The sequence below is a fragment of the Perca fluviatilis genome, chromosome 13 (assembly GCF_010015445.1).
Source record: "Perca fluviatilis chromosome 13, GENO_Pfluv_1.0, whole genome shotgun sequence".
NCBI classification, from domain to species: Eukaryota; Metazoa; Chordata; class Actinopteri; order Perciformes; family Percidae; genus Perca; species Perca fluviatilis.
Genome location: NC_053124.1, coordinates 24,128,405 through 24,416,762, shown reverse-complemented (window position 1 = coordinate 24,416,762; position 288,358 = coordinate 24,128,405). Strand labels below are relative to the sequence as shown.

General features: G+C 40.4%; 3 protein-coding genes across 4 annotated transcripts in view; 2 read left to right on the top strand and 1 right to left on the bottom strand.

The window, feature by feature from the left end:
* The first annotated feature begins 80,671 nt into the window (after positions 1–80,671).
* Positions 80,672–230,979, top strand: LOC120571306 (ephrin type-A receptor 7-like). Of its 2 annotated transcripts, XM_039820189.1 has the most exons (18): positions 80,680–80,894; positions 119,437–119,501; positions 121,167–121,839; positions 181,196–181,351; positions 186,205–186,534; positions 201,565–201,689; positions 204,493–204,760; positions 206,291–206,399; positions 214,445–214,500; positions 219,150–219,275; positions 220,135–220,320; positions 223,605–223,666; positions 224,227–224,343; positions 224,767–224,853; positions 225,156–225,308; positions 227,675–227,865; positions 227,969–228,133; positions 228,589–230,979. In XM_039820189.1, the coding sequence occupies exons 1-18, from the start codon at positions 80,816–80,818 to the stop codon at positions 228,701–228,703; spliced, it is 3,063 nt and encodes a 1,020-aa protein (XP_039676123.1). In that variant the 5' UTR covers positions 80,680–80,815; the 3' UTR covers positions 228,704–230,979. The 2 variants fall into 2 exon arrangements, with proteins under 2 accessions (XP_039676124.1, XP_039676123.1); XM_039820190.1 differs by lacking the exons at positions 181,196–181,351; positions 186,205–186,534; positions 201,565–201,689; ... (10 more) ...; positions 227,969–228,133; positions 228,589–230,979 and adding an exon at positions 138,434–138,774 and having other exon boundaries at positions 80,672–80,894.
* Positions 230,980–252,467: 21,488 nt separating this feature from the next.
* LOC120571935 (prolyl endopeptidase-like) lies at positions 252,468–273,216 on the bottom strand. The gene is made up of 15 exons (XM_039821093.1): positions 272,948–273,216; positions 267,680–267,754; positions 267,192–267,325; positions 266,934–267,064; positions 266,110–266,319; positions 265,865–265,986; positions 264,117–264,222; positions 260,899–261,090; positions 259,415–259,612; positions 258,484–258,587; positions 257,988–258,124; positions 256,069–256,163; positions 255,795–255,926; positions 254,980–255,136; positions 252,468–253,128 (listed from the first exon to the last, which is right to left on the bottom strand). The coding sequence occupies exons 1-15, from the start codon at positions 272,987–272,989 to the stop codon at positions 252,834–252,836; spliced, it is 2,130 nt and encodes a 709-aa protein (XP_039677027.1). The 5' UTR covers positions 272,990–273,216; the 3' UTR covers positions 252,468–252,833.
* Positions 273,217–284,048: 10,832 nt separating this feature from the next.
* Positions 284,049–288,358, top strand: part of prdm1b (PR domain containing 1b, with ZNF domain) — an 11,581-nt gene continuing 7,271 nt past the window's right edge. Inside the window, exons 1-2 of the mRNA XM_039821118.1 lie at positions 284,049–284,246; positions 284,652–284,976. Of these exons, the coding sequence (XP_039677052.1) occupies positions 284,806–284,976 (171 nt within the window). The 5' untranslated portion in view covers positions 284,049–284,246; positions 284,652–284,805. The remainder of the gene's footprint in view (positions 284,247–284,651; positions 284,977–288,358) is intronic.

Genomic DNA, 288,358 nt, shown 5'->3' with positions numbered 1-288,358 from the left:
GCACCATCAGCACCCTGATATTACTGACGTGTGAGTGTGTGAACAACTTGTATATGTTGTAGCTGGTCTGGTTGGATTTCATTTTGACTACTTTTCATACTCTTGGGAAGTTTAATATACAACAATGCATCATTTTGTAAAAGCATTAATAGATTTCTATAAAAAATCTAATCTAATTTGCAAAGTAACTTGTAAAAAAAAAAAAAACTTTCCTTTTAAAATGTAGTCAAGTAGAAGTATACAATCAAAGCACTGAAAAGCAAAGTATTTATGTACAGTATTAAGTGAATGTACTACGTTACATTCAACCATTAGTGGTTCTTGTAAAATAGATAATAGTAAAGGGAAAATAGTATGCAAGAGAAGAAACAGGCACATGAAACAAAACAGTGATGTGGCATGACTGTCTTTCTCTCTCCTCTCTCTCTCTCTCACTCTTTCTCAGCATCCTCTTTTTTTCCCCTAAAGCACTAGTGATTCTCTCTCCGCTCTTCCTTTGATCTAAACACACCACATCTGGAATAATTCCCATGATGGGAAAGTGCGGAAGCCAGTGTGACGCCACCATACACTCCATACACTTGGCCCTGAGGAATTTGCTGAGTAAATGTCACTGTGGGTACATACATACCGACAGGCATACACATTCACACACATCAACACAAACAAAGCCTCCCTCAGCATTACCTCTCTGTCACCCTACTTCATAACAACCACAGTACATGACAGTCTTAGAAACGCTCCCGGGTGTAAGCCGGGAGAATAATCCTGGCAATGATCCATACAGTGCAGACATGGTGAAGGTGATGCTTCTTCGTCACTGCTGGCTGCGTGAGGAAATCTAGTCTTAAGATGCTTTTGGTTTAAGGGTCCAGGACCATTTAAACCCCAGGGGTCAGACAAAGGACAGTTAAATAAATCCTCATGCTCCCAGGTCCCTGTGGTTGCGAACGTGCTTCCTAACACACAAATGTCAAACAAAAACGGTACAGAACAATGTCTGATATCATGCAATGAAAATGAATAAAATGAATCATGAATAATACAAAATGAGAAAAATATCTAAAATTAATAACAAAAATTGCTCAAAATGAACAAAGAGCACAACCACCCACTGGCAAAAATATCTCTCGTACTGAATACTAAAAACCAAACAAAAGATGATATAAAATATGAGCCACACCAAAATGCCTAAAACCACAAAAAAAAACAGAAATGTACATATAATATATGCCCTAAATCTCCCTCATAAAACAGATTTTAGTGAAACATATCCTCCGTGACACTCACCAACTTAATTTTTCTTTATACTATAGTCTAAATTGTTTTGCTAATTTAACCTTGATGAACATGTGTCCTCAGATTGTATTATTAAGGGGATGTTTGCTGAAAGCCTAAATTCAACTAATTGTAGTTGTTGACTTGTTCCTGCTCTCAGGTAAGACACAGCAACTCTCGGTTCTGGCTCGTTGATCATGTTAGTAAAAGCTCCTCAGTTAGGTCATGACTTTATGATACTTCTGGAACTTTTCAGGGTGAGAGAGGAAGAAGAAGAGCTACAGAGAGAAAGAAGGAGTGTGGGTTTGTTCGCATGTCTCTCAGCTTGGGCAGTAAGAAAATGAAGTGGCACTATATATGAACACAAGGCTGGTCTATATAAGCTGTGGTACACAAGTTGCTTTATTTCTGTTGCATCAGCCAGCGTAGGCTGCCCTCTCTCGCTCTGTGTTTATGCAACTGGTTATCAGATATGAGCCAGCCTTCTTATCATATTGTGTGTCTGCAGGCTGTGAGTGGGTTCGCTCAAACTTTCCCCAAAGTAAACGATTGAAACGGAACAGAAACTTTTAGTCCTCAAGACTCGTTGCCCGCCGTGTGAACCCCAAACTCTCAAATCCCATTTCTGCAGTGTGGAGAAACGGAAAAAATAGAGGGAAGGAGATGAGCATAGAGGAAGGGGAGAGGGAGGGGGGGAAAAGATGTTGGGGTAGGAAGGGGAGGGGGTTGGCATGCTCAATTGTCTTAGTAGATAAGAATTAAGCTCATATAGCTTGAAATCTCCCTGGATGTGCTTTCAACAAGGTGCATAAGCAGATATAAATATATTAATGGCAGCAGCCTCCACAATTTATTAAAGAGGGAATCCGCCACATTTCCGTGGTGCAGAGGATGGCACCCTGAGGGGTAATGAATGACAAAATGATTCATCTGTTTTTTTGTGTGTGTTTACGTGTGTGCGTTCGGTATGACTCTTATAGACACGCAGACATCTGTGAGCTGTCATGGAGTTTGCGTGTCAGTCAGAGGAGGGCCAGATGTTTTGCTGCGTTCGTGCTATTTGTCTGATCTTAACAGCAGTTCAGACTCTCGTTGTCATGTATGGTCCCAGCGCTTCTGTTTAATTAATATCCAACATTTTATTGGTAAACAAAGTCAAAGAAGAATTCTGATATTAGTTCTGCTTTTCTGAGAGCCATCCTCTTTTGTCTCCCCATTATGTTTCTCACAGTTTCTCACCTCCCCCTCTTCATACAAGTTTTCATTTTTCGTTTGCAGCCTGCCTATAGGCTCCTATATTATTCATGAACTCCATATTGTTTTGAGCTGATGCAGAATATGTTTTCCCTCCTATAACCCACATACATTCTCCTCTCTGAAGCCTCCTCTACAATTTAGCAGGGCTAAACTTCAGGATTACTGTAGGTTATTGCATTAATAATTCATTTTCATTACACTTTAACCTCATCATATACTAGGCCTATGCTCAATGACAATATGGGATGGAGAAAGGGGGATGGTTTGACAAAGGTTGTGAACCGGACTTGATCTTTGCCAGGTGACACGGGCACCTTCCATGTATTTACTACTGCTGCATTTGCCTGCAGACACAGACCTGCAAACTCTGCTCAGTGAAATGTTTTTGAGGCTGATGCTTTTATTTCTTTTTCTTGGTTTGAGTTAGGGCTAGAAAAATGAAAATAAATACTCAATTAAATGTAAAAGTCTTATGTTCAAATTTTACCTAAGTAAAAGTTAACAATTGTGGGGGCGCCTGGTTTGCTTACCTGGTTGAGTGGGTGCCCCGTGTACAGAGGCTCAGTCCTTTTAGCAGCGGCCGCAGGTTCGGTTCCGACCTGCGGCCCTTTGCTGCATGTCATCCCCCTGTCTCCCCCACTTTCCTGACTTAATCTGTCCTATCAATGAAGGCAATACAAGTCAAAAAATAATCTTAAAAAACTAACAATCGTCAGAGTGTTAAATTATTGTATAATTGGTTTGATTAAATTTGATTTAATGAGATGATGAAATCCCCCAAAATATGCTAAATTATTTTTTTTCAGTCTCAATAACAAAGTATTGTATTTAAGAATTTCTGTGATTTTCACTCTTTGAGATCAGATGTAGCATTATATGCTCATGTCAAGATAGAGAAAAGTTTCTAAAAGTAGAAATGTGTCATGTCATCAAGTTGAAACCAGTTCCATAAAAGTTACACTTTTGGAGATACAATATTTACCTGTCTCTTTAACTTTATCTTAACGGTTGGAAAAAAATACAACATGCAACAAAAGAAAATAGTGTGACGTGGTTATGGGGAGAGAGTCTATAGAGGACGAGTTAAGGGCAGATAGATTGTTCACAAAAGTCTGACGCAGTAGACTTCTTTTTTTCTTCCCATTTCCAAGCAGCAGTTTTTTTTAACTATGACCGAAAACCATCCAACACTAAACTATATCAAGTCTTTATTGTACCTAAATGTCAATTTCAAATGATGTTTTGGATGTTTAATTTGGAGGACTTTTTAAATATTTCCCCCTGAAGTGTAGAGTGAAAGTAAAAAAAGAAGAACACATTTTGTTCTTGAGACTTGGTATGAAAACTAATAATTGGAAAGTGCATCTGTAAGCAGGAGTAGTGTGTGAGCAGTGTTACTTCTATACATTATGTATACTGGCAAGAAGCCTTCCTCAAGGTATAGGTTTGTTTTGTCATATTCCTTAATTCTTTGTGATTGACAATACTGATTCTCTCGCCTCACAGTGACCTCCTCTATCTTCTCTGAGTTTTCTTTTGAGTGACGGCAGAATGAATGCCCGCTTGTCTTTGAGAAGTTAAAGTCTACTTCTCCAGTTTCTGTACTTTCTTTCCCCAGCTATTTTCTCACAGCTGTCTTTCTGCCAATCTCATCCCTTCACTCTGGCTCCTGCCATCATCCACCCTGATATTATAAATCGCAGGATTCTGTGCCAAGTAATCTACCTCATCAAACATGATGATATGCAAATAAGTTGATTATAATATGACAGCAATCAGCGGGGCCCCTTTTAGCCATCGTATTGGAACTAAAAATGGCTGCCAACCTTCTCGCATTCTGAGGAAATGACACTAATGCCAGGCATTAGTGAAATGGGGTGTGTGACAGTCAGCATACACTTATAAAATGTGTATAATCCATACCATTCATAATCTGTAAAAAAATGTTTTTTTTAAATGGCAGATAGCGGCAAAATGGACTTTACCATAGAAGCATATTCATTAATTTTTTTGTTGTTGTCTTGGATTAACATTAAAAACCACCACAAAATGGTGAATGGAGAAGTGAGGTTTTCTGTAAGCCACCAAACATGTAATTAAAGCACCATTCATGCGGAGTTCATGCATGCATCATTTTCTATTAGTCACCAACAAGGTCTCACTGATACATTCCTTGTGAGCAGGGTCAGTGTTAGCGCCAAGGGTCAAGTTAATTATCCTTTACTTGTGGTCTGATTTTCATCTGTCCTTAACCTTTGACTTTACTCTTGACCTCTTATGCACCCCGAGTTTTGCTGTGTGTATGTGTGTTTGTACTCGTAAGCCCATTTCGGTGTGTTCCTGTGTGGGTGTATGCGCGCTAAAGACCTGTCTGAGCACCAGACACCGAAGCAGTTTCATTAGGATTGCTGGTTCCCAGGAGGGGTGGGGGGGTGGTATGTGAATAATTACCAATTAGACTGTTGTCAAGAGCCAGTGGTGGAGCAGCGCTGTGGCAGCCATGGAAGGTTAGGGTGGGTGTGCATGCCTACGTACTTGTTTGACATGGGTATGAGTATGAGTATGAGTATGTGTATGAGTGTGTGTGTGTGTGTGTGTGTGTGTGTGTGTGTGTGTGTGTGTGTGTGTGTGTGTGTGTGTGAGGTTTTCTGATTGCACTCCCCGAGCACTGGAGCGTGCGGTCGTGGCTGTTAAATACAGAACGTTGTTTAATCTAATGCTAATCTAATGCTTCAGTCACTTGCTGGGGTTTTTGTCAGCTTTGTCAGCTAATTATAAAGTAGCCACATGGGTTACACACTCTTTCTCTCTCTCATTTTTCTTTTGATATGTCTTTTCCTCACCTCTCCTCTTTCTGTATTTGTCTGTGTTCGAGCTGAAATGGGTGGAATGAAAGACATGTTGACATCACATTGAATATTGTGAGTGAGGGCCAGCTCTGTTCTGGTCCGTCCTCTGGACACCATGGAGGAGGTGGGGGAGAGGAGGATGTTAGCCAGGCTGGCATCAATCATGGGCAACACCTCTCACCCCCTACATGAGACTGTGAGTTCCCTGAGCAGCTCCTTCAGCAGCAGACTGCTGCACCCTCAGTGCAAGAAGGAGCGCTACCGCAGGTCCTCCATTCCAGCAGCAGTCAGACTCTTTAATGCAACATCATAATGTAGCACTGCTAGCTGTTTCTGCAATTGGAGCCATCTCTGGACAATATTCTGCACTATACATATTTATTTATTTATCACTCTTTGTTACCTCCAACTGTGCAATATGTCATATCTATTCACCATCACCTTACTCATCTGTATATCTGTGTATATATACTGTCTGTTTATATAAGGGTGTTTATTGTGTAAATATGTCTGTTTTTTATTACTATTATTATTACTATTATTATTATGATTCTATTTTCTTGTTCATATACTTTATGTATATATTTTTTTCTCCTAGGTCTACTTAATGTGTATTTGTGTTATTCTGATGTGTGTACATTGTTTTTCTTTTGAGCTGCTGTAACACAGGAATTTCCCCAGTGTGGGATTAATAAAGTCTATCTTATCTTATCTTAATAGCTATGAGTGTTTTTCAGGTGAAGTACTGTAAGTAGATGTACTGTGTTTTTCTTATTATTTAAAAGCCTATTTCCCTGCCATGTCTGTGTGAAAACCTGCCACGATAAACAACCTAACCTTTTTCAATAAATACTCTTTGAGAGATATTGTGGTTTTATGTATTTCTGATAAGTGTGATATCATATTTTGCCTGAGCTGAAGGTTTACATACATAATCCAATAAAACTTATTGTATAATTTCAAAAAGATGATCTTTTTCTGCTCCTAATATCCGAAACAGCTTTATTTGCTCCTGCAGTTCTACTCTTTATGTACTGTTTCCCCGTTTTATCACATTATTTTGTTGGCCTCTTTGCCTCTGTTTTATTCTCTGTATCTGTATTTAATGTGTCTCTTGTAGTTTTCATTTTATCGTAAGACACATTGTAATGCTGTTAAAAAAAGGTGCAATAAAAATAAATTTGACTGTTAGTGATATTACATTTTGGAGGGTTTTAAGGTCTAAATTGTATTGTAGTGTGAATCAGATAAACCATAATCATAAAAGCAATGTCACAGTAGCTCAGACGAAAGAGGAGTAAAAAAAAACCTGCCATTGTTGTTCCTATATTTTATTCATACTTACAGTAGTGCTAACAGGCCTGTGATGTTTTATTACAAAAAAGAAAGTGATAGACAGAATGGGGCTTCTCTAACAAATAGGCTGATGAAAGAGGGCAATGTATTTCTTTATTCTCACAGGATTCACCTGCGTGGGAAAAAGGAGATAGAGGAGGGCAATAATACAGTATGGTCAAACTCACCTCGCTGCCTCCTCACCCCGCAACATCTCCACCCTCTTCATCTTCTTTTTCTCAGGTTTCTCTCGTTTTTCATTCTGCTTGGCTCGTTTCATGACAGGGGGAGATAGGTTGATAGGAAGAGAGGCAAGGTGGTTGGGTGATGGGTAGTCTCACATTGCCAGACCTTCCTCCACAGCGCTGCAGAGGAGGGTCTGGCTAGTCCACACAGCATTCCAGGATGGGAGAAAAACTTGCTCTGGTTTATTGGCATTTCTTTAAACCAATCACAATTGTCCTGGGCGGTGCTAAGCACCGAGCGGAGCCACGGTGCCGCTGCAGAAAAGCCTCGGGAAGGAACTTATTTTGGTGCAACATGTTTACGTTCAAAGGTTTTCTTTAGTTGTGCAACTGAAAACACATTTGACAGATCTAGCTAGCTGTCTGGAGTTAACCATAGTCCTCATAAAGCAGCCTGAGTTTAAAATTGCAACACAAAGAAAGCGGAAGGTAACGGGCCATCCGAAAACCATAAGAGTGAAATCTGGCGGAATTTCCGGCAGTACAACAGCCATCTCGAAGTGGGGCGTCGTGGATATAGACTAGGTGATGGGTTGCATTGCCAGCTCTCCACCTCCTTTTTTTCCTCTTCTCATACTCCTCCTCTCACCTTGTTCTTCTAACTTCTCTCTTGTTTCTCTTCCTACATCTCTCACTCCTTTTCTTGTCTGCTTGCCACGAGAGATGAGGAACCTTTTCAAAGAGATAGGACAGAGAAGACGTTTCAGACACTGTGCTGTGGACTATCATAACATGTTACAATATTTCTCAATCTCGTCCTCTATATTTAATTTGATCTCTTTCTGGGTTTCTCTCCTTTGCCTCTGTCTGCCTCAGATTTTTTCCTGTACTTCAGGAAAACATAACAAAAAGTTAAGTTGTATAGTTACATAAAATATAAAAAAACATGAATGTATAAATACTTGTATAATTCTCAGTACCGATCATTCTCATCATCATCACCCTGGCTGGGTGGTGCATGAGTGAGTGGGGAGGGGAGTTATTTTAGTTTGCCTTGGTTCAGGATGGACACAGCAGAAGGAACAAATTACTTCTTCTACCCGTTTTTCCTGGCCATTGGGACCATCAATCTTCTGCCAGATGGCAATAACTGAAAAGATGGATGGAGGGGGTGGGTGGGGTCATTGAAGACCTGGATAGCCTTTTGTGTTATGGAACGGCTGTATAAGGTGTGGAGTTGTAACTGCTTTTCTCCTGTGACTTGCTGGCTTGTTTACCACTGAGCCAGCTTGTTCCTATGTTTCACTGAGAGGTTCCCATACCAGGAGGTGATGTTGAACGTGAGAACACTCCTAGTGAGTGACCTGTACACCATGGTTAGGGTGTGCTTGCTGGTGTTAAAGCTTCGCAATTTCCTGAGAAGGGAGAGACGCTGTCTTGCCTTTTTTATATATGTAATTTGCATTAAGTTGGAATGTGAGATCTTCATCTATAATTGTCCCAAGATATTTAAAGTTACTGACCTGTTCCATGTCCTTCCCCTTCATGTTGATGGGCATGAAGTTAGGTTCTCTGTTGCCTGCTTCCCTCTTTCCTCCAAAGCACAGTTCCTTGGTCTTGCTGACATTCAGGTCAATGTAACTGCTGTCAAACCAGGTGACAAGATGGTTGATGTGATGAAAGTAGGAAGGGCCATGTCATCTGCATATTTGATTAGATGTATAGAGTCATTGTTGTTGTAGTTGACCTTGTTGGTATAATGTATATGGAGAACAGAAGGGAGACAGGACATACCATTGTGGGACACCGGTGTTTAGGACAAGACAGTCAGAGACGGTATTGTTCATATGAACGCGCTGGGGCCTTTCCCTCAGGAACTCCCTAATCCATAGAACAAGACTAAAGCTGACATTCAGGGAACTTAGGTGTCCCAGGAGAAGATGGGGCTGAACAGTATTGAATGCGGAGGAGAAGTCCATAAAAAGTACACGGGTGTATGTTTTGGCCTTGTCTAAGTGACTGTGTATTTTTTCTAGAAGAGAGAGGGTGGCATCCTCCACAATTCGATCAGCTTTGTAAGCAAACTGCATGGGGTCCGTGAGCTCAAATGTTTACAGTTTTAGTTCTCTGCACACTAGACGCTCCAAGCACTTGCATAATAAAGAGATGAGGGCAATGGTTCTGAAGTCATTGAGTGACTTAGGGCGTGTTGTCTTAGGCACTGGGATAATGGTCGCCATTTTCCAGGCCTGAGGGACAAAACTGGCGTTGAGGAACAGCTGGAATAGCTGGGTGAAGATGGGACCCAGTTGAGTGGCACACTCTTTCAGTACCCTTCCCTTGAGGCCATCTGGTCCAGGGGCCTTGCAGGGGTTAACACGCTGGAGGACTGAAGTCACATCCCTTTCCCTCAGTGTCACAGGCATAACTCTCATCCCCTCACAGGCAAAATCACATTTGTCATTGAAGTCATGTTTATCAAACCGACAGGGTCTTCACACTGAGGTGCTACTTTATGATTCCTTCCCGTCATAGTGTTAAGTCCTCTCCAGGCATCTCTTGCATTCCCATTCCTTAATTTCCCCTCAACCTTGTCTTTATAGTCCAGTTTTGCCTTTTTGGTTAAACTCCTTAGTTCTTTCTGTAGTTCTTCACTTTTTGCTGATCTCCCCTTTCTGATTTAAATTGGGTTTTAGTACTTGTGGACTAATGCAATATCAATTAATCAGTCAAATGAAATCGATTTTTGGTTTGGTACAGATCCTCGCAAAAATCACACCATGATCATTTTAATATATTTTTCAATGAAAATCATAAAAATGATGAAACAATGATCCTCCAAAATCGTGAATCATACAGCAAATGCAACATCAGTCAAAATAACTGCAATGAGATATTTTCCTTATATCGTGCAGCCCTCCCTAGTTATGTGTAATAGTCATGTGTAATATTAGAACTGACATGTTACCTGAGTTTTGGTAACTAACATAACAAATAAAAACATGTTTTTATTAAAAAACTTTTTTCATTTAACAAAAGAAACCAAAATTCACAAATGTTACATGTTGTTTAAACACACCAGTACTACTGTAGTATAACTTTTGCTTCTAAAATAATAATAATAATGTTTTGATGTAAGTATCTGATCTAAGCGCATTTCAGTCACTAAAAAGTAATGAGATTTGAAACTCAGCCCTTCCTGAAATATGTCAGAGACAAATAGTGGGACATGTATAGTGGGAGAGATATTGCCAGGGACATCTTAAGATAATCACCTGAAAAACGCATTCAATCTCAATCTTCATTACGTGTTGTCAGTCGACATGTGTGTAGTTAAAAAGTTAAAGTTAAAACGGTGTTGCTCAATAAGATGTGAAATTATGCCGAGGAAGAAAATGATGACTTTGGCACACGTGTGAGTTTGTGTGTGTGAGAGAGAGAGAGAAAGAGAGAGTACAAAATTTCCCCTGTTAGCATGTCAGTCCTGTCAGAAAATTAACTCATCTCCCAGCCTCATGTCATCAGCTGCTGCTGTTCTCTCCACTTCTAGCTCCTCTCTCACGCAGCTTCACTCTTTCGTCAAAGCTCCCATACGTCCATCAAACTGAGAAAGAGAGAAGGAACTCACACACGCACATACAAATGTAACCACCCACACACAAACACACATCACATGATACTCAACTCACACTCACACAAACTCTTCTCATCCCTCAAATCAAACATAAAAACACTGCAAAGCTGAGTAAGTTTGTGTGGTTGAGATAAAAAGTGGTTCTTGAATTTTCATCAGGAGATTTACAAAGTGGTTCAGGGGATTGAAGATTAACATTTCCCAGATTAGGGCGGTGCAGTGGGTGTGATTTAAGTGCAACCCCCATAATGACTCGCTAACAGGACAAACTGAGTAGACCCAGTGACCCAGTCCCCTGCTGATACCTCTCTTACTTTCACTCTCTTTTTATCTTTATTTACTGTTTATGACTGACTATATACTCAAATGTATGCAGCACACCTGAGCTTGGCAAATGAAACTCCCTGTCGAAGTTTCCAGACTTCAAACTAACTTTTTACAACGACGACATTCAGTGATTATTCAGTAAATAAAAATGTTATATTTATCTCAGATGAAATATCTTCAACTAAATACAGTTGATGTGGTCCCGTAATGATTATTTCTAGTATGCTTTCAGGTGGCAATGTTCATTGACAGTGTGCCTCATTCATTTCCATGGAAAAAAACCTCATGCGTCACTACTGTACATGTCTGTACATTTATGGTATCTGATCTGATGCTATCTAGCTTCAGTATTTCTCAAATCCTGGCTTTACACCTGCAGTAGGAGAGAAAAGTGTTCTCTTATCGTTAATAGCGGTTTGCTATTTTTGTATCATATTTAATATAACATAAATAATATAGTAATCAGCATGCATTCTTGTCGATGTCTGTAATTTTTTATAATGAAATTAATACTTCATAATGATATTGATCATTCATTGTTTTTAGTAGTAATATTTAAGTTTTAGGCTAAAAACCCGATTCAAACTCACAATACACACAGCTCAAATTGTTTCAGACCTGTAGCAGATAACATAACATAATCACTGATCATTGTCCTGGTTATTCTCAAGTTGAAACTTCTGACAAAATACCAAGCACTCATGCACCAGTCAACATGGTGTGAAATATTGAATGCCATACAAAATGAACGTGGTGTCTTTTTAATGAGGACGCTCATTCTCCCCAAAACCTGATGTTTCCTATTAAATGCCATTCGAAATGGTGCCAGATGGCCAAGATCCAGATGTAGGTGTGTTCAGTCCTGTTGTTTTATATGCTTTGTCTGTGTGTCTCTCTTTCTGTGGGATTAATTGTAATAAGTGATTGTGTGCTTCAGTTTTCAGTGTTGCAAAAAAACCCAAAGTTGACTGACTCAATGACCGTCCCAAAGTCCTCTTTCATTTAACGATTCCTCTACTGGATTTAGAGGCTGTCACTACAATTAACTTCCCTCCCATCAGTCACAGCTGGAGAGGAGCAAAAGGTTGGTTGAGGGGATAGTGGGGGACACATAGATTATGTGGTTGAGAATGAGGAAACAACGACAGGAGGAAAGCAAAGGAGAGAAGAAGACAGTGATATATACACACATGCGCACACTTGAGGCTGACTGCTACAGTACAGTGGATGGATGGATGGTGGTGGCAGCGGGAGGCGGGTTGTATAATTTGATTTGGATTTAGTGTTGCTTGGAAGAATGACACAAATTCTACAGGGATTAATCCGGCTTTAATTCAATCTGGCCGCCGCAGCCTGAAATAGCCCCGCTCCGGTCCTGCTGTTCCTCTGTGAAAGCACAGCTGCAACTGGCATGGGGTCCAGAGGCCGCTTTTTTTTTTTTTTTTTTTTTTTTTTTTTTTTTTTGTTGTGTGTGTGTGTGTGTGTGTGTGTGTGTGTGTGTGTGTGTGTGTGTGTGTGTGTGTGTGTGTGTGTGTGTGTGTGTGTGTGTGTGAGCATGAGTAAAAAATAATTGTGTATGGATTTGTCTATGCTTGCAAGTACTATCTGTGAAGAGAAATGTGTGTGTGTTGTGGCTATCAGATCAGCGAAACAGACAATACAGCTCTCTGTGTTTGCATCATGGTTGAACTTAAACGCTACAGTAGACTTTCTAAATCTCAGAATTGCTGTTCTGCTAACACTACAAAACATTTCTTGTCCCCAAAATGTTGTCATGTTGACCTGAGGTTTGGACGAACTACACTTCATTTCAGATGAGGCGTACTGATGACAAGTTAGAAAAATCTGTGACTTGCCCCAGTCACAGATCAGTGCCGGAAATGGGCCGAAACCCACCGAAAGTACCGGCACTTCTGTTTTTTGTCCACATGAGTACTGTTACTTTTCACTGCGTACCGCCTGCTCCTGCATTGAGTAGGTATGCACCCCTAAAGACCTGCATAACTGCATCTCTCACATAGCAGCTTAACGCTGAGAAAACAGAGCTGAAAATGTCCTTGTTAACATGGATAATTGTGTTAGATAAACATATTATTCCAACCCTGATTGCTGGGCCACTGTGCCAACGCCTAACACAGGACAATACACTCCCCATCTCTCATCGTGTAAAATACGGGACTCTTGGCGTACTTTGGCGTTTGGTATTCACGCTAAAAGTGAGTCCTTTGGCGTTTGTTGTTCACCCTAAAAGTCTCCTTTAGCGTCGGGACTCTTGACGTCACTTTTGACGTTCTGGGTCGGGACGTACTGACTGACATGCGGCACAAGTACGGGACAGTTAGGTTTGGGAAAAGATCGTGGGTGGGGTTATAAAATGTACGTTTCAGTGGCACGTGGTACAAGAATGGAACACGAACCCCGGCCTCCTGGGTGAAAATCCTGTGTTGTTTGACCCATCCACCACCCCAACCAACCGGACGCAGCATTTCGGTCTTTCATACTACTCGCTACCGTCACTATTAAAGCAACACTAGAGAACTTTTCCCGCTTCGGTCCCCCTACAGGTTGGAAGTGGAATTGTCCATTGCTTTAATACTACATTTTTTTTATTTATTTATTTTTTTTATTTTATTTATTTATTCGGGACAGTGCACATTAAAGAACAATCTAACATTTCTGTACAGACTGTAAATGAGCCAGGTTATAGCATAAATGCTAATTTACACCTGTAGTCACCTCATCTTACAGCGCTGCGGTCGCGCTGCTGCTCTGCCCGGTGCGTTCCATATATACGCTGAACTTCCGCGCTGGAATGTATTTTGACCAGGGGGTGCACTAAAAACACATAGCAAGCCTTGCTATTGTAGGTAAAGTGTTGACAGGAAAAACTGGGTAACAGAGTTGACATTTCAATCGTGTCCCGTGAGCTCCAAACCACTTTCAATGAATCTTCTCCACCCCTGCACCACTTATACAATAAAAAGCTACTCTTTTAATAAATATTTCATCACTGTTAGAGCCTACATTTTATGTAGTCTTGATTTGTGTGGTCATTTAAATTTAAAAATGTTGTAATTCTAGTTCTTCAAGTAAATTGTAGCACACCACAGTCAACTTTAATCAAATAAAACTATAATAATAATGTAATTTCCCAAAAAATAGTGGCTAGTGAAAATGCTGTGTCACTAATTTTGGAAAACAATAGCCAGGGTTGCTGGTGAGCAAAAAATGTCATGCCAAGCCCTGAATGTATGTAATGTAATGCATACAAGAACACATTTCAAGTGATATTAGGGTTGGGCGATGTCCCCTAAATTGGCAGTTGACGATGTTTACAGTAAAACATCGTGATGGACGATGATATCGTCATCGGGGCCTGGGGGGGGGGGTACCTCATATCTCTTTACATAAATATTTTTTTCTACTACTATGGGCCAACAGTTAACATAGAAATGATTAGACATACATTTAAATGCCCTCTGTAAATGGTGCCCTGCTGGTAGGTTTTACAACTTGACCTACTTTCACTTAACTACGGTGTAGTTAAATCAATCAGATGTCCGTGATCTGCGTAACGACAGTACAGTGGGACATTTCAACAGAAGCAACAGTAATAACCTAATATACCATCATTACTGAGTTTAAACTACATTCTTGGTTATGTTTGCACTGAATAACGCATTCAATAAACAGAAACATAACTCTTGCAGCGCATACGAACAGATGCGCAATATTAGCTCACACATAAAATAGCACCCTCATGAATTAGCCTACTGTTGCTAACGTACATTCATAAATCCTGCATAACATCATCCGTACCTACAGGACATCAGACTTACTTATTACACAGAGTAGTGTCCACAAACTTAGTCCAATGAGGGGAGAAAGTGTGATAGCGTTCCACTTTTAACGCTTTTTTCTCTCTCACTCGAGACCGCTGTGTCCAACGTTACTAGAAGGTAGAGCGAGCTACAACTGACAGGGAGAGAGAGAGAGAGAATGTATCACTACAGCCAATCCAGTCTGCTCAAAGCGATGGTCTTTTTCAATAATAGGTTGCACGTAAAGGGGGAAAAAGTAGCTTCCACTTAAGGAGCCCTATGTCTTGTCTTTGTGTCTTTGCTAGTTTAAGACCGACGCACTTGTCAATTTCCCGTCCAGCGCCCGCGACTAGGATTAGTGTGTTTGACAGGGTGGGGGCGTGGCATCACGATGGACGATGATATCGTCCATCGGCACAACCCTAACAAACCCTAATAAATATATCCAAGACTCATGTGATGATCATGTCATGCAACTGCTGAATTAGACTACCGGCACCTCTTTTGGTCCAATTCAGGCACAGGCGCAAATGATCGTGATATTCACCAAAAAAAAAACATTCGACAAGTGACAGTTCATTCCTATTAACGTCCATGGCCTAGTTTCCTGTTGTCTTCTAACTGAATGCTGTTCATCTTTATTTCAACCGACTCTTCTCTGAGGTGCTGCAACTACAAGTGTATGCAAACTGTCACAGTGTCTGAAGCACTAGGTTTAATTGCAAAGGAAGAAATCGTGGGTTTCTGTTGGCTAATTAGAAAAAAAGATTTTATGAGTCTATATTTTTTCTTTTCTCTCTCTACCTCAAACTCTCTCACACACACACACACACACACACACACACACACACACACACACACACACACACACACACACACACACACACTTCTCTCCCAGCATCTGCCTCATCAGAATTGTTTGGCTCGCTGCCTAGCAATCTACAGTTTTCTACACAGGGGGGGGGGGGTGTATTTTGTGGGATGCCACAACATTCCTAATCACAACTTCTGTGGTCTCTTTACATCTGCACCTGTACCGGCCTATGAAATTAACAGGACTGAGAGTTTATGCTGGTACATTCTGAGTCCAGACCATTTCATGTTCAGACAAAATTGGTCCTGAGGCTTATTAGAATCAGAATCAGAAAGGGCTTTATTGCCAAGTATGTTTTTTATACATACAAGGAATTTGTCTTGGTGTTGTTGGTGCATGTCACATTCTATAGATGTAAGAAGGATAAGAAGAATATAAACAATATAACTATACATATATACACACAGTATGTATTAACAAAGATAGAAAATAAAATGTAAAATAAGTAAAAAGGAACGGTACAGCAGAACATTCGAAGCTTAAAGCAACAGAAATGTCCCACTGTGTTCAGCAGTGAACAGGATACTAAAGATCTTGCTATTTGTACAACCTTCAAAGTAAGTTGGTGAAAAGCTCAAGCACAAAACTGTGATGAAACCTTTTTTTGTTAGGTTTGTGGATCAATGTTTTGACATCTTGGCCTTGACCATAAAAATAAGAAAAAGACTTTATCTGAGTTACGAATGTGCAGCTTTTACCCTTGTTATTTTGATATCTAGTCTGGAATAGTAAGTTGTTATGCTTAAAAGATTCATACAGCCTTAACCGTATGTAGTGGGTCTAAAGATGTGAAGCTTGTCTCTTTGGTACTTTGACAAAAACTATATGCCCAGCAGATTTAATGCCAATCTGCATAATACATAATTGAATATTGTGACTCTTGGCATTTGGCAAGAATAGAGTGCCAGAAAGTGAAAGGGAAATGTTTTTGTGAAGGTAAACAACTAAATGCATTTACAAAGTCTGAATCAGAATCCTTTTATAGCCAAGAACGTATGCACATACAGGACATTTGTCACAATGACCAGCCAAGGAGAGATGGCCTTTGTACAGCACACTAGATGACCCCCACATAACAAATCAGCAACAGATGCTTCTAGTATGATGACAGAAGACAAAAAGAATATGATATATAGTCTGAATACTACAGCTGCCACTTGGTTAGAGATGGATAGAATAAAAGATGTGACTGGAAATGTGAAGTGTGTAGAGCATATTTTAAATATATCTGAGACTGCAGATAACGGTTAGGATAAGAGGACAGGGTTGGGGTTAAAAGTACCCCCCGTGTTGTTTTTGACCACTAGTGTTTTGACATTTATAACTAACAATTATTTTCATTATTATCAATGAATCTGTTAATTTATTTCTTGAATAATCCATTAAATGTCAGAATATAATAAACGATTGGCATCACAATTTCCCAAAGCCCAAGTTGACATATTCAAATTGTGTCTTTTGTCTGACAAACGGTGCAAAACCCAGTCCAAATGAGATTTTTTTATATATTACATAAAAAAATGGGGCAAATTTGGGCAATTCTGCTTAAAAAATGACTTAAACAAAAAGGCTACTCTATCAAAAATAATTTACTGTCATCACTTTCAGCTTTATATTTACCTCAAGTATCTTATCTAATGTTATCTATCATAGTATATGACAATATTTATAATACTGTCATGTCTATCAAATAAATAGGGGTTATATGGTTTCACACTAGTGCACTGATTTACTGTTGGTTGCAGTAATGTTTTTTGTTTTTTTTAATGATTCATGAGGAGTTAGATGCCTTCAACACCTTTGTTAGGCCTCAATGATGACACACAATGCATTTTGTCAAGTGCACCACATGTAAACAAAACTGTTTGTTTACAAGAAAGCTCCACAAGGTACCTTTAATGACAATGTTAGGTTTACTAGGTAGGGGGCTCTGATGTTTGGCTGCAACATCCCCCATTGGAAACACTGTGAGACAAACATCTTTGTAGAAAATAAATCATTTTAACCTAGCGAGCTTAATAATAACAAAATGTACCTTTTGTACTGTAGCACCATAAAGGGGTCTTAAATACAAACTACTGTTTCATTTTTTTCCCTATCTCAGATCAAAAGGATTTATGTGAAAAACAAACACTGACCCACATTCTTAATGGTCCTTTTTAATTCCCACTGGGGCCACTCATGCTAAAAAATATTTATACTTGCTGTAATGCAAGGCGCTTTGGATAAAAGCCTCCACTAAATAGCTGATATTATGTTGTGTTACTCACATTTGGATTCACTACTGCTGCCATGAATAAGGACACTCATTATGACTCATTAGGAATAAGTTTCACACACAGGCGCCAGAGGCCTCATTTGTAAAGATGAGCCTTATCATAAATTTCCATCATACCAATGTTTGTCTACAGAAATTCATTGCAAAAAACGTATTTATAAATCTGGGCCTTGATGATTAATTTCACTGCTCCGTTTCAGAGCCAGACTTAAAATACCTTTCCTCACTTTTTACTATTACCAATGCCGTGGTGTTGCTGGCTCCAGAGAGAGACGTATACAAATCAACATTTTGCTCTTTCACAGTTTATCAGGCCAGTGAAGTGCTGCCAGACTACTAAATTTAAAGTAAACTCACCAGATGTAGTTCAAAAGTTTGTCCAAGCAACATTTCTCCAGGCAGCCATGGATGCAACCTTTCATTTCCTAGCCCACTTCTTTTTATCATTTTCCTTCATACTGATCAATTCTATGCAACTTTATAACTTTTATGCCTTTCCTCTTCAGTGTAGTCACCCACCTTAAAAACTATGACCACCACCACCATAAGAACAACGTTGATCAGGGCAAGGAGCGCCAGCCTACAGCTTTCCAAAATAACTTAATTTAAATAGTAATTGCTAATCTTAAATTCTTGCCATTTATTATTTATATATATTTATAAGTAAATGCACAGCATAGTCCATTTAAATTATCTCTAGCAGTTGCAGAGCACCTTTTGCATTCTCTACAATGAAGGTAGTGAGTAAAATGTTATTATAACAAATAGTCATAATGGTGAATAACAAAAAATATGTGAATAGGACCCAGGTTGACTGACTGCCCTTCAACATCAGGTAAATGAACATCTTCAAAATCAAGTGATGGTATTTCATTGAATTACTGTAGAGTATTTAGGTTGGAATACAGTAATATTTAGTTAAAGTATAGTCCTAGACTCGGACAGACCCAGATTCAAACGTCTCCTCCTCCGGCAGACAGCCCTGCTGCTGCCCTGTGCTCTCATATTCACTCACACACAGCCAGGCGGGCCTGGGAGCACCTCAGTAAGGTTCTCTCCTCTGGCCTGAAGCCTGCTAGTTACAATTCATCACAACACAAACATACTGTGCACACACACACACATTAAAATACAAATGCACAAACTCTGGCCTTGTTTAGAGGAGTTAGTGATGTATTTTAATCTCTTGTTGTGCTCATGGTGTTGTATCTCTATAGGACACACTTGCCCAGACATCTGTGTGTGTGTGTGTGTGTGTGCGTGCGTGCGCGCGTGCGTGCGTGCGTGTGCGTGGATGGGAATGTGACTTTACATTCAATCTTAATACCTGCACACACACACACACATTAATAGTTTGAATGCCCTTTTGTTGTGGGTAGCTGTATGTCAGTGCAGAGTGTTAGTTCTGCATGGTTAGCTAGGTGACTTGCCATTTAGACTGCTGCTGATAGCAGCACCCTGCGGTAAGGCGTGTGTGTGTGTTTGCGCAAGAAGGCATATGTGCGTGTTAATCATGTCCCGTGGTAGCAAAAGAAAGACAGCTTGTAGAGGAGACTGAGGACGCCCATTAGCTGTATAGCCTAGGGATTGTATAGTTATATTGGAAGTGTGTGTCTTCTAATTTGTTTGTGTCCATGTGCTTTTTGGGTTTGTGTGTGTGTGTTTTTGTTTTTTGATGCTTTGCTTTTATTTTAGACGAAACTGAAAGGCGTTGTTAGTATAAATGAAGTCATGATTTAGCAACTGCTTGGCCTATTTTCTTGCTAAAAAAAAACCCGTTTTGGGAGAATGTGTTGTGTCAGAACAGCTGCCATATTTGTCCAAATAGAAAATCAGCATTGTAATCACAAGCACAGCCTAGCGAGTGGTGTGTTCATCCAATTATTTTACTTTATTTCATTTTATTTTTTACGGGTCCTGAAATTGGTTATTTTCAAGTTGCTCCGCGACCAGATGTTGAATTAGACATTTAGGCATAGTAATGAGTAAAACAGAAAGCATGAGAAGCGAGAGAAGGAGGAAAACATACATGCTGGGAAACCAAGAATTAAAAGCTTAACAATAGTGTAAGTCAACTGGTGTGCATAACAGGAAATTGTCATGGCAACCTCTTCATCATAATATACGTTTTGTTGTTGTTCATGATCTTTGTTTGTTTTGGTTTTTGACAGACTATTGGTTAAGGCCATATAACTGCAAAGCTCCTGTTAGATTTCAACCTGGGACCTTTGTTGCATGTCTCTTCCCGTCAATGTCCCCTCCAGATGTTTTAAGAAATAATAAATGCTCTGTTTTTAATAATTATTTTTGTCAGATATGTTTTTTGTTTCACAGAAAGGTCGATTACTCAATTAGGAATTCTTAATACTACTTCCCCTTCTTTAAAAAGTCAAGATTCTATTTCAATCAGGAGAGACTTGTTTGCAGATGGTAATGCAAAGGTTTATTGTACATAAGCATAATAAGCGGCTAACGCTACTCTACGCTAACTCGCCCAGTGTTAGACCCAGGTGAAAAAAGCTTCTAGGGGGGTGTTTGGCTCGAGGTCATGGTGCAAAGGACCCTAGGGTAAATTACTCCGAACCATCACTTTAAGTGTTAGGTCTTCCTGAAAGAATTTACTCTGAGCTACATGAATATGCTAATATTGCCAATTTCAAAAGTTTTACTATTAGACAAGATGTCTCCATTCTCAGCGTATCCACACTCAAGGTTCCATGCTTGTAGGTACTTGTCTCAAAACTCAGATTTAAGGTGAGCGCAGAGAAACTTTCCTCCATCAGCATTAATATGATAACAGCCTTTTAGGGCCCTATTTTAACGATCTAAGCGCACGGCATGAAGCGCAAGGCGTAGGTGCGTTTAGGATGTGTCCAAATCCACTTTTGCAAGTTTGACGGTGGAAAAAAAGGGTCCGTGCGCCGGGCGCATGGTAAAAAAGGGTTGTACTTAGTGTGTTTTGGGCGTAACGTGCAATAAACCAATCAGAGTGTCATCTCCCATTCCCTTTAAAAGCCAGGTGCGTTTGTACCTTGGCGCATTACTATTATGATGGTGGATTTGCATCGTAATATTTTTATGTGTAATCATTTGCATGTTTGTGTGCTGCTGCGCTTCCCTGTGTGTGTGAAACAAGCATAGTGTGCGCGCGCTGTGCACACTTTAGACTAGTGGCGTAACGAGCCAACACCGGGCCCCTATGCAGCATTATCAAGGCTGGCACCCCTACTACAGCACGTGATGATGGCGCAACGTCCACGAGTAGTCTACCATGAATAGGACAGGATAGGATCATAGAGACACAGCATATAAGAGATGAGATGACTGACAAAATCAGGAGTAGCCCACGCGCACCACAACAACAACAACAAAACACTGGTGAATGCGCACCATAACACATGAAAAAACACACAAGGGCAGTCCTTCCAGGATTTCGCGGCCTTTTTTTTAGATTTTTGCGGCCCAAAATGCCTGATTTCACGGGAGCTTTTGTAAAAAATTGCAATAAAAGTTGCGATGTCTTTTGTATGTATGTTGCAATAAAGTTGCAGAAGACAGTGAAAGTTGCAAAAAAAAGTTTCAATTTTCTTTTGCATAGTTCTTTAAAAATAAAAAGGAAACTTGTTTTGGGGAGAATAATAATTATTACTATTAATTAATTACTCTGGGCTGAGATTTCCTAGGAACCTTACCAAAAAGGCTCAGGATGCTGCAAATGTTGATATAATATGAAAATGGCTGGTGGATTTAAGACAAAAAATTATAATTTATTGAATGAATCAAATATGAACATATGTCACTGTCAGTGGCTTGTTGATCTTTACATTGTTAGTTAATTTCCTATCCTTGCCACACACACACACACACACACACACACATTTATACGGTTTGATAAAGTACTTATTGGACTTTAACTTATCATTGCACTTACAATAACGAGCATAGCTGTCCTCAATTTAGGTCATCGTGTCGTCTCATCTCCGGTTTTTCCTGCATCCACCGTGTGTGTGTGTGTGTGTGTGTGTGTGTGTGTGTGCGCGCATCAGTCGCGGGGAAATGAGCAGCAGCCCCACCCACTGCAGAGAGCCGACAGTATTGAAACAGCAGCAGCTTCAGTGACTTTATAGTGAAAAATCGTTACAGCGTACATTGATGTTAAAATGTATACAGGTTGGCAGGACAGTCTGAAATGTTTTGCACCGTCTTTCGCTGTACGTTTTGTTGGTAAATGTGAGATGTTCGAGTCACACACACGTCTCGTCTTCATAACAGAAACAAGGAAATTAATTTGACCCGTTCTCCCTCCCGCTTGGTCAATGGCTGCACAGCTTACCCTGCTTACCGATAGTTGTGCGTCAGCTTTAGACCAGGTTTTTGTTGGTCAGTGACGCGATCACTTCCTGCTGCCTCAAGATAGCAATACGCCAAGGATTCACCTGAACACACCTCCCTGTAAGACCAGCACATCCATGGGCGCAAAAATGGGCGCAGGTGCATTTGCTATTTAAACGACGTGGGCACTGGACGGGAAATTGACAACTGCGTCGGTCTTAAACTAGCGAACAAACTTGCGTCGGGCTTTGCGCTGCGCTGCGCTGGGTGCAAGATACGGCCCCTAGTGTCAAACTCTGCACATACATCATTCTGGACAGGGAAGCTCAAACATAACAATAAGGAAAACACATTTTTGAGTGGAGGGAGACTTTTAAAAGACAATAAATTACAACTTTTTATTCTTGCTAAATTCATTTGGCACAATAAAAAAGCTAGGCTACGATTGAAGTCGCTTTACTTGCCATATGAGAGAGGTGGCCTTCGTCTTCCAAACCTACGGTGGTATTACTGGTCTGCTCAATTACACTCTGCCTCGTTCTATTTTGGCTCAGGCATTCTTCCAGCTTGGGTAAATATTGAGCAAGTAACCACATCAGAATTGCCCCTCAAGCTATATCTACAGTGCCTTGCGAAAGTATTCGGCCCCCTTGAACTTTACGACCTTTTGCCACATTTCAGGCTTTAAATATAAAGATATAAAACTGTAATTTTTTTGCGAAGAATCAACAACAAGTGGGACACAATCATGAAGTAGAACGAAATTTATTGGATATTTCAAACCTTTATAACAAATAAAAAACAGAAAAATTGGGCGTGCAAAATTATTCAGCCCCTTTACTTTCAGTGCAGCAAACTCTCTCCAGACCTTCAGTGAGGATCTCTGAATGATCCAATGTTGACCTAAATGACTAATGATGATAAATAGAATCCACCTGTGTGTAATCAAGTCTCCGTATAAATGCACCTGCTCTGTGATAGTCTCAGAGGTCCGTTTATAGCGCAGAGAGCATCATGAAGAACAAGGAACACACCAGGCAGGTCCGAGATACTGTTGTGGAGAAGTTTAAAGCCAGATTTGGATACGAAAAGATTTCCCAAGCTTTAAACATCCCAAGGAGCACTGTGCAAGCGATAATATTGAAATGGAAGGAGTATCAGACCACTGCAAATCTACGAAGACCCGGCCGTCCCTCTAAACTTTCAGCTCATACAAGGAGAAGACTGATCAGAGATGCAGCCAAGAGGCCCATGATCACTCTGGATGAACTGCAGAGATCTACAGCTGAGGTGAGAGACTCTGTCCATAGGACAACAATCAGTCGTATACTGCACAAATCTGGCCTTTATGGAAGAGTGGCAAGAAGAAAGCCATTTCTTAAAGATATCCATAAAAAGTGTCGTTTAAAGTTTGCCACAAGCCACCTGGGAGACCCACCAAACATGTGGAAGAAGGTGCTCTGGTCAGATGAAACCAAAATCGAACTTTTTGGCAACAATGCAAAACGTTATGATTGGCGTAAAAGCAACACAGCTCATCACCCTGAACACACCATCCGCACTGTCAAACATGGTGGTGGCAGCATCATGTTTTGGGTCTGCTTTTCTTCAGCAGGGACAGGGAAGATGGTTAAAATTGATGGGAAGATGGATGGAGCCAAATACAGGACCATTCTGGAAGAAAACCTGATGGAGTCTGCAAAAGACCTGAGACTGGGACGGAGATTTGTCTTCCAACAAGACAATGATCCAAAACATAAAGCAAAATCTACAATGGAATGGTTCACAAATAAACATATCCAGGTGTTAGAATGGCCAAGTCAAAGTCCAGACCTGAATTCAATTGAGAATCTGTGGCAAGAACTGAAAACTGCTGTTCACAAACGCTCTCCATCCAACCTAACTGAGCTCGAGCTGTTTTGCAAGGAGGAATGGGCAAAAATGTCAGTCTCTCGATGTGCAAAACTGATAGAGATATACCCCGTGACTTTACAGCTGTAATCGCAGCAAAAGGTGGCGTTACAAAGTATTAACTTAAGGGGGGGGGCTGAATAATTTTGCAGCCCAATTTTTCAGTTTTTTATTTGTTAAAAAGGTTTGAAATATCCAATAAATTTCGTTCCACTTCATGATTGTGTCCCACTTGTTGTTGATTCTTCACAAAAAATTACAGTTTTATATCTTTATGTTTGTAGCCTGAAATGTGGCAAAAGGTCGAAAAGTTCAAGGGGGCCGAATACTTTCGCAAGGCACTGTATATTCAGCAGATCTTAAAACATTGAGAGAAAAAACGAAAAATCCTTTTCTTAAAAATGTCATCGACATTTGGTATCGTATACACCAGCATATCGGAGACATCCCTGCTTTATCTCGTTTTTCTCCTATATGGGGAAACAATGATTTTATACCAGGTAGAGGTGATGGTGGTTTTAAGCTTTGGGCAACCAAGGGTGTGCAATGTGTAGGGGTACTATACAGAGATGGCAACCTACTTACCTTTGAGCAAATATGTAAGGAGTATAGTATACCAAAAAAGCATTTTTTTTCAAATATTTACAACTGAAACATTTTATATTATCAATAAATAAAGATCTAATGTCTGAGCCACCTTTGACAAATCTTGAAAACCTAATCATTACAAATCTGGCTAAAACGGGTCTAGTATCTTTGTTTTATGGGACTTTGGTATTTTATGAAAAGGAATCATCCAAAGACAGATTAGAAGCATGGAAAGTCGATATTGGAGAGAATATACCTGAAGAAGAATGGGAAATGGCATGCTTAAAGGCACAGCAAAATACAATTAATACAAGATTGAAATTGCTCCAGTATAAATGGCTAATGCGAACTTATATCACCCCAGTAAAGCTGAATAAAATTTATCCTAATATTCCAGATATTTGTTGTAAGTGTTTAGAGGAAAAAGGGACACTGTTCCACTGTGTTTGGGAATGTTCCAAAGTACAACTATTTTGGCAGAGTGTGATGAGGGCCATTTCCCAGATAGTAGCTAAGAATGTTCCCCTGCAAGCGAAACTTTGTATCCTGGGTATATACCCTGAAGATTTGGTCGTTAATTCTACACAGTCAGTGTTGATTGATTTTGGGCTTCTTCAAGCTAGAAGACTGGAAAAATATACAGTTGCCCTCTGTAAAGTTGTGGTTGATTGCACACTTAATACATTATTTGTATTGCTGTATGTTTTCTATATGTGAAAAACTTAATAAAGTATTATTTAAAAAAAAAAAATTACAACTTTTTGCAAGTCCACAATGAGGGAATATTTTAGTGTGGCTTTTTCAGGCTGGGTGCTGCGTTTTACATGACAAATTAAATCTAACCATTGTGAGTTCATGTGTGGCCTGTGGGATATACAAATGTTTAACCGGGAGTGTGTGTGTGTGTGTGTGTGTGTGTGTGTGTGTGTGTGTGTGTGTGTGTGTTTGTGTGTTTGTGTGTGCGTGTGTGTGTGTGTGTGTTTGACTGAATGTGTGACCAATGTGGTATCATTTAAATGTTTGAGTGTCAGGTTCCAGGAAGAGCCGGTCTCATTCTATAATGGTTATTGACAGCTTTAATTGTAGCTGTGCTGACAAACAACAGCAATCCATCCTCCTCAAAATCCAGTTAATCTACGCTCCCCTGCTGCCATAGTGTGTATGTTAGCAGAGGAAAGCGGTTTGTTTCAAACCAGCTGTTCCTTGTCCGATATAGTTAGAGGTCAGAGAAGCAATTTTGTGTGTTGTGCATGTATACAGGGAGTAAGGTGTGTTTCACGGGTTTGCTCGTCCCGAGTCTAGTCTTTGATATAGATGTTTTGACAGGTTGGAAAAGAAGAAAGACAATAAAATAGTTTTGAGTGAAAGAAAAAGAATCTTTTCAAATTCTCTTTGAAACCCGCCGTGAATGTCAATAGTAGCCGATCTAATCCTCTTTAACTGTGTCAACCTGCCAGTCTGCTTCATTTCTCTTTCTCTGTCTGAGGTTCACAAAAAGGTCATGCAGTCATGTTGTGTCTTTCTTGGAGTGTGTTTGTGTGTGTGCTTCCGTGAGTTCTCATTACAGGTGTTTGGATAAGATAGGAGGGAAAGAGGGAGACCAAAATCAAAGATGTAAAATAGTTTGAGGCGTGAGAAGAACTCTTTTGGAAAATCTGGGTCCCATGAGTGGATGATTTAAAAAAAAAAAAAAGAGCACTGATGCAGCCTCAGTGTTGTCCGGGTTCACACAGAGTTCAGCCATATTAATGCTGATTTCAACTAGTCTCTGGCTCCTCTTCCTCAGCCAGAAGACATTAGCAGTTCTTTTTTATCGTTATCTCTGTATAACTGGGGTTCCATCCAATTAGTTTTTGTGAAATTATTAGGCTGAAAAATAAGATGCTGAAAGGAAAGTTTTCACACTCTTTTGAAGGAATTTGTTCTGTCGTAGTTATCAAGAAATCATTAGAATATGGATTTTTTGGTAAATTATGATGCACCTGTAGGAATGGGATGATAAATCGTTCAAGTGCATTTTTAAAACGGCTCAAAAGTGGTTTAGATGTCCTTGAAATGTCCACCGGAGCCTCAAAGAAGTGTCTCACACGCTGTCACTGCTTTTTAAACCCCATCTGGTTTTCCTGTCAAAGTTGCTGCATTCAAGGAATCAATTTCAGTTCTTTGTTTTTTGATGGCATGAAAAAGACATTAGGAGACTCAGAAGGACAGTTTGACAGAAAAATACTAATATATTCCTAAAATATTCTTTTATATCCAAGAAGCTTTTTACTCACTAAAACCTAAATTTATTTAATGCTTTTGAAAAAAACAAAAAGGTTTTTATATACAGTTACGCGCTTGACAACTACATAAGATAAACACTGTAGCTCATGTGCCTGTAAATCAGTCTCTTTCTCCCTCTTTTTCCATGCTAACGTTTCCATAGTGCCCGTTTCTCCCTGTATTCTTGACCTCTTCTTGACCTCTCCTTTCCTCTCGCTTTCAGCGCCTAAATTCCTATGCACCTCGCATCACCAGCTTCCACAGTTTGATGCTCCTGTCCTCCCTCTGTTCATCTTCATCCCACTTCATCTCCCTCTCTGTGCTTCCATCCATCCATCTACAGTATTCAGCTCCTTGGAGAGTGGGGGGGGGGGTCTTTGAGGCTCTCCGTCCGCTCTTTTTTTCCAACGCTAATAGGAAGGAGAATCATACGAAACCTTTGAACAGGATTGTGCACTGCTCTATCTCTTTCCTGTGTGTGTGTGTGTGTGTGTGTGTGTGTGTGTGTGTGTGTGTGTGTGTGTGTGTGTGTGTGTGTGTGTGTGTGTGTGTGTGTGTGTGTGTGTGTGTGTGTGTGTGTGTGTGTGTGTGTGATCAAGCAATGCGTGTGATCAAGCAATGCATTCCCACTGGAGCTCGCTACAATTCCTATGCTCAGCCATAAGGTACCAGTGCTGCCACACTGACGAGCGACAGAGAAAAACTGGGACCCTTGGGAGAACTTGATAAAACACCTTCCTCTCCTTAACATGTCCAGTCATTTTCATTCAAATTCCTCCCCCCCCATCTCTCACTCTCTCTTTCTTTCTCTCTCTCTCTCTCTCTCTCTCTCTCTCCACACACCTCTTTCTACTGATGCTTTGTTGCCGTCAGGAAACGAAACACTGTAACATGAAAAGGAGTTTCTCATCCTGAAGTTAGACTCCATCGTTTTCCACTCAAGTTCCACTGTTGCTTTTTTTCGGTGGTTCGGTGGTCTATTAATTTGTCCCCCCCCCAGATTTATATTTTATTTTAGCCTTCCCTTATTTTATTTAAAAAAATAATAATTAGTTTTGCTGGTTTATTGTTAAAATGATTATTTAATTTACATAATGCGGTTTAAAGTATAGTACATCTTAAATTCTTTAGGATTTGCCTTTTTTAGTTATTAACTGAAACAATATGTACCAACTCTGTAGGTCAAGAGGAAAAAACTAGGGCTGTCAAACGCTAAATCTTTTTTTAATCGTGATTAATCGCTGAATTTCTATAGTTAATCGTGATTAATCGCATGTTTTATCACATGATTAAAATTCTATTATTTTGCATTTCAGAACTGTTTTTAAGTACATATTAACAATGGAAAGCAATTCTTACCAGGGTATCTTGATTGGGAATCAAATGAATGCAAAGAAAGTGACTTTATGAACTTGACTTTAACATTTGTATTTGTTTATTATTTATTTATTTACTGTAAACAAAAAAAAAAGTGTGAATCTAGTTACACATTTGAATCTAGAGTCAATATAGTGTGCAGTAACTCCTAAATAATTTAGATTACTCAGTGACGTCCAGTGATCACCTTGCATCACTTTGCAGCAGTTCTAGTTTGGCTGCTTTCTCCGTGTTGTACAGGCTGTGTATGCGTGCATGAAACTACTGTCCCCCTCGACGGCAATGTATAAGACAGGTCAGAACATGCCAACCGTAGTACGTCTTTAAGACCCGAGTCTTCTACGATGCTGACAGGTTTGCAGTTAGTTGCCACCCATTTTACAAGAGTGGTAGTAATTGTTTTGGATTTGGTTTCATCTGCAGGTCGGCAAGTAGCACTCTCCAAAGTAGTGCTTTGCCTGAGCCCGCTAGCATCAACCTGAGTCACGTTAACTGTACTACTATGCTTTGCTCGTAGGTGGTAGCTCAAGCTCGACGTGCTTCGGTGATATTTTAATTCGGCTTTACACAATGTGCGTATGGCTTTCGACCCGTCCGAGAGTTTTTGAAAATAAAAAGCGCCATTCAGAATTGTGTTGCTGCTGTCTTTCTCCATCATGCCTGCAGCCTGCAGCAGGAGGATGTGTTACGAGGAAGTATGGCAAAGTGTGGCAAAGGGTCAAAATAGTAGCCTGTTAGGCATGACGTGAAGCTGAGTGAAGTGAAAATAAATTAATAAATGGTGGCATACGATTAATGCGATTTAAAAATGTACGCGTTGTGCTTGGCCCTTAATCGCATTAACACGTTAATGCTGACAGCCCTAGAAAAACACATGGAGGGCCTTGCTTTTTCAAAAAGGAAAAACACCCCAACAACTGCCTTACAGTCCCTTACATAACATACAGCTACAGAATAGTGAATACATTCCATAAAATGTAATCCCTAAAATATTTTGTCAACCTGCTATATGTAGTTATATAAATACGGTTACATGAATATTTGTAATAAATGCAAGGGTACAAACTTAAACAAAGTGGATTTTTTATTTTGAAAGTCTGAGCTGCGCTTTCTGCCGGGTTAGGCATAGAGTCAATGCTGGGAGCTCAGCTCAATGCTAATCTGTCTAATAAGATATGAAAAACTAACTTATTTTTAAATTTGACTATTAAATGAAGATATTCAGAGATGGAGACTTTTGTTTGAACTTCTTGGTCAGCTGAAATCTTTTGACACACTTTTAAAGCTCAGCAGAAAACAGGGTTAAAAGTGCAAAGTGGCAAGATGTTAAATCTGAGTCGTGAACAGCGCCCGAAGTACCACAGCTTTGGAGTTTGATGTCATTGCTTTCTCCATAACACTCGGGTGCATTTAGTCCAGATGTGCCACAGCTGAAAACAGGCACATAATAGCTATAAATGAACATAATACCATCCTGCTAACATCTTTTCTTTTTGTTTGGCACAAAGCCACCACAGTTAAAGTTTCGGGGACTTAATACTACTCCAAACCGAGTGTTGATGATTATTGTTGTGATAGAAGTGTTGTATGAGTCGTCTATGACAGCTTGGCCTCTAGGCAGAGATCGGTGGGAACTTTCTCCCCATTGAATGTGCAAGTGGCTGAAGAGCTGTTGTCTCCTCTTTGACAAAAACTATCTCACGAGGGCATAATTCAACTGTATTGAAACATGACCTAGTTAAGTCAGGCAGTGTTTGTTGGGAATGAAAGATCCTCAAAAAGATGCGGAGCCTCTGAAAGCCGAGGTCTTGGGACTTCTGTAAAAGCAGCTTTATTTGTTGCTGTGTGTGGATGGCTGCCTCAGCCTGACCGTGGTCCTCTCCTCGAACTCACAGCCACCGTTCCACAACAATGCCGCTCTCAGCAGGCAGCGAAGATAGAGATAGCAGGCGGGAAGGAGAGGGAAGTGAGGAGAGAGAGAAAGGAAGTAGAAGAGAAATGTGGAGGGAAGTAGAAGAAGTGAGATACAGTAGAAATAAAGGAAAAAGAGCAAACCTGAGGAACAGTATGAGACAGAGAAACAAAGAGATAGAGAGAGAAAACCAAGGTAACGAAAGCGTCAGAAATGAGCAGCTTAAGAGCTTAACTGGCATTAGAGACGCCTAATTTTCCAGTGAAACCATCTCCCTGTACAGCGACAGGAGGCGAGAGCCTTATGCCCAGAGAACAATAAAGCACTATTTCATCATTTGTTTCTCACTCCACTGACACTTTTTTTAAATTTATATACTAATCTTGGCCATCGTCATTACTCAAGTCTCTGAGGTATTGAGAGATAAACAAAAATATTCGGGTTGTCCAACAACAACAGTAGCGAACTGATATTGTGTTGCTTATCAGCTGCAATTCTGTCAAGACTTGGAAACATAAAAGCATCAGAGGGATAACTCCTGAGGATCAAGGGAGAAGATCTGCCTGCATGCGTCAATGGAAATCTTGAAGTATCCACAATGAGGTGGATATAAAGAATCCTTTTTTCCCACCAGTTATCCCGCTCTGCGAGTGAAGTTGCAACAACAGAGACATTAAGCGGGATACATATCTCTCAGGTGATCAACTCACTTTTCTCACAAATCAGATTTGTAGAAGAAGAAGCTGCAACTGATCTTTGAATATATCGCACCATTGGCTCAGGGGTATATCCCTGGAAGTTAACACACTGCCATTGTTCTTTTGTACTTTTTTACTTTAATCCCAATTCTACGAGCAATGGATGTCTAGACGTAATAATAAAATATAGGGATCGCTGTTTGGCTTCAAGCCTGCTCTTGCAAAAGCAGAGGGTTTTCTTACATCATCTCATTTTCAGGCATATTTTCTAAGTGAGAAGGTGAGCGATGAGAGGAGGAAGTGAGTGAAAATGAGAGGAAATGAGCAAATGGAGAAGAAGGAGCGAAGCAATAGGAGATAAGAGGTGAAATGAGTAAAGAGGGGAGGACTGGAGAGGAGAATATCATAGATTAGAAGGAGGGAAGAGACAAGACCCTGTCCACCGATGAGGGAAAGTGAGCTTTGCCTTGGAGACTCAGAGGATGAAAAATGAATAAAAAAGACCACTAGAGAGTCTGAAAACCTTATTTTCCTCTCTTTTTGCCGAAATACAGTTCTCCTCTGCTCTCACAAGATGGGAGGGAGCAGAGAGAGTTCACCAAAAAGTCAGGGGGAGAATAGAAAAAAGTAGTGGGAGAAACTGCCAAGACAGATGAGCAGAAACCTTTATCTACATGTATACTCTGTAAACTCATCCCTCCCTCAGCAAAAAGCATTTATCTCCTTTTTATCTGCCAAAAGAAACTTGTTTCGTAACCTCCTCTTTACCTCTTCCTTCTCATTTAGCCCCAAGCAACACAGATACACAAATATCCACGGTTTTGTTTTGGACTCACCCCAACTGAAATTATTCTGTTGTCGTTTCAAATTAGTTTCATTGCGAATATTTTTTCTTTTTATATTTCTTGGTGGTTTTTCATGCTGCTACACTGTTACTTAACTTCTAATAGCAACTGTTCTGAAATTCTTCTTTGGATCACCTTCAAACAATAAGGTAATGGTGGAGGCAGCCAGGTACAGACACAAATTATGAATCATTTCACTGATTCACATCTTTTTCTTATTCCATTTTAAATATTCATAGTCAGGAGAGAGTTTAGTCGTGACAATGAGGTTAGAGGTTCTCTCCGACTGAAGTTTTGTGCTCTTGTTTTTCTTCTTAAATCTTCTTTTTTTTGGTAAAGTATTGGTTCAGGCACCATTCAGGCACTGGCACCGTTTACAAAGCACTGGAGACTAATTTAAGTTTTAGCACCGGTATCGAAAAGAAGAAAAAAAAACGATACCCAACCCTAGTAATACGTCATAAACATTTGATATAAGATATATATATATTTCATATAGTTATATATATATATCTGCGACTGTAGTTCATGATGCGCGCCCCCTACTACTTACTCCCATGCAGTAGATGCAGATACTCGGTGGTCCACATCTGTAGAGTCAGACTGAAGGTTTGATGCAAACACACAGCGATAAGATCACATGCATCAATGCATGTTTTGTCCTTTTGCTGTCCCCAACGTCAACGTCAACTTCTTTGACACACACACACACACACACACACACACACACACACACACACACACACACACACACACACATACACTCCTGCTCTTTAACTGAAAGTATTTTCATCTTGGCTGCTCTGCGACATGCCTTTTAGGGGTTTTAGACTGTGCTACAGGTATGTTGAGATGTCTTTAGCTGGCATGTGTGTATATATTTGTGTGTCTTGTCTGCCTAGCAGTGTACTGTTCCCGGGGCACCCACACTCATTTCATTCTCTCGCCTGTGCAGTCCCAGCTCTGTTTTCATGGCGACCTGTCAGATTTGCACTAATCTTCAAGATGGGGATGCCATGTAGCCTGTGGCGCTCCCTTTCTTTTTGTTTCTTTTCTGCACTCTGTTTTCACTCCTCTATGTCTTCCTCTTTATTCTTCTTTTACTCTGTCTGTGCTTCTATGTAATTCTGCTCTCTGTCTCGCTCTCTGTCCATGTAATCGTGTTTTCCTGACTAATCGGAGCTGTGTAGGATTGTGTTGTCAGGCGTGTTTGCTAGCAGTGTGTGAGCCTGTATGTGTGCATACAACATGTTTGGATAAATTGTGTTCGACAAAAACGGGTGGACAAGTGCGACTGTGATTACATCAAAATGTGTGGGACAGCTGAGGAGATTGTCAAAGCATGAATACCTGTTTTTGTTTGTGAAACCTGCCACCTGGTTAACTCTGCTTTCAGGTGCTTTCAGGGCCAATTAACACTTGTATGTATAGTGTTTTTCCTCACAGTTCAATTCATTAACAAGTCTGCAGTCTGTGCTGCTACTTTCTTCCAAAATTAGTTCCTTGAAAATTCACTGTGGAGGTAATAAAGCATAGTGTTAGTTTAGTCAGGAAGACAATTTCATGTTTAAAGTTGTAATACGATTTCAGACAAACTCACAACATTTGCAACTCTTCATCTTACAGCTCACTGTGGTGACTCCTCCTTGTTCCATTACTCCTAGCAATATTTAAAACTATCCACTGATGAAAACATGCAGCAAATGGCCGTTGTTTTCTAGATCGCAGTAGTCAGCTCTAATCGCAGTGACAACCACATCATGCTTCCTGTATCTGCTGCACAATAAAAACCACCGTTTCACCGATTTAACATGTTTAATGTGAGGCAGGGCCAGTAATATGTTATCAGTTAGTTAAAATTGCACTGGTTTACATACTGTACATGCATTTTTTTCCCGTGGATCCCTAGTGCTTAGGTAGGCAATCTGAATCCGGCGAACTCCACCGCTACCAATTAAAACTACTATATAGAGAGAAAATTAGTGAATGCAAACACAAATTACTGAAGGCATACATTTTCCATCCTCACCCTGAGCGCCAGTCTGCCGCAGGATTGTGTGCTGAGCCCCCTCCTGCAGATGACACGACTATCAACGGGCTAATATCAAACAACAATGAAACCGAGAGGAGGTGCATAACCTGACAACATGGTGCGTCATCAACAACCTGGTCTTAAACACTACAAAGACCAAAGAGATCATCGTGGACTTTAGGACCACCAAAAATTCCACTCACAGTCCTGTAACCATCAGGGGAGCTGATGTGGAAAGAGTCTCCAGCTTTAAGTTTCTGGGAGTTACCATCACAGAGGACCTCTCCTGGGCTGACAATGCCTCGGTACCAGTAGGCAAAGCACAACAACGCCTCTTGTTCCTGAGATGGCTTAATAGAGCTAACCTCCCCCAGACGCTGCTGGTAAACTTCTATAGGTGTACGACAGAGAGCACCCTGACAAACTGCATGACAGCCTGGTACAGTAGCTGTACCAAAGCCGTCAAAAAAGCCCTGCAACGTGTCGCGAAAACAGCAGAGGACATTGTGGGCACTGATTTGCCATTACTTGAACACCTCAATAAGACCCGCTGTGTGAAAAGGGCTAAGAACATTGTCAAGGACACTACTCAGCCTGGACATGGGTTGTTTGAGCTTCTCCCATCAGGCAGACACTACAGATTACCCAGAATACGCACTAACAGACTGAAAAATAGCCATAACACTATTGAACTCAGGAAATGGCATGTAACAATAATCAGGAGGGCAATGTGCAATACAAATGTTGCTGTTTATTTATTCTACTGTGCAATATAACCATGTGGCAATAAGGAATTCTGATGCTGTAACGCAACTTGTGCACTTATGGTTAGCTCCTACTTATATAATGTTAGCTTTTATTCATATATAAATATATGCATTTACATATTTCAGTACTTACTTTTATCTAACATTTTCAGCTCATTATATATTATTATCTCACGTTATTTCATAGAATATGTGATTCTAGATAAACTGACATTTATTTTATTATTATTATTATTATTATTATTATTATTACACTTCCAGTACTATCGAACATGTATTTTATCACTTTTAGCGCACCCTTAGGCTGTCACAAAGTAATATTGTTGTGCTACACAATGACAATAAAGTGTTTGAACTTGAAATACATTACATTTTTATTGCAGAACAATGCAGATTGTATATAAAAAAAAAAGTAGTTGGATTTTTTGACACTCCTTAAATGAACATTTTTTTCTGTTGCCATCTCAATCTTACTCAGCTGACTCAGTACGATCACACTTTTCTGTTCAACCAATCAGACTTTGCCACCACCTCCGCGATCATCTTATGGCAGCCAAATATTGAAATTGGTTCCCTTCTCTGCTGCTGTCAGCTTTGTGTCCAATTGATGTGACCTACTTCCACCCCATTCAACTCCAGTTTTCATCAGAATCAGCTGTCCAATGAGTCCATCTAGTCAACTCATAAATCTCATCCATTGATGTTCAGCCATCGGTCTTCACTCTTCCACCACCACCACCAGTGTCTAGACTTTTGGATCTGATAAGTTATGCTATTTTACTGCCATAGAAAAAAACAATTTGGTTTGATTTTGACTTTGATTTCTTATATTTGGATCCATGCAAAGAGCCTGCCCACCCCAAGAGGATCCACCTACAAAAAAATCAGTAAAAGTAATATTGCAAACATCAAATCAACCTCCAGCTAAGATTTGATTAAAGCACGACACCTCCCTTGATGTGCATCCTCGTCTGTGAGCTCCAATCTCTTCTTCAACACTTTCACCCCTTATTTTTTTATCTTTCTCCCTCTCACATGAATGTTTGTTCAGGTTTTTTTGTCAGTTGTTTACCCGTTTTCAGGCTGTCATCTTGTCGCCAACAGAATCGAGGGAGAAAAAGCACTATACCTGACCATGAAAGGGATGTGAAATCACAGGAAAAGTATTTACATAAGTCCCTCAAGGGGGGATGGAGGGTGGGGGGGGAGGGAATGGGGGGTGGGAGGGTGTTGATAGTAGGATAAGCAGGATGTTCTATTTCTGTTGGATCTGGGCTGGAATCAGTAGCGGATCGGAGCTCAACACATCACTCAACCACTACAAAGATAAATATATAATTGAAAGAGAAAGAGAAAAAGAGACATGTGGGATGACAGATGTGTGATTCAGACTTGAGTCCAAACCTTTGAGGCGATCCGATGCACATCATTAGCCATGTTTTCTTCTCACCCTTGAGTACCTGCATATATGTGTGCAATGTGTATTCACTGTGTTTGCGTATTTACAAAGGACTGTGTGGACAAAGTATATGACGACTACCGTGTGAGTGTGTTTTTCATCATCCATGCATGTTTGTGTTGGATTTTTGAGCAAACAAATTTGTGTACATTTGTACTGATATGTGATTCCAAGCGTATTGGACGATTAAGTGTTTTCTTTCAGAAGGGTGTGTGTGTGTGTGTGTGTGTGTGTGTGTGTGTGTGTGTGTGTGTCTGTGTTTGTGTGTGTGTGTGTTGGATCTTTTGTAGTTTTGCACGCATAGATAGCAGCGTGCACAAAACAGCAAACTTATTTATGTGTAATCATGAACAAGATCCCACACTCCCTGGTTGAGGGAAATAGAGGAAGACGAAAGGGATATAAACAAGGCTGGATGGGAATTGTATGAGTAGAAGGGACTCCCCAGGGGCCAATAAACTTGCTTAATTACAGGAGGCCTTGTTAATTTAGTCTCTGGCAATGCAGAAGATCTCTGTCTTGCCAAGGAAACACTGCAGCAGCTGCAGTAGCTGACTCTTCCCTGAACTCTACATGGCCTCGTCCCAGTCAGCACAGTGCAAGCAGGGAGAGATTTATGTATGGTACATGCTTTTTTGTTGTAATAGATTGAGAATGTCGCTGTTATGGCATGAGTGTGGTAAGTGTCTAAAGTTATTGGAAAGCAGAGTGAAAAGCCTGCGTCATAGAGAGGGGCGAGATCATCATTTAAATATGGGGATAACAGCCCAAATGTTCAGTCTCCTCTGGAAGACATTGATGTTGACAGAAATAGTTGTGTAAAAAATGAAAAAAGAGACCTTTGCACATCTGGCCAATCATGGCATGAAGTGAGTGTGAATGTTGGATTGTCAGTAGTGGAAAGTTACAGAAATTCATCAGAAAGAGCTCTGTGTTTGGGGGAGCAGTTCTGAAGTTTTCGAACATCCAACAAACAGTTCTGATGGAGTTTGACTTCAAGCAGAATATTAAAATTGTTCCTCCAATTAGAATTGTAACATCCAGTGTTAAAGCAGTGGAAACCGTCTCTTCTTTTGCCACTTTGTCACTGCGTTTGTAATTGTTAGCATTACAAGTTTTGTCACGTTTTTTTTATTTTCATTTGGTTGACTTATTTATGCTTATTTGATAGTAGATTTGGCAGACTGAAGGCTGTTAACTTATTTTTGTATTACTTCGAAGTGATCTAACAATTTTGATAAATACAAGCTAAACAAACTCAATTTTGTATTGGTCTTTAATTGACTTATGCTGCTTTCTTGATGAAAACTGCAATTAACTTTTACAAGGGCCACACTGTTGGGTGTGCTATTGAGGGTACTGGGAGATTAATTATCTTGCACCATTTCTTAATTTTTCTTGCACGTCTTAAGAAAACATAATAAAATGTAGCTGCAAGCAGCAATTTGCGGATTCAAAATTTTTTTGGGCTTCTCAAAGCACTTTCACTTGTTACCGGTACCTTTCACTCACATTCATACACTTTGAGATCAAACTGCAGGTCCTGGGGTCAAACCGCCAACCTTCTGAAGCAGCAAGCAGCATTGAGCAGATTATTATTATTTATTATTTATTTAACAAAACTTGGTGGTGTGAAATGTCTCCATCAATTTTAGACAGAATTACTACAGCAGAACTTTAGTTATAGGTAATTCCCTGCTAGCCTCACCCTTTGGGAAGTTCTTTGATTGATGGCGGTCATGTTGTCAAATTAGCTAAATACCATCATGGTGGACATTTATGGTCCAAGAGGCTTTTTTATAGAGCATATTGAGCTGGACTTGTGTGAGGAATTTTATGTCGGACTCACCGTGTTGGCCTAAGTTATAGCGCCACCATCAGGCCAAATTGCATCATATTCTTTGGAGAGCATGAGCACATCAACATCAGTTGTGGTGACAATTTTCATGTCTCTAGCTCGTTCCAGCCCCCAGTAACTTGAGAAAAGGCATAATTTAGCATATAATGCTAAATAGGCCACACCCATATGCACCAATCAATATGACACTTCAGATCCTGGTTACTACTCGCCCCCAGACGTGAACCAATTTTGGTGAAATTCCGTCTACCGGGTTTTGTGGTACAAACTTGTGGTATTTCTGGCAGACCCTATGGGTTAAACTCATAATGATTGCGTCAGCCTATTCCTCATGACACACTGATGATATGTTACAAATTGTATGATGATTGGTCAAACCATTAGTGAGTTATGGCCAATTTACTGCTACCTCCACCCTTGGCGTAATTCTTTAATTGATGGCGGCCATGTTTTTTCACCAATCTTATATTCTTATAGCTTATGTTCTATACCAATTTTGGTGTTGATAGGATCAAAACTGTGGACCTCTGTGGTCCAAGAGGCTTTTTTGTAGAGCACATTGAGCTGCATATGTGTGAGAAATTTCAAGTCAATCAGACTTGAGGCCTGAGGGGCGTTTTCTAATTGTAGCGCCACCATGTGGCAGATTGGGCTCCTATTTCTTGGGAACCGAAGGCACATAATTTCCAGTCATTGGGCCAAGTTTCATGTTTCTAGCTCATTCCAGCTCACAGGAATTTGAGTGGGGAGAAAAACAATAGGGTTTGAAGCCTAACAAAGAAACAACCAAAGAACATAGTAAATGATCCGGTCTCAAGGGTGTTTTCCCATTCCATAAGTTGTGGTGTAAAGGAGGGGAGAGAGAGTTGCTGATTTTAAAAGAGCAGAAACTCAGATCACATTTAAAAGTTGAGATGTTATTACCCCCTCCCCTTCTGTCTTAGAACGAGTGTGAGTGTGTGTATACGTGTGTGTAGGGTACATTACAGCATATTGCTACACAAATGACCCCACTGTGAAATGGAAACTGCTATAGAGGGAGTAAGGCAGGGAGGAAAGGAGAGAGGGATTTAAAATCTAGAGGGAGAGTCATTGATTAAATGCTGCAAAGTGAGAGTAATTCTGCGGCTGCTGGGAATAAACACACCACACTCCTTCCATTATTCATGCCTCTGCATTTCTCTCTTCACCTTCATCTCCTTTCATTCTCTGTATCTCTCTACCTCTCTCTCTCTCTCTCATCTGTGAGCTGGCTGTCGATGTTTGATGATAAACTGTGGCCGGTGTAGAACCTGCGTTTAGTTCTGTCATTATTCAATAACAAGTGCAGCAGAAATCAAGGCAGCCTGGCAGTTATTGTACTGCTGCTGGCACCATGTGATTATACGCCATAATTTACTTTACTGCCCTGTTCTATAGAACCAGCGTTAACTTGAGTTGTTTGTCTAACTGGGAGAGGAAAGAACTGTGGGTGTCCACCAGTTTGAACAACTACTTCAGTGTAATAAGAAACAAAGTGTTTCACAGTTGTAGATAATGAGAAAGGTGGCAGCGCTTTATCAGGGAAGTAGTGCACAGTGGCCTTTACTTTTGGCAGCTTGTGAAGACACAACATGGAAGCTGCAGAAAGTGTCCTTGAGATATGGATTAAAGAATGGCTTTAATCGATTGTAGATTAATATATACTATATTAAACGGAAATATAGTTCCACATCTTATAAGATGTCATAAAATAGCAGTTTTTGCTAAGGTGATGTCATTATAGAGCTTGTTTTGTCTGACAAAAAGTCCAAAACACAAATACTCTCAATTAACAGTGCAGTGTTTCCCACAGAATTACATTCTATTTGCGGTGGTAGCTGACCTGGGGGTGGGGGGTCCACGCGCGGAAAGAGGTGCAGAATTCTTATATTAATTGTACTGCAAATATTTTTGGCAACTTTGTATAACAGCTGAAATGGACAATCTGCCCACAGTCCCATCCTCAAGTCTTTAACAGTGCAGGGGCAGCTACAGCACACAATGTAATCTTTCAACAAACAATAAAAACCATAAATTTGCTCTTTGACAAAACAAAAGATACCACAAGTTGTAATTCTGTTTAACAGCCAGATGCTGTTCATCTCTTTTTGACCTTCTGCATGCAAGACAAAAAAAAGAAACTTAAATGTTACTGTATATGAGTTAACTTGTTGAACACTTGAACATAAACAAAATTGATAACAATTGGTTTGCACCTTACCCAATAACCCTAGTGGGGATTGTTTTGTGTTACAGCATGGTAACCTCGACAACGCAGCTGATAACGTGCTAATTTTATATCCTTACTAGCTAACGTTAGGCGTCTTACATTACTTATAACATGCAAATAACTTGATAAGTGTGTTAAGAACATAATACATTAACCTTAACTTGAATGCATCCGTGTTGGAGAAATTGTTCTGAGGTGTTCCTAATACCAGGGTTTTTCCTGGCTCAGAATTGGCCTTAGGGGTGACACATATGAAGTGGGCGTCTGTGGGTTAAAGTGATGGTTCGGAGTAATTTCACCCTAGGGTCCTTTGCACCATGACCTCGAGCCAAACACCCCCCCAGAAGCTTTTTTCACCTGGGTCTAACATTGGGAGCGTTAGCGTAGAGTAGCGTTAGCCGCTGAATAGCTTAGCGCAGAGGCTAATGGATCCCAAAGTGTCTCTTAACATTACCCCACTAATAATGCCCAAAATGATACCAAAGGTCTACACTAGTATATATAGGTTATGCACTCATAAAACGATGGATTGGAAAGTTTGTAATACCCCAGAAGTTTATGTAAATAACCGCCGCTGCTGCTTCTGCTCTCTGCTGTTGTTGTTGCTGCTGTGAGACGAGTGCTTAGGGTCGCCAACAATTACTACAACGAAAAGAGATGCGCACGAAAATATTTTTAGTTTAACTTATTTTTTAAAGTAAGTGCTGTAGTATAACTAGCAGGAGACAAGTAATAATTGAGGTAAGTTTGGAGACTATTACCTTATTTAATCATTAAATTAATAAATATTTTTGTTGCATCTCTTTTCGGTGTAGTAATTTATAGATGTCCCTAAGCACTCTTACTGCCCGGTAGTAACAGCAGCAGCAGCAGAGAGCGAGAGCAGAAGAGAGCAGGCAAGTGTTCATAAACTTCTGGTGTACTTACAAACTTTACAATCCATCGTTTTTTGGGTGCATAACCTATTTGTACTAGTGTAGACGTTTGGTATCATTTCGGGCATTATTAGTTGGGTAATGTTAAGAGACACTTCGGATCCATTTGCCTCTGCGCTAAGCTATTCAGCTGATAACGCTACTCTACGCTAACTCTCCCAATGTTCGACCCAGGTGAAAAAAGCTTCTGGGGGGGTGTTTGGCTCGAGGTCATGGTGCAAAGGACCCTAGGGTGAAACTACTCCGAACCATCACTTTAATTTTTAGGCACAAATTTATGGTGAAACATCTTAATTTATGTCAAGGAAAATACAAAATTCTGCGGGTAACAATTCAAAATTTTAAATGTAATGGTCAACTGTATAATGCAGTAAGAAAAGGGGGCTTTCGCATCTGACAAAAAAAATCTTTTGATTAGTATGAACAGGGCATAACCGTTTCTTTTTCCCAAAGAGAACGTTTTGCTCCTCAGTTGAAAAATGTAGTAGTGTCTTAGATAAATAAGGTAACTGCTATTATTGTTAATTTGTACAATAATACAATAGTGTTATGAATACAAAACATTACGAAGTGTAATATTTTCTATTTTGAAATATTAATAAATAGATTGTCAGTGATGTTGAATAGCCTATAGGCCTACAGTAGTGTAACGGACCGCCCCTACAGTTCGGCAGGCATGTGAACTGCGGATTCATTGCAAATGTAACCATCATAGTGTGAAATACAGTTTAACTGCTGCTGTTATGTGAACGGGGCTCAGCAGAGAGGCGACATCTCTGCAGCATATTCAGGGAGTCAGGGTAACGGTGCTAAAGCACTCACAACTTTGAGTTTCATGCGTAGGCTTCTCCCATATGGCTAGGGTTAGGGTTAAGGTTAGGGTTAGGTGCCTTGGAGGCAGCAGTCGCAGTGCTGCCTGGAAGGAGCCGTTGGGGGCAAAAAACACCATAGAGCCTGTACAGTCTTTGCAAACAGATATACCATCAGCGCTATACAGCAGAGCGTTCAGATCCAGTCAAATCAGCGCTAGTCGCATGTGCATTTACAGTAGTGACTGTGGATGAGAGAGAGGCTGGCTGCTGAAAATCAGACGTTTTGGCGCCCTTGATATTCCTTTGACGCTGGCTAAAACCAGAAGGGCGCCAAAACTTTCTCTATGCAGTAAAAACCCTGAATAAATACCAGTAATAAATTCATAATAATAACCATTAAACTCCAGATGGACTCCTTTGTCTGTCAAGCTTTTGTTCACATACAGTATGCAGTTAATGATGATAATAATAATAGATTTACCACTGAAAATGATTGAAACATTGAATCATTTTTTAAACAATGCATCCTTGATTTCAGACAGATGTAGGAAATGCAGGCTTCTCTTCTGAAATGACATCTTTGCTCGACGATTTTATCAGCGACAGCTAGTTGGCAAATCAAGCTAACGTTAGCTCTAGGAGATGGTTAAAAACCTTCCTGACTTTTCAATGTTTTTAGCTAACTGTCTTAAATATGTACTTGATTGTAACATGTATAACATTATTACTACTGTAGTAGTCAGCTAGTATGTCTGGCATCAAAGAGCCTCAGCCCATTTCAAGCAGCGCCAATGGAATGAAACGTTACACACTTCCTGTCTCTTAAAGGGGTGTGGCCTTGTTTGAAAGTGTCGTGAACGTCGCGTGGATGGATAAAAAGTTATATTTGTATAATTTATTAATATTTTCTTTTGCTAATGTTAGATATTTACACAGCTAAAAGAAATATTTACCATCACGGAGATTAATTTTGTTAGGGCATTCACGAACGTTAGTTGATGTTAGCTTCTCTGTGTTGCCAGATCTCGCGAGAGTTTGTTCCTGAGACAGAAACATGTCTAAAACAAAGAAAAATGCCGTTTTAGTGTCGAAATGTTCTGGAGATATGTGGCTTGTGAAGAATGGCTTCAATATTTACTTTGGTGACTACGGGGCGAAAGAATCACTCCTAATCTGCGTTCACGTTCAGTTCTCCTATTGGAATCAATACACTCAGGACCTGCCGCTAGATTCCAAAAGAGGGGTGGCAGTGGCGGAGCCCACGTGACACAGATACAGGAAACTACTCTTGAGTTGGGGCGTCTCGGTTCTAAATCGTCTCTGCTGGCATGCTAATGATTTTAGCTAACATCAGAGCAGATTATTCATTCCTTACAATTGTGTTGTTGTGTTTTTTGGTTTTAGAAACACGGCTTGACAGACCGTTCATGCTCGGACATGTTTGCTAAGCTATGATTGGATGATTGTTCTTTAAGGGAGGTGTTTAGTGAACTGTCAATTGACTAATTGTTTCTGTAGGTGAAAACTGTTGGTTATGAAATCATACACTTGCATTGCCTGAGAATGTCTCACTTGTATCATGACCTCTACATTAGTAGTTTTGACTGTCACAGCTGGAGTCCTGCCAGCCCAGCCTGACCCCCTGCAGCTGGAGCAGATATATCAGCCTGCTCAGCTTAAACCCCATTGATATGTGGGGGATTCATTCTACAGTATGTTAAGCCTGCGGGCTGCAGCCTGCTGACTTATATTGGAGCCGGCCACAGCGATGGCCTGTAGGGGTTAATGGGTTGGCAGTGGGAGCTGAGGACAGAATTAGGCCTCTGCTACTAATTGTACATGGGAAAGATTTGTTTAAATTGGGAAGGAATAAGCCTGCAGGGCTACAGTGGGGGGTACTCAGCCGAATATGTTGAGGCACTAGAGAAGTCAGGCTGCAACTGGGGAGCTTCATTGACAAAAGCAGGCACAGGGATAGTCGCTCACTTTATGGATATCACAGAATTTCTACAATTTATGATCACTTTTTGCTGGCCGACACTGCTGTAGCTCCGATATTTGTTTTTCTTTGAGTTCAGGCCGGATTAAGTTAAGTAAATATGACCTGTTTTTACAGTACTGCAGACTGGTAATACATTAAAAGAACTTATTAGTGTGATCACTAGCCAAAGCCTTCATTTAAACTTAATACCACCACAGTTTGAACTTGAAAACTTACAACAACAATAAATATTGCATGTTATTTCCAAATTCAACATCCCTCCCTTTTGGCTAACAGTCGCTAATCGTGTTCATGTTTCTCCCAGCGGCACTCCTTGAGATTATGTTTGAAGCTGGAGTTTCCACTCGCTACAGCTATACTCCCAAGAAAGGATGCAGCTGAGGATAACAAGGCTCTTCAAGCATATTGTTATTAAGATGCATTCATGTTTATCTCTTTATAAACTCTTTTGCTTTTTTTACTCACCTCCTTTGAATGTTCTCCTCTCTGACGCTCTGTTAAGCCTGCTGTCAGATGTGTTAATGAGGCACTAATGAGACAAGGTCCATCTTAATCTCAGGCAGAGAATCGGAGCGGTGGACAATTTTTAACAGTCTGGGGGATTAGCAGAGGGAAGAGCGTTCTGCGAGGTAGGGCGTGAGAGAAAGAAACGGAAGGAGAAAGTGAGACTGAGAGAGACAAAGGTGAAAAGCAGAGCTGTATATATGCGTGTGTGATGTAAATTAGTTTTAGACTTAGTGCAATGTTCTGTGCTAATGACTTTAGTGGGTGGAAGGAGTCAGTATCTGTAGAAGAGACTTGTGACCCTGATGGGAAACAAATAATGAGGCAGTTGTTGTGCGCACACTTAAAGCCCACCCATTTGTTTTAAAAAGAAAATGGACCAAAGCTTCAGCTTCATTCATCCTTTCTCTCAGGTTCAATTCCAACTGTCCTGTGGCCGTCTCTTTGTCTTTTCTTCCGCTTTCTGAAAGATGAAGAGATGCCCTTTATTTCTCTTGATGAAAAGTCGAGAAGCTGCACTGCAGATGTTCTGTCGCTCCCACCGCGTTCACCGGTGGGATCACTCCAATCAATCAAGTCAGTTATAACTGAAGTCTCATCATCTCCCCTCATCATAGATTGATTTGTGTTTGATTTCCTTGAAAGTTTGCCACAGTGACTTTATCTCGACTCACAAGGACTTATGGTGGGTAAAAGTTTTAGCTTTTCTTTTGCCTAAACTTAGAAGCATAAATTAACTCAGCAGTGAATTCCTTTCTTTTAAATTGTCACTGCTGGCTTTGCTATGAGTCAGGGGTTTGAGAACTTTTGATTTGCTGCAGACTTGTAAAGCTGACAGCTGATTTCAGCTGTCCCAGTCTGAACTGTGGCTGTGAAGTTGCCCTCCTTCTTGCCTTCATACTCTTTTTGTCTGACGCCATATGTTGCTTTTTTGACCGAGATTCTGCCTGAGGGATTATCTCGGATTATCCAAAAAGTCTTGGCTTCGAGCTCCAATCTCACTTCTGGCTTCTTCCTTTGCCTTCTGATTCCCCTCTGCAACCAGAAACGTTCCTCTAGATGATAGATGCAGAACTTACCATTGTTATAAAATGCAAAAAACACAGATGGATGGATTCTCATGATTACCTGAAGCCTTTAATCAAATGTGTCTCAGATAAGAGGAATTTTCTTTTCTACAGAATAGGAAAAGTTGAATTTTAGTCGAATTTATTGAAAATTTAAATTACACAAACTATACCAAACATGTAATATGGAACTACACAATCAACTTCCTTTCTGGAAAAAAAGTCTATATAATTTAAGGAAATATATTTTCATCCATTACATTTTATTTATGTTTTTGCCAACTGTTGTTTCCAATGTTTAAACAGCTTTCACACTCAAGTTATATATGATTGTCCTTTTATGCTGGACTTAGTTTTCTGATGCAGTCTACCGCTCTTAAATGATGGTGTTCTTCTAAATATGTTGTAAAGTACTTAAGTTACAACTTATTTAAGTTTATATACTTACTGTAATTCATTACTTTTACCAGTGAATACCAGTCAACATGAAACATTAGCATACTGGCTTTATGAGACCATCAGCCACATCACAGATATATACAGTAGTAGCAAATAGATTAATAACATAACATAAAAATGGATAAAATATTGTTAATAAACTATATTCCCAAAAAATTATTATGTAACAGTTATGCTTAGATTACAGCATGTTATAATTTAACGACAGCATTAACTGTTTTTAAGTATGTTAAGTCTTTAATACTACATATAGGTTTTAGCAGTGCAACAAAAAACACTATGCAATGTTGTGTTTTTCACCCTTTACCTTTACAAATGTGTACATTATCTAACTATATTGGAAATGTTACATTTTAACGTATTTGGTTATATGTATCTTATGCACAAGAAAAGTGTAACAGAATGTGCTAACATGCAGGACTTGTCTTGTACAGTGTAAGTGACGGTGGGATTATGGGAAGGGGAGTTGCAGCAATCTGTCTCCTCATAACAGAACTGGGTCTCACACCACATCATGCCACATGGGGAAAGTGTCAGAGAAGTGATTTCTTTTTCAGGATTTGCTGCATTAATATTTAGGACACACACGATACACACGATACACACAATACAAATGGGCTGTAGGGTCGGTGCATGCATGCAAACAGTGAGATACACACATGCACTGCGTGAGAACGGGTTTATGTACATTATGCACAGATGCTTTCAGTACACACACACACACACACACACACACACACACAAACACTGCTGATCTGCTTCAGGCTTGCATCCTGTGCACTCTAAGGCAACCAGAGGCAGCTCCTGTTTGCATGCCAACTGTAACATACTTGAATTGTGTGAACTCGAATCCACTCAAGTGATTTATGCAGAAAATGACCTGAGAGGAAAGAGAGAGAGAGAGAGAGAGAAAGAGAGAGAGAGAGAGAGAGAGAGAGAGAGAGAGAGAGAGCGAGGGACGCTGCCCCACTTGAAAATGGAATATTTATGACACCATGACACAATGCACTTTCACTAAGGCATTCTCTCTCTCTCTCTCTCTCTCTCTCTCTCTCTCTCTCACTCTCTCTCTCTATCCTGTTAAAGTGATGAATCTATTTCCCAAGGTTGTTATTACATACCATTGTTTCATTTCTCACCTCTGTGAATCCCTGCGCAAATAAAGTGAACTAAGCAAAAACTAAACTGAATTTAAATGAACAGAACCAAAGTCACGGCAAACTAAAATGAATATAAACTAAACTAATATATCCTCGACCTCCCATTTTTTCTTCTTCTTTGTCTCTGTTTTGTCATCTCTTATTATATCGCATACAACAAAGCTTCCAGGCTGTCCAGGTTTCTGTGCACCTGCTGCATGTGGCCATTTCATCATTCCCTCCCGCAGAAGGAATGACGTAAACAGGCCATACACATTGTATAAATATGTCAGCTGCAGAAGCTGATATAACATAAACTAATACACTAATGCATAATGATATGTGGAACCATAAGAAGATTGGTTACACTTGGATACACATGGTAATGTGTTCTTATACATATGTATACAAACGCATAACACCCTTCACTCCTATTGATAGCAGCTAACCTGCACGCACAGTAATGAGTTAGGTTGTGTACAAATGCATAAATACTGTGAATTTATTAATATGACACTTTTTAAGATATGAGATATGACGTTTTTTACTCTTCTTTCCCAAATATTACAATATAACAGCATTTTTTTTTAATTGTTACCAGATTAAAACATTTTTTAGCCTTAATACTAGTGATAATTGATAAGACAAGGTGTCAGATCCTTCAAACAAGAAAAATCTTATTCCTTAAGGAAATCTGTAAATCCTACATTAAACTCCGCTAAATCTTCACACTTTGGACAACATAAAGAAAAAAGAGAAAGTTTGTTAAATAATTAATAATGTTTTATCGAGAAGGGGTAGGATTAAATAAATCAAGTGTTTTGTTATGATGTATCCATGTTATCTATATTATTAATTTCTGAATGAGCTGATTTTTTTTTGTTTTTTTTTTACAAGAAAAAATAAATGACATTGTGAAAACCCTAATATTAAATGTAAAGATGAGCAACAATGACTATCTTCTGTCTCACTACCAAAGCACTGACAGGAGAGCTATGAATCATATTGAGAAGTGCTGTTCATGGTTCAAATATGTAAACCGGCTTGGATCCATTAAGCCGTTGACATTCTAACCACAATTAAAGCAAAAAAATAATAATAAAAACTCCTAGGAGTAGAATTTGTAACTGTGGCATGCATTGAACAAGACACACACACACACACACACGGCTCATATATACTGTAGAGTATAAATCCGGCATAAGTAATTACATTAAACAACACACTAGACTCATTACACATTACAGCTCTCCCAGATGCAGGCCGAGGTGTGATAATCGCCATCTTTATCTAAATCATTTTTATTGTGTATGACAGCTAATGCCAATGGTCACTTTACACGTCATTTGGAGTATATGGTTTGATTTTATATACTGATTAAAATGTTTACAATATGAATTTTCACATAGATGCTGTAATATGAAGAAAAACATACTTCGGCAAATGTATAACACGTAGCAAACACACTAATGTGTTGTGATACACGTGCTGTCATGAGTAATGTACATTATTTTTATGTAGTAATTAGGACTCTGAAGGAAGGTGTTTTGTGCATCTAAATTATTTCAGTGAAGCCACTCAGTTGCAATACAACTAACACAAAAGCCCTGCAATAAATGTTTTAGAGAGGCGTTGATTCCTATTAATGGTCATTTTGAAGGATGTATTTTGTGGTGCTAGTGAGTCGTATTGCATTATACTGAAAAGTGTATTTGCATATTGTTTTTAAATGAATACACATACTAGCTATAGCCGCAATGATTCATAACTATTTTGGTAAACGATTATATTTTTCATAATTTTCTGTCATTTCATGAGCGAAAATGTGAAACACTGTGGTTCCAGCTCCCATGTGAGGATCTTCTGCTTTTTTAATTTTCAAATCATCGTAAACCAAATATATTTGTGTTTTGGACTGTTGGTCCAAGACATTTTTAGAAATTACTTTGGGCTCTGTGAAATTTTTATAGGCATTTTGATCAGATTTTGTATTGACCAAACAATTAACAGATTAATCAAGAAAATAACTGGCAGATTAATTGATATATGGACTCTTTGTCTAAAAGAGATTCAAATAAACAAAACTTTAATGCTATTAGTCATTCATATTAGCCCTAATGGTAGCTATGTAACATTTTCCTCAAACCTGTTCCTTAATGTAGAAAACCACATGTAAAGGGTATTTTGACATCACTTTGAATTGCTAATTCTAGAAAATGCAACTATTGCATGATATCTAAGAAGCATTTTAAATTAAAAGTCTAAAATGAAATTAACCTTTACTGAAAAACCAAGTTTTGCATCTGTAAAAATGACAACCCGGTAAATGTTCTAAACAGACATTTATAGCTAAAGGACATCTGGATCGTCATTCTCTTGGCCAACTTTTGAATTCAGAAGACCCTTAAAGCTTTTCAAAGCTGTACTTCCTAGAATTAATGTTATTCAGCATCGCTCCATGTCAGATGAAAAACTGGCTTTCCACTTTTAAAAGCAGGCAGATTAAATGCAGTTGTAAATCTTTCACCAAACAACTGTAGACACTTACCCTGTGTGTACTGATGTGTTTTTCAGGGTGGCTAATTAAATACCTGTCTTATGAGTCCTGATTATGGTAATCGACTGCCAAGCAGGCAGCTCTCTGTAGATCAGACAGTGGATGTCCTTGTGATTAGAAGTGCAGCAGAGCTGGAGAGGACCAGCGGAGTAGATCATTAGTAGGTCTAAATGTGGTAGCACCACTCAGGGGGCCCTATGATCACTCCTGAGAGAGTGGGAGGCACACAGAGAGGAGAGAGACTGTGTTTTTGCAAAGGCCTGTTTCCCTTCTATTCTGTTCCATCAGCCAAGGCAGAGAGTGAGGTAAGGTTTAGGGTAGATTTAACATCAAAAAGATAAGAGATGATAGATATCTTTACTTTGGCACCTAAGTCTTACCTGATCCTGTTCCAAACTGAGTTACTTTGATGTAGCTGGGAAAGTATGGCATGAACAGGACAGTTTTTAAGTGAATTTTTATCCACCGTGGTGTTGAATTTGACTATTTAAATTCAAGAAGATCACTGCTAAACATGTAAGAAAGCAATGTACTTAAAGAAAGAACAGTGTTAGTAACCCACTCAACCAACCGCCCTCTTTGCATTGTGTGTGGGCCCTGTCGCCTTTGTGTCTATATTCCATGGCAGCTTCATTATACACGCAGAGACCCAAACACCAAATACTACTCCTATGCAGGAATAAAATTACCTTTCAGTTAGTTTGTGGAATTTAGTTTTAACAATTTTAATTAAGAATATGTGCCATGTCTGTAAAATATAACCTGAAAAAGTGAAAGGTGTTAAAACTAGATCTTGACGCAGGCAGGCCTTCTTTTACGAAATAGGGGCACAAGATCAGGTAATAATGCTTTGTTGATATTGTACTTTATTATTTGGTAATGTGCAACTACTGAAATGACCAACTGTGGATCTGCTTTCAGTGTTTTAAAGTCATACTTGAAAATGAGCTACTGCCACCCCCAATATTTAGTATAGTATAGTATTTGGTACAAGCAGAAGTCCTAAAGAGACTTTTGGAAAAGGAATTGGTATTGGTGATTTTTTTTTAATAAATATGTATATAAATGTTTTTTTTTTGATTTGTGGCTAGAATAGAGATTACATGAGGTAAAAACTGTTAAGAGCACTGATTAGGTCTGAGCTCTGGAATACAGTATGTGATGAGATTAGTTGGGCTGCCATGGCAACACTATCTGTGACCTTAATTGGAATGGAAAATATACAGCACAACAGTAATACCTACATGCTGACATGTGCTGGGTGGCTGTGTCTCAGGGTTAGAGCGGGTCGGCCCTCAACCACAAGATTGGTGGTTCGATCCCAGGCTCCTCCGGCCACATGCCCTAAGTTGGTCCCCGGACGCTATATGTGGCTGCCCAATGCTCCTAATGCTTAGGACGGGTTAAATGCAGAATTGAATTTCACTACATTGTACTGTACAGTTGTATGTGACGAATAATAAAGTTTCTTCTGTATGCTCTGTTTCTCTGCATCACATTCACAATGCACAGCAACTGTCTGTCTTTCTCTCGCTGCCTTCCCATCTGTCACACACATACACATAGGTGTACGCGCTTCTACACCCACCACCAGCACTGTGCACGCACAGCAGAGTGCCTGCTTTGTGTGTGCTCGGAGACCGCTGTGCTCTATTTGACATTATATTGAGTTTGCTGGGGTTGAAGACAGGGTGTTTGCTGAGCCTAATTTACCTGGGCTAGACCTCACAGAGGGCCTGGGAGGGGCTGATAATTAAAAAGGCTTGCTGCTGCTGGGATGGAATATTCATGGGAGATTAATTCCACCCTCAAACATCCCTGCACTTCACTGAGATGTGTGTGTGGTGTTGTTTATATGTGTATGTGTGAGAAGAGTGTGTGTGTGTGAGAGAGTGAGAGAGATTGTGTGTGTTTTTGTGCTTGTCGACACCCCTCTGTGACCTTCCTCTCTCCCCATAATGTAAAGTCATCAAAACGCTGCAGAAGATATTTAGGTCAGTGTGAGACACCACACACAAGATGTGTGTTGTGTGTGATGAAAGACAGAGCAGAGTGAGAGACAGAGAGAGAAATAATGAAATTGACAGGTCCCATGAGGTGATGACAGCATGCTGTCCTCACTAGTTGATGGATGACAAATGCTCTGTGTTCATGTCTATCAGAGTCCCATCACATCTCTGTCAATACAGCACAAGTTTAACAGAAAATATGGCCTTTTGGCTTTAATTAATTTTGTCACTGACATTTTCTTCCACAGATAATGTTTTCTTGACATGTGGATCAGTGATGACTTATAAAATGTCATCAACTAAATTTTGCTAGTGGAAAAAAAACATGAATATGTATGCAGAGCCCTTGCTACATAATAACTGTGAATATTGAATGTATCTTGTGAATCTTTACCTGGACACCAGAGGACTCACCTTTTCTAAACCTAGCCAATCGTCCCAAGATAGCTATTTTCATCATGGGTCCTTACTGTATGTGCCTGTGAATGTCTGGAAAGCCTTGACCTTTTATCCAAGTGGCATGCATGCACTGGCTCATCTCAGTCTCTCTTTTTCCCCCTCTTCTCCCTCTCCTCCTTCCTCGCCTCATTACGGTGAATTTGAATCTTAGGCCATTAAGGAGCGTGAGGCGAGAGTCTGAAATGAGATGAAAACAGTAGGAAGGCAATAAAAAAAGCCTTGTTAGAAGAATTTTATTACCGTTTTCTCCGCTCATCGTCTGGAGAACAGCCTGCATCACACCATGCACTGGATCTATATCCGTCATAATGGGGCTGGAAAAAGACCTTTGCTTTTTTAATTTCTCTCATGCTTAATGCAGACAATTTAAGAAGACATTCTGGACCATATTCAATTACTCTAAAAACCAACAGCAGTGAATGTATCCCCCTGCTGACATCTAAAAATATACTCTACTGCCAGATTTTTAGAAATCAAGCAGCACATGACCCCACATTGGTATTTTGTACGAGGATCTAAAGCGGAGCAATTTTCATATACCTGACTAGATACGGGCCTCTGCCCCAACCTTTATTCATAATTATCTGGCTTTGTGTTTGAGAGAGAGATAGAACAGCAGATGAAGACACAGAGCAGATTGAGCTATTTGTTATCACAGCTTATCCCAACACCGGGATGCCTGCTATTATACTGCCAAGACTGGGAATGACAGGTGGAAAATGGGATTCTTCCCACTGCTCTGTTATTTTATTGGATTTTTTTCCCTCCCTTATTCTTTCTAGTGCATTTTCGGACGGATTGAGAACATTCTTCCTGTGTGCATTAATTGAGGTCATGGAGGCGAGGCCAACAAACTGGGAAGGTGGTGGCTGAGGGCAAGGTGGGAGAGGAGGAGGGGGAGGAGGTGATGGTGGCTGACATGCTGATAGTGAACGATAAACATTTTTCTGCAGTTGTTATCCTAGGTGAGGCTATGACCTCTCTGGCTTGTTGATTTTAATGTTTGGCCAACGCGTTATCTCTCTACCACAGAGAGCAGCAGATACTGTCTGGAATATTAGTGTCATGTTAGCTGGGCAAAGACACTGGGATGCTAAAGCTTTGTTCTCCATAGGAGTGTGGGCATGTGTGTTTGTGTGTGTGTGTGTGTGTGTGTGTTTGTGTGTTTCTAAGCACGTAGGTGAGCAAACACACCTAGTGTTGCCGGTATGGCGCTGCATGTTATACAGCTCAATTTGTGTGGAATCCTAAAGGCCTGTGTGTGAGAGAACACAAAGCTGCAGCGCCTCAGCATGAGGAAGATATGAAGTATATATTTAGCTTGGACTGCTATGCGTGCCTTTACCTCCTGATGTCAGCTCACAGGGGGATTGCATGGATTAAAGATAGCATTCAAGTTGATTAATTATTTATTCATCCACTTCCACCTACCCCCACCACACCACTTACACCCCCTGCAGGTGAGTACAATGCAATTAGATATCTGCAAATGAAGATTCACCCAATCTGAAGCGAACTGTGGACGAGCTGCGTGTTGGGTTGAAATATGGGCACAATGGGTTACCAAGCAGTTTAGTCTTGTCTTATGTTGAAAATGTTTTACAGGCAGTCGTGGGATGCTGTGTTGCTGCAAACAAAGTGAAAAAAATGAAGCAGTGGAGGATTAAGTTGTGATGAAGCTGAAGAGGAAGTTTAGCGTTATGTGCGTGATGCAGTGGCATGTGAGAGAAGCAGAATATGGGGGAAAAAAGAAGATTGCATGAGTTGCTGTGGATTTGTCAGTGGGTGATTTCATGTGCAAGTGGACTCTAAGCATGAAATGATGCTTGTGTGTGGCAGAAAATGAGGGCATGTGTGCATTATTGCGTGAGTGTGTGAATATGTATGTGTGTGGCCATCTTTATACCCTCTGGTCAGGTACTAGCACATGAGATAGGGTCAACTTACCCCTGCTGAACAGATGGGGGTCAATTGGATGCACCCATGCAGAGCCAGCCTAACCTTGAACACTGGCACTGGGTGCAGGTTACCTATCCAATTTACCCATGGCTCCCCCTGCCAAGTGGAAGAGCCATGCCAGCCATAACCAGCCCTCTCCTCCTCCCCCTACAATCTACTGTGCTCCCAGCTGCCAACTACCCCCTAAGCCACCAGTCAGAGAGAGAGATGAAGAGGGGGATGGAGCGTTGAGCGTGTGAGAGACAACAAAAAAAGAGGGATTGGCTATAATGTGGATTTACAGAGAAAATGAAAGGAGAAACGAGATATGGGATATGGCACATTGGAAATGGGAGAGGGGAGATTGAGACAAAAAGAGAGGATTGACAGAAAATAGGTTAAATCAGGGAGGATGTCTTTTAGTGAGAGGGGCCAGAGGGGAGGGAGAGGGAGAGCTTCAGCCTCAACGGCTTTCTGGTAAGCATGCATGCAGGGCCTTCTGATTATTGTATCTCATTGGCAGCCATTGCAGGGCTTCTTCATGTGTACTAATTGTCAGCTGAAGAAATGCAGACAATGGATTGTCTCAAATATTACACTGGTCACAATCTGCTGCAGGCAGAAAACAGTAGATAAAGACATAGAAGCCAAATGCCAAGTTTTCCCTTGGCCAATTACAATAAGCTGAAAATACACTGTATAATGGCGAAAACCAAAATGACTTCCAGAGTGAGTGTTGTTTTTTCTTCTTTTTGTTGAAAATGTAAACATGACTACTTAATAATAGTTTTTGCTAACCAAAACACTAAGGAACTTATTATGTTTGCAAAATGTACAGTATCTCATTTTCCCACAGAAAATAGGAAATGGATTTGACACATGCAGTTCCTCAAAGTCAGTCAGTAAATTCTACTACATCAGCTGTAATTGGAGTCTGACAAAAACACATTTGAATGGTCGTCGTTTACAAGTACTGTATCTTCCACCTGTATTTGTCAGTTTTGTCAATTGGTCACATGAAGTGGCATCCTGTTGTTGAGTTAAATCAAGGCAAATGCCAAAGGCAGTCATTAAAGTTAAAATTTTGAAGCTCACCGTATCCTTTTCTTTGGCGGCAACTATGACTATAAGTAGTACTGGTAATTACAGGTGTGTTTAGGATCTCACTTCGCAGAGATCCAAACAGTGTCAGTCCGAGTGAGTCTGTTCTTTTAGCTCTGCCTACCCTCTCTGGCAGACCAACCACTGCTGGATGATGGAAAACACGTCACTAACTGCACCGCTTGTAATTTTTCCTGGGAATCTCGCCACAGACATTGAGAACCAGATCAACGTACATTTGCAAATGTAGCGTTATCAGCACCATGGCCAACCCGCAGAAAGCGCACGCTGTGATACTTAAGCTTACATCGTATTTACCAAACCTGCAGTTCATCGGGTAATCAGCGCCTTTCTCCGCCCACGTTACCATAAATTGCACTGTAGCAAAGCGTTAAGAACTGGTTGCATCTGAACCAATACCACTACCAATACTGGTACCTGGATTTCGGTTCCGGTACCCAATTTTTTTTCGGTACTTTACCTCTGTAATTACAAAAACAATATTTTTTTTATATAGTTATATATATATTTATATTTATATAATTCCAAACCTATTTACTTAGAACATTATGTTATTTATTTAGAATATTTTACACTGACAGAAATTAAACCCCTCCCTCTCTCCTCCCAAACCCATCCCTACAACCTATTAAATTAAATGATTATACATTTCTAACTCATTGTAACTTTTATTGTTGTATTTGTATATTATTCTATTTTAGCCTGATTTATTTTAATTATGACTGTTTTTAATTGCTCTTTAGTAGAAATAAAGTTGCCTTACAACCTCCGCCTGTCAGTCAGTTCCCAGGGCACGGAAACCACTGTTGTGCCTGCTAGTGTCAGAGGAAGTGTAATGTCAACAGCACCGCCACCGCTTTCGGCTCACAGTTAATATCACATCGCGGTGAAAGGTGTCTGCGTGAAGTTTTGAAAAACTGTAACCACACTTGAAACCACTTTATCGGCATCGCAGTGACTCACTGTGACTTCAACCAAACTGCAGAGCCGACCTTGCTCCGTCCGCACCTCTGCACACGCGTGTGTGTCGGACCTCTGCTCTCTGTCAACGTGCAGAGAGGACAGATACGCTTACGCTTACTCTCAGGTACCGAAATTTGGCACCCTTTGATTTCACGTGAACCAATGCTCGGTAGTACCGACGTGATTCGGTCGGTACCGGTAAAAGTACCGGGTTAGGTACCCAACCCTACTGTTGATGCTATGACTGTTTGAAATGATCCTGATGCCAATATTTGTAATGTAGCGAGGAGTTTAACAACTGCTGGAATGGAATGTGTACGCTGAGTTCGGAGATTCACTGTCATCTTTGATTTCTTCCAGTAACTGTAATATTGCATGGCTGCTTAATTTGTAACGCTTAATGATTTTGTGTTTACCCAACTGAAAAAGTGTGATCCTTGTGGCAAAAATCTTTTCAGCTCGTCTCCTTGGCCTATGTCTTGGTCTTGCTCGGATTACTCCTTCCATTTTACCAGGAGGCATACGTGAGGAAACCCACTTCCAGGTTTACACCTGCTTTTAAGAGGCGGAGAAAATTCTCCGCAAAATAGAGGCGCACTTTCACGGGCAGTTTTTGTACATACTGCGGAATACCTAATTAGGCGCACTTTACGCTTCCCCTCCCATCTCTTTATGGGAAACTCCCACTTTCCCCTTGACCCTGCCGTGAATGCATATGCATGACACGGAAAAGAGCAATTTGCCATTTTCAGTTCCTGCGACAGGCAGTCTGTGCTTTTACGTCAGTGCGGCCTGTTTGTACATACCTCGCCATGCTTTTACGCGCACGTTGCGAAACAAATATGCCTGAAGTGGGCACAAAAGCGTTAGTACATCTGGCCCTCAGTTTGTAATATTATTACATTATTATATTATTATAAATGTATTGGCTTTTCATCTGTGGGTCACAGGCTCAATCACCATTGTGTTACCTCATTCGGCAATAGATGATGGTGAGCCCAGACAGAAAAACATGTCATATACACAAAAATACCATAAATATAAAAGATAAGCTAAAAAATGCCCCCCAAAAAGTGCCCAATGTTTTCAGTTTGAGCCTCAGGTTCTCTGTTTGTACCCCTCAGATCTACAATAAGAGTTGTCCCTACCTCCTTCCAGATGGCGTTCCCTCAAAGAGGCTAAGTGCTGGGTGAAAGATGTTAAAAGCTTTTTGGTGAAGCCGAACTTTATAAAATGAAGAGAAAGATGGCAGGCAGTGTCTTGTAACTATTTTCTTTAATGCATTTGTTTAAGCAGGAGTCAGGCTACCAAGCCGAACTGTGATGGAGAATTTCAGCACACTTTACACAACTGATAAACTGAACCAAAACTCCAAATTAAAGTATGGGAAGATGCTGATGTAAACGTTGGAAGCAATACTAAGTCTTAGCAGGAGAACTGTAAAGTAGATACCTCTTTTCCCAGAGGAAACACACACCCCATAAACACAACACAGACAGATTGTGTGTGTGGGCATTTGTGTGTAAGAGAGACAAATGAGAGTATGTATAGCAAATTCTGTCAAGTCCATTTAATTCATTCAGACACACACACAGCCACAGTCCCCTGACATCTTCGCAGTCGTCGTGTTCTCGAATCCGGTATTCCCAGGTCCGGTGTGACAGATTGCAGACGAGCCAAGCACTTCCTGGTTTCTGCTCTGCTTCTCCTATCAGAGGCCACCATCTCATCTGACACGGCCGGCCAAAAGCCGGTCCCGTAATCACATCAGAGAGAGCAGAAGGAGTGACAAATCACATTACAAACACTGACTCACTGCAGTCATTGTGTAGCCTCGATCCCGTTCTCCGTCTTTGTTCGTATCTCACCGATGAAGATTCATGGTTTGGCCTGTGGGAGGAAGAGTAATGTGATAGAGAGGCAGGCTGTGAGTGAGACTGGATGAGTGTGATTGCGTGTTTGCATGTTTGCAGGTGTATGCAGTATATAAAGCTGACACTCGCTAGCCCACAGGCAGGTGGGATGTTTGGTGGGCTAGTAGTTCACTTGGCCTGCTTTTGTTCAAGTAACTGTGCCGAGGTAATGTCATTTCTTTGTGTGTGTGTGTGTGTGTGTGTGTGTGTGTGTGTGTGTGTGTGTGTGTGAGAGAGAGAGAGAATGAAAACATCAAGCCATATTCTTTTGATATTTGTATAAATAACAGCAGTGGGTGGGGGTGAAAAAGTTCATTTTAAGAGATATTTATAAAAACACTTGCAAATTTTGCGATTCCTGACTGCATCAAGAGTTACGTGTACATTAGTAGCTCAATTGACGCACATTGCTGGGATAGAGCCCTCCCCTTCTGCCATCTCGGCCATCTATTTTGCGAAGGAGCCGTCGCTGCATCCATAGCTTAGCGCCGGCCGGGATGGTTTGTTATAATTTGTTATAAATCAAATAATACCATTAATAAATTGCTAAACATGTATAACTCACTAAATATTCTGATCACCTGGAATATGTAACAAATACACATTCTGGAAATATGCTTATTTGCTTTCTTTCTAAGACAGAGATCTTCAAACAGGGGGTCCGGGACCCCTAGGGGGTCCTCAGAGTCATTGCAGGCGGGCCTCCAAAATTTTATATACATATTATTAGCATAAATTCCCACTGATGATGGGCTTACTGGCCTATAGGTAAGGTAGTAACTAAGATAGCAGCCCACAGATACAGTTAATCCTAGACTCTGTGCCACATGTGTAACATTAAAAGATGATTTATAAAATCATGCCAACAATTAATATTTTAATAGCTTATGCAAAAAGGGTATGTAAGAAGGCTTTAGGTTGCCCTAACAGTTATTGTAGGCCCAGTTTAAATTATGCAACTTCATTTTTTAGGGTTAGGGTTAGTTAGTTTATCTACATTGTTATCAATGTATTTTAACTGTGGATATAGCATTCAATAATACTTTATTGCTGGACATGGTTGCTTGTTTCCTACTTTTGTGTTTCACACTCAGCTTAAAAAACTGAAGGATGAACTTTTCTTCTGAGAAATACAATAATTTGAGTTAAATTAATTTGAGTGGCACTGACAATGCACCATGAATGCAGCCAATCAACTACAAATCGCTGTGTTTATAGATAACCCTATTAGTGCAGCATTTGGTGCAAAATTACAGGGATTTTATGCTTATGATGCCCCAAAGTGATGGATAGCACCCTTAATAATCAGGCAGCTCACAAAAAAAACTTTTCTTTGTAATTTACATAATTATGAGCGGATGATAGAAAGGTAAGTAGGTTGGTGGTGCCATATGAAAGTGACATTTAGAAAATTAGACAACAGGCAAGGGTTTGGTAGTGCTTAGCTTTGATCAGACACACTGCTGGTGTCATAGATTTTGGCCAATTGTGGTTATACCCTAGCCTGACAAGCCAGACCCACATCAAGATGTTGGGTCTGGGAACTCACCATTGGCAGGGCTCAATCCGAGGGGCGGGTTAAATGGTTGTCTTTCAAATTCCCTCTGCACGCAATAGGATAGCGCCACAACCAACCAGAGCAACGAAGAAGGTATCCAGTTGGCAAAATTCCGAACACATTTTCCTTTTTTAAGAATGACTTCAGTGCTGTTCTTTGTTCTTTTCTCAAAGAAAAGCTGAACTCCAAGTCTTCCAGAGTCTCGGCCAAAGCTGATTTGAAAGACCGCTGTTCGCCACCAGCAGCAGCCATCGTCTTTGTTTTCAAGTAGCAGGGAATTCATGCGGAACCGTCGTAACTCTGCCGTCATTATGTTAAACCCGCCCACCGACTCTATACACGATGTGATTGGCCCGGCTGGAGTTTGGCTTTTCCAGCTCGCAAGCCAACGTGGAGTTGCTAGACCCCCTGGCTGCAAATTACATTTGCTGCCGATAGGGTGCGTCTAGATTTCTAGGCTAGTTATACCCCAGAAACATTCTCCTCTCCTTTTCTCTCCTCCCTCCCCTCCTCTTCCCCTCCCTCCCCTCAGCTCCTCTCCTCTACAGTATATTGATCTGTTACCAGTAGAGCAGTGGGACACACATGGATCTTAACACCCTCCTGCCTGGGAATTCAATACAAGAACATACAAGCTACACTGCGGCATTTTAACGCACACCACAATGACAAGTACCTGGTTAAATTGATGACGACTACACACACACACACACACACACACACACACACACACACACACACAGTAATAGTGACAATAACATTGATGACATGTTATTGTATGTATCAGGGGTCAGATTAGGTAAAGCTTAGGCCAGTTAGTCCATTGGCTTGAACTGTATTTTTTTCTTTTTTTGCATCTTTCCTGTTCTGTTTTACTTGCAAACATTAATTGCAGCTTGAATCATCCTCAAATCTCCAACACTCAATTTGTATAAAAAATAAAAGTGTCACTGCAAAACAGTCAATGTGAGTAAGCATGCATACTGTACATTTCTTTAGTGTGTATGTGCATGCATGGGATGTGCGTGTGTATGTGTGTGCGTGCGTGAATAATACAGTATTTCAGTCTACTCCGAGGCATAATTAGATGGACTGATAAATAAATAATAAATAGTGTCAGCAGTGTGTCAGACGATATTTCCACAAGTGTTTTCTCTATGATTGCGTTGTTTTAATAAGGAGCTTCACTTGGTGCAGTTTAAGTTGAGTGATGTCAGCACTGTCAGGGTAAAGTAGGAGAACAAAATGTCTTGATACTGTAGCCTTGTAGTCTGTGTGTGATGTATAAAGAATCTCATTTAGCATCCTGGCAATACTCCAGATCTGTGAATATGGTTGCTTTCTGGCACTAGCTTCCTTGGTTGACCCACCGATTTTTACTTTGTTTTAACTTGATGAAGTTACAAAGTGTATTGATGTTTTTGTTCAAAGCAATAAGGGCATCCAGTTTCTGGGTAAAATAATTAATTTGCCACCAACTGTTGTATCTTCACAGTGTGGTATAATTCCCCAAGGCTTCAGGTGCCCGTATTTAGCCTTTCATCTCGTTATTTTGGGCTGAGAAGGAGGGAATTGTTTACCTGATCTGCACACTAACTTCCTTGTTCCTTCCTTCCTTCCTCCACTCACTTTGTGCTCCCAATTTATGCTTTTAGAGGTGACTTCTAAAGAAACTGTTAAAATGTCATTGCATTTCCCTGTGAATGCAACTGGCACACACAAAGCAATTTGAAAACCAGATGCAATCTCAAAGTATATGCACACACTGAAATGCATATGTACACACAATCATGCACAAATAGAATCTTGAAGCCCCATAAAAAGAAACACTGGCAGGTACAAGTACATGCCACACAACCAAATATGAACAACAGTGTGCCAAAATGAGGCAGCTCATAAAAACTCCTGAAAAAGATAAACTGCTGATTTTTTTGTGCCTACACACACACAATTTAGCTTTATTCAGTACAATACACAGTTTTAGATATTTAATACAATGGAGGGTAAAGAAAGTTCAGCCAAAGTTTGAGGAACAATTTTTCATTCACACGCCTCGAGAAATCCCGCTATCGGAATGCATGAATATTCTGCTTTGAATTTGCATATGCTTAGCTCTTCATTTTTTGGCCCACTTTTGCCTTGCGCCATAGGCAGGTGTAATCAATTATGCAAATAGGAATGTTGTCATAGCAAAATTGAGCACTGTCAGTGCACTTGAGTTGAAGGATGTTGACACACCTTCTTATCTTGCACTTGTAAATAGAGCAAAGCTTCAAGTAGCCATGCGTGTTTGGAAATTGTCAGGTAATGTCAATACAGCAATGTATTATGACTCAACAACTTGCGTGCGTGCGTGCGTGCGTGCGTGCGTGCGTGCGTGCGTGCGTGCGTGCGTGTGTGGTTGACTCACTGCCAGTTCACAGCTCCTGCTTCCGACTAGCTCGCTCGGACCGGGCAACTCCTCTGAACACCAGCTCTTCTCTGTCGATCCGGGCGTCCAGTCTGCTCTTCGATGTGGATGTTCAATTTAAAGGTGTATATACAGCCCGTTTGTTGTGTGAGAAGACCACTTCCTCAGTCTTTTTGTCTTGAAAAATGTCTCACCTCTGGCGTCTTCCTCGTGGCATGTACGTTCCAGCTCCAAAGCGCCTGTATTCTCTCCACGCAGGTGCCACTGAAAACGGCTAATGAGTCAAGGACACAACCCCCCAAGTGTGATGTTAAAAAAGGATGAAGGATGAAGCAAAAAATATTCATAAATGGAACGGAAATTCTCCATGTACCGGCTACTAAATTCTTAGGAGTAATTTTAGATGAAACATTGAATTGGAAAAACCATTCTGATCATGTACTTTATGCAACAGGCCAATGAAGAGGCTTGGTATATTGAGAAAGGTTTATTCTTTGATACAGCTTTCTTCTTATTCAGCTATTTATTATAGTCACATTTTTCCCTATATCAACTACTGTAATATTGTTTGGGCTGCTACATATCCTTCATTTCTCAACAAACTACTTGTAATTCAAAAGAGGTTCACTTTCTAACAGAAGAGATCCATCTGCTCCTCTATTCAGGAAGTATTTATTGCTGTCTTTAGATAAGGTAAATGTTCTTTGGACATGAATGTTTATATTTGAATTAATGAACTGCAGGCAAGATCTTTAAATCTTTCTTCAGATATTCACTCACATTCACCTAGGCAAAAATGTACCTATTTGTCGTACATCAAGGCATCTTTTTTTTAAATCATATATAGAATTCATTGAATATGTCACAAAGTATTAACGTCTTTGCCAGCTTTCTGTCACGTCTCGTCCAATGTCAAGTCTCTGTGTTTAGTTGGCTTCATGTTTTCTGTTGGTTTTCCATTTCCTGTTTTATTTTGTAGTCTCTCTGTTCTCTTATGTGGTGTCTTGTTTTACTTCCTGTCTTTTGGTTTTCCCACCTTTGTGATTGTTTGCTCCGCCCAGATGTTTTTCACCTGTTCCCTAGCCCTAGTGTCACCTGTCCCTTGTTTGCTCGTTAACACTTGTGTTTAGTATCTGTGTTTCCTTCTCTGTTGTCAAGTCATTGTATTGTTTTCTGTGAGAGTGTGTGTAGTCTACCCCTTTGGTCTCTGTGTTCCTGGTATTTTTGTGATTCCTGTTTTTGTGATTCTGCCTGTTCCTGTTTTTGTATTTTGCCTGCTATCTTCGGAGGCCTGGGGTCCGTTTCAGAAAGCAGGTTTAGTGAAAACTCTGAGTTTGTTAACCCTGAGATGAGGGAAACTCTGGGTTTTCTGTTACAGAAAGAGAGGTAACTTCACCTCAGAGTCAGTTACTATGGTAACTGAGTCTGTGAACCTAACCAGAGGCCTGTACTACGAAGCAGGATTTGGCGTTAACGAGCTAACTTAAAGTGATGGTTCGGAGTAATTTCACCCTAGGGTCCTTTGCACAATGATCTTGAGCCAAACACCCCCCCAGAAGCTTTTTTCACCTGGGTCGAACATTGGGAGCGTTAGCGTAGAGTAGCGTTATCAGCTGAATAGCTTAGCGCAGAGGCTAATGGATCCGAAGTGTCTCTTAACATTACCCCACTAATAATGCCCGAAATGATACCAAACGTCTACGGTAGTACAAATAGGTTATGCACTCATAAAACGATGGATTGTAAAGTTTGTAAGTACACCAGAAGTTTATGTAAATAACACTTGCCTGCTGGCTTCTGCTCTCTGCTGCTGCTGCTGCTGCTGCTGTTACTACCGGGGTGTAAGAGTGCTTAGGGCCCCCCTACAAATTACAACACCGAAAAGAGATGCAACAAAAATATTTATTAATTTAATGATTAAATAAGGTAATGTCTCCAAACTTACCTCAATTATTACTTGTCTCCTGCTAGTTATACTACAGCACTTACTTTAAAAAATAAGTTAAATTAAAAAATATTTTTGTTGCATCTCTTTTCGGTGTTGTAATTTGTAGAAGTCCCTAAGCACTCGTCTTACAGCAGCAACAACAACAGCAGAGAGCAGAAGCCAGCAGGCAAGTGTTATTTACATAACCTTCTGGTGTACTTACAAACTTTACAATCCATCGTTTTATGAGTGCATAACCTATATATACTAGTGTAGACCTTTGGTATCATTTCGGGCATTATTAGTGGGGTAATGTTAAGAGACACTTCGGATCCATTAGCCTCCGGCTAAGCTATTCAGCGGCTAACGCTACTCTACGCTAACTCTCCCAATGTTAGACCCAGGTGAAAAAAGCTTCTGGGGGGGTGTTTGGCTTGAGGTCATGGTGCAAAGGACCCTAGGGTGAAATTACTCCGAACCATCACTTTAAGGCTCAACCCAGGATTTCTGTACTACGAAGGTGGATCAGTTGTTATCGGGTTCAATCGCCGTGGTAACTCATGCTGAACACCTAACCTGGTCGGGAGCAGGTTAAGTTGGAGATCAGAGATCAACTGGTGTAAAAGCACCGCCTACTGACCAATCAATAGGTCGATTGATAACGGCGTCACCGTTCTTAAAGAAGATCAGGCGGAGCTCGGTGCAGAGAGAGAGAGAGGGAGAGAGGGGTGCTCTCATAAAAGTTTAAACATTTAGAGACTAACAACCCATTAACATGGGTATTTTTATGAAATATAGCCTATATATTTTAATGGGAGGGAATTACATATCGGCTTCTTGAGCCGTGTGTCGCCAATGCGCACATCGGTTTGAATTATGTTTTTATATTTTTTATTTGCTCTCACAATCACTTCCCACTGCCAAGGTTGCAACTGAAATAATAGGCTTAAGCAACGACAGTTTATGGAAAGCCCAAGTGTAATTATGGTCAGATCTTGGTCCTGACTGATGGGGAAGTGATATTGGAGTTGTGATTTAAACATCTACAGCGTCGGCTATTTTTTTTTTTGCCAGCTTTCCTTCCTGTTTTAGGAACCAGTGACTGTATTGTGTTTTCCCTGGAAAACCGAGTCTGTGTCCTTCATATTTATGTAGAACTATAATTTGCTCTCCTTATATATAACATGCGGCTCTGGTAGATGTTTGTGATTGGTCGTGGTGCGCAAACACCGCCTCTTTTATGTGAACGCGCGCGTCTCTAGATTGGACAAACCTGGGTTCATTGAACTAGTTGATAACCACCTTCGTGACGCCGGTTATCCGGGGCCGCAGTTGTTAGGGTTAGTGAGGCCATGTTGATCTTGCTTCGTAGTACAGGCCTCTGGTCGGGAGCAGGTTTTCTTCAAGAAACCTCGAGTTTCTCTCAGTCTGAGAGAAACTCAGACTCAAACTTAGGCTTCTTTACTCTCCTGCACTGTAATTGCTTGTTTAAAAAAAAATTCTTTTGTATGTACTTCATATTTTTGTGCAACTAAACTAAACTAAGACCCTGCCTCCTACTGCTTTCCTCAACCACGCCTACATCTAAATGACATTTATTAAAATAAACCAACAGAGTTATATCATAACAACCAAAGAGATGCAACACATTGGCATGTGGACTCCACATCTTCTTGCCCCAGCAGCAGTTTCAAAGGACATTTTTTGCTGTTAGTTGTTGTATCCGGTCTGATCTGGTGCTCCATTAAAATCCATGACTGCAAAAACATAGTTCATATTGACAGGGCGATGAATACTGTCCGGAGAACCTGTCCCACCATGACTACATGCAACAGTGATGATGCTTTTTTTTGCCCCTTTTTTCACAAAATTAGACTTGATCCCTTACTGGCTTTGTTGTCCCACCTGGGGTGATAATATTATGTAATTGGTAGTAGGTTTCTGTGTTTCTGACACATAAAAGCATGCAACATTACAATGCACAACAACCAAACAATGGCTACTTTTGATGTAATAGCTTTGGCTGCTGTTAATAGCTATTCTAGCAATTTCTACCAGTCATAACCACAGCAAATAACATAACATTTTATGAAATAGCATGGCCACATAAAATCTTTGAATTAGGTTACGGAAAAAATGCTATCATGTTCCAGTTTGCATTGACGGTTTGTTTCATTTAGTAAGTGGAGCTAGAAAAGCAGATATGGCAGCTGGACTACCGAGCAGCCATGGCATGACACTGGCAACTAAATCCGTTGGGCCAGCCAATGTAGGTTAGCCTACGCGGATACAATGCAGATATAAGACTGGGTCTCACAATCTCTTGTCAAAAATAGTTCCAATTCCTTTATAATTTTTTTGCACATTTGCTAGGGCATCATTTTCAGAAAGACTATCCAAACTCTTTCTATTGTAATCATATACGGCCCACACTCAGAGGCTCGTTTCTGCACCAAGCTATCAACTGTAATCTACCTCTGATTCTTTCTCTGAGAGCAGCCAGAGAAAGAAAGAGAGAGGAAGATCTGCCATCTGTTAAGCTTCAAGATAACGGCGATGAATGCCTCGGTTCTCACTTCAACCCAATCTATGGCAGTGTATTGATATGAGATTGGTTTGTACTGTAAGTGGACCGATGTTATTGCCAGCCTCCAGCCATTATATTCATTTTCATTTTTTGTAAGATCCAATTTTAGTGCAATTTGAAGTCCTCATCATCCAGCACCAAGGAATAAACAGGGGTGATATAAACAGTTTGACCTTGTTCACAGACCTCTATAACACATCACATCTATGCAGGAGTCTGGCTTTGTGGCTGTCTCTTTCTTACTTAGGATCTGCCAACTATCCAGCCACTGCTGGGCCCCTGAAGAGGCCTTTCAAGCTTTCCAGTCAAATCTTTTTTCCATATTTCTTTTTCATTTTCTTGCTTTCAAAATGTTTTTGTCTACTGTCTGTACATTTTAACATTTAAACTACATCAATATTTGTACTTGCAATTACATTTCTCATTGCAAATACACATGGCCCAGCAAGGTACTTTAAGCAGATAACGCACAAATATTACTATAACTACTATTTAAGATTACTGTCATGCCTTTCCACAATACAGGAGTCGGGTATGGCTGCAGCCTGGAGACCTCCCGTCTCATGCCTTCGACTTTTGAAAATAAAAGCTTGCGTCTGGTCCGCTATGTCTTCGTACTTTGGTGTCTTAGTTACAACATGATGGAGCTAGCAAAGCAGTTTTGTGTTTATATGTGCGGGAAATCCCACAATCTCTACAAAGCTATAGCTCAAATTGCCTGGCTGACTAAACAGGGAGGGACTAGAAATCCTGTCTGTTGTTTTTTTGTATTTCAACAGCGAATTGCTCCACAGTATGAATACAGATTGATTATCACTTATATTTTGTTGGTGACCGTTGTTGTATAATCACAATATTCCACTTGAGGAGGCCTACACTTCAGTGATGCGCCTTTTGGGCCTCGAAATGAAACCCTCTCATGTAATATGGCTTAAACAAACTAAACGCTGGTGCAGTTTTAAATGTTTTATCATTTCAGAAAGGAGGAGGTTAACCAATATTTTATATTAATCCTATTTTTCTTGTCAAATTTCATATCCATAAATACAGCTTTCAAAATTAAAAAGATTTAGCCTATAATAAAATATTGGTTAACCTCCTCTTATCTAAATTTTAGATATCAGATCCCCTTCTTATGGGAAGCATGACAACCTTTTTATTGTAGCCTACTCTTCTCTGGTCTCATATGTTATAATTGTAAAAGAGTATTAATTTTAGTATTATGTGGGTGGCTTCATTGTTGAGCTATATTTTTTTAACTTGGCATACGTTTTTATGTTACGCTTGGCCTTTTTTTTTACTGTTATGAATTTGCAAATAAAGCATTAATTAAAAAAATGTAAAGTCATCACAGGTTTCATCAAATAAACAACAAACGTAAACTTCAGAGAGACAACATTAACATCCACAAATCTGCCAATCTTGCAATACAGTGTCACTCACACACTTGCAACGGTTGGCAGATATAATCTAGCTAAATGGAGCTAACTAAAAAATAATACAACAAATGTTTCTATTTGGTTCACCATTATTTTTAGTATTTTGTTAGTTTTCCAAAAATTAGCTTAATCCTCCTTTCCTCTGATATGCAAGCGGCTCCTTGTGTTGTGTGTCTGCTGGGCATTATGTTCCACTGATTCTCATCATGGGGAGCAGTAGGAGGGGGATTTGTCATGTCTCTATGGCTACAGTGAGCAGAAAGCTGTATGTCTTAATTGAAGATATTATTAAACTACCTTTGATTTGTGTAGCTGTAATGTAATTTAGACACCTAGCTGCTTAATTACACAGTGTGCCAGACTTTCTACTGCACATTTTGTATTTGTGTAGGGAGGCTGGACCCTGCGACTCAAAGCTATGATGAGATGTCACTTGGAAAAAAACAATTGCAGCTGCAAGTTTACAATGCTGTATCTCAAAATATGAGCTATCGTGCAAATAATAGCACGTATGTTGGAAAGTTTATAAGTGTATACAGTATAAGTGTGTATGATATATTTATGGTGAAAATATAGAGGTAATATAGAGATATAGATTAAGCCGTATCCAGTAGAAAATGTTTGGGTTTCTTTATGGGAGACATTGGATTGAATCCTGTTCATCACACTAACAGTTGGTAATGAAATTCAAACTTTTACGTACAAAAACAAAGAAATGTGAAACACATTTATCCACTCACACTGTACACATCCATCAATGCTGACTTTTATTGTATCATAAAAAATGGTTTAATAGTCAATAGTGCAGCGTGGGCTCGGATGTAGCCATGTATGACTAGGTCCATATGCTAAAAAGTTCAAACATGAAATCATGAAATAACCTATGATGTAGTGTACACATAAACATAAGTGTAGCACACACACACACACACACACACACACACACACACACACACACACACACACACACACACACACACACTAAGAAGGGAGGGATACCAGTGCAATATAATTTGTCTCTTGTGATGAATTCCCCAACAGTGTCTCCTGAGACATCCAGCCCATCCTGACAAACCAACACATTTTTCACTGCTGCTTCTCTCTTTCTTCTCTCTCTCTATTCCCCCCATACTTGACTCAATTTTTCATGCCCTTCTTTCTTTCACCTTTGCAGAAAAAGAGCAGAAAAAAATGCACATAGTAGTAAACGGCTTCTGGGATCACTCTGGTTATTAAGAACAAAATTTGATGCTGTGGTGGTTCTCACTGTTGCAGCAGAGGCACATGCTGCGCTGTGCTTTATTTTCTCAGCTGGAGCCAGCAAAGTTGGTTTTAGCTAAGTTGATATTTCCCACTTTTGGCACATTTCTGAATGTTTTGCACTAAAAATGAAACAAACTGCAGTTTTTTTTCTCTGGAGGTGATCATTAAATTTCCTTTTGCATGTTTATTTAGTTTCTGATCTTCCAGAACTATTGCTCAAGTAATTTTTAAAAAGCAGAAAGAGAGTCATCATTTTGCATTCCATGTCACTTCTATAGAATTGTGAATACAAGAGATAGTGAGATGGGGAAGGAAACAGCAAAACCGAGATGAAGACAAAAATAAGAAGAGGAAGAAGGGTATGTAGAGGGAGAAGAGGACGGACATGAAGAAACCGTCTTTTGGTTAAAGGAACGAAATAGATGGTGAGAAAAAGCAAAAGAAGTCACAGTTGTTCCCTCTTCCTGGCTGTCTGAAGTTGGCTCTAAAAATTGGAAACAGTGGCGTTCCCTAATCTCCCATCACCTGCACAGAGTGTATTCAGTGTCTGATAAACCGCCATGCAACCCTGAACTACCACACACACACACACACACACACAACACACACACACACACACAGATTTAAATATAAAAAGGATCATCCTGCTAAAGAGGAACAGACACACAGCTCCATACGAACCAAGGCCGTTTGTGTAAACTGTATAATTGAACTTTATCTGAAGTTATGATAGGTTTGTGCTATCTGTGTTGATATTTAAAAATACTGGCGCAGTAACGGTGGTGGCTGGAATAACAATCCTTTGGAAAAACGATATCGGATTCAGTTCCTGCAGAGTGAGTCGATTTAGAACCGGCCTGCTGTGGTAGAGAAATTTGGCCGCCGGGCAGATGTCATTTCCGGGAATGTGTCGGCGAGCAGTAGATCACACTGTATATTCCTGATTACTTAGTCATGGGCCTTATCTGCAAACTGCCACATGGCTACTTGACAGTTGGCTTGGGACTGATTTCACAGTGTCCTCCTTTCTACCTTAACATTCCTCTTTTTCTTGTGCTCTTTTTAAACATTTACATTTTACTCCGTACCTTCATTCTTGGTGTCCATCTGCCCTTCTTTTCTTCTGTTTTCACCTTCTGGTAACACAATTAAAAGATGAGTTTCACAGAGGAAAGATAAAAAGTTGGTCAGTGACAACAGAGCAGGATTGGTTTCTCATGTTTATCTTTTCTGCCAATACCTTTCAGGATGACTTCACTCTATAATCTTGTGATTTTTCCAAATGTGCTTGTCAAGAACGGTGTAAGCAAGATGTTGTTTGTTTTAAAAATTGAAGCCCAGCTGTGCTATCTTATTATCCCAAGTGCCAAAGTGCTCATCCAGAAATTTTAAAAACCCATCTGGAAACCATCCCACTTCAAAAGCAACATCACCTCAATTACACAAGATGCTTTACTTTTGACCACAGTGTCCGTGAGTAGTGTGATTGAACTAATTGAAGAGTCTAATTCCAAAGTGACCTATGTGCCACCTACTCTTAGAGAATTAATTTCATCCAGCCACAACACAGTCCAGAGAAAAGGACTGTAAGTAGGTTAAGAACCAATCATGATTTGTAAAATAATATTTAAATGCTAAAACTTTAAAAATGGATTCAGTGCATTTAAGGTTAAATTTTCTACTTTCCATGACAAATATATTGTGATATATTGTGAATTAACCTAGACTTACTCAACTACTGTACTTAACTACAATTTTGAGGTACTTGTACTTCACTTGAGTATCTATTTTACTCTACTTTATACTACTATAAGACTAAATTCCAGAGCTAAATATTGCACTATATTTATCAGCTACAATTACTTGTTTGTACTTTTCAGATTAGGTTTTACATTAAAAACCTTTAAAAACCTTTTAAAAACATAAAAAATACAACATGTTGTTAAAGGTCCCATAGCATGAAAATGTCATTTTATGAGGTTTTTTAACATTAATATGCGTTCCCCCAGCCTGCCTATGGTCCCCCAGTGGCTAGAAATGGTGATAGGTGTAAACCGAGCCCTGGGCATCCTGCTCTGCCTTTGAGAAAATGAAAGCTTCCATGACAAATATCTTCTGCTATATTGTGAATTAACCAAGGACTTACTCCTCCGTCCTGCTTTGCCTACAATTTTGAGGTACTTGTACCCACTGGAGACATTTACCTCTACTTTATAGCAAGTATAAGACTAAATTCCAGAGCTACCCCCACTCTCCACCTTGCCCCCCTCTCTCCTCCTCAATAGCTACAGACACAGAAATGGCACATACTAAGGAAAGCTCATTGTAGGACTGGCTCTAGTGGCTGTAATTCTGCACCAAGGCTGAATTTCGGGAAAGTGACTTCAGCTACAGTATTAGGGGACCACTGAGGTCTATATAAAAGCATCCTAAGAGCACCATGTCATGGGACCTTTAAAGATTAAACCGATGGTTTCCAACCCGTTTGGCTTGGGTCTACTCTGGGCCCCTTGTCATGTCTTAGATGTCTGTGAAATGTCAGAAGTTTCACCAAAGAGTAACTTCTTCCTTCCTACCTTAATCATCTCATCTCATCTCAAGTAGATAAACTAGTTACAACAGTAAAATGATACCTACACATTGTTCCATCAGTTTTAACAATCTCATAATGTCAACTATAAAAATGTATCAGTCACAGGGAAATTTTCTACACCTCAAGTATCTTTACTTTTGATACTTAAAGTACATTTTGCTGATAATACTTCTGTACTCTTACTTAGTTACTTAGTCGGATTTTGAAAGCAGGACTTTCACTAGTAACAGAGTATTTGAACATTGATGTGCTGGTCTTTTTATTTAAGTAAATCATCTGCATTCTTCTTCCACCTATGAGCCTATGAGCATGAGCATGTCCTAATGTGACTTCAAAACTTTCAAATGACCTGGATGACACCGCAAACTCCTGTACCCGGAACTAATTTAACACGAGGACTCATTAGCCAATGACAGTCGTCCTCCCATGGGCTGCTTTACCCATTTCTCCTAGGACGCGCCACCCGGACACCAGTGTGACCTGCTTCTCAAATGAGACGATGTAAAGATAAAAAAGTGATTCATAGTCAAACCACACGTAAAGGTTATTATCTCATTTGCATTAATAAAAGAAAAGTATGATTGCAATAAATCCACTAGCAAATCACAAACTGGCTATTATAGAAATACTAATGAAGGCAATAAAAACAATCTGTCCAGAGTTATTGTTAGAATGAAAGAATCGGTAATCTAATTTCATTATGAGATGTTGGTGTGATTAACGCCGAGCAGCTAATCATCTCATAAAGGGAATGACGATTGTCTTCACACCCATCTGAATAAAGCAAAGAGTGACGCCCGCTCCCCTGTGCCCATTTAAAACACTCTGTATCTATTATTGTCACCACAGCTTTGTGTGTGGGCATGGGGATGTGTGTGTGTGTGTGTGTGTGTGTGTGTGTGTGTGTGTGTGTGTGTGTGTGTGTGTGTGTGTGTGTGTGTGTGTGTGTGTGTGAGAGTGTACTGTATATGTGTGCAAGTGTATATCTCTTTCAAAGACACATTAACACCTTTTCACTTGGCAGCGTTTTCGGTGTCCCATCTTGGGAATAACGCAGCTATGGCACAATACATCAGGGACTTGTAGCCTACTGTTATCAAACACCTGCTCGCTCCACCATCCTCCATCCATCGCCACATTTCCTCTCCTCTCCCCCTTCTTCGCTCCCTTTCTCACCTCCCACCACAACCCCTCTTCCCTCCTCCTGCGCTTCTCTTAAATCCCAAAGGGTGTCAGAAGAATTACTGTGACATTATGCAGAAGGAGGATAAAGAGAGGGGCGACACCCGGGGAATCAAACCTGAAACTGATCACCCTCATTATTGTGACTTACACCATGTCCACGCTATCATGCTGGAGACATACAGTACATGTGAAACGGGGCTACTCAACAAGCAAGAGACTCCAGTCTACAGTGTAGTTCCAAACACTTGCCTTATAAACCAGAGAATTACACTTAATCAAAGCCATGAATCACCTCTCTTTCACTTCAGTCCTTTCCTTTTTCTATCTCTCTTTCTTTTTTTCAGAGAGTTGGTTGAATTGCATTTAAAACTGGCTTCAAAATCGGTATATTAAATAATTTTTACTAAAGCCGTGCGGCATCTGGTCTGTGTCCAGCCCCTGTTGAGAGGAGGGTCAGTTGACACACATTGACCCATTCAGATAAACCTGGAGTGGATATGACCAGCGTCATTGAGCAATCAACCTAAATCTGAAAATATAGACAGTATGTTTCTCTCTGTAAAGAAGCAAGCTTTCTAACTCTGTCGTGTCTAACTGACTCATTTCAAATGTCAGCATTGCTAAACACGCAATACAGCTTACATGTTAAAGGGGTGATAGAATGCAAAACCGATTTTACCCTGTCATAGTTGAATAACGACAGTTCGGTGGGTAAATAGGACATACATAGAAGCTCAAAATCCCATTGACACCCCTTTACTATGAAAATGTCATATTTTGAATCTGCCGCTGAAAACGGGTGAATCTCAACAAAGCTGGAAGTTGACGTCAACCTCCCAAAAACCGGAACCTTTGTCAGCCCATGGGTGTATTAAGAGAACGGTCACGCCCCAACATTTACATACTGCTACGCAATTGACCTGAGATCAGGTAGTATTTAGAATCTAGGTCGCGCATATCTCTGCTATTCCATTACAAAATTCACTTCTGAAACTTTTTTATGCGAGAAATCAACCATGTAAGGCTCAAATATGGGCCGTTTTACGAAATGGATGGCTAATTGCAGATTTTGTCCGACTGTGTGTCGGAGTTCAGCCACTGGTGCTGCCTTTGTAGCTGCCTCGCCGCCTGGCCTGCCTTCCTTCACAGACCCCGGCCTGCTGTGAGCTCGATTGAGCTCCGTCAAGGCTAGCAGCCCACAGCACTATATACCCGCGCAAAGTCACCGCTTTGTGGGTGAATGAGTACCAAACGCCGCTGCCTGGACAGAGCTCCAGGGCCTGCAGTTCCCCTCGTCCTAATGCCAGGTGTGTGTGAGTGAATGCGGTCAGCGAGCTTTTTACGCCAGCAATCTCTTACCACAGATTCTAGTTAATCTTAAAATGTGTGTAATTATAATGTGTTGAGTTATTTAAACAAACAATTGGGGAAATAAACGGCGCTTGTCCGCGAGTCTCATTGATAGAGCCTGCGGCTGGATGTAGCTCTATCAATGAGAGCTAGCTAGCCTCCTCTTAGAAGTCCTCTGAAATTCACAAAAATTCATTAACTTGAAATCGGACACCATTGTTAACTATATAAGACATATAGTTAGATGTTGTATAAGCGGCGTGACGAAATTCAAACTGTAAATATACTCAAATTACACCGAAAATGAAGCTAACTATCCGTGATTTGTAGCTACATATAGCTAGAATTGAAGGGACAGTCGCAGCTAACGAAACACCTAGCTAGTCTTCACAAATATTCATTAACTTGAAATCAGACACCGTTGTTAGCTTTATAAGACATTTAGTTAGATGTTGTATAAGTGGCGTGACATGTGTGTAACATGTGGTAAGAGATTGCTGGTGTAACAAGCTCGCTGGCCGCTCTCACTCTCACACAACGGGCCATTTAGCTAGCAGGAAGAGAGGAGTGGAAGGCCCTAGAGCTCTGTCAGGGCAGCGGTGTTGGTAGTCCCTGCTGTGGGCTGCAGCCGTGACGGAGCTCCAAGTACCTCATAGCAGGCCGGGGTCTGTGAAGGAAGGCAGGCCGGGCGGGCGGCGAGGCAGCACCGGCGGCTGAACTCCGACACACAGTCTTACCAAATTTGCAATTAGCCATCAATTTTCGTAAAACGGCCCATATTTGAGCTTTATATAGAGCTTAAAAAAGTCTCAGAAGTGAATTTAATAACGAAATAGCCCGACAAACAATGTATAACTTTGCAGTGTCTGAAATATGAGGCCTGCTGCCGAGTCTCCCATGTGTTTCTATGTAGTTTGCTCAAACCAATCAGCACGTAGCTCATTCGGAATATTAAGAAGCATAACATATTTGGAAGAAAAGCTCTTGTTCCAAGTGGAGCCATATTCACAGGGTAGTTAAGGGCCTAATAAAATAGCATTCGGGCAATTTTCAGCCCAACCAATGTTACATACCCCATTAGGAGACCTTAAGGAACCGTGTAAAATACCCTATATAATCATTCTATCACCCCTTTAATGTTTATTTTGTAAGATGACTTTGCCATCATATTGAAATGCGGTATACTGTGGATAAAAGTGTACGGTAGAGGCGGTCAGGAAATGTGGGGAGAGAGGGGAGGGCGACATGTAACAAAGATCCCCAGTTGAAATCAAACGGGGAAGGTTTGTGGATTACACGTATTACCCTTTAGGCGACCGTGCTGTCTGTCCCACTCCTGACCAGATGATGGCTGTGGTGCAAATTATTGTTTGCTTACTGAAAAGAGGAGGAAGACGAAATTCAGCTGCATGCTCGTTTTGTTAGAGGTTTCATTCTGAATGGAGATCTTTACAAAAATGATATGAATTTCAGGTAGTTCCTGTAAACAGCATTCTCAGATGTTAACCAGCTTAGTGTGGATGTAGCCTTAAACAGTCACGCTTGCAGGCCCGTATTCATGAATGCGCTCACACACCTCTTCTCCCATTATCTCTTTGTACCCCCCCTCATTCTGCGTGGATGAGTGGCGAACCGGCCAGAGAACAGAAAAGGTCAAGTGACTCTGCTCTCTCTCCTCCTCCTCCTGCTGCTTGCCTTCTTCCTCTCTGATGTGCGTGTGAGGAGGAGCAGAGAGGGCAGGGCCAGCAGAGAGCATCAGCATGAAATTGTCGCATGGTAATGAACCTCCAATGTATGTGCATGAGGCGTATGCTGGAAATGACATCTATATACTGCATCAATGCCCCTCTACGCTATCAGGTTGTGATTCACATCTTTTTTGATTTCTTTTCGTGGTCATTGTGTTACTGATCAATAATGCAAACACATGGCTGGGGGGAGCGTTGTAGCAGATTTAGCCATTGTGTGCAATGGTGGAATGTAACTAAGTACATTTACTCAAGTACTGTACTACAAATTTGAGGTGCTTGTACTTTACTTGAGTCTTTTCTTTTCATGCCACTTTCTACTTCTACTCCACTGCATTTCAGAGAGAAGTATTGTTATTTTTACCTCATTAATCTGACATCTTTAGATACTAGCTACTTTACAAGTACAGCTGAAATGATTAGCCGATTAAACAGTTGATTGACAGAACAGTTTTGATCGTTTCCAGTTTCTAAAATGTAAGGATTTTTCTTTTACTTTTAATACTTTAAGTACTTTTTCCAGATTATACTTACATACTTTTACTTAAGTAACATTTTCAATGCAGGACTTTTACTTGTGTGTGGGCATGTGCTGACAGAGAGCAAAAGGGGAAAAGTACTTTATGTGTTCAATGAGAAAGCAATTAAGTAAAATGGAGCAGGGGCTTTTCTCAGACACTTAAGGCTGGCATTATTCTATTTTCTCTTATTGTCAACACTTCCCATGAAAAAGACCAATTACATGTAACAAGTAGCCTATTGTGTGTGTAGCTAAAGCTGATAACAGCTGACCCTTCCTCTGTGCCATAGACCTCAAATGTTGTCTGAAAACAAATAAAACACAGTGACCCACACTGTTGCACCTGATGACATGTTGCTTCATTACCATAAATGTGGTCAGTTTTGACTGTTTAATGGTTATTGTCCTGCTGCCAAATACACTCACTAATGTGTATTAATGCACAGTTAAAAGTAGTCCCTGGCAAATGCACTATATAGTCCTGATTGAGTGATGTTTGTTAAAGGTCCAATGTGTAGGAATTTCTCCCATCTAGCGTTGAGATCATATATCGCAATCAACTCTCTCGCACCACACAGTTCAAAGTACGTATTACAGCTACGGTAGCCTTCGCGCTTCAAAAAGCCGGTCTCTTGCTCTTTTCAATATCTTTTTTTTTTTTCTGGGCAAAGAAGAAGACTCCTGTTCCTGAAATTTGGATTTTGAATACGTGTGGTCCTCCACGTTTCCTTCTTCAAACTTGCCATGGCCGGGAAGCGACGATATCCATTAGCAGAATTAGCAGCACCTGTGAGTTTATCAGGTGACAGCGAAAACGCGAAAGGCGGAGCAGTTTATCCTGTATGTCCCTTACCGGCTAACGTATTTCAAGATGGCGCATGAATATGGAGCGTCTACCCCCAGTTCATGCGAATGCAAATTGAAAATTTCAAGCCAAAAGGAATACTTGGAATTGATGGTGCTGGTTAATATTCATGAAAAAGGACAAGTTTGTGAACGGGCAACACAGATTTTGATAATGAACAACTAAACACGTTACACACTGGACCTTTAATGATCAGCTGTTTCAGAAAAATACAGAGCCTTTTTAAAATACAGCTTTATATTTGTGGCACGTTAAAGATAGATGTTTTCAGAAGGAATGGGCTTGGGGCTGAGAGAATTAAGTAATACACTGTTGGTTTTGGTCACCAGAAAAACACCATCCTTACCTTATTAACTGTAAGAATTTGCCCATTAAAGAATTTAGTTTTGAAATGTAGCAGTGGTCGTGGCGAATAAGTGATGTGAGACTGAGAGCACAAAAAGAGACTGTTGCAGTACGTAATGGACTGTGAGGGGAGAGGCACAGAGTGAGTGAGTGGGGCTGTTGGCCTCTGTCCTCGGTGAGTAATGACCACAGAGGAGGACAGATGATCGTGTTCATCAGCTCCCAGAACTGAGGCTACCAGCCCCCCTGCTGGGGAGGATCAGTCAGGCTGATGGCCCATAATCTGTGTGTGTGTGTGTGTGTGTGTGTTAGTGAGCCTGTGGTTGAGTAAAGACAGCAGGGATGGAGAGGGGGGGGGGGGGGGGGGAGAGAAAGGTGGTGTTGTTGGGGGGGGGGGAAAGGAGAGGGGGGGGGGGGGGGGGGGGGGGGCAGGGGGTGGGTGGCCACATTTTTTTTTTTTTTTTTTTTTTTTTTTTGAGAAAATATATTGTGTGGAGTGTTTTTTTGGGTACATACCGTTGCACACAGAGGGTGAGTTTGCATGTGTGCGGTATTAAAAGTACTTACTACATTTATTACAAAGCTATTTTATGTCCAGCAGTTGCAGGGCTTGTTAAAGGGGAAAATTAGGTGTGCTGACTAGCCTTTTCATTAGCACGTCATTAAAGTTTGAGAAGTAGCTAAATAGCCGAGGCTGGCAGTACATATTGAAGAGCTGCCAAGTGGAGGCTCAATATCATTAAGGGAATTCTAAGGCAAGTTTATATTTTTAAAAGGAAGTATTAGCTTTCAGCTTTGAACTCAACTCTTTGTTTAAAGAGAAACTCTGCATCCAGGTTTTACACAGGAAGCTGAGAGTATAGTTAGCGAAAAAGCAAGGATAATTTCATACAATAAATAGACTGATGAGTGTACTTGGACTTTTTTGAGGACATAATTACGCGATATTAGGTAATTGTAATTTGCATAGCCACTTAGCCTGAATTGTTCTTTAAACAAAAGAATAGGAACACTAATGGAATACAACTGAATTTAATTAAAGGAACAGGTTGTGTGCTGGAAATTATTTTTATATTCTTGATGAGCTTTGTCAACAAGACCCAAAATCTGTTTTAATGAACCATGGAGAGTGCTCTGTGATTCTTCTTCAGCCTTCTCCTTTCATCTCTCAGAAAAGACTGAATTGATCGGAGCTTCAACCTGTGTTCACATCACTAGTTTTCTCTGTGCAAAAAATTGCTTGTCAATCAGCAATAAACTGTATTGCTTTCCAAGCTAAACTGTGAGTGATCAATTCAGGGCTGTGTGTGTGTGTGTGTGTGTGTGTGTGTGTGTGTGTGTGTGTGTGTGTGTGTGTGTGTGTGTGTGTGTGTGTGTGTGTGTGTGTGTGTGTGTGTGTGTGTGTGTGTGTGTGTGTGTGTGTGTGACTATTACAATGAGAGATAGAGCAGGGGACCTTAAAGTGTAGTGTGTGTTACAATGATGCAAACCCTTGAAACAGCTCTTCTATGTTTTAATTCATCTTTTGCTCTCATACCATCTAGAGAAACACAAACAAACCTGGTAGAAAAGCTCGATAATATTTGCTTGGTGCAGAATAGTATGAACACGTCTCCTCACTTTACGTAGCTTCAAATCAATAGTCCCCTGAGAAAGGAAGTGATTTCCATTATATAAATTGTCTCAAGTCAATTTGTGGACTCGCTGTGTGAAGAAAAGAGTGTAAAATGTTAAACTAGCCTATATCAATTATGCTGATTAAATTTGGCTGTTACTAAAGATGTTAAGTGGGAAGTTTCGCCCAAGTTGGCTTGTCAATGTTTCTATTTAATCATGTCCAAGGATTTGGGGAATGACACAGATTTATAGGGTTTTGTTATATTTTTATTTTTGGTTTATAGTTTAATGTGTGACGTAGAACTGCATACATGATAACAGGAGAAATTTGTTATAAATTTTGTAGAAGAAGAGACAATCCTGGTGACAATTTGTGCATTTTGCAGTATGTATTGCTCTCAGCCCATTTATTTTCAGTACAGTATGGTCAAGAATGATCGAGTGCTTTTTATGAAGTAGTTTGTGGTATTTGTATCCTTGTTTTTGGAATTGTCTTATATATGTTATATTGAGTTGTGAAAAAAATATAGCTTCTGCTAGAAATGCTGTAGTATTATTGGTCCATATTATGGACTGACGGGTAGTGGTCTGTCACTTTGGTATTATTACTGGGAGGTACTGTTTGTAATGTATTTCTACAATGTCTTTCGTATTCATTTGAATTTCTACAAATCTATTTCCAGATTTTTTTCAGATTTCTTCATTAAGAAAAATCTATCTTTTATTACTTTATTTACACGTTTGTCCATATAAACAATAATTACAATTAAATTCAAATATATAATGGTCTTGACTTTTGGTGGTGTTGAGGTCACCCTTTTGTTACATTCAAATGACAGATTTTTATCTCAGTGCAAACCACTTAACTGAAATAATGACACTAAATTGAGGACCACCTGCAGCCCCCTAGGAACCCCATTGAATCCCACATTAGAACCACGCTACTGTAATGGTTAAATAAGTGCAGGACTCTGTGAACTGAGGAATATAATCCTCACTAAACTCTCTAATAACAGAGACGCTAGGTCCTGCTTTACCGAACCCCCTCGGCTTCCCATAAAGGAAAGTCTGTAGAAAAAGGCACTATATACTGGGACTGACTCTGTTGACTATTGTGGAAACACCTGGCGCGGAGTTTTCAGGTTGCAGCTCCTTGATAGGTCGACCCACCCGTACCCTCGACTCCACATCCCTCTTTATTGCGCTCGCCCGCTGTCAATCTCGTCTGTAAAACCCTCCCCCGAGATATCAAATAGGCCGTGTGGCTCCCGAGAACCTGCACTATTTGCCCAGACGGCATCCGCTCCACTCAAACACTGAGCGCGTCTCTGCTGCGGTGCGTTGCGCGCAGGCTGGAGAGAGATGACAAGAGTCCCGCGGAACTGGCCAGATAAACATGGATCTCCGTAAAACGCTGATTTCGGTGCTTTGGATATTATTGCTGAATCTAGAAGAAGACTGTCACGCCGAGGAAGGTATGTGAAAACGAGTGTTTCTTTTTAGTGTTATAAACCGGTCGCAGCAGCAGACAGCGTTGATCGACAGACAGATGTCCGCGGCGGAGATAGTTTGGCGTTTGTCCTGTGATGAGAAGCAGGTGCATTCAGTCCACTGATTGGAGGGCGTGATTAGTAGTGGAGTTTAAACGACTTAGTTTTATGTATTTTAAACAAACTGCACATGTGAAGGAGACTATCTTTTTGCCTGATTGTGGAAAGATGCGTCCCAAAAAGCTGACAGATTTACGTTATTTGTACTCCCAATAACCCGATCATGCGAACAAATATTGTTTATTTAAATTGTCAGATTTTGTGTCACTCAATTGCTTGTAAAACAAACTAGATAAACCTATCACTTAAGTACAATAGCTTATCAAAAACCTGTACAATTGATTATGATTATTTACATCCTTCACTCCAGCATTGTAGATTATGAACCAAAGAACTGGTTTGAATGAGTTGTTTAATGATTTAGTTGTAAAGACAAAAACTGAGTACGATAATTATTCTTACATCTCTGTTGCCATATAGTAGAGCCACTGTCTGCTTCAAAGTCAGTTTCTCTCAGGCACCCGTTCTTGTTAAAGAAATAAATCCCCGGTCTGTTGTCACAAAGATTTGGTGGGCTTTTGTCAAGGCATCTTTGTGCAACTGGTTTCTTTGTCTTTTGATACTCTGTCAATTCACTGATGCTGTGGCACTGACGACAGGATGCATTAGAGGCTGATGCCTCGCTGCTTATCCCACTGCATGCAACTCTCCTCCATTTCTCAGCAGCATTTCTATTCTAATAAAACGGCAGTTTTATTGTTCTCAATTATTTTCTTTTGTCTTTCCATCAGCATTAAACCAAGAATCCTTGGTAATGCAGGGGGAACACGATTCACTGAGGGTTGTATCAAGATGTAATGCTAGTGTGGGATCCAGATTTGGATTGCTTGCTTGTTTAATTGCCCCTGTGCATCTGCACTGAAGTGTGTCAGAGCGTGAGGGAGTTTGGAAGATACTGCTGTGGTCCAACAATTTACCGGCAGCCTGGCTGACTGCCACAGATAAATACTTCTGCTCTCACAAGTTAACAAAGATATTGTAAATCCATGTAACCTAAATCAGTGCAAACTAAGGCACAGCGCTGAATGTGTCCTTCTGACTGGCTGGCTCAGGTGAAGCCAGGAAAGTGTTCCTAATCAGTTCAGAGATTGTGAAGTCGAAAAGAACATAATGGCTTCAGAACCCAAGGCTCTTTTCCAAAGAGGAGCTTTCATTGGCAAGGTCTATACAGTAGCTGAGTGGATTTTGGATACACACGCATGCAAGTGCATGCAAACACATCATCGGCCAAACACCTACAGTAACACACACACATATATTATATATATATATATATATATATATATATATACTCCAGAAAAGTACATTTGGCACAATCCACAGCCATACATCATTGACACACATTAATGCACTCCTGGCACACACGCAACTCGGGATCAAATGCACACGCTCACTTGACACGTATATGTTGCACATACATACAAGCTTTCTCATGAAACATGCACACTTGTGCACAGACACATGGTGTGACATTTCCTGGCACTTAAGAGCCCTTTTGTGCATGCAGATACACTTGCACTTATGAGCACTCACACGCACAGATTTGCACGGACTCCTTGCCAGATTGATTTGGTTCCCTGGAATGCTGGGTAGCCGGTTTTGGATGCTAGCTTTTGTTTAATTGATGTTGTGAAAGCGATTAATTGCTGTGAAAGCAATGTGCTCCTGAAGGCTGGTACTGGCAGCAATTCTTCTTTCTGTTCATAAGGATTTGGGAGATAGAAAAAGCCCTGGAGAGAATTTCTCCTCTTTTTAAATTCTGTGCCATTATATCCATATTAAATGAGGCAATTCACCTACCTGTCTACATGTATTCTGTTAGTGTGAAGTGCCATTTGGGATTTTGAGAGTATCCGTTAAAACCTCATTATATTATATTACAGTATTTGTGGCCCTTTGTTCACTCATGACTCTTTTGCAGACTGTCCTTGTTTGTATTTTAATCCTTTAGTAGCTTTTATTCACAGTTTTTAATGTCAATTTTTTGTTAGTCTTTGCTCTTATTTCATTTCTCCTCTTGTGTCAACTGTGTTTTCCTGTGATGCATCTATATGAGACTGCATTTTTATGTTTTAGTTCTCCCTCCTTTGCGCTCTACTCTTCTTTCTGCCTTCCTGTTTTCCTTTGTTCTTTCCTCTCATATGTCATCCTCCTCATCTTCCTTTTCTCCCTCTCCTTCTCTCTTGTACATGCCTCCCGCATGCTGAGCTGACTTAGCAAATAGGACCGGGGGGGCTCCGTACAGGCAGAGCCGGGTGTCCACTATCCCACACCGGCACCTCACACACAGTCAATCTAGCCACTCCCCTGCCTCCCTTCAGGCCGCTTTTCTCATTCCCCACACCTCACCGCTAACACACCTTGGCATCTCATCGGGATCTCATTTACTTCCCTCTCTCCCTCCCTCTCTCCCTCCCTCTGCATCCATCCATTCTGCAGCAAGCTGAGAGAGCGAGAGAGAGAGGGCACAAGCTGGGTACGGAACAATAGAGGTGCAGTGATGGAGAGCAGCGGAGTGATTGAGAGCGAAAGAGTCTAACCTGTGGGGTTCATCTCGTTTGTGTGGCCGTAGCTTTGTTTGATGCCTTGTCATGTCAGAAACTCGGGGTGACTTGACAGCATTCAGCCTTATCACGCTGCTCTGTCTAAAGAACTTCTCAGGTCATGTGTAATTTCAAATTTACATTTTCCACCTCGATGCTTTTATACTATTAAACATGTCAGAAATCTGGAAAGACATATCCACCTGTAGTTGAAAAGTCTTTATTAGAAGTCTACAGTGCAGCAGCCCTCTCACAGCAGTGAACTGTTACTGTTAAGCCCAATCCTATTATAGTTCCACTGTGAAACAAATGTACTTTTAGGTTTCTTTCAGCATTTATCTTATCTTGAAGGTTGAAAGTGCTGTGAAGGACTCATGAAGCAAAATGACTTCTTATGATTGTAATCCAGCATAGTCTAATTTTGTAGCACACAGTTTATGTCCACTGCCAATGTTCAGTGTCAGTGCGGGAAGTCTTTTATTTAGCAAAGTGAAAGTTGTGGAGTTTTAGGTTGGTGGAAGGGTATGCAACATTTGCGCCAAAGACTGCAGCTTCTAATGCCATCTCAACGCACCCATTGACTCCATGTGTGAAGAGTCGCTGTTTGTGTAACAGCTCAGCATATGACTGATCTCCGAACTTACTAGGAACTCTGATTCTTTTTTTCTTCTCTAGTTTCTCTCCTTTTCCTCTTGACTTTGCATGTTTATGAAGTGGAGTCATAAGGTCTTGGCATAAGCTCAATTTTTTTCGTTCAAGCTGAAACATTTTCAAATTGCTCGGTCGCTTCTTCACATTAATTTGCACTGCGCAGGAGGATTCTACTTCCACTTGAGTCTCCTCATTGACTTTATATGCAAGCCTCCACCACTAAAATCTACATTGTGTTCATTCTGAACCCTTAAAACCACATGTAATATTTCCCATGCTCACAATCTTTCTGCAAACATAAGCAGGCATTTTGGTTGTCTAACCTTAATCATATCCTAGCCACTGGTACACTTTCCATAACCATTTGATTACGGTAATTAATTCATGGTTTTGCATAATCATCCATTATCAACGTTTTCATTTTACGGTAAGGCAGAGGCAATCTGTAAATTTGAAATGAAAATGATTCACTCATTGTTATTTCTATAACTCCAGGGATATGCCTTTTTTTTAAACACCTGCTATATTGAGATGCAAAGCCTTGGCATTTCTGTTTACTGCTAATTTGAACGCAGCAAGTTACCATTCGTTATTAAGCTCATATATCACATGATTACTGAATCAGTAATAATGAAAATTAGTAAACCGCAATCTGACTAATGTGAATAATATTGGGTTTACCAGCAATTGCCAGAGTGGCAGAGGAGTAGCACTCCACCCAGGCTTCAATTGGGACTGATTGTCTGTGATTGATTGATATTTCTGCTCTGCTGCGACTGCTGGGCTTGATGCACTGGTCCATCTTCGGCTGGCAAGGACAGCCTCGGACCTGTGCGTGTTGGATCAGATGACTGTGACCTCTGTGAGTACGAACGGTCAAAGTGATTTGTGAAGATGGCAGGCGTAGCGCCGCGACATTCTCTTGTCGAGGCCTCGGGGACACTGTCATTTTCAGGAGGAGTGCGAAGGGTAGAGGCACAGGTGCGGTTAAGATGAATGAATAGAGGGAGGATTAGGGGGACGAGGAGTCTCATCCAAAAATTGATGCATTACAAGCAAAAAAGGGAGAAGAGGTGTGTCAGATTGAGGGGTGAGGAAAAAGTCAGGATGAATTGAAGCAGTAGCGAGGAACTGTGGATGTGACAGAAATCAAATTGGGGGTGGGGAGTAAGAGGAAGAGTGTACAAGATCACAGACCAAAGATTCCTATAACAAGTCAATGCAGCAGCAGCTCAGCCGGATCCTTATTTACCTCCCACTCCAATGGAACACATTGATTGAGACTGATAGATGAATTGTTTGTGTAAGAGAGAGTATGCGTATCTATTGGATCCCAATAGGGTCAACTGATTTCTTTTGTTCAGGGTAAGGACATTACTACAGCATTGGGCCTATTCTGCTGGATCGGCAAGAATGAGCCTTCAGAAAGGGTGGGAGGGACGTTGGGAGAGGGATAGAAAGAGCTGTGTGTGTGTGTGTGTGCGTGTGGCGTGTGCGCGTGCGCGCGCACATGTGGGATGAAAGATGGGGGTTTAGCAGGTGTTTCAGTCATATTGGACAGTGAGGAAGGGTTTCAGTGCAGCTGCCTGTGATAGACGAAGGAACTGTCGCATTTGGATAGTCATTTTATTTATGAATCTATGCTGAAACATCTTCAGCTGCCGCTATGACAGCCTCTGTGTACTGTATGAGTTCTTCACATACTTGCATCCATGTTTCCAAGAATCTTAGAATATAGAAGGCATTTTTTGCACCTTTTTTTTCTTTTGTCTATTTGGAGAAGCATCCTTACAATTTGCAGCTTTAGGAAGAGTTAAATCAGTGAAAACAAACTGCCTTCTGCTCAATGCATAAATACAATTTAAAAAGTAAGATAATGCTCACAGCACAAAATTAATATTTAATATAATTTGTCAGGTAAAAATGTCAAACTTCCCAAATATTAATTGCTGTTTTATATCATTGTAAATTGAATTGATTCATAGAATATTATTGTGTATATATAGTGATAATGAGTTTACTTGAGATATTTTGAACACACTGTAAATGCGCACACTCAATCAATAAAATTAGGTCTGCAACCAATGATTATTTTAATCAATAAATCTGCAGATTATTTCTTTGGTTAGTCGTTTGGTCTAATGGTTCAGCTTCACAAATAGAATTTAACCCTTTTACTTAACACATTTAGGTATCCAGCTCAGCTCCATCATCATATAACACAGAGAAGTGTGTAGCTGAAGCATGTTTGTTTCATATAAATAAGAGAGCAACAATGATCATCTATCGTTGCATACTGTATGTGAAGAGTAGAGGAAAGAAGTCTTAAAGGTCCAGTGTGTAATGTGTTTAGGTGTTCATTATCGAAATCTGTGTTGCCCGTTCACAAACTTGTTCTTTTGAATATGAATACATGAATATTTACCACCACCATCAATTCCAAGTATTCCTTTTGGCTTGAAATTTTACATTTGCATTATTATTCCATATTCATGTTCATCTTGAAATACGTTAGCCGGTAAGGGACATACAGGATATACTGCTCCGCCTAAACTCACAGGTGCTGCTAATGCTGCTAATGGGTATCGTAGCTTCCCGGCCCCGGCAAGTTTGAAGAAGGAAACGTGGAGGACCACACGTATTCAAAATCCAAATTTCAGGAACAGGAGTCTTCTTCTTCGCCCAGAAAAAGAAAAAGGATATTGAAAAGAGCAAGAGACCGGCTTTTTGAAGCGTGAAGGCTACCGTAGCTGTAAAACGTACTTTGAACTGCGGGGTGCGAGAGAGTTGATTGCGATATATGATCTCAACGCTAGATGGGAGAAATTCCTACACATTGGACCTTTACAGCCCACAATGTAGCAACAACACAAGCTGCTTTTAGCAAATGCACTTGTGCTTTCATTCCGGAGCCTTATACGTTATAAACATCTCAAGGGACTGCTCTCTAAAGGTTCTTCAAAAGTTATATCCCAAAAAAAAAAAAAAAAAATCCATATATATATATATATATATATATATATATATATATATATATATATATATATAGCTGGAATGAAATTACATAGAAACGTCTCCCACCACCCACACCACCAGCATCCTGGAGTTAAAACATCGTTTTGCCTGATTTTGAAACGGACGTCTCAAACACATTATTCATCTTTGCTACTTTTGTTGGGATACTAATGGATTAGAGGAGTTTCTGTTGGCAAGCTTTTCAGTCCTGAGGCGTCTAAAGTTGATAAATGTCATTGGTGTGTATTTGTGCGGAGCTGTGCTCTTGGCAGAAGTTTCTGATCAGGGTGTTTTTGCATTGAGAGTAAACACTAACTGCATTAATGCGAGGCTTGATGTGGGTGGGCATGTTGGGAATTGAACTGACAACTCGGCGGAGCTCAGTCAGTCTACCACCCTCATACTGCCAGTATTTCATTTTATTTCCTTGTTTTCCGATGGTGAAAACCGAAAACTCCCACTCATTAAGACTTAAGGTTGAAAAACTGATTTGAGGATAGATTTATTGAGGCAAACAGGACTTCAAGACTTTTTCCATTCCTTCTGTGAAGGAAGATTTGGCTCCCCAGATCCCGCTTGATTTGGCCAGTTTTTCCTATTTCTTTGTTCGCCTGATCCTGAATGTTATTGTGAACTTCAAGTAATGAATGTGACTCGAAAGACGCCTCAAATTTGCTCTTCTTAATGCAGTTTTGACCATGCACACTCTCATGCATCAATTTCTTTTGAATCAAGAAATGGCTTTCAGGCTTTTGTGAGGAAATGCTGGGAAAGGAAGTGTGTGTGTGTGTGTGTGTGTGTGTGTGTGTGTGTGTGTGTGTGTGTGTGTGTGTGTGTGTGTGTGTGTGTGTGTGTGTGTGTGTGTGTGTGTGTGTGTGTGTGTGTGTGTGTGTGTGTGTGTGTGTGTGTGTGTGTGTGTGTGTGTGTGGTGGGGGGTGTAAAGGCAGTGTTCCACCAGAGGTTAAATGTGTTGCCCTCCCTTTCAGATGTTGGCTTAGCCTCAATTGAGCCTGTTTTTAGGCAGTCCCATTGCACTGGCATGGAGGTGACGGAGGTCCTGGGATGAACAATAAGGCAAATGCACAGTTACCCTTGCTTCTCTGTAGAATAACATACTTTAATAGTCTTTTGGCAAGACAATGTGTGAATCCTGATTTTTGGTGACATGGAAATACAATGCATTTTTAATGCTGAATACCTTTTTGTCACATAGTTGCAAACATTTGTTGTCACAATTACTATTGCTGCTAGAGAGCCTTTTTACTTAAATGTAAACTTACTTTATTTTGGGGCACATGCAGAAGACTGATGCTATTGTTTTACCTGTGAGGACAGTCTCATTTGGGTAAAGCAATTCCACAATTCACTATGTCTACATCAGTCTATTTTGGGTACGAGGTCATCCAACATGCCATAAACCTTTTTTGGATTGGCTACAGCTGAAGCAATGTTGTCCAGATCCAGTTATGTGACAGTTCAGCCTACCGAAGGTTCTCATCTTGTTAAATTATTATCTTTTTCCATGTGTACCAAACTGACAATGCACTGTACATGTTATAATGAGGCACGATAAACTACATCTACTCATGCTCATACTCATGCACTCACGTGCTCCCAACAGTCCTGCTCTCATACCGTGTAACACACCCGCATGGCTTCCTTGGAGACCCCACACACCTCTACAGCTGAACTCCATCCCTCTGCCATTAGCCACTCCTCTTCATCTGTGCTCTGCTGTGTCAGTGTCTGCCTCGCTGGCTCTGGCTGAGGCCGGCCTACCTGTGAACGCTGCCTCTTAATGTGCTTTTCATGTCTGCTGGTCCTCCTTTGCCATGTCTGACTTTATGACACATGTTTGGAGAACTTTGTGTGTGTGTGTGTGTGTGTGTGTGTGTGTGTGTGTGTGTGTGTGTGTGTGTGTGTGTGTGTCACATTTCTCTCTACCATCTCCAGCTACATAATCTACAGCAACATCTCTAGATACAGTAGAGATTGATGAAAAAAAAAAAAGTCTTGTCTACTCAGATACAACTGCATACACTCACCACTAAGGCTGAACGACTGATTGTTTTCAAATCGAAATGTTTCAATGCGATTAGCTAATCGTTAAGAAGGCGATTAATCGAATGTGAAATATTTAGTTGAGGGTTAGGTGTAAGACTTGATTTAACTTTTTTTTTTCTCTTTTTTATTGTTATATTTACTGTTTTTTCATAAGATAAATGCCGTAATAATGTTACGTATCACAGGTTGTTCACAGAAATGTCCTATTTTCAGTGGATCTTTCATTTATTTTTCGTTACTTTATTTAACATGATCGTAGAAGGTGCAATATGTAGCTAAAAAAATAATAATGGCAAATCGAATCGTAATCGCAATATCTGGCAGAATTTTTAAGGCGATTTTATTTTTTATTAATTGTTCAGCCCTACCCACGACTGTTCAGAAACACACCAGTCATGAAGATTTAGAATTTTTCTCTAATGGCGGCCGGTTGATAAATTTGGCAGTGAAACCTGTGGACATCTGAAAGTCCAGCGTTGGCTGCCAAGTAGCATCACTTTAAGAGATTAAGAGCACACTACTTTAGCATTGCACTCTTATAACATTGTTGAATTCACGATGGGAAAAGGATCAAAATGAATGCAGAACCAGATACTGTATATCTGTTTTTTTTTTATTCAATTATACTATTTTTATTCTTCTACATTTCCCACAATAGAACTAACTGCCAACATTCTGGATAGAGATTTTGGTGTTTTATGCTATTAGTGGGTAATGTAGCCTTGAGTGACTTCAATTGAGACAATTTATCAGATTTCATGCAGCTCTCTCTGGAGCCACAAAAGGCTTTATATAACATTTTTCCACATATGTAGTTGGAGCTGAACTATTGATCAAGATTTTATCGAAATCGCAATATAGACTAGTGTAATATCAAAACCACAGGAGTCGCAATATTTGTGTTAGGCAAGTGTGAAATGTCAAATGTGTCAAAACACCATTCTTAATTAAGTATTGTGGTGCTGCAGAGATGTCCTAGCCTTTGTTTGGTAAAGATCCTCGCAAAAAATTACTTAATGCGTGAATCATATCACAATTTCCATATCAGTCAAAATAAACGCAATTTTTCCAAATTGTACAGCCCTATATGTACTGTTCTCCCCAAGATCTGTAAACAGACTTTGATGTGTAAAATCAGTAACTTCCCCTTTAACAAGTTACATGGTCAGAAAATCCAAACATGGGCATTGTCGATACAATATTGTGATTTTGTCGCTATCAAAAAAGGCTGCCGTTGTCATAGACTCCCAGAGTACCTGAATGCACCACAGAACAACAAGTGTCAGCTATGCGCAGAGAGCAACCAGAATGAGATAAAACTGGTCTTGATCACAGCAGGCAGGATGGCCACACACTGACTAGACCTACACACTAAGTTGTTTTAATAAATGAAGGGGATTCGGTATTAATGCATTTTAAGAATTTGTGGAGATTAAGGATTCTTTAACCTGCGGTTATTCTTACGACAAATGTCTTTCTTGTCTTTTCTGGTATTTGTTGCAGTTTCTCAAAACTATAGCTTTGTAGTAGTAGAAACAAGGTTGTATCTTAAATCTATTTAGAGCCATAATCTGCCGACTCCAATTCATATGAGAGATTAAATATCCAGTGGAATCTGTTATCTAAAGCTCAGTTGTACACACCTAATCAAGCATGCACAAGAATGATTGACACATGTACCCCAGGTGGACAGACACACAATGTTCTCTACCCTGCTGCCTAGCAGTTTTGTGTCCTCCTTGTCTTTGTGATCCCTCCTTCTGCCTCTGCTGCGTTGTGCTAATGACCGTCATGTTGGAAATGTGTCCGGCTGGGCCTCGTAAACCATTACCCCCATGCCTAGGAAACCCCATTAATCTTTCTGAGGGGCGTTTGACCTTTCAAACTCGTTAACCACAGCCGAAGTGCAGACGGACGCGAACGCATACACAAACTGCAGATGCGCTCACTTTTTTCTCTCGTGCACAGACAGACAGCTGGTTACATTACATTACTGGTTTTCCTAGTTGAAAACTATTTGTCTATGGCATAGACTGTATAAAACAGGTCTATGGTTGGAAATGTCAACTCTGGAAGAGTATTTTATTATGTTTTGAGTATGTTATTTGTTCTATGAAAGACATTGACAAAGATGAAAACTAAGGATATTTACTTGATCATTTTATTTTAGTTAGTTTTGCAAACTAACTAAAGGAGACATGACAGTTTAAGTTAGTTTTTTTTGTAATGCAAATATTTTAATTTCAGTTAACGACACTGTTTTTTCCCACCTAGTTTTTATTTCGTTAAGTTTTTGTTAACGATTATAACCTTGACACACACACACACGCATGCACGCACGCACGCACACACACACACACAGGTGAGGTGTGAACAACGCACCACTGTGTGTCCTACTGCCAATATCACCTTTCACTAGACACTCTCTCTCTTTATCTGCGTTGTCTCTCCTCTCCTGTCCTCTTCATCCCCTCGCTTCCTCACCGCGTGGGTTTGGTCAGTGACCTGGAAAATTACCCGACCTTTTAATACGCAGCCTCCTTGGTGATGAATAAATACATAAATCGCGCTGCTCCGGCTCAGTCACTTTTATGATGATACCCCTCCCTACCCCCATTCTTCACTCCCGTACACCTCATCGCACCCCGTCATCTTCACCCTCTCCACACAGACACGGAAGAGGAGAGCAGGGTGTCTTTGAAGTGATAGCCCCCTGTGGAGAAGACTATCCATAATGAAAGGGTGTTAGTGACTGGGCTGAGGGCGAGAGAGTGTGAGTGTGAGCAGTGTAGATGGCAAAGGATGTGATGGGGTGAGTGGGTGAGGCAGGTTAACACGCCAGCATGGGACCTGCTCTTCTCAGTTTATCAGAAGGTGAGGGCGGGAGTGAGAGTGCTTTGCAGGTGGAAGAGGATGTAGTGTGGCAAGTGGCAAGGAAAGGTAACATCAGCAGCATGGGACCTGCTCTGCTCAGTTCATCAAGAGTGCAAGGGAGAGCAGAACAGGCTGTCATAGGCTAAGTGGTGGGGCGGTGGTGACCAAGGCAGTAGACCATTGCTGGCCAGATTCATTCAACAAAATCCTTAAGTCCTAACCCAGCCCAAAGCACTAAGCCAATATTTTAAAGTCAGAATATCTCTTAGGTCACGTTGCAGACCTCTGAAAAGTAGAAACATCCTCAGAAGACCGAGAGATGTGTGGGAGGGAGAGGAGAGATGAGGTGGTTACCAGAGGCAGATATTGGGAATAGTTGAAAAGCAGACATAGTATGCTTACTAGGGCTGTCAAACGATAAATTTTTTTAAATTGCGATTAATCGCAGAATTTCTAGTTAATCGTGATTAATCGCATGTTTTATCACATGATTAAAATTCTATTATTTTGCATTTCAGAACTGTTTTTAAGTACATATTAACAATGGAAAGCAATTCTTACCAGTGTATCTTGATTGGGAATCAAATGAATGCAAAGAAAGTTACTTTATGGACTTGATTCTAAGATTTGTATTTGTTTATTATTTATTTACTGTAAACAAAAGAAGAAAAAAGGAAAAAAAAGAAGGGTACTAAACAACAGTCAGGAACTTGTTTATTGTTAAGGCCATGGTCAAAATGAAAGATTTAATAATAATGTAATAACTATAACAATAACTTATTTCACCAGAAAATTGCTGTTGAACGACAAAAACAACCACCAGATGGGAAAAGGATATTTTACAATTACTGTGAATACACCACGACTACCTGTTTTAAGTGAACGCACTGTCTGTGTTGTTTAATTCCGACAACGGCAGCTCCTGCGCTGCAGAGCAGACTTTTACGTCCCGCTGTTGGAATCCTCTACAGTGAAATACAGTCACACTTTACACTGTTAGCTGTCAGCATTTTAACTGTGTTTAATCCAGCTGCTAGCTAAAGGTAGGCTAATGTTACCTGCTGTCAGGTGTAGTGTAAAGTCAGGCACCGAAATGAGGCACCGAAATTTTCTCATTACTATCGTTTAGGTCGGCACGTTTTGGTACCCAACCCTATTTACCAGAGTCAATATAGTGTGCAGTAACTTCTAAATAATTTTGATTACTCACTGACGTCCAGTGATCACCGGTTGATGAGACAGCGTTTGCACTTTGCACTGTGGTTTCAATAACAGGTCGGCGAGTAGCACTCTCCAAAATAGTGCTTTGCCTGTACTAGCATCAACCTGAGTCACATTAACTGTACTACTATGCTTTGCTCGTAGGTGGTAGCTCAAGCTTGACGTGCTTCGGTGATATTTTAATTCGGCTTTACACAATGTGCATATGGCTTTCGACTTGTCTACGAGCCGTCCGGGAGTTTTGGAAAATAAAAAGCGCCATTCAGAATTGTGTTGCTGCTGCATTTCTCAATCATGCCTGCAGCCTGCAGCAGGAGGATGTTACGAGGAAGTATGGCAGCTTGACGATAAGTAAAGGTACTGCAAAGGGTCAAAATAGTAGCCTGTTAGGCACAACGTGAAGCTGAGTGAAGTGAAAATAAATTAATAAATGGCGGCATGCTTTTTAAAAAAAATTAACGCGTTATGCTCGGCCCTTAATCGCAACGCAATTAACGTGTTAATGCTGACAGCCCTAATGCTTACACACTATTTTCTCTAAACTTTAAATGGATTTTTCTTGTCATCAAACAAAAGTTCTGTTTACATTCAGTGTTCCTCACCACAAAGTGTGTGTGTGTATATATATATATATATATATATATATATATATATATATATATATATATATATATATATATATATATATATATATATACAGTATAAACACAATGAGTTGAGTGCATTTTATTCCCCATACAACATTTGCAAGTGCTTGTGTGTCCACATCAGCGAGACAAACAAAACATTGCTCCATAATGCTAAGTAAAATATACCGGTCTTTTGGGCATGCTGTTCAACTTTCTCCATAGGTATCCACATCACTTTGGCTCTATTCATTTAACGATAACAATATTGCTTATTGGAACTGTGTAGGACAATATGTCCTACTTGTTTTTTGTCTATATGTGCATGCTGTATACGCTGTTCCTTCGGTGAGCTTTGTGAATTTGCACTCTTGGCTACTTGTTATGCATGTTATTATAGCAACCATAAGTGCATTTCTAAACCTATTTGTTTCTTTGTGAGCCTGGTCGTGATTGCAATCAGTGTCATCAGTGCAGGATAGTTGGGTGGAGCATGCTCCTGTTGTTTCTCAGCTTAGCCTCAGCTATCAATGTTGGCTTCCTGTTTGCAATCCAATTAGTCTGCCAGCCAATCAGTGCACCAACCAGCCAATCAGCTAGTCAGTTAACCAGCTGGCTGGACAACCAGCCATTTAGTCAAATAATTTGGCAACCAAGTGATTACTAAGACAGGTAGCCAGGAAGCCCTTTAGTCAGGGGGCCAGCAGTCAATCATAAAACGATTAAAATCATAATCAAGTTAGCCAGATGCCAACTGCATTTCGTCTTATGGTCTGCCAGCCAGCCAGCCAATCAAAGAGATTGGCATTTGATTATTCAGTCATTTCGGAGAACGCTGTGAGCACCAAAGGCATTTCTTCCTGTGCTGTGTGTACAATAGGTTAATACTTACTGAACTCTATTGTAATCTTGTCTGAACTTACATGACGCATAATCATCCCCAAAGCATCAATCATTCTCACTGGTATATAAAAGGAGGGAAATATGAATCCTCCAATTCCCCCAATCTACAGATTCAGCAAAGCAAGTGAATCCTGCTTGTTCTGCACCACAGATGCCAGAACTACAGTAAGACTGAAGAGACTTTGTTTGCTAAGAAAATATGCAAATCAAGTTGTAGCACCAACGGCCATCAAAAAAGCACTGCACAGGCAAAAACAAGAAGTCAAAATAAATCTTCACCAACTGTTGCAAGTACAAGTTGTGCACATTCTAGCACCCGAGAGCACCCATTCCTTTCAACTGAGGCATTCTCTGATCTGATTTGAGATTCTTGGATGGAAACCCCCCTCCTCTGCACACTTGACTTACAGATCATGATGTTAGAGAAAACAGCCATTCTGCAAAATAGTCTGGGCAACAAATTAGACCATGCATGTACTTTTGTCAGTTGGTTAGTTTAACTCTCTTTTGGTGTGGTTGGGTAGTGTTGGCCTGTCTGAGCTTGTTTTATGCAAGCTATTGCTTGCAGTTTTATATGTTGTGGTTGATTAGAGCCATGAGATTCAACCATAGTATGTATATGTGTCATCCGAAGAACACTTAGCTGAAAGGCTTAAAGCTGCATAGAGCTGCATAGTTGGATGGTAATTCTCAGCAGGTTTGGCACTATGTGACTTTTTCACATAACATAGAGTAATTTAATTCAATGTTAAATTGAATGAAATTACTCTGCTCTCTTCCTTTCTAGCTCTCCTTTTCTGCTTGCTTTCTCTTCCTTTTCTTCCTTTTATGTATTTTTTTTTCTTTGACTAGACAGGGAGGCATTTACATGTATGTAATTTAAACGTCAATAACCTAAAACAAAATTGCCTTTTCTACTCCATCTCACCTGTAATTCATGCACTGCTGACTCATTGCATGATTTACAATGTCATGTTGTGCTGTACCTCAGAAGTATACACACACGCACGCACGCACACACGCACGCACATAAATTAACACCATAAGCACACTCTAATTTGGCCTTGTAGTGTCAATATGAGAAAAATGTATGTTTGATATAAAATATTGACAAGCTTTTCTTTTCCTCTGCAACTTAAGCTCTGAAACTATTACACAGGTTTTCAGTATCTATCTTTGGTCCAGGCTGTAGCTACATGCTAACTATAGTTATTGGCGTGTGTGTGTGTGTGTGTGTGTGTGTGTGTGTGTGTGTGTGTGTGTGTGTGTGTGTGTGTGTGTGTGTGTGTGTGTGTGTGTGTGTGTGTGTGTTTGTGTTTTGTAATTGGTTTGCCCTCACATTTAACACATTTGCTGTGTGTGGTTAGTGACTCTTAGCTCTGTTTCTGTGTGGGTGCATGTGTGTTGGGTACACCTTCCATGGATGAATTGATTTTAATGGGGTTACCAAGGGTTATTATGAGGGTGACAGTGATGCAGGCAATTTCCCCTATTTTCTGTTGTGTGGTTGCACGGTGTTCTTGTTTGTGTGCTTGCTGTTCAGTCTTAAACATCCGGTTTTTGCACTTGAGTTTCAATGTGAACACATCAGACGAAAACCATTTTGTGTTATTTGTTCTGTGAAGTTATTTACTGTGCTTTTGTAGATGTTTATTTATTTATCATCTTTTCATAGAGGATTATACATGCATTAATTAATGTCTCTGTGTGCATCTCTGTGATGATGTAATGCTGGAGTGGTGGTCAGATGGTCTGACTCGTATGGAGCTGAGGTGACTGGAATACTCCAGGGCAGATGGGAAGGGATGCTTTTGTGCAGGAAGTGGCAGAATAAAGTGCCTTCCTCCCTCTCGTCCTTTTTCTCACTCGGTCACTCTCTCCCAATTGCTCTTTCCATCTGTCTCTCCCTCTCTCTTTCTCTCATTCTCTTTCGCATTCTCTTTCTCCATCTAACTCGCTCACACAATTGAACTTGGCAGTGTTTCAGGGATTGAGTGGCTTGAGTTAATGGCGAATTACCTGCCTCTCAGAAGTCTTGAGTGTGTGTATGTGTTTTGTTTGGGGAGGGTAAAGTAATGGACTCTGCTGGAAGGTCGTTTGAAGGAGCCTGCCACTAAATCACTAAATGCCACTAAAGCACTTAATGAAGCCTATTCATTGGCCACGATTGTGCGGATTTACATGTGAATGTAAATTGGTTACCAGTTTGTGGAATGTAATTGTTTTCCCGTGCTGAAGAATTGAAGAATTTCTCTTCAGCACACAGATTCTAGCACTGGCAGTCAACTTGCATTACTGAAGCAAACAGCCACTTTGGGGCTTTTTCAGCAAACTTCAAGCGTCATACATGTTTTTTTGTTTGTTTATATAGTCCTGTTGAGTTGTGCACACTCACGTTTATTTGTGTCCTTCTGGGACGTTTTGTGGATGTTAATGACGCAGAGTGACAGCACCACTCAAGATGCCTGACTCGAGGTAAAGCTATAGTGTGTAGTTTCTGTCGCCCCCATGAGGAATTCTAAGTCGGTGCGTCCACATGATACAGCCTTCCGTGATCGCGCACAGCCCCCACCCCTCCTCCACGCAGTTGCTAGTGTGCAAGGAGGACACGGAAGATTAAAAAAACATGATGGACTCTTCAGAAGAGGTCATTATCTTCACTTGAGTTTCTGCGCGGGAAAGTCACCGGACGACACAGTCTTCTGAACATAGCCAGACTGAGAAATACAGAGAGAGTTGTGTGGAGCTGATGGTCTTAATTAGCTTTATAGCAACTCATTTGGCCATGGCTTGAATGTAACGGATGTTCATTATTATCAAAAAGTTATGCACTAAAGCTTTAATTAACGCACTTTCCGCCATTTATCAAGCCAAGTTGACTGAGAGCACTTTTCTTCCAGCATCAGTCTCTGGAGTAGCTGAAAAGAGAAACAGTTTCTTAAAGACGCAAATCTCAGAAGTCCAGCAGCACAAATAAAAGAAGGTAGTTGGCATGAGCTGAATGTTTTTACCTCCCAAGAGTCAGCGGTGATCTAGTTTAGTCATTCAAACTGTATTTTTTTTTTGTCCAAGTTGGCTCACGATTCCAACTTGTGACAAAGTCCATTTTTCAATGTGGATATTGTCTGCTGTCCCTTTTTTTTCTTTTTTCTTTTGTCATTATTTTGTTTCTCACCAAGCCTGCTCTGTGACTGAAAAGCAGCTGAAAGCTCAGAAAATGCCCAACAGCACAGTCAAAGTTAATAGTGACTATATTAGCATGTCCTTGTAAACTTAGTTATCTTCCCTTTCTCTTTTTCCCATATTTCGAAAATCTGTGAAGATGTATGTATGTATGTTTATAGAGGCTGAAATTACCTAATTTACAGAACACATGTTACATGCCTACAGATGCACATTTCTTTTTTTTATTTCTTTTTTTTATTTCTTTTTTTACTCTTGCCACAAATAGACCCACACAGGCAGACACATACAGTATGAGGGCACAGAGAAGGCTTGCTTTTAGCCCAGCAACCCCCTGAGAATGGAGGCTGATGAAAAATTCAGCTCAGTTTATCAAAGAGTGGCTCAAAGTAAAGGCTGTTTTGTTTAGTTGCTACATTTTCTTTCTGCCTGTCTATCATTTTGTCTTTCTGATTGTCATTCTCTCTGCTCTCGTTTCCTTTGTGTTTTGCATTTCCTCTTTATTTTCTGACCATTATTCCTCTCTCTCCGTCATTGCTGCCTATTCCTCTCCCTGCATGGTAAAAAAAAAAGCCGTACCCTATCTGTCTGACAAATGCAAATGGCTTGTGATTCTGCCATGACTCAAACATTGTAACCATTGGTCACCGGGCAGCACAACATTTGCCCTGCGCTTGGCTTGAACTACAAACCTTCTGCTCATAGGGACCATGTGCCCACAGCGGTTGAATGTGTTTCTGACCCGTGACTTGGAATGGTTTGAATTCATATGGTGAAGTGGTGGCTTTGTAACAATTAACGGGCAAAAGCAGAATCTCTCAGCCATGAAACACTGCCGGTTTTTAAAATTGCAAAATGTCTCATAATGCTTCTAAATTTCCTCTCTGTGATCACATTTTTGACTTAAGGTCTAGAAATGAATTGTATCCTTAGATCTTGTGGGTGGACCTTTCATGTCACAACTTGTCAAACAAACTCCTTTTAATCATTTTGTTGCTTCAAATTGTTTTCTTATATCCTATTTTAAATTTGTTTTTGCTATTCTTTCGAAAATGCTCATTAGGTTGAAGCCTATTGAAGGTCTGTAGCAGACAAGGGCAGTACGAAAGGCAGCGAGGATGACGATTGAAATGCAGCTCAGAGAGGACAATACTGAATCTAATCTGTTTATACAACCTCACCTCCAGTCTCCCTCCTGTCTCCTCTCATTTCAAACTTGACAAACAAACAAATATACACACTTGTGCATAAACACACACACACACACACACACACACACACACACACACACACACACACACACCTACACTATATGAAAGAAACGGAGGTCCTTCGCTTATCACACAGGTGAAATCTGGAAAAATGGAAGTGTTGCATTTGCATTTTAATTTGCCCTCAATCAGGCATTGTGTTTGGTGTTGCAGCAAAATTGCCTGGTGTTTGCTCCTCGTCCCTATTTATAGAGGCTCCATGAGAGACGCTGGGCCCTAAATTCAAATCTGCCTGCTATCAGGGAGGATGGAGATGAGCCTCTCTCTCTCTCTTTCTCATTGTCTTCTGCCCTCTTTTCCTCTGTCACTCATTCTCTTATGTCTGTCCTCCTCCACCTTTCATTATTTTTTAATCGCCTCAGTCTTTTCTTTTTTTTTTACCAAACACCTCCTATTTTTTTTTTACACCCCACTGACATTACTCTCTCCACCTCTCTCCCCTCATCCCGTCCCGCCCATTTCTCATTGCCAGTGGAGTGAATGCACAGATTTCATTAGCGATGCCATGTGCCGCGCTGCTCGCCTCTGAAGGGCTCCAGCAGTCATGGAATCATGACCCCGCTCTGCCCTCATCATCTCAACCCTCTGTCATCCCATCGCTCTGCCCCCCACTACCACAACCACCCCTCTGTCCCCCCCTTTGATATCTCCCGCCCTCCGTCCGTTCTTTCCGCTCTAGCCGACTATAACATGGCCATAAGCTGTCTGTGGCAGATGAAGGACCTCCTTCACACAACTAACTGCTCCCTGAAGTCCAGAGCCGTGGAAGTTTAACCCAATAGTGACTGCACACTCTGAAATGGCCATGCAGTAAATGGTGTGGGCAGGAGTGTGCTGTAAATGGTGTCAAAGTGTGCTCACACAGGTTATTATATAGCAATGTGATAGAAAATACATAAGTAATCGGATTGCAAACTGTGTCCTTACTTGAAAAAATAGAATAGACACAGTACAACAGAGTAAGGCTTGTTTGTAAAAATTGATAGGATTGTTGTCCTCGTCTGTTTTTCTTTAAAATCTCATACATGAGCATCTGACTGTGCCTGAGGTTTTCTCCCCGTATCGAAACCCTTTACGTCCATCTGTTTAGGTTGCTAAAAGCACCTCACGATGAAATGCCTATGTCAATCCATGATTTGCACATGTAGCTTAAAAATGCCTGAAGGGTTTCTGGTTGTAAAATGAGCTGTACATACATTAGATCAAATCCCCCTACAAGCCGCTCTGATTGGTTCCTGTATTGCTTGTCCACGTCGAGACAACCTCTGACTCGATAGGCCAAGACCCCCACGGAGCTCTGCGCTGACCGTTGTGATTATTCGATACAAGGTGTCAGGAAGGACAGCTGACCTTTAACCCTCAGGGATCAGTGTGTGTGTGTCTGTGTGTGTCTGTGTGTATGCGTAATTAAAATGTAATGGTGCAAAACAACCCAATGTTTTCAGGTTTTGGCACAAAAATGACTTGGTTAGGTTAGAAAGACTATGGTTTGGTTTAAAAACACTACTTAGGGGGAGCTTCGTCGTCATGGTTACAATAATAAAAATTTAGTTGAGATTCAGGAACGATTATGGTCATGCTCATTTTTACACACATCGCCCACTTAGTGAAAAGAGTTCCTCATTACATTGTGATTTTTATGATAAATACACTGGTTAATTAGAAAAATCAACTTCAGAGTTCCACATCACTCACTAGCCACATAATGTTCTCAATGGAAAAAAAACGTAAAGGCATTAAGCATTAAATAAACCTGAATATCGCATTACACTGTAGATGACAGAATTTAGGAAAAAACCCAACCTTGCGATATTTTAATCTCTGCCCCATTAGTCAGGGATTATTATGAAAATGCTGTTATAGTGTGTGTGTGTGTGTGTGTGTGTGTGTGTGTGTATATTAATGGCATGATTAGTGAGAGCTGAGTTGTCATATTGATGAACTATAATTACCTAAGGCCCCATCTGCAGATTTTATCACTCAACATGTTGCATCTCTTGCTCACTTCATGTCTGTCCTGAGGATATGGTATTGGCTTGATTACCACACACACCTCCAGGCATTTGTAAATGAACACATGCGTACCAATGCAGTCAAAAAGACACACGGCTGTCCCCAGAATTACATGAGCGTGTGTGCGTGTGCGTGTGTGTCACGTTTCTACTTTGATTTGTTGAAGTGGATGTGAACGGGGACTTTGTGTGCGTACCGCAGCAGAGGGAAAATGTAAGTCTCTGTGTGATTTAGATTTGTATAGTAATGGTATATTTACTGATGATATATTGGCATAGGTAATCAAGTAAGTGTACCTATAGGTTTGTAATTTAAAAAAAAAATCTAAATTAAAAGGAGTAGCACATGGTTCCAATGTTCAATTCAATAATCAACAGGAAGTGGCACACGTATAAAAGTAAATGTCATACACATTTCCAACTGCAGACTGTTTTGTTGTAGCCAGACACAAATTAATACCTGCTCTCACAGCAAAGTCACAAACCCCTACTCAGACAGACGACAAACTGATAATTTAAAATGTCAAGCTGAGAAAAGACATCCTTGTTTCCTGCGGTGTTCTCTCACCACCCGGTCCATCCCGTAAAAGCAGTGGCCGCCTCAGGCATTAGCACCCAGGAAAGTATAGTAGCAGCGGCGGTGGCAGCCCTGTGGTTAACAGTTAGAGGAAAACAAGTAATTAGCTCTGATAATTAAATCCTCCAGTCAGCCAGCCAGCCAGCCAGCGCTAGAGAACCAGTCCTGCTTTTCTGCCCATTTACATAAACAGTAGAATTGGTCTGTTCAAAAATGAGGAATTAGCAGATTAATTCTGTTCCATTATCTGTGCAGCGATAAGCAAATAAACAATTGGCTGTGGAGAAATGAAATGGGATAATGGCTGGCGGAAGGGTGAGGAGGAGGAGGAGGGTGCGAATGATGGGGTTGTGGCGCTTAACAGCCAGTGGTACAAATGAGGAGCATAAGCTGGCTGGGCCCTCTCACAGGACTGGAAAGATTTTAGTTAATTTGTGTGTGCGTTTGTGACTAAACTGTATTCACTCTGCCCCTGTGTGTTTGCAACATAACTGTTTACAGGGTGTGTTCACTCATCTGTTTGAGTGTATGTGTGTGTGCACATTTTTAAGACCAAACTATCAGTGTGCACTGATTGCCTGTTTTTGTATTCTGTCCTATTGAGTTATTGTTTACCCGAGGGAGGGAGTCATCAGTAAGGGAAGTGCTCTTTGTCTCTCATTAGAGCAGCTCTTTGATTTCATTAATTACTGACCTACTACTGCTGCTGCTGCTGTGGTTTGGCACAATCTGGCATTCTAACCACTCACAGTGTACTACCGCTGCTCCACTCTGCATTATTTATTTATCGCCTTGGCTTGATAATTAATAACCATGATTTCCCAAGGAGTCGTCCTTGGTGTGTGTATGTGTGTGTGCATTTGTGTGGTTATCAAGAATCTAATGCCGCTTCTACATTCTTCCAAATTCTAGCACTTCCTTTTCAGCTCTGTGTGGGTCCCTAGATTGTATTTCTTTTTCTTTTTGTGTCTTTGTATCAGAGTGACTGCAGCAGGTCTCTTGTGGCGCAACCAGCTTGATTTTGCTGATGAGCTCCCATCTGATATGAATCTAATATCACCAGCTGCACAACCAGATCATTAAAGGGTTGTCTGCAATGAGCTCAATGGCACTATTCTACTACAGAAACTTTAGGGTGAAACCAGTTGGCTGGGGTGTATGGTCTGACTATGTCCTGGATGTAGGATGGGTCTGAGCCATTTGCAGCACGGTTGGCGCCACCGCTAGGCATTGCAGGGTGCAGAGTAGTGGTGTGGTGTGGGAGAACTTGGGTAGACTGAAGACCAGCCAGAACAATGGTCTCCCATATTAAAGTCTGATGTTGGTGATCCAGATTAGAGCTGTAATCAGACCTTAAAAGTTAGGCCTGACAAGGCCAGAGCCCGACAGAATTCGGCCCGAACCCGAAAAATACATTTTGATTAACAGCTTTTTAAAAGCCCAAACCCGTATACAGCCCGGCATTATTCAAAGTGTGCACACACACAGCTCTTTTGCCTTTTGTCAAGAATGAGTAATTTATACATTCTTTAACATGATTTATTCATGACTAACGTAGGCTATAGGCCACTTGGAAGTTGGAACAAAGAAATAAAATAAGTCCTCCAGAGGCCAGCCTCCGTTTCACCTCCTCAGCATCCATTTTCACACTAATTGAAACGCATCACCCGACCGCTCATTTACCGCGCAACCTGGAGCGCAATCTTGAGCCCGAGCCCGTGTAAAATTATAGAAATTAAGACCTGACCTGACCTGACCTGACCGGGACCCGACCGAACCCGTCGGGCAAAGATCATCAGCTCTAAGCTATCCTCTCCAACCTCTTCCCTCTACAAACGTTGTGGCTCTATAACTATGTCCCACTGTTTCATCCCCTGCTCCTGATGGACAAGATTGATAACTCCTACAGCTGCTACAGGGCTTAAACATAAACAAACGTTGTTTTTAGACATTGCTCTATATAAATGGAAAGAGAACATGGATTAGATCAAATGGACAGATGAGGGGTGGAACAACATGTAATAATTAGAAAAGATAAGATTCAGTGTTGTGTTAGTGCGCTTTTTTTCTTGGAAGAGTAAAGTCATCCCAAGAAAAATGACCGCACCAGTCTTTTAATTTTTCTCTTTCTATCACTATTACCCTTCACTCCTCCATTGTGTTTTAGTGCCATTTATACTGGACTTGTGTCAGAGCGGACAGGCGGTCTGTTTTTCTGGCCTATTGACGGCTATGACCAAGCCGTCTTTTCTTCTTCCTCTCTCTCCTCTCTGTCCCTGCGTAGCAGAGCTAGGTATGGAGCCTATTGACTAATTGGCTGTCGGTCCCATCGATCTCCAAGGTCGCACTGCTGGCTATTGACGAATGGTCCCACAATGCCCTCCCTCCTTCCTTCCATCATCTTATCCCTCCACTCTTTACCTCTCCTGTATTTTCCTGCTTCTCTTCACTCTATCTGCCTTGCTCAATCTATCACTCACCTCATTTCATCTCCAGTCCCTCCTTCTCCCTCCATTTTCCACATTCATCTGTCCGTCCGTCTACCCATTCTTCTTTCACCCTATCTCTTCTGCGTCCGTTGCCGCTATCACTCATCGATGCAGCAAAGATCGATGCAGGGGATAATGGGTGCTGGGCCCGCGGGGAGCCGGGCAAAGGCTGTACGGGTCCACAGGCGTGGTGCTGACACAACTCGGATGGTAGGAAGAGAGAGTAAAGATGAATAGATAGTGGGTGTAGTGAGGTGGTAATGTCGCTCAAGGTAAAGCGGAGGAAGAGAAGGGAACAGGACAAGGAGAGACACAGAGGGAGAATTAAAGAGGACAGGTAGGGTGAGGAGTGTCTGCCTGAGGGCAGCTATGAGACACATGGGGTGGCTTCTGGTAAAAGACAAGACAGAAGGTGATGACAAAGGAGAGCGCTGCAAGATGCCTGAAGCTGGCAGAGTGCTGACTTTATTTTGTGGATTTTGTCACTGACAGAAGTGGTTAATATGCCTCCAGAGCTAGGAACAAGCTGGACGTGGTGACATATCAATATGTTACTGATATTATAATATATCGAGGATTTATTAAGGATCATTTAGCGTGGTTATAAAGCTTAAAGGATTAGTTCACCCAAATCAGAAAAAACATTATTCTCTTTTTATCCTGGGTGTCTCTAGCCATCCAGTTAACTTTGGTTTTATCTGCTGAGGTTCTAACATGTATGTGGAGGACACACCCCAAAAAAATGCTTAAGCATAACGTAAAGTAGGCTTAAAGTAAGGTTATCTCATTCTTGAATGTGAAATAATCCACTCTGACTGTCCTACTCACCAGATGGCTAATGCATATGTATTAACCTACTTTAACTGCTGCATTTTCAAAACATTATACTGCTGTCTTGGCCGTAAGACAGAGGTTATTTGAAATGAGTTGATGTGAGACTATTAGAGGATGGAAGGCAGCCCAGCAGCCTGCCCATATAGAAGCAAATGTCTTTTACATTACTGTTCATGGAGGCAGGGGAGAGTAAGGGTGAGACAGAAGCCTGGAGACAAGGTAATGATACAAAGTGTGTGCTGTGTATATGTGTGTACTATAGATGCAAATATGTACCTATGGTTTTACCCCCAGGAAAACAGTCAATCATGGTGCTGAGTGCTTTAGATTGAAGGGGGTGTAGAGGTACAAATAACACCCAAGAAGGTCGAGTCGAGCAAGGCAACACGACCAAGACATGCATGCTCGTCACATGGGGATGGGGTGATATAGTAGATATATCTGTATTTTGGTGTGTCGGATATGAAACAAGTTTGGAAGCAGAAGAAATCTAAATCTTTCTACATAACTGTTGGCTGTTGCTTGCGGAAAGCCGGATACCTTGACCAGAATAAATGTTTAGGAACATTTTAAATTGATTTAACGTAACCAAGCAAGCATAGGCCTCTTTTCTTCTCTGGCAGTGGATGTTCTCTCTGCCGATATTTAGTAGAAGGCACTTTGCCAAAGGTTTCTGTAAGCGAAGCCACTGTCTACTATCTGCCTGTGTGTCCTGCACAGTCTATTGGACAATTGCTAATTACATTTAACCTAATAAAGTATATATTGTGGTTTCCTGCAGCATTTTATAGTGGAGGAACCCTGTCTAGCCTAAAATAAAGAGTACTTCTGCTTAACAGAAGAAAGTATTACGTTTGTTTGAAATATAATATTAGTCTTAAGCTGTAGGGAGAGCAAGCAGTGGTGATAAATCACTTCTGTTTAAATCAGTTCAGCAAATGATTGATTAATTCAGTGCATCATACGTTCTGCTGTGATTAACCAGAGCAGGATGTTGAGCTGTCAAACGGCAAACATTCTTTTTACAATTCGGGAAAAGTAGAAACAAACAACCCAATCAGGTGCTGATGTGTGAGGCGAAAAAAACTCACCATTGCACTGCAGGTCTGACAATATAACCCTCCATATAGACTGGGTTTCTTCAAACTTTTATCCAATAATTTTCAGTCACCATGTTACATTTTTACCAGCCTACCAGTGGTCTCTGGGGACTTCTGATGTAGAAACCAGCAAATGTTGCAATGGACAGAGAGGTGAGAAGAATGGAGTTCTTGCTGGAGGCAAGCATTTCCAGTGGGGGGACAGTCATCATCAATTAAAGATGAATAACAGGCTACAGTAGCTACGTCTGAGACCTGTTGATGTTGTTGCGGTTTGTTATGTTTGACATTTATAAGTCCTTAATAACACAGTCAAGGCTTTCTGAAATTGAATGTTCCGATCGCAATAGAAGTGCTTTGTAAGCAGTGGTCCTGTGCCACTTAAAACAATCAATGAATGTTTTAAGACATTCATCTCTCTATGAAGCAGTTTTTTCTGTAAAGGTGTGTGTGTGTGTGTGTGTGTGTGTGTGTGTGTGTGTGTGTGTGTGTGTGTGTGTGTGTGTGTGTGTGTGTGTGTGTGTGTGTGTGTGTGTGTGTGTGTGTGTGTGTCAGTGACTAGGTGGTGTGTTTTGTTTACCTCTGCACGGTGGGGTGTTTGCTAAAATGATCAAATGAATGCTGTTATGTCTCTGTAACACAGTCTGTGTGGTATGTGTTCATTTCTTTAGTTCTGTGGAGACTTTGAACCCTAAGGTGAGTGCAGTATGTAGGAGAAAAATGAAGTTGGAGGAAAACAATAAAAAATATAAGATATGTTCGAGATATGCATCAAATGATTTAGGGTGCACAGACTTGTGTGATATGGTTGTATATGCATGTTGACACCCCCAGTCATCTCTGTGCACATAAGCACGGCTGCAGGTGCTTCTCCTTCTTTCACCGGTCAGTGAATATAAGAAAGAGGGGCGGGGAAAAAAGCAAAGCATGGAGAGGGAGAATAAGAGACGAGAAGAGGTGAATGTGGAAGAAGATGACCTAATTTAATCTAAAGTGGTTCTCAAATTGAACCAGAGGGAAAACAAGTCAGCACAAAACCTTGTGCAATTATGTAACTGCTCTGCTCTGCCCTCCCCTCTCCTCACTCACTTATGAATAAGAGAGAGGGAGGGATGGAGGGAGCAAGAGAGGGTAAATGGTAGAAAAGGGAGGGCAGAAAGAATGAAAAAGGTGAAGGCAGGTGAGTGGAAAATTGGAGGGATTCAGAGAAAGGAAGGAGAAAGGGGATAAAGAGTTCTGGACTTCTAGTAAGGGTTGTATAGAGGGGAGAGGACACAACAGATGAGGGTGTGTTCTTCTGACAAGAGAAGAAGAAAAACAAAAATGTTTGCTTCACGTCATGCACACTATGATCCTCTCTCTTAACCCTCCCTGTCTTACCATGTTTTCTATTTGTCACACTGACATCCAACTGTAAGACCCTGGTAGGCTCTATTCGAGATAGTGGCCTGCATGAGTGTCAAGTTAAATAATGCAGTCTGCTGGCTGGACTGAGGAGAGTCTAAAGGAGAAGATGGAGGAAGTAGTGGCACAGTGCAAAGATACACACTTCCATTATGTAACAGTCCTCTGAAAGGCTTGCAAGTAAGGCATTCCCATAATTCAAACCAGGGCTTTGTGTCTATGGGAATTTAAACACACAGGCGTGCAGTCATGTACATATATCTGATAAATTCTGGCATTTAAAGTTTTAAGCCCAGTCATGCATGACATACTGTATGCTTATGCAGGTTCACTTATATTATGCATGTACAAATTCAGCTTGTACAAACCTGTAGAAGTGCATGTTACACCATAAGGGTTTGTGTATGCAGAATGCTACTCATGCCATTTTGTTTATGACATTTGAAACAGTCTTATGCATTTAAAAAGGTTAAGGTTGGAGCTTGTCACTGTAACAAGAGAATATAGTTGCATGCACATCGGATCACGTTTCACTATATTCCGTTTTAATGGAATTATTAGTTTTATTATGTTTTATTACGCATTTTCAGAGCAAACATAACTGGGCATACCAAAGTAATGCCACAGAAAAGAATGGCAAATGTTTTCGCTTCAAAATAGTCTAAAATCAACCAAATTGTCCACAAAAAAATGACATGCATTACAATGCTGCATTTGCTGAAAAACTGTCCTGCATGCATGGTTCCAATTACTTAAAAGTTTTTGTTGCTTATAACTTGAATTATAAATTTAATATTTTTGGGGGCTTTGACTGTTGATTGGACAAAACAAGCAATTTAATTACATTCCATTCAGCTGTGGGAACTTATGATGGGCAATTTTTACTACTTTCTCATAGACTCACAATTGATAAAACAAAAAATCAAGCACATTGTAAAGATAAGAGACTTGCGCTGTACCATGATAGCATTTAGGTGTTCGCCCCATTGTCATGCGTCATGTAGGTAATTGCATGGTGGGCTTTAGAGAGCGGACAGTCCAGTCTCGCTACACTATGTCACAGTATGAAAGTTTAATGACTCTGTTAAAAGGAGAGCCCTGTTTGAAGTTAATGTGCTATGCTGTTAGATCTGCGGTTATAGTGTGTGTGTGTGTGTGTGTGTGTGTGTGTGTGTGTGTGTGTGTGTGTGTGTGTGTGTGTGTGTGTGTGTGTGTGTGTGTGTGTGTGTGTTTATCTGCTTTCCGTGACATTTTCAGTCTAGTTTTTTTAGAACCTTTTGAGATTTACGGACAAATATGCGTGACATTTTTAATTTGGTACGGACTGTAATAAAGCAACGTTCCTTATTTCATGTGCAAAGTGATCTAACACTTGTGTACTCATGCTCTAGCAATGCAGCCATCCATGTGTTTACACATACATACCCCACTTGAGTTAATTCAACAAGTTTTCATCTGTAATCTTTAAGATGCAGCCCATATGCACTCTTCCTCCCAAAATGTGTAGCCATGTGGACTCTTTGAGCACTTGCATTATGCAAGCACATTTAAAGCTGGCTCACTGAGCACCACATATAGGCATACTCGCTGTAGATTTTCTTAACATCCTTAAATAGGGCATGCACACCATGACATATGGATATCTGGTTGCATAAGAGCTAGAGGAAATCAAAATCATGCTTGTTACTTAATAAAAACACATTGGAAATTGTTACTTCTTTTCAAGGTTCAAGTGTTGAATAGATGTTATTTGGGGACAAAACGGTAGTTGTGAGGCATCCTTTGTTTTATTTAACAAGTGCAACTCAAGGTCTATTGTTTTTCAAAAGCCCTCTTATTGGCCTTGTCGTATAGTGGAATAAAAACCTTGTTGTCACTACGATGCTTTTGATTTTGCTTTAAAGGCAGCAAGGTTGCACTTTTGAACAAATCTCTGCTATGCACAGTCTAGTCTAGTAGATTGAGGGGGTGTAGAGGCACAAATAACATTGCCGCCCAAGGAGGTTGAGTCGAGCAAGGCTGGGTGATTGTTAGTCTCGCATTGCGCCTCTGCAAAATGCGCCTCTGTAAAATAGCCTCGGGAAGGAACTTGTTTTGGTGGAACATGTGTACGTTCAAAAGTTGTTTTAGTCATGCAACAGAAAACTCAAGATTGGACAGATAGTCTAGCGAGCTGTCTGGATTTACCCTGCAGAGATCTGAGGAGCAGTTAACCATAGTCCTCATAAATCCACCAGAATTTTAAACTTCAACACAAAGAAAGCCCAAGGTCACGGATATCCGGCCTAAACGAGTGAAAACGGCAGAATTTCCGTCTGCAACGGGGGAATCCCAGAAGAGGAATGTTGTGGATATAGACTAGGTGATTGGTGATCACCCAGCAACACGACCAAGACATGCATGCTCATCACATGGGGATGGGGTGATATATTAGATATATCTGTATCTTGGTGTGTCGGATATGAAACAAGTTTGGAAGCAGAAGAAATCTACATCTTTCTACACTAACCAAGCAAACATAGCCCTGGTTACTTCTCTGCCAGGGGATATTCTCTCTGCCTATATTCATTTACTTCTAAGGCAGCAAGGTTGCACTTTTTGACAAATCATTGCTATTCACTGTCTAGTCTTGTAGAAGGGAGAGATGATCATGCATTCATCGGCACGAGATGGCAAATGCATTCCCTGTACAAAGCCTTGAAACTGAACATATACTGCCAGGATGTCTCTTAAAAGTTTTAGTTGAGTGCTGCAGGCGAGTTGTTTCATGCAAGAAGGATAGTGTTCAGGAACCAGCTATCAGTGAATAAAGCCCCTTTGGAGCGCCATATTGCTGCCTCCATTAAAACTACTGATGTCGCAAATTGCTCTTTTCAGAAGTAAATTATTTGTGTCATGTTTAATGCTTTAAATGATAAAGAGGCAACACTGTGAATCAACTGTCCGTTCCTATTTTTCATACACATGATTTGGCCTATTACTGTCGCCGATGTATTCATTGTGGCACCCAGCCCGGCAGACTCTATTGGCAGCAAGGCCATGACCCAAAAAACAGAGAGCTGAGTCATTCCAGTATGGTGGATACATTGTGTCAATATTTAAGTATTTCTTTCATCATCTTTTTTTCCTCTCACTCTTGTCCATCTCTTCTCTTTTTATTTTTATATCTGCTGCAAGAGTCTCTTTCACCATCATGTTTGCCTGGTTTTATTTTCAGCACTTTGCTTTTAGTGCTGTGACTGTTCCTGAAGTGGTATCTACGTTTGTCCCTTCACTTACCACTCTGTCCATCCTTTAAATAGGTTCTACTTGCATGGTCCACTCGTCCCTTTAAACAGCTCATCCCTTTGCTAAAGTGGCTTTCCTGAACCTGAGCCAACCGACACAGAAGAGAATAGGGTATTTTTGATTTCTATCCTAAATGTAACCTGAGACATTCTTTGATAAGTGCAGTTGTTTCAGAATTAAATCTGATATTCATATATCACCCCATCTCTTTCTAAATCTTTTCTTTAGTCTTTGCTGTATGTTGCTTTGCTCTTCTTTGCAGAAGTTTGACTTCCAGTCTTGTTACCAGTAAAGCACTGTTCTCAGGCCTGTACCTTGCAGCCACTCTGTCGTAACAATAAGACCTGACAGCGTTCTCAGCGCTCCCACTTTATCAATCCAGACAACCAATTACAACCTTTTACAAGACCCTACAAATGAAAATACGTTCCTTTGGCCTCTGGTCTCTCTAGCTCTCTTTCTTTCTCTGTCTTTTGCTCTGTCCTTGGCTTTTGTTCTGTCTTCCGTTAAGTTCCCAATTTTTCTATAACTCTCATTCCTTTTTCCTGTGTCTTCTGGGAAATAAAAAGGAAGGAATATTTACTCCCTGGAAACGTATTGCAATACAAACGCCCCGCAGGTGTGTATTTATTCAGTAGCAGCAGGTATAACTTTAATAGCATCTTTTTCTTCCTTAGGTGCCTGACTCAACCTGTCGTTCTCGTTTTCTATTTCTTTTTACAGTCAGTCCTCACTCTTTGCCGGAATTTAGCTTTTTCCTCCTCTACTATTTTTTTTCTCAAACACACTCTTTGCTTTTGCAGTCTCTCTGACTCACTCAATGACTCTTTTCTTTCATTCCCTCGAGCGCACACAAACATGCATACACACACTCGCTTTATTCCCCCTGGAAGCGATTTGCCTTAACAGGTGGTCATTCAGATTCAAGACTGGCACTGCAAGAGAGGTAGAGAGAAGGGGGAAATGGGGAGGAAAAGCTTAGAATTACAGGGGGAGGAGATGAGGAAAATAAGGTGGGAAAGTGACTAGAATGACAAATGATGTGGTGGGGACATGAGAGCGACGTGGACATTATGTACCATGTTATGTACTGTATCTTGACTCGAGGGTTGAATTCATAAAGGTTGTCGCTGTCATCAAGGTACTAGAATAACAACGAGAGTGATTTCTGAACAGCACCTGTCGCGTTTGCTTCCATGGAGATTTTGCCTTGATAGGTAAAGTTCCTTGGCGTTTCTTTTGTAGAAATTCATTCTATACGGTCATTGCTGATGTTGAAACTTTGACTGCTTCGCTGCACTTCTCAGTTATTGCAGCCTGCCTTTTTTTCTGGTTTTCCCAAAAAGCCAGCCAATGAAAGTCTTCATTTTGTAAGTAAAAAAGAGGAATTATGACCATAAAACACCTGTTTTCCCATATGTACACTGGCTTCTACTGCAAGCAAGCATGGATCAGGATTTTACCATACCATATAAAGCTGTGAGAGGATTAGCACCTTTATCGTCAACCCACAGAATAGACCTCCTTACACACAAAACTGAAAACCCAGCATTAGTCCCTGTATTACAGCCCACTGTGCTCGCTGGCTCAACAAGAGCTTACATGCACGTCGGATCATATTTCATTATATTCCTTTTTAATGGAATTAGTAGTTTTAATATGTTTTTTATTACACATTTTCAGAGCAAACATAACTGGGCATACTAAAGCAATGACACAGAAAGATTTCTTTGCTTCAAATAGTCTAAAATCAACCAAAATATCACGAAAAAAAATTACACTCATACATGTACATTACAATGCTGCATTTGCTGAAAAAAATCAAGATTTGTTGCTTGACTTGAATTGTAAATTTAATATTTTTGGGGGCTTTGACTGTTGGTTGGACAAAACAAGCAATTTAATTACATTCCCTTCAGCTGTGGGAAGTTATGATGGGCACTTTTTACTACTTTCTCATAGACTCACAATTAATAAAACAAAAAATCAAGCACATTGTAAAGATAAGAGACGTGCGCTGTACCATGATAGCATTTAGGTGTTCGCCCCATTGTCATGCGTCATGTAGGTAATTGCATGGTGGGCTTTAGAGAGCGGACAGTCCAGTCTTGCTACACTATGTCACAGTATGAAAGTTTAATGACTCTGTTAAAAGGAGAGCCCTGTTTGAAGTTAATGTGCTCTGCTGTTAGAACTGTGTGTGTGTGTGTGTGTGTGTGTGTGTGTGTGTGTGTGTGTGTGTGTGTGTGTGTGTGTGTGTGTGTGTGTGTGTGTGTGTGTGTGTGTGTGTGTGTGTGTGTGTGGGAGACAAAGAGTTCGCTGACACCATTTGTCTCAGAAGGTAGTGTGTGTGTGGGTGTGTTTTTGTTGCTGATTTGTGTGTGTGTCCGCCTATACACAGCATTTGTCTTTTATGTGCCTGTTTGTGTTTTTTATGTGACACTTCATATCCCCATCCATTTATCCTTTTTTTATCGGTCCTACAGAAGCATTACTGTACTGCTTCTGTTGAACTATATATTATCTTCCCTCCCACGTCTTTGAGCAGCAGGGTGGTGTAGCAAACAGGAAGATCATTTTTCATATAAAGTGCTGAGATTCAGGCCCTCCAAGTCCCATGTTCCCACCCTGCTTCAGTGTCCTCGAGCAAGACTGTAAATCCCAACCAGCCTCAAGGGTGCTTCTGCTTCAATATTTCAGTTCAGTGGGAAAGTGAAGAACCAGTCTCTCTCCTTAGGGATCAACAAACTATCCCCTGCTAATACTTAGGGGTACATACCGTCTACTTTTTATTTTACATTTGCAAAGTAGTGTTTAAAACAGTTCCCAATCTGCTTTGTTTAGCTATTGGATACCTACCTACATTTCCCTCCACAATCTGTCTCTCAAGATGATTGACTTATTTTGTAGCTACTAGATATACAGATATACATTTCTATAAATAGTCATGCTGAAACAATTAGTCAATTAATAAATTAGTTGATTGACACTGTTTTGACAATCAATCCATAGTTTAAGCCATTTTCCTTCTAGCATCTCAGTTTTAAAGTTTCTCTTCTTTTCTTCATCTTCATGTCATCGTAAGGTTGCATATCTTTGAGATTTGACGTTTTAAAATGTCCCCATGGGCTCAGGGAACTCTGTAGATTGTCAGTTGTTGCCAATATATTTGCTGACATCAATTCAGGCTCAGTCAGTAGGGAGTTGGGTTGGGAACCGGAGGGTCGCTGGTCCAAGTCCCCGTACGGTAAGTGTGTAATTTAATGTAAACAGTGTAATTTCCCCTTGCGGAATTAATAAAGTATACATTATTATTATTATTATTATTATTATTATTAAGTCACATAGACAAGTCCAAGTTAAGTCTCAATTCTGTTAAAACAAGTCTTAAGTAATTTATACAAGTCCTAGTCAAGTCATAAGTCATACAGACAAGTCCAACCTTAAGTCTTAAGTCTGCCAATGCCAGTCTCAAGTTACTGAGGGGGGGTCAGGTCTCAATTCATTTAGAAAAGTCCTAATCAGGTCTCGAGTCTGTCAAAGCAACTCTCCCTTTATTAATTTGAGTCAAAGTCTGTCAAGACATTACCAAGTCAAATCTGTCAAGAAGTCTTGAGTCAAGGTTCAAGTTCTTGAGGGCAAATCCAGGCGGAGTCTGAAGTCATGCTGATGTGTCCAAGTCAAATCTCAAGTCATAGGGTCAAGTCAAAATCAAGTCTCTATTCTGTGAAAGCAAGTCTCAAGATACAAGTCATTCATGTCTCTTATTACACATTTTCTTATTAAAGCTGTGATAATAGTGTTTTCTTCAGGCCATTTGAAGTCTCAGTTTCTCCTCCACTCTCCTGTTGTATAAGAAGGATAATGGCTGGACAATTATAGTTGTCCCAGTGGAGCATCACTGGCTTGTGTTTATCCCTGTCTGGGTGCGCTCTCTTTGGAAAGGTTGAGCTTCCTGAGCTCCGTGGTCTACCTTGGAGTAGGCTGGCTGATGAGTTGCCCGCAGGTCGCTGTGAGGACAGCAAATGCCCGAGCTAATATTGCCATGAAGCTATGGAACACTACCGAGGCAAATTATGAAATGAGGCTCTCTCTCACTGGGAGGGATTTAAATCGTCTGCATTTGTAAGAATATACTTATGTTCCACATTGTATATTCATCAGCTGTGTTTCAGCAGAGACAGATTTTTTTTGTCTTTGACAGAATGTCGTACACTATTTATACATACCTTTTGTTTATCAGTTATGTAGTTCTCTGTGCTTTTTTTTGTTGTCTCTAGTCAGATAAAATATTTGGCCATAGGAGTCTGCCTTTACTCTCATTTAAAGAGTTACACACACTTACTTTTGACAGAAAGAATGAGAAGCCTTAACATTGGTAGCCCTTAAAACCCCTTGAATACTTGAAATACTTGACCTGAGTGCTGTAGGACACGTCTCTCCTACAGCTGTGTCTTCCCTCAGTGCTTTGTATCTGTCAACTTGTCTCATCCTTGTGTATTGGCAGGGCTGAACAAGTCATTTAATACATCGCACAAACCAGAGAAAGTTTGCTAAAGTTATGAATTTCAAGACTGGCATCAAGAAAGCCTTTGCTCCATTACTGGGGCGGTTTCTGTGCCTTGTCATTAATTCTTTCTTTTTCAGAATGTTTTTATAGTCTACTCTTTCAGTCTTTCTGATAAAAGCTCTTTGATACTCTTCTCCAATGTCTTCTCATTTTTACATCAAAACACAAGCAACTAGATATTTTTTCTTACCTGAAGTAAGAAAGGCTGTCTTTACATAAGCTCCCCATGTAAAGTTAAATTAGACTAGGCTGCTCTCCTCTTTATATGTAATCTGTCGTCTGGCTGGGACTCTGTTTTATCTACCAGTGATAAAAGTCAGCCTTGTCTTGTGTGTCCTACTGTATATAGGGCTGAGGCCAAACAGACAAAAAAAAACAAAATTAGCTCACAGATCCACATTGTCCGTATAATGATGGGCAATTATTTATGAAACAACCTTTTGAAATTGGTGTTTAGTAGCTAATTTGTCACGGCTCTTAGTCAGAGCCATGGGCAGAGAGCTTTTGTTTCTTTGTCACGTTTCTTACTCTAATTTTTTCCCTCTCTTTAAGTGACCCTTCCTTCACCTACTTTGGTTTTCTTTTCTTAACTTTTTTTTGTCTCTCTCTCTCTCTCTGACGCGCTTTCTCTTATCTGTCTCTCTGTATTTCTCTCTCCCTCCTGCTCCCAAAGGCCCATTAGCCTGTCTAACTAGGCTGTGATTACAGGACTTATGTGTTCAGTGTGTGATCATAGTGCCAACTTTGTCCTCTGAGTAACTCTCTGACTGACTGCTCACTAAGGTATACTGATCCCTCTGTGTATTGCCCGGAGTGTTCATTTATTTGTACTTCATGTGCCTCTTTCTCTCTTCCTTTTCTTTTTTCTGTCTCTCTTGCCTACTTGAATTTTTTGTCTTTTTCTCTTTCAAGTTGGCTCTCTTTCTTGCTTCTCTCTACCCTCTTCCGCTGATTATTTTCTCTCATCGTCTCTCTTCGGCTCCCACCTCAGCCTTTCTCAGTGTCTCTCCACCACCCTTGGCCTCTCCCACTCTAATCTTCTCCAAATGCCTCTGTGTTATCAGCTAACCACAGAACCATGCTTTGGGCACCCGGCAGTGTTAGCCCCCCCCCAAAAAAAATAAAGTTAAGTGTTTAGTAAAGGATCTATCATGGTCCAGTGAGACTTTCCTCCATGCTAGCCCACAATCCACCCCCTCCAAATCTATTCACTCTCATTGGACTCTTAAAGGTAGCACTAAAGAGCAAGTCTCCTTTTTTTTTTATCTCAAATTGCATTTATATAACCTTGTATTAATAATTCTTCTCCTAAGCGGATGGAATCATGGCCTTGGGATGAAACAAAAATAAAAGAAAATATTCTCAGTTTGTTTGTTTGAAAAGTTCAGCCAATGTATTGACCGGTTTGTTTCGACACTTGCTTCTCCTTGCAACTGGAAAACATCAAAGATCGTACTTCCCTTTTGGTACATGAGCACATCTCGTGTCAAAGTCCATAGCCTCCTTGTCAGAGCATGAGTCAGCAACATTACAGGTCTTAGCCGCCACATCTCAGCCCACAGCATGAGTCAGAATGCGAAGGTTTTTACTCTTTGCTCACCAGCAGGTTACTGTAGGTTTACTGTAATGTAGCAATGGGTATCGGATCAAAGTCGTTTTTAAGAATTCAAGCAATGCTTAAGATGAGAAGAAATGGTTACTTGTCAAGCAGTCTACTCCCCACTATAGACTGTCACACAGGTTATTTTTGAGAGCCCTTACAAGGCTCCTAAAATGGTTAAAAGTTGACGTAGAAAACTAAAGTTAAAGCCAAGTAACACACTGAAGTACAAGAGTGAAGGTAGCGCTTTTTTCTAAGGATGAAAGACAACAGTCTTTGCACAGGATGTTGAAAAAAAAGAGTTGTCAGACTCATTTTGCTTCAGGGCTGTAGATGTTGGGAATACAGAAAAAGAGTGTGTGGGGGGTGGGGAGAGTATCTTTTTAAGCAGACAAGCTTAAAGCATGGGTAACTTTAATATTAGCAAAATCCTTTAAAAATGAGGCGGTAATGCAGCTCACCATATGTCGCTACAGATGTTGATATTACATTATAGATTAAGATAAATGTTCTAATGATGGCTTTCATGTACCCCTGCCAAATACTACTGAGTTTGAAATGGCCAATCTCACTCCCGACTGCTCAAAGACATGACTTTGACTAGTGAACTGTGGCTCCTCGGTTGCTATGCCAACTTTGGTTTGAACAGGATGCTGAAGTACTTGGCGATGCCTCATACTGTAACTATGGATATTTTTTCAGTGGTAGACATATTTAGATCTTGTACTACTTACACCATAACTTCAACTGAAGACTAGTTTTATAAGTGATTAATCTGATGAATATTCTCTTGAATAATCACTTGATATTCTTTCTCTATGAAATGCAAAATTATGAAGAATTGTCATTAAAAATGTTCTTATCTGACCAACATTTTAAAACTTAAACATATTCAGTTTACAGCCATACTGCAAGGTACATAAGGTATAACACCCCCACATATAGGAATCTGGCGCAACAGAATATTTGGTGTTTTGGCCTAAAGATGATGATAAAGGAATGATATGAATAGTTGCAGAGTTTGGTTGACCATCCAATTAATTGTTTCTGCTCTGCTTCTATTACACAGATGTTTTGGGATTTTTGGCTGTTAGTTGGACAAAACAAGTGGTTTTGGCTTTGGGAAATTGTGATGGGAATTTGAAAAAAAACAATTCCAACTGTATAGACTAAACTACTAAATGAACAATCAATTAAATTAATTAATCATGAAACAAATGTGTTGCAGCCTTGGATCACATTGTATACAATGTGAGTTATAGCATAGACGAAACAATGAACAAGATATACTTAAATTATCAAAAGTAAAGATACTCTGTTTTCTGAAAACCTAGTGAAATATAAATAACATAACACTACTCAAGTAAAGCACCTCAAATTTGTACTTAAAGTCAGTAATCGAGTAAATGTAGTTGTGTTCTACCACTGATATTGTAGTAAGATCACTTCTAATAAGATCACTTCTATTAGAAACAATAAATACTTTGTGTAAAAATGTTTAGCTCAACTCCAGATGTCCTTTTAGGACACTTCTCCTTGCAGTGGGTCTTTTTATTTAAGCAACTAAAGTAGCATTGCACAGCGCTTTCTCAGAGCTTCATTCCACTGTATTTTTTTGTGTAGCTGTCCGTGGTGCTAAAAACACACTCAAAGCTTGCTCTTGCCCCCTGTCCATGGTGCTGAAAGGAAAACACATACTGTAGAGCACAGACCCACCATTGAAAGCTGACTGAGGGAACTCTTTGTCTCTCGCCTTGTTTTGAAAGCTCTGTGGGGCTCTGTCGTGTTTTGTTAGCGGCCTCTGGTATTTTTTACTGCTGAAGCCAGCGGATGATGGAAAGCTCTTTGTCCAGCTTAAGTCCTCAGCAGATGGCATTAATGCACTTATCAAAGGATACGTTCACCTTCACCAGATTTTGACAGGCCTGCCTCGGTGTTAATGGCTTTCTTTCATTATTCCAAAAGTAATATGTCGTGTTGCACTTACATTGTTAGACTTGTAAATTGAAGACCACTCTTTCTTTATTAGTTAGTCTTTAACGTGCTTTGTTGACATGCACTCATGGCACACTATTGACAAACTTATTTACGCTGACAAGATAAAATAAATACAAACTCCATAATCCTTTCTAAATTGACCTATGTGCTTCTCTGTTTGTTTTTTCCTCTTTATTTCCTGCAGTGGTGCTGCTGAATTCTAAAGAGACTCAGGCAGAGCTGGGATGGACATCCTATCCCCCTAATGGAGTAAGTGTGCTTACTTGCATTTTCATTATCGTCTGTATGTTTGTTTATTTGTTTGCACATGTGCTTGTTCACTCGCTTGGCTCCACAACATAGCTGCTTGCTTAACATCTGGCCCAGACCACCCCTTTTCATCCTCCTGTTCTGTTCATGCTGTTTCTAATTTTCCTTCTTCTAATCATTCCCTTCCTTTCTCACGTGTTCTCTTCTCGCCCAGTCCAGAGCTCATCATTATCATTAATCAATGGTGCTTATGCAGGTTTGGATACCGCAGTGCCCAAACCTAGACACAGATATACTGCCACAGATGAATGCCCCCCCCCGTATCAATCGATTTGGCTTGTAAAAACCTTAGCACTAAGTTATGCAAGACAAAGGCCGGAGCCCTTTTTAAATAATCTGCCACTGCCTAAGCAGTTTGTCGCCCACTTCCCACCTGGACGCTGGCCTTTTTTCATGTGCAACACACCCAAGGTGTCTATTATATAAACAGCATTGTACACATACTGTTTAGTGTAGATTGTGTTGAGTCACTGGCAGCTTGAGGTGGCTGTTGGATCACATGCAAAGCTAAATCTAATCTATTAATGTACTTGTTTGACTCAACTACCGTCCCCAATGGCACACAGAGAGAACACACTGCATCAACTTTGATTTAGTCACCCTGGCAGTAGTGCAGTTTATCACATTACTATCACATATCATCGCTTTTACAGTTTGGTTTGCTTTGTGTGTGTGTGTATGCATGTGTATGTGCGGCAGAGTGAGAGATCCACATTTGGTGCTCAGTTTACTTTTAATTCTTGTCAAGTCTGACTCAATCTCAGTAATTCAAATGGTGACATGGAGTTGTTCCAATGGACCAATAACGTATGAGATAAAAGGGTTTTTCTCACTTGCTTTATACTGCAAATTTTCTAATAAAAGTAAATAAAAAATACTAACTCTTTCTATTATAGGACATACTAAGTGTTTTTGAGTGGTGAGTGAGTTTGGCAGGCTTAACCTTATGTTTAAATTTATACAAAAGCAAGTCCCTCTCCATTATATGACTATAATCTTCATACAGCATATAACTGTTGGTTTTATCTAGAAGGAAGGATACAGTTGCTTTGAATTCCACTTTAGTAATTCCTCTCAAATGCCATTACATTTAGTGACTAGGGCAGTGGAGATGAAAAGAGACCGGCTGAAAAAGCCACTAAGGTCTGACCCATTCTTTCAGTAACACCACTCAAGTCTGATGTAATGACTGAGGTAGTGCAGTTTGTCATTTTCTCTGTGACGTTCTTAAAGAATCTGAGTGTGAATGTTTTTTTTCGACACCCACACACCCATTAATCAGATTATGTCGTTAGACTGTTAACCTGTACTGACTGTATTCTTTCTTTCTCTGACTTTTGACTTTCCTTTTCATTATCTGTGTTGTCTCCCGCCCACCTCACTTTACTTTGTTTTCTGTCTTTTCACTCCCTCATATTATCACTTCACTCCTGTTTCTCTTCTGTTGTTTTAACTGTACTTTTGCCGTCCTCCATTCCTGTTGTTCTCCTTTCCTCTCCTTCTTTCCTCTCATCCTCTTCACTATACCTCCACCTCCACCTTTAATCCTCTTTGTTGTCCCTCTCTCCTCCCTTTTCCCCTCCCCACCTGCCTCCATCTCACCAGTGGGAGGAGATAAGTGGTGTAGATGAGAAGTACAAGCCTATCCGGACGTACCAGGTGTGCAACGTGATGGAGCCCACACAGCAGAACAACTGGCTGCAGACAGGCTGGGTGGCGCGCCGAGGTGGCCAGCGCATTTTCGTGGAGCTCCAGTTCACGCTGCGTGACTGCAACAGCATCCCCGGTGTGGCGGGCACGTGCAAGGAGACCTTCAACCTCCTCTACGTCGAGTCGGACAGGGACCTCGGGGGTGTGACCCGAGAGGATCGCTACACCAAGATTGACACCATCGCTGCCGACGAGAGCTTCACGCAGGGTGACCTGGGTGAGAGAAAGATGAAACTGAACACGGAGGTGCGTGAGATCGGCCACCTCAACCGCAAGGGCTTCCACCTGGCTTTCCAGGACGTCGGTGCCTGCGTGGCCCTAGTGGCCGTGCGCGTGTACTACAAACGCTGCCTTGCAACTGTGCAGAACCTGGCAGTGTTCCCCGACACGGTGGCTGAGGCGGCCTTCGCCACGCTGGTAGAGGTGCGCGGCACCTGCGTCAACAACTCTGAGGTTGACGCTGACAGCCCTCCCAGGATGCATTGCAGCGCCGAGGGGGAATGGCTGGTGCCCATTGGGAAGTGCAGCTGCAGCGCCGGCTACGAGGAAGGACACAGCAGCTGTGAAGGTAGGAAACAAATAAATAGAAAGTGGGATGCATGGGTAGATGAAAGAGGCCAGAAAACAAAGAGGGAACAGAAGGAACAGGAAAGGGACTGTGTGAGGAAAGAGAACTAAACAAACAAGCAAATGAAAGAACAAGGCAAAGAAATGTTTGCAAAGCAGAAGTGAAGGTAGGATTAGAAGGGAGGGAATTTGACTACTTAAAGTACTGTTGATGTCCTCCAGTTCTTTGTCAGAATAACTGTGAACAATTCCTCTGGTATAAGAGAGAAACAAAGAAAGAACACTGCAAAAATATCCAGCTTTTAAATTAACTGTTGGGTATTTTTGAGCCCTTAAAGTTGCATTTTTCTTGAAACATTTACAAAAATCTGCCAGGACAATAAGATGCATCTACCTGTGTCCAGTACAATTCAACTTGGTTGAAGCATGTTGTAGAAATGAGGGGTCAGTTAAGCTCACTCTCACTCTCTGGTAAGCACACTTCGCACAGCCAGATTTTTTTGATTTTCAAATAATAGACAAGAATGAATTAATAAGATGAAGACTTTTGCTGTGCTATAGAAGAGAGGGAGAACGGTGAGGAAAGGAGGGAGAGCGGAGGATGGCTGTGTGTTGGAGAGATTAGAAAAACAGGAGGAGGACAAGAGAGGGGAAAGGTTGATCCATGTGAAAAGAGAGCTGTGAAGATACGACAGATACTGTAAGAGTGAAGGAGAATAGTGGAAATAATTGCATGTGGGCAAGGAGCGAGAGGAGAAATCAAGAAGAAAGCACTGTTAAGTGTTGAGACAAGGAGAGTGATACAGAGTGGACATTGTTTTTCAAAGACAGACAATGGAAGTACAGAAAAGCCTTCCACACTCAATTTCAATCCATGTCTGCTTTTGTTTAACACTGACATGACATCAATGCTCAGGGCCTCGATTTGTCTGTGATGTTACCTTGGTTCATGCGTAAGAGTGTCAGCACACATGTCGACATGACACATGATACAGTCTGAACGCCTTGCTGTGTGTGTGTGTGTGTGTGTGTGTGTGTGTGTGTGTGTGTGTGTGTGTGTGTGTGTGTGTGTGTGTGTGTGTGTGTGTGTGTGTGTGTGTGTGTGTGTGTGTGTGTGTGTGCGTGCGTGCGTGCGTGCGTGTGCAAAGTAACTAATGTACTCTTTCTTCAGATGGCTGTACCCTATGGAGTTGTAGCCTGAATGGCCTACACACACGTACTTACATGAAGCATTGTCGGTGGGTGGCGTGGGGTGTTGCACTCTGACGTTAAACACAGGGACAGTATTGGAATCTTTTTTTCACAACCCATTGCTCATACAGCAGCAGCAGTTTGATCGCCTGACTGTTGCTGTTAGCTTTCACACCCCATCTTGCATTGTTGTGCAATGAGATGTGGGTGTTGTAGTCACTGGACAGCAGGCTGTGTGCATCGTAATGGAGGGGTAATTTAGCAGAAGTGCTGAACTCTTGAGTTGCTGTTATGGTTGATGGTTGCAATTTATTGCTATGAAATTACCTCCTTCTGTTTTGGTAACTTCTCGCCAATGGTGTCTTTCTACGGGTGTGATTAACTTACAGGTGTTTTTTTTTAATTCATGTTGAGACCTTGATAGTTTTTATCTTGAGCTCATTGTGCCAGTAAATGTTAAAGACAACTAAACAACATAAATACAGACAGAAAGTTTAGTAACAGAATAGAAGTAGATGCAAATGTTTAAAGTACCAATCAGTGTTGGAGGAGGACAGAGGTGAGAAAGGAGAAAAGGGGGTTGGTAAAAAGTTAATAGCAGTTGTAGAGCAATAGAGATAAGGGGCCAGATGAAAAAGGTTGCATGTGCACAAACAACATGCATACTCCATTACCCATACACACATCGGCATTTATAAAAGAAGAACCTGCAGTGAGAATGAGGTGTAAAATTTATCACACTAATCAATTAGATTTAGTGTGATTTATCGTTCTTTTTATTGACATTAAGTATAGAGGCATTCTTTTATTTCCATCTGCTAATATGTCATTTAATTTCTTTTTTATTTTATCCTGTATTGTGAAGCATTTTGTGTGCTATAAACTAAATCATTAATTACCTTTCTGACATTTGATGATAATTGAGATATCAGTACTGATGATGTTTTATAGATGCATGTGATGAAATAATGATAGCTGCGTGGATCGACAACTGCTCTGGCTTTGTTAGAGAATATCAAACGATATGGCACAAATACATAAAATTGCACCTTGTGTGTGAGTAGTGAAGCAGACAGAAGTACTGATATGAAAATGGCTGATTAGGGGCATGTCTGTATCCATTTGTCTCCTGTGGGAGTGGAAATGAGGCTCATTCCCCGTGCGCCCAGTTTCACAAAGAGTGAGATTTGTCAAACAGCACCACACATTAGGGCTGCTCGATTATGGAAAGAATCATAATCACGATTATTTTGGTCAATATTGAAATCCTGATTATTTTACACGATTACTCATTGGCTTTTAGAAAGACGTTGTAATTATTGAATTAAAACAAACAAACCGTGAAACAGTTAAACAAATCAACACTGAAAACACCTTGAACTGTGAAATTTCACTCTAATACTTTTCCCGTTTGAGCTTTTTTCTCTCCATTCAGAACTCATGACAAAATAAGAGTTGACTTGCAAAACGTAATGTGCAAAATAATCGTTTTCTCGATTACTCTGTTTTTGGGATCGTTAGGAGCAGAAATCGTAATTCTGATTAAAAATTGATTAATTGCACAGCCCACACGTACACACAACATTAAAGTTCCAGTGTGTAACGTGTTTAGGTGTTCATTATCAAAGTCCGTGTTGCCCGTTCACAAACCTGTCCTTTTTCATGAATATTTACCACCACCATCAATTCCAAGTATTCCTTTTGGCTTGAAATTTTACGTTTGCATTTGCATGAACTGGGGGTAGACGCTCCATATTCATGCGCCATCTTGAAATACGTTAGCCAGTAAGGGACATACAGGATAAACTGCTCCGCCTTTCACGTTTTCGCTGTCACCTGATAAACTCACAGGTGCTGCTAATGGATATTGTCGCTTCCCGGCCCCGGGCAAGTTTGAAGAAGGAAACGTGGAGGACCACACGTATTCAAAATCCAAATTTCAGGAACAGGAGTCTTCTTCTTCACCCAGAAAAAGAAAAAGGATATTGAAAATAGCAAAAGACCGTCTTTTTGAAGCGTGAAGGCTACCGTAACTGTAATACGTACTTTGAACAGCGTGGTGCGAGAGAGAGAGTCTCAACGCTAGATGGGAGAAATTCCTACACATTGGACCTTTAAATTAAACAAATCTAATTAAATGCAATCAAAAGAATGCATATGCATAGTTTTGGCTTTGTAAAAAATGTTGTGCATCTGGCTGAAGAAGTTAGAGTAGAAATTGTGAGATTGCATGACTATGATATTTTTAGAACAAAGGCAAAAAATAGGCAGGTGGGTTAGGGGAAAAAAACAGACCGACAAAAGCCAACTTATAAAGAACAAGGCAAAGACAAAAAGTTGTGTTCACACTGCCTGTGTCTTTTTAACATTTGGGCAGTTAATGAGAAGCTGTTACAACATGCTGCCTAATGCTGTTTTATGTAGTTTTACATGTTGTCTGAGGAACACAATCTGCTTAACAAAAAATGCAGAAAGTACAAAGTATTAGTAGAAAAGTTGGTAGAATCAACTACGCTGATCATAAGTCATGCAGAACGTTGGCTGTGTTGCAGAATGTTTGACAGTTGGATATAAGTATTTATTGGCAGTTGGTCTGTTGCTTGAGCTGCTTCTTGTAATTATCAACAATGCTTTTTCTACAATAAAAGTTAAGCTGAGGACAATGAAATTGAACGAACAGACAAAGCAAAATTCGCAGAGCAGTGAAATGTCAGGAGTGAAGTCCGGAAACACTGGACAGACGAAGACATGAGGAGTTGAAAATATGTGATTTCTAACAGTGACAGGAGAATAGAAACTGTTTGAAAGAAAAGCAGAAGTGAAGGGAGAATAGGACAGGCCAGGCTTGTTGCCAAAGGAGCAAGCAGACAAAGATGGTGAAGTTCAGTGACAGCACCAATGAAGACAGGATGCCTGGAAAGAGAGAGAAAAAGAGAGAGATCCTATACTTTATCTTTGGTGCTCGAACTTCCCTGGGCACAGTTAGTGTGTGGTCTATAGGTGACAGGGCCTGTAATTCTCCCTAAGAGCAACACACACACACACACACACACACACACACACACACACACACACACACACACACACACACACACACACACACACACACACACTCTTCCCCTGTAGTGCCTCATTTCTCAGTTCAGCAGTAGTGGTATGAATATGCAGCCCCAACCCTGACATCTCCCACTGCACCAGAGCTATTGATCAGCAGTAATGCTCCACTAAACTGAGGAATTGCGCTGGGACTGCTCATACACACATATAGCGAGGACACACACATTCAGGAGCATGCTGTGGTACGCCCCACACAGCAGACACACACACATACACTTGGGTTGATTTCATTCTGTGTGTGGGAGAAAGACATTAAGACTCATTGTGTGCCTGATAGATATGGATAGTGCGATAACAGCAGTGTGTGTAAGGGAGTTTGTGTGTGTATGTGGGTTTGTGTCTGTCTGCGTGTGTCACAATCACACTTATATACGTGTTTCTGGAGGACATGCATGGCTGACTGCTGTGAAACATAATATGATTGCAAAGCTGGCAATCATAACATAACCATTATGTTCAACTAATTTCTGTGCGTGTTTGTAAACAGGTTCTGTAACTAGGTCTTATTTACTCCTGGGTCTATTTGTGTATCTGAGTGAGAGCAAATGCACTAAGCGTCTCTGTGCAGGTCAATAATATTGAATAGCCAGTGAGTAGCTACTGATAATGTTGTAAGCAGATAGTGTTGTGGAGTAGAGAAGAGGATTATTACCACACGCAATGTAACAGTGACGCCAGACCCAGGCAACACTGGATTACTTCACATTATAGCATCTGTTGTCATAATGGACCTTCTCTAACCTATTCTGCTATTTTAATGCTGTAGGCATAAAGCAAATAAGTTTGTATTTCCCAGGCACACATTTATATTTTTCTCAAGTTTTTTCAGATGTGTTTTTCCACTGCTTCTATATTTTGTGGTGATCTAGGATTCACAGGCAGGAATAATTCAGTGAAGCAGAGATTTCAATTTTATTCGCAGCAACTGACGTCACCCAAAACCCCTGCATTTTGATCCACGTTTTACTCTGGACAACTTTGTTGAGCACAGGAGCACACGTAAAGTGAGACTAATGCCTCGCAGTCCAATGCGATGCATGCTGCGATGCTTTCCCACATGCCTAGCCATAATTTTAATTTCTTCGAAAAAAACAAAGCACTCCAAGCACAAATTGGTAGACACATTGAATTAAAAAAAACATGCTCAGGAAACTGCATAAAAAGAGGTTTTGAATTATCTGAGGGAAATATTAGCATCCACAAAATTAGAACATCAGATTTGCAGAACATCAGAGATCCTGCTTTGAGCATAAAACAAAAATGAATGTCTAATTGTAGAAAAGCTGGAACAATAAAATAAATGCCATGTTAAAATTCTATTATTCTCAGTTTTCCTTTCTTTATCTCTTAAAAAAAAATTGGTAACACTTCATAATAATGGTACATGAATTAGCATGAATTCATGCATGACTTCATGTATGAAAAAGCATTAATTCGTTCATATAGAACTATTAATAATATAAAATGATTAATAGTATCTCATTCATGACTTAATGCAGGAACAATACGTATCATTTTTAATACATTTCATTTTAATTTGACCTTAATTGATGCATTAATTAACGTATTGTTCCTGCATTAAGTCATGCATGAGATAAAAATTAATCCTTGTACACCACTGATAGTCCATGAAGTACTACAAGAATGAATTCATGCTTTTTTATGCATGAATTCATGATAATTTATGTACCGTTATTATAAAGTGTTACCAAAGAATTAAATAAACAGAGCGGTTGGTGATATACTGATGTGTAGAACCATCCTTTGCTTTAGTTTCTGTCAGCATGTGCACACACAGCATTGTTCTAGATCTTGACCCTGCACGCCTTCACACATTCGCACTACATGTACCTGCGGTGATGAGCTCACACGTGTTCTCCAATCTCATTACAAAGGAAAACAAATTATGTAATAATTTCCCTCGCAAATGCTATGTTTCATGTGCTGGTGTATTTGTGTGTGTTTCTGCCACACTCATAAGCTCCTTCCTGTTCTAATTAAGGCTGCTCTTTCTATATAATTACTGAGTGTAGCATGTGCCTTCAGCAGATTCTCTTATTATCTCTGTTGTTTGCTGCTCCAAAATCCGACTCCAGGCACATTCGCCACCCTGCTATTCCTTCCTATTGCTCTCCTTCCCTCTGTAATTTACTACACGCCTTCCTTCTCCTCCCCTTTGCTCCCTCTCGCTTCTTTATTTCCCTCACCCATTTACCCCCCATGCACTCCCCACGCTGCCAAAGAAGTTTGCACTTCATTTCTATCCCACTGATCTCATCGGTGCTTCATGACTTCCTCTAAAACCTCTTAATTTTGCTTTCTTTCTCCCGTTCTCTTTTTTTCTTCTTATTTTCTCTCCCTCCTTTCTGTCATCATTTCCCCCCTTTCTTTTAACTATTCGCTCTACCTCTCTCCACCCCTCTCACCCTGCCCCCTGTCGGCACCATGTGGCAGGTGAGTTGCGGTGAGGCAGGGTTAGTCAGGTTAACAGGCTGAAATCTGCTGGAGAAGCTTGGAGATCCATCTCATGTACGTGTGTGTGGGGGAGAGAGAGATACGTGTTTGTGTGCGTTCGACTGTGCTCAAAATTTGGCTCCGGTGCCCAATCATATGTTTCTGATGTCGCTCCCTCTGTTGCACTCATCTTCCCCTCTGTCGTTTGTCACTTCTTGTCATGTCATCAACCCTCCCCAACTCTTTTTGTTTCAGACAGACGTCGCCTCATATTTCCTTCTTTGACTTTTATTTTTTATTTTTTAAACCTTCCTTGCCTTGCTTTCCTCCAACTGATTTGTGCCTTTTTACAAAAGCCTCTCAAAGCTGCTACTGTATCAATTACCACCCCCACTTTCAATATCGGGCTTCTGACTCCTCTTTCATGCCCCTTCTCTCTTTTATCACACTTTATTTTTTTCTTTTTCTACCCCTTTACTTTATACCAGCTCTCCCTGGCTCGATACCACCCCTGCCCATCTGGTCCTTCCCCCTCCTTCCATCTCTCTCCTCAACAGCCACATCACCCGCTACTGTTATTCATCTCTCTCCCCAGCTTTCATTTAAAATAATTCACATTCTCAGGGGGGAGACAAATGTGTTTTTTGAACCCAGCTTCTGATGTATTTATTTAGCTGGTCAGCCATACAACAAGTGGGCAGGCAGCACACATACACACTCGGACCGACAAACATTTGCACACATTTATATAAATGTAGAAACATATCCATGTAGACATACATGCAGCTATATGTGCATGCTCGCTTGCTAAAGGACCATTAAAATGCCCCTTGGTTATTGAAAATGTGAGCTGGAGGGAGGCCAAGCATTCACTATTCATCCTTCCCTTTCCATCCTTCACCTAGGGAAAATGAAGCAAGTAAAGGGAGGAAGAAAAAAAGCAAAGTGAACAAAGATAGCAAAGGGTGCTATAGGTATGGAAGGAAATGAAAATGTAAGAGGGAAGATGTGTTGCAGAAAAGAGCATTGTAGTGGTTGCTATTTGTTAGCATTTGTTTTGTATGCATAAAATATGAGTCGTAAAAGCTGAGGATGATGAGGAAAAAAATAAAATAAATACAGAGCAAAAAAAGACAAAGGGGTTTTGGCCACAGGCAGAATCAGTGAGAATGTGGGATAAACCCGCAAATTACAACATGTGAACCTCCGTCCTTCCCTCTCCTCTCTGCCTCCTCTTACCACTTCCAATCCTTTACACCGACTCATGAATTAAATACAGCTGACATGAATGCATCAGAGTTAGAAAAGGTTGGCATCCAGCTTAATCATGTTGCTAACTCAACTGACATGACAGCCTCATTTCTCTCTGCCTCACTCATGACCACTGAGCTGAATCCAACATTCAGTATAAGGAGGGAAACAGCCTGAAAGAGAAACTCTGGGATATGAGTAGCTGACAAGTATGATGTTCGGAAGGCATCAAAAGAGATTATTAAGACAGCTTTGTTCCCCTGTGTCATTCCAGTTTTCTTTGCCCTTTTTTCCTCGGTTTTGTTTATTTTCCAGGAATTTTGCACTTTTTATAATCCTTCTAAGACCACTACAATATTGCCAAGACAAAGTACAATACATGTGTGTGCATATAATCTTACTCACTGTAGGGGTTGAATTTAGTTGCTCTGATTGTCGGTGCTTTTGATCAAATCAGCAGGTAAAAACCTAAAACGTTACCAAGCGAAGACAGAAATGTGGATATATCCCTGTGGGGAACTCGTGCTATTCAGCAGCAAATGTAAATGACATACAGAAGGGACAATGGAATATGAAATCAAAACTGAACAATGAGTGAAGATTAACAGTGCAGCGCCATTGGGTTGAAAAAACTGAGTACTTCTTAAGCTAAGTAAACCATTTAAAAACATGTTAGATTATCTGAAAAATGCACAAAGCTGAAAACAAAGCTTTTTTGGACATCTTGGAGATACATGGTTTTCACAGAACAATGACGAGATCTTCAGAGACAATGTCGATATCTATCCATATTAAGACAGATGTTGATGGGGAAAAATATTTGTATTTGACGTAAAAAGGCCTGTACGTGAGCATTTGTTTACAAAGACAGGGAAGAACGAACAGAAAGGGAAACTTCTGTGACTTTAACCATGTGTCATGTCAAATAACCGCCCCCATAGGTTGTTTACATTTGTGACTTTGGGCCACAGTTGCTGATAAGCCACAGATTGTGAATCAGGGTTGAAACACTGACATAAAAGGTTGGGTGAGGACAAGCTGCCTGTTAGCCAAACAACTAATTCTAAGTCTGATTATGTCAGACTGTGTAATTCTTTGTGTCCTGAAGTGAACCAGCAGAGGGACGCTGGTGCCCAAGACAGCTTACAAGTGTTTCCATGTTATTGTGCACATTCAAGCGTGTTATGTAGGGAGAGATTTTAGAAGCCGCCAAATACTTTCTTCTGCTCCAGGGAACAGACTGGGGATTGCATACATGTGCATGCTACCTGTCTGCCATTCATGTACATCCTTCCTCTGTTAAAAATTATATATATTGTAGGTGAGAAGGCACTGTCCAGCAATTGCCCTGCTGTCCCACAATCATCTCTTTCCATCCTCATTCAACCTCCAGTAATAACTTTCCATCTGTTTAAAATTGATGTGGGATCAGTCTATAGATCTGTCTGCCCCCACTTAACCTTGGAGAAACGTACTTATTCTGTCAAAATGGTCAAAAGACTGCGAGCACAGCGGTGCACACACACTCTTATTCAAAAATAAGTCTGAACAGGAATGGCATTAAAGCAGTAATTATTTTTAGCATGCAGGTCTTACCGTGGTCACAGGAGTGAAATGAAAAAAATGATATCTTAAATGTATCTAGAAGTGCAAAGTCAAAGGTGTCTGGATTTGCAGAATTAGTCTGGAAAATATGTCACTCATTGGAACAGCTCAACCAGTTACACTTATTGGTGAGGTGTTCTCTGGCATTTAGCCGTTTTGGATTGTCCACATGTTGATGTCTCATGTTATTAAGTCACAATTGTGTCTGAGAATTGTGAGTCAAATTAATGAAAAATATGATGGGGAAAAAAGTCCCTTGGAAGGGATGGCAAGTACTTGCAGTGTAATCCTGATGTCTCACCTTAGATGTGTGAAGAGACCTACATACCTATTGAAATTGATATATTAATATATCAATTTCAATGAAGGTTGCTCAGTTGTATGTCATGGAAAAGTTCCTCAGACAAGTATGTACACCTAGCCACTTTGTGTGTCATGAGCGTGTTGGATAGCTATCTAATGTTTAAAGTGTACAGTAAATGCAAGAAGCATTAGACCCATTGCTCAAACCAACTGAAGGGGTGACTGTAACTTTTCTTTGATAATACAAGGAGTAATTTCTGAATATGTGAGATGCTCAGTTTTATAATGATTTGTCAATGGGAAAAGGTCTTTATGTAAGTCACATATCTTGCATTGTTACTACTAATCCAATGCCTGTCACTGCTCCACAAATGACCTAAACAACCCTAATATGACATCAACTTGTGATCGATGCAAACGGTTTAAAAATGCCTGGGAACTCTCAATCAGTCACTTAAACTAATCAAGAAAGCTTTTAAATAATTTCACTCTGCAGTTGTCATTTATTAGAAATAAACAGTGGACATCACAAACTTGTAATCCATTATTTTGCATTTGTACAAAGGTTTACATGTGTGTTTGCATGTGACAGGCTGTGATGCCATCACTGTTTGCTGCCACTCTGCCTATGAGACTGTGTGTATGCGCCGGCTGTTGTCTCTGTATTCACAGCTCGGCAGAGGGGCCTGCCGTGAGGACAGAGTGCCCGGCCCCCTGGCTGCACAGCGAGCCTGGCATGCCATCCCCTGCCAGCTTGGCTTTCCATCCCCCTGCCTTCCTCATTTTGTTGTCATTTGTCATCACCCTCCCTAGCACGCACCCTCCCTCCATACACACTGATACACACTCAAAACAGAATCCACATCCAAATGAAAATGGATGGCATTTCCAGGGCCACCTGCGCCTCTGTGCTCCAAATCCTCCCCCTTACATGCACATACACAAATGCACACGCCCTCACATATGCATGTAAATGTACACCAGGACACGTGCATTTGCCTATTCACACACTCATGTGCAGCATGTGCACGCCCACATGCATGCACAGAAACAAACAACACCACATATGCGTGCTCAGACATAGGCTTACTCCCTATCTCTCACAGGCTCATGTGCTCTATTTGTCCATAACCCACACCATCTGTTTCTGTCTTCTGCCTGCCGTTAGATGCGTGTAGTCCTCCGCACACACACCCACACACTCTCTCTCTCTCTCTCTCTCTCTCTCTCTCTCTCTCTCTCTCTCTCTCTCTCTCTCTCTCTCTCTCTCTCTCTCTCTCTCTCTCTCTCTCTCTCTCTCTCTCTCTCTCTCTGTTTGGATGTATAATCATGCACAGTTCCACAAACACCTGTAGTCCTCATATTGACTAGACAACCCATAATCCCTTTGGATGGACAGGCTCATTAGCACTCAGACACTACCACATCACCGAGCACAAACATAAATCTAGACCTACACTTTGGCTAAATCTTTTTTTTTTATATTCTAGCAGAGATGTGAAGAATTTTGAGCGCACACTACTGTATATCAGTAATTGTTACATGCTCTCTTTACACACAAGGACATGTACCTTGGTCTTACACACACACACACACACACACACACACACACACACACACACACACACACACACACACACACACACACACACACACACACACACACACGGTGGGGAGCAGTGTGAAGTGATTGGCATCCTGAGGCGAGTGTTATGGGTGACATTTCCACTGTGCTGTGGTATAGAGAGGTTTCCTGCAGAGCCTCTGGTCCACTGGCACACCGAGAGATTGGGGACGTTAGGTGGGTTGGGGTGCAGGGGTGGGGACAGAGTGAGATAGAGAGGATGGCAGACATGGGTTATCACATATGCATGCATTTGGACAGAGACACATTCAAAACCAGTGCATATACTCTAAAAACCTTAAAGCTACAGCCTCAGCTTAGCCTCAGCTTAGCCTAATCGAAAGATGATGGCTTGAAAGACTCAGAGGTTTCGTGTCTTTTCTTTATCAAATTTGGTTTCCTGTGATGTCCTAACACCACTAAGCAACAAAGAGGAAAACTGGCCTTTTAAATAAAAGATCAAATCATTTAAGGAGTGTCTCTAAAGAATAAAAGAAAAATAAACATAAATTCCCAGCTCCTGAATCTCCGGTTCTGTGTTTCTCTGTGTATCTCTCTTACTGTCTTCGTCTGCATTCTGCATGACAGTCTTATTAAAACACACATGACAAACTGCCCGTACTCTCCAGTGGTTCCCAACCTGGGGTCCGGGCACCCCCAGGGGGGGCGGCAAAGATCACGGGGGGGGGGTTGGGTGCAAGTCTTTTATCTGATTTGAGGTTGAGGTAAAAAAAAAAAAAAAAAATATTTGCACATGTTAAACAAATTATGATAATACACTAGAATATATAATGTATACAAAAGTCTGCATGAAAACTATATATTTTGTTGTATCCTCGTTTTTCCTGCCACCACGGCATCACTATTTTATGAATGAAACATGGCGGAGAAACATAACAGTGCTGATAACTCCAATGTATCAAAAAAGAAATTAAGGCTCTATCTCCAGAGTTACCTCAACTTCGGTTTCAGGGGGCGGGTGGGCTCAGCTTTTGTTAGACATGAGTAGTGGGGGCGCCGAGGAAAAAAGGTTGGGAACCACTGCTCTATACTGTACCAGCCCACACAGATTAGACACCATCCTTGTCTCCTATAGAAGCCTTTGCAACCGACTCTGGCCGCTGTTTTAAGTAATATATGCATCTATGCAAATATGTCTGCAATTTTGTTCAGGTTGTGTATACAGGCAGCCTCTATGAATGGTGAGGCTAATGGCAAAATGCATTAAGCTAGTCTATCAAATAGCAACTAGATGGTGGCTCCAAAAAAGCTTAGTGAGGGCGAGTTTAGTTTTCTAACATTAGCCAAACTACCAGGTACCTACTAGGTAATACCAAAACAAATACGACAACTTCAAAACCCATGCGTGAATTGAGTTGAGGAAGAATAGGTTTCATTGTTTATGTCTTTAACTTTTCATTAGTTAAAGGACAACCTTGTCAGTCTTCTTTTAAAGCTTTCATAGTCTTGCTTTAAGGTTTAAAGAGAAGTATGTTGCCCTGTCACAACTCAGCTTGGCCAAATTTGGATCTTCAGTACTGTAGATCCAGTACGTCAAGGCTTCAAAACATCCTCCCGGACATCTACAGTTGATGTGAAAGATTGTCCATGTTTTCCTGAAGTCCGTTATTTACACCTCTTTAAATCGATTACTAATTAAGCAATTAAAATGCACAAATAAACCCCAACATGTAACCACTACACTCTGACTGTATGTGGAGCTTGACTTTCCCTCCTCTTTTATTCTCTGTCTCACCACAGTAGGTGTCTCTCTGTGGTGTTGCGTTGCTCGCCATCCAGAACAATGTAAATCTACTGTTGAATTAGTTATTTTCCCTCCCTATCATTCATCACACAGGACACACTGAGAGGGCGCAGTGTGGAACAGTGAGAGTCTGTGTGGTGCAGTGAACCATCGCCGTGTTTGCACAGATTGAAAAATCGGACACGGGAAAACACAAGTTCACACACGCCTGCCCGTGTGCATTTTTGCCAGGCAACACACACCCGTACACTAAATACACACACTTGTGTATATATACACAAGGAATTATCAGTTTACCTGCTCATGCAGAACATACATGTGGACACACAAGCTGCACATTACAGCCACTGTTGTCTTCTTTTTGTGTGTAAGTTTGCCTGGATCTGTGAATGCTTTTAGTGCAGTGGACTGTGTCTTTGTGTGAATGCATATATGATTTGGAAAAACACAAACGCACGAACCTGTTGGTCAACACAGACGCTCAGTGCTCCTTCCTATTACACATGGAAAGTCATTCAAGTCATGTATGTACATAAGCACAGTTGAATGCTCGTATTTTACGTTTTGTTTTTCATTACTGTTTGAAGGTGTTGATGTGTTGTCGTGGCACTGAGAAAACACATGACACGCACACACACCAAATCAATGGTGTGCGTGTCATGTGGTTAACTGGCCCTGCTGACTGTGATGGATGGTGTATTTATGAAGCCCCTTTTCGTGCTCTGGATCAAGGACTGAAAGCATCATCCAGTTAGACAGAGAGAGGGACTGGTGGATCAAGGGATGACTGAGGCAAGGATAGAGGGAAGGAGGATGGATGGCTCAAGGGAAGGAGGAGACTGCAGAATGGAGGGATTTAGGGATGGAAAGAGAGTTGGGGAATGAGACCGCTTGCTTGGAGGGAAGGTCATAGTCAGCAGAGAGGATTGGAATCCTGCTGAGCCAGGGGCAGGCACGCACGCACGCACGCACGCATGGGCCATTTATTTAATCTGAAAATAGTCCCACATCTTATGTTACTCACTGACAAGCATTAGTTACCTTTTCAATGTTTTTTTTGAACACGAAACACACATAAAATATAAAAATAAGAAGACATGAGGTGTCAGCTGGTTACAAAAACATATGATTGATATTTATTGTTTCCCCGGTAACACTTTATTTTTGAGGGGTGTTCATAACACTGACATGACACCTGTCATGGACATGGAGTCTTTTCGAATGTCATTCGGTAAATTATGATACTTAAAGCAACACCAAAGATTCTTTTGTACCTTAAAATAATGTTTACAAAATCGTTTCAGTGGTTCATCAACTTGTAACAGGGTGAACGGCACTTCTATTGGCTATAACCGCACTATGCAAGTTTGCCAGATTGGGTAGCGGATCTGTAGTTATGACAGCGGTAATGGACAATTCCGCTTCCAACCTGTAGGGGAACCAAAGAGGAAAAGTGCTTTGGTGTTGCTTTAATGCTAAGTTAGCATTGTTTGAGATGTTTGTGTTATGACAACTTGACATTAACGAAGACAACAATCTCTCTAATGACAACTTGACATTAAGCAAGACATAATTGTGTCATGGCTGGGCTAATAATCAAACATTAATAAACAATTTAGGTTTATGTGTTAACATCACATTAAACTATTAAGTGCTTGGTTTTTATATTGTCTGTCATGAGACCATTATGGTTGTGTCATAAATACTTTTCCTTGACCCCAAGTAAAGTGAAACAATTTGGACTTGTCATGAAGTTTGATTCCACCTTCAAATGCTATTATAACGGTGTCATGAATAATTCCCTCGACCTCAAGTAAAGTGGAACCATTTGGACTTGTCATCAGGATGTCATGAAAGTTATCAGACCAGTTTGACAACAGTGAAAGCAGTTCCGAGGTGATTTAATGAGTTTTGGACACATAAAATTAGCTTAGCTAAGGCTAACGTTTTCTTGTTCATAAAGTAATCGCTAACCGTAGCTGTCGTTAGCTAGTTAGCTCGGTTAGCTGTACAGGCCAGTTTTACGACTTTCTTTCTGGGTTTGGCTCTTTGCAGGTTATGTTGTCTAGGTTAATGTCAAGTTGTTATAACAAAGACATTGACATGTTATATTGTCTTGCTTAATGTCAAGTTGTCATAACAAACATCTCAAACAATGCTAACTTTGCATTGAAAGTGTCATAATTTACCGAATGACACTTAATGACAACAGTCATGAACATTCATAAAGATGTGATTTCATTTCATAGTTTTGACGATGTCATGTCAGTCTTATGCATAAATCTGATCCTAGTTTATGAGGCAGCAATTGTAAGGCAGAGAGGCAGATAGGTCAGCCAATCAACTATTAGACGGAAAGACAGATGGCAAAACACAAGCAGACTAGGTGGTGAGTAGGAAGATGAATGAGCAGGCAGGGAGACTGTAAGACAGACCGACACATTTGCTTGCTGTTGTTTAATAGAAAGGAATGGAAGCAGGTTGGAGTTTTGGTTACACGACCATATCTCAAAGTAGAGACACTCTACTTGACATGCAAATGGGTGGACACGGACTTGAGTTATTTTAAAGCCCTTGGCCATCATGAAGCCAAGGACAATCTTGCCAGAATGTGAGTTCAATATAGCAGTATTACCTTTTTTATTTTCTTTTTTTTAAATTAATTCACCAACTGTTGGTGACAAAAGGCAGAGTTTCCTCTCAATTTCCTGAGCAGCATACCTGCTAGTTACGGTTTCCTTGAAAAGGCTGCTGCTCTCTATGTGGTATCTGTAAGTGCACTGGTCAGGGAGGCCTGCAGAAAGCTGTGTCAGAGCTGTAAGTGGCAATAAATGAACCGAAGGCTCCCACTTTCTCCTCTTTATATTTTCTTCATCCTCCAGGCGCCAGTGTCTCCTGGGATAAAATTGACCCGGGAGTTAATATCCCAGTGGGATTACGGGGCAACTAGTGGCATTGTCAGTTGTTACAAGTTGGTTAAAAATATTCAATTTTCCTATGCATGTCCTCTCGTCAATTCTCACAATAAAATTGCCTTTGCTGAGTTTGCTGAACTAATTATGCCTTTATAGCTTTTACATTTTCAGTATTTCAAGTGATTATCCTGTATACCCTCAGGGACTGGTAATTGTCAAAATGAAAGAACAGGTTGATTTCCGTGTAATTAAAGTGATCCCCCTTGGTAATAAAAAATAATTTTAAGCATGCATCATATTTACTCAATATTTGATAGTGCTATTAAAGAAAAGTGCTATTTCCCCTCAATCTGATTTATTAATTTTAAAGACTGCACTGCAGCAGGAATCAGTCTACACTGGTGCAGAAGATGCCTTTCTCTCCGTCTGCCAACCTGCCCGGCTGTCATGGAAGTGACGTCCTCTATCAGGACCTCACAACTTGACCTGGCCCCTGGGGATGCCTGAGGGGACACTGCTGAATGTTCCTATACTCCCTTCAGTGGCTGTCATCTGCACAAAAAGCTCTGCCAGCACATCTTATTTAACCAACAAGGGAGAACACACTCAAGCATTACACGGAAATATCAGGGAAGAGTACCCAGTATGTTTGTTACCATGAACATTATAAAGTATGTAACTTATTTATGTGTTCTAATTTCTTCATAATAAAAAAATTCCTGGAAAGAACAATGCAATTTTGTTAGACTGTTCTGAGACAAATACACATGCACACAACTCCTTTAAATTTTAAGTAACAAGCAGGGATCATACAGTATTTATATAATTATGTTGAATTTATAAGTAGTTGTTGACTTTCACTGGAGTTGAAAAAAGGGACTGAGATCCATTCAAAATTAGGTAAAGAATAATTTATTATAACTTTTAACTTTAATCTATATTTTTATATACTTGATAGCTGTAATGCTACAAAAAACTCTTTTGCATGTTTTGCTGCTGTGTGCAGAATAAAACTTTCAGTGCATAATTAGTATCAAATTTCATAGTCCTTTCTGGAAACCTTCTTAAAGTGCCCATATTATGCTCATTTTCAGGTTCATAACTGTATTTTAAGGTTGTAACAGAATAGGTTTACATGGTTTAATTTTCAAAAAACACCATATTTTTGTTGTACTGCACAGCTCTCTCTCACTGCTGCAGATCCTCTTTTCACCTGGTCTCTGTTTTAGCTACAGAGTGAGACCTCTTTTCTTCTTCTTCTTCTGTACTATCTTTGATTTCACTCGCACATGCGCAGTAGCTCAGATGTAGATCATGTCAGCTAGCTAACTCTAGAGACAGTAAAAGAAAGCCTTAGCATGCTAACGCTACGAGCTAACGGTTGTGGTTAGCCAGCTCGTTGTGACGTCACAATCCGAGCCGATTTTGAACAGCTCACCCAGAGATTGAAGGCAGGACACATTCAGAAACCGTATCTCACTCAGAACACCACGGATGGATTTTTTCCAAAGTTTGTATGTCTGTGGAAGCACAAGAGACACAAAATAACACCCCAAATCCCAGAAAAAATGTGTTTTTTTCATAATATGGGCTCTTTAAAATATATAAAATATCTTATTTTCTAGGAAATCATTGTAATACCATTGAACCCGTTAAATAAAGCATGTTTTTATTTTATTTATTTTTTCCAAATTTATAATTCTATCCTTGGTTGTCGCTGAACTTTGACTAGTGGCTCTGGTAAATTTGGTAAAAGCATGTTGTGGTATTTAGCAAATATGTGTCTCAAAGCGCAGACAGTTTTAGTGTCATGGTTATGGTGTATTTGTGCGTGTGTCTTGAGGGAGTCGTGTTAGTGGCAGGCCTGCTTTGGCGTCCCGTCCATCTGTGTGCTTTGTGCTATGGTTCCCCAGAGGCCCTTACACACTCTCTGATGGCCTATCACAAGCCTCCACCTGTAAACACTAGCATCAATAACCTCTCTCTCTTTCTCTCTCACTCTCTCTCTCTATCCGCTGGCTGACTGTTGTTTATATGGCTGTAAAATTCAATTAGGCTGCAGGGGAGCGGGCCGGCCTGCATTACTGCCTGCCAGGGTGACATTTCATTTGCAATGAATCATGGGCCAGAGGAGGACCGGGCCGGCGAGCAAAACAACACTTCTCCTCCTATCTGTCCCCTTCTTCTCTTCTCTTTTTTTCCGTCTGCTTCTTTGTGCCTCTTCACTTTCATTAAACCTTCTCCCTGTTTTTCCGTAGCATAAACCCTTCTCCCCCTGTATTTTCTGAGTCATGATGCTCCAAAGAAACCTCCAGGGCCCACTCTTTTTTTACTGCCTGCGGTCCATGAGAAAGTAGTTGTGTATTCACCACTGCTTTTATTTTCTCAATCTTTGTTTGTCCCCTATGTTTTTTACCTTCATACTCACTCGTACTTTTCTTCTCTACCAATCTACAGTTTAATACCACTACATTATTTTCCTGTCTTCACTCCCTTCCATCTTTATCTCTTCAACCACTCCTGTCAAGATGAGGAGTTTTAGCTCTGGTGAGCCTCTGTTTTCCTCTTACCTGCCTCATTTTGATTTAGGCCAGGACCTCAACATTTCAGATCCACTTCAGCTTTGACCAAAACCCCCTAGACAAAGAAAATGTCTTATAACATTTTTACATGCATCACTTTGTCCAGCAAAGCACAGTGTCAGGCCACTGCCACCGCCGAAAGGGTTGGGACGAGGCCGGCTTTGCCCAGGGAAATGAAAAAGCCCCACTGCAGGAGCTTGTTAAGTCAGAAAATGATGGATTTAGGGAGTTTCCTGCTCATACTATATGAGAGTGCTGACTGCACCAAGTGCGCCCTGGTAGCTCACCTGGTCTTCAGCTATCCTAATATCCTAGAACTGTGGTATGAGGAATTTCCTCTTGTGCTCATTAAGGTGATCTAAACAGAGAAGAATGAATAGAGTGGCATTAAGAAAAGTATGCGATAACTTGATAAATGAATGCATAAACTGCCTCTCTGATAACACCGCGATAGGGATTCTACTTAAATCAAGGATAAACTGAATAACTTATACAACATCATCCATGCTGAGGAGGTATTAGTGTCTCCCTTGGAAGCGTGCTTACTGTGTGAGAACATATATACTAGTACTCTTGTAGTTTTGAATTTAATCTACCAGAAACAGCCCTGGGACTTATTTTGGGTTCTGGCCAGTAATTCAGGAAAAAAAAACTAATGTACACTATTAATAATGCATGTAAAGTGCTCTGATTTTAGTTCTTTTAGCTTCTTTTGTTCTTTCCCTGAGTACAAAGTTTGGGGGTTTTAGTTTTGTTTGTGTGAGTCAGGATAGGAGTGTTTTCGGCATTAGTCAGAACGAGGTTTGTGTTTCTTTGCATCTTTGTATTTGTTGGTCTGTGTGTGTTTTAGTGCATATGTATATAAAAGGAAGTGCTGCTTTTACGCTAGTTAAAGTCCCCCTCCACTCCAAAATGTGTTTTGCTTGTTGTTCCTTTACTTTACATGTTTGAGCTTCACTGTGCAGAGTGATTTACATGCACAGTTTGACACTAGAACAAAAAGTTGTGAATGCCTTAAATTTGAGTTGAAGACTCCAATCTCCATATATCAAAATTTTAACTTACACAAATGACATTATGTAAACTTGAACCTCCAGCGCACATACACTGAGAATGGACTTTTCAATGAAGTAGGAGACATCTTGTCTCCAGCAGTTACACTTTTGAAATGAACATTTGCATATTCATAGTTTCTGGATATTTTAACGAGGGGGAAAGAGTCATTGTATTTTCAAGAATTTTTTAACTAATTAATTGTACTTTTTTGGTGGGGAAAAAGAAACATAAAATTATTTTTGTGTCTGGAGGGGGTCTTTATCCAGACCTTGGTCCCGCAGGTACACCCTACTGTTGAACTGCTCTCTGCTGTGTTTAAAGCTGATGTACACAATTGTTTTCAGTATTAAAAATGCTCATCGCAATTCCGTAGAGTCCTAGGTGACTTTCAAATCTTTAGTTTCAATTGAAAAACAAAAATATTCAATTTCCAATGATATCAAACAGAGAAAGTAGCTAAATTTCACAATTGGGAATGGAAATTCAACAAATGTCTGGGTAAACATTTCAGCACTGTTGTGTGTGTCTGTCATAGTGAGTGCTGAGATGTTTTTTATCTGTACTATGGTATCTGACAATCTCAACACTATTTACTGGATAAGTAACAGACCTGCTGAGATAACAGGTCCTTTCAATTATCCGATACTCTTCCAGATACTGTGATTGCTATTATTGTGTGTTTGCATGCCAGTGGATTGCCATATGGAAGGACAGGCTGTTCTCATTTGCTGTTTGTTCTTATATCATTGAAAAAGAATGCACAATATTTAATTTGTATACAACCCACGTAATTGTGAGCCGGGACGTGCAGGACTGCCTTAGGGGGAAGTCGGGCGAAGTAGTATAAAAAGTGCCAAAGTTTGCATCATGTGTTGTCTATATGGTGATGTTCAGTTCTTATAAGATATTAAGCTTCCTCCTGAACACTTTATGTTCCTATAAAAGTGTCCTGTATTCTGTTTACCAGCCATGTGATAGTCATATTGGTGTGGGAGTGGGAAGGAGGCGGTAAATTTACCGCGACACCAGATAGCGAAAGCAGTGTTGTGGGGTGGGGTTCACTCTATGCGACACCTCCGATAAGGCCAGCTCAGGGAACAAACGGCAAATTCTCCGCCTTCTCCCACAATGCATTACGGTTCAGCAGGAGAGAGCCGCAGCTGACCTTCAGGTGTTAGTATTTGCATGTTATCGGCCAGTGTATGTGTGTGCTTGTGTTTGTGCACGTATGATTTTTCTCTGAACTCCGTCAGCTTAAAAAAATCTCATTTTATATTCTGGTTGAGATGCTCCGTGCAGATGGCTTGTATAATGCAGTTATCACCATGACACACACACACACACACACACACACACACACACACACACACACACACACACACACACACACACACACACACACACACACACACACACACACACACACACACACACACACAAAAAACGCATACTTGTACACATGCAGGCAATTTTGCAGTGTAGATCATTCTCTCTTCACCTTTCTCTTACTATTCCTCCCACACACACACACACACACACACACACACACACACACACACACACACACTGACTGTCCACAGTGGGTCCGTCCTTGCTCCCAGTTTAGGGATGAGCCCCGTAGGGAAGGTGATCTTTATTTAAATCCAGTTGTCTGTGCTGAGTCCTAATCTCCTCCCTCAGAAAGAAGGGATTGCTCTGCTCTGCTCTGCTCACTGATGTGATTTACACCAGGAGGGGGAGGGAAGGGATTGAGGGATGAAGGGGTGGTGGTAAAAGTGAGTGATGGAAGATTGATAGGATGCGGGGAAATGTTATCCGTCTTTGAAAAGGCTGTGAACATAAAGGAAAAGGGCTGTAAATGAAAGATCACGGGGTTGCTGAAATCCACTGGGAGAGAATACCATATAGTTGAGTATTTGTGGTGCAGTTAAACTTCTGGTGGTGTGAACTGCCATTAGGTGTGCTGTATAGGGACAGCATCTCAATTAACCCATAGACACATTGTCTTTTCAGAATCATAACTTAAAGCTGCAGTAGGTAAGATTGTGAAGATCCAGGACTTTGCCAACAAATTTGAACATCGACAACTTCTCAGTCCCTCCCCCCTTTCTGCTGCAGCCCAAACCGTCTCCTAAGCCCCTCCCACACAACGGAGTTTGACAGACCTGCCGGCATGTCAGACAACATGTTCAATAACTAAACACTAACACAACGTTAACTTAACTCACTAACAGTAAAACGATGCTAACTAGCAGGTTAGCGTTAGCCATTTCAGCATCATATCAGACCGACCACTGTGCTAACGTTACTATTCTCCTCACCAACGTAGCTTTGTGGACTTTTGACTACTAATAACCAAGTGAAAGATAAATCATTCATGGTAATTATGTTACCTGTTGAGAGGAAATGTGGCTACATCTGCATCGTTCTTCAGATCTTTAAAATCCTGCAGCCACGCCACCTCTGAAAAGCCACTCCATTATTCACGGAGTTTTGGAAAACCTTTCTGCACCTCGTGCGCAGGGAAGGGGGAGGGGAGAACGCTATATATGCGTGTGCCTGAGCAGTGATTGACAGGCAGATAGACCACCCCTGTGGCCCTGACTGGAGAAAATCGACCGGGAGCGGTGGAATTTTGCCAATAGGAGGTGCCAGAGGAACTGTCTTTTTTTTTTTTTTTTAACATAATTCATGTAGTTCTACTGGAACATAGGGTCAGTTTCAGCAAATATGACAGAAAGTTAGTTTTATAAGACTTACCTACTGCATCTTTAATCAAAATGGAATGCAGAAATGTTACACAAACATTATATTTGGGAATTAATACAAGGCTTTAAGGGGTTAAGTATAGTCTGATGAATGCAATTAGGAGTAAATGGAAGTTTTTTCAAATTCTGCCAGTTTCTTTCTGTTTTCCTTTTTTTTTCTTTGCGAGTATGAACAGCACAGTGTGGATTGGATCAGTCCACCTAGATGGTTATTCCTGCATGCATGAACTCTGCAGCTCTAATTAAAGTTTCACTGGCACTCTGGGTGACACACTCAGCATGTTCTCCACTCTGCATTGCCCAGGCATTCTGCATGGTCAAACAGCATTATAGAGCTAATTCCTATTACTCCTACCACCCTAACTGTTCCACTCGAGTCTCCTTTCAACTTTTTTTTTTCTCTCCCCATCTCATTTGCTTGCATGCTTCGCGCGCTCTAACCCCAACTTTCTCTCTCTTCACCACTCTTCTCCACCCTTCAGCCGTTCTCAAAGACAAAAAGTTTTCCACCCCTGTCTGAGGGATTGGATCGATCCATCCTCAGACCTCCCGCCAGTGTCCTCGACCGCTGGGCCGAACCATTAAACTCTGCATGGGGGGATTACGCCTTGTTCCTCTCTGTATTCCCCTTGACTTCACTTCTTCTGCTTCCCCATCGCTCCCCCATTCCTCTTACTGACACTCCGCTTGAATCTCTCTGTCTTGCTCTCCTCCGTTTACACACGCTCCTTCTCTTTGATCGATACCTTTGCTTCCTCTCTACTTTTCTCCCCGCTTGTCTAAGCTTCTCCTGTGCCCCCGCGTCCTTCAGCTGTGGTGCGTGCTCTTGTGTGTGTGTGTGTGTGTGTGTGTGTGTGTGTTTGTGTGTGTGTGTGTTTGTCCGAGGCCCTCCCAACATCTCACAGGAGGAAGATGCCAATTACTGCATAGGCACAGGATACTTTGGCTGCCAGCTGCTGTGTCTGTGTGCTTCATATGACTTTGTTTCTATCTGATCAGTTCCTCATTGTAAACTGCAACATACGTACAACCACAAAAGTTATGAAAAGTGTGTGTGTGTGTGTGTGTGTGGGGGGGGGGGTTATTCAACACTGCAACCCAGGAAAGCCCACCCCCTTTATAGGGTGAGTCAATACACAGTGGGAAAAAGGCAATAACCCCTTCTGGCAAACCTATTATCTCTCATCTCTTCCTATCCTCTCTATCTCTCTTTTTCTGTCTTTCCATCTCTCTGTCTCTCTTTCTGCCTTTTTCTCCCCACTTCCACTTGTGTGTGTGTCTTTGACCCAGAGGACGCCATATAAACACCCCTGTTAAGATGAACTAAACAAAAGTGAGAGAGAGAGAGAGAGAGAGAGAGAGAGAGAAAAAAAAGGACAAATCAATAAAGGAGAGAACACAGTAGGTTGACATGGTCGAGCTCTCAGGAGTGTGTGTGTGTGTGTGTGTGTGTGTGTGTGTGTGTGTGTGTGTGTGTGTGTGTGTGTGTGTGTGTGTGTGTGAGAGAAAGAGACTGAATGAGAGCAGCTTGTCGTATGCTGTTTGAGTCCATAGTGACGTGTGCTGTCACTTCTCGATCACAGGCATTTATTTGTCTGACAAATGTAGATCATGGACAAATGCAAACACACATGCATATAACGGGATATTCACACAGTTTGCGTGACCATTTGCTCGGCCCTTAAATCACTCTTTCCGTGTCTTGACCCACTCTGTCGACTTTACTTGTCTATCTGTGTGTGGTGTGGTGGTGTGGGGTTTGTGTTTTCCTCTAACCCTACAGAACTCTCAATTCCTGCTGCCCTGCTCCCTAAAGCCACATTTGTCACTTTGTCATTTGTCATTCTGTAGTCTTCACGGCTGGCTGACTTCTGTGCGTGCGTGCGTGCGTGCGTGCGTGCGTGCGTGCGTGCGGCGTGTGTGTGTGTGTGCATGCGTGCGTGTACTTGTGTTTGTTCTGCTGGACACGACACAGCTGCAGCCCTCATTCTGGCCTCATTACTTTACACTTCACCCCTCTCCTCTCCTCCTAAGTCCACATAATCGTCGTCTCCCCAGCTTCCTCTCTTCACTCTTCTCTGGCTCTCTGAGCTGCTGTCCTCTTCTCCATCTATACCTCTCTCTCTCTCTCTCTCTCTCTCTCTCTCCCTCCTCTCACGTGCCTGTCCTTCACTCCAATATGTATGGTTTTCTTTTTAAACTCTTTTCATTCTCACGATCATGCAACCATATTCTGTATTCAACTCCAACCTAAAACCCCCAATGGGTTTTTAGCAGGGAGTTAAATGCAAAGACTTATAAAGGAGGGATGAGAAAAGAGTTCAAATCTGTCAGTTCAGTTCACCAAAAGTTTTATTAAGAACACATTTATTTATTTTCTCACTTACTTTGTATTACTAAGCCATGCAGATAATTTTGTCCGCCATCCCTGGCTGATTTCTGCGTCCACCCCAATACAATGGAAGTAAATTGAACTATTTGTAATACAAAGTGATTAAATAAATATTTTTGTAATTCAACTCCAACATGTCTTGCCAGAAACATAATCCATGCATAATCCACAGGCCTCATAGTTTTCCCTTGAACTACTTTGTTCCTCCATTAAACATGGTCAAATCATGATTAAAGATTAGAAAAAGGTAAGATACCATAAAAAAAGAATTGGACCAAAGGTTAAAAAAATTATTCGGTACATTAACAAAGAAACCCATAGGTCCAATAGGTACATATGTACAAAACAGTTATTAATTGTTATTGATTTTTTAAATTAAGAAGAGTAAAATAGTTAAATTATTTAGCCCAACAGTAAATTAATACTTTCTTTACAATGTTGAGTTTGCAACACATCAGCCTCAGACAGCTAGTAAGTAGCCTATAATGGTTAGCTTGGTTGACAGTAAACTGATCGATAATTCTACAAAATCATAAATCAACAATTAAAAACAAAAGTATCTACAGATTATAATAACAATAATAATAATAATAATAATAACTATTTTATTTGATATAGCACCTTTTTACAGACTCACAAAGTGCTTTACACAATAAACATTTGTTAAAATAGGATCCAAAACAGAAAATAAACAAGCAAAATCAAATACACTACCAATGAAGGTAAAAGATTAAAAACCCCAAATTACAAACATGAGACTAAAGCGAGTTGAAACAAGTGTGTCTTCAGCTGCTTTCTAAAAGCGTAAACCGAGACTGCAGAACGTAAGTTAATAGGAAGGGCGTTCCACAGAGTCGGAGCTAGCACTTCAAAGGAACGGTCACCTTTAATTTTCAAACGAATGCGTGGGACCACCAGTAGTCCCTGGTTAGAAGACCTGAGGGACCTGTTAGTAGTGTACGGATGGAGCAGGTCAGAGATATAAACAGGCCATGCAATGCTCTATATGTAAGAACAAGAACTTTAAATTGGATCCTGAACTTGATCAGAAGCCAATGTAAAAGGAAACAGGATGGATGTGCAACATCCTGCTGGACCTGGTCAACAGCCTTGCAGCAGAGTTCTGGACCAGTTGTAGACGGTCCTGGGACGACTTGCTGAGACAGGTGAAAACGGAGTTGCAGTAATAAAGCCGGGGATGATATAAAACCATGAATGGTCATCTCAAGTTTACATTGCGGAACCACGTCTCTAAGTTTAGCAATGTTTCTCAGTTGAAAGAAACAGTTGCGGGTTAGTGATTTGATATGTTGGTCAAGAAACATATTATGATCAAATATAACAACAAGAATGCGACAACAAGGCCTTTCAGGGAGTAGATAAAGTATACTTGTTAATATTTTTTTGGTCACAATGTCACAACTGCTACCACAACTGTGCCACTATAGGTTGCTACTAACACCAGAATGTTCAGCTGAAACCAACGGTTTGTGACATAATGGCTAACTATCACTAGAGGTACATTAAGTGAGAAAACATACTTTTTTGTAATTTGAGTGAACCAATCCTTTTAATTCCCCCATTCACCTCCTTTATTTTTTGTATTTCTTTGTCTCTCTATGTTTCACTGTCTTGCTCATGTTCTCTCTCAGGATTTTGGGCATCACTAATTTATTCCACCCGTTACCTCATGTGCCCCTACCAGAGTAGATTACATAAATTTAGCACAAAAAGTAAGGAAATTTGTGTTTGGTGGTTTATTTCTCTGTGGTCCATCCATCCATCTTCATCTGCTTATCCGATATCGGGTCGCGGGGGGAGCAGCTCCAGCAGGGGACCCCAAACTTCCCTTTCCTGAGCCACATTAACATTTCTCTGTGGTAACAATGCTTTTTGGCAATACATCTTATACTGTTGTAAAGCCTGTTTAGTTACCTTTCAAATGTTGCCCCATTTGTAAGGAACATGCATTTGTGGGAGCACACAGCAGCAGCGCCTGAGTATGTGGGTTGCGCCCATGAAAAATTAGCCAAATCTCTGCCATTGACAAACAGGTTATTTTGCTGTTGCTATTGTCACAAGCCGGCTCACAACCTGTGGCAAAGAATGAGGGGACACCAACAACAAGTATAGGCCAATCAAAAAGATAATTTATTGTAAACCAAAATTATAAACTTTAAACAAAGAAAAAGGAATGAGGTGTGAGAATGTCATAATGTAAGGTGTCTGTAAAGTGTATGGGTGAGTGAGTCTGTGTGTGTGAAGATGACTGAGTGGAAACTAAGTAAAACTATAAAGGAACAAACAAAACAGGATCAGAGAGAGAGAGAGAGAGAGAGAGAGAGAGAGAGAGAGAGGCAGTTTAAATACCCTGAGCCCAGGTGGCTCCAATCACTAACAACCCTCCTCTGCCTGCAGGAGGAACCTCCCCTGCAATGCAGAGGAGGGGCCGTGACACTATTGACACTTGTTTTGAGCTTCTGGTACCCCCAGGTGCTGCCAATCAGGTGCCTTACCATCTCCAAACTGAAGTTCCATATAACGGGGGATGTCAAAGACAGGCCGCAAAGTGGGTGTCCCAAGAAGACGACACCCCAAGAAGACCATTTCCTCACCCTGTCAGCACTTAGGTCTTCTACAGATTTGCAGTCAAGGTTTGCAGGACAATATGGCTGACGGCTCTCTGCCCAGACAATCTGGAACAGACTGCACGCAGCCAATCTCCGGTCTCATAGGGCTGCCAGGAGTCCTGCCATGACTGCCCTTCACTGTCAGGCCCGTTTGCGTTGGTGTCGGCAACACGTGCACTGGAACCTGAACATGTGGAGGAACGTTATGTTCAGTGATGAGTCCAGATTCTGCTTACGGCAGTTGGATCGTAGGGTCAAAGTGTGGAGAAGACACGGAGAACGCTATGCACCGATAGAGTAACACCTTTTGGTGGAGGCAGTGTGATGGTGTGGGGCGGCATCTCCCTCACTGGAAAAACGAGGCTTGTCATCATTGGAGGCAATCTCAATGCAGAGAGATATAGAGATGAGATTCTGCAACCAGTGGCAATCCCATATCTCCACAGTCTGGGACCGAACTCTATCCTCCAAGATGACAACGCTCGACCTCCACCATACACCAAACAAGTCAATGGCAGAATAAGCTGTTTGGCATTGGCAGAGAAGATTTTTCATGGGCGCACATACTCACATACTGCTTTAGGCTACCTAGAGTGGAAGTAGGAATCTGGGAATTGTAAAGAAGAAGAAAGGACGAGGCTTTGGCAACCCTAAATCCCCAGTGGACACACACACACCCCCAGCACACACATGCAAACATCTAACATCCTCCTAGATTTCCTCCTATGGCATAAAACTACACTGAGGCACAGCATAAAGGCAAAATTGCACACGCACGACATGGCATGTGGCATATATACTCCACACACAGATTAGTATGCACGCATGCACAGGGAATCACCCCACCTCCTCTACATATAGCCTGTATATTCCAATTACCCAGAAACACTCATTCATACTTTGAAAAAGACATATCGTAGTTGTACGCATGTAGTCCCAAGCCAGTCATTGTGTATTCCCATACGCTGTCTTTATCTCAGCTGAAGCCTCCTCAGAGCCGCGCATGGTGCCTGTCACGATCCCTTCACCTAGGCATCAGTGTAATCTTCCCAAGAAAAACACCATCATTAGCTCCTCCTCAAGGGAGCTCTCTGCGGGGGAGAACAAGCAGGTTTTTAACAATTGCTAGACAGTGGATGAGCTGGAATTCCTATTCCACAGAATTTAAGGTATGAAACAACCATCAAAGCTTATCATCGGGTTTGGGTTGTGGCTGGAGGGCTCTATTCTATGCTTGTTACTCTCCCTGATCTTCTCTCAATTGATTTAAGCCGCAGCATTATCATAATTTTTCCTCTAAAGAGTCAATTCACAACTGTGAGACAACTAAAGAAATGCCATCTTCTTTGTGATTTATTTTACACCAGTGACTGGCCGTGCATTTTATCAGTAACCAAGAAATGGCTAGGCAATTGCATCGAGCTGTCGTAATGACAGTGGTGCCATTAGTGCTGGCTCCATACGAATAAGGGAGGCTGTGTGTACGTGTGAGTGCAAGGTTTATAGACCATGCTAAATGTCCCTGGGATGTGAGCCATGTTGTATGGCCGCTGTCTGTCTGTCTGTTGGTCTGTCTGTCTGCTCTCTGCAACACAGATCAGAACAGCACTGATAAAGCGTGAAGATAACAGTGGCACTAGTCAAGGACATAGGGCACCCTGCCCCCCTCCCCTCTTTCTCTCTCACTTTCCCTCTGTCTTTCTCCTCCTGTATAGATTTTCTCTGTCTTCCTGTCTTACTTTCACTTTATCTTTCATCGTTGTCTCCCTCCACACCCATCTATTGTGCTTTACGCTTACATTGTCATCTTCTGATCCCTCTCTCTCTGTTTTTATTGGCTTTATCCTTCTCTCTTTAGCCCCAATCTTTCCTCTGCTTTCACAATGCTCTTGCTTGTTTACTGAGCTCATTCAGACGTCCTAGAGTAAAATCAAATGCCCATCTTTTTGGGATGTCTAGCTTTGGACGTCCACATACACATTTTGGCCATGTATTGAATTTTCATTTATGCATAAATTCAGTTGTTGTGTATGCGTTTTTACATTGGGACACCTCATATAAGCAGTTATGGATTATATGGTAGGGGCAGTTGAGCTTTGGTCGTATAAAATATTTATAATGTGATACTTTATGATCCCTAAAGGGGAAATTTTATTTCCGTTTGCACCCAGCCTTCCACAGGGCTATCAAAGGTCAGGGTCAGCCACAGACTGACTGACAGAAGGGCATTTGTCTGTGCGGTGCGATCCACTTCCACTTACTCTGGGTTTAGGTGCAGTATTGACAGATTGATAGATTTTTATTTTTTTTTTGCATGTGTGTGTTTCTAGCGTTTCCCTGCGAGTGCTGTCACTTAGATTGAAGTGCATTTTCTCCCACAGAGCAAAACAAGCTCCCCGCTGCTCCTGACTAAAACAGCCTCTTTAATTGTATGCTCTTTCTCCCTCTTTCATCCAACACATATACACCTGTTTGTGCACAGGCTGCACTCAAAATGATGCCTTTATTATCCATTTTTTATTAGAATACTGGGGTAGACGGATGAAAGAGAGGAACATAAGTGCCCATGTAACACTCTGAGATGAAGGGCATAGGGAGGAAGAGCAGGGGAGGGGTGATGGAGGTGTTGTCTGACTTTTAAGTGGCTGTCAGACTATGAAAAATGTGTCTGAGCTGATCAGAGAGCATCTGACTTAGTCAGGGTCGCTTGCTGTCATATGGGCCGAAAGAGAATGAAAGAGTCTTGTTGCATTTCAGCTCTTCGAATTACCATAATACCAGATTTACTGGCAGTTAGCAATGGACAACACAACTTCAGTGAAACACTCACATCCTCAGCGACTGATGTTCAGCTCCAAACATGTGCCTTACAAGTAGTACCCAAAGCAATCACACACACACACACACACACACACACACACACACACACACACACACACACACACACACACACACACACACACACACACACAGCTGCCAAACCATTTGCCCTCCTAACAGGGTTTTCCTCCTTCCCTCCTCTTCTCTCTCTCTCTTTCACCACCTTTCCATCGCCCTGCCTCCTCTGCTCTGCCTGAGGCGCTTCCTCTGGATCAGATCTGACTTGTCACGAGAGTGCAGTAATCCCTCCATTACAAGTGTTGTGTGTGTGTGTGTGTGTGTGTGTGTGTGTGTGTGTGTGCGCGTGTGTGTCTGTGTGTGTGTGTGGCTATGGTCTAGATTGAATTATTCATGAAGCATGTTTATTCCCTCTCCCTTACTCCCGTTCTCTTTCATTTGCGGCTTTCCATCCTTGCACCCACCACCCCTCAATTCCCATGTGTTCACCCCCTCTCTCCATGTCTGACCCTGCTGCTGTGTGCTAACCGAAAATCAGTCTCACGCCATGTCAGCATGTTTCATGCACACGTTGTAAGCTATACACTGCATATATACATTACGGTATAGACTTGCGTGTATGTGCATGCATGCTTGAACATGTGTGGTGAGGGAGGATGAGGACAGTGTGCGAGTAAGTCTAACAGACAGATATGGCAGCGGGGTGGCTCGCTAACTACAACTCTGCCTAGACTCACAGAATGACATTAATGTGTACAGAACACACACAGACAGAGTCAGGAATGAACTTCGCTGACCCAAGGGTTCTCTCTAGTAACAGGCTCTGATTTAGTTTCTCTTTCACGTCACATTTTCTGTCCTGGTAGTATTCAAATTTTTGTATATTGGTTTAAAGGCTGTTTCCTTGGTACTGAATTATGATCTCACCAAAAGCCAAACACTTTCTAGTTTTAGCCTCTTACAGGTGAGTGCTTGCTGCTTTTTATATCATTGTAATTGATAAACTTTAATTTTGGACTATTGGTCCAACAACGAAAGCAATTTCAAGAAGTCAACTTGGGATCTGGTAAATTGTGATGAATTATTTCTGACATTTTAAATGACCCTTGGGTTCATTATAGAAAAAAAGCCATATCTTTCATCTCAATAATGGGTGTCATTGTATGCCTGCCTCCGCGTATGTGTGTATAAACATGTGTGGCTGGCGTCTGCTGTTATTGATCTGCAGCGACCCGCGATCAAACACAATTAGGTGTGAATTCTCCAGATTGTATATCGACATGTCTCCTTCTGCCGCTGCTGCTGCCGTGTGTTTGTGTGTTCATACTGAATCAATCGGTACGCAGACACTTCACACACACACTTTAGAGGTGTTATCACACTGAGCTGAAGCTCTGTAGTAGGAGCTGATAAATTAAATGCTTGGTATTGTAATGGGCCGGTTTGCCCATTTGTAACATAAAAAATGCAAACATAACCACGTGTCCATACGCACTCTTTTCTGTCTTGTTGCACATATTGATATCTCCAGATCTGACCTCTTCACTTTGTGTGTGTGCGCTTTGGGGTTGCACTTCTCTGCATTGATCTGAATAGTCTGCATCTCAATTCGCTATTGATTCACCAGTCGTGTGTGTGTGTGTGTGTGTGTGTGTGTGTGTGTGTGTGTGTGTGTGTGTGTGTGTGTGTGTGTGTGTGTGTGTGTGTGTGTGTGTGTGTGTGTGTGTGTGTGTGTGTGTGTGTGTGGTGCACACCTATGTCTTGTCCACCACAGACTGGTCTCATACCTCTAGCCAGAGTGAAAAAGACAGAATAGATTCCTTGGTGCCCCCCTTTCCTAGGCTTTTTGTCAAACCTCCTGCCAACTGTTGTCTTGACAACCTTTGTTTACTCCGTCATTCCAAGATCAATTTAATTGGCGAGCTCTGTCTGGCTCAGAACACCCCCTTCCCCCTCCTTCCCTTCTATGTTCTTTCCCACCACCAGCAACCAATCACATGCACTCAATGAGAGACAGGTTTAAATAAATGGAAGGATGGATGGAGGAATGAATGGCTTTTGTCATTTATTGACCAATGTGTATTATAGCTCAGCATGTTGTGGTCTTTTGTCTTACTGCTCGTGTGTGCGTGTGTGTGTGTGTGTGTGTGTGTGTGTGTGTGTGTGTGTGTTTGTGTGTGTGTGTGTCGGGGGTATGAAATGTGGTTTTGCAGCTCAGCAAAGGTCATGCATTATTTTGCTGTGTCAGTGAATGAATACAATATGATGTATTTCCTTTTTTCCTTTGTGGATTTTGTGTGTTTGGCACTTGTACGTTTATGTGTGTGTGTTTGTATATTCTATGTGTGTGTGAGTAAAGAGCAATATGAGGGGCTTGGCTCTGTGTCAGCTGAAAAACAAGCAGACAAATTCAGACATAGGTACTACCCTTCTTGTATCCAATCACAGAGAAACATGTCTACTCTTTGTTTGAATACTACACAGCAGGCTTTGTGGCCATTTAGCTCAGGAACGATGAGTGTGGGTCCCATTTAGAGTCATCAGAACCCATTCTAGTCTAATTATACTGGCTCTCAGTGGTAGATATCATAGTAACACAACAAGTGTCTTGAAGAAATACTAATGAGGACTCTTCATAGACACAGTGGGACGCACACACTCAAACAGATGCCCAAATGCAAACCAACCTAGCAGAAAGAAATAGTTTGGTACAAAGAGTAGCATAGCTGGGCAGGCCTGGCAAAGCTAATGCATTAAATTGAATTAGCAACTCCAGTTAACAACTCATTACGTAGCGACAGCAGTTATGGAATTTATTCATCCAATAAAGGAACAATGAGGCCTCAACAAACAATATTAACTGTTAGAAGCTATTTAATCATGTATAAGCTGTGATTATGTACATTTTTACGGTTTGCGGGCTCCTCTGTGGGTGTTATTGAAGAATTGGACTATAATCAGAATGTGCCGCCTGTAATCAGCCCACATCAGTTGCGTTGTCTAAAGTAATTTGGCGTAACATGTTCTGCTAGCAGCGCTGCTCATGCTAATTGTTTGTGTTTGTTGCCAGTTCCATTTATGGCCACAACTGTGAAGCTGGAGGAAAACATTTCTCCTGTGTCACTCACTTTCTTCAGTCCCTCTGCTGGCTGCCTGTAGCTGCTCCGGGCAAAATCAAAACCCTGCTGCTGGTGTAGATAGTAGCTCCGTACCTCCAGGCCTGAGGCCTAGACCTGAACACCGGCCTTTGATCTGTGCTCTGCCCCTACCAGCTGCTGGTTGGCCCTACTCCGTCCCATGCATGCTGACACCCAGCTCTGATCCTCATGCCTTCCAAGTAATAGAATGACTATCCTTCCACCCTCAGAGAACTGTAGTGTCACCCCTGCTTCCCATCATGGTTTGAAAACTCATCTTTTAGACAGTGACTTGCTTTTTCTGTACCATGCTGTTTGCTTTTGCTCAGTGGTCATTGCTGTTGCACTGTAATGTTTCTGCATTCTGCACTTACATACCTCTCCTTACACTGTGGTGGAGCTGGGCAGGTAGGGTACGGTGGGTATATTAGAGCTTTTTCCCTTAGACAAGCTTCCGGTTGTATTTGATTTATAAGCGTAGTGAGACTGAACCAAAACAGTAAAATTGCGGTTTGTTAAACCCAAACATTGAGCTGAAAGATGCAAAAACACTCCATAGAGCTCAGGGAAATGCAGTCAGGTGATAATTATCTATTGGGTCGCCACAATAAGTGATACCTTTCACACATTACATCATTACACATGGTAATTTTAGAAAAATATTGATTAGTGCGACATAAAAAAATGTCACTAACTAATGACGAGCGAAAAGGGGGAGAGTTGAGGTGGAATGGCTTTTGGAAAAGGTGGGGTGAAAAAACAAGTTTCAAATACTTTCAAAAATGTTTCATAAACTGGAAAAATGTCATGGACACATTCTGCATCATAGAAATGCACATATTGCAGGAATCTCTGAAGACCATCTCTGTGTGTGTTTGTGGTATAACAGAGCTGACGTGTGTGTGTGTGTGTGTGTGTGTGTGTGTGTGTGTGTGTGTGTGTGTGTGTGTGTGTGTGTGTGTGTGTGTGTGTGTGTGTGTGTGTGTGTGTGTGTGTGTGTGTGTGTGTGTGTGTGTGTGTGTGTGTGTGTGTGTTGGGTGGAAGTGGACTTAGCTGTGTATATGATGCCTGCGCTGTTTCCTGTCTTGCTCATTTCCTCTTTAAGAAACTGTCATACTGCCTAATCTGCCCAGCTGGCACTGTCAAATCATGTGTCCGTATGAGCAGAATAGAGATGGTGTGTGTGTTTACATTGTGAAGATATGTTACATATTTATTTTTTCCTGTTTATTTGAGGTCAATGATGGATGAAAGAATGGAAGAATGATACTCAAACCCCCAAAGTTTTAGGGTTAGTAGTTTTTAAATGTTAGAATTAGGGTAAGTAGTTTTTAATTGTTAGAATTAAGGCTATTTTAATGTCCATTTAATTGTTGGTGTGAGTAATAGACATTGAACGTACAACATACTGTTATGCTACTTTAATGTCCACTTAATTGTTGGTGTGAGTAATAGACATTAACGTACAACATACTGTTATGCAAAGCAAATATGGTACTGTAAAAGCACCAGCAAAGTAAGCATTTTACGTCACAATTACTGCTACCTATTGTTTTTTTAATAGAAATACTGAATGCTAATAAGATCCTTGGTAAAGCATCTTTAGCATTTGATCCTGTGACGCTGGTCTGTTATGAATAAGCCTAATTCTGAGTACAATATTTGCTGGCAACTTGTTCTTCCACAAATCAAAATACCACACGTCTATTGAGCTCAATTACAGTCTACAGTTTGTGTGAGTGCTTTGTCATTCATCATCCCGATCAGAGGTTTATAAAATTTCCTAGGAATGTAGCCAACTCTTCCCCAATCAAGATGCACACAAACTCACAAACTGCAATCTAACTTTGTCACTCTCTTTTCATAGATCAATTGTAAATACAGGTTTAGTATCAGTTGTTTAAAGACTAGCAACTGACTGTGACCAATTAAAGCATACTGACTCCATTGCCTTCATTTGTAATGTCTTTTATTTGGTTCTGTATGTGCAGATCAGATTATTAGTAAGATTTAAATAACAAAATTGTATTCAGTCAAGCAGGAAACTACCTGTTCTTCAGCTCAATCAAAGCACTCACAGACAGGTTTTATTGCCTTTTGCATGTGATGTAATCGTCACATATTATGGTTCACAGCATTAAGTGGTGTGCATGTAAACAGCAGAAAATAGCAAATTGATAAATGTGTGGGTGGGTGCATGTTATGCAAATGGATAGCAGCTGAGGTCTGAAAAGTCAGATTTTCTTCAGCCAAATGCGAAAGGAAAAACGAAATGTATTTTAAATGTGATATTTCATTTTAATCTCTCCCTGTTCCAGAGTTTGTACAATAATTTCATTTTGCTGAATCTGTTTTTTTCACAGTGTTTGAGCATTTGTAACTCTGGTTGTTCTGCCGGCATCATTCACAATCTTTTTACTGCCTTTTTGGCTCTTTCGGTTGGACAAATTCAAGTACATAAGGGAGGTAGACATGGAAAGAAAAGAAAAGCCTAGAAAAAACTGGGAGACATTGAGTTGTGTAAATGTCAGTTTTGAGTGTCTCCTCAACTTTCCTGCGGGCTACCACACATCTATTTCCCTCCGCTCTCACATCGCTGTTGTAGGTTTCACTTTGTCCCCTGACATGCAGCAGGATGTCTGCAAAAAAAAGTCTGTGAGCCTACAGCCCACCTGAAGACTGCATCAAGCATTGTGCGTTTTTGTGTGTGTGTATGTGTGTGTGTGCATGCGTGCGTGTGTGCGCACGCATGTGTGCCTGTCATGTGCCGGAAATCCACACAACACTTGTGACAAAACTGCTATCTATCTAACAATTGACAGAGAAGAAACTAAACCTTCATAGGAAGGTTGGCAGTGTCCTTGGAGGAGGTATACTTGTCTGTGTCTCTGCTTTCACTGCTCTGTGACTAAACTTAAAAAATTCCATGGGGCAAGACTGACAGAGAGAGAGAAAGGGAACGTTACATGCAAGTTAAACAAAAAAAACTGTCCAGAGGAACTCCTATTGTGTATCCTTACATATCCGACACTTCCTCCTTCAACCCTTCCTGTTCCATATTCCTCTCCAGCCACCCACCTTCGTCCCTCCCTGTGCCCACCACCTCATCTCTACAAGCAGCTAAGCGGGGGATTCGGTCGAGACAGGCTCAATTCCCTTTGGTCATGTTGTGGTCATGTCGCATCAAGCTCCAACCATTTGTGTGTCCATCTCCCTCGGCATCCATTTTTATTTTATTTTATTTACAACATTCAGCCTCCAGTCCACACACAACTGCCTCTATTACAACTTTTTATTTACTTGCTGTGGATATCTGTGGGCTGGTGTGCTGGATCTTGTATTTCAGTACAACAGCATGTCCTTGAGGCTCCAGACGGTTTGTCCTTTAATGGTGCTGTAATGTCTTGGAGCAAAGCTATGTACAATTGAAGTTTATATCAAAAGTGGTAAACTGTATCATTCCCACATCTATATAAGGTCATCTATGCTTTTACCACATCTTGTTCAGACTGTTGTATTCCCCAATACTCAACATGATATATCACCTGTGTCAGAATACAGAAGCTAGCTGGATTTTTTTGATCTTTTATGGTGAAGATGCACCAAAATGTGTTATATTGGGTGAAAATAGACTAGGGCCAGCTGTAGCCCATCATCGGGCACACCTAGCTGATACCTGCAGTGAATATGTCATACGCCTGTAAATAAAGCAATTGAAAACCAAAGAATAGCAACCTAATAGTTAGAAGGGATAATGTCAAGTGAATACTCACTGATGTTAAAGGCAAACCATTCCTTGCTCTCAGTAGTTCTTAAGGCCCTCAAAATGATCTCAGCTCTAGCCTTGTATTCATCATGTTATTGCGGTTTTAGCCATAACACTGCAATTGATTCCCTCATTACCATGGTAACTGCTCACGGCACTCTGTATACAATCCCCAAAGGCTCAACAGGGATTATTATTATTATGCAACATGTGTAAAACTCACAACTTCCCTTGCAATTTCATCCCAGTATATATTATTTGTGACACCAAACCATGCATACTTATTTTATCTATAGGAATGGCTGGGTGCAAGTTAGCGAAATGGGAAATTACATTAAGCAAACTGCCAGCTCTGTACATTTTCAGAGTTGCCACCAAGAAAGCTAGAAGCATATTTGGAGAAAGCCTGCAGATTATTAAGTAGTACATAGAAGTGTGTGTGTGTGTGCGCACTTTCATTTCTGACTTGGATCGCAGCCACTCCTAACAGAATCGGAATGATCCCACTCACTCTGTGCTCTTTCCTCGGGGCACGGAGATAGTGAGATGTATTAATGGAGAGAGTGGTGGGAGGAAAGAGACTTAGCAAGCTGGAGAAAACATGTTAAAATGAAAGAGAAATGGATGGACAGAGGTGATGTGGGGGGTGAAAGAACGAGATGGATAGATGGATGGAGGAGAGTGGGCGGACGAGGTCAGTTTAGAGAGCTATGCAGATCAACAGCGGGCAAGAGAAGATAGAGGGGAGGAGAGGGGAGGATCCAGATGGGAAAGTATTTTGGCAAGCAACCCCCTGACTGGCCCACTGCAGAAACTGCCATTAATGATTGGTGCAGTCCTGCCAGAAAGAAATCATACAGTAGTTTCAGCTCTCAGAGATGGGGACTCGAGTCTGAAACTTGGACTCGAGTCGCAATTAAGTTGCAACAGTGACATCAGACTTGACTTGCGACTCGGCCCAAAAGACTTCAGACTTGACTCGAGACTCGTCAACAAACTGTTTTCATGCAATTATGGCTTTTTAAATCTAAATTTATTCATGTATTTCTATTTTCTTTTATTTGGTCGCATATATGTTGGGGAAACGTATGACGAGCTGCATGTCCCCTGCCCTTTGCCTTAATGTGCAACGTAACGCATGCATTATGCCTTATGTGCACGCACTCACATATCACAAAATGCATTAACCGCTGTGACTACTATCGCCACTGTTCATCACACCCCCAACCGGCTCGTCAGACACCGCCTACCAAGAGCCTGGGTCTGTCCGAGGTTTCTTCCCAAGAGGGAGTTTTTCCTCGCCACTGTCGCACTGCTTGCTCTTGAGGGAATTACTGGAATTGTTGGAATTGTTGGGGCTTTGTAAATTATAGAGTGTGGTCTAGACCTACTCTATCTGTAAAGTGTCTCGAGATAACTTATGTTATGATTTGATACTATAAATAAAATTGAATTGAATTGAATTAACGATGGCAACACCAAGTCCCCCCGGAGTTGTGCCTTTTGTCATTAGTTTTGCTTTCAATAATTTCGTAAACAGTGGCAGTAAGCGAAGAGCTACATGCAAGGTGTGTGGCACCAAGATAAATGATGCCGGATCAACAACGTCAAACTTCATCAGGCATCTCAAAACACACCCAGATAGGTCAGTCACTTGCTAATGTGAAAGAGACGTTAAATTTGGCATATATCTTCACAGGTAACAAGCTAACCATCGCAAAGTGTTGTGCTAATGCTGGGAACAGGCAAATTGTGTCTTTATAGTTGTATCCATATGATGTGACAGACTTAGGTTAATATTTCATCAGGTTGTTGTTAAATAGCAATACGGAAAGTATCAGTTCTCACATGTTTGCATGGTTGGAGTATTAACTTTCAATACAGATGTTTCCCTCAAACTTTGAACACTGAACAATGTAATGCATGATGAGGTTGGACTTTACAGCCAGTTAGTAACACAGACAAACATGTATTCTTTGGTGCAGATACCAAAATGTTGAAAAATACAGTTATGAAATTGAAACGGAGTTCTTAATGTGTGTTTCTTTAGATTGCATTGCAGTAGACCCCATAAAGTTATCCTACAACTGATTTTGATACTGTATGGATGGTAGCTACAGGACATGCTTTGAATTCATAAGATTAACAATACAGTGTTAGGGATCAGATGGCCAGAGACTTGACTTGGACTCGTGGCAAAAGACTTTAGACTTGACTTGGACTTCCAAAAAATGACTTGTGAACATCTCTGTTGTCTCTACAGCGTCTTTGTTTGCTTCCTCCTTCCCAACCTTGTTCTATGATGTAATAATCTTTTGTACTTTTCCTTTAATCACTGCTATCTGACTGACTGTTTAGGCCATACATGACCCCCAGTTACCAGTAAAAGCAAAAACGAAATAACTACATGTAAGCAAAAAATCCTGAAATTCTGTCTCACTCTATTTGGAGTATTTGTTGCCTCTTCATAAGCTAGAGTTGTTGTGTACCCGAGTTGACCCTGTGTGCGAGGACAACTGGCTGATGTGCCAAAGGCAGGATTGTAATAAGGACACGGCACAGCAGAGAGCATGGAGCAGGACTCTGCATGTGGAAGAGGGAAAGAGAAAGAAGTGGAATAACTGTGTTAGTGACAGGTGGAGAAAGTGTGTGTGTGTGTGTGTGTGTGTGTGTGTGTGTGTGTGTGTGTGTGTGGGAAGCCAAAACTGAAGGGTTACAGGGTTTCTAAAAAAGCTCAGTCAACCATAAAGAAGCCTCTGCTATGCAACACCAGGACCCCAGGGCCTTTTTTTCAGACATTTGTTCCAAGAAAGGGCAATACTTGAAAGCAGAGGGTAGAATAGTGCAACTCACAGATGACTTGAGTGTGTAATTGTTGGTAAAGAAATTTGTCCTATAAAAGACCAAAACCAACAATTGATCCTACTAAAAAGTTTCTGTCTATCCAAAGCCTGATGTTTAGTATTACTCTGTGCCATAGAGCTCCAAAAACACAGTCTTATACACAATATTATAAAATAGAGTATTACACTGGCTAACAATGTTACTTCATTACGATAAACTTGGGCACTGTAGTTTACTTTGAGATAATCACATATACACCGTACTGCTTGTGTAATAATCCGGAGATAAAAAATAGTCCTCAACAAAAACACAATCTTCTCCCATTTGAGTAACTACAGTGCCCAGCTGTTTTAAGAAATTATTTAGTGTTTGTTTGTTTAATTAAAGTATATATTCTTGACCCAAGATTTATGTCTTCAGTATGAACAAATGGGCTAGGGCTACAGACAGGGAAGGGAAGCTGGAGAAGGACTAACCGTGTATGTTGGTCTTCTCATTTAAACTTAGAATTTGAAAACAGAAAAAGAGGCAGCGATTTGAGCAGTATTATTAAACATGCGCATTGCATGATTTTACCTCACAACACCTGAACTTGATCTGATCAGTTGTGATGCCCAAATTAGAACTATGATTGCCTCAACAATTGCAATATGCATTCTGCCTTACAAGACGGGGAAGAATAACTCTTTCTAAAGTTACAAAATACCATATAACAGATCAGCATTAACCGCACAATTGTACACTTTGTTTCCTAGGTTTTTCCCTGGCTGAACTATAATAAAAAAAAAAAAAAACTAAAAAATGACTTTGTGTACTTTATTTATGATCTCGAAGTAAATCATTGGGTGGCATGGTGTTGGATCAATACTGCATACAGTTTTGGTTGTATGGAGAACAGGGACTTGAACTGTATAGTAATTACTGTAGCCTTTTCTTACAATGGTGCCCCCACAGTGAGGCTCAGTTGCAAATACAGAGAGAGAGAGGGTTATATTGAACCACTTTGCTTACACACACACACACACACACACACACACACACACACACACTCACAAACACAGACACGCCTACACTCACAGTCCATTTCGGCTCGCCTCCCAGCTGTAGCGAGCTCCATGTGTGGAGCGTGTGAGCCAACAGGAAAGCAAGGATTGAGGGAGTGAAAAGAAAGCACAACTAATGCAAAGGGAGGGATGGTGCTACAGCGCTGCAGGGCAAGGACAAATCAATACACTCGCACACATAAAACTCCCACGCAACAGCTAAATAATGCTGCTAGTTTGTCTTTTTGTCTTCTCCCTCCGTGACCTCTGTCATCTTTACACACAACGTGGGAGAGTTTATTCTTGTTTTTGTAAAATTGCAATGTTTTAAACAATAGTTTCTGTAAATGTGTTTTTCGAAACTGTTTCTGTCTGCTTCCTCACTATTAAAAAGCAGTTTTATTAGTTTGCAAGTCACTTGAAGGACTCATTTCTCTTTTGCTCCAAAGTCAAGCCAGTGAAGAACTTGGGACTCTTTCAGCAACTGCATCTGAACCTTTCGAACTATGCAGTTGAAGACCGAATACATCAAAATGTTGCTGTTTACAATGCTTACTCAAGCCAAAGGCCTCTCCAGATGTGGTCAAAGATGTACCACCAATTTAGGGGACACAACTGGTGTATTCTCCATTTTCACTTGACTGTTCTTTAAGGATTGACAGAGCCCTCATCAATTCTTGAAGTTGAGAAATGTGCAAATGCCTTCAGTCATTTATTCATAAATAAACACCTCACGTGACTCAATGCCAATTATTTTTTACCTCACAGCAGACTGTTAGTGCAAGTGAGGCATAAACTTTGCTGCTTGTTCTTGTAGACACCGTAACCATACAGTTACAAAGAAAAATTGACTGTTAATCTGGCATATTGCTAGTCAATTGTCTGCCAAAGCCCATACTGAGTCTGTTGTATTTGAGTTTAAGGTCTACCCCTCAGGTTTTTCCCCTGTGAAAATTGTGTGGACTTTTTTTCACAACCACAATAGGGAAAAATGTGGGGAAGACTTTGCTCCCCAGTAAAGGTAAATTCATTTAACATCACAGTAATGATAGACATCTCTTTATAATGAAGTGAAGCGGAGGCAGTTGAGGAACACTTGACCAGCTAAGCAGTAACCACAGCAATGTGTGATGTGCAGCAGGAAAGAGTGTGAAACAGGCCAGTTTAACTGGACTGCCTAGGGTTAGTGTTTGATTGTTACTTGTGCTGATGGCCACTTTGGTGTGAATGTCTGCCTGTTTTACCCAAATTATGACAAGCACTGTTGCCGACTGGTCAGTAGATTTTAACATCAACCAGATTATGCCACTAAATGACTGGTTTGTCAGCAGGCTGTCTGACAAGTCTTATTTACCAGCAATTTATGTTTGAAACTCTAGTGTGTGAAATGCCTAGATTTGGGTTTTGAGGATTTTTGGCCCTTAATTAGAAAAAGCTAATGAGTCAGATAGTTTATTATGCAACACCCTCAGGTTTTTCACTGGCACAATGACATTAATCATAGACCAAAAAGCTAAATGTGGGTGTTTGGCTATACACATATCTTTTATAGACCAAAAAAGACAGAACACCCGATGCTTGATGTGTTCTCACTGCACACTCATGGCTGCTATATCCAAACTTTACAGTCTGACTACTTCCCTTTCGACTGTTCAGCCACTATTTTTAGGAACAATCTGACGGTGCAGTGAGTCACCAGCCACCTGTTTGTCTACTTCTCCTACCTTTTTCAAGCTGAGACTCACCATAGTTCTCTGCCTGTATTAAACGATGGTTGTTGACAGCACTAAGTGAGGCAGTAAATAGCACAGTAAAGTGGGTCTTGGAACGTCTGTCGCATCTGCTTGTGCAGCATGATTCTTTTTAGTTGCTCTCTGCTCTGTTTGAACAGTTGGTTTTAGGCAGTAAGGCCTCTTTTAAACACAGATTGTAAGCATCGTAAGCTGTCCTCTACAAATAGCTTGCTGTGTCGGATGCACTCTGCCCGCCTGAGACCCTCATGGACTAGGATGCACACACATAAACAGACACACACACACACACACACACAAAAAGCAGGACGTGAACACACGCACAATTGCATTCACACAAAAAATGCGCACATGCAATGCGATGCTTCTTGAGTCACTTTACTCGATGACTCACTGTCTGGTTCAGTCTGTCTCCACATGCTACAGCGTCTGGACCATAATTCCCAGCTAAGACCTCAGTAGAGTGTTCTGAGAGTTGTGTGTATGTGTGTGTGCATGCTAGCTTGCAGTATATGCCAGGAGGGTGATTGCACTAGGAGTAGTTTAAACCCTTCTAAGCAGCAACAAACAAACAGTCATTCATAGATTTATATTTTAGATGACTGTTCCCTAAACTTTCGGAGAAATGATTGGAGGGTTCAGAACAGAGGATGTTGTGGCAGATTTGTTCAGAAACAAGTGGCAGTCAGGGGAAATGAACAAGATGCAAAGAGAATTTTTGAAGTATAAAAATACAAACGGAAACCGTGAATGTGGTCGACCGAGACAACAAAGATTTCACTTTCTGTTCACCTCTTGTCACCTAATTTTCCCTCTCTTTCTTTTACTTGCACCCCTCCCTTTATCCCTTCTTTTCTCTGTCCCTTAATTGCTTGACTTATATCCCCTGACTCCTTGTGACGCCATCTTGCATGTCTTAATTAAACGGCTGCTTGGAAGGAGGAAGGCATTGAGTGAACGAAGGGATGTAGAGGGGGTTTGGGGGAGGGAAGGGATGGATGGTGGGGATTAATGAAAGAAGAGTCCGTTAATTACACAACAAGGTCAAGGCCGCTTTACCTTCACATTGCTTTTGCGGCCTGATTGTTTCACGCTATTAATTTAAAAATATTTAATGGGTTGATAGTATGTTGTGTGTGTTTGAATTAAATATAGTGTGAACTATTTTATGTTTGTGATTGGGTATATTGGGTGTTTGGGTAACAAGTGTGCATTTTATGTATCAGCTCACCCTTGACAGTGATTTCAGGGAGGGGTTACATTGTTTAAAGAACTTGTTTGAAGAAAGGATGGGTGCATAAGTGTCTTGTGTGTATGTTATGTTTGTATTTTTATGTGTTTATGTATAAGCAGTCTTATCATTTTGGCTCTTTTAGAATTTGGGATCATGAGACCTTTATAAATACAATTTGCAGTGCACGGGGACTCTGGTGTATAATCACTCATTTGCATTGACCATTTTTAGATGATGGGAGACATAGGGTCCTGTTTAAAAAATCTGTTTAAATGGTTGCTCTTTTTTAAATTGTGACATGTTTCACTAAAAGTCATTAACGGCCGAAAACGATGGGCTCTAACCCTAACACATACTTTGTGCGTGTTGTCCATGTTTACAGTATGTGTGGCTGTTTTGATCCATGTCATGAAGCTTAGCCATTAAAACCAGTGGGGGGTGGGAGGGGTTGGAGGATCAGCCCACCTCATCCATCTCCTTGATAGACCAACTGTTCCTCATCAGATGGGGTCTTTGCACACACACACACACACACACACACACACACACACACACACACACACACACACACACACACACACACACACACACACACACACACACAAACACACACACAGTGTACACACCCTCCAAAAACATTTTAACTGTCGTATGCTCTGACCATAACTCCCCCCACCAGTGAAAACACTTAATCAGCCTTATGGTCCAAGTGACCCCCTACCACTATCTCCATCCATCTTTTCAGCCGCTCAGCTTTTTTTTAATAACTTTGGATCAGGACAGTGGATGTCAAATGTCGCAGGGAATGAGCGATGAGCGGGGATTAGGTTTGCCTTAGATGGCCAACTGAACACAGGACTTTATAGGGTAGAAATCATAGAAACCTGTGTTGGACATTAATGTTTTACAGTGGAAAGGATGTGTGTCTGTAACATCTAAAACTAATAGTATCATGTATTTAAAGTGCTAATCAGTTATTCTTTTATTTTTAAACAATTTATTTTTTATTTGTATATTAACTAAGATGCATCAGGAAAGAGGGACCTACATTCTGTGTTGCTTCATTTATTTTTACGATTGATTCCCATTATTCCCTGGAGATGATGATCTCTGAGATTATACCTCATGGCCTTGGTTAATACATACACGTCATGTGTCAAATGAGGGTCAGGCAGATGAATCAGTGAGGCGGTCATATGCCAATGTGTGTGTGACAAAACAGAGCAGAGCAAGGCAGACAAAGAATTGAGTTGAATGCTCACATTGTCAAGCAAAATTGAACTGAGTGATGAGGAAAAATAAACACCTGTATGATGTAACGCAATGCAATACAATAGCTCTGCTTTAAATACTGCCACTAGTTGTTGTCTTGACTGCTGCGTTTTGAAGCTGTACTTTGTGCATGTGGTGTATGGGACTGCATCATATTGAAAGGTGTTTGCAAACCTTTCCTCTGCTTTATTTTCATATTTGGAAGAGCAAAAATGATAGAAATCACATAATAATGCAAACCGGTAGAACAGCATGATGTGCAAAAACATATTACCACAGCATCAACACCACTCTTTGACAGTGTCAAAAATAAAATTTGTAAGTTTCACAAGGTTGTACTTATTGCAAGACTGCTGTATTGGAATGTATTACAGTGAACAATGGTTTCGATTATAAGCAGATGGTTGTTCCCTCTCGATAGAGTCTGTCAGGAGACTAGTTTAGAATTTGCACCTTTAATCCCCTTGCTACTGTGTATGCATGCATGCCCAAGCAAACCCTTTTTCATTCACACATATCAGACACTAATATGCTGTAAAAGATGCACACTGCCCTCATATAGGCCCTCATATACATGATTACACTGCATAGGCACACAAAGATATGCATTTCGCTATCCTGGTTCCTTTTAAGTGACTTTAATAGGTGTGTCTTCCAGGGTAGAGGAGCTATCTGATTACCCTTGACCTCCTCTCGTTTAACCATTCAACAAGACACTAGATTAAATGAACTGCTCTACAGTTTTTTTTTTTTTCTCTCTCTCTCTCTCTCTCTCCCTCTCTCCCCCTGTTCCCTTCTTCTCCTCTGTATTTAAGGATATGCAGCAGGGCTCATCTATCTGCACTCTTGGGAATGACATTTATCAGGCGGTTTTGTCTATATCTGGGTCACAGTCTTTATGAAAATGGCTGATTCGGATGAGGCAAATGAAAATGTAGTCATTAGTAGTCGAGACTCATTCAAGATCACATCCCCGATTTAAATAGCTGATTTAAAAGAATCAAATGAAATTGGCGTGTCAAAACAGAGCGCAGGCTGAAATTTATGCTTGTTAATTTCCATAAGCAGGCCACGTCCAACACACACACACACACACACACACAAATAAGGGGTCTGCAAGAAAAAAAACTCTTCTACTCTCTATATCCTCCCTAATGCTTCCACCAGTGAATGTGATTAGCTTCCAGTTGCACATATTATTAAATGTTTAGGAAATGTAAGATCAAAGCGTATGTGTCACATTGAATCATGATCTGTGTCGACTGAAACAAACATTTCTTCAGGACTACACGCTGTTTTCTTTGTCTGAGGGTTCTTTTATTTCAGTTTCCCACAAAAACACAAATAGCATTTAGACAGCATTTTCATTCAATACTTTTTCATGACTCTGCGGTTGTTTTATATATCATACTCCCGGTGCGGACATACTGTAGACATGCACTTGATGCATTTTCATACATGGCAAATTGGATGTAGTGAAGAATGACATTACATATTGCCATTGCAAATGGGGAGAGATGTAAATGTCTAAAATGCTGCTGTGTGTATAACCTTCAGCAGCATTACAAATCAATATTACTTCTCTTGCCTTTGCTCTTAGTTTGAGGGAGGGATTCTATGACAGGCAGGAGAAACTGTGTGTACACATGCACATACACACAAACTCATGCGGCACAACAGCACGCCTGTTCAAAGAGAGCAGAATTTTGAATCTCATTTTGTGAGCGCTCAACCTGAAATTGCCTGACATTCACATGCAAACATGTTAGCTGACTTGCGGCTGATATGGTTATGATGTAGATGACTGGGACGCTCCCTACCTTTGCTCAAATGCACACACACAAACATACACAACATATTACCCTAACCTTAACCTGTCTTCTGCTGCAAGCTGTTTTCCATGCAGGCTGGGCATGTGCATTAAGGAGTGTAACTGTCCATCTGGATATGATGGTGGTGATGATGATAATGGGTATCAGTGGGACGTGAAGGCTCAGAGCCTGCAGGCTGGCTTGCAAGGCTTGACGGATCAGTGTTAAATTTGTTTTTTACAGTGTTTAACTGTCCGTCTTTCTTCCACGTGTCCTTCAGTCAGAAGAGTAATCTTTTGTCAGTCCACTATGGATTTGATTATGGATTCTGAGAGCGTAGTACTGCTTTGTAGTCTGCATATGCACGTTAGCATTTTGAGACATGGTATGTGTTTTGGTGGACGCCTGCGTCCTAAATTTGTCGGTTTGCTTTCTCCACATGTGTGCTTGCATGCAGGTGCCATGTCACTAGGATAGGCACAGACCTAAATAAATGCCTGTGTGGTTAAGCTAAATGGGAGCCATCAATCACACACACACAGGGAAACAAAAACACCACACAGTTCAACACAGAGACCACTGAACAACTTTGCCGATCCCATAGTCAGGGTCTTATAATTGAGGTGAGGTTCGATGATGCGAGGCTTACGTTATCGACCGAAATAACACAGTACCAAGTAGTATCAAAACTTCTTCAGTCAAACGATACCTGCATTTGATAATTTTTTGTACCCAGATCTACTGTAGAAAAGAATGACTATTTGCATGGTTTTGCTTGCAGCCAATCACCACATTCTATTTAATGCAACATTTGATTGGCCCACTACTGCAGCATCTACTAACCATACAGTCTGTGGTGTGGTAATGTCATGCACAATGTATTTGATGGAGTTGGCTGTTCAGCGTGCCTAGCTAGTCATTACACGGTATGCACCCCAGACCACTTGGCCATGGGGACGTCACAAAACCAGATAGCATTGATTACATTATGGTAAGGCAATGACTGCCTCTAGCCAGGGTCAATGGTTGTGTCTGAAATCACTCCCTACCATACTGTTTAGTGCACTATATTTACTGTCAGCCCTTTTACTTAAGTGCCTGAATTCTGTGTGAAATGTATGTACTATATGGTAGCCCTTAACATTTTCAACAATGGAATCAAAGTAGTGTCCTTGGGGTGTTAACCAGAGGTGTATAAAGTACTAGAGACCTATACTTGAGTAAAAGTACAAGTGCTTTATCAAAAAAGTGACTTGAGTAGAAGTTGAAGTGCTCTTTAAGCACACCACTTAAGTAGAAGTACTAAAGTATTCAAAAAATGTTGTACTTAAGTATTGCAAGTAGTTTATTTTAAAATGTTTATTTTAAAACTCAAGTACTGAAAGTAAAAGTACAAGTATTGTGTTATTTAGTTATTCAAGAAAGCAGTCAAAAGTTTGAATATCCTATTGTTAAATTATGTCAAATGTTTAGCCAAGGGAATTAACAAATATTAATTACATTAAAAATAACAAATATTAACAAATACTGAAATAAAATGTATAATTATCACACTGTGCAAGTAAAATGAACATCCTCTCAAGCACAGTAATGATTAAAGCCCCAAAAAACGCATCACACACTAGCTAGTAACATGTGTGATGAACAGGAAAGTTAGCAAGCTAGCAAAATACAGATAAACTAGCAGCTTAACATAACAGTGTCAAACTGTTAACATTCAGGACTCACTGCAGACTGAAACAACTCAGGAATAGATTACTCTGCTGCAACAATAGCTAAATGGAAAGAGTACAAACCTACATCGTCTCTGACTTCTGAACAGGCAACCGTAATAAAAAGAAACATGACGCGATCTCGGGGATTTCTTACGTAAATTAGCATACGTAACTAACGTACACACACTAACCTACACAGTCTCCGTAGTCTGAGGAATTCACAACAGTAACGATGCAGCACATAAAAAATCTATCGGAGTAAAAGTATTAAACTCATTGAAAATATGTACTCAAGTAAAAGTGGAAGTAGGAGAGTATAGTACAGATACAGCCTTTTAGTACTTAAGTAGAGTAGTGAAGTAGTTCTACTTCGTTACTATACAGCTCTGGTGTTAACTACTTGTTGCTAAGAATTCTATAGTCTATAGTGAACATAGCGAGCAAGGCAGTGATTTTCAGACACAGTGACTTGTTTGGCCAATGTCACAATGAGGCTGAGAAGCATCAAGCCACAGTTGCTGATCTCACAATCAGGGGGTAGAACTTGAGGCCTTATGTCTGTTAAGCTGTGAAGCATGTATCTGAGTTCATGATGTAACAATGATGCAAAGATTAAATTAAAGGGTCAGTTTACAAAACAATATATTTACCTTGAACACATTAAGATATTGGTCTCTGAGATGTCTGCCTCCAATCTAATGGGGGTAAATGGAACTTCATTTGTACTGCTCACAGAATTGAACCTTCATATTTGTTTTGGAGTATCTGTATGTAAAGGTTGTTCCAGGAGTCTCAAATGCATGGTATGTGATTGTCTGTAAGAAGAAGAAAACAGAGAATCAGAAAGTCACAAATTCAAACCCCAAAACAATACGGGAGTTTATTGCAGCTCATTGTGAATGAGAACAACAGCTAAATACCTGAATTGTAAATGACCAGCGCATGTGTGTGTCTGTGAGATGGGTAGAGGATAGGAAGAGGCGATGATATCCTGAAATTGTTCCCTCTGTCTTTTGTTCCACGGCCTCTTATAAATCAAAGCAAAAATGATAGCTGGAGCAGAAGTAGAGATGGCGAATTATAGACAAAAAGGGAGAGAGGATGGAAGAGAGGAAACGTGACAGAGGGAGGGCAAGAGGGGGGTGGGGTGGGGAGGGCAATGTTTGACAGGGAGCAGAGCTGATAGCAGTCAAGAGCTATTTGAGAAGATGAGATGGGAGAAAGGTAAACGTCAGAGTGACAGGTATTAAAGAGAACGGTGAAAACCTAGGGAAAGAAAAATAAGAGGCTTTGTCAACACTGATTGACATCTGTGTGTATTTGCTTGTGAATGTTGCATTTTGTATAATTAGCCTCTTGAGTCAGTGTGTTCATAAAATAGTTATGCACCCTCCGTCCATCTGTTTATTCTAATCATGTGTACGCAAGAGAAAATACATTTATTTTTATATTCAAATAGACATGAAACATACTGAATTTTGATTCAGTTTTTTTTTTACAGTAAATCCTGTTTAATGTTGGATTACAATACACACCATAAACCATATATGAAAATACTGACATTCACACATTCAAATGAGACTAAATGTTTTAATCAATCAATCAATCAATCAATCAAATTTATTTATAAAGCACTTTAAAAGCAGCCAACGTTGCACAAGGTGCTGTACAGAAAAATTTTAAATAATTTAAAACATTTACAACATCTACATTTAAAACATAAAACAGTATCACAGTCAAAATAATTACACAAAAATGTCAGCCTCTGCTGGGAAAGGCCAAGGAAAAAAGGTGGGTTTTAAGAAGAGATTTAAAAGTAGACCGTGAAGAAGCCTGTCTAAGAGGCAGAGGTAGCTCATTCCATATTTTTGGTGCTGCCACAGCAAAAGCACAATCCCCTTAAAGTTTCCGCTTTGTTTTAGGAACAATCAGGTGCAGTTGATCAACTGACCTGAGTGAGCGGGTTGGAGTGTAGGGGTGAAGCAAGTCGGACAGGTATGATGGGGCAAGACCATTTAAGGATTTAAATACAAGTAAATTAATTTTAAATTGGATCCTAAAATATACGGGGAGCCAGTGGAGTGAAGCTAAAACGGGGGTAATGTGCTCATATTTACGTGCTCCTGTTAAGAGACGCATTTTGTACCATCTGAAGACGAGCAACTGAAGCGGCACTGATGCCTACATATAAGGAGTTACAGTAATCCAACCTAGTGGTCACAAAGGCGTGTATTACTGTTTCAAAGTGCTGCCTAGTAAGAATCGGCTTTATTTTTGCTAATTGCCGTAATTGGAAAAAGCCTGCTTTAACCACCGCCCCAATCTGTTTGTCCATCTTAATATCTGAGTCAATTTTAATCCCTAAATTGGAGCTAAGGGAGCCAGATTGACAGAAGGGGTCCCAGTGTGTACACCAAAAACGATCACTTCCGTTTTAGTTTCATTAAAACTTAAAAAGTTAGAAGCCATCCAGGCCTATATGTCATCCAGGCATTCGAGCAGTGGTCTGAGAGAGTTGCTCTTTTTAAGTGGCACATAGATTTGGCTGTCGTCAGCATAGCAGTGGAATAAAATGCCATGCTTCCTAAGTATTGAACCAAGCGGGAGCAGATAGAGAGAGAAAAGAAGAGGGCCTAAAACAGAGCCCTGTGGGACCCCACGTGAGAGAGGAGCAGAGGAGGACATCGAGTCACCACAGCTGACACAGAAAGTGTGACCTTCCAAATAGGACCTGAACCAGCTGAGAGCTACACCCTTGATTCCCACCCACTGCTCCAAACGTGAGATCAAGATTCCATGGTCCACCGTGTCAAATGCAGCAGTTAGATCCAGAAGCACCAAAACAACACAGTCACCAGAATCAGTAACTAAAAATATATCATTAAATAAAGAGCAGAGTTTTAAATACCAAATATGCATGTTTTTGAACAAAATAAAGTAAAACAAGTTTTACACATAAACAGAGTAGAGAGCTACAATAGAAAGCACATTTTCTAGCCATGCTAGTGGGATGCCTTTAGGGATGAGAAAGTCGGTCAGTTAGTCTGTCCACCACTTTGGTCCAGACTGCAATATACTAACAACTATTAGATGGATTGCCATGCAATTTTGTACAGACATTCATAGTCCCCAGAGGATGAGTTCTTTATTAAAGTGATGGTTCGGAGTAATTTCACCCTAGGGTCCTTTGCACCATGACCGTGAGCCAAACAACCCCCCAAAAGCTTTTTTCACCTGGGTCTAACATTGGGAGAGTTAGCGTAGAGTAGTGTTATCAGCTGAATAGCTTAGCGCAGGGGCTAATGGACCCACGTTTGTATCTCGTAAATGACCCCACTAATAATGCCCGAAATGATACCAAACGTCTGCACTAGTACAAATAGGTTATGCACTCATAAAACGATGGATTGGAAAGTTTGTAAGTACCGAACCATCACTTTAACTTGGGTAATTCCCTGACTTTTCCAGTAGTGCCATCAGCCAGTTGAAGTTTTGACTCATTTTGACATTAAATATCTCGACATCTACTGAATGGATTGGCAAAACGTTTTATACATTCATGGTTCCCAGACGAAGAATCCTAATGACTTAGATGAACCCTTGACATTTTCTTCTAGTGCCACCATGAGGTTGACAACTGAGGTTTTGAGTAAAACCTCTTGATGCAGCTATTGCATGCATTGCGATGACATTTGTTTCAGACGTTCAGGTGTATTTGTGTTTGTGCCTGTCTGTTCCTTTTTGCACCTTCTGTCTGATACAAACAGAACAGACCTGGCACTTCCGTGCTGTGATGTAACACAACAACTCTTTGTTTAGTCCGGTTTGTGATGTAACCGCTCTGGTATTGTTAAATGTTCTGGGTCTAAGTGTGTGACTGTTGAGAAAGCCAGTGATTGAATCTGTAGGTGTTTACATTCAAGTGTCTGTGTGTGTCTGTGTATGTGAATGAATATGTGTGTGTTTACATTTGTGTGTGTGTGTGTGTGCGCGCGCATTTGTCGCTGTGCATACGTACATACGTACATACGTACATACGTACATACGTAGTACATACGTACATTGGCAGAATTAGACTTGTTTTAGCGTAAAACTCACAGCACAACTGACATTGATACCCTGGCGGTGTTGTTCACTAGTTATCGTCCTGTGTTCTCTGTATGATGTCTGTGGTAACCAGGGCAGAACAGAGAATAAATGATAAAGCAAAGCATTGACCTGAATGGCATGGCTCAGAGCTTTCTCCCTGATTACACTGTGACGCAGCACTCAGTCAGTGGGTAGACTTAAATGAGGTCTTCACTTTGAGCTGATAACAGGGATTTTGCTGTAATTCTGGGCTTGGTTATATCTTTAAAGCAGCTAGACACACAGACAGGTTATGACACTGCATGTAGCGCATGACAAAATTGTTGTCTTCAAAAAGCAGACCATGGAAAGTGTCACAAAATTGCTTTTTTCATCAGTCACTTAATGTCAGCCTATAGCACTAGAAAACCAAAGTGGATGACTGCTGTGATGTGATACTTAACCACCAATAAACTATACTGACTTGGATTTTTGTTTCAGTTAGAAGTGCACTGTTTATGTACGGAGCCCGGGAGGTGTCATTGAAAAAAGAAAGCTGGTTTGTGCTCTCAATATAATGTGTTGTCTTGATTCAATAATAAATCATGCTTTCAAATTGGCTAAGAAGATGATGGTTATAAATAAAACCAAAAAAAAAAAAAAGATATGCCCTTAAATGCTGCACTTACGTGTGGCACTTTGTAGTTTGGCTTATTTGAAGCTAATGTACTTGTATGTGATTCTTGCTGTTGTGCGTTTGTACCTTCATGATTGAATGCACTTATTGGAAGTCTCTTAGCATAAAAGCGTCAGCCAAATGTAATGTTAGCATGCTGACATTTGCATTTAGCTAAAAGCACTGCTCTGCCTAAACATCACAGAGCCGCTAGCATAGCTGTAGTCTCTCTTGTTGCTTTGGGACAACCTGTACATTTTATTGTGGTAAATAAAAATACCTTAAATCTTTTATAAAATTTTTTAGAAAAAAACGCATATATTACATCTGATACACACATTCAGCCAAAGCCCCATTATGTATTAAGTACTGTTTTTTTTTTTTTTAGTGGGACTGGATCCATCCAGTTCAGTCCAATGTCAATGGGTCCAAGTCAGTCAGACTCATCTGGGAACCATAACCTCATCATTTCACAATTTTATAATGCGACCCAACCTGAAGCACTTAAACCTACCAATCAGTCATTTCTCTCTTTGACTTATTGATTTCCACTTACTGGAATCACATCCCATCTCTCCTTCATGCTATTACCTCTTTTTCCCTCTTTTTTTTCTTCCATGCCTTTGTAAACCTCTGCAAAAAAACAACAAATCAAGGCAGTACATTTCAAACCAGTGCCGAATAACACTGCAGCAGGAATCCAATGACCGTATCATTTGGTGTCTTTGTGTTTTGGTATGTGCAAAAGTTTTGCGTGCATATTTTTAGTTTATTCCTGTGTGTGTTTAACAGTCGGGTTTAAGGTGTGTGTGTGTGTGTGTGTGTGTGTGTGTGTGTGTGTGTGTGTGTGTGTGTGTGTGTGTGTGTGTGTGTGTGTGTGTGTGTGTGTGTGTGTGTGTGTGTGTGTGTGTGTGTGTGTGTGTGTGCGTGCGTGCGTGCACGCAAATGTCTAAAGCAAACCTCTTTTAGTGTTATTAATATTAATTAATGTCTGCTGCCAGGGAGGCAAAGAAACAATTCATTGCTCACATTTATTGTATTAAGTGCTTCATGATTTATTAATGGGCATGTTTAAGGTTAGAGAAAATAAAAGGAAAAATAAAAGAGAAGGGCAAACTATAAATTGATTCCTCCCACAAAGACAAAAGTCTATTAAAGTAATATGTGAGCTCATCGAAATGTAGATTCTTTGGCTTTTTCAGTTTGTATTCATTACATGATGAAACTGTTGGCATATCTCAAAGTGTCATTTTGATCATGAATATTTTACTTTCATTAATCTGATTAGATTGATACCAAGTTTCACATTTTTCATTTTATCCTATCAACCCACAGGCTCTCAGCAAGTACACACACTGACCAATGCTACTGTTGCATATAATCCCACGGTAGATGACCTTAGTCTCACTGTCACTGCTTCTTTCAGTGTTTCTCATCTGTATGTATTACGTGTTTGTGCTTATCTGTTTTCTGTCTCTGTCTATCTGTCAAGCTGAATGAGTCCATTCTCCCTCCCTGTTTAATGCCCGTTCTTTGTACAGTACGTAGCCTAGCGTCTTTCTGTCTCTCACACCCCATCTGTCTGTCTGTCTGTCTGTCTGTCTGTCTGTCTGTCTGTCTGTCTGTCTGTCGGTCGGTGTCTCTGTCTCTAAACAAACTCTCATACCAGTTGGTCACCTGCCTTATTCTCCACCTCCTCCCCAACCCCCCACCCCTCTCCTTATAGGACTTGGCATGTCGCTGCATATCTGTATTATTACACCTTGAAGAAGTAAGTGTGTGTGTGTGTGTGTGTGTGTGTGTGTGTGTGTGTGTGTGTGTGTGTGTGTGTGTGTGTGTGTGTGTGTGTGTGTGTGTGTGTGTGTGTGTGTGTGTGTGTGTGTGTGTGTACATGTGCTACCATGTTCCATTTAATAGAGGCTCCCCGTTGGCACATAGGACAAATTCATCAGTTGCTTTGCCAGCTGTCCTGGCAGATCTCTCCTTCTGTCTCTCTATTTTTTCTAACCACCCCTTCTCCCTTTCTCTCCCTGACGCTCACTTCCAGTTTAGCATGTATATCTTGGTGATGAAAAGGCAAAGAAGGGATGAAAAAAATGTCTTCTAATGCTTGGAGTGGTCTTCATACAAGCATTTTCTTTTTTTTCCACTGTTGGATACATTTTAGAGATTCCACACTCTCCCATTGGCAGGTGGCTGCTGGCCCATTTTGACTGACGTGACCTTTCCTGGCATTGGCTGTTGGCGTGTCTTGGAATGATCCCTTGCTGTGTAGAATGATGGGCAGCGCACAAAGCCAGCTCCTTTTGTTATCTGAGCTGCACATATTGTCTTGATACACCCCTATCATTATACACACATTTCCAAGGTGGGCTGGCTAAATGTGTATCCACGCTGAATTGACGAGATAAGTCCGAATTGCAGCCAGCCACGAATACTACTGACTGACTGACTGACTAGCCTGCTTTTAAGCATGATAGGTGGAAAATGCAAAACCCATTTCTGTTCTCATACATCTATGCATAATTTTTGCCTTGATTTGGGTGCTATTCACGCTTTATGTCCTTGGCGTGTTGAGGGAAGGATAGTGGCAGCACGGTCAGGAACAAAGAGAGTCTACTCCAGTGCTGCTTGACAGTGTGTCTTTTTTGTTATGTCCCCGTGCTTGGCTGTTCTGTAAGCTGAAAGCGAGAGGCTTTTCTCAGTGTAATGACAGACATTAGAAAGTCGATTACAAGGTTCTTACAGCCTTGGATACGCATTTTGCAGGCATACACACATGCCAGGTAAACAGGCGCACTAAAACATACTTGCATGCACACTCATTGTGGTCTGAGCCAGGAGAGGCTGACGAGGCCTGCTAATCGATGTTTGATGGCAGGCCTTTTGTGCCTGTTCTGTAAAAGTGGCTGAGTAAAAAAGGTGGAATAACAGAGGCCCCCTTCCTTCATTATTGTGTTTGTGTCGGCTTCTAGTGTGTGTCTCTGCACCTGCTGTGTGTACCTAAACTTGCCTGTCTCACACACGGACCTGTCGTCTCCTCTCTGCATAATTGACTGTGTTCTAGTGTAACACAGTGCCAGTGGTGGGAGAGAAGCTCTAGCATCATAAAACTCCACTTACTGCTTATACCTCAAATTCTGTCACACAATTGAAATAGGTCTGCACTTTTGAATGGCTGGATGGAATAATGAGCTAGCTGACTTACATTGCTAACATTAGCTAATATTAATAATAATAGCTTGCTTGCCAGTCAGTAGGAACAACCTTGTTGAAATCTTATTGATTGCATTAATCATTTTTCTTGACTTCATTAAACAGTCTTTTCTTTGGTTTTGGTAAGTGTCCAATAGCGAGATTGCTGTCTGAGATGTCCTCACACAGGACAACAATGGATTTTGTGTTGTGGAGGTCTTCAACTCAAGGCTATTTAACCAGCAAATTCTTTATGGTGAACATGTATTCTCAGTACCAACTGCCATTCTTTGTAAGCTTGTTTAACATAATACACTAACTGTACACTGGCTAACATAGGCTCAGTGTTGAGTGCATACATTAGGCCCAAGTGATCAATAGTCATGTTTCCATCAACGTATGTTTATGCGCATTTTGAAGTATTGCATTAAAAAAAAGGTTGATGGAAACGGCAAAATTCTGACAAATTTCCTCAAATTCGCACAAAAGGTTTTTACGCTTGCTTGAGGTGGCTTTTGCCTTTATCGAAAATGAGTTAATGCGCAAAATGGAAGATGGAAACAGCTTTGTCAAATAAGTTGTTACGTAGCGAACATGTAACTCACATGACTATAGTCCCTGTATCCATCGGATGGGGGAAGGATCGGGACAAGGTGCGTAGTGGAGTTTCGGTGCGCTATTGCCTGTGCCTCAGCCACGTCGGGTAAATTGACGAACTGGTTCAACAGCTTGAATCGTATGGCTCTGCACACCGCGCATACACAGCGGTGTACGGTTGTCTTACTGACACCAAATGCCTCTGCCACAACCGTGTATTCTGCACAGGTGGCCAACTTGTACTAAGCTACCTCTCTCCATTTAGCCAAAGAACTTAGCCCCTAAACTCTTTGATTTAGCAAGCCGGTTTGCAATCTAAATCCATGCGTAACGTCAACTTGTGATGAAACTACGCTTTGCGTAGTCTACTTTATTAGCTCTAAACCAGTTGAATTCGCATTTTCTTTTTTGCGACATTTCAAAAGTTCACTTAAAATTTGCTTGACAATTAGATGGAAACATGACTAGTGGGCAAAAGTCAGTCGCTCTTCCCATAGAAAACGACCAACAAGAATCAATGTCTGAATAATGAAATAGTAACGAAATGCCAATCAAACGCCTGAATATCCGCTCACTTAATGCATGGAGAGTTAAATTTAAAAAAAGAGTGGGGCAGATTTGAGAGAGACATGAAGTGGAGAAAGTAGAATACAAAACGGAAGAGAAAAAGAAAGCCATGATAAGAGGGAAAGAAATAATAGAGACGGATGTATTAGGAGAATAGCAAGAGAGCAGAGGAGAGAAAGGAAAAGAGGGAGCAAGCACACCAGATCTGTTAATGTAGACCTGCTGTTTAGAATACAGTCTCAGAAGAGCGGAGACCAGAGCATCGAGCGGTAGCTGGCTGCCTGATTTCACACCCATTATCGCCTGCTACAAAGCCACAGCAAGTGGAAAATGAAACTGCATAGAAGGAGTGTGGAAAATAGCCTGTTTGTGAGTGTGTGTTTACGCACAGCCCCTTTGTCACACATGCATTGATAAGCTTCTGTTACATGGTGTGTACTCTTGTGTGCTGCGCATGTAAGGTCATGAGTGCTTATCACCCTCGCCCACATTCTCACCTCTCCTAGTCCCTCTCTCGTGTGGAGTAGTTTTGTGTCACTGACTGTAGAGGGAGATTTTTTTTCAAAACTAGCAAGGAAAGTTGAAAATGGGGAAAACAACAACAACATTAAGTTTGGGGTTTTGCAGTTGCGTGCCTGCGCATTGCCTCTGCTTGTTTTCGTTTGCCTAGCTGGTTGAATCCAGTAGCAGCCTTTGATGCCATTTGCCAAAGCCACTGATCACACGTAATGTGAGAATTGTTTGTCAGATGGATTTAGCCAGTCTCCTCTACTGTTCTCTCCTAATCATATTTTCTATCTTGTCTGTACTTCTCTCTGGGTTGACTTGTTTCCTTTCTTTCTTTCCATTCACTCTTAATTTTCTCTCTCATAAATTGAAAGGGAGATTAGAGCATTTTTATTTGGCTTTAAAATGCTTAGTGGAAGGCTGGAGTTTCTGTGCAAAGAAGTGAAAATGCAGAAGTTCTATATATATTGTTTTTTTTAAAAGAGCTGAATACATTCTTTTAGCCTCTGTGTAGAAATATATCATGGTTTTAAATTTCTTTTACATAACAATGTGTGATTTATGTGGTCATCCCATGTGCAGAAATCTCCTTGAAATATGTCTTTCAATGGGATTTAGCACAAATTATTGATTAATCAAATTTCTTGGACATATCTAATATATTTCTCTGTGTTCTTTTCCAGCGTGTCCCCGTGGCTCCTACAAGATGTCCTCCAGGCAGCAGGAGTGTTTTCCCTGCCCAGCCAACAGTGTTGCGGAGGAGGAAGGATCTGTGGCGTGTGTGTGTGAGGAGGACCACTTCAGAACCCCCCTGGACACACCCTCAGCACCATGCACAAGTAATACGATTTTTTATATATATAATGTGTGTGTGTGTTTATATTTGTGTCTGTGTGTCCTCTCAGACTGCACCTTTTCCTCTACCAGGGACTTTTCACACCATATCTATCACACTATTTCTATTCCTTCATCTAGACATTTTAGCATCAAGTGAGCAATCCAATGTTTGTAAGCCAATCATTATCACATCGAGCCATCCAGCCTTTCATTTCTTTATCCTTAAAGACCGCTTTTACCCGTCCTTCACCTTGAATCCTTATCCACCTACCCTTTTCTCATCTCATCACCTCTTCGTCTGACCTGCACCCACGTCCCCAGTCTCTGTCTCCCCATCTATCCTCATTCTCCAGGCTCCTCCTCATCACCCCATTTCCATGTCTCATCTCACCCAACCTTCACCTCTCCTTCACCTCATACCCTGCCTCTAGTATTGCATTCCTTTGATAAAGACAAATCCACCCAAAAACATGCCAAGTGTTTTTTTTTTAATCATCCCAGGAACAAGTCTGTCTCAAAATTCGAGACTGTGGATACGCGCCTTTTGCTGCTGTGCTGATTATAAAGTTGTGAGTTGGTCAAAGAGTTTTTACAGCTACAATCTCAAAGAATGTGTATGCTCAAACAAATGCTGCTTATTTCCCCTTGATAGCATCAGTAAACACAGAACATTTGCCGTCATGTTTGAAGGAGAGTTAAAAAGTAGGGGCTATTATTTTGAAGTATGTTTTAGATGTAGTACATTTGAAGGATATCGTATGAATCCAGTCCTTGTTCTTTCATAGAGAAAACAACCCCATGTTCATACATGTTATTTTATGTTTTAAGGTGGACTTTCTCCCTCCCGACCTATGCTTTACACCCCTTCTATTTCATCTAATAGTATACACACATTATGTATCCATCCACTGCAGCCATTGTCTGTGTCTCTTACCCTTTATCCTATTTATCACCCACCCATCCTTCATCCCCCCCACCATTTCTCCTACCATTAGGTCCACATTATTCGTCCAAAAAGCCCATCACTCCATTTTCTCCATCTTTTTGCTTAACCTTGTACGTTCTCTCCATATTCCTGCACCTTTTATTCTGACATTAGAGATCCATTTTCTGCTCTATATCCATTATCCACCCCTTCACCTGACCACCCCATTTTTTTTCACTCCTTCCTTTTTGACCCTTGAGCACACATCTTCCTCCTTTCTCTCTGTCTGTCGTCTTTTTCTCTGCCACTAATCCCTCTTCTTTCTACCAACTGCCTCTTCACATTTTCCTTCCTCTTCATCCATGCGTGTTATCACCCCATTCTTCTTGCCTTTGTTAAACTGACATCTCATCCCTCTATCCTCAAGCGACAAACTCTATGATCTCATCCCCACTGCCCACCATTATCTGTTCATCCCTCACCTCTTACCTTTTCTCACCCCTTCTCACATACCTGAATGCCATTCTTCTCGAATAAAGATTACGAGGCCAATAAGACAAAGACCATACAGGGTAGCTCTATTGATTTCTGCATGGAGAACAGCCTATTGATATAGCTCAGTAATTAGATGGAGGAATAATGGGCTCTATATCCTGTGAGTACTCAGGGCAGTAAAACCATAGGGTCACAAGGTCTGTGTGTGTGTGTGTGTGTGTGTGTGTGTGTGTGTGTGTGTGTGTGTGTGTGTGTGTGTGTGTGTGTGTGTGTGTGTGTGTGTGTGTGTGTGTGTGTGTGTGTGTGTGTGTGTGTGTGTGTGTGTGTGTGTGTGTGTGTGTGTATACATTCACATTTATTCGTGTGTACATATATATGTGTAAGTGTGAGGTGATGATGGCTTTTATGGTAACTGCGATGGAGGGTGTAATTACAATATTGATCGCTGAGCTTTCGGATCCCGGTGTGATAACATTTATAGCAGCCTAATGACCACATTAATTACACTATTGATTCTGTAATTATGATCATCCCCTGATTCGGCTAATCCACTGCATGGTACGGATGGAGAAAGAGACAAAAAGAGAGAGAGCTTGATTAATCTAGAATTAGAAGAAAAAGGGAGATTTTGTCAGATGAATGAGGTTTGATATGCGCACCTTATTATCTCAGCAATTAAAGAATAAAACCAGTGTAACTTTAGTCTTTTCCCTTTGCCATTCATGCCTGTGAGGTACCTAAAGCCTACTGTGTTTACCACAGTTAGAAGCCACTGCTGTCTCTTTGAAATAATAAACTCTTCATTGTTTTAAGAATCCTTTTGAAAAACGTAAAAGAACACACAGTACACTTTTACAAATGAGATTCATCTTCTAATATTTCCTGACATTATCATTGTTAGTGATGACTATTTACAAATTTTCCATTACAGCATACTATTAAATATCTCCTATTGGCAGTTGAGGGGCAAAGTAAAACTTTGCAAACCGTGAAACTGTGAAAGGACATGTCTGACTGTGGACACAGAAATATGTCTTTGTATTCAGTTTTGGTCTGTCTTGCATTTTCCCTCTGTAGAAGCTCCCCTATGTCTCCTTCTTTTATAAACTGGTATAAAACTCCATTTTCCATGGGGGAACACGTGGACAATGGAGTCCAACAGTGGACTCATATTTTGAGTCATTAAAATCTTAAACTTTTTGTATTAGCTTCTGGCTCAGGGAAATACATACATGCAGACTCATAGGCTGCAATGGCAATATTGTAAACCCAACATCAAGAGCAAGTTTTGATTCAGTATATTGGAGCAGCAATGGAGAGGGAGTCAAAGAGTCATTCGGGGGTGGGGGTAATGGAAGATGGACACAGATGGAGAGTTAAAGGAGGGCAAAAGATGGGAAAGAGAGGAGCAAGAGAGCCGGGGAGGTCAGGTTTTAATAACTCAGATTTGAAGATGAGCAGAGAAAAAGGGAAACTTGAAGAGAAAGAGGGAGCGCAAGGCAGATAAAGCACAAAAGTAGAGAGCGATGTGAATAAAAGGCCCAGCTGTGTCTACATCAAATGTGTGTGTACCGTGTTCACACGCTAAATGCTCTCAGGGCTTATGTAACTCTGTGCTCCATGTATGTCTGGGAGCGGGACTCAGCTGTGGTGTGTGACGTGTTTGACAGCACGCACAGAGCAGCATACCTTCACTTATTCATTACACAGCACATGCACACACATACACGGACACATACAAAATTCATGGCCTTTAATGTACCTTAGCTTTATTCAGCCTGCGTGTGCAAGAACCTGCAGGAAATGGCACAGGTCAGTCAGGACACTAATTTAGTGATGAGATACAGTCCTCCAGCCTGACATTTTACAGACCTTTAAATACTGGACTGTATATTTTCATTTTTACTTTTTTGTCACGTGTGGTGGTGTGTAAAACACTTGAGTTTTTAAATTACATGCAAAGCCCTGTGCATCAGAAAGTGGTCTGACGACGGATGATTTCATTGGCTATAATCCAGAGACACACTGTAAGAGTCCCATGTTTTACCTCAATTATCACACTACACATACACACCTTTATAATACGGGCAATGGCAATTTTATGTATATAACACATTTCATAACATGTAAAGTGCTTTACATTGACAGACAAAATGGAAGCATAAACACATAGCACATAGGTTGCATAAATAAAACAAATAGAAGAATACATTAAAAGCATGAGTAGAACAAAGAAACCAAATCAATGAAGCATACACCCAACCATACAGCAATGAAAACCCCAAAACACCACCACAATCAAATAGAAACCCTTGCCCTATCTAAGCAGGCGTCAGGCAGAAGACCTCTGCCTGATGACCTGGGAGGCCTGACCAGGTTATAACCGTTGAGCAAGTCAGAAATGTACTGAGGAACCAAACCATGAAGTGCTTTATAGACTTAGTAAGCAGACTTTATAGTATGCAGCTCAGACTCTTGTGATGCATCTGACATATCACAACCGTCTTATCAAATCAGATTGATGTTCCAGGAGAGTTAAAAGCATTCTCCGTGGTAACTCACCTTAATTTACTGATGGTAAATGGAGGATTTGTTCCACGCAGCACTGTTGACATCAGTACATAACGGACAGATTTGTTATCCATGCTCTTGTTCAGACAAAAGCTAATGTCACTGTAAATCATCAAAACACACAGCTACTGCTTTTAGTCTGCATCGTCAATAATCCCTCCTCCATCACAATCCAGTACATGTTTTTTTTACTCCCACTGCCGAGCCAAAAAAACTGCAGCATATAATGATGTATCCCAGCAACAACTGCACATTTTTAATCGCCTATTCCCATTAGGGTCAAATGGCTTTCATTAAACCAATTGCTTTTTATCACTAAATCCTGGATAAAACAGGATTATCGTAATGTGACACACTTAGTCCATCATGTGAGAAATGTCAAGCTTCAGCAAAATGATGTTTAAGCACTCTCTTAAAATCATACAGGTAACTATGTTACAGTTAAACATGTTATTGATCTTTTTTTTTTTTTCCTGGGAAGTTTTATACAAGCCCCTTTTTTTCCAGAAATGCCCAGCTTCACATTTACAGTTACAGAGATTAAAATAAGTGGATAGTAGGAAGTAGTCTTTGAGTGCAACGTTTACGAGTAAATAATGCTGCTGCTATGATCGCTTCACTGTAGTGTGTGTCAAAAACATGGCTTTTAGTGACATAATTTGACAAACTGTAAAATCCTTTTGTCAATTTCAATTGCTTCATAACAATTGCAGAAGTGAGGATGTGTTTGATTAAGTATTGATGTTTTCAAGAGAGGCGTACATATTTTCTAGTTTCCTATTTCTGGGTGTGTTTGTTCTCAAAAAAGACTAATAAATTGTAACTGTAACAATAAATCAAACTGCAATTTTTCTTACTCTTCAGGACCCCCATCCCCGCCCAGAGACTTGGTTTACACCCTCAAGCAGTCCACGCTGATCTTGGAGTGGGCCGCACCATCCGACACAGGAGGCAGGGTGGATCTGACCTACAGTGTGGGGTGCCGGAGGTGCGTCGGGAGGCAGTGCGAGTCGTGCGGGGCGAGTGTTGGCTTTGTGCCTCAGCAGGTTGGGCTTACAGAAAGAACGGTGACCGTGGTCAATCTTCTCCCAAACACCAACTACACGTTCACCATCGAAGCCTTGAACGGAGTGTCAGAGCTGCTGCCCAACAAGAGATTCTACACTCAGGTCAACGTGTCCACAAGCCTACCTGGTGAGTTCCAGTTTCACCTTTAAAAATAACCACACAAATTCAAACACATGACAGCATGTGCAAGAAAAGGGCATTTTACATTTTAAATTGGAGCACAAGTCTGCACAGTCAGGAAACCAACAGCTGAGCAAGAATGAGGTCACACTGCATTTCTAAAAAGAAGATGTAGCAAATGGGACAAACCAGCACACGGCTCAACTGAAAATGAATTTTATATCAGCTTGCACTGTATGCGTTTCTCATTTTGAATATCTTGTAGTAGGCAATATTTTGAAGAAGTTCACAAGGATCTTGCTGATTTGACTGAATTTGTTTTTCAGAATATTCATGCTCTTTTGCTAAATATTGTTCTAATGTGTAAAACCCAGCTGTGTGGAAAATATTTAAATATTAAATATGTTTTAATATATCTTCTGGGATCTTGATTTTGTGATCCGTTTACTACAAGGCTAAAACAAAATACCCTTGCGCAATAAATATATGGCCTTAGCTCAGGGATGGACTGGGGCTAAAAAACAGCCCTGGACTTTCTCCCAAATAGGCCCATCATCTGGCCATTCGCCCCTAGCCGTGCGCGACAGACACTAGCCAGGAAGTCCTGATACTATGCCACAGTACTGTAGCCTATCAGACAAGGTATTCACAGCAAGTAACATCTCAGAACCAATGATGATAATTGGGGTTGTATTTATCAGCCATTTGCAGTTGGTACCATCTTTACAACTAAACACTCTCTGTAGACAGGTGTTTAGGCTTTTGCTGAGGGTGGTCAACAAAACATTGTTCCAGGCTGAGACTATCTGACTTGGGCCGTGTGAAATATTGTGATGTAGTGCATCCTGGGACATCCTGGCACTTCCCTGCATTGAATAACCTATTTAATATTTTGTCAATGTCATATTACACTTTCGATTCATATTAAGGCTGTGAAATGATGAAAATGACTAGGCCCTATCAATTTTGTCTGTGAAGCTTTCACAAACAACCACCAGGTCTTTGCCAGTTCCACAACAGTAAAAGCAAATATGAAAGACAAGGAAAAACTGCACTCTGATGGAAGACAGACAGAAAGTGCAAGCTAGGATTTTTGGTTAAACTTTTGGTTACATTTGGTGAATTATTTAGCCCCCTCAATCGCGGTCAACCAAACTGCGATTCATTTCTAACGCGTTTAATGTTTCAAATTAACCTAACAGAAATTATTGAATACGTTGACAGCACTAAATGGCACGATAATTTTCATAATCATGATGCACACCCATGTTGATAGCTGACTGACCGCTAAGATAGGGATAAAGGCAGCCTATTATAATGTGCACTGCTCCTGGCAGTCCGTACCTCTTGCTGATGTGAAATTAACTCTGCTGTTTGTCCCTCATCATGACCAGGCTGTGGATTGGTGATAGCCATAGAAAGTAGGTGATAGCTAGACTAGTAGGCCTACTCTTCCTCAGTTTATTTTACACGTAGCATATACAGTAATTGATTGACTTTTTTTGTGCCAACGGCCGTCTGTTGGACTGCCGTTCTGGACTTTTCCCGAACGCACAGATTGTCAGTCCGTCCCTGCCTTAGCTTTGTGAAAAAGCACCTCTGACCTTTAAGGTTTTGTTACATAAAAGCGTATTCATTTTTTATAACAATAGTGGACGCATTTGCCAATTCAGCAATAATTGACTGCTTATACCTACACACACATATGAGTCGACCACAAAGTATATGCATACATTCACAGACGTAGATACACGTGCACACTTGCAGGTGCTGTGCTGTGACACACAGTGACCTTTGAATACGCTTGCAATTTATGTAGATTCTCAACATGCATAAATCAACATATACAGTACTGTACACACACATACAGCTGCATTCAAAACCAAATGTGCATCCAGAGACTGATGTTCATTTGTGTGTATGCTTATAGCGACACATACTCCTCCCTTATACTTTGCCCCTCATTGCAGACAGAGCAAAATGTCTCGCCCAGTAGAGGTGATCTCATTTTCATCAGCAGAAGTCTTCAGCAGGCCATTAGCCAGGGGCTTGAAAAGCACTTTGCCAAGTAGCCCTGTCAACCAGCTCTGCAACAGCACTATTTGGAGGAGCTCAAGTGTGAAAAGACCAAACACACACACACACACACACACACACACACACACACACACACACACACGCACACACACGCACGTACAAATGTACAGGACCACATTCTGGCTTGAATGCTGACAAACACTCTCTAATACACAAATGCACACATTCATTTACCTGTCATACCTGTGCGTATTTAAAAAAAAATATAAAAATAAAAAGCTTGCTTACTCTTGAAAATGCTGAAATAAGTATTAGTCTGAATAGACTGACATGCTGCACAAAGGAAGCAGGTAAAAGAAGTGTAAGAGTGTTTTTGCCACTGATTGGAAATTAGCTAGAGAAAATGAGCTACATGTATGAAGAACTGAATGGAGTCATATGAGTGCTGAGATGGCAGCAGTGTTGGTGTCTGTTAGTTTCAAGTAAGCTATAACTGTTTTGTTATGATAGTCTCACTTTATTAAGAAGTAAGAGGTGTAACAGATAAAGATGGGTAAAAACATGGATTGAGTCTTTTATATGTTAAAAGTGGGGTTTATGGCTGATATTGTGCCTCTGTGTGTACAAAGATAGCTTTAAGGAGATTTATGTTGAGAGTATTTATATGAATGTGTGTGTCTCTCAGTGGCCCAGATTCTATTGTTGGCCAACTGTAAATGTTATGTAAGAGTAACATCTGGACGGGTGAGTGAGAGGCTAAAGGACAGCTTTATGTGTGTGAAGTATGCATCAGATCTCTGTACTCTACAACATCATTGACATGTGATTAAGAGTTGATATCAAGGTCACTCCCTTAAGCTTCAGACTGCATTATTTTACTAGAAAGGTAATTTTGTTTTGCAAAGACGATAGTTATTTTTTCCTTTTTATCCTGTAGTTACCCAATTCAACATGCTTGCATTCCACGAATAATGTTTTAAACTTGAAGCTGCATTTAGCATTATTTGACCACTAGGGGCAAGAAAGATTATTTACGGACTCAACGCAACACAAGGTGTTATGGCCAACCTAGACTGGATCAACATAAGTAAATTTCCAGGATAATTGCCTGACATCACTCGCCAGATGATCCTCACCTTCCGCTCTCTGTGTGTTCGCGTTCTCAAAATCCCTCCGCTTCGGGAAACAACAACAAACTTTGAGCCAGCAAGCTACATGCTGAAAGGTTTTGAAGAAAATTTGGATCGTGCAATAAGGCAGACCTGCTTGGTTTTTTTTCATAGAGTGATTGTAAAGACTTACAAAGAATACGTTAACGGAATTTACAATCTAACGTTTTGGGACCGATTAGTGGGGATCGCTGTGGACGAAGTACAGACGGCGGTGTGTGGCAGAATGTGCTGTGGTGTAGCCAGACCTTACTCCACAGCTCTGTGGAGATAGGTCTGGCAATGCGAAACAAAGCACCAGGCTTTTGATAATTATTTTACAAGAATATAAGTTGACTCATACTAGATACCTATGATAGTATGGCTGACGCAAACATGGCTAACAAGCTACAACTTAGCCGTCTCCAACTCCCTAAAGGGATTAAGTTAGCCAAAACCCCTGAGCTCCAAGGTTAGGAACACTATATCAGAAAAGGACAAACCTGTGGTGATTATTTTTCCCGTCCCCACAGTTCTTTCAACCTTTCTTCCTTTTATCTCCCCCTTCTGTGTCTGTCTGTCTTGTCAGCAGTTGCCATGGCGTTGATTTGTGGTTATTATGGGGACTTAGGGTGTGAGTTGTCCCACTAACCGTGTCATCCAGAGGGATTGGACAAGGGGTTAGGGGAGTGTGTTTGCAGGGGTTTCAGAAGACTTTCTGTGTCAGGGAGGATTTGGGGTGTTTAATGCTGTGTGTGTGTGTGTGTGTGTGCGTGTGCGTGTGCGTGTGCGTGTGCGTGTGTGTGTGTGTGTGTGTGTGCGTGCGTGTGTGTGTGCGTGTGTGTGTGTGAGACAGACGGCGTTAACATTTTGATTTGATTTTGAAATGTGCTTTAGGAATTTTCTTTGCCGTGTGTGTTGTCTTCCCTCTCATGACTTCAATAGTCACATGTCAGCTTTTGTTAAAATACCTGTGATATCCACACAAGACCAGGAGAGCATGGGTCAGATCAACAGCTAACAAACTAAACCCTCTTGCCTGCTCTCCTCAATGGACAGCTCTCCCTCAGGGTCAAGTGAGGTAAGGCTGTGTGAATGTCTGTGTCTAATACACATTTGCAAATATGTTGTTGCCAGGCTAGTAGTCAGTAAGACTTTTAAACGTATCAATAGAAATGTAAACAAAATGGCACCCCTAATTCATTTCTGATCCATAAACATTAACAATACTTCTACATCTGTCTGCCGTTTCAGCATTTGGTATCTGTTGCCATTGGGAGATGACCAAAACTACCAGTGAAACAGGGACAGGCCCATAACGTTTTTTTGCCCAAAAGTTAATCTATAAGGACTAGGGTTGGGTACCGAAACGTGGTGCCAATAGGGCACCGGTTCCGACATAAACGGTAGTAACGAGACCGAATAAGAACGAAAATTTCGGTGCCTCATTTCGGTGCCTGACTTTTTTTTTTTTCTCAGAAGCATCGCTGCACCGGACGCTACGTTACCGTTAGCTAGTAGCTGGATTAAACACAATGGTTAAAATGCTGACCGTTTACATTAAGCGGTGTAAAGTGTGACTGTATTTCCCTGTAGAGGATTCCAACATCGGGACGTAACAGTCTGCAGCTGCCGTAGTCGGAAAAACAACACCGACTACGTATTATGTAGACTCGCCAGCATTGTGGTGCATTTTAAGTTATTGTAAAATACCCTTTTCCCATCTGGTGCTTGTTTTTGTCATTTACCAACAATTTAGTGGTGAAATGTCTTTGTTATAAGTTATTGTTATTTTATATATATATATATATATATAAAAAACAATAACTTATAACAATGACACACACACACACACACACACACACACACACACACACACAGCATTACACACCCCAAATCCTCCCTGACACAGAAAGTCTTCTGAAACCCCTGCAAATATATATATATATATATATATATATATATATATATAATCTCATTTAATTTTGACCATATGGCCTTAGAAATAAACAAGACGTTCTTTAATGTCGGCAACTGTCGTTTTGTGCTCCTTTTCTTTATATTTTGGTTCAGGCACTGTTTTAAAAGTATCGTTTTAGCACCAGTATTGGAAAAAACCCAAACAATACCCAACCCTAATAAGGACTCTGCATGTCTTTTTTTTTCCCCCGCTGCAAGATGAGCCCAATGGAATAGAATTATTTGGTGACCAGTGTCTCTGTGCACTGTGAAGTGAGTTAGCACATCTGCAGGAGCAGGCAGTAATGGGAAATCCTGTGCAGTCAGGTCAGGTAAAGAATTGAAAAAAACTGCACAGACCTCAACCTTATGTCTGTACATGTGTGTGCGCCTACACACCAAGACTTTACACCATCAAAACTCACTGACCTTTATGAATACTGCAGCAGGGATTAGGAACAAAGCTAACACACACCAGAACACACACCAGAACACACACACAAACACACACACACACACACACACACACACACACACACACACACACACACACACACACACACACACAGACTCACTTTCCCTTTCTCTCTTGCCACCTCATCATCTCTTTATTACCTTATGCTCTTTTTTTACCTCCTCCTTCCCTCTGTGTTCTGATCTCTTCTTTTTTTCACCTTCTATTTCCTTCCTCATTTCCCCCACCTTATCCTTTCCTGCTCTCTACATAAACTCACTATTCTTAGATGGTAATTTCTCTCCCTCCTCCTCCTGCCACTTCATCCACAACCACTCTTTCCACCATGCTCCCTTTCTCTCACTGCAAGTCTTGACATAATCACTGCTGCCATCTTCCTCCTCAACTCTCTGCTTCCCTGTATCCTCTCTACAACTCTTTCCCCATCTCCTCTTACTGTACCATATTTGTTTTTCTGGGCACAGTAAGCTTGTTAGCAGCCTAAGGATTTAAGGGCACAGTCTGAGTTGGGGAGAGAAGGTGCTAATGGGTGCTGTATTATGGCCAAAACAACCTAACCACACATACTGTAGACACACAGGGACAATTTACATTACTTTGCATATATTATGTCTTTATTTGTGGATGAAAAGTATTTTAAATCAAGTTACATTAAAACTCTCCATTTAAACCAAATTGAATTATTTGAAAGCATCTCTTCGAACCGAATGCTTGCACATGCACACTGGAGGAGTGGATTTCTCCCAAACAGATGGGGTTTTATCAGGACTCTCCAGGCCACCAAGGGGAAGGGGGAGTTTTGCGTGGCGTGTCAAGAATGGAATGGATAAAAGGGAGGAGGAGAGTGGGGGATGGAAACATGACTGGAGTTATGTGAGGAGATGGGGCATGGGCTGGGTAAATGGGGGATCAGTTTTGCCCCTGGCTCACTGGGCCCCTTATCCAGCTCTGGATTAGGGATGCATATACTGTGGGGGTGGGTGGGTGGGTGGGTGTGTGTGGGTGGCTGGGTGTGGGTGATGTGTGGGTGTCTTTTGGGAGTGTGTGTGGCCTGTGTTTTTATTTCTTGGAGGCTCCGGGCAGAATCTGTCTGGCTTGACGAATGTGTCATGATCAGACCATGCCTCTGCCTTTAGGCTAAAGCACACTGGGCCTGAAGAGTGTTGAGTATCAGTCAGTGAGCAGCTGTCAAAAGCAGTTTAAGCAAGCCCGTCCTCGTCGCTCTCCCATGGTGGAAGTGTGGGATGCCAGATTTGACATATTTGTAAGCTGTAAAGTCTGAGCCAACAGGTACAGTAATAGTTTTTTTTTTTTTTTTTTACATAGAGCAGGTCCATATGTTATCTTCTTCTTAAAATCATCCTCTTATGTGCAGAAATGGGTCGCTGTTTCATTGAAAGCTTATATTCAGGACCTGATGTTTTTGCACAGCTGGATAATGTTGATCGGGCCCTTTTTGAATATGTCATACAGCGAGAGACTCTCTGTCCCGCTTGCTTGTTCGCTCTCTGCTCCGGCATTTCTCTCGCCCACCCACCAACTGACTGACACATTTAATCATTCCATCACTGAGTCAATCCTCTCTGTTACACAAACGCACACATCCAGACACACACGTGCACACACCTAGGTGGATCAAGTCCAGGCAACATATAATCTTGTCGTTTAGATGGAAATGTGCCCTATCCAGGTGTCTTCACTGCACCATTCCTCCCCCTTTCAGATAAAAACATCCACGTGTGTGTGTGTGTGTGTGTGTGTGTGTGTGTGTGTGTGTGTGTGTGTGTGTGTGTGTGTGTTCCCTCTTTCCCTCTAAACATCTCCCCTCCTCTTTTTTTCCTTTACTGATATAAATGACAATAACCACAGATAATACCTGATCCTGGCTGAATCTGCTCACCTCGCCTTTGAAGCATGATCCTGGATAATATCATTTTTAACAAACCTACTGCTCTTTTAGCAGAGCAGAATAATTCTGTGTATGTTTAGGATGAGGCGTCCAGGCGGCTGGATGCTGATAGGGCAGATTAGACTAGAGTCGTGAGCGGGGACAGGTTGCCAGGTAGCGCTCCACCGCTGAGGCAGGCCGCTAGCCACAGATTAAAACAGCACGACCCGCTGCAAGATAGTGAGACCTGCGTGGGGTAGCTGCTCTTGTATACATCATTAGATTAGGATGCAATCACATGCATGCACATATAACCACCTGCGGAATCGTGAAATAAAGATGTTGAGATTTAAAACAGACTAGTCTTGAATCCTCTAAATGTTTTTACATACCAGCCTACTTTAGTCATCCACCTTTCAGACAGTGATTCAGTTTAAAGAAGCGTTAACTGTGTTTAATACAAAGATATTATATAAGCTATACTTGAATGCATTTAAAGGATGCTTTAAAGCTATAATGGTGAATCTTTGCTTTCTTGCCCACACCATTATGTTGTATTATATTATTAAATTGTACTATTAAGCGATTTCATTGCAACAGCTAGATGTTATTCTTCAATGTCTTTTTTTCTTACATCAGTGAGCTGCTGAAAACTTGTGTGCTTAATTCAGTCAGTGCATGGAATGCATTGCTTTATGGTTACCATCTGAGAGGATACTGCAGTGTTTCTCAACACAAATGACAGTTGAAAGTGTGCAGCAGTGGATTCTGGCTTCAGATTGAAGTCTATCAGCAGGATATTTGAAAATCTCAGCGAAATCTGTAACTGCAATAAATACAAGGCACATTATTCATTTCCTGATAAGCTTTTTGCATTGATCCAGGATGCACACGTTACTGTCAAGTTCAAATGAGTAAAAATACTTTAAAAAGTTAACCACGCAACTACTTGGCCGTTTGAAACTTTACTGAAATGCACATGCACGCTCCACTGGGATTTTGGAACCACTGACAGAAATGCTTGTGACAGTAGGTATATAAAAAGCCACAGGGACAGCCGAACCAAAAGAAACTAAATGTTCCCACTCCTCCGCTGTCAGTCACATAAATCGTTGCACTATCCGTTTATCCCCAGGAGAAGCCAGTAGTGATGTGCTCAGAGGGAACGACGCTCTTGCTTCCCATTAACCCTATGATCATGAACAGGCCTGAGAGATGCAGCTCTCTCAATCATTTCTGCCTAAACGACATATAGCTACACATCTTAACTTTTCATTCCGGACACACATGCAGCTACTCACTCTTTAATATGCGAAGGCACACGGGAGCGCGTAAAGTTACACACTGAGAGGGAGGTGGTGAGAAGTAGAACAATGAGACACCCCTCCTTACAAGATGGATGTCATCTCAGCAGAGGCACAAACAGGCCTGGGGGGGGGGGGGAAACAGTGGATTCCCCCAAGAATAGAGATTGAGGTAGAGCTGTGTTGGGGAAATGGCGAGATAAGGAGATGGAGAGACTGCGAGAGAGGAACCATACATGTGAGGAAGAGAAAGAGAAGAAAAGTAAGAATGACTGTGAGATGTTTAGCCCTGCATGTGCCGATGCCCCTGAGGAGAGCAGCTCCTCTGTCTGTCTCCTTTGATAACGCCACAGAGATGCCAGATGCACCTCAGCTGCCTCTGTACACATGCATGCAAGAGCCTACAGCAGCGGCTGCCATTTTGTGCCACAGTCTATTCATAGATCTACCTGCCATAGAGACCTGAGGACAGAGCTGTCACATAACCCCCCGTGTCTGCTGGATTGGGTATTGAGAACTGGGTCTAAATTGTAACTTTTAACCCTTAAGAACCTAAGGATTTGTTAAGAAACGTGCTTTTCAATTCAACCTTTTGATTGCTGAAAGCAAGTTCGGAGGATCTGTGCTTCTATATCGCTGATTAGACATGCAATATGACGGACTGTGGCTAGAACTTTGAAGGGCAAACAGTTATCACCACTGGAAATTAATACAGTGGAAGGAGTTCGTCTAACATATGAATTAATTTACTGCATTGTGGTGTGCACAGTGCTCCCAGTAGTGGTCATGACTTAAGAGAATCAGCTAAATGTGCATCCAAAGTAAAAGATAAGAAATACTTAACTAGTGCATGGCAAGATAGAGAATATTCATATTTTTCTTTTAATCAGACAGAATCTTAAAATACCATTTCGTTCATGTTTACGGCAGCTTAAATCAGCTAAAAAGGAAGGTAGTTTTTGCTTTCTACATAATTCCCTTTCTTATTCAAACAATATCATTTAATAAGTTTGTGACAAATGTGTCAAGGGTGTAGAAATATTCCGATTCAACAAAAACTGCAACTAATGAGCAGAGTCTGAAATCTGATCTATTAAACCTAAATGGTACCCAGCCCTAGCTTGTACATCCTAGGAAGTTTGACCAAACTCTTTCTATTATACTTCCTCATGACTCACTTTTTCGCTCTCATCATAGTGTCCCTTTGAAGTCTAAAGATCATTATCTCTAGCAGTGATTGGTATGTGTACAGCAAAGCTTTCATACCGGATCTTATCAGGAGCTGTATGTCTTTGTGACGAGTGCCTATCAGTGTGTCTGCCATGCAATTTCTGCTGTATGATGAGGCTTTGAAAACGTCTGCTGCGTACTTCCACAGCAGAGCTGGAGAAGCTTATTGCCCCACAAGGCCATCACCTCTTCTATATTACTTGTGAAAAGCACTGTGCAATTGTGTGTGTCTGTGTGTACATGTTTGAGTGCAAAAGCCATTTCACACAGCAGTCGGCATCGATTTCTTCCTCTCAAATGAAACGCCAAGACCAGCACTACCCGCCATTTGCTGCCATACACGGTTGTTTGTGCTGTGTGTGTTGTGTTGAAGTGGTGGGCGCACAGTATCTGCACTTATGCCAACTGATTGTGTGTATGTCTTGCAAACTATTATATCCACATACTAACCATTGCTTCCATAGTTGTGTCCAAATTTCTCATAGATACTGATATTCTGAAGTTTATCCCAAACAGATCAAACTTCTTTTTCCTAGAAGACATTTTCTAGACAATACGGTAGCTAACAAAATGGCAAATTCAAATTCTGGTGCATATTTCTTTATAATTTCATTAGTAAATATGTTTTAGAAGCTACGAACGAAGGTTTTTTCAGGCCTTACGAAAGGCCCCTTCCAGTTTAATATTAAAGTCTGATATGTATTAGTGTTCATATTGTATCACACTTTTGGTATATGTGCTGTTTGGGGCAGTGGTACCTCAGTCTGTAATGACTTGGCTTGGGAACCGGAGGGTGGCTGGTTCAAGTTCCCGTACGGGCCAAGGCACCGAACCCCCAACAGCTTGGGACACCCTTCATGGGCCAGCCCCCTCACACTGACATTTCTCCAATTAGCGCATGTATAGGTCCTGTTTGTGCATGTGTGTGTATTTCGGGCCTGTGTGTAATGTATCAACAGAGTGTAAAAATGTACTCGCAGTTCAGACACTGGTTCTGTCTGGCACATTTCAACACCACTTTAACCAGTGCATTACTTTTGTATTTAAGCCTTTGGGGTAGTGTGTGTGTGTGTGTGTGTGTGTGTGTGTGTGTGTGTGTGTGTGTGTGTGTGTGTGTGTGTGTGTGTGTGTGTGTGTGTGTGTGTGTGTGTGTGTGTGTGTGTGTGTGTGTGTGTGTGTGTGTGTGTGTGTGTGTGTGTGTGTGTGTGCATCGATGGAGAACTCATGCTCACCTGATTTGTATGTGTCAGATTAAGCTTTGATGCGATTTGGTTGGTGTGGAGGCAGGCACCAGTCCTATGCATAATTCAACACACTAGGAAGGAAAAAGAAGCAAACAACAGCCTGCAGTTATAGATGGGGAGAGCAGGTTGACACCTTGCTCTTGGTTTAGTTAGACTGAGGGCTAGATTTACTAACACTAGCGCAGTTTGCGCTGCGTCCATTTATGCGAGTTCGGTAATGGCGCACGCTATGCTTCCACAGTTTGCGTAGTATTTATCAACCCTGACACCCATCAGGCAATCAGCGTCTTTCTCCGCCCACTATACCGTAAATTGCGCTGTAGCAAAGCGGTACTTGTGCTATGATACGGCTGAGTGCAGACTGCAATATTCCCACTGCTGATGCTATGACTGTTTGAAATGATCCTGATGCCAATATTTGTAATGTAGCGAGGAGTTTAACAACTGCTGGAGTGGGATGTGAACGCTGAGTGGGAGATTCAATTTCATCTTTGATTTCTTCCAGTAACTCTAATATTGCATGTCTGCTTGATCTGTAACGCTAAATTATGTTGTGTTCACTGACAAAGTGTGATTCTTGTGTTAAAAATATTTTCAGCCTCACCTATGTCTTTGTCTTGCTCAAATTACTGTTGCCATTTCACCAGCGGCATAAAGGTCTACGAGGAAACTCGATTGCGGCTGGTTTAAAGAGGCAGAGAATTTCCCCCGCAGAATAGAGGCGCGCTCTTACTGACAGTCTTTGTAAATACCACGGAATATATAATTAGGTGCACTTTGCGCTTATCCTCCCACCTTTTTGGGTGGAACTCCCACTTTCCCCACGACCCTCCCACGAACGCATATTGAAAGCGCAACTTGTCTCTTCTCGCTCATGTGGCAGACAATCTGCGATTTTACCCAAGTGCGCCCTGTTTGTAAATAGCCCGCATCGGTTACGTCCGTCTTTGCGACCAATTAGCGCCTGGAAACAGGCGCAAACGGCTTGATAAATCTAGCCCTGAGTTTCTCTTTGTGTTTGGTTGGCAGGGACTTTAAGAAAGGAAGGGTGTCTGTTAGAACTTCCTTTCACTTTAACCTTTCATTTCATCAACTACCTAGCACCTCTTTTTTTCTCAATTTGTTTATTTTGTCCTTTGTCTCACCCCCCTCTCATGTACTGTGGGAGTAATTGCTTTATTTTTCCATGAGCTAGGCTCCAGTCTATTTCCTCTAGATTATATAATAAATGCCTGTACATATTCATTAATTATAAAGAATAATCGCTCTGCAAGTGTTTATACATTCCTGTATACTGTTAATTAGCATCTTTCCTTCTCCTTCAGTGTCTTTCTTTTTTCCTACAACTCCCCTCCCCCTACAGCTTACTGTTTACGTCTGTCGCTTATGTTGCATTATGTGGGTATATTACAATGACTGGATGCCTTAAAGCAAAGTGTTCATGCTTTCAAAATGCCACTAATTGGAACAATTAGCTTTTTCTGAACATTGAATATTTATTTATTTATTTTTAAGTTTTTTCACATTCAGGGATGGAATAATTGTTTTAATGCAAATCAAACATTAAAGTCCCCCCTCAAACCAAACCAGCTATGTTCTCATATACTATTTCAGATATTTTATTTGTACTTTTCTGTAAATAATAATGGGCACCAAACTGCATTTACTGTATCTTGTCAAAGATCAGAAACACAAGAAAAATGTGCAACTAGTCAGACTCTTTGGGTAATTCTAATTAGGTGTTGTGCCTATATATAATATAATGTATTATAATGTTTTGTTTTATTTGCATAATCATATAAACATTAGCATGAACAGAATTGACACAATGACGACTAACTGCAAAGGCTCATTGCTATTGACTCCTAACCCTAAGTGAATCATTTATTTTAATAAAAATAACATGTTGAATTGTTAACCTGCTCACTAGATTTCCCTTTATGATTCGGAATTGCAGTTTTACTTTTTTATTTATTTATTTTTTTCTTTCCATGAAGGACCAAGCCACTTTCCTACTGGACACAAATTGAGAGACACACAGACACTCACAGTCACACATGCACATACACACATGCTGGTCTATCATTCGGCCTGGGTTTTCTTCCTTCTCTGTTCAACTTGATTGGGCAGTCATAAAATGCAATGATACAAAAATTCACAGAAGTCACCATGAATAATGGATAATACCTGTTTTCAGACATAAAAAACCCACACAGATAGAGACAGACAGTGAGAGACAGATTGAGTGTTTCTTTGATCTGCTGCCTAAAATGACTTTATTATCCTGCTGTTCAAGAGGACCGAAGGAGCTGCACAGATGCTGTGTGTGTGTGTGTGTGTGTGTGTGTGTGTGTGTGTGTGTGTGTGTGTGTGTGTGTGTGTGTGTGTGTGTGTGTGTGTGTGTGTGTGTGTGTGTGTGTGTGTGTGTGTGTGTGTAGTTTCGCTCATATGTGAGTGACAGGCAGAACATATTCATTAGTGAGGCTGCTCATAAAAAGAGAAAAAAAAAAAAATTTCAGAGAAAAAGAGAAGAGGAAAGGAAAGAGGAGCCGTCAACTGATGGGGTGACTGAGAGGAGAAGGATAGAATAAAAACAGAAGACAATCAGGGACAGAAATAAATGTCAAGAAATAAGGAAAAGTGACTTTAATGTCGTGGAAAATCCTGAGGATCATTTATTTTTGAATTACATTGAAAGGTTTAAGTAAGTGAAAAACAGCAATAATTTTAATCCAGTACAAGAAAGATGACAGGAAACACCCCTTACACTCCCCTGCCACTAAAATTAACCCTAATGGCCTTAATGTCAGCGCTCCTCCCAAACATAAAGACCTTTTCACTAAGCTAACTGCACCCCTTTATTTTTCTTAGTATTTTGGAGTGACAACCTATTTGGCTACTTCATTATACACAGCATAATTAGCACTTAAGCAAGAGTGGGTGGTGCTTGCCAGTTATCATACTATGTGCTGCCTGTCATTTGTTGACAGAAAAACAAAGAACCGATCTTTTCTCAGTAATGAAATTGTTTGCTTAGCGAGCTGCGCCATTACACACTGCATCTAAATTTGGAAAGCTTTGTACGGTATAATTCATCTTCAATTTTGTTCCTCTATTGTGATCAATAACAGATGAAATATCCGTCAGGCTCAATTTCACTGCGGCTCTTCTAGATTGAGTCAGAAAAAGTTCTGAGGTCAGTTTAAATGAGAGACTCTGAGAGGAAACAAGGAGTCCAGGATAACTGACAGTCTCTCTATCCGTCTACCAATCCAGGCCCTGTTCAATGACACACACGCACACGTAGTGTTTGTCCTTTCACGGAGTGCGATGAAGCTGCCTGCTCTGACACAGCTCAGCTTCAATAATTAAGTCCTCGTCCTCGTAAGTCACTCCCTTTGTTCCTCTTCTCTCCTTACATCCTTGTTGGACTTCCCCCACTGTCCTCTTATGCCCACAATCCATATTTGCTTCCTTCTTGTTTTGCCCTCTCATCTCAGATCTCTGAATACAGTAGGGTATACTGTATATATCAATGCCTGCTTTTTGGCAAAATCCTCCTTAAGAGGAGAGAATTCACTGTCTTCCTCCCTTGACCTTTGCCTGCACCGTCAAGCTTTGTATAAAAGATGGCAATACAGCAGAGAAAGACTGTTCTTGATGTTCTCAAGAAAACTCCTCGAGCTATTGTATTTATATTGAATGAGACTGGAATCCCCAAACTCATCTCTCTCTCATCTCGTCTTTGTAGCACCATCTCTGATCAGTGACCTGCGAGCGGAGAAGATTGAGCAGAAGAGCATAACCTTGGTGTGGAGGGAGCCTTCTTACCCAAACAGCAGCCGCACTGAATATGAGGTCAAATACTATGAGAAGGTAAATCCACTGGTACAATCTGTCCACATCATTGTTGCTCACTGGTGTTTTTCTGCTACATCACTAACCTTAATTTGTCATGTTTATTCTTGATATAAATTAATAATAATAATAAATAAAAATAAAAAGTCCAGCAACCAAATGGAGGGAAGCAATAAAGGAATATAAAAGTTAAAGGAATATGTTTTTTAATATTGTTCCTTTGGTATTAGAACCCATATGATACAGCATTTACTGATTTTATTTGACAATTTTATCCTTTTTATCAGTATTTGTGCCAAAGTGGTGTCACAATAACATGGTTTTGTGTACCAGAGAGCACTGATAGGTTAATTATTATGTGTAAAATATTCTGCTCTGTATATGTTTTGGTCACAATTCTTTGATAACCAAATTTGAAGGATATTATAGGGATTTTACAGTGATTTTTGTCTTGCGCTTCCATAAAGTTACGGGACTCACAAGAGAAATAAAAGGTCAAAATCACAGTAGCGGAGACAGAAAGCCTAAAAAGTGTTCCATATAATAATGCAACTCAATAGTGTCTTTCATTAGATCCTCCCTTAAGCTGCTTTCACTGTCTGAGGTAGAACTCCTCATGACAAGTAAACTGAACTTCTTGTAACATTGATGGTGGGCCTCTTTAATGATTTATTTTTTGTATTTTATTAGATTTTATTTTTCTTAATGCTATATGTTTCTGTAAAAACAACAATTAACAGCCAGTATACTGAATAAGTATTAGATTTTTTTTAAAACTCCTAAATATCAAAATCGCTATCGAAATTGAAAATCCAGTATCATTCGGGTTCCAGTTGGTATCCATGGTGACAGCATAGACACCAAAATAATCTTCAAGTTTCCTTTTGTTTTGGTAAACCATGCTAACATTGGTGATGAAAACTTTAAGGAGAATAGAAACTTACAACAAAGGTAACTAGGGGAAGTGGTATACTGACTGCTGTTGTGTGACTTTTAGTGCATTTCAAGGGCCAATTATGTATAACCCTAAGTCCATGTCACTGACACATTTTCTTTTGCTCTTACGGATAACCAGTGTAATTTCATCGGCCTTATCACGATCATTTACTATAGCACTTAGTCAGATTGTGACAAACCAGTATTCACAGTAAATCTGTCATGCACGTAAATCACAGCTGTCACGCTCACACTTCTCCATTTTCATAGGCTGCATTTTCTGGCAACGCAAGGTCTTTGTATTTGGCTGTGTCACACTCGAACCCATTTTCACACCTCCTTCTCTTCTCTATGCTTCGCCATATTTAATAAAGCCCTGCTCCTCACTGTTCTACTCCCACGGCTTTAGAAAAAAAAAAAAGATTCAGAGGAGAGGGAGGGTTGGGTGAGGAAAGACTTGAGCAAAGATAGGAGATAACAAGAGGTATACAGCAGAGTGTTTTGAAAGAATGAGGTGCCTGTGTGATAACTGAGGGAGAGAAAAGGTTAGAGAGGGTATTAGGGACAGATGAGGGGAAGATGACTTGGTGGAAAGATGCTTGTAAGAGCACAGTGATAAAAAGAAAGGAATGGAGGTGCTTTGTAAGGCTAGAGGCAGAAGAAAAGCAGAATGAGGGAGGCAGATGAATGGAGGGAAAGTAAAGGACAGATGGAGAATAACGGAGAGTGACAACAAAATTAACACACGTGAACACAAAATGAAAAGGCAATACAACTACACTGCAGCAATAAGCCTATTAAAGTATGAAATATGGCTTTGCTTAGTCAGTGTATAGTCAGTATGTATATCAGGATGCAGCTTTACAGTATGAACCCACATACCGGTATTGCTGTATGTGTATGTAAAAATCTGTTGAATCTGGATCACAACAAATAACACATTGTGACGACATTAATGACCAACAATGGTGAGACTAATAATGTTTAATTCACTGTTTATTCATAACTTGGTATAACAAAGTGTCATCTGTGACCAATCTTTTCTGGGGGCTCTGTGTTTTCCTGTCCATCCTCCCATGCCCATCTCTTCTCTGTGTCACATACTATATTAGCTCACTCCACAGGAGTCACTCATTATACAGTAGCTGCCATTCTCTGTCTCATTTCATCTCTCTTTATTTCATTCTGCCTGCGTCCCTCTCTCTGACGTTCGTTCTGCTATCCCCCCTTTGTGCAATGCTATTCTTGGACTTAAAAAGCAATAAAGCTCATGCAAGTAGCATTGTGCACACTCAAAACTTACTCTTTCACTTGCTTTACCGTGACTATTAAATCTGATTTATCATCAAAGTTGTAATAGAAGCTCAATCTCAATTGAAGTGATATTGTTGACATGCAGAGGCATGACATGCAAAGATAAAATAAGGATTATTTGTTGAAACAAGGTGGGAAAGGGAACGCAGGCAAAAACAAACATATCAGACAACAAGTGGAGTGATTATATTAATGTGTCACCTACTCACTGCCCCCATTGTGTCCACTTGTGTGAGTGAGTCATTCTCACAGACAGAAACAAATCAGCACCATTTTTGATTTGTTTTCTGAAGACCTCTCTAATGAATAGAGCCGTGCTTTTATTACCAAGGTTTTTCATAATTTAATTCCAAAGCAAACAGTGATACTTATTGAAAGCAGTTTAAAGAAGTCTGACTCCTCAGCTTGTCTGAAAACTTTGTCTGACTCTTTGAATCGTCTCACACGTCTCCCAGCATTACAAACTGTGCCATGAAAATGAACAAGGCGTCTCACAAATGGATTCCACCTACTCGTCGCACTCCTCCTCCTTTGTTTTCTCCATGTCTCACTTCACTTTCTGTCTCCGCAGGAACAAAAGGATCAGAGTTATTCTACTGTGAAGACCGCCGCCACACGGATCAGTGTCAACAACCTCAAACCTGGCACCACATATGTCTTCCTCATCCGCCCTTTCTCCACGCCGGCCCCCTCCTCATCCCTGTCCTCCTCCCCTCTGTCATCATCCTCTGCCTCCTCATCCTCCTCTACTTCTTCCTCTTCTTCATCGTCCTCCTCTCCACCTCCCATCGACTACGGAGCGTACAGCGCTCCCCTGGAGCTACAGACACTTGGCGAGTGTGAGTAGCCGTTTTACGCCTCCTCCTCCCCCCTTCTCCTCCTCACTTTCTCTTCACTCCCTCTTCTCAGCACCGCCAGGCAGCTTGGGATAGGGGGTTTGTGTAGGCACCTGGCCAGCCCACACAATTAACCGTGCGGCTAGAGTGAGAGAGAAATGGGGAGAGACAAAGAATGGGAAGTGACTATGTCTGAGATTATGTGTGAAGATGCAAGATTTTACTAGTAAACTGTGAAATGTTTCTCCTTTGTGCAAGTTGATACCATGTCCCTTGTGTCATCTCATGAATCCTTTGTTTTAAAGCTTTTATTTACCCAGGAAAGGGATTTGTTGAGCATTCAAAGTCTATTTCACCCGAGAGTTGCCCTGCACGACAATTCTACAGTTGGCCAAAGACCAGTTTTACAGATTATGTATTTGTTTTTAAACGAATGGCGACACACTTCTTTGTTTTGCTTTAGGGTGAGGGCTCTTAGTTGCACAATAACTTTTTTGGGATAATGCATATTGAGTATGCTTCATCTGCTCAGGCTAGATCAAGAGTCAAATGAGTGACCTGACACACTTACAAAGCAGCAACACAGAAACCTCTAGTGGCCACATACGAAACGCAGGCATGCAAACAGATTTTATACAATACTAACAATACATTATCATCAACCTCAATCACACAAGTATGACATTTATCTGTCAAGGGAACAATGCATTAAGCGACTATAAGTATTTGTAGGCTGATTGTAAGCAAACAATGGATGGGTGTACACAGCTTCAATACAGAGTGGGGGAATTCATGTTCTTTAGTAAGTGTTTACATTGTGGTGCTGAAGATTAATTTTCTGTTTTGTGAAGATAACTAATAGCTACTGCATGCTGTGCTGTGTCCCAGGATGGTAAATATTGCAGATCTGTTGAGGTTCAAAGTTAGTTTTTTACCTCGGTAACAGCAGATGCCAAAGCTATTACTGTTTTTAATAATTGTACAAGTGATTGCAAGGTCATCAACAACAGCTTTTAAACCAGCATGGATGAGAAGTCTTTAAATTGCTTATAAAAAAAATGGAAATGTGAAAATCTACAATTCTGACAACTGGCAAACTTGCCAAACTGCCATCTGTGGATGAAGTTAATGTAACGTGATTGACAGTATACTGTGTATTACTGAAACACATGGTGTCATATCATTTCTGTTCCTTTGAGTCATTTTAGTGAAGCGGAGTGTATGAAAACACTTTCAAACTATTTAATATAGGAGGGTCAAGTATAATATTAATAATGTAGAAGAGGTCTTGGCTTTCGAAAATAGGAAAACATCAGTTTACCCTCGACTCTAATCAACTTCCTGTTAAATGAATTCGCCCCTAAAGGTCATTGCCTTATTATTTGATCTCATCTACTCTTCTAGTTCACATCTAATATACAGTAATTGAATGTACAGTATGTGCACTGCATGCTGGTGTGTTAAATTGCCATTTCAGCTAAGGTGTGTGTTTTTGTTCATATGTGCAATGAGCGAGTGTTTTGTCATTTACAGTAGCACTGGCGTCCAGTGAACAGAGTCCAGTGGTGATCATTGTCGTCGTGTCCGTGGCCGCCCTGATCATGCTGCTCTCCATGGGAGTTGGCCTGCTCATCTGGAGGAGGTAGATATGTATTATATATATTTACAGTCGTAAAAACATGCATTATCCACTATTATATATTACATTATCCCTATGGCTCATTCTGTCATTCTAAGATTTTAATACCCTCTGCATGTTACACAAACACACACGGACATGCACATGTGTACAAACACTCGTAGACTCAATCACATATCCAGTCAACTGTCACACGATACTCTGTTAAATCCAGATTACAGTAATCCAGTGACGAGGAGTTCCCTCTGTGAAAGAAATGTGCAGCGACGGGGAGAGAATGGCTAAAATTACACGATAACCAGTTAGACTCATCATTTAATATGCAACATAAAGAAGTCAGACTGATAATGGTGCTGTCTATGTCGAGGGTAAAACGTTGGCAGGGTCAAAACCTTCTTTGATCGTTTTCTTGGCTAGGAGTTCATAGTTCTTTGCTATCTAATTAGTTTTCACATAGAGAAGTGGGAATTGTGAAGCAGCAAAGCAGATGAGAGGAAGGTTAAAGCAGTGTCGCTTGAATAACCGCTGCCATATGGTATACTCAGACCCATAGTTGCCACTAAAGAGTGTTCAAAACTCTTTTGTGCTTTTTACAATAAAGAATGGACAGTCCAAATACATTTTTTGACTACATTTTGAAAATAAGATCAAAATAAGATGAGAGACAACTAAGGTATTTAACTTAAAACAAATGGTTGGAATTGCGGGTTATTCCGACTTCCTCCTCTATTACTGTGACCTTTCAGCATACTGCTCGAGTCTAGTCAATTGGGAGAGTTTTGTGGTGACCATTGAGACTGTAGCAAGCAATGTAAGAAGCTTTATTTCTTGATTTCTACTTTAAAGGGGCAGCCTGGTACAATTCAATTTTGGAATATTTGAGAACTAAAGGGCATGGATTGTAATGACCAGCGTAAAATTAGGTCAAGCAAGCCAGTACGTGTTATGATAGCATCATTTTTAATAATGTAAAGGACAGTTTAAAGATACACGCCTAATATTTTAAATTAGTTTTGTAGCCTTAGGTAATTATTAGACATTGCTACACATTTTCCAGCAATTACAGCATAGTTGCTACAGTAGTACCTCTGAATGGACTAAAGAGTGAAGCAACTATAAAAGAGACAACTAACAGAGTTTCGGCTGGTGCTTAAAAACCTATTTTGCTTTTTAATTTAAATTCATCTCCGTGTCATGGCTGTGTTTAGATGAACAAACACCCTTCATTCTTCCCTCTGTGTTGCCAATGGACGGAGCTCCCCATGAAGCAGAGAAGAAACTGGCACCACGGAGGGAAGCCATACACCTTTCATCTAAACACACTGACCACACAAAGATGACACAAAGCTGGTTTTAACCGGGCAAGGTTCCCCTTTAAGAGTGACTATTGCACCTAATAGGCCAGCACTTATTAAAGTTAAATAGCCACATGAAATAGGACCTGTTTCTGTTAGTAGCATTAGCTGTGGGGACATTTCATTAGAGAAACTTTTACCGATGTTTGACTACTTAAAAAGTTTGTGTTTGGGGCTTATATGCAAATCAGTGCTGGCAGTGGTCCTATATGATACTCAAGACAATATAGACAAAACAAGCCTTGTTTTTGCTTTTGTCAGTCTTTGCAGCAAGGATCACATAAATGAATCCAAGTTTATGGTCCTACTGAAAGTTGCACATAATCGAGCGATCAATAATCCAGATACTTAATACATTGTAGCATAGCTTTGTCTCAATTCAATGCTGCTATTTACGTCATCTCAGGCGCTTTAATGCATGTTTCCTTGTCTTGTTTATTGCATCATTTACTGAGTATATCTTGACGTATACTTGCATGTTTTATTCAGCTGAGCAGATGAAGGGGGCAAGAGTGCATTTCTGCTTGTCGTTCCAACCACTTTGCTCTTTGACTCCTGTCCAATTCTATATTCTGCCAGCTCGCCTCACACACTCCCACACACGCTCACACAATTTATAGTGTACACTCCATCACAAACGCAAGCGCATAGGTAGGGGGCCCATATCTACTCCCACACAGTTACACACATGACCAGAAAACAATTGGGGTTTGTGTTTTTAATATCATTTGAGTGGCATTCAATTGATATTTGTCCAGGGAGTTTTCGAATACATTAAAACAAAACAATAGTTTGTGTGCATTCTCTCGTTCTGTCCTACACACACACACACACACACACACACACACACACACACACACACACACACACACACACACACACACACACACACACACGCTCTGTTTTTTTTTTGCCTCCAACTGCTCCTTCAAGGTAGTACCGCTGCGACCGCTGCCTTCAAGGCACCTAACCCTAACCTTAACCCTAACCATAACCAGTGCCTCCCGTAAAAAACACAGATAAACCACACACACACACACACACACACACACACACACACACACACACACACACACACACACACAGATCTACATAGGTGCCACCTCATCATGATAAAGCAAAGCAGGCTTATTCCACAGCTACCTGTATAAAGAGGGGATTGTGACATATAGAGACCACCAGACCGATTCGCGATAGACACAAACAGTCCAATGATGGAGTCAACCGGGTGTGGAAATGGGTTTTATTCACTACCTGCAGCACCATACAAAGTGGTGCTGTCAGTTAAAACATCTATAAAGGAATATACGGGAATAGATGTACTCACATGCAGCACACAGCCGCATGAAGGCAACATCACTGCAGTGGAAAAACACAGAATTTACAAAAATGTGCTTACTCAGTGTACAACACACAAAAGTATTTAAATACACTGTTGCTTTGAGGGAAGGCAGCGTCATCTTGTGTGTGGTCTAGTAATAAATAATAATGCTTATCTTTCTCTCCTTTATTTCCATCACTGCATTCATTGCAAGTGGTCTCCATTGTTCATCGCTGCTGGACCATTAACTTGCTCTTCATGTTTTGCATAGAGACAAAGAGGGGAATGGCTTGATGCCTCAATTACCATGCTCTCGTGTTTGCAAAGACAGCCAGCTCCCGGCTACAGCTGGTGGGGTCTCGGTTACATCGATCTGCCTGCTCACATAGACACATGCAAATGAGTCCCACTGCACACACATGAAGGCACGGACACAGGCGGTCACATGCGTTCGAGGCATGCATTTGCATTTATGGAAACCCACATTATCAGAAAAGCTGGCGCTCACTTTTAATGTAAGTATGTGTCAGCAGGTTGTCTGTGCCTCTATGTAGTCCAAAACACACCAGCAGCTTATTTACCTCTTGTTTTCTATGTAAAGGTATGTGATAGACAGAATGCAGCACTGTCATATTTTCCAGTATTTCTGCCGGTTGATGATTCGAAGTAGTACCGGTAGTGTTTTTAGGTTTACTGTGTCAATTAGTGCATCCAGGCTACTGTACTGACTTCTGATCTTGTTTGGTGAGATCATGTCCTTTATTTGGGTCTTACACCTGTAACAGTGGACAAGGTGAAAGTCATTGAGGAATAAATGTCCAGACCTTTACAAGGCACTATTCTCAGCATTATAAAGATAATACAAAGTATTTAAACACATTTCTTAGTGAACCCACAGCTTGAAAGATTTGGAAAATTATGATAGGACAAAAGGGAATGAGTACTTTGTATTTTCCTCTCTTTAATACCTTATCTTGACACTTTATCTCATCACTTACACACACACATACACACACACAGAGTCCATTGGTGCCTGACAGACTTTGATAGAGCTAGAGTTCCAGGGCATTGCCCAAACATTCTCCAGGAAGCCCAGGCTTGACTGGTCAGTGTGATGGGGATTGTTTTACCCTTCACTGGCCACACCAGCGTGCCTGTGTGTGTCTTCTGATCTAGTGTGTGTGTATGTCTATGTATTGTAAGCCAGTAACAAGTTATTAGCAGTGGGAGATGGAGAAGAGATCAAGAAGAAAGGAAAAAGCGGGAAGTAAAGCAGAGGGTCATTTCATAGGGCCATTGACTCTTGGCGACACAGTGACAAAAAGTATGATTCGAAGGGGAAGAAATGGGACGCAGGAGAGATGGGCAGGCCAAGAGAAAAGGTCTCAAGCACTGTGCTGTAGTTTCCTGTGTGTCTCGTACAGATCAGTGCTTTCATGTTTCAGAAAGCCCCCAACCAGCAGACAGGAACATCTTCCATTTTAAATGTGAAAGCTGCATTTCCGAAGGGCTCTGTATCAGTTTTGGAAATATGTTGCCACTTATTATTCTCAAGTATGGACCTGTTAATGATTCTTAACCCAAAACTATAATGTCTTTACCTTTTGTGCAAGAAAAGGGAGACGATGCTTGAGCAGGGATCATTCTAGTTTCAAGGAGCAGCTCCCAGCAATGGAAGAAAACAACGGTTTTGAATGTTATAAACTTACACAAAAGTGGCTTCATGAAATTCCCCAATTTCCATGTATTTTGCCCCACATACCTTTCTGCTGGCCTAATTCCTCTCTGCTTCACTTTCACCTGTCATCTCAGATTTTATTCCTGCTCTCTCACCTATTATACATATTATTTCCATAACTGCACTTTATTTTAGAGGAGAATTCAGGTATGGAGAGGAAAGAGCAGGTGGTGAATAGGCTTCATTTACATGGCATCCGTTCCTTTTTCTGCTTTAATCTTCTTTTCTGAAAACACGAGTGAGTGGGCCCGTGCTTGTACTTGAAAATGAGCAAAACATTTGAATTTGCCATTGAGATGCATAGTGTATAAGTAGATAAGGCTAGTGCTAATTCTGTCAGCCCAAATCATGATTTCAGGGTATCATCACCTCCTCCTATCCTCTACCCATCTCACACTCTATAGCTACTGTCCTTTCCATATTTAGATAAAAATTCTCTTTTCCATGTTGTAATGTCAGAGGGTACAGTTTCCAACGGAGTCTGCATTTTTATTATTAACAAATTCTGTATGCATTTTCAAAAATCTTAAAAGAACAAAGACTAAAACTAAGATGACAGTTCTTGTCAAAATTAACTTTTGATGAGGCTGAACTGATAGTGACAGAATTTGGCCAGAATCTTCATTGTTTTGGCATCCACACATTTATTTCTGCCATCTGGTTCTTCAGAAGTGTGAAATAAAAAAATTGGTCCAGAATTCCAGTCAAAAGCATAACATTGGAACCGATTTAGCGAAGAATAAAAAAACCCGCAGGATATACTTTCAAAATAGAGAATATAATATTATATATATATTTTCATAGTATTTGTGATCTATGAATATTTAATCATTTTTGCATGTTTTCTTGGCATCATCCATCATATCTCAATGGTTAGAATGAAAAAAGGAATCTATTCAACAATCCAAAGTTGTGTTGACTGACCATCTTTAAAAGTTATGAAAGAGCCAGAATTGACATTGGCAATCCCCCCTCCCCTCCCTTGTTTTTTTCCCAGCAGCGTCTGTTCGAGCTCCTCCAATGTAACTCCTGCTAGCGTGGTGCTGCTTTCGACCTCCTTCTCCACTCTTCCTCCTCCTCCTCTTCTTTCTCCTCTTCCTCCCTTCACACAGCTGATGCCCAGGTACACTGGCATGCCTGCACTCCCCTCTCCCCCCCCCCCAACCCCCCACACACCTTTTTCTCCTTTTTTCATTTCCTCCCAGTTGTCTTGCTATCTCTTCTCTACCTCTGCACTTCTTTTTCTTCTTTCTCAATCTTTCCTGATACCAAGGGAATGAGAATTAGTCAAAACCGTTTCTCTTTTTTGTCCCTTTTTTGTCAAGCTGTTTGGCCCAATATCCTCAGTAATGCATTCTGCCACAATATAAATGAACCTGAAAATGTGATAGGGTGTTACCGTTGAATTATACACAAAAAAGAAGCCACCCTCCAAAAAGAACAACTTTGCATCTGCTATTTCATTTTTGTGACATTTCAAAAGAAGTAATGGAAATGGAATCAAGTCATGCGACTTTGCCTTCATGCAGCCCTGCCAATTATTCTTTTTCTTCCATATTTCCTTTATCCAAGGCTTAGTTGCCTCCTTGTCTCCTCACATCCTTCATATCACTTGACTTGTCCCTTAAATCCATTATTTTTGTACTTTTGCTTGCTGTTTTCCATCATCCATCATCAACTCATCCTGCTGTATGTCCTATACTGTAACTGCAGTTTTCCACCACTGCCTTGCTTCTTTGATTTCTAGCATCCATTCACTCCTCACTACCATCCTTTCTTACTCTCTCTGCTTCTTCCTCTGCCCCTAATCGTGTACTTTATGGAATATTCTGTTTGCCTCTTCAACGATTTCTCTTCCTTGCATACCCTTCTGCCCAATTATCCTCTTATCCATAACCTCCTATTTTCTTGTCACTTCCTCCGCTGCCTCTCCATCTACCGACTTCCTCAATTTTTATCTTAATAATTTATCCCCAGCTTTGCCCTCATCCTCTTGTCATGTTAACCATTTTCTCCCTTACATCTTTTCCCCTGTTAGGTCTCTTGCATCTTGTTTCTCCTGGTACCGCCATGCCCTCTGTCCTCATCTCTCTCCCTTTCCCCCCCTCGCTCCCTTTCCGCTGTGCTCCCTTATCTATTCATTCTTGTCTCTTCTCCCCTGTCTGGTATCTCCTGCCCTAAGGACCTCTGCTGCATGTGTCTGCTGGTGTGTTTTGACAGACAGGGTCCTGACCTTGTCTCAGACCCTGCTGCTGCACAGGATGAGGGATGTGTCAGCCTCACCCTCTATCACATCTCCCCATGCAAACACTCACATGCAAAAAGACCCGCAATCCTGTAAAAGCATGCACGCAAGTGTTTGCGCGTACATGTGCATAACCCTGCACATATATACTCACACACATAAAGAAACAGGAACACACATGCTTAAAACACACACTGTGGGTCCATCAGGCTCTCTGTGCTCTCTCTCCCTCTTAGCTGTGCACCGGTTCTGTGTGAAGTGCTGTGTTCTGACATTCGCATTAACACACGGCTCCCTGGGCAGATATTATATTTCACTCAAACACACAAATGCCCACACACGTCCAGGTCTATAGACACATGCATGGACAACCTTACTCGTTGACTTTCCTATGTACAGATTGTCCACCTCCAAAGTCACCAATCAGTCCCTGAAAACATGGTAACCAGCCACAATGTTTGTGTTCCACGTTCAGTTGTTGTTATGATGCTTGCACCTATAAACCCATGCACAAACATGTCCTAAACCACACAGTATATAAACTAAAATGCTGCTGAGGGTTGCAAAGAGTTTTTCAGATTGTAGCTGTTAATGATTGTGTATATCCATATATATCCGGGATGTATTTAGAATATATATGATCAACACTCTGTTTGTTGGAAGAACTTCTGATGTACTAAAAACCTTCAATTCCTTGGCTGTATCTCTCTTGTCTTGTTTTTCATCCGTCTCTAATCCAAGTAAGCATGTTGCTGGCCATCCAGAATGTCTATTCATCACTTGTTAATCTCTCACTTAGTGTGTGTGTGTGTGTGTGTGTGTGTGTGTGTGTGTGTGTGTGTGTGTGTGTGTGTGTGTGTGCGCGCGTGCGTGCGTGCAAAAAGCCAAGTTTTCTAAGCCGAAAAGCCATCAGCAGTCAGATCATAGAGAGCTCTTTCGTCTTTAGACCCCATGTGGTGGCAGGGGATGAGCGATAACAGCGTGTGCACATATGTGTAGAAAAAAACTTTGTCCCTCTGTGTGCATGTGTTCATCTTTTTTCATATAAAATCCATCCGGTTGAAACAACAATAGTGTGTCAATTCTCAGCCTATCGGTGTGTATCTGTGACTTGCTCATTCAAATCAGGCAGGGTTTCCACTTATTCAGCCTCAGATCCTTCTGTTGCTCATCAGTGCCGTCGCATCAGGGGTCTTTGTGAATGCCTCTCTGTATCTTTTCCATCTCCACTGTCAATACTCTTGTCTTCGCTTTCTCTTATCTCATAGTTTTTGCATATTCCATATAACCTATTATGTTGTAAGATAACCAGCGTCTGATGCTTGTATTTGTTTGTCTGCCAATTGGGATAAAACACTGTCTGATGCCTTTCTTTGTTTCTCGTTGCAGACAATGCGGCTACAGCAAAGCTTCTCAAGAGGGAGATGAGGAACTTTACTTCCAGTGTAAGTGACAGCGGTAATCACTCTATTACTGGACAGTATATTGTGTGTGTGTGTGTGTGTGTGTGTGTGTGTGTGTGTGTGTGTGTGTAAGAAGAAAATGTATTATTCGTCAGATAGTTCACACACTTCGAAACATTGCAAAACTCGAGGGTGTATCCTATGCTGAGTTAGAAATGATTATACATGCCTTTGTTTCCTAACGTTTGGATTACTCTAATTCTCTTCTTACTTGCCTCGTTAAATCATCTGTAGATCGTTTACAATTGGTCCAGAATGCTGCTGACAAAGTCAGGAAGGTCATGTCATATAACCCCTATCCTGGCCTCAGTGCACTGGCTGCCTCTTAAATTCAGGATCCAGTTTAAGATTCTTGTAATTTCTTACAGAGCCATCAATGGTCAGGCACCGGCCTACATTAGTGATCTGTTGCACGCTTATGTTGTCAGCAGATCTTTGAGGTCCTCAGATCAGGGCTTACTGGCTGTTCCCTGTTCTAAACTGAAAACTAAAGGTGAAACGGTTGCTCCTAGACCATGGAACACTTTGCCTCATGTCTTAAGAGTGGCTGCCTCTGCCGACATTTTTAAAAAGCAGCTAAAGACATCTTTTTAGTCAGGCGTTCGTTTAACCACATTGTTGAGTGTATTCCTATGTATTTTATGCTTTTGTGTTTTACTATGATTTACTGTGATTAATTATGCTTTTTCTGATTATCGATTTGTTATAATGTATTTATTCATTTGGCCCGTAAATCACTTGGTGACTCTGTCTGTGATAAGTGCTATTTAAATAAACTTTACTTACTTACATACATACAATAGTACAATATAGTGAAATTCAATCATTAGGAGCAGTGGACAACCACATTCAGCATCCGGGGAGCAACTTGGCATTGGGGGAAGAATCTGTCAATAAATGCTTTGTCTTTCCTATTCCATGTGATGGAATGCATGTGAACACACACATGTGCGTGCATTGCACATAACTTTTGAGGCATTAGGCAGCACCACGGCATTAATTCTTAATTCTGAGTGCATGCTTAGCCAACTCTGAGCACACTGACGCACTCCATTAGGTGGTGTGTGCGGGCTGAGTTTGATGGGGAGAGATTGAAATCAGGAGGAGGGGAAAGATAAAGAGCTAGAGATAGGGAGGAGGGGTGAAGGAGAAAGAGAGTAAAAGCTCCAGTAGAAGGCCGGCAGCAGCAGAGAGAACAGACATTAAATGTTGTTGTTGTTGTTGTATATGTTGTACACGGTTTTAAATGCTGCTTTTCTAAAAACCCGCTCAAAAAGCTCTCCATAGGAATTTGTGTTTTACAGTGATAGAATGGAAGTAGTTTGACATATCTCTTCCCGTGTGTGTGTAAGTGTGCGTGCGTGCGTGTGTGTGCGTTTGCTCAATTGCGTTGTTTAATCTCCCAGCACGCTGAGCCCTCTGGAGAGGTTTGGAGCACTATGCCTGATGAATAATGAGCTGAAGCCATGCGGCTGGGAATTAAAGATGCCCAAACAAAGACATGCCAACATCTGACAAGCACGCAATACACACACACACACACACACACACACACACACACACACACACACACACACATTTTTCTGGCCCGCTTTTCAGACACGGACACTCACATAAATAGGCACAGAGACGTGTTTTTGTTTTCTTTATCCAACACACTCTCTTGAGTGCTCTTCCTGTTCCGTGGCTGTGGACTACAACATGCTCTGATGGCGCTGCAGGTTTGCAGTGGAGTGTGTGAAGTAGTGAGTGTCTTGTAAGCCTGATTAAATTTTTTTTCCCTCCCATCTGTTCGCCTCCTAGACTCTTAAAAACACATTCCTCGACCATATATTAGAACGGAAGGACAGGGTAAAAGAGAGCGTGAATAAATGAGTGTGTGATTAATAAAGTAGAGGAGGAAGGAGTGAAGGGTGCAGTAAGAGGGAAAAGAGTCAGAGTATCAAGAGGTGAGCTGGCAGAGACGGAGAGACTCATAAGTGACACTGCTCAGAACATTAGTTTTATGTCGGAGTATGTGACCTAGAAACATGCAATGGGGGGGATTGATGGATGGAGGAACGGATCAAGACTCATCTGCAATCTCCATTAATGGACCACTTTTAGATATCATCCAAAGTATGATTACATGTCAGAGAGAGACAGACAGAGAAGGGGTCTGATGAAATGAAGGGCGAAAAAGATAATAAAGCATGATAAAGAGTTTTTGGCCTTTTGTTTAGAATGAAAATATTTGGGGCTGGGCATGCTAACTCTGTGGTCCACTGAAGATTGTGCAGCCAAGTGGGAATATGCTTCAGTTTCCCCTCAATCGCTCTTGGCAGTGACACAGTTAACCCTGAAACTAATCAGCAACAGAGCCAATCAAGCATGCACCAGTGTGTCATATGTGTATCTGAGCATTTGCAGCCATTTGCAGCTGATTGTTTATTTTATGAGGCATGTTAGCACCCGTGTGTGTGTGTGTGTGTGTGTGTGTGTGTGTGTGTGTGTGTGTGTGTGTGTGTGTGTGTGTGTGTGTGTGTGTGTGTGTGTGTGTGTGTGTGTGTGTGTGTGTGTGTGTGTGTGTGTATACAGTATGTACTGCACAGCAGGTTGTAAGCTGTAAGTGTATTTGAAAACCCTATTTGTCAGAAAAGAGTCTTCGATCCTCCACTTAGCCCTGGCCTTGAATAGAAAAGGTTTCATTTGCTTCATAATTGAACTTTGGGCTTTATTTGTCTGTTTGTTTGTTTGTGTGTGTTTGTGTGTGTGTGTGTGTGTGTGTGTGTGTGTGTGTGTGTGTGTGTGTGTGTGTGTGTGTGTGTGTGTGTGTGTGTGTGTGTGTGTGTGTGTGTGTGTGTGTGTGTGTGTGTGTGTGTGTTGGATCAATAAGCCGTTATGAGGCAGCCAGTATAGGATCCCTCAAGTCGATCTAGAGCTGTAATCACATTTCAGAGCTTTGGCCCGGCTTTTTGTAAAAGTACCAGGCTTTTTTCCTGGAAGATTAGCCTTAACATGTGGTAACTAGGGTGAAATGTCAACTAATTGAGAACTATAGTCCATTGGTTAATGGTTATTGGCTATCTGCTGGCTAGTTTATTTGCTAGTTGTTATTGTTCGGTAAATACAGTTCGCAGTTGATGAAAAGAAAATGCTCATTGAAACCAGGTAGTACTTTTGTTTGGTTGTGTACAGTCAAACAGTTTGGGTCAATATCACTTGCTGTTGTAAACGTCTGCTGGACTTTGCAATTGTTGTGTCTCATTAGTGTCACGGGAGAGATTTTCTAGAGGTCCTTGAAAGAAATTAGCCATGGTTATCGTTAATAATAACCTTCTTTTCTTTGGACATTGGAAAGGGCAACATGAAATAATTAATGTAATTTGCATTTAGACTCTATTCCATTTTAACTGATATTAAACCCTCTTGTTGTACTGTATGTTAACAAGTTGTGAAGCCCACAATACATCAGTTTTATACTTATTAGGTTATTAAATCTCACACATTATGGATAGAGGACAAGCCTGTAGGCAAAGACAATCTCCAAAAATAACATTACTTTTAAGCTTTCATTATTTTTGGGAAGCACCAGTAGCCAAACTCTAAAACCAACAAAAAGCAGAAAGTCTACTACAAGTGGCACTTTAAGGTTTTCCCTGCCTCAGCACTACTGTCTATTATGTACTGTCCCAATTTCTGCTTAAAGATTATTTTTGTGTGCGTGTGTGTGTGAGTGTGTGAGATAACATTTTGAAACCGGCAGAAAGGACAAAAAACCATGTGGAAGAGCCCTGTGATCTGGCTAAAGCTGCGTGGAGGAAACCCAAAGTCAGATTTGCGCGCTCGTAGTGTTTGATGTCGTTCTTTCTGTTTGCCTCTGGAGTTCGCAAGGTCAAAACAAACAAAAACGGAGAATTAGACAAGTTATGAATACATAAAAGGAAGCATTTTGTATCTTTTAAATGAAAAAATCCCCCTAAAACAGTTATCTAAATAGTATTTTTAATTTGGGGTTATGTTTGGTTATTATAACTACATATAACTGGCTTAACATGTCAAACTGAGATGTTTAAAGTAGCCCTACAGTTATAGTGGGGCTTGATAGAAGAAAATGTTTTAGCACTCTCAAGCATCAATGGTGAAACTGAGGTATTGATTTCAGTCTCTGGATCAAAGAGCAAGGGCTTCTTCCGAGACACAACATTTTGGTCAAATGTTCAACAATTGTACAGAAAGAAATTCTTTGTTGAAGGAGGCAGAGATACCAATTTCTCCACTGACTGTAGCCTTAGTAGAGCACAAAGTGATGCAGACATGAGAAATGTTTTGCTTTGTGTTGAGAGAGAGGTACTATCAGGACAACAGACCCTTTATGCTTACAAAACAGCTGGCTAGCTATCTGTATTTATCTGCTTATACACAGTTAAATGGTATCTGGCTCTGTTTATCTATTTTGTGCCTCATGTGGACATTTTGCTGCTGGGACTGCAGACTTTTATCTTTTAATGTGTTTCTTTCTGCAGACAAACATGTTGTTGAAGTGTTGCTGTCCTAGTGAATTTATGGACAATGGAAATTCTTGCTTCACCAGTACGCTTCTAAATTCATTTTTGTGAGCTATGTCTAATATTCTATGTTCGTTTGTTCAGTTAAGATCCCAACGCGTAGGACCTACATTGACCCCGAGACCTGCGAGGACCTGCTGCAGGCCGTGCACGCCTTTGCCAAGGAGCTGGACAACTCGAGCATCAAGATAGAAAGAATTGTGCACACAGGTACGTGATTGTACATGGGAACCAAGCAGAATTGTTGCACTTTGCAACTTTTTGAAGCTGCTCTTTTTCAAAGGGGTACTTCAGTGATTTAGTATTCGAAGGAACAAAGGCCAAGACATCAATTTCAAACTTTAGAAAGCCCTTTTGAGAGCCACAGAAGCCATTTTACAGGCTGAACAGTACTCCTTGTGACGAGTAAAATTATCTTCATGTGTAAACTTGGTGGAATGCACCTTTACATTTACAGCGATATGAGCACTTCTTTGGGTATAGAAAGATATAATAAATATGGAGTGCGTGGCACAGTAAAAATGATGCAATTCTTTTTTTTTTCTTTAACCGAAGCAAAAGGCAGCAGAGTAGTGACTATCAACGGCTGCAGTAATCATGAGGCAACTCAATTTTTTGCCCTTTCCCTCAACCTGCCTTGAGAAGAATTGTAGAAACCAGTTCAATCAGTCTAGCTACTTACTGATCTGCCAAAATCGAGCTCCACTGTTTGCCTTGGCTGCACTCGATGTTCCACTGTTTCACCTGCGCCCTACACCAACTTTGATCTCTCTTTGATCCCTTTGTATTTCATGTCTCTCTCTCCCTCAATAGTGTCTGTTCATTTGCGTCATCTCTCTACTTGTATTTTTCCACCTGATTCTGCTCCAACCTGATTCCCCCCTCTCTCTAGCTCCTATTCATTCCTTCTGACTTTCTTTCAATCTTTGCACAGATATATATATATATATATATATATAATCAATCAGTCTGACCTGCAACACAACCTGCCCTGTTCTTTTCCCGCTCTCTCTGGTTTGTCATCAATCGATACAGCTCATGACCTCTGTTTGTCTGTCTCCCCCTACAGGCGACTTTGGGGAGGTGTGTCGCGGCTGCCTTAAGCTGCCCAGTAAGAGAGAGCTGCCGGTGGCCATAAAGACGTTAAGGGCTGGCTGCTCAGACAAACAGCGCCGCTCCTTTCTCAGCGAGGCCGGCATCCTGGGGCAGTTTGACCACGCCAACATCATCCGACTGGAGGGCGTCATCACCACGGGTAAGAAGGATGGGGAGGGAGATCAAGCAGAAAGCAGAAGGTGAATAGCAGTTTGGGAGGAAGGCGAGCAGGTGAAGATGAAAAGAAGCATAGAAGGGGAAAAATCCTGGGTATCCAAGGATCAAAGGAGGAATGGGCTCACCTTTAGTATCATGAAGGGGTTCATCACCTCCATTACCAAGGAGGAAGGAATGGGAAAAGGGAAGCAAGGCTGTAGGGAAGTGGACTGGGGTAAACAAGTGAATTAGAATTCAATATCACACTTGCAGAGGGGGTCACTTCTTCTGGTATTATGGAGACAGATGGGACGAAAACTGTAAGAGGAGCATGGACAGGAGAAGAGATGTTTGGGAAGATCACTGATACTCCGACCACTTTAATATCACACACACGGAGGGGGTCAACGCTCACAGCCAAGAGGGGCTGGACGGGAGGATGGAAAAGAAGAAAAGGTTGAAGAGTAGACTGCAGGGTAGGGGGTTAGATGGCGTGTGCTAGCAGCAGCTGAGCTACATCAAGGCCCATTTTCCGCTGACAGATAGCAATTGAGGTCCTAGAGCGAAAACAGGATGGAAGAAGCGGGAGAGAAAAAAAAACTTGGAAGGGAGGAGACGGAGAAGAGAGACATGAGAGACAGAGAAGATGAGGTAGGGGTTAATAGGAATGGCAGGTGAAGGTTTAAAGAGTTTGTGAAGTTTTTGTTATTGCCGCAGTGATGCTCTGTGTGTGTGTGTGTGTGTGTGTGTGTGTGTTGTGTGTGTGTGTGTGTGGGCACAGTGCCCGAACACACTCTGTGCTCAGTAGGATGGCAGCAGATGTGCAGGGTACAGTAATTGGTGCTAGAGACCCAGCGGGGCACTGAGATCCACTCCAATCTCGCCCACCATCACGTGCGCAAACACACACACACATTCACACACGGGCATGCTCCCTCACACACATCCAAAGGCAGTCCCATATGCTCATTTTATCTTTCACTATCATTGACACACATACACACACCTGCTTGCTTGCTTGCTTCCTCACTTGGCATGAAATCACACATCCATGCACACACAAACAGTACACACACCCACATACTGTTAGAGTACAAATCACCTTCTCTACATCACTTACCCCCCCCCCCATTCTCCCTCAGCCCTCTTCCATCCCCACCACCACACCTCACCCAAACAGCCTTCTTACTAATATTCCTATTCTTTTTAACCATAACTGAAGGCCACTTAAAAACATAAATTTGTCCCCAATTTTTTACTTTCGAAGCTTCCATTGAGGTTTTCAGATAAAGCTTTGAATGTCTGTCGTCATATTTTATGACGTCATCACCCCAAAAAAATTTAAAATAAAATCCTCTGTTTGGTTATATAAATGTAGTTTATGGTGCTGTTAGAGTTATTGGAAATGTTTGGATCACAAGAGTCGGTACTATCACTTGAATCTAATGTCAGTGTTATGAATGATGGTTCAAACTATTCGGTTCTGCCCTACTCCTTTATTTTCTACCTCTATATGGTCCTTTCCTTCATGAGCCGCCATTTGCTCCACCTTCTTACTGGCAGTTCCAGGATTATATGCAGTGGTGGAAGAAGTAAGTAAAAGTACCAATACCACAATATAAAAATACTCCATTACAAGTAAACGTCCAAAATCTAGTATTATCAGCTCCATGTACTTATAGTATCAAAAGTAATAGTACTCGTTCTGATAATTTAAACAGCTATGAAAATTAAACCATTTCTTTCATGTTTTTAATGTATAAAGTCCAGCTGTCAGATAAATGTAGTGGAAAATATGTGCTCATCTGAAATGTCATGGAGTAGAAGTATAAAGCCGCAGAAAATGTAAATACTCATAATGAAAGTACCTCAAAATTGTACATAACTACAGTAGTGGAGTAAATGTACTGAGCTATTTTCCACCACTGATTATAGAAAATGCAATAAGTGGATTTGTTACCTACCAGGAGTATTTTCCCATGCAACATCTCAGGGTAGGAACTGCTAACACCTCCCGCGCTCAACCATTGGTGGGCAGATCTACGAGCTGTTGATCCAATCCACTGTTGTTGCTATTTCAGCACACACAGGTCTACTAGGTAGCTTTATCAAGTATGATTGGCTGTGATAATGTCTGTCCTCTGTTTGTTTACGTACAAGAATATGTGATATTTGTCCCACTCAACAAGTAGATATTCCAGTTTTCATCATCTGCTCTGGCATCCCTGATTGAGTCCATAAAAGTTACAACAGGTAACAGTTTTTACACACACTGTTTTAAATTCAAATTATGACTTACAAGTGTGTATGACTTTGTATGAATTTGTGTGAGGAAGTAGAAAGCGCTCAGTTTTTACTCCCTCCCTCCCTTCCTCCCTCTGCATTTCTGTTAGACATCCTCTGAAATACAATGGTTTTAGTGGGTTATCACATAAAACAAATTATGTAATCCTTTTAAATAGGTCCTTGCTTGTAGATAAATGTATCTGTCATCCCAGCCCTTTGCAACTCACCGACACACAGTTCAACCCCTGATTCACTCTCCAACTCGCATTAATTACATGATGGCTGCAGTATTATGGCAGTGTCTCAGTACTTACTCACAGTTCCCTCGTGTTGTAAGTAACCTTTCCAAATAGCTTCCTGAAAGCCCAGTAATACTGGCAAACCATTAATTGTGGCTATTACAATGCCAAGTTATTATTTTTGTAATGTCTCTGCAAAAACTGCAAGTACTGAGAGCATATCACATTTTCTTTACATTTTTTGTTGTTTACATATCTATGAAGGTTTATTTTACTCTCTCAAGCGCCCATAATCCACTCCTCCTTTCTCCCTCTCTACTCCAACTGCTGCAGTCTCATTTTCCTCTCTGTGCACTTCTTAGCACTGCTGGATCCCTGCCATCTGCGCCTGGCCACAGTGTGTATGTGTGTGAGCATGTATGCATTTGTTGTGCGTGTGTGTAGTGTATACCCGGACCGTGTTGGTCTGTGTGTATGGTCGTGCACAGATTGTGTGAGCGTTTGAGGGTCGTTAAACTTGCTGAGACAGCTGGGGCAGCACACAGGTTCTCGTGGCTTCACCGCAGTTCACTGGGTGAGGAATGGCTTTGCACAATGCCTGCCATGCTGCCAAGTGGACTAGACTCACTTTATTCTCTACCACCCTCCCTTTCTGTGTCTCTATTACCTCTCTCACTTTCTTTTGTCCCTTGTTTCTCTATATTTTACCCCAATTTCACATACTCATACACTCTCCTGTCTTGCTCTCTTTGTCTTTCTCCAGGTAACACCATGATGATCATAGTGGAGAGCATGTCAAACGGAGCCTTAGATTCCTTCCTTAGGGTAAGTTTATTGTGTGTAATTTGTATGCCTGTTCATGCATTTATCTTCAAATGCACATGCAGATGTGTTTGCTCGTCTAGTAACAAAATGAAGCCTCATCATTACCTTCTGTTTTGGAGCCGTTTCACAAACGAGGCATTTTGTTGTAATGATCCTGAATTCACCAATATTATAGTGCAGTCCTAGGGCAGCAAAACAGTGCTTATTACAGTAATAAGGAGAATAATTAACCATAATTAACAGCACAAATGGAGTGTTTCTCCTTAAAGATGCTGTAAACTGTTACCGTGCCCCTCTATTCTGTAAAACCACTGCGGCGTGGTTTATAAGGACATGAATTAATGGCCTATTTGTTTTTATTCTCCAAATAAAGGGATTCAGCTCAGTGAGCACAACATTGTACTGTAGTAACAAATGTGCCACCGTTTTTTGGATCACTACTGTACATACATATTATATACACAACTTATTTTTTCCTCTGCCCCTCTCTTCTTTCATTTCCTTTTCCATTCTCCTCCTCCTTGTTCTCCTTTCCATCTCTTTTCTTCACATAACCTCAGAAACATGAAGGCCAGTTGAGTGTAATGCAGTTGATGGATATGCTGACTGGTGTGGCATCGGGGATGAAGTACCTCACTGAAATGGGCTTTATCCACAAACGGCTGGCCGCACACAAGGTAAGGGAGCAGGTGGGAGGAGATGATAGAGGTGATGTATGTCGCAGGCTATTGCAAGTTTTCGCAGGTGGGTTACAGAATGCAATTTGTCCTTGTCTGCAAACATCTTTGACAATCACTAGCCTGTAAGTTTTTTATTAGAGTAGTACACAAAGCTTAAATTGACGTGACAACACTGGCGAAATCGTTTTGTCACATTTAGGTTTACACTGTGTGGCATTTTCATAAAAAGAGCCTGTCTGTCCAACTGCAAATGCAGTGGTCATGTTGTGTAAAATGAAGAACGGGCTATTTGTTCTTGTAAACAATTAATTGTCCCTGGTGCGATAAGAGCTTTGCCCACCAGGCTGGTAAGAGCTCATACTGAGATTGCTTCCTCTCTAAATGTAACTAATGCTAATCAGTTTTTTTCCCCACCCTCAGGTGCTGGTTAACTCCAACCTGGGCTGCAAGGTATCTGGCTTCAGACCTCTTCAAGAGGACAAGATAGAGGCCATCTACACCACACTGGTAAGAAAAACCCATGGTGAAAACATAGGCATGTGTGCTGCAGCAACATGTACGGGTGATATTTTTAATGAGCCTTGGACCAAATGAGAGTTAACGCATGTTATGTCAGGTTCGGTTGAGGTCCTATAATTAAGCTATTTTTTTTTATTTTCCTGGATATTTTTGGGTTCCACTCCTCTAAAGATTCTTTTGATCTACTTAAAATATGTTCAAAGCTGTTCAAAGAGAATATCAAAGCTTTACTTCTATGAACTCTCCTCACCCTTTTACCCCATGTCTACCTCTCTGGTTCTCTCCCGCAGCATGGAGGGAAGAGTGTGGTGCTATGGACCGCTCCAGAGGCCATCCAGTACCATCGCTTCTCCTCGGCCTCAGATGTCTGGAGCTTCGGCATTGTCATGTGGGAGGTCATGTCCTATGGAGAGAGACCCTACTGGGATATGGGCAACCAGGATGTAAGTGTGTGTGTGTGTGTGTGAGAAGCTTAGAGATAGGAGTGTGCTTTCCATTAATCTCCCCAGTCATGTTCTTTATATTCCTCCCTCCCATTTTTTTTATAGAATATCTGCACTTTACCAGTCTCCCTCTCTCTTTCACCTCCCTCTATCAATGAACTCTGTATCCATGCCCAGCGTGGATCTTATTAAAAGAAAGCCAAGAAGCCACAGTACCTCTGAAAGCTTTTGCAGGGCCTAACTCCCCCTCTTTAAGTCTGCATCAGCTCCATGACCAATCCTGTTTTCTCTTAAGGACGCATTGACCCCTTTCTAGTGGCCTCCGCCTGTCCATGGGTACCATCCGGTTCTTAAAAGTGTTAAAAATCCTTCTGGAAAAAATCCCTCTTTCAGGAAATGTAAAGCGCTTGCTATTTGAGGGTTGAAGAGATTGTCCAGTCGATAGGACCCTGCAGCTTTTCACTAGAAATCTATAATTTCCAAGTCAATGTAGGTTTCGCTGTCGTCACTCCTACTACTTTGTCCTTCAAAAAAAAGGTTGTTTATATTCTGCTTTTTGAAGGAAGTCATGCTTCTCTGAAGTGCAGTTGAAAGCGTGATGCAAGCCTGCTAAAAAGATGAGAGGGCAGAATATTCTTTGCGACTATTTTTCTTTTCATTGACGACAACTCAGAGCATTAAGTCATCAGTCATCAAGTCCAAAGGTTTCATCACGCTAATGCCCTTTCAAATTACTGCCATCAGAAAATAATGTATACACTTTATGCAGTCAGGTGCATAGTTATAAAGCAACGGATTATTAGCATGTTCCATTTTTGAATGTCCAAAATTAATATGCATGAGTTATTCAGCAGGCACAAGAATAGCTTGCTTTTGAGTCCTTTTTTTTTCCTGGTGCCCTTTCACAAAGCAAGAGAAAGTTTCCTCTCAGCCTAGTTCATATTATCAAACTTTCCAATTGAAAGGGCAAAGGGCAAACTTGTAGAGCGCCAGGGATATTAATCCACTTTAAATTGATACATTTTATTATAACGGAATTGTTGGTCCGCCTGTCCACCTGTGATCCATCGTGCCCTTTACCTACCGGCTTTGATTAAATGGAAAATGTCAAATGCTGAAAAGCATTTCATGAATGCTCTTTAGTGAGATAGGGCCTTAAGGGGCTGAGAGGATGGCGGAGTGGGGCAGCGGGTGTTTAGGTAGAGAGAAGAAAGAGCGTTTTAGGAAATAATGCCGCTGATGGATGTCATTTTTGTGATTATACTCTGACTATTTCCTCCTTTCAGAAGATTGTATTTCTTAGAGTGATACAGAAGGAGGACGTATCGCATGTCCCTGGAGACACTGAGAGAATATCTCTGGTGAGGTGTTACAGTGAATGGTTTTTGAATCGGGACAACATTAGTTTGATGGAGGAGCGAGGAACATTGAGGTTGTCTGAAGGGATGCTTTTATGATTTGCTATTTGAAGAGAGTGAGGTTTCACGAGGCTAGATGAAAAATGCTGAGCTCAGATAAATCATTTTCTTGGACTCATTGTATTTAGTAGCCTATCTTTTAGAGTGGGTCAGGTATAAGAAAATATTGTCTCTTCTGGTCTGCTTATTTCATCTCTGTAGTCTGTTTTTTTTATTCACTTGCCTACAACATATTGTATTATAGGGAAATTAAAATGTTAGAATACATTTTCTGCTGATAGGACCCCAACTATTGAACCCCATCAAATATCCTGTGAAGTGACACTGAGACCTTGAATATCCTGTTAAGTGACCTTTCAATCCACAGGCAAAGTCAGTCAGATTTTGCAGGGACACCTTCATTCTCTTTCTGATAATAGCTGCCTCTTCACTGTATGGTTACATTTTTTGTAGTAGTTCTAGTAAATACATTACTGCAGATTTGTATAGAGCTCATTTTGTTTAGGTTGGCAATATCTCTCTGTGAAATTCTGTTTATTTTGCAGTTGGTGCTGGCTAGCTCGGTGACCTTAAAGGATGCTGCCTCAAAATAAGTGAAATACCAAAAAGCAAAACAATGCAGAGCAACATCATTGAAGGTGTTGTAATGAGTGACAAGATAAAATGAAAGCACCAGCACTTTTCTACTCTTATTTATCCAAGTAGGACCTGCACTGGCCAAAGGCTTCTATTCTTGGCAACTAAGCCACTGTAAAGTAAAAAAAAAAATGCAGTACTCTACTTTTTTTACATTCTTATTTGCTTCCCCTGTCCTACCCTGCCCTGCCAGTCACACACATGATTTTTGGGAATGTATCCAATTATAATATAAGTACTGGAAAATCACAACACTACCTCCGGATTTTCTAACCTGATATAATTGTTTTCCTTCTTCTGCATGTCTCGTAGGTGATCAAGGCCATCGAGGATGGTTTCAGGCTGCCGGCTCCAGTTAACTGCCCTCCACATCTCCATCAGCTGATGCTGGACTGTTGGCAGAAGGAGAGGACAGAGAGGCCTAGCTTCAGCCAGATCCACTCAGCCCTCAGCAAGAGCATTCGCTCCCCTGATGGTATTGGTTCCTCCACATTGGCACGCAGGTACCGTCTGGTAATATATCGGCTCAGTAAATGGATGGCTGTGTACATTAGATCATACGAATGTCCTATCTCCACGGAATCAACCTTATTTCTTCTCCTCTAGAACCCTGAGTTCATCCATTACGCTAGCAGAGAGGCCTCTGCCCTCCTTCCCATCCTTTAACTCAGTGGGAGAGTGGCTGGACGCAGTGGACATGGGCCGATACAAGGACAACTTCACTGCCGCAGGATACTGCTACTTGGAGTCTGTGGCACGAATGACTGTACAGTAAGTGGCTTTATACAACTCTGTCTCAGTGACCTTTCATTTCCTGTTTTAGAGAGGGTGGCTAAATGAGATAAGAGAACAGATCAATAAAACAATAACAATGATGTATTTTACTTGATATTGGTTCTTTTATAATTCTTCAGAAAAATAATCAGCAACTTTTCTGATAATTGATTAATTGGTAGTCATTTTTTAAGAAGACATCACAAATCTTGTCTGGTTCTAGCTTCTCATTTTTGTGGATATGCTTCTTTTTCTCTTATGTAATAAATTGAATAGTTTTAGTGTGTAAACATGCTATACTAGGACTTTTTTATGACATACTAGGGAAGATTTTAGATGCTTTAGAATAGGAAGTGTATGATTATTAGAAGCATTTTTCTTCGTGGTCTTGGAGTCACCAACCCCTGCCAATGATATAGAGTACAATAAAGTTCTCATCTTTTTTTCCACAGAGATGTACTGAGCCTTGGCATCACTTCCCTTGAGCACCAGAAGCTGATACTGGCTGCCATCCAGACCCTCAGAGCCCAGGTCATCCAAATGCACGGCCGCGGTGTGCAGGTCTAAAAAAGAGTCGACACGCCTACTCTCACAGTGCTGCTGCAGACCCACACGTGTGTGCAGATGGATGATGGGGTGGGGAAGAGGAGAGAGAGAGCTCTTCCAAACTGAAGGAAAGATAAACCGATCTTTCAGCACTCTATCTACTCCACCTTCCCACACATCCTCATGCCTTCCTTGACTCCTTCCTTCCTTTTTCTATGAATCCCCTCAGAGACGAGCAGTGTTCCTGTCGCAATTGGGGGATTGCAGAGGAGTGATGTCACCTGACTTTTTTTTGTGACCTTAATCTGCACTTCAATAACTGTCAGCTCCATCTCACTGGTTCTGAATCAGTGCGTCAAGACAAAGGAAATATTGTCTCTAGCAGGATGGGCTCTGTCTGAAGCTGACCTCTGAGCTGCGGGCCGGGCACAGATGTACTACGCTGCAAACACACCAGTTATGAAATAGTGCTCAAAAATGTCCCTTTACCGCAACATTGATTCACTAAAAACAATATGTTGTCAAAGACAGGAAGTATTTTACTGGCCTTGGATCGAATTCCTCACAGCTTATTTTACATCAAACAGAAACTGATCTACTACGCGGATACAGAATCATATCATTGTACGTAAGAGCTGATTTCTGAAGATGGCTGCAGTAGATTAAGAAGACTGTGCTGTCCCATGTCAAATGTCCAGTAAATGTGAGGTTAGAAGAGTTTGTTGAGGCTAAACGAACACGGCTAGCAGAGAGACAGTATATAGAGAGTGTGCTGATGGGAAGAACCGCTACAGTAGGTTATGGGTGATGATGACATACTGTATTTTGAGGAACTTCAACCTGCTTTTTTTTTTCTTTGGGGCTACTGATGGTTAAACAAAAGCTGCAGGATACTAAAGATGTAATTGTTAAGGTTGAAAACATGTTTGATTGTTCATTAATTTGTTGTATGTCACTGTCTGTTTCCCTACTATCAATCATAGTTTCTTTACTATATCCGTCTTTTCTCTTTTTATTTTTGCATTTAAAACATTGAATGTTCCCCTTTGCCCTGCTCAATGTCATCTCAGTAACATAATCCTCCTCTCCAAAGCCTCCCTCACTACCATGTTTAATACTCTGCATAGAGCACTGGTCAACTCTGGAAGATGGCCCGTTTCAGATATTTATATATGTTCATAGACTGTAACACTGCCTCTGCAGAAAAGAGGTTAGGATGGTTGATTTAACTTATAGTAGTTAAAAAAAAAAAGTTAAGCAAAGCAGTTGTGTTCTCTTGTTTTGTTTCTATTTTGTTGATTTATTATACAACTGAGTTTATACCTTTTTATAAATGAGTTGTTTTGTACACAGGGAGTGAGAGGAACACTGGATGGTTTTTACTGTCAGCACACAGTATCTGTGTATTCTTTAACACTGGAGTTGGTACAGTTTAGGTCCATTATAATTGGATTTGCTGTATACATTACAGATGTGTGTTGCAGTATGGATACAGTATTACAGAATGTCATATGGACTTTTTTTTTTCTCTTTGTAGCTGTTGGATTATTATGTTTGATTTTATGTTGCTGTTAATATCATGCTCTGCCATACTATGTGGTTGCACTTTTTTCCCAGACAACGCCCCGAATTCTCTCTGTACAGTGATCTGCCCCTCACCTTTTCTGTCCTATTACAATACAGGAGACTTGAAGGAGGAAGTTTATCGGGGCATTATTAGATTATCATACATTTTCGACTTGAATATTGTAACTGGTTTGTATTTGGTACAAAATTAGTTTTTTGTTCTTTCTCCTTGTACTTTCCTCTCCGTAAAACGTTTTGTCAAATGAAATAAACTTATAGGTCCTTTATAGATGTTATCACGCATATGTTGACATATCTGAAGAAACACTCCCTGATGGTCCCTGAAACATGCACACACACACAAAATGACACACACACGCAGTCCCTAACAACAAACTGGACCTCATCACCACGATGAATGAAACTTAAGTTGTTTCCCCTCTCTGTTACTGTGACCATTACGATATATGTTTAATACTGTAAATATGTATTTGAAAATGCTAAATCTATTTTTATAATTTGTTTGAAAAACAATGTGTTGAATATAATATCTGCTCACTGTGTAAGGGTTTTATTTGTTTGAATTTAGGGCCATAGCCAAGAAACTGGTGTTTGGAATATAAAACTGAAAAAAAAGTTTCGTTTTTTTGATGATTTTTACCTGTTAGAAGAAAATCTGATGGCTGTTGCAATATTAAAACGTGTTATTAAAAAATCTCCAAACAAGCAAATGTTTTTTCTCCTAGTCTTGTATTTGTGGATTGGATGTTAACCTCAAAACTAAACTCATTATAGCCCAACAGATTATTTTTTATATCTAAGAGTTTAGGAAAATACAATTATATTAGCTGTTAATTTTTTTTTCCATAAACAACGATTTGGACAAGTGACTAAAACTTATCTTGGCTGATGTTTCCTGTTCTGGTACATACAGGTATATTCTTATGGCCAAAACATAAAGCAAAAAGCTAGGATCACCCAATATATACAGGGTGTGAAAAAGTGTTTGCCCCATTCCTGATTTCTTTTTTTTTTTTGGAGGTTTGTCACACCTAAATGTTTCAGATCATCCAACTAATTTAAAGACAAAGATAACACAAGTAAATACAAAATGCAGTTTTTAAATGAAGGTTGTTATTATTAAGGGAAAAAATTAAGGGCCCTGTGTGAAAAAGTGTTTGGCCCCCTGTTAAAACATAACTTGGTTATGTTAACTGTGGTTAAAAAGCCATTTCTAAAGCTTTGGGACTCCAGCGAACCAAAGTGAGAGCCTTATCCACAAATGGCGAAAACATGGAACAGTGGTGAACCTTCCCAGGAGTGGCCCGTTGACCAAAATTACCCCAAGAGTGCAGCGACGACTCATCCAAGAGGTCACAAAAGACCCCACAACGACATCCAAAGAACTGCAGGCCTCACTTGCCTCAGTTAAGGTCAGTGTTCATGACTCCACCATAAGAAAGAGAAAAAATGGCCTGCATGGCAGAGTTCCAAGACGATAAACCACTGCTGAGCAAAAGGAACATTAAGTCTCCTTTTTGCCAGAAAAAACATCTTGATGATCCCCAAGACTCTGTGGACTGACGAGACAAAAGTTGAACTTTTTGGAAGATGTGTGTCCCATTACATCTGGCGTAAAAGTAACACCGCATTTCAGAACACCATACCAACAGTAAAATATGGTGGTGGTAGTGTGATGGTCTGGGGCTGTTTTGCTTCAGGACCTGGAAGACTTGCTGTGATAAATGGAACCATGAATTCTGCTGTCTACCAAAAAATTCAGAAAAACAAAATGAAGACTTTGGAGTGGCCTAGTCAAAGTCCAAGTCTAAGCAGTTCATGCTCAAAAACCCTCCAATGTGGCTGAATTACAGCAATTCTGCAAATATGAGTGGGCCAAAATTCCTCCACAGTGCTGTAAATGACTCATTACAAGTTATCGCAAACGCTTGATTGCAGTTGTTGCTGCTAAGGGTGGCCCAACCAGTTATTAGGTTTAGGGGGCAATCACTTTTTCACACAGGGCCATGTAGGTTTGGATTTTGTTTCCCCTTAATAATAACAACCTTCATTTAAAAACTGCATTTTGTGTTTACTTGTGTTAACTTTGACTAATATTTAAATTTGTTTGATGATCTGAAACATTTAAGTGTAACAAACTAAACAAAAATAAGAAATCAGGAAGGGGGCAAACACTTTTTCACACCACTGTAGATCTAGCTCTAACACATATGGTATGATGTTTTATCCTTCTAATAAATGTCTCAAAACATACAACATCACAGTTAAAATAGATTATTTGACTTTGAATTGAAAAACCTTTGTGACATTCTAACCTAAATTCAAAAAATTAGAATAATAATTACTTGTTAATCTATATAAATATATTTGAATATTTGAGCAGAAATACAGTTTAAAATACAGTTTAAATTGGAATGCAGGGTGTTTCACTGTCATTAGTCTGTATCAACGATGTTCCACTTCCGGGATGGGTCCGTTGCCGCCGCATATTCCGCCGGATGTCCATTACCTTCTGCTTTCTTTGTGTTTGAATTTTAAACTCTGGTGGATTTATGAAGACAATGGTTAACTGCTAGCCTGGGAAAACTCAGACGAACTTCTGGCAAATTTGAGATTTGCTCTGCAAGTCAGTCTGGCCAAGAGCCCATTCAAGCCCATTTCCAATTTTTCCAAATCGAGGTACCAATCACAACCGCTGAGGCGAGATTTACATGATGATGATAGCGCAGCGACGGCAAGCAGCTTTTTGTTTACATTCAACATGACGGCCACCGAAGCGCAGCAACCCGTTGATGCCACTGTCGCTGCTACGTCACCTGGATCTTTGGTCTGATTGTTTGAAGGACTATCCAATTGCGCCCAGAGGCATTTGAGCGGCGTCCGTTGGTGACGCCCCTTTGGAAATGAGCTGTGAATGAACCTTCCCCAGACCCACTCTCATTTACGACAACCAGGCTAGTTAACTGCTCCTCAGATCTCTGCAGGGTAAATCCAGACAGCTTGCTAGACTATCTGTCCAATCTGAGTTTTCTGTTGCACGACTGAAACTACTTTTGAACGTACACGTTCCACCAAAGCAAGTTCCTTCCTGAGGCTATTTTGCAGCGACTGCGTCCGGCGCCTAGTGCCGCACAAGACGATTGTGATTGGTTTAAATAAATGCTAATAAACCAGAGCACATTTTTCTCCCATCCTGAAATGCTGTGTGAACTAGCCAGACCCCCCTCCACAGCACCGTGAAGGTCTGGCAATGCAAGACTACACTGTCATTTCAAATCACATCATTCTTTTTATCTTGCCTTCTTTCCTAGAAAACAAAGTATAGCTGTCTAAGGGCTCAGTTTACCAAAATTACATTGCTTTGCAAATGTTTTATGAAAAAGAAAATGTACTCCTCAAAGACACACACTGAGTGTAAACATAACTTGTGTTTGTTTACAAGTAAACTCAACAGAGCACATTTCATTTGTCCAGTCTTTTTGATATCCATCTGATATTTGTGCCACTCCAATACAATGCAAGATAACAATTTCATTCGTGGTGCTCAAAACATCGGAAATTTACATTAAAAAAAAAAACTAACAGCAAAATATCTCTCCAGACACGATGTCTCTCTGGGAGATCTGCCTTATTTTAAACAGATTTCATAGGAACTATTTCTTTGGTAAAAGTAATCCAAATAAAAAACTACCCACAGGAAGGTCTATAGATTGTTCAGAGCAACTGAGACACTGTTTCTGGAAAGACACAGTACAGTGAAATTTCCAATTACCCTTATTATTTTGAAGTAGCAGCAGAAATCTTAGCTATCTCAATCGAGCCAAATAAAACCAAAACTACAGATAAGATTTTTTGTAATTTGGGTGAATCAACCTTTTAAAGGAACTTCACAGTAGAGCTTGGGTTTCAGTGTCTTGCCTAAGGGAACAGGGTAGATTCATTGAGCAGCTGAACACTTAAGGAGAATGTGGTCTAAATGATAAACTTCCAATTATCAGTCTACCCTTTAACTTCACTTCTGGTTGCAAAGAAATGAACTGATGGCCTAAAGAGCTCACTCAGTCCTCTAACCTGAAGGCTACCTGGGCCTCTTGTACTACTTACTTATCTACGTGTTACGAGGTTAATGCCCTATATCCTCTTATACAGAATTCAAGTTGCAGTTACCTCTCCACGCCTACTTCTGTTGTTCATGATTTTCTCGCTCTTCTCTACCATGTGAACTTATTAAGTCTCTCTCTCCAGGACTGAGGTTATATTACTTACTGTTTTATTGCACAACGCCCACCTTTAGACTAGCACTGAGTGTATGGGAAATTTTTGTAAATGCAAATTAACTTAGTGTGGGATTGCTGTGGGCAATTGTGTGGGTGTGTAGAAGTGGGTGTGCTCATACGTGCTTTAGTGCCTGCTCGCATGGGTCAGTATGTGTGCACAATACTGTGTAAGCGCATATTATATGTGTGCGAATGTACCGCAAGTTAGATGACAGTCCATGGGCATACATTTGAGAGTGAGATATTTTTATTTATCTCATACTGTCGCAGCAGCAATCCATACTTTTTATATTAAATTCTTATTGGAGTTGCGTATTGGAGTTTGAGACTTAATGAGTTTCATCTCAGAGCCATCGCTGTCTGCAGCTTTCTAAACCTCCCACGCAATCAAACATCATCTCCTTCAGTCTGAACTCCTGCTGCAGGAACACTAGATCTGGATAATTCATTATCGGAGGTCTATCGTACATTTCTTGCTTGCTTTCAAGATGTGATCAAGAAAACACTACTCTTATTTACATGTCAGGCTAATTAAGATTCTGTGTATGAGACTGAAACACTGAGATTTTAAGTGATGGTTTTAAAGAAATGTTTTCCAAAAACATTAATTTCAGTTTACTTGAAAAGCGAAGCAATGCTGCAACGGACTACTGTATTCGGGACATTAAATATAAAAAAATATAAAAAATATAGCTGTAAAATTAAACTGCAGGCTGTAATTTTTATGGCATATTATACTATTACTTTTTAATGAAATTTTGGTATACTATATTTATCACTTTTTAATGACTTTTTTGAAATACTATGACTTTTTTACATTTTTATGACATACTATATTATCAGCTTTTATGCATTTTTATGACATACTATGACTTTTTGATGAAATTAAATTTTTATGATGTTCAATACCATGACTTTAATACATTTGTATTACATGCTATACTATGACTTTTTATTACATTTTCATGACATATTACATACAATGACGTTATAATACATTTTATGGCATACAATACTATGACATTTTAATGGCATACTATACTATGACTTTTTATTAAATTCTTATGACATAGTATACTATGACTTTATATGAAATGTTTATGACTACGTTATACTATGCCTTTTATACATTTTTATGACATACTATGACTTTTTATGATTTTCGGTACTACAACTTTTTTATGACTTTTCATACTATATACTATACTGTGACATTTTATGACATAATACTGTATATTATGACTTTGTAAGTCTTCAGTAATGTGAACAATAAATACAAATCAGAACCATTGTGTTATGAGATAGATGAGATGAACTGCTAGAGATGAAATGAAGATTGAAGGTTGTGGGTTCAACTCTTTGACATACTATACTATGACATTTTTGTGACTTTTTTCGACATATTAAAATATGACTTTGTATGACTTTTTGTCTTCAGTAATGTGAACGATAAATACAACTCCGAACCAGTGCGTCATGAGTTTCACGAATAGCTCAGGTAGATAAGTTGCTGAAGGTCTAATAGAAATTTGAAGTTGAGGGTTAAAATCTTTCACATACCATGACTTTTTTTTAACATACTATACTATGACTTTTTATGATTTTTCATTACATATTATACAACATACTATACGATGGTATTTTGTGACTTTTTATGAAATAATATACTATGACTTTGTACGTCTTCAGTAATGTGAATGATAAATACAACTCCGACCCAATGGATTAGGAGCTTCCCAGATAGCTCAGTAAGAGAAACTGCTGAAGATCTGATGAAGATTGGAGGTTGAGTGTTCAACTCTTTTCGTAAAAACTGACATTTTTACGACTTTTGTTTTACATACTATACTAAGCCTTTTTCGACACATTATACTAAGACTTTTCATGACTTTTTTGACATACTTTGACATTTTATGAAATTTGTATGACATACTATACTATGACTTTTTGTGACATACTGTATTATGACTTTTTATGACATACTTTTTTTGAAATGATATACCATGACTTAATACGTCTTCCGTAATGTGAACGATAAATACAACTCTGAACCAATGTATTAAGAGCTTCACAGATAGCTCAGTGAGATACGTTACTGGTATCTAATGAAGATTGGAGGTTGAGGGTTCAATACTATGCTATGACTTTTTTAACAACTTTTTTTGACATACTATACTATGACTTTTATATCACTTTTTTCAAAATACTATACTATGATTTTTTTTCGACATGTTATACTATGCCTTTTTTCGACATAATATACTATGACTTTTTTCGACATACTATACTATGACCTTTTTTATTACTTTTTACGACATACTATACTATGACTTTTATATCACTTTTTTCAACATACTATACTATGATTTTTTTCGACATGCTATACTATGCCCTTTTCCGACATACTATACTATGACTATATTTGACATACTATACTATGACTTTTTAATCAAATTTTTAGACATACTCTATGACTTTTTTTATATACTGTACTACGACTTTCTATCACTTTTTTCAACATACTATACTATGGCTTTTTTCGACATGCTATACAAAGCCCTTTATCCATATACTATACTATGACTTTTTTCAACATACTATACTATGCCATTTTATGACATACTATACTGACTTTTTATGATTTTCTGTACGACTTTTTTACAACTTTTCATAACACTCTACGACATACTATACAATGACATTTTATGACATAATATGACTTTTTTCGACATAGTATACTATGACTTTTTTCTATTTTCGACATGCTAAACTAAGCCTTTTTCTGCTTTTTTCAAAATACTATGACTATATTTGATATACTATACTATGACTGTTTTTGACAAACTATAGTATGACTATCACATTTTTCAACATACTATGCTATGACTTATTTTTTGACATACTATACTATGACTTTTGTATCACTTTTTAGACAAACTATACTATCATTTTTTAATGACTTTTTTGGCATACTATACTATGATTTATCACTTTTTTCGAAATACTATACTATGATTTTTTCGATATACTATACTATGACTTTATCACTTTTTTTGATACCCCTTTTCCGAAATACTATTGTAATGGGAAAATTACATTTAAGCCTAATTCCTTATATTTTTATGTTTAATTCGTACTTTACTTCTCTCACAAATGCTGAAAGAGTTGATCCCATTTCCCACATGCAGATTCTGATTCTAACTGCTGAGACGTCCAGTCTGGAACATAATGTGAGCACTGTTTGTCTGAACAGATAGGGGCTACAAGGTCACCCTAAAACTATCGTACAGGGAGGAGGAGGCGAAATGGCTCCGAGATGTCTCTTGTGTTTTTTCTGATTGTCTTCATGTGTATCAGATTGCCTGTAAGAACTGTAGCGTCATAATAATCCAAGTGCGTGTGTGCTGTCACTCTGAAGATGCATAAAAGCCTGGTGTTCTGTTCACTCATTTGAGAAACTGACTCCACACTGGGCAGCGGCCTTTTGTGAAATCATGTTGCTCCTATTTGCAAATATATCTTTTAATATAATACAAAAACCCAACTTGGTTTTAGTCTCAGTCTGTCTTATTTGTTTCAATTTACTAAACTCTGAAAACTTCCCCCCTGCTGCAAAGGAAACTTCCACCACACTATACTATGACTTTTTTCGACATGCTATACTATGCCTTTCTTCTGCTTCTTTCAACACAGTATACCATGACTTTTTAATCACTTTTTTTCCGACATACTATACAATGGTTTTTGACATACTAATAGGGCTGTAACGATACACCAAACCCACGATTTGCTTCGTATCATGATTTTTGACCCACGATTCGATACAATACTGCCTCACTCTCCAGGCACTGCAAGGCTTCAGTCGGGATAAGAGCTGACAACAGCCTCGGCCCGGGGTCACATCCACAGTCAGCCCCCAGCCAGCTAGCAGCCAGCCACTATCATTACAGCAATCCAAACCCAGTCAGCAATTAACTCCGGTGCTAAGGATGCTAACGGCAGTTTACTGAACTGTCGGGAAACAGACCCAGGCACCTGTGTCAGAACAGCGGCCATTGATAACGTTACACCTCCGTTAGCGTTACCGGTGATTGGCCTTTTATTACATTTTTATTACATACTATACACTGATCAAAGATGCAACCACATTTCCAGACTAAAACCATATGGATAAATAAATAGTCTTAAAATAATTGTACACAGAATAAAACCAAGCACCAATATATTGTAATGCGAATTCCTCAGGAGTTAAACTGTATTATAGCAGTGGGGACAATGGATCAGTTCTGCTACACAATGAGAGGAGCCTTCTGCTGCTGCTGCTTCTCTGCCCAGCCAGGAGGCTGTGGAGAGAGTGTCTGCTGGTGTCTGCGTCTATTACATTTTATGACATACTATACAATGACTTTTTATTAAATTCTTAAGACATACTATACAATGACTTCTTCATGAAATTCTTATGACATACTATACCATGACATTTTTTTATGGCATACTGACTTTTTTTTTTTTACATTGTATGACCTACTATACTATGACCTTTTAAGAATTGTTTATGACATACTATACTATGACTTTTTTACATTCATGACATAATATACTATCACTTTTTATGAAATACTATACAATGACTTTATGACATTTTTATGACGTACTATACTTTGGCTTCTTATTACATTTTTCTGATATACTATACTAATGTTTCTATTACATTTATATAACATACTACACTATGCCTTTTTTTTAAAAAAATTTTAAAAAAAAAATTAAAAATTTTTTTTTTTTTTTTTTTTTTTATTTTTTTTTTTTTTTTTTTTTTAATTTTTACATAATTTAAAAACATACTAACAACTAAAAAAAAAAAAAAAAAAAAAAAAAAAAAAAAAAAAAAAATAAAAAAAAAAAAAAAAAAAAATAAAAAAAAAAAAAAAAAAAAAATAAAAAAAAAAAAAAAAAAAAAAAAAAAAAAAAAAAAAAAAAAAAAAAAACAAAAAAAAAAAAAAAAAAAAAAAAAAAAAACTTTTTTATTACATTTTCATGACATACTATGACCTTTGACATTTTTATGACAGTAAGTTTTTTACCTTTTTATGGCCTATACAATGACTTAATGATATCTTTGATACTATACATTTATTTTTTTAATTTTATATGACTTTTTATTAAATTTTTATTACATACTAAACAATTACTTATTACATTTTTATGACATACTATACTGATGTTTCTATTACATTTCATAACATATATTTTATTACATACTATACAATGGTTTATTACATACTTATACTATGACTCTTTATGACATTTTTATGACATACTATACTTTGACTTATTACATACGATACAATTACTTTATTAGATTTTTATGACATACTATACTGACATTTCCATTACATTTTATAACATACGATACTAAGACTTTTTTTAAAACATTTTCAAGACATACTAAACTATGACTTTATTAAATTTTTATGACATACTATACTATGACTTTTTATGGCATACTTTACAATGGCTTTTTATGACTTTTAAATTACATACATTGGAAGTTTTTAGGGGTTTGAAATAGGAAGAGTGGGCGTATGATTATTAGAAGCATATTGTTCTTTGTGGTCATGGAGTCACTAAACCCAGCCAATGATGTAGAGTCCAATACATTTGTCACCTTTTTTTTTTTTTTTTTTTTTTTTTTTTTTTAAACTAATCTTCAGACTTGTATGTCAGAAGATTAGTTGAAATGTACTGAGCCTTGGCATCACTTCCATTTAGGGGATGTTTTAGTTAGTATATTATCAGGCTTCTCACGGTTTGAGCGTAAATCTCCAATCAGATTTGCCTGTTTATTCACTGTAAATGAGTCTGGGACAGGGAGACGGGCAGGGATTCTTGCAAGAGATGAAAGCAAATCATGTTTCAAAATGCAAAATATGTATCGTACCTGAAATAGATCACTTTTTCCAAATCAAGATTACACTCAAGATGTGTTTAAGGCCTTCAAATAACTTATGAAATAACACATGATGCAGCTAAGTGTGCTGTAAGTAATTCATGTGGTAGATTTCCTTTTAGAATCAAACTTTACAAATAAATATTGAATACTACTGCAAGAATAAGACCCTCACCTGACTGGTGAATAATAATCAACAATTTCTATAATCAGTCAATAGTTTTAGTCATCAAGGAAAAATGCCAAATATTTGTGGTAGAGCTGAAATGATCAGTTGATAAATTGATTAGGTGAACAACAGAAAAAATGATCTGAACCAGGTTTGATTAAATGTTATAATTTGATATATTTTTAAATTCAATATCTTTATTTTTGGACTGTCAGTCGGACAAAACCGACTTAACGTTTATCATTTTATTTCTGCATTAAAATGTCTAAAAACGACCGTACCTATGTTATATATTTTTTTGAGTTGTGCAGTTACACTATCCCAAATGTTTCCACCAAATTTCAAACCCAGAGAAATCTGTTAATTTATTTTTTGACACGGGACCTTTCCTTTAGTCGCCTGTCAATGGCATCATATAACCTTTCACCCTCTATTTACTCGTAACTTCCATTAAAACACTGGCACCCAGATGATACGTTCAAGAGTAATTGTAAATCATACAATGTCACAATAAAAAATACTGGTAACCATAATACTGCTTTTTCTGCCACAAGGCATCATTTTGTGATTAACTACATGCCACTTTGCAACACAGTAATACAGCAGAGATCTTATTTATTGATACATATCAATATCGATCCAGCTTAACGTTACTATAACGTGCTGGTTGACAAGTAGCTAATGTTAATGCTTGGTGGATAACATTATAGGGTTACAACATCGTTCAACACGCTCATAAAGTTATTAGTAGTATGATTGTGTTGACCACGGATAAAAGCAGCACTGTGCTAACCCACGAATGATTTCACCAGTAACATTAACGTTAGCCTATAGATAGACGACTAATCTAATGCAAATTTAGCTTACGCTCAATATAGACCCTATGTGTGATCGCTGCAAGCTACACCAAGCTTCTCTAATTCACATGTTTTGGGATTTTTTAAGTTGTTTGATTATTGGAAACTGATATTTGATATGCTTTCCAGAACCACTGATGAACACCTAGAACCATCGGCTTTTCTTGCATTGTTTGGAGTGGCGACACAAATATTTGTTTTAAATAATAATAAACTAAAACTTCTGTCGTTTGCCACAGTAGCTATGTTTCCATCCACACGTTTTTATCAGAATTAAGTGATACTGAATGAAAAATGCCTTATGGAAACCGTAAAATTCGATAGAATTTCATGAATATCGACTCAAAGGAAATACGTTCGGTCTCATCAGAATTTCTCTTGATACGGCTTATGCGATAAACGCTGATGGAAATGTTATTTGCCGAATAAATGAATGAATTGAGTTTAAGTTTTAGGTAATTTTATGGTTGCAACCCGCCACAAAACGAAGAAGAAGAAGCTTTAGTTCATTTCCGCCCAGTATTTCCGCTCTGTTTGCACACATGACAGGTGTCAACAAAGACAGATGTAAGTGGACGAACGAGGAGACAAGAGACTTTTTGAATTTAATTTACGAGCAAAATATAACTGCTATTTTAGATAGCCATAAATGCCATAATTTATCAGGAACTTGCGAAGGAAATGACCAACAAAGGTTACGACAAGCCGTGGGACGTCCTCTGGAGTAAATGGAAGGCGCTCAAACAGCGATACATGTCTCAAAAAAGAGAGTTGTCTCGCAGCGGTGCAGGAGGGAAAATAAAAGGCAAGTTCCACCTTTTTGATGAGCTGGATCAGATCCTCGGCCAAAGGCCCATCGTAGCTTCCTTGGCTTCTAATGTTAACAACTACTTTTATCTAGCAAAACTTTGTTCGCAAAGTTCATTCATGTTTGCTTGAATGTTGTGCGATTCAGTGCGAAAATGAATAGAAACACCTTCAAATGTCTCAAATCAATTCGATATACCAATTTAATCGCAAAACAGCATGTGACGTCATTATGCACAGGTTTTTATTCGCTTTAAAGCTGTTGGATGGAAACACACTTTCACCAGCTTTATTCACATGAGTTTTTTTTACCGAACTTCCAATAATTTGATTGACAAGTGGATGGAAACTTAGCTACTGATAGCCCAACGACAAATCTTGATCAGGTGGAAAGATTGTATCCCCCAACGTTTGCGCAGTGGGTAAGGGAGATGCTGTATTTTATTAAATTAGAGAAAATAAGGTACTCTGTCAATGGGTCAGCTGACAAATTTATGTTCATATGGCAACCTTTCCTTAGTCGCCTTGATGCTTTAGCCCCTGATGACTTTATGGCTGAGTGAATATTTCGGTACATGCAGCTAGCAGTGTTGGACGTGTAGTACTGAACAGTCTGCTGATTATATCATGGCATTGTTTATTGATCTTATCTTTATTTCCTGTGCTGTCCATGTTAGTGCCCTGGATATCAATGTAAATAACTTGAGTTCATGTTTTGTAGATCTTGGTTTGTTTATTTACTTTTGTTACCTTATTTTATTTATTATTTCTTTACTGTTTTTATTTTCAATATTGCTTAAGTTGATTACCCTCTGATGTTTTCACAGGTGGATACACACACACACACACACACACACACACACACACACACACACACACACACACACACACACACACAAGCCCAATGTGTCCTCATGGTGAATTGTTAATTTGTTGTAACAAAACTTGAACTATGTTTAAAAAAAAAAGACTTCATTCAGGATGAGAGCTGACAACACAGCCTCGGGTCATGTAGCAATAGCTAGTCACCGTTAGCCCCTAGCCAGCCAACAGCCAGCCACTATCATTACAGCAATCCGTACCCAGCCAGCACTTAACTCCAGTGCCGGGTGCTTACGACGCTAACGGCAGTTTAACGAAGCGTCGGGAAACAGAGAATATCAGGCCCAGGCATCCTAGTCACAACAACAGCCATCCATAACGTTAGCTACGTCTCGGTTAGCGCTACCAGTGTTGTTGCACCAAATTCTGTGACTGTCGAATTTTGTGACTCTAGAGGGCGCTGTTTTATTGGAGTCTATGACTGTACTGAGCTGTACTGACACACTGACAAGGCACTTAAGCAAATAACGTAAGCTCATAGAGGACTAAAGACAGACACTGGTCAAAAGTTTTAGAACACCCCAATTTTCCCAGGTTTTTATTGAAATTCATGCAGTTCAATGTCTTATTGTACTATGAAATGAAAGAATAGAACAAATGAACAATTTAAGTTAAAAAAGAAATAATGGAATCAATTTATAAACTAAAATGTATTCAATGTATTCTTTTTGACTCATCAAAGTAGCCCCCTTTGGCAGATATAACAGCTGAACACACTCGTGGCATTCCTTCTACAATGGAAATCAAATATTCTTCAGAAAGTTCTTCCCAACTCTGTTGCAGAAGTTCCCATAAATGTGTGGCACTTGTAGGTTGCTTTGCTTTCACTTTTCTGTCCAGTTCATCCCAAACCAGCTCAATGGGGTTTGAGTCTGGTGACTGTGCTGGCCACTCCATGTTTTTAAGCTTACCATCTTGTTCTTTTTTGCTAAGGTAGTTCTGGCATAGCTTGGACTTATGTTTTGGGTCATTATCTTTCTGTAGGATGAACCCCTGACCAACTAGGCACATACCAGAGGGTACTGCATGGCGCTGCAAAATGCTGTTGTAGCCGTTTTGGTTTCACTCTGTACAAATCACCGACCGTAGATCCAGCAAAACAGCCCCAGACCATCACGCTTCCTCCTCCATGTTTGACAGTTGATGTCACACACTGAGGAACCATCCTTTCGCCTACTCGACGGCGTATAAAAATCCTGCGTGATGAACCGAAGATTTCAAATTTTGATTCATCAGTCCATAGCACCTTCTTCCCGTCTTCAGTAGTCCATTGGCAATGATTCTTGGCCCAGGCAAGCCTCTTTTTCTTATTTTGATGTCTTAGCAATGGCTTTCTTGCTGCAACTCGACCTATCAAACCTGCAGCTCGAAGTCTTCCCTTTACAGTTGAAACTGAGACTTGCTTACGACCACTATTAAGCTGTGCTTGAAGCTGTTGTCCTGTGAGCCGCCTATCACGCAAGCTGTTGACTCTCAGAAACTTGTCTTCTGATTCTGTTGTGGCTTTGGGTCTGCCAGACCTCTTCCTGTCAGAGTCCCCCAGTTTCTAAGTGCCTTTTGATGGTGAAGAATACTGTACTCACTGACACCTTGACTTTCTTTGCAATTTCTCTGTAGGAAAGACCAACATTCTTAAGTGTTATGATGGTCTGTCTCTCTTCTAATGTTAATTGCCTTTTTCCCGCCATTTTTATGGCAACACACTACTTTCTGCAGTACAATACTGTTCAAATAATGCTCACGAGGGTATGGTACCACAGTGTGTTCCAACAATACAAACAGAAGGGGTTGTAAGCAGGGTTCCAAATTGGCACCGTTTACCAGCCAAATGCTGGTGAAATATGCAAGTGGCTGGTAGATTTGCTTCACTCACCAGCCAAAAAACCCAATGGTAATCTATTGAGTGGCTGGTAATATTTGAACATTCATTAGCCATTTGGCTGGTAGACGAAAAAGTTAATTTTGAAGCCTGGTTGTAAGTAATCCAGACAAGTTGGAACACCTGTGGGAATTGGTAGCACCAACTTCTAAAGCTTGGTCAACCTCCATTGCTGCAGAACAGCTTTACGTTGTTAACCCATTTCTTGTTCCCTGAAAAAGGCCTTTTTGTAAAATACTGAAATGTACATTATTTTTCAGTTTTGGGTAACCTTACTTTTACTTACAGTTCACCACTTACCTTTGTACCATTTCAAGCTATTCATTGAACTTTTGACCAGTAGTGTATGATTGGTCAAATAGTTTGATAGGCCTAATGTGAACTTATGTTACCAGCTGCAGAAATTGGCTGATACACACATAAACCCATCCCAGGTGACTCCTCTTACTGTCCCATGTTTAACCAAACCGTTTTCATCACTCCTGTGAACAGGTGGACTTCAGCAGGGCAGGTCACATATTTTGATAGGCGTACTGTCAAATTATGTTACCCCACTGTAACTCTGCAGAAATGGACTGATACACACACAAAACCATCTCAGGTGACTCCTCTTACTTTCCCATGTTTAACCAAACAGCTTGCATCACTCCTGTGAACAGGTGGACTTCAGCAGGGCAGGTCACATATTTTGATAGACCTACTGTCAAATTATGTTACCCCAGGTCTATCGCGACTTTCGCGGGGAAAGCGTTTGGAATGGATGAAATTGAGCAGCTGAAGGTTTTCTTATAGGCTATTACGTTTACTGTGCGTTAGAATTTCAGTAAATATATCTGCATTCGAATTTCAGTAAGTAGGCCTAGTTCATTTCTTTAGTAGCCCGTTCATATGTCTTTAGTCCTCTATGAGCTTACGTTATTTGCGTAAGTGCCTCGTGTGTCACTACAGCTCAGTACAGTCATAGACTCCAATACAACAGCGCCCTCTAGAGTCACAAAATTCGACAGGTCACAGAATTTGGTGCAACACTGGAGATTCCCCCGGCAATCCCCACCCGTAGGGGAGAGCCGGGATGATTGAAACCCGGGAAGAATGAAACATTCCAGTTTTCTCCGAGTGCAATGATGATAGACAGACTTCCTTAGGTCAAAACATAGAGCATGTTAACCTCCTATCTTCCTGTTATTTCCTTTTATCAGAGTTACAGGCGATAAACAAGTTTTGATGGTCGAAAGTAAACTTCATTAGCGGTAAAAAAATTTCGATTATTAATTATTACATGCTAATTCAGTAGACCATTTAGTGTTACACAATATTGCATGCTTGTTTACATGGAAAGCAAAACAGGTTATAATGGCATATGTCTATGTCGGGACGGTTGAAACAGCTGTTTCAACTGTCCCCGACCTGGCTGTAACTCTATGTATTTTATAAAAATAATTTATGGAGGGGAGACATGGAAAAGCAGTTTTAGAAAGATGAAAATATATTTGGGCCCCACCAGGTAGGGGGTCGAGTTTTCCTATGTTATCCTATGGAGAATGAAGGGCACTTATTTGGATGTGCAGTGACCTAACCCACGTAAAAACCTAGTGAAATGACATTTTCCACAATAGAAACGGAATAGAAATGGGAAAACGTACTGTTCTAGCTATAAAAATGGCAGAATCATCCACAGTGCATGATATTTCAAAAAACGCTTCATACACGCTTCAAGGTGAGCCCAGCAACAACCTATCTAAAATAACACCTTTTGGGAGTACCATTCATGATATGTAGTAAAATATTGAAGTTGTGGGAAGTTTATATGGCTTAAACTATATGTTTCATATGTCCCCCCATGCTGTTTCAATCGTCCCGACCAGGAGGGACAAATGAAACATGACGCACGCTCCACTTTTGCTGAAATAATTCCTTAACGGTTTTGTTCAAAGCTGAAAATGCAACTGTATTTGACAGATGACCGGTGTAGGTTGTTAGAGACAAAATATTAGCTTTCAGTGCGATACGATCGCTTTGTAAATTACGTTTAATTAAAAAGTGTTTCAACTGTCCCGGCTCTCCCCTACCCATATCTCAGCCTCGGTGAGTAGTTAGCTAGCGTTACAACAAACTCCCTTTGCCCGGGGTTGAAACCATCCAAAAGGTGACATTGACATGTGAAATATATTGTGATAGTGTGGATTTAGCTGCTGGCTAATGTTAGCTTGCTGGCTCACATGCTAACTGGTCAGCTACTAATACAGATTGAATCAAGAAAAATGTAATTATGTTGGGGAAAATGCAGCTATTGTATTAGAATAACATGAATAAACATTACAAAACGTAACGTGAATAAACTTGAATGGGTACACTCATCCGTGAACAGATGCATTCTAACCATAGACTGTTAACAGTCTATGATTCTAACCAGCGTAGGTGTTTAAAACTACAACTCCCATTATTCCATGCAACTTCCCAGTCCAAAGTCCAAAGTTCGTGTTTACAATCCATTGTTTTGGTTGAGAGACCCCTAGCGGCAGAAACGTTTAATAGAAAAATTCATCTATGAAGTGAAAAAAATGTATAGATTTATTGATAATGAAATGAATCATTAGTTTCAGTCCTGATTTGCAGACTCCAGCTTCTAAAATGTAAGGATTTTCTGCTTTTCTCCATTTTATATAATCATAAAACACATACAATTATTGTTAGAGGATTCAAAAATAAACCCACAATTTTGATCTACTTTATCACTAAAAGATACAACCTTATAATATAAAAAAGATACAGCCTTATAATCAAAATTAACTTTTGCAGGTGGAAAAGAAAAGAACAAAGAAAGAGTCCAGAAATGTAAGAGGAAGAAATGCCAGAGAGTGAGGATGAAGCAAAAGGATTCAAAGAGGCACATGGGAAAGCAGACGACACCTCTGTAAAGACAGTGATTCCCAGCTGTGTGTTCAGAGCCCTCTACCCTTCTTGTCCTCCCTCTATCCCTCGGCTCCATGTGAAGATTAAAGCAAGCGGCATAAAAGAGGAGAGGAGTCCACCTCTAAGCTAGTGTGAAGGGGAAACTTCCCCCAGCACAAAAGTTCTGCTCTCTACTCTTTGCTGAAGCGTGCCGCAGCTCAAATCGGCTTTGAGAAATTAATCCCCGCATTATGGAGGGAGTAAAGTAAACAAACGGAGGACAGGACGGGGACCTGCGGGTGTGAGATGGTGAGGCTTTTGTAGGTAAAAGCTTGTTTCTCCAGAGAAAAAGAGCTGTGAAGGCTGTGTATGCTTGTACATGTGTGAGCAAGTGTGTACAGTGAGAAGGAAGAGTGAGCTCAAGAGGTGATTGGGGGGTGGGGGGGGGTGAAGGAAGGAAATGAAGCAGCAAAAGCCTGCTCAATCCTCTGGGACACTCCTGGAATAAGAGAGTCACAGCCTTTTTGCTGCATGGTCTTAAACCTCTCTCTGTCTCTCAAATGTCCAGCTTATTACTGGCTTTGTCTTTCCCAGCTTCATTCAACCACGTTGCCCCTGTGGTGAAGAGTCATTGTCTGCAAATCCTCCTCCTGCAGCCTTTTCTGCTTTCCTCTCTCCTTTTCCCATCCTATCTATGCGCTGAGAGGGTACTTAGATACGGCCCGGGATTCAGTCTGACAAAATCAGAACTTCCCACTGAGCCGAGATTAAACTCTAAGTGACCGAACTGACAACTTCGCTCACTCTCTGTGGTTGGCTGTTAGTTGGCGGAGAGTTTCCATCTCTTTTTTCTTTTTTGACAGTTTAAACACCCGTCTGTCTGGGCTCCTCCTGAGACTCTCCATAAGTGCACTTTCAGTCTCTCTCCGCTTGTCTGCTTGTTGGCTCTGGCTGTCTCTGGCTGTCTCGCCATATATCTGCCGTCTTTCACCACTCTCCATCTTTAGACTTTTCTGCACATATACTTTAAAGATCTCCACACATCTTCCTCTGTGTCCCTTCACTTGCATCTTCCTTCACAGCTGCACAAGTCCACCCCCTTATACAGTGCCTTGCGAAAGTATTCGGCCCCCTTGAACTTTTCGACCTTTTGCCACATTTCAGGCCTCAAACTTAAAGATATAAAACTGTAATTTTTTGTGAAGAATCAACCACAAGTGGGACACAATCATGAAGTGGAACGAAATTTATTGGATATTTCAAACCTTTTAAACAAATAAAAAACTGAAATATTGGGCGTGCAAAATTATTCAGCCCCCTTAAGTTAATACTTTGTAGCGCCACCTTTTGCTGCGATTACAGCTGTAAGTCGCTTGGGGTATGTCTCTATCAGTTTTGCACATCGAGAGACTGACATTTTTGCCCATTCCTCCTTGCAAAACAGCTCGAGCTCAGTGAGGTTGGATGGAGAGCGTTTGTGAACAGCAGTTTTCAGTTCTTTCCACAGATTCTCGATTGGATTCAGGTCTGGACTTTGACTTGGGCATTCTAACACCTGGATATGTTTATTTGTGAACCAGTCCATTGTAGATTTTGCTTTATGTTTTGATCATTGTCTTGTTGGAAGACAAATCTCCGTCCCAGTCTCAGGTCTTTTGCAGACTCCATCAGGTTATCTTCCAGAATGGTCCTGTATTTGGCTCCATCCATCTTCCCATCAATTTTAACCATCTTCCCTGTCCCTGCTGAAAAAAAGCAGGCCCAAACCATGATGCTGCCACCACCATGTTTGACAGTGGGGATGGTGTGTTCAGGGTGATGAGCTGTGTTGCTTTTACGCCAAACATAACGTTTTGCATTGTTGCCAAAAAGTTCGATTTTGGTTTCATCTGACCACAGCACCTTCTTCCACATGTTTGGTGTGTCTCCCAGGTGGCTTTTGGCAAACTTTAAACGACACCTTTTATGGATAGCTTTAAGAAATGGCTTTCTTCTTGCCACTCTTCCATAAAGGCCAGATTTGTGCAGTATACGACTGATTGTTGTCCTATGGACAGAGTCTCCCACCTCAGCTGTAGATCTCTGCAGTTCATCCAGAGGGATCATGGGCCTCTTAGCTGCATCTCTGATCAGTCTTCTCCTTGTATGAGCTGAAAGTTTAGAGGGACGGCCGGGTCTTCGTAGATTTGTAGTGGTCTGATACTCCTTCCATTTCAATATTATCGCTTGCACAGTGCTCCTTGGGATGTTTAAAGCTTGGGAAATCTTTTTGTATCCAAATCCAGCTTTAAACTTCTCCACAACAGTATCCCGGACCTGCCTGGTGTGTTCCTTGTTCTTCATGATGCTCTCTGCGCTTTAACGGACCTCTGAGGCTATCACAGAGCAGGTGCATTTATACGGAGACTTGATTACACACAGCTGGATTCTATTTATCATCATTAGTCATTTAGGTCAACATTGGATCATTCAGAGATCCTCACTGAACTTCTGGAGAGAGTTTGCTGCACTGAAAGTAAAGGGGCTGAATAATTTTGCACGCCCACTTTTTCAGTTTTTTATTTGTTAAAAAAGTTTGAAATAGCCAATGAATTTCGTTCCACTTCATAATTGGGACCCACCTGTTGTTGATTCTTCACAAAAAATTACAGTTTTATATCTTTATGTTTGAGGCCTGAAATGTGGCAAAAGGTCGAAACGTTCAAGGGGGCCAAATACTTTCGCAAGGCACTGTATAAGCCCTCTTTCTTGTGTTCCATTTCTGCTATTTTATACAGATGTATACTACTTGACTGCCAATGAATTTGACCCCCCCCCTGGCAGACAGACAATATTAAGGATTTAGCAGAGGGAATCCAGTCGTTTGTGTTTTATTTCCCCTCACAATCCCCCACAATGAAGAAGCCGAGCAGAAGGACACTAAACTGACAGCCGCCCTTGGGGTGTTAGTACAGGGTCGAGCTTGCAGGGTTTTATTTTGTAGTCCCATACTGCCACTTGGTGGAGTATGTGAGGACTGCACTCTACAGAAATGACAAACAGTAGTGTAAGCAAGTAGATTTACTTAAGTAGTGTACTCAATACACTATTGAGGTACTTGTATCTTATTTTCAGATTTTCAAATTGTATTAAACTTATTACATTTCAGAGGGAAGTATTATACTTTCTACATCTTTTAATTAAAAATTTAAAAAAATGACGTTACTTTGCGGATAAAGAACATCCGGTTCACAAAATTGTGGTTTTACGGGGAACAATTTCTTGGCCAGATCACACCTTTTTGTAACAGGATATAATGTGTAGGAGGTGTTGGCAGGCAAATTTTGTTACCTTTGTACAAAGCCTGTCTGGTAATTTCCCCCTGTTTACAGTATTTATGCTAAGCTACACTAATCACTTGCTGGTATTTTTACACATTTACCTAACAGACATGAGTGGTCTCTCATCTAACTCCTTTAAGCATCACTGTAAACTTAGTCTTGCATTGCCAGACCTTACTCTACAGCTTTATGTTACTAAACCACCGAGCTGTATAGAAAGTAGTTCAAATTTGTTCCACATCAACCAGATGCAACAACTAAATGCATTAGTGATAACAATGCATTAATACAGGGATCTTCAATAGGGGGTCCGGGACCCCTAGGGGGTCCTCCGAGTCAATGCAAGGGGACCTCCAAATTATTGTTAATTTTAGTTTTTTTCAATGAATCAAACATATTAGCAAATATTAATCCCCACATGATAGGCTTACTGGCCTATGTAAGGTAGTCACCAAGGTAGCCATCCACAAATAGTTAATCCTGAGGATTTACTGTGCCACATGTATGTTTTAAAATGAAAACATTCATATGGCTCAATTTATTTTTATTTTAAACGCTTAGTATTTCATGCAAAAAAGGTATGTATAAAGGCTTTAGGCTGCCCACGTTATTGTAGGCCCAGTTTAATATGCAACTTAATTTTATACAATATATATAGTAGGGGATCCCTGATCCATCGCTCTTTCAGTTAGGGGGTCCTTGGCTTTAAAAACATTGAAGACCCCTGCATTAATATAAACAATGTTACACTCTATAAGGGGGCATTTTGGTAATATGTTTACTAGCTATTTTCTTTGGTATTGTATGCCTTTATGTAATAGTTGACAGATGACAGTAAATGGAGAGAAAGATGTGGGGAACAACATGCAATTAAAGTTCCCAGCCTGATTCGAACAGGGGACGTTGCAGACCGCACAGTAAACCCCAAGATGACCGGGGCACTTTTGATACTTAAAAGTACATTTTGATGAGAGAGCTTTTCTCCGTTAACATAGGTCAAACTTTTAATGCAAAACATTTACTTTTTAAAGATAATTTTGACCCTGAGGTATTGCTACTTTTACTCAATTAAATACTTTTGAATACTACTTTCACCAATGATGCTGAACAATTCCGATCTATTTAGATCTACTTTAGAAGAAAATATTTATATTTGGGACACAAGTACAACACCGTACCAATATATTTTATTAAAAATGCTTTAGTTCAAAGTTAAAATTCAATTCCAAACTTAACATATGCATTCAAAACATATTTATCTTTTTGTGCATTTGACTGGTTAATCTACAGTCAAGAGTGGTTTCAAAAGAGGCATTATGGTTAGTATTTAAGATTTTTATTACACTGTAGTTGTAGGTTATTAATTTTCCTGTGACATCCCTTCTTTTCTAATATTTCTTACACCTTTCTATAACCATTCACTTTAGTTGTACAATTACATCACTAAATTGTAAAATCATTGAAAATCATTTAACCCTTAAAAAGCCTCCCTCATTGTGTATATCCTTTGCCTCGCTTCCCTGTCATAATCTCAATCCTTCCAGCTAAGCCCAAGTGTCTCAGCGATGAAGGAAAAGATGTGTGTGTCCTCCAAGATGGTCTTGGCGGTGGGTTTCCCTGCACCGTGCCCACTGCGGGTGTCTACCCTAACCATCAGAGGCTGACGCTGCACAGGGCTGCTGCCTACTCCGTGCTGCAAGGCAGCACAGTACTTCAGAGTGTGGAGAGGCACCACACGATCATCGTGATCTGCTGTCAGAAGCAGGATGGCAGGGTAGGGAGGGCCAGTGTAAGGTGACTGAGGCAGATTATGGAGAGGAGAATACCTGGAAAGGGAGGTGGAGAAGAAAAGCAGAGAGAAGAGAGAATATGGGAGTGATTTGTGGACTTCAGATTCATTTTTGGGTATTTGGGTGAATGTAAAGCTGGGAACAAACTTACCCTAAGTCTAAACACCCAACACATAACTATTTACACCAACATGCACAGATGTTTTGGTCTTGAGATTCAGATTCAAACCTGAACAACTGGGTAAATACAAAACACAACAGATGACGACTAATATGAATAGAGATGTGCCACTAGAAATCCCGAAAATCCAACAGGAAGACATTCTCATGGGTGACTATATCAAAATAGAAACAGATTTCCATCAACAAACCATTTTCCTTGGTAATTTATGCTGCAATCTGAGCAAAAAAGGCTGGAAAATGCTATGTTTGGTTGAGATGGTGGTGGAGAGATGTGGGCAATAAGTAGGGCTGTGACCGTATGGAATTTTTCTCACTGTGATGAAGTAGTAACGTATCACCTCAGTCATTAAAGTTTTCGAGAGCACAGCGGTACGGTCTTGCAGCACAGGTAGCAGAGCAGAGAGGACGACTCGGCAGTCCACTAACTTGTTGCACTCTCTACCAATATAAGCTGCTGTTTTAGGCTACATTCATGTAGGCCATTCAACCATGTTGTTTTGTCGTGATTAAGCTATAAACAGAAGGAAACTGCTAGGCTATTGTTTGCAGTGTAAAGTGCAATGGTAAACCGTGCAGCGCCAATGTGTCCTCAGCCGAGAACAAAGAAATGTCCTTTCCTCCCTACCGTACTATATTGAACGTTACTTGTAACTCAAGCCAAGTACTCAAGCCTAGAAATACTTCATGACAATAGGACACAAAAAAAATCCCCCATAAATTTAAAACAGGCAATCATGATAAGTAAACAATGATTATTGTGTTCATTATATTTCATGTCACGACATATGCAGGGGTTAAAGTGAAAAAAAATCCTGAGCGTGAACTTTTTTACTATTTTTTTTCTATTTTTGGGGATGGTGCTGAGAAACTGCACAGACGGACTTATCTTCAATGGCACCATTTATTTTCAAGTATTAAGGCTGTATGTTAAAATTTTAACTGAAATACATAAATAATGTAAAATAAATAAAAAATGTAAAATAAATAAATATTGACGATAAAAATACAGGTAAACTGAGAGTGAGATGGACAGATTCACTTCTCTTCAATGATTATGCTTTGCACCATTTATTTGAAAGTACTATGTCAACTAAAGTGTTTTCTTCTAAACTATTTTTTAGCTCCTCAGACAAAATTTTTTTGAGCTGTAGTGCGATGCCATGAGTGTTCATGTAACTCCCATGTTGATTTGAAACCGACAGGCTAGTTAACGCTTTTTTGTCTCCTGCTAGTTTTCTACACAGGGTAACCAGTGGCTGCGAAATTGTGAATGACAAGTCATGTTCCACAATAAATGTGCACAAAAGTATTTTTAAGTCGCAGACACAGTCCATCACAGACAATGGTGTGTCAGCTGTAACAGTTGCTCCCGGCAACGTCGTGGTAAGTTTGAGTGCACGGGCAGCGGCTCTATGACCGGGGTCTAACTCATGACGAGCAATCACTTTCTTACCGCTGCTGGTATACAGTAGCCTCCTCGAGCAAAACGTGCAGAAACAAGCACCAGGCTCTCTGTTTATACATTGTCTGTGTGTGTAGCATGGAGGGGGCTACAACTAAATTTCACCGGGCACCCAGACTGGGTCCAACTTGGTCTGATCAGTCGTGACGCAAGCGAGACATGAGGACGTGAGCATACAGTAACTATAAGGTGTTTTCATGCGTGGCTATATTTTAGTGATTTGTTGCGTGTGTTTGTCGTACTTGATGAGCCACTTGAACTGCTCTGGGTTGTCAGAACAGCCGTAGTCGGTGGTCCAGGCGTGGCCGATGGTGAATTTGTGAAACTTCAGCATATCCATCACCCCCACCTCTGCCACAGCACAGCCGAACAGGTCTGGACGCTGGTTCACGCATGCACCTGTGTGCATTAACAATTTGTGTTACAGATTCCATTTGCTTTCAAATATACACACTCAAACACACATACATCCCCTTTACTTCACACTGTAGGACACAATCACTCCTAAATTGCCACTTTCACACCAGGGAAGAAGGCATTAGTTGGCTTTGTGCGATGCCAGATAGCAGCCAGCATTTGGTAAGTGATGTGACTACTAAGCACGGTTTAATGTGCTGTTTAATAGCTAAATTAATTGAAGCTAATCAGCTAACTACTATTAGATGAATTTGACATTACCACTTATGCCAATTAAGTAATATAAAGAATACAATGCATTATGATCAATGCAGCTGAGACTAGCAATGGACCAGTGATCTTAGCTTGGCTTTGAAAAGATGTAAAAACATGGAGATGTACAATAACTGTATTGTTAGTAGCCTTAAGGGTTAAATTGCATAGCAAGTTGGAGCTAAGCCGTTATATGGGGAGGAGGTAGAGGTAATCTGTTTTTCCCCACCTTCACAATTTCGACTCCTTGATGTAACACGTAATGGACTGTTGCATAATAGTTTCCAGGGTATACCTTTAAAATCCTTTCCCTTTGTCTTGTTCTCCATCTCTGGCTGTCACACTAAATACATAAACACATAACATACACAGTTGATCCTGTACTCACCCACTAGCAGCCCTCCATTAGAGGCTCCGTTGATAGCGATGCGGCTGGCTGTGGTGTACTTCTCCTGGACCAGAAACTCTGCTGCGCACTGGAAGTCATCAAAGCAATTCTGCTTGTTACCTAGTGTGCCAGCTGCAAACACATGATGACACAGCAGAAGTTAGACTATTGCAAACTTATGTTTAATGTTTTCTAATTAACACATTAAGTCTATCTCTTTCTGACACACACATTGGGTTGTAACGTTCTGGGGTCATTCCGTGGAGGTTTGTACCTTTGTGCCAGGTGAGGCCGTACTCTCCACCCCCTCTGATGTTGGCCACTGCCAGGATCCCTCCCAGGTGTCTCACATATAGCAGGTAAGCAACACTAACACCAAGACAAGACAAATAAAGCCACTTAGATACAAACAATGTTATATAGTAGTTGCTTAGTAGTTGCATAAAATGATGTCCAAAATCTGAACATGGATGTTTTATGATTCAAAATAGTAAATGTAGCATACGTAGGATACAGCCAAATCTTTTAAAAGATTACTCTGAATTCACATTGAGATCACATTCCATTACATTTCTACTAGTAAGTTAAAATGACTTTCCACTTTTGTGGTGATGTACTTTATGAAGGCATTTAAACCACAGTTAACAGTGGTACAGTTATGCCGGTTTTGTAAGTAAAAGTATAATAATATAGTGACCCTTTTTTGGCATTGAGTACACATACAGATTTTCTTAAGCACCACTGTTACCATAGATATATGACAGTTACATATATTTTGCACCAACATCCTGTCATTTACAGAGAAATCAGACACAAAGTAGACCCTCATATTTTATCCCTGTTTTGAAGTATGTGACAATGGCTGGTATGTTTGCTGTGTACAGTGGAAACAACCAGTAATCATGTGCTACCCAATCAGAAATTTCCTTCCCACGCTTATATAACGTCATTGGTGAATGTTTTATTTTAATGTTTGTGTATTTTTCTAAAATATCTAAGTTTGATGCTTGAATCAAACATCACACACAATAATAATACAAGCCAGCAGAGGTGATCAGTTAAGAGCAGGGGATAGTTTTGAAGAACAAACATGGCAGCTCTGTTAGAAAATTGGTATATCTTTTACTCTGTTACCCCCACATTTTTTGGCATTTTTGTAACTGATTAGTGATAATCTATGTCAGTGAATAACAGAAGAACAATCTAAATCCCCACTCTGTCAAACACACTAATCCTAGTCGTGGGCGCTGGCCGGGAAATTGACAAGTGCGTCGGTCTTAAACTAGCAAAGACACTTGCATCTGGCTTTGCGCTGCGCAGGGTGCTAGATAGGGCCCCTTAAGTGGAAGCTACTTTTTTTCCCCCCTTACGTGCAACCTATTTGTGAAAAAAAACATTGCTTTGAGCAGACTGGATTGGCTGCCTCCCTGTCAGTTGTAGCTCGCTCTACCTTCTAGTAACATTGGACACAGTGGTCTTGAGTGAGAGAGAAAAAAGCGTTAACGTGAAACGCTATCACACTTTCCTTTCTTCCCTCATTGGACTAAGTTTGTGGACACTACTCTGTGCGTGCATCAATAAGTAAGTCTGATGTCCTGTAGGTACGGATGATGTTATGCAGGATTTATGAATGTACGTTAGCAACAGTAGGCTAATTCACGAGGGTGCTATTTTATGTGTGAGCTAATATTGCGCATCTGTTGATGTGCGCTGCAAGAGTTATATTTCTGTTTATTGAATGCGTTATTCAGTGCAAATATAACCAAGAATGTAGTTTAATCTCAGATATGACAGTATATTAAGTTATTACTGTCGCTCTGTTGAAGGCAAACGTCCCACTGTACTGTCGTTACGCAGATCACGGACATCTGATTGACTTTACTGCACCGTAGTTAAGTGAAAGTAGGTCAAGTTGTAAAAAACTGCCCCTACCAGCAGGGCAGCTTTTACAGAGGGCATTTAAATGTAGGTCTGATTGTTTCTATGTTAACTGTTAGCCCATAGTAGTAGAAAAAAATATTTATGTAAAGAGATATGAGCTATAGTAAAATAAAAAGTGCTCAACTCCCCCGCGACGAAGATATCATCGTCCATCGCCATGTTTTACTGTAAACATCGTCAACTACCAATTTAGGGGACATCGCCCAACCCTACATTGGTTTAGGAGATTTCGAGCAGGGCAGTTGTACTTACTTGTAGTACGGTTGTATGGAAGCCTCAAAGCCTCCATAGCCATAAAGGAAGACAGGATTAGTCCCATCCTTCTTTAGGCCCTTGGCGTGAACTAAGAACATGGGGATCTTGGTTCCATCTTTACTGGGATAAAAGACCTGCGAGTGAAACAGAGGGAAGATAAATTAAATTGGTCAGTTTGTCTTTTAATATAATCTCTGTTTTACAAAACCTCTCTTTCACATGAATGCTTTTGTTTTTGATACGTCTAAGATGAGCTGTGCACAAACACCATTCACCACTTCCTCAACCATAGTGAATACGATTCTGGGAAATCTGCATCACGATATGAATATGTAATCAGTAGATGCGATAAAACAACAGGAACAAGGGTAAACTGTAAGATGACGGGAAAAAAATAACCGTACTATAAAAAGGGTAATGGGGAAGTTAAACACTAAGACATATGGTTTACAGAAATCGAGGAGATAAGTAAGAAAAACCTGGAGGACTTTACCTGGCTGGTCTCATAGTCCTCTTGCTTGATGCCTTTTACCTCCACTTCCCTGAAGACTCTGGGCTCTGGGATCGACTCACTCAAATCACAGTAGTAAATGATACCTGGGCACCACCGAACAAAGGTCACATAGCTTTGAGGTTACGGTGTGTTTAACTAATTGCATGGGGATATTTTCACAACTGATTTTTCATATTAAGTGACTTTGAAATTTCATGACGACATACTAGTTACATTCCTAATTACATTCCAAATTACAGTACCAGTCAAAAGTTTGGACACACTTTCCCATTCAAGTGAATGAGAAAGCTTTTGACTGGTATAGTAGATAACTTGCAGTTACAGTAATATAAGCTATTTTAGGCAGTATTTGGTCTTTACTTTATGAGTATTTGAGTTTGGCTTTTCAAATAACATTTCAAGTATTTCCTTCTAACATTTGATGTATTATCAAGAAGTATTGGAACTAGTAGACGTTGCCTTTACAGTAGCAATACAGCACTTGCAGCAAAAGATGTATTATTTAAGATTTATTAGTTTTAGGGCTGAAACAACTAGTCGATGAACAAAAAAATTTACAGTTTTCAATTTGTCCAGCTTCTTAAATGTGGGGATTGTTTATCCTATGTGTTGTTAAACTTAATATAATTTAGGATTTTTCTGTTAGATGGATAAAACAACAGATTGAAGACAAAACTATGGGGATTTTTCACTATTTTATAGGAAAAAAAACAACTAATCAAAACAATCAGCCTATTAATCAATAATAAAAATCTTAGACTTTTGTATGCATTTGATGGCAATTGTTTTTTCAGTTCCTTTTCATATGGGATTAGTAACTAGTAAATTAGTATTTTATCTTCAGATTTTATAGTACTAATTTTCCTAATATGGGACAACTAAAACATAATTTATGAAATGACAGAATTACCTGGTGTAGTGAACGAGGTGAACTTGTAGAAGAAGTCAGAGTGTTTCTTCTTGCAGCTCACTCCGGCCACAGTGCCAACGTCCAGGGGCAAGTTCCTGACCAGCCGGCCAGTAGACAGCTCATACACCTGCAGGATGTCTTTCACATCGTGGACGTAGTTGACCAGCAGGTGGTGCTGGTTCACACAGGAGACAGAGCCTGCAGAAGGATATAAAAAGGAAGCGATAGACTGCATCTCATGTCTCTTATTTGATAGCTCCTCAGTCCTCAGCTGAACCTCTCTTTAAAAGCCATTGAATAACATATAATCAGATGTAACTGTCAAGTCCTTTCTGTGGACTGCATGTTTACAATGGCCATTTGATGCCATGGCAACAACAAGTGTATAGTGCTGTTATACCCAGATGGGACACACATAATGTAGAAACATCATTGTGTGAAACTAGTTTTCAAATTATTATTAGTTAATATTGATAATAATATTGATTTATATGAATATATAAATATGAATATAATTAAAACATTAATTTAAAAACTCAGGTCAAAAAGTGAAGTTGGAGAAAACAAAAGATCATTAACTTGCACCAATAAAGCAGTATCACTGAACTCACAATCATCCAGTAAGACTTTACTTTAAGTCCCCCAATTTAGCATTTAGCATCTTTAAGCAGTATACACACACGTACAAACATTGCATTTAATAAATGCTTTATAACACATTTATTAAAGTTTTTTTTTGTTTTAAGCGCTTATGAAAGTACCATATTTTTCATCAGTTTATACACCGTCCCACACCTATGGGTTCCCACAGGAGTTATAGTTGTAAACTAATACATTAAACACCTGTCTGCTTACAACTATAGTGTGCTATAAAACATGTCTTAAATGTTTATATACACCACTTATCAAAATTGACATTCTTTCTCCCCCATTTCATTAAAAAAATTCTACTGGCGTATGCATGAGTTTTGCAGATATCTCAGAAACATAGACATTCACTGCTGTGTGTTTTAGTGATGTCAAGGTACAGTTACCATCATTCAAATGACTCATAACCAAATTAAAGACAAAAGTACTTATGGGCCAAGTTTCACTTTTTAAAACAGAGTTCCCTCTGACGAAGGTCTTCAACCACAGACACAGAACTTCCCAGTTGTTGTGGTTGGACGGTCATCGAAACATTAGGACAGATGATTCTGTGAAAAGTATTTTGCAAGATTTTATCCAAATTGTGGAACAACTACTCCACATATAAGCCCTTTACGCATTTCTAAAGTTTGGTGGAGTTTTCGATAGCGCCAACACAAGCCCACAAATGTCATTCCAACAAAAGGTCTGTTTAACAAATCAACAGCCAAACTGATGTATTATCTTTTTTAGACCTATAACACTTCTTCTGTACAGAACTGATACTATATAGGTGGACTACATAGCTAACATTGTCTCCTACTGTAAATCCTATTGAAAATTCCACTCCATCTCACCCAGGACATCCTTGTCATGCTGTGGAATAAGGGTAGTCCAGTACTGCCTGTCTGGTTTCTGGATGTCTATGTTGATAAGACAGTATCGAGGAGCATCCAAGTTGGAGTGGAACGTGAATACAGTTCCCTCATTGGTGACATATGAGTACTGGGCGTCGAAGTTGTCCACAAGTTTGACCCATGGCAGCAGGCCTGGAGGAGAAGATGGAAGAAAAAAAACTCCATTATAAAAGATGCATAATGTGATTTTCATCTCTATCATTGACCATTGGGAGTTGCAATCAACAAAATCTCTGGCACAGCCAAAAAAATAGAGAATTATGGTGGCTTGTAAAGACCAATAACACATGTTCTCATTAGACCTGCACTATAAAGTGTCAACATTTCTCTGTGTGTGGGAAGATTTTTTTTGAACCAGAACACAGGCTGCAAAGTGAATTTTGAAATCTCAACATCTAGTGAAGTAACCGTTGAGTCACTGGACTCTGTATCAACTCCTCTTCTGCTGATACAGCACGGTTATTGTTAAAGCAACACTTAGCCATATACGGGATATGTTGATAAAACTTCACAGAAAAACAATGTGAAAGCGAAAAGACCCAAACTTGACAGGTCGTTAGTTTTAATGATGCAGCTCCGGTGCAATTAAAACAGTAACAATTCTAGAACTGCATTAGTTAATGGACAGAAAAATACTTAGATTATCGATTAAACATTCATTAGTCATTTTTCAAATAACATTCTCTGGTTCAAGCTTTGCACATAAGTGGATTTGCTGTAATTTTTGTCATATACCAATGTTAAGTGACAGGGTTTTCCCTGCCATTATACGGCATGGGAGCAGCGCCCAAGTGTTTTTGTGCACTGCCTAAGCCGTAAAGACAATGTGGAGAGCATTTGGACTAGGGCTATGATGGTATAGTGTTTTTCTTACTGCGGTGACGAAGCAACATATCACCGGTCCGCGGTATGGCGATTAACCACAACCCCCTTACGAGACTAGCTTACGTTAGAGCGAGAATGGCAGGGTGCCTTAAGTGAGTGGCGTCAGTGCCCGTGTGGGACGTGTGCAAGGAGAGCGAGCAGTAACAGAAAGTAGCGTATGAGTGCCACTGTGAGGAAAAGAGAGGAAAAAGAGATAGCAAAGATGACGTAAAGTGAGTTAAAAGTGAAAAATAAAACAACAAGCTTGAGCTTCTCAAGAGACAGCTGCTTTATCTGTTGTCAATACCGCCGGTAAAGTGAATGGTGTTTCCCCCAAAAAAACACTGGCTTAACCTTTACCACACTGTTTCCATTTCAGCTCAATGTGAGTCTTTACTGTGTTTTGCTGTCATTTACGGCCACTCTGCTTTCTTTCCTCTCCGTTAAACTATTCCAAAAGACAGTTCAGAAAGCTCTATTGTCAATAAAGTAAAAAGAATAGAAAAAAGTTTGCTGACAATGCTGAGGGCAGACACTTGGAGAAACAGCAGTTTTAGCAGCTGAGCAGAGAGGGCGACTTGTTGCTCTCTCTAATATAACCAATATACAACCAATATAAGCTGCTCTAGCTGCTAGGCTAATGTGCAATGGTAAACACCGCAGCGTTAACGTTAATGTGTCCACGTCCACCTCCGCTCAACGAACTGTCCATCCTCATGTGCAAAGCTGAAGTTTCTCTCTCCATAAACTCTTGAATGTAGGATAGAAGACAGTCGATAAGGATAACTACACAATGATTATTGCTTTCATTATATTTCATATCACACGATGTCCTGTAACTTCCGCGAGAAAAAAGTAAAAAATAAAAAAAAAATATGCGGTGATGCAGTTATCGTTGCAGCCCTAATCTGGACGAGCAGGCACACAGGACAGGTGTCCACTCATTGTCTTCTGCACACGTGCCGCATAATGGTTTGCGTACACAGTGGGACAAACCACAAAACACCATGCAAGTTGCACACACAGTGGTAGCTGCAGACCACACGTTAAAAGTGTGCAGTGGAGAGAGGGTGTGTGTGTAACTGACTATGAAGGTAGCAGTAACGCTATAGCTGTGAACGTAGCAGTGCAGTCTGTGTACAGTTTATCTGGCTGTGAATAAATGCTACAACTCCTCAAGACCCAACCAAGTTCATTTGTCTTGCTTGCTACCTGCTGGTTAAAGAAAGGGGGTTAGCCACGGAGCTAGCGCCAACTTCAGCACAGGCTCAATAACTTAAGGCGGGCTGACACTTAAGGTGGACGAGCTATTCTCATTTAAGTTCATTCAAGCTGCTCCTCCAAGTTTTGCTTTAGTGATCCCTCCCTCACTGCAATTGACAACCACTGAGTTTTATTCAAATAATCACGCATTGACGTCACCAATAGGCAAATGAACGTATGCCGTTATTTGCACACAAGCACTCTAAAAACCCAGGGAAAACCATGAGTGAATATAATATTTTGGTTTTGGACTTTTGGTGAAGCATAATAAGACATGGTAAGACATCACCTTCAGAATAAGAAGTAGGGATGGGCTTTTTTTCATTAACTAAATGATTAATGAAATTAATTTTAAAAAGTTGGAAGATTGATAAAACTAAACATCAATTGCAGCCCTAAAGAATACCCTCCAACATAAAAAGCTGCTTCTGTCAATGATGCATTTTTCCAGAGGAAACATTTACTTCTCATTAGAGATGGTCAAATACCGATACCAGTATCGGTATCGGCTCCGATACTGCCTAAAACGCTGGTATTGGTATCAGGTAGTACTGGAGTTTATGATGAAAATCTACGTTAAAGTAGTTTATTTATGTTCTTTTTCCGTTATAACCGACTGTCAAACTGGATAATAAAAGAAGGTTCTGTGGCATTCATGGTTTGTGTTTGAGCCAGACCGACAACAAAGATAAATAATATCACATCCATACAGGGATAGTAGTATACAGTTGTTAAAACATAATAAAATATATGACACACTGGTATCGGATCGGTACTCTGTAAGGGCCGATATGCAAGTTCAGGTATCGGAATCGGGAAGCAAAAAATGGTATCGGGCCATCTCGAGTTCTCATGAAATGCTTTAATCTACAAATATATTTTTTATTTTATTTGCACACACATCCATAGATGTTGTCAACCACCAAAACAAATACAAAAGCAGACCTTAGGATGTATTCTGTGCCTGTGATCCTACTTCTCAAGATAATACGTTAATTGTTCCGTTGGGATTTTGTAACAAGGATACAGACCTGTGATGCCATCGGGGAGCTGCTGGAGGTCACAGTACCACAGCTGGTTGACAGGTTCACAGCCTTCAGTGATGGACAAAACAGCATATCTGCCATCATCTGATATCTGGAAAGATGAAGAAATGAAGACAGATAGGAAGGAAGTTTTAACTTGCTCACAGTTCCTGATGGACATGGTGAACTCATCAGCACCAGAATGAGATTTATTGCGAAATTACGTTTTTCGCTTTCAAGGAATTTGCCTTTGGTGCATACTAGGGCTTTGACGCCGAACTTCGTTATTCGAATATAATTTGAATATAAAAAAATAAATAATGATATTCGAACGAATATTAGGAAGCTCTTAATATTCAAACCTGTTATGGGCATTATTTTTTGTAAATGTGTTTGCTTGTAAACGTTTTCAATTCAGATTCCGAGGCTTTTTCACGCATTTCAAAATGTAACTACACGTCGCGGCGACGCATGTCACTCGGCCGTGGCTTGCATTCACTCGACTCTTGCTCTGCTTCTCCTTCTCCATAAACAACATGAAATCAAAGAGAGGGTTAACTCTTCCTGCTACAGATGTCTCACCGTGGTCAGAAAGAACAGGGGAGACACTTTGTTCCTCTCACTATGACTCTAGAGTCACTACTCACTCTGAAGCTACCGGTAATCACCGTCACTCTCTCACTCCTAAACACACACACACACACACACACACACACACACACACACACACACACACACACACACACACACACACACACACACACACACACACACACCTTACGTAGGCTACGGTGAAAGCTCTGAACTTCCTGTCGAGAGCATACGGTTTGTGTTTAATCCAGGGTCTGACTTTTGATAATATTAACAGTTTTAATAATTGTGTTTTTCTTCTGAAAACATCATCTGCCTATTGACATTGACTGATACACTGCCCTCTGGTGGACAGAACATATACAACTTAAGTTTGATAAAAATATAGGTCTTACTGAAGGCATTTAATGGTCAAAATATTATTAATAAATATTTGAAAATATTCAAATATTAATATACAAACAAACTTCAAATATGATTTATGGGCAAAAGTCAAAGCCCTAGTGCATACATAAACATATTAAAGGAAATAAACAAAGTAGAGTACTGCAACAGACAAGAACATACATATAGAATATAAATACTGCAATAAAAAATATGTAAAAAACACTATAACAGATATGTACAATAAAAGAAGGCATCCTAACCAACCAGCCAAGTCACCAATCCCTTTAAAATACAAAATAAATGAGGCGTGAAAATGTAATGTTGATGACTCCAGCATCAGGAGCACTTATTGTTATGTTAGAAAGTCTATATTAGTTTGTATTTCACAACTTAATATTTTCTTCCTAAAGTGACACCAGGATTTCTAAAATAAGTTTTTGTTGATACGCAATTCTGTAATAGAACTTGAAGCTCACATAAAGCTTTAACGATTCGATCGATTTTAATATTTACTCAAATACGGTACAATTTTGAGGTAGAAAGTAAAGTTCTACATCAACTCCACTACATTTCGAAGGAAAAGATTGTAATTTTTACTCCACTACATTTATTTATTTGATCGGTATAGTAACTAGTTACTTTCATTTTACATACGAAATTAACTTATAAAATATGATTCCTTATTATAGATTTGATGCCTAGCAAAGCTACACAGGTGTTTGTTTTTGAATGCAGGACTTTTACTTGTAAGTGATTCAAGATTACTATGGACTTACGGTTACTGAACTGTGCCACTTTGGATGTTCGGGAAACTCCGCAACCAGAATGTCTTCCGACTGTTTGCTGCCGATGACGTGGTAGTAGAGCTTCTGATTGATGTTGCAGGTGGTCTCTGTGCCTTTAGTGGAAAGGAAAACCGAGGGGTTAAGTCTTGAATACATTTGTACAGTAATAGTCCTGTTGTAAATGTGTTGTTTTTTGGATGGAGCATGCATTTGTGTGTATGGTGACTCATCCTCACCGTCAGTTTTTCCTTCCTGGCGTGGGTAGCAGTTATAAAAGATGCCCTTGGCATCGTGAGTCCAGGCCAAGCAGCTGAATTTAACCCTCTCCAGTACATCAGGCAGTTGGGTGAGGTCATCAGCCTTCATAAAACTCACCGTTACCCAGTCTGAGCCACTGGTGCTCAAACCATAGGCAAAATATTCACACTCCTCTGACAAACGGCCCACTGGATGGAGAAAGGGACAAAGAAAAGGAGGAATTCAGCAATCATTTTCTTTATGTCTCTACTTGTCTGGGTAAATGTGTGTTTGTGCCAGAGTTTCTGCAGGTTTCACCAAGTAAATTTTTTTTAAGACCTTTTATGAATGAAATTTAAGACCTTTATCGCAACATCAATTAAGCCCTAAATTCAGTTTTTTCAAGCTAAGTATCGCTAAACTTGCACTTCCCCATAGCTGAAGAATAAAATCCGTTTTATGCCAGTGGTACAAAAAAAGACTTGCACCAATAACACAAAAGCTGATTGGCTGCAATATTAGTTGCGAGTTGGTCTCATTTGTAGTCCTAATACAGCAAAATTATATTTGGACTAGCAAAAGAAAGAACTACAACACCATGGAATAAAAAAAAAAAAAAGAGCATTAGAGGTAGAGTTACATGGACGTAGGAAAATTAAGACCTGTTTAAAATTATTGAAGACCTAGAACACAATACTTTAGCAAATTGAAGACTTTCTAGGCCTACAATTTTGATTTTGAAATTTTAGACTTTTTAAGACCCCGCGGAAACCCTGTTGTGCACAATAGCGTGCAGTATTATGGGCTTTGCAACATGGCTCACTCTTCAGTGCCACAGTGCCATCATCAGAAAGTTTATTCGGGTCAAAGAATACAGTTGCAGCTCCATCCAGAGAGTCCTGCACGTACAGCACATCCTGGTTCTCGAGACCTTTGTTGTGAAAGTAGAAATACCTGGAAATAAAAACAGGAAAAACCGTGACAACAAGCATAGTTTTTTTTTGTTTTTTTTACTTCAGACCTGCAGTTCAAGTTAGTCCCTCTCATAGGTTCTTTTCAGTTAGTCAATTTCAACAAGTACCTCTTCCCTCTTTTGTAAGGGCAGCTGTATTTGGGATAGTCATAGAGCTCAGTGAGACGCTGGTGGAACTGTGCCCGGACAGCGCACTGCTCCAGGTATGGCATGGTCAGGTTGTTCTGCTTCTCAACATAAGCCTGAGATACAAAAGGAGAGATAGGAGGGATGGAATGGTTCACAGGGACATGTGCAATATTTTACATATCCCTTTACATATGCAATATACCTCTTTACATCTGCAATATTCTTACAGATCATGTGGAATATCTTAAATATCCTTGTCACATGTAACTTATTTACCGTTTCTTTTGTGTACTACTGTTATGTCATGCGGCTATGTATTGTTTTATTTCAGGTGATTGCAGCTGTGTGTTGCACTATTGCCTAAGCAAAACTGCCTCTTTGCGAAACCATAAAGTACATCTTATCCTAATTTGCAGAGTTTTGGGTAAAGACACAGTTTCAGCTTTCTGCAAGAGATCAATACATACCATTGTTTCTGCACTGTCATGGTCTTCAAGCCATACGTAGGGATCGCAGATCTGAGTTCCATGGTAGTCATCCACCTACAAGATAAATTTATAAATTTTTTTTTTTGCAATACCATGGTTGTAATTTCCCTCCAAAAGCAATTTTCTGTGGAACTGAAGAGCATGCGTACTTCTGTCAGCTGTCAACAGTGTTGGGGTTTATGATGTTTAACTGTCTGTAGTCAATTTCCCGAGAAGCATTGCATTATTATTCCTGAGAATTTCACCTTATGCCTTTATGTCTGTTAATTGCTTTTTTACTGTCACTTGCTTTTTTATGGTTACGGTTTCATTCTTTGCTGATGCATCGTTTGCGCACTATCCCTTGCTGCTGTAACACTGCATATTTACCTATTGTTGGACTAATAAAGGATTATCTTATTTTATCTTGGTATCATTAAAAAAAACATTGATGGTTATTTTGATTAAAGTGCAGTGGGGGTTGCCAATATTGGTAAAGAAAACAAATACAAATGTGTTTTTGTGAGATACAGTACCAGTCAAAAGTTTGGACACACCTTTTGATTCAATTTTTATTGGTCTGCCTTGATGACAGCGTTGCACACTCTTGGCATTCTTTCAACTAGCTTCATGATGTAGTCAGCCAGAATGATTTTAAATTAACAGCTGTAAATCACACATCTCATAACATATCTGATGATTGACTTGTTTTTTGTTTTTAGCTGCTTGAACCGTTCACAGTTTCTGCAAGGGTTTCACATGTCATGATGTGTGGGCCCTGACAGTCCATGTTTTATGTTCTTCTGATTCTGAAACTGATTTAAACTGGCGTTCTCTACCTCCCATGCATTCTCAGACTTTGAGGGGCCAATCAGGGCTAATAATTCATCCCCTCCCCATTGCTGTCAGCTTGGGAGAGGGTTAATAAGCAAGTGATTCTCAGACTCTCATGATGAACTGAACCTTTTTTGCGCAAAGAATAAATACTTAAAAGACTTTGTTGAGTGAAGCTTTATTTCAGATCTCACCCTATGTATTAGAATTTCTACCACACAACCTTGTTAAAAGTTAATTTGTGGAATTTCCTGCGTGCTTAAAGGTGCAATATGTAATACTGACAGCTATTGTTTAAAATAGTTACTGCAGTAAAAATTCAAAATACTGGAGAGAGTCGTCTCCCCCGCCCACTCCTCCCCAGACTCAAAGTACACATTGGTTGCTAGGCTGAGACCACAGCATCCACAACAATGTTGCTGGACGCTTATCTCACATAGCCAGACATTACTCCATAGCACAGCGGAGTAGCTAACGTTAGATGCTGGCTATATTGACAGTCATAAAAGCCCGTGCTCACGCGGAGCTCTGTACCCAACTGACAGACACGCTTTTTCGGCTTAGAATTACCGTAGAAACTGCTAAAAATCCCACAATCTGGCTGTCCTCTCCACACGCCAGACAGACACACTTACTCGGCTTAGAATAAAAAAATTTGTATTTTTGTATTTCAACTTAGCATGTTTCTTTAATATCTGATGATGCATTGGGGTTATTTTTGGATTTAAAAAATATAATAAAATATGTAAATATATTACATATTGGACCTTTCATGCATTTGAGACCATCAGTTGTTGTGCCAAGGTAGTGTCTACAGTAAATAGCCCTATTCCACTACTGTGTAATACATATTATGGCAAGAACCTCTCAACTACGTAAAGAGACATGACTCCCTAATTAATTTAAGACATAAAAGGTCAGTCGATCAGGATTATGGTTGGCTGCCAAGCCAACTACCTTGATCTAACATGCCAAAGGCTATTCACCTTGGATATCTGCTGCAGCTATGGGTACAGCCTAGCGTGATCGCATCAACATTCAAAACTGTCATATTGCAAAACAGCTATTGACAGCTAAAAGAACAACCTATCCTTTTTTAGGAAATACAAGCATCAGTACATTACCTTGGGGGAGTCAAGTCAACTTTGTATTATCTGGTATCACGTACAATGTAGGGCTGGGCACCGAACGTCAATACTTTTATGACACCAAACAAAAAAAAAACGGATCCTATGAGTATAAAAAATTATTTATCTTTTGGTGCCAAATTTTGGTTCCAAAAGCGTCTGAGCGCATAAGCGCAATCTTATCTGTCCTCTATGCATATTGACAGAGAGCGGAGCTCCGACCGACACACGCGGAGTAAACTACGTTGGCTCTGCAGTTTTGTTGTCACGACAATGCCGATAAAGTGTGGTTACAGTTTTTCAAAACTTCACGCAGACAGCGTTTGCTGCGATATGATATTAACGGCGACCCGAAAGCAGTCGCGGTGCTGTTGTTTTACACTTCCTCTGAGACAAGCAGGCACAACAGTGGTTTCTGTGCCCTGATGACTGACTGACAGGCCGAGGTTGTAAGAAAAAGCAGCTTTACTTCTACAACACCTTTCATCAACAAGGCAATTCAATTACATTCCTTTGCACTTAAGTTAGTTCTTCATTAGTTCAATGTTGACAACAGGGCAGTCACCAAGTTTATTGTTAAAGGTTTGTGTCATTTTGCAGTTTGCACTAGAAAGTCTTTGTTGTTTACATTCCCTAGCAGCATCTGACTGGCGCACCCCTAGTTTTATTAATGTTACTCTGAATGAGCAGTGTTACTAGAATTTTTTAATTTTGATAACTGTTTTGATTCACAATTAAAGTGAAAAATAAAAGTTTTGTGATTAATGTATTTTTGTTGATGGTGAAATGGATTTTAAAACATATGGTATCGAAAAAAGTATCGTTAAGGAACCAGCGTCGAAACTGAGGTATCGAAATTGGCACCGGATCGAAAGATGTTTAACGATGCCCAGCCCTAGTACAATGTATCAAAAGGCTTTGCAGGCTGACAGCAGCATGAATTCCCCAACCTACGTTTTCCTCCATTTTGTGCCCCAGGTGGTGGTCAAATTCTCACATTTTTGATTTAAGAATTCTCAAATATTAGATGTGGCATTTTTTTTTTTATTCTTTTCTGTACTCACTTTAAATGAAAAAACACAAACAAAAGGTTTATTTTTTTAATTATATGCCAAACAAATTAGTATGGAATTATAAATAGGACTACCTGCAAGTACATAAAGTATTAGCAAGTAACCAGTGTATATTGTAAATTGTATAAGTTCCGACGATGATAATTAGTATAGCCAACTGTGGCTAAGGCTCAAGGCACAAATCACAGCCATAGTTCAGGTTAATAATGAGTTGTGAAAAATTGCCAAAAGGCATACTTTTACATTTAGTAATATGGTAATGCAGCGCTCATGTATTTTATAAGGGAAGGAGTATGTACCTCATTCTGATAATATTAAGTAGGGGATATTAGTCAAAATGACCCTGACTGTTTTTCATTATTTTAAAATATTCAATCTGTCCAGTGTAATGATTGGGCTAGGCTTTTTTGTCTTTAAAATCTGTTATGAAAAAGGATAACTTTTCATTTTCTATTAAAAGGAGAATTCCGGCCAATTTTTACGTTAATCTTGTACTTTCGATTGAAAAAAACCTGACCTGAATCGGTCCTAGCAAACTGGAGTTGCTGCAGCTACCTCTACGAGCTCCCACTGAGCTAAAACGGCAGTTGTCGGGCAGGTTTTAGAGTGCCTTTGTGCCTCTGAATAGACACAAAATGCAATTAAAATGTCTGTGCAACATGAACAAGGCCCTTACGTGACAACAAGATGCGTTTTCAACTCAGACATTGTTTAAATTCACCTACCCTGTCTCGATCCTGGGGGCGAGCTACCTACCAGCAGTATCGAGACAGGGTAGGTGAATTTAAACGTCTGAGTTGAAAACGCATCTTGTTCGTCACGTAAGGGCCTTGTTCATGTTGCACAGACATCAACATTAACGTAAAAATTGGCCGGAATTCTCCTTTAAGTTGTAAAATGGTTTACGGAGTGTACAATAGTGAAGCTCATTTGCCCTCATTCTATTGTCATGTTTGTTTTGTCTCTGTTCCTCTTTGCCCATTCAACTCCTCTCACCTGTCAAACATGTTGTCATTTTTGAGTGATTTCTCATTTTGGGGTGGCTTTTTTTTTTGTGTTTGCTACAATCCCCAACAATTTTTGTTTTTTTTTTTTTTTCTTTTTTTTTTTTTAATTTTTTTTTTTTATATATTTGGTAAGGGGGTGCGCAGAAATTTGTACTGGGGCAAAGGGGCAGGTTTCAGACATAATAAAGGCATACACCAAGGGCCGTAGTTACCATTGAGGGCACTGAGGTCATGTCCTCATTTACTGGTTGTAATCACCTTAAGAGGAGTTTACATTTTACAATAACACAGAAGTGACATATGGTGGGTTTTGAAGACTTATTCTGATGCAAATATTCAATTAGAGCTTCCTTGTCCAAGGTTTTCTTCTGGTTTTCTTAAGTTTTCCTTGATAGTAAATTGAATATCTTTGGGTTTTGGACTGTTGATCAAACAAAACAAGACATTTAAATAAGTCAGCTATTCCCCGACATTTTCAATTAACTATATATGAATAAATCAATCAACAAACTAATCATAAGACTAATAAATCATAAAAGTAATTGTTAGTTGCAGCCTTAGTAAACAGATTTAGGCCGGTAATTCAGTGTGGTGGAGCCTTTGAAACATTATTTAAACCATCATGTTGGCAGATAAAAACATTACAGGAAACAAATCATTTGAATGAATAAATAAAGGTTGGGCTGGGGTGAAGTTAGGAAAATAGTGAGAAAGAGTAATGACTCAGTAAAGTCCTGGCTACAGGCCTGCATACACTGCATTATCAGACGTACAGTGGTCATAAGGAAACCAAAACGAATGCTAACTGCGACACTGAATGATGAAGCTGAACCAACAACTGCAGTCTCATGAGCATGAACATATGCTGTGTTCCACTGGGACATGTCTCGTGGGGTGTTACTTTACCCAAAGATCCTCTATTCTAAAACCGTCTCTGCTTTACCTCAACTACATGACAAACGCGTCAAAGTGCAACACATTTTGAAAGAGCTAACGTTACTTCTCTACGTGGTTAATGAAGCATTCCCCTTGAATTACTTTTTGAAATGGTATCAAAGTTGTGTTTTTGTTTCTTCAGTCAGTCGCCATATGCCTTTCTAACCCTCCACCCACAGGACTTGCCTTTCTCTTCCTGGTCTCGCTTTTCCTGCCTGTAAGTTTGCACAAGATATTTTCATCAAATGACAAACAGACGGAAAGAGAAAGTAGCAGGACTTCGACACTGACCTTACTGTCATCTCTTCGCGCAGTCGGGTACTTAAACGCCATTGCGGGGTTTCCTAAAGTGTTCTTCTATTTACTGAGTCACCTTTCTGTTGCTAACTGCTTGTTTGTTTCCCCTATTTTTTATTGTTCTGAATGCAACGTCTGCATCGAATCAATGGAGCCTCGAAGTGAAAGTGAAAGCATTTTTCCACACATAGAAACGTTTGTAAAAACCGCGTGGTCACTGCTACTGCTCGTTATGCAGGAAATGATGTATCAGGGGGGGCAAGTGATGGCATACGCACAACCATAGGCTACGTGTGATCACGCGCATTTGTCATTCAATTTAAGTAATTTGCGCAATTTATAGGCTAATATTTATCTGCTAAAACATAAGTAGGCTGTAGGCCTAGTACTAAACAAAACGCAGAAATGACACAGCAAAACGCCTCAGGATAAAATCTAAAATCCACTGTAAGTCTTACGGTGATTAAAAAGTAATTATCTGACAACCATATTAGTCATCTTTCTTTATGGAGGGTAGAATTTCGGACTAAATCAAATCAATAGCCTAATAATAGTGCAGTCATCTGACAACTGAATTAAGGCCCAACCAAACCTGCATTGTGTAATTGTCAGTTAAACAAAAAAAATGACACATACAACACCAAAACCCCAAGCATAATGTGGTCCTGTGTTGGAGAACATCTACAGTTTTCAGTGGCAAGACAAAAAAGAGAGATGTCTGCCCTTTAAGGCATTACATGTTGTTTAATAAAAACAAGTGGTACAGATATGAGTCTGTCACTTTGCTACAGCTAAATGTCACACAACTGAAAATAATTCTCAATCTCATTGAACGGTTCTGTAGGCCAATTTCTCCTTTACTTATTCCTTGACTGCTGTTCCAGTATAAAGAGATAGTGGTAGCTTTGCTTCACAATATGAACATAAACCCATGTCATTCCATCATTTTAACTGTTTGTTGTGTTATAAACTCAGTTGTAACAGGTTTGAAGGTAAAAACAACATTCATTCATTCATTGCATGTATCCTGGATTAACACCCCTCAAGATGGAAGGACAGGAACTGAAACAGAAAGAACAAAAACAGAGTTTCAGACGTGTAATCTGTCTAATCCATAAAGCTGTGAAAACGACTGGGGAGAAAAGGGGGAGGAAAGGAGGGGAAAGATGGAAGACAGGGAGTTAGAAAGGGGGCTAATTTCAAACTAATTTAGCTAAGGTGATTAAGTGAGACTGGCTTAATAAGAAAATAAGCTATTAGAAGGCCTCTGACCTTGTTTCAGTGTATTTACCGCTCTGTCTCAATGGTTGTATATGTATATATCATTGACATGATGATGCATAAAATCATATTACACATATCACACACCAGATACAATAAGAGCACACTTTCCATAGTTTATGCATTGACAATACAATATATTTTACTGTACAAATAAAACAAACTGTAACAATGATTACAGTCAATCACATTACTTACAAATATAAGATAATGCATGTTACATGCTTGGTAGGTCATAGAGTTTAAAATGCTGACAGTGCAAAAAATATATTTTAGTATAATTGCAAAACTGATGGATTATGATTAAATTGCCATTTTGTGTTTAAACTTTGTCACTTGTCAGGAGGAAAAAACATACAGCTAAATTGTATTTTCTTTTCTAATTCTGCAAATGAAAAAAATTGACATTGTGAAATGCCATGTTATCTTAATTTGTAGAAAAGGAACCTTCTCTGAATTGCAGAAGCAAAAATGCTAAAGAGACATTTGGTGCCAAAGTAGCCCACTTAGTGATGAATCACTTAACAACTGTGTGGCAACAAGTGCTTTAATTGGCAGTAAAGTCTGCAGAGGATCCCTAATCTTTGGGATGTTATGGAAGCAGATATATGAGGCCCCAGACAGCCTGAGCCCTGTAGCGGCCTGACTAGGCTGGCTGGGCCCCTACGGTGGCTGGCTTTGGCCTTCATGGCGTGCTGTCCAGATGGGCACTAATTGGCTGTAGAGACCCAGGTAGTTTGCCAATCTGTGAAGACAGAGAGATTAGATTAGCCATCTGAGATTACAGCAGAGAGGGAGTCAGACAGTGTCAGCTCCAGACTCACCCACTGAGAGAGAGAGGAACAGAGGAGAGGGGGAGGGAGGGGCTGAGCTGTTGATCTTGTAGAGGGAAATAAGGATGGTGATGATGAAGTGTGTGAATAAAGGTGTGTAAATTAGGGACTACATTTTAAAGACTAAATAATAAAAAAAGGATGTGCCAAGGAGTGAGAACAAGAAGAAAGGGGAAGAAGAAAAGGGGATTTTTATATATATATATATATATATATATATTTTCTGTGGTTACATCTTGAGTTACTGTAGCCGAGCCAAAAATACACAGATCTGCAATACAAATAGAAAAAAAAGATATATACAGTATATATATAAATATATGTGCCTCTATGTAAACACACACATAAACACATACACACACAAGTGAACAACATTATTCACCCCCTGACCCAATCCTTGACAGATGGCCAGAGTGCAGCCACTGAAACAGATAATCCGTTATTGTTCTGAATATTTTGATTATCGTCCCGGTTGTCATTTCAAAATTATACACAAATCACTGCCTAACCTTAGCTTGATCCTGGGCTTACCACTGCTCTCAAGCTAATATCTTTAGTTTAGGGCCCAAAGCCGTATTGTAATAGAACTGAGAGTGCTATTCCATAAGCTCTTTTCATTTTAGAAATTGACAATGTACAGATTTGTTTTATTTAGAGAGCATAAAAAGAGGCTTGGGGGAGATTTGAAGAAGGTGTTTACAGCTGCTGGCTTGTGCTGCTGCTTTCAAGTTGGACTTAATCCACAGATGCATAAAATGTAGATATTTTTCTCACATTTCCAAACTGAAATATATTATCCTTCACTTCAAGTGGCACTGCTGTTCATCTCTTTATTAAATTTAGCTCTATATGAAAAAAAAAACACTAAATCATAACAACACAATATAAGCCCCTTTCAATGAAATATGATACATTTTTCTTTGACAAAGGTTATTTTTGTGTGGCCTCAAAAACTGACATGCCCCAGTATCTTTTAATTTTAATTAAATCCATAAGCAGTGCAGCCCAACCTCAAATTAGTGATAATCGATAAAGGCCGTGGTGGTAGTTGCGGCCTGATGCCAAGTATTGATCTGTAGTTAATGTTTTTGTTCTGCAGTACACATGACGCCCCAGGGACAATAAAAGACCAGTAAGATTAAGACAATTAGGGGGTTGATTGTTATCCAAAAGACAATGATGATGAAGAAGAAGATTAAATGAGGAGATTTAGGTCAAAGTGGTGATGTCCAGAGGAAGGGAGGAGGAGGGTCAGGGAAAAGGAGGAGGGCAAAGAAAAGGTGGGAGGAAGAGGAGGAGGAAGGATTGGGGTCAGAGAAACTGATCGCTGTAGCCTGGGAGGTTGCCTCTGACTGGGGAAGAGAGTGATGGAGGGAGAGAGGGAGGGAGATCCAGATTTTTGGCAAGACTAAATTGGATTGATCCAAAGACCGAGGTGAGCTGTCACCTAGTGGGCCTCACCTGATTTTCACAGCAGGCACGCCTGTCTGGGGATTTTCCATAGACTTCTGAATCAGCACTAGCTGATCTAATGTTTGTCTCACTCTCATCCTGTCCCCCCTCCTTTTCTGGGAAGCCTAATTAGCAGACATTTTTTATTGATCCGCTGGATTTGGTGCTGAAATCCCCTTCTCTGTCTGCCAGACAGATCTTGGCTAAAGTCTTTCTCTTTAGCTGGTGGTCTGTGAGATTGGGGAGGGGGGCGGTGGTGCATGGGCCCACCTGTTGACCGCCACAAGCCAAAAGCGTGCAGACTTTGCTACACCCTTACATTACCTCTTTCTTATCCCTATTCTCCCCATTACATCTCCTTTAAGTCTCCAAATACCCTCTGCAGCCCCTCACTCTACTGTTGTTGGAGCTCATGTATTTTGGGCCTGCTAGATAAATAATTGTATGTGCTGTAGCGTAGGGGATGGCTAGAGTTAACAATAATTAGAGTATTAAGCTATTAGATTCTCATTAGTTCAGAAAGTAGGGGATTGAGATAAACACCCTCTGATAATTGAGTGACATGGTACGATTATGGAGGCATTATATATCACAAATTAGCCACCATGCATTGGCTAATAAACCAATATCTGCATTTGTAAGCAGATAACATCGGCAGCAAGTTACAGTATATTTTTTCTTACCTCTTAATGAGGTCAACTGGAGTATATTTGACAGATGGAGTTTTCACAAAACAATTTTACAATGTTTAATATATATATATATATATATATATATATATATAAATAATACAATGCAAATATTAAGCCAGTTGTACCCAACCATTTTGACTTGTAACCCTGTACAAAGAACAGTGTCTGGTTGTGGTTGGGGCCCTGTAGCGTTTCAGATGCCCATGAGTTCTTGGCAGTTCCTCATAAGAGTGATTCCTTCTCTCTAAACTTCTATGATGGTTTCATTTACATAAACACTGAATAGAGATTTTGGTCACAGAACTAGCCTTTTAGCTGCTTAAACTGAAAGGAAGTTGTCTCATGATCAGGTCAATCTCATTTTTGTCAGGAATGTCAGGTCTTGCCATCTGACAGAACAAAACAGAAGATTCAAAGTCCCACAGGTTAAACGGGTTGTGGCGCCTAGTCATATCTCAGTCTGTTAAATGTGATGAATCAGAGAAAGGGCTCTCATTACAGTTGGACAGGGCTAATGTGATGTATGTATGTGTCAAGCAATGGAATGAAATGCCCTGCATTTGCGTTACTGGGTTGCAACATTTTTTTGTGTGACTCTAGACACATTTTTGAGGAACATGACAAGATATTGTAATCTAATAGAATCTAATAAAAGAGTGATCATTTGAATTCAGAGCTAATTTATGAAGATCAATACAGTACAGCCCTGTCACATAGAGCACAGTTTTTTTGAAGAGAAGTAACTGTTATAAATACTGTATGCAAATATCCCCAACTGCTCCCCCCACCACCCATATGTTTCCCTTCTGCTACCACCGTGAACATTCAACTGAGAGAATCACAGCATCAACTTACAGATACATCTCACATGCTTCCTTTGATTTAACCTTTTTTCAATAGCAAATATTGCTCATAATATGCACAAAAGGCAAGTGCTAAAAGGCTTTCTGAAAAAGAAGAAGATACTGTGTCATATAGCGTGCACCACAGAACAAGAGTGGCTGGTAACAGCGAGATGAACATCAATACTCAGAAAAAATGAGTCACAAATGTTTGTGGTAATGACACTGACTGGACACCAAGCACATACAAGTATACAATCAAAGTTCCTTTATTAACATGAGCTGTGCATTTCTCTCATTGCTTCATTGAGGTCATGAAAACTTGCAAGGACGAGTTTGCAGGGCAGCATGGATTTCATACACTCTACAAAGCTGAGGTGATATAATGTTCACTTCTAGAGGTGACAATGACCATATGTAAGGTGTGTGACTAAATAGAAAGTCTAAAGAGAAAGACTAAAACAATTCACGCAATTCAATGTATCCTCAAAATACCAGACATACTCTGCTCTCAGATTAAAATAGAAGTCCCCTATACCTGCCCTTGTATGGTTCAAAGTTTCTGTATATGCACGGTAAACAGACTGATGATGATTGCAGATAAGGATGTTTGTTGAGGCCTCTGGCGGGTCGGACTTCTTCCTTCCTTCTCTATGATGGCATGTAGCCCAGAGGAGGTGTGAAAATGAGATGGGTTATTTCGGTTTGTCACAGTCAGTCTCTCAGAAACTCTAGCTTATTGCAACAGATGATGGTGAGAAAGTGTGAGCTCTCACTTCGTGTTAACCATATAAGGTAAAACAGACATATAAATAAATAAAGTGTCAGATTTAAAAAAAGATAATTTGAAGTCTCCATGCCCTACACTTAAATCTGTGTTGATTTTGGCTACAGTTACCGACTGCATGTACAGAATCGTACTTTCAGGGGAGTTGTGTGTGTCGTGCACAGTTCCAGTAAAATGGATAATAGTTTTGCCGTGTCGGTTTTCATTGCAACAAGACACAGACACCAGTGCATGTTCTAAATAAATCTAGTGCCACTTGCATTACAGTGTGTCTGCAACAGAGTGATGCAATGGTTACTAGCTATCTAGTCTCGCTTTAGCTTAAAATAATTGTAAAGTGTATCTTTAATCAGTACCTTGCATTCCTTCATCACTATACCACAGAGTCAATGTTGTGGCAAGTTAGAAAGTTAAAATAAGATAAAGACCTTTTAGGGCCACAAACCCGTTTGGCATTTTCAGTAGTTCTACATACACCAATTGCCTTGCCTTTATTTGTCTGGGCTTTACTAAGAAAATTAAATATCGCATTATGTTAATGCTTTGTTGGAGTTTTTACATAAATCCACTTTTCAAGTATTAATGTATCACCTTTATTGAAATGAAGATTGAACCCTTCCCTTATATTTCTTCTCTCCTTAGCTATGCCGGATGCTAAAACCACCCACTGCAGTAGAGTGAGCATCACTAAGCAAAACAGCCCCTCCTTAAAATGTGTATTTTCAATATTTTTTTTATTTTTTTTTTTTTGTGGTCATGTTTCCAAAGAGTTAGGCGTAGTTCCACAGAATATAACAATGACGCAAAAAAAACAATAGGAGAGGCGAGGAAGTGGTGGAATCTGACTGATGAAAGCAATATCTAACACATTACACCAATCTTCAGACAGATGGAGAAAAGATTTAAGTCTTGTTGTTGTTTTTTTTACCTAGTATGGAAACAAATATTTGACCACATGTCTTAGGACAACGGCGTTGTCCACTGTCATGGATTGACAAAGATTATACATTAAGATTAAAATTATGCTTTTGTGTTTCAAATCATACCTGGATTATGTATGTTGTACCCTTTGACCTATAGATACCACATAGGATATTTCTCACCATATGTAAGCATGATTGCTTCTATAAGCTTGGAAGCAGTTCTTACCCGTCATTTATTTGTCTTTGCCACACAAAGGCTTCTTCCAGTGAATTTACAGCATCCCCCTGTCAGAAGCAATTTAGCAGGTCGAACAAGTTCAGAAAACAGGGATACAGTTCAAAGGAGGTGCATCTTATCTATATGTAATCTATCTCTTGACAAGCAAACAACAGATCAGAAAAATCCTTCCTCTGGTCCCACAATAGAGTTTAAAGAAGTACAAGGAAGTGCATCTTGCCTTTCATCTATCTCTTAACATACAAACAATAGATCAAAAAAAGTTCTTTCCCTTCGCACAATAGAGTTTAAAGAACAGTGATAACAAATGATTTGAGAAAAATTAGCAAGGAATTCTAGGGAAGGGACAAATTCCCTTCCCTAGAATTTCCTTCTCACTCACTGAAAACAACAAGACTTCCAACCACCAAAGACCTCTACCCATTAAGAAAAAAAAGCCTCACTAAACAAAGATGCTTCCAAGAAAACAATTGCCATTGGCCAATGCATGTTAGTAATGAAAAGCAATAATGTAATCTTACATATTTAAGGTTCAGCCAGAGGGGATAATCCCTCTGGTTAAAGGGATCTTATGGAAACTAAGCTGGCTGGCTCAGTAAACAACAACCCCATAAAAAGTGATGTTTCTATGGCTGCTTCCTATAAGTCATCTACTTCCTGGTAAAGTGAATGCGGTTGTTGCTAGGGACAACAACTACAGCACCAGAGTAACAATGCTATAACAGCCGAATAATCCTCTTTTTTTGTCTGAGGATCTGCCTCTCAGCTGTTTACTGTTTACCAACTGGAAAAGCACCAAGGGAGGGGAGCACCAATAGAATAAGAGGGATTTGAAGCCCCCAGAAACTAATAGATTGAGGAATGTAAACATTGTCATCACCTATACCTTAGTTTGATATACTGTATTTCGGGGTGTGGCATGTTTCCAATATAAGGACAATGTACTCAGATTCTAACTCATGGTCAAGGAGCTGTAAACAAACAACGTGAGCTGTCACATTTCTTCCATGACTGGATTGTTTCTACTTTCATTCTCATTGAAAGAGAAACACTGGCACTGGATCAGACAACATTACAGATAACCTGATAACTTTACAGTATGGAATGCAGCACAGCGTAGTTACTAAAACCTTGTGTTACCTTCTTTTCTTTCAGAGGTCTCCTTCTCAGTGTAGTTGGTTCCTGTAAATGGCATTGCATGGTCATTAAGCTTTGCAAAAAGCTTGTAAGTGGAAATGAGTTTGGATTTGTTTGTGTGCATGTGTTTTACAAAATAAACAGAGAGACCAAAATTAAAAAGTGAAAAGGGACTCCATTGTAGTTTCTGATGTTTTGATTTATGAACACTTGTATCACTATGTGTGTATATGTGTGTCTATAAGAAAGTGGTATAACACTTAACTGCTTACTTTTCATCTGTAACTTAAACTCTACAATTAAAGATAGGGCATTTAAGCTTTCCTAATTATTTTCTTCATTTTATCTTGATCTTTTATGATGCATTGTGTTTAAACCGTACACCAAACTCAGATTCAATTAGGCAAAGGTACAGTTGTGCAACACACATTTTATGAGCTGGTTGTCCATTGGTTGGGGTACGTGTGGAATGGGGCTTGGGGTACTGCTAGATGTCGGAATCAGTGGTTATTGATGGGTAAACAATAGGATTATTTACTTAATACTCTTAATTGCCCTATTTGTTTTCTTGTAGCATAGGGAGACAGATGCACTACGTCCTAAAATGACTATTAGTTCTTTGTTTTACTATGCTAATGATCCAATTCTTTCACATTGTATATCATGTATATTTGTGTATCACTGGACTCTAGTACACATGGGTGTACGTGGGTTGGCGGAAGATGGTTAATGAAATGTAAGTTTTTTGTAGTCGAAGATGGAAATTGTAAAGGATGTATAATTCATATTTTAGAAAATGACAACATTTCAACATCAACATTTGGTAGAACAGGTGGCATCTTTCGCTGCACTGTTACTGACACTAGAGCAGTACAGAATAAAACTATTGCATGACAACAGGTGTCCAGGCTACTACAAAACACCTAGGTACCAATAACTTAGTATTATCACGACTCAGGTCACATCACTTTGTCTGATTTTCTCTGTCTCAGACAGCTTCAATATAGCTGACCTCAGGTCTTTCCTCCACTTATCCTTTTCGGCTCATCTGGTGCCGTTATCTCCCTCCCTTCCCCGTTTGTTCAAAGGCCCAGTTCCCATTGCCCTGCGCGTGAGGTTTCCCTCCCTGGAAAAAAAAAAAAGTCTGAAACTATCTGATGTCCCGGATGTGATGTGTGTCGACAAGTGAGATGAGTCGGTTAGTCTGCTATCCTGGAGTGCTGGGTCTGTAGCCTCTGAGTCCTGAGCCCGAGCCCAGACTGTCTGCAAATTAGTGAAATTAGCCCCACCAGGCTCAGGCCAGTGAAAGAGCCCAAATCCCTATACCTCCCCTCCCTCTCCACCACACAGACAGACACACACGCACACACACACACACACACACACACACACACACACACACACACACACACACACACACACACACACACACACACACACACACACACACACACACACACACACCTTCTACTACCATCATTAACCCCTATGCCAAACTGGTCAGTAAAGCTCCACTCTTGGAATAGCGGTCTTACCATATGGCAGCCAATTTACTATTTCATCACCAGCAAAGTTGGGGAGGGGGAGGGTGGGTGGGGGCAATAGAAGCAGTATATTATTTTTTCCAGAATTCTTTGGACTTTAACAATATTTGTGAAACACATTTACATTTGTTTCTCTTAAAACTATTATGTGAATCCTGTCAATCAAATACAGTTTGTCTTATATTATTTAAGCTTCCTAAAACATTTTTATGTGGCTTTTATGGTTATATGTTATATTATACCGAAAACGAATAATACTTTGTTTAAAAAACAGAACAGGGTTGCATCTTAACAAGAATCAAGTACACTTTTTAGGAACAAGGATTTTAGGAATTGAGCATTGCGCCTGTTATTTTGAGGTAAAGATGCATGCTGTAAATTATAATAATAGAGACTAAATGGAGAAATTCATCAATTCTGTAGTTATGTGTCACCAGTGATAAAATGACCATGACAGATGTTTAAGTTGTACTGTAAAATGTAAGACATCTCAAGAAATTTTTTTTTTTAATAACAAATTTAATAAATTCACATAAATATATATATATATATATATACATACACACATATTCTTGCCCTCCATATGTTGTTTTAATTGCTCTCTCTTGTCCTAGCTATCTTTATGCAGGCTGAGGTGACTCAGAGCTCCATATTATTAGCCTGTGCGTGTGTGCGTGTCTGAAAGTAAAGGGAATGCCAAACAGGTGTCTTTAAGTCTCTTTCCTACGTGCTAGGATGACCTGCTCTACATTTGTACCTGTGAATAAGTGAAGCGCACCAATCAGCACAGGGCATGTGTATAGGAGAAGACTTACTTTTTTCCTGATTCAATAAAACTTTAAATATAGAAGAATTGTGATTGTGTGTGTTTGTAAAGGTTCGAGATTTACATAGTGGTGTGTGTGTGTGTGTGTGTGTATGTGTGTGTGTGTGTGTGTGTGTGTGTGTATGTGTGTGTGTGTGGCAGGGGTGTAAGGGTCTTAAAGATGTTCTACAGTGAGATGTAGGTCAAGAAGATACCCTGGCAGCAGATTGCTCATTAAGTGCCAAACCAAGCAAAAGTCTGTGAGTATGTTTTTCAGTGGCAACACACCAGCCATCTGCTCTTCCTTTATTCATTCATTAACATGTCTTCTTTGTGTGTGCGTGGACGTGTGTGTGTGTGTGTATACGTTTGTGTGTGTGCGTGGACGCGTGTGTGCGTATGTAAGCATTCATCACAACAGCCACTTGCTGGCCAAGTGTACAACGTCACTGATGTTGTTGTCTAAAACCAACAGTTGTGTGTCAGATGGCTTAATCACATGACCACAGTGGCTTTTGATTGGCCGAGGCGTTGAGCTAAAAAAGCTTGGGCGCAATCATCCAGGCTCATGAGTTTCTGGTGACGGTGACAGAGTGGCCACAGGAAGAGCGGATATCCAAAGGATCTAACTGACAGGCATCCCTAAAGAAACACTGGAGAAAGGAGAGAGAGTATAAAGAGGAGAACGCAGATAAAAAGCAACCAAGGAATGACATAGCCAAAGAAATGACGTTCCTACAGCTGAATGAATGTGTGAAAGTAAGTTATATAGCTTGTTTCTTTTTTTGCTGGCATGAATAACGTTGGATAGAGAAAAGATAGATACATAAGACAGAATGAGCTGAAAAGGACAAGTTGACCTACTGGCCTAATGTGAAATGGCAGGTTAAACAGAATGGTGTTAGGACGATGGGATGGATTTCAAACAGCAAAAGATTTAGTTGACTTGGGATTTTTTGTATTAAACCTCAGGCCAACCTACTGTAATAATGTTTGACTTATATAAATAAGTTGTTTATCACTGTCAGTTTGCGGTGGGTAAAGATGATGTCTTTCTGTACTGCAAATTTTCTTTTTATCCAAACATGTATTTTGCCTCAAACTTAATATGATAACAGTTGATTTCTGTGGCACTAAAATCTCTTTCTCTCTCTTGCTTTCCAGATCTTGAGCTTTAACAAGCGTACCTAAGACAAGGGACCTACCCGATCAAACCAAAGTACTTCTATACCAAAGCAACTTAAACCAAACGGAACAAAACCAAACTATAGATTGAAAGCCTAAATCGATCACCTACAGTTTATTCTATATTGTCAAGATGAAGCTGGAAAGCACACCAGGAGACATGAGCGGGTGGAGGGAGGTGGACTTTGTCCTCAACTGCACATACATTGTGCCAGACCAGGTGTCGGACCCCAGCTTCAGTCTGCCCAAAGCCATGACCTCCATTCCACGCAACCTCACCTTTGAATACAGCACAGACAATGAGGTAAGAGCATTTCAACTCCTTCAGATTGTTTACACGTCGAACCTCTTACTCTTAAAACTGAAGTAGATTGAAAAAGAGCTCATATTCTTATCTAACAACTACAATAACTTTAACCCTCCTTTAAAGTAGTTGCAATCTGGGGTGCCATTCGAGAAAGCTTGGTTTGGTCAGATTATAGCTTTGGTGATTACACTTCAAAATATTAATTCTGTGTAACATAACATTTTTTTGGGCCATCTGCATTAGGTTACTTGGGACAAAAGATCTGCTGACTAATGAGTTCTTCGCACATACAGAGTGCACAGTGTGTGTATGTGTGTTGTGTGTGTGTGTGTGTGTGTGTGTGTGTGTGTGTGTGTGTGTGTTTCTATGTGGCTGTGTGGCTGTGGACATGAGGCTGCTGGCAGCTTGAGGTCAGAGGCCTTTCTATGTCTTCTGGCCACCTTAACTTCCATTATGTCACCCTAAGGTTTCTGCCATTGTGTAGCTTCTTTGCACTTCTGTCTCACACATGCAATAATGCACGCAGACACTCTCACTCAGGATATAAACATAGTCACGCGAGTAAGATGTCAGGGATCAGCTTGGCTTTCAGCAGGGGAACTTGTCACATCAAAACTTACCGCCTGTCTCTTTTTTTCTACAACCATGCCTATCCTACTTACCTCATCCTCTCCAACTCAGGTGAGTCAGGAAGAGCAAACACAATATCCGTGAGCTATTTCAGTCAGCTGACTGTTTGGCTTTCAGTGCATTAAGATCTGGTATCTGCCTGGACATGTCACTGCAAAGCACTGTAATCATGTCTCCAAGCAAGGTTTTAAAAGGGAATTTGTACTGTGACCAAAGAGAGAATCATCATCATAAAGCGTAAGAGAGAAATATGTCACACTTACTTGTTTAGTTGCTCTTAACTCTCAACACTCTGATGCTTGCAGAGGCCTTCATTGCCCCCTTCCTCTTTTTGTCCTGACCTAGGCAACACTTTGTGCCGTCGTTCCTCTTCTCTAGTTCTCATACATACTCATACATTCATCTCTTCCTCCTCTCTATGTAGCATTTAATGCTTCAGGAAGAGAAAATCATGCAAACTGAGGTGATAAAAATCAGTCCGACGGCTAATTTCAAATCGCCAGCCCTTGTTTACACACATCTTACAAACACTTCACACTTGATGCAGCTAAACTTGATTTTGACATTTGCTTGCAGTGCTCACACGCAGCAGGGATATCTGACCAATCGCAATTGTAAAAATGTAATTTGAATGTAATAATAGCCACATCAAACACTTAGTGACAAACAATTAGGTGTGAGCATATGTGATCAGCGAGTCAAACAGATATCATATGAGACATGAGAACAAGCACAAGCACACACTTACATGATTGCCAGTAAACTGTTTTGCTTAAACTGGCCCTTGTGGTTTCTCTTCCTAAGAAGGTGTCATGTGAATATTTCTCCTTGACTCGCTAAAGCTGGGAAATTCATTTCCTGTGATGATCAAAAAACACAGCCGCTCCTTTGTGTGGGTTTGTGGGATGGGAGGGCGCATACATGTGTCACCTTAAACGTAAGGCACTGTTCACGCAGTTATCAGTAAGGCTCCGAGGGAAGGGCTTTTTTTACACACGTGAGTGTATGGTGCACTTCAGTTTCAGTTTGGCAGATGAGTCAAAGTTAAAGAGTCTGGATGAAAACTGAGAATGTAGTCAACTCACAAGTCCTTATACATCAGTAGCATTATCATCATGCACATCCACACACTTGTTCAGCACCTTTTCGGCTACCAGGAGGAATGTTGGGCCCACTTGTCTTCCTATTTCTCGAACTTTCTTCACACTTTTCCTAATCCTCCTTTTCCTCCCATTTTTTATTCCGAAGCGTGCCAGGAAATGCAAAGAAGGGTGAAGGGGACACGTGGCAGATGGGGCGTTAGCAACGGGTGCCAGTAAGCTAGGAGAGAGGCAGCGTAGGGGACGGATGGGGAGGGAGAAGCTGGGGAGAGGAGGGTGTGTTGGGGGATATTTAAAAAAGGGACCACGCCCCAACAAAAAAACAACAAACAAAAAAAAAAAAAAAAAAAAAAAAAAAAAAAAATTTTTCCCCACCACCTCAGGACAGAACTGGGCGGTTAATCAAACCGCACCGCCACAGCGGTTATACGCCGCATACACTGCACAATAAAAAAAAAAAAAAAAAAAAAAAAAAAAAAAAAAAAAAACACACAAAAAAAAACACACAACAACAAAAAAAAAAAAAAACATTGTGTGATAAATAATCCCAAGGTGTTCAGGTGTTTGTCATTTGTGTTTTTTTAATGTTTGACCTTTACACAGTAGGCCATGGAAATTCTTTTGAGGGTCAGTTTAAACTACAGTTCCTCAATGCAAGAAAGAAAGACGGGGCGGGGGAGGGAGGGGGGCGGGGGGATTACTTAAGGTTTGAATACAAAGCTCCTCAAGACACAGAGGCTGTGTGTATGCCACAGATGCTGCTGCCTGGTGGCGTGTGTGTTTGGGCTTGTTTTGAGAAAGGGTTGCACTTTCAATGAAATTGTGAATCATGAAGCTGCACAACATCATTTCATTGTCATTTATTTTTTTTACCAACACAGCATTTTCGTATCCAGCTCACTAAAAAAAAACACCTCAAAAGGTCAGAAATGACTAACTAACCTGCAGAACAGATCAGGTTTTGTTTTTTACCACACATATTACTGTATGTCCCTGGGCAAAAAGTTGCCTGCTCATAGTAAAAAAAAATAATCCCATTTCCTTTGTGCTATATGTTTGGACACACTTTGAAACACTAACTGTATTCTAGGTAATCCCATTAAACAAAGGTGTAATTCTATAGGTAGAACATTTTGTAATCAGAGCTTTTAGGCTTTGATTCAACCTGGAAGCAGAATCAGTGTGATTTTTAAAATGGCTTTTGTCTTTGCAGTTCCAGAATCAAAAGTGCAGTAAAACACTTCATACATATGAGATCAGCATTCATGAAGTACACAAGACAAAGTGGGTGGCACTGCTTCATAAATAAAACTGCCTTGCCTTGCTGCCTTTCTCTCTGTGTCTCTCTCTGTGGTGTTTATCAGGACAGCAGGTCAGAGATTAGTGGAGTAGGTCAGGGAAAGTGTACTTTTGTTGATTCGATAAACTTATTAGTGTTGACACTGTGTCACCTTACTGGTTTTAACCTGGATCTAGAGCTGTCTGGGTCAACATGACAAAGCAACCACAACTGCAACTTTGGCCAAGAACCTGCTGGAAACAATAAATAATGGACAATCAAAAGTATACTATACTAAACTATACTATATTAAATGTATAGATTGCAAGACTTTTGTGTACAGATAGAGATGACCTAAAGATGACTTTTT

Coding starts and splice junctions, on each gene's coding strand:
- LOC120571306 (XM_039820189.1), top strand. CDS start 80,816: ATGGATCTCCGTAAAACGCTGATTTCGGTGCTTTGGATATTATTGCTG. Junction 204,761..206,290: donor GCTACAGACACTTGGCGAGT/GTGAGTAGCCGT, acceptor TGTCATTTACAG/TAGCACTGGCGTCCAGTGAA. Junction 224,854..225,155: donor AGGCCATCTACACCACACTG/GTAAGAAAAACC, acceptor TCTCTCCCGCAG/CATGGAGGGAAGAGTGTGGT.
- LOC120571935 (XM_039821093.1), bottom strand. CDS start 272,989: ATGGCGTTTAAGTACCCGACTGCGCGAAGAGATGACAGTAAG. Junction 266,320..266,933: donor TGGCACTGTGGCACTGAAGA/GTGAGCCATGTT, acceptor TTCTCCATCCAG/TGGGCCGTTTGTCAGAGGAG. Junction 255,927..256,068: donor CGGCCTCACCTGGCACAAAG/GTACAAACCTCC, acceptor ATGTGTTTGCAG/CTGGCACACTAGGTAACAAG.